This window comes from Phaenicophaeus curvirostris, chromosome Z (genome assembly GCF_032191515.1).
Source record: "Phaenicophaeus curvirostris isolate KB17595 chromosome Z, BPBGC_Pcur_1.0, whole genome shotgun sequence".
NCBI classification, from domain to species: domain Eukaryota; kingdom Metazoa; phylum Chordata; class Aves; order Cuculiformes; family Cuculidae; genus Phaenicophaeus; species Phaenicophaeus curvirostris.
The window spans coordinates 24,847,093-25,135,450 of NC_091431.1; the positions used below are offsets into that span (position 1 = coordinate 24,847,093).

Here is a 288,358-nt window from a genome sequence, read left to right on the forward strand (position 1 = left end):
TCTCAAAAGTTTAGAAGACCTATGATGTGAGTGGAGTATGGCACCTGACAGCAGAGGCCCAGGAAGAAAGAGAAACCATTAAGCAGTAATTCTGACAGGAACAGGTCCGAAAGTGCATTGTTTATATATACGACAAGTAAAAGCACCAGCGTCTGAAGAAAGGAGGTGCTCTTCAGACAGAATGAACTGCAAATGATGGTGGGAATTCAAGTTTAAATGCTTTATATTGGCACCCTCAATAGAAGATCCTGAATTTCCTGTGCAACTTGCCACCAGTAAAAAAGGTTACTGAAATCTGTAGGGTCCATTTGAACTGAGTGAAGTATCCTAAGGGGCAGGGATCCAGCCAAAGAGCTGGAGCAGCTGAGTCATTAAGTGGAAAGCAGTGCTTGGAAGGGCAGTTGGGGCTGTCTCATGGCAGATTCTCAGAAATCTACTGATTTAAATCTGCTAGTGGGCTGAGAAACACTGAGACATCATTCTTGGCTCATAAGAAATTACAGTCAAACCCAAAGAATTCAGGAAGATATTGATGATGGACAGATGGACATTTGGACCATAGCCTTAAAAAAAGGAATGCGGTTAACGGGAATACAGGTTTTGGCATATATAAACTAGAGCAAAAGGAAGCAAATTTTAACCTTCAATTTGCATTGACAATGATGAATAAGGAGAAACTACCCCTTTCATTCCCTCTCTGCTTTCTAGCTCTGTAATTTTTGGATAAAATGTTCAAGTGAAAAATAAAACTAGAGAAAGTTAAGGCAACATGAAATATGAACAAAAAAGCAACACAGGAAGAGAACATAAACAAGGATTTTAAGCATTAATAGAGTGCATTAACAAGAATTTTCATACATCTAAAAAAGATAACCTCTACAAAAACCTCAAATAAATTTCACTGAAAGTACGTAAAAACTTTTGCTGCATTATCAGTTCACCCTAAGTGATGGCACTTAAAGCCAAGGGAAAAAGTACAACACAAACAGCATTTAACTGCAGAAGACTAAGCTGTGCAGGATAGATAAGCTTCAGTTGAGGCAATAGAAACCTTTCACCAACTTAAGCTTTAAGACATAGGCTGTAAGGTGAATTCATGTTAAATGAATGTTAGTACTGTTAACAGTCAACAGACACCGCGTCATGCACTGAATTGTACATAATGTTCTTCACACAGTAAGCCTGGCTGCTTGCGGGAGGTAGCTGGACACTGTCTTATCTAGAGATTTGGAGACGGTACTAAAAATACCAAGATTAGTTTATGTTAACACTTCCCAAACCCAAATGTTCTCTGATTGTGAACTTTTATGACATCCTCTGTGAACAGAAGGGTAACTATTGACTCTTTCTTTGACCCATATGTTGCCAAGCCACAAGACAATGTTTCTTGATTGAATTTCAGAAAACTGACACCAAACGGTACGTCTGTCTTAGCTGGACATGGCAGCATGAAGAACCAATTTTATCTGAATCTTGCAAAAAGGATTAAGAACTGATGATGATGACACATCTTTAAATGTCTCCTGCTCTGTGTGGTTGTTGTGGGAAACCAGGTGGAAGTACCATAGAAACCTGCAGAAAATTATGTAAGGGAGTCCCTCACACCCTGTGACCACATCTGGGTGTTGCTGGGAGGAAAAGGCTCCAGAGGAGAAGCGGAAAATATCGCAACATCTTGGTGGTAAGAAAAGGCTGTAGGAGCCACAGAAAATAATCAGCAAGGAAGTGGTTTTATCCACAGTTGAGGGAAAGAGAGTAAGAGAGCAGGGTGGAAAATGTGTTAATCAAAAGGATCTGCATAGCTTCCTCTCTAGACTAAATCTTGAAGTTAAAGCTGAACAAGAAGGACTCCAGATGATAACACAGTGGCTTAGTGGCAGATTTGTCACCGAGTTTTCTCAAGTCAGGCCAGAGGGTAGCGAGGAATGTTGTCAGCATCAAAAGACAATTTCATAAACAGGAAGGAAGACAGACTATTTTCTGAGAGTAAAGTACTTTACTATTCTGCAAAGAAGTTAGCAAGTCTTTATAACAGTTCTGTTTTCCTCTTGCTTAGTCTTAAAAATAGTCAACATTATGTGATGTCTTCTATTGTATAGAAGCTGTCAAAGTGCCTGTAGCATACCAGTAGATAAAGGCAGCCAAAAAGGAAACATGAGCTGCTAACGAGTACTACATTTATATAGTATAATCTGTAGTACCAGTATTTTTAACTTTTCTTTTAACAAAAAAAAAAAGAATGATGCTCCTACATACATGATTTCCGGATAGGAGAAGATGAGATTTATCAAGTCATTCACAGCTTATTATTCATATGATAAGTGGAAGAATTATTACCTCTTACCGCCACAGTACTGACCACCAGGATCTCTCAGTCCTAAGTTCATCATTCAGAAATGATTGATTTCTGACCTTCTAAGTCTCTACTAGTTTGACTCCTTATCGCTGCTCATGCCATTGTGTGAAGAGGTATGCCCAGATATCATCAGTGGTTTTGGAATAGGATTACTGTGTCCTGCCTGTGCCATCAACAATAAGCACAACTGTACAAGTAAATTTTCCCCTTGGAGAAACAGGCCATAAAGTGAGACTTAACCCTACTCTGAATGAGACACTAACAGGGCCATGACAAGAATATCTGCATCATAAATTAAATGATTTCTATCTTGAGCAACAAATTATAGAGCTTGCTTTCTTTCTCCATGTCAGTGTATTGGATATGGCCTAGAAGGACAAGGAGTCAAAAATCGTGTTTGCCTCTAACTTGAAATAATATTAACTTTGTAGTCATGAGCAATGAACATTCGCAGTATGTAGTCCACGTGAATAGGGAACAATAAACAATGACAGTAACTCAGTAACTTCTGCTGCCAACTGAAGTAGGCTTGTGACATTCCAATAGCTAAGTTTTCAGATGATTTCTGATCATTCTACTCAGCACACTGGAGACTGGGGTTTGGGTAGTCTCCCTCCCCCCATTTTTCATTGATTACTGTAAAGGAGGATTCAGAATATCATCAGCTCATCGTGACCAAAAAAATCTTACTATTTGGACTGCTTTGAAACTGGGAGGAAACTGCCTGTCAGATTTTTATTATGTTTGCATTTTCCACCTGTTGAACCCTTGTAATCAGAAAGACAAGCATGTCTTCCACAATAAAATATGTGTGGGCAAACAGGCATACAGAGTTTGCTGGGTTATCCAAGGGAGAACCAATTTTTGTGAACTGAGCAAGTCCATGAATTTGACACAAATTAACTTGAACAAATACCATTTGACAAAACCAGCAAAACAGAACATTAGAGCTGATCATTTGCTCTGGGATTCCCATTGCTGACGTCTTCCTGAAAAACACACCGCCTACGTTTGCTGTCAGAATTTGCCCAGAATTTGGTAAATGGATAGGTGCATAATCAACAAGCTGCCCTGTTTGGCTGGCTGCAGAGAGACTCAGAAGAGCACTGGATAAAATAGTCTGAAATAGGGGTAGGAGCTTGCAGTGACACAGGGAATGGGCAGTCAAGCATGAGGTGGAGGGAGTTATCCTTTTCAGGTCTTTGTTCCAGTATTACCACCTTCAGGATGATATTTGTTCTCATGCCATTACTGGAAAGCTACTTGTGGAATCCTGTCAGCCAGAAAAAAGAGTGCTGCCCTGGACTTCAGCAGAGAAAGGAAATCCATAGTCCTTACAAACCATCACTTTTATTGCGCTCTCAAAAAATACTAAATTTTTTACATTTTTAAAAGGTTCTTCCCTCCACCCTATGATGTGATTGCTTGTCGATGGAAAGAAAGTAGCCCTGCTCTAACAGCAAACAAACATGACCCCGGGTTACCAGGAATTCTGTGATTAATGCCTCCAGCCATCAGATAGACACAGACTATGGACCAGAGGACTTGATTAAGTGCATTGCTGTCATTAGGTCATGGGGAAGGCCACAGTTTCAAAGTCCTGTGGGCATATGGAAAGTGACTCTGTGGTGTGAACAGGGCCCCTAAAAGAGGGATTGCACTTGTGAGGAGGTCCCATGGAGACATTTCAGGCAATATCCAATTGGGCCCAACCATTAGAGACTCCAGCTCTCATTTAATTCCTCATTTATTAGAGACCTGATAGTTAGAGTTAATTTTTCTTTTCTCCTTTTTCCCCCCTTGCCAAAATAAAGATGTGTGCTAATTTTCCTGAGCACAAGGTGGCAGGATTCAGCTTCCCTTTAAAGCCAATAAATGCTGAACAGTGCTTGAAACAGATAAGGTGAAAAATACTTCCATTATTCAGGAGTGCAAAATCAGCTATGATCAAATAACTAGATAAATCCACAAATAGATGGAACACTGGGAATCACAAAAGCCAGCTAGAACACTCAGAAAGTGCTTTGTGTTCAAAGGAAATTCAGAAAAAGCCAATTTTTATTGTTGAAGGAAAAGATGTGGGAGCTCAGCAAAGAGAGGCAAGTACCAGTCAGCATATTTATTAGCCCAGTAGATGTTGGCAATTTGGATTCATATGATTGCTCTGGGTCATGGTGGAGCTGTGTCTCTCTGATACAACGCAAGAAAACCCTCACGTGGAGTTTCATGGTAATCAGGATATTTCTCTGGAAAACTAAGTGTTTCTGACAAAAGCAGGAGTTCTTGTGAGCTGTCCAACCTCTCCTTCTTGTAACAGTCCCAAATCCTCAAAGTGTAAGCAAAATGTAAGCAGTTTATTTACACACAGCTTTGGCACTAGTGTGTACGACTGGTCATTCTGTGTGCACTCCTTTGGACAGGATAGGATATCCTACTACACATACAAATCATGTCACCCTAACTTTTTTCCAGACCCTGTAGTACAATTTCTTATTCCCTCCCTGCCTCCTCCTCCCTCAAACAACAATAGTTTAACAGGGATTTTTTGAGTTTTCATCTCCCGCCTCTTTTTCAGAAAATCACATTCACATATTTTTATATATCTACTACAATTTCTGTGCTATGATACAAAGAAATTTTATGTACAGTGTATGAGTTAAAGTTTCAGAGTGATCAAACATAATTTCAAAACACTTACATTAAGAAAATACCTTGCGTATTTCAGCATCTTCGGATTTCACTTTTAATATATTCAGATGAATATGCTCTTATAACTTTATGGCAGTAAAAAATGAGGCAAAGAAATGTGTATTGCAAGGGAACAGAATCTCTGGGAACTCATTAATTTGTTTTCACTGACCTAAGATAAATTTTACTCCACCTGCTCTGGACAGAGGCTCACCTCTCCTGTTCTGAGAAGGCTCTTTTGCTTAAGATTCCATTGTTCTCCGGGATGATCTGTTTGTTGTGTGTAATGATTCTTTCCACACAAAATTTTTTGTAATGTTGAAGTTTCCTTGCCGTAAATCAAGTACATTACTTCTTGTCCTATCCCACAGACGAGGAAAAAAATGATTACCCGTCCCTTTGCATACCCTTTTAGATATTGCAGGATTGTTACTGCACTTCCCGTCAGTCTTTCATGCACTGATGAAAACTAGTTCTTTCAATCTTGACTCAAGAGTTCCTGTTTTCTATCCCTCTGATCACACTTTATGCCTTTGTCATATTTTCAAGTCTTTGTTCTAGTTTTACCACCTTCAGGATGATGTTTGCTCTCATAGCATTACCAAAAAGGTACTTGTCTCTAGTGGTTTACTTGGAGCTTTCCTTTAAGTAGTGGTTCATGGGAAGTATTTGAGCAGTTCTTTCCCATTTCTTTTAAAAATCTGTGAGAAAAGCATGGAAGAACAGTGTTAACTTCATAAATGCAATTCCTTTAAGCAGAAATAAAATCACAGTTTATCACAGCAATTCTTTGTACAGCTACCCTGTTGTAAACCCAGAGTTAAAAGACTTAAAGCATCTATATGCTCCTATTGAAAGAGGCATTCTTTCCCCCGCTATGGTAGCAACACGATTTCTTGGTGGAGCATTCCCTAGCTTTCATATTGGCAGTTTTGGTGGCCCTAGAACACCCCACTTTCAGTTTGTTTTTTGCCCACATTTTACCCCAAATCTATCTTGATAAAATACTAATTTGGGGGGAATTATATTTTTTAACAGAATTTGCTGTTTTACCAACATGTTTTCACATCCAGCTATTTTTGGATTTGTCACACACAAATTTAAGATGGTAAGTCCCAACCCTTCCAGAAATTATTATTGTTCAACTCAGCAACACTCCTGTGAGAACTGTTTCTGAGTTGTAGAAAATACAAACTGATGTGTACAACACATGATAGATAATGCCCCTTTCCAGTGTACACCCTAGCATTATTTAATACTTACATGCAGCCTTAGGAGTTCAAGGTCTTACCTACAGAATTTTACTTTTCCAACACTACTGAATTATCTAATTAGCCAGTCTGATTCAACTTCATGTTTTCATCTGAAAATTTCCTCCAAATGCTTTAAAAAATCCCAACTTTTTGCCTCTAGAAAATTGTCCCATGAAATTTTTATCCTACTTGCTATCGTCCTACAAATATTTCTATTTAGATAAATACATTATTTTAATATTAGTGCCCTTTTTTCCAATTTTGTATTACTTGTAGACAAAATGCCTTGTACTTGAATGATATTTCTTGTGGTCCATCCATGTTTCTATGCTGATTCATGCGGCTTTGTTATTCCATGGGACTCTCTTGATCTCTGTGTTTTATTTATAAAGGACAAAGTGCTCAACTTGGTGAGGAAGAAATACATTACGGGTAGAAGAAACGTATCTCTGTAACAACTTTCCTTAAACTTCGAATAAATCTGATTTAACTATGACTGCATGATGGGCCGTAAGTTTCAATGATGTCTCTTTATCTAGTCGTCACTCGTTGCCTTATAGGGAGGCATAAATCAGTGTTTCAGGTAGGTATAGCTAAGACTTCCTCAGCAGGATGTTCTTGTAAGTGAAATCAACCCTGCCTGCAACTGTGCTTGGCCTACGAATGTATCTAGGAAGAACTGGATTCTTCTGTAGCATCAGCAAATGTGAAAAGAAGAAAGTGTGCTTTCAACTAAAAAGTACTGTGCCAAATAAATTGCGGAGTATTTTCTAACAATGTATTGACTACTTGTTCTGTACCATTGTAATAAAAAATTCTGTAACCTTTCTTTCTTTAATTCGTCTTGATTTACTCATTTCAAAATACTCAGCCCTGGTAATTAGGTAAGAAGCAAACGTCACCATCTTTGGAGAGAGTGGCACAGAGATAATTAAGCAGTCTGCCAACACGAAGCAGGACTGACTGTCATTTACAGGGACAGAATGAACACGATCTAAGAAATGGCAAGGGAAGAACAAAATTATTAGGCCCAGTTTCCCCAATCAGCTGCACTTTACACTTGCGAGTGTGTCACTTGACAGGCTGAGAGAGCTGGGGTTGTTCAGCCTGGAGAAGAGAAGGCTCCAAGAGACCTTACAGCGACCTTCCAGTACCTTAGGGGGCTACCAGAAAGCTGGGGAGCGACTGTTCATAAAGGCTTGTGGTGACAGGACGAGGGACAATGGGTATAAACTGGAGTGGGGCAGATTTAGACTAGACATACGGAGGAATTTCTTCATGCTGAGAGTGGTGACGCTCTGCCCCAGGTTGCCCAGGGAAGCTGTGGCTGCCCCATCCGTGGAGGTGCTCAAGGCCAGGTTGGATGGAGCCTTGGGCAGCCTGGTCTAGCAGGAGGTGTCCCTGGTGGTGGAACTGGGTGATCTTCAAGGTCCCTTCCAACCCCAAGTATTCTATGATTCTGTGGGATACACCTATCTAAGCCAGACCTGCCTCAGCACCGGTGCATGGCAATGGTGACTCCTTGCCCCCCCAGCGGGCACCGTTCGTGTCCACACTGCGCTCGGAGGTTAATTAAACCTCCACGCTAATTGCAGCCCCCCCCCCGCGGTGCACGGCGGCGGAGGGACGCGCGGTGGCGCCTGCGGAGCGCGCAGCACTGCGGCGCGGGGAGCCGCTGCGGAAAACCCGCACCGGGGCTGGGGGGGGGGAAGGAAAGCGCAAAGCATCCCCGAAGTGTGAAGGGAAGGACGAGGCGTTTCGGGGGGGAAAAAAGGTCAAGGCGTTCTCGGGTCGCTCGCCCGCCGCCTCCGGGGCTGCGGCAGCATCCCGCTCGTCACCCGGCGCGCGGTCCCGCCCCGGCGGGGATGCCCGCTGCCTCCGGGCAAGGTGTCCCCGGCTGCGCTCGCCCGCGGCGGCCGCGGGGCGCTCCCGTGGGCGTGTGTGTGTCTGAAGGCTCAGGCGCAGCCTGCCGATTGGTATCTCCTATCCGGCACCCTCCCTCTTCTTCTCTCCCCTCCTCCCCCCCCCCCCCCCCGGCTTGTTGCTTTTGTCTTTTTTTTTTTTTTTTTTGATTTCAGGCTCATTTTGTGGAGTTTCTGCCCCTCTCTGCGTCAGCCCCACGTCACTTTGCCGGCAGCTCCCCGGCTTGGGCTGGAGCGAGAGCCGGGGCCGCTTTATTATCGGCTAGAGGGAGGAGGAGACGGTGCGTAAAGCGGCGAGAGCGCGGCGCCCCGAGCCCCGCCGCCGCGGGCTGCGCCTCCCTCCCTCTCCCTCCGGCGGGCAGCGGCCGCCCGAGCCCCCGCAGGTCGGAGCGGAGCCCCCGCCACCTGCCCCCGCCGCCCCGCGCGCTCTGCGGCATCACCGGGAGCCGCCGCGGGGGCAGGCGGCGCCGCTCGCCCGCGGGGGGCAGGTGCTCGCCCGCCGGGCTCGCCCCCATCGTCGCCCCGGGCGGGCGGCTCCCGGCGCGCCCATGTGAGCCCGGTCCGCGGGAGGCTGCGCGCCCTCCGCGGGAGCGCCCGGGCCGGAGGGGTGAGCGGGGCCGGCATGGTGTCCTGGCGGCGGAGGCCGGGGCCCGGCCTGGCGCGGCTGTGGGGCTTGTGCTGCCTGGTGCTGGGCTGCTGGAGGGGCGCGCTCGGCTGCCCCGCGTCCTGCCGCTGCAGCTCCTGGCGGATCTGGTGCGCGGAGCCGGCGCCGGGCATCGCCTCCTTCCCCGTGCCGCAGCGGAGCGCCGAGGGCGACAATGTCACCGAGATGTGAGTACGGGAGCGGGGGCGGGAGGGGGCACCGCTCCGCGGGGACGTGCGGCTGGCAGCCCGCTGCGAGTTAATCTGGAGGATGAGTCCGAATTGCGGGCGATGCGGTTCCCGGGGCGCGGGGGTCGCGCACCGCCCCGACCTCGCCAGCCCAGCGGGAGAGGGTGTCACCCTGCCCTTCTCTGGGCGTCCCCTCCCTGGGTTATTCCCGAGAACCGAGAGCTTTGCTGGCTGGCTTTCCTTCCTCCCCAAAAACTCTCCTACACTCATTTTCTATTAAAGAAAAACCCACATACAGAAGGAAGGAATAAAATAAAAAAAAAAAAATAAAGAGGAGATGCGGCAGATTCTGGCGAGGAGACAAACTATCTTCCCAGCCGTAGTCATCGGCATACGGGTCTGCTTTGCCCTTCCCAGTAAGGTGGCTCAAAGGAGGAAATGCGGAGCCTGCAGTGGAATGAGTATCGTGCTGTCTCTGAGGAAGTGCTGGAGGATTATTAATCCGTCACTAACAGTGAGGAAGATGCAAAAAGTTGTTTGTGGGTTTTTCCCCCTCTCCTACCCGTGCATCGCTTCCGTTCTCCTTTGCCTGCAGATGACATTCGGTGAGGGAGCTGTGTTCGTGTTCAGTCCTGCATCGCTTCACAGCTCTGCCCTCTGTGGTGTCCACATACGTTGCTTGAGAAAAGCTGCAAAGACTCTTACTGAGCAAAAAATTTTGGATACAGGGCTGGTATATGATAGCTCCGGCAGAGGGAAAAAGAACACCTTCTGAAGCTATTCCGTCCATCTCTTTATTTCCTGGTCCCCATTGCTTCTCGATTGTTTCCCGTGGCATTCTTCATGTAAAAGCTACCAGAATATTTTCCCCAAATCTGTACAAATTTCTCACTGTGTGTTCTCCGCCTTTCTTCTCTCTTGTTTGTTTTTTTTTTTTTCAGTTTTCTTTAGAAACAGTGTAAAAATACAGTGAAATAGTTTAATTTTAGGTTAAATACTAGTCTTGGGGCTACCTTTCTGCAGCTTACTGAAGTCGGCTTGCTGCATTTCCCCATGTATGTTAGGGAAAAAACTGGAGACGTTAATTTCTACTACTTGCATATCGCTATCCTTTGGTAGATTTTTAGGAGGCACAGTAAAAAAATAGTCTTTCTGAATTATTACCGCAGTTATTGTTTCGTACATTTATTTAATATTCTGTGGATTGCTTCATTAAAAAAAATGCTTTGAGCTATGCGTCTCTGCTCATTTTCATAGGTGTTGATAGCCTAATTATCCCATAATTTAAATTTGGAGGTAGCAGCAAATTCCCCTAGAATTTAAACTCTGTTTAAAAGGACAGGGAAGAAAACACATACATAAATGTGTATTCCACCAATGATCAACTGAAAACATATCATATTTTGCATTGATGCTCTTCGTTTTCATTTTCATGTGATTTTTGAGCATCATTGTCTTTACAGTCCTTTTCAGTTTTTACTGTATCATACTGTGACATTGCATGTTGTTATGTTTGGTGATCTAAAAATAATTTTGAGTCATGGATTTCTCAAGAGATGCTGTTGCACGTATTTAAGATGGCTTTTTCATGCGTACTTTCAACATAAAACACAGAGGCCCTTTAATTCGTTTATAGACATAAATTAAAAATTGGACTGCAGTAGCTGTCACGTTATTTAGTTGTGGGAGCCCAGTAAACAGAAGATATGTAGGGAAGCGGCTTTAATGTTAGTAGACACAGATTATGGATGTGTAACACTGCAGATCTTGCTTTATTCTAGCTAAGAAACAGATTTAAGAGGCTGGGGCATCGCGTTTTACATGGGAAGCTTCAGACCTGTTGGTGGTTTTTTTTGGTTTGGTTTTTTTTTTTTTTTATGTGCTCTGTAGATACCAGAGCACAATTCAATTGAAGTCCAATGGAATTAGTATAAGTAGAGTGAGAAGAGCGTAAGACAATTTCCAGTAATTTATTCCCATGTATTTCTAGAGTGTCAGTTGAAGCCAGTCCTTCATTAGTTGCTTATGTCCTGCTCTTGAGACGAATGGATCCTGCAGTCCTAGGCAAAAAATCCACAGGCACCTGGGGCACCTGGGGCAAGATTGTCACTTGAGTCATGTGCACTGGGAGTGTCAGTGTAATATGCTTAACTGTGGAGAAAAGAGCAGGCTCAGCAGTCTGTTTTCACATGGGCATGTGAAACCCGTGGTGGTGCAGAGGGTTGGCTGCAGGCCAGGTAGATGACACTGACCAGGCAGGGTGTGGGTGGACAGCCAGGGTTTCCCTTGGCTCCAAGAGGTGGAGGAGAAAGCTGGGGTGGTGCTGGTAGGAACAGCAGAGCTGCAGTCCCATGCGTTGGTCAGCATCCCCCACTTGATATCCTGGTGCTTCAGCTCTGCTCTGGCCCATTGGTGAATTGTGGTTTACAGCTTAATAAATGTGCTTCTCCCAGTCCAGCTATTTCTTGATTCCAGATTGGATCCACCATCCAAATCTAGCAGGAGAAGCAGAAAGACACCCAGAGCACTCTGCATCAGCCCTGAGAGGGCCTGTGGCTGAAACTTGCTGTGGGAGGCCAAAACAGTATTTATGCCTGGTGCTTTTCTTAGTCATCTTCCTAGTTATTTTTGCATAGTTTTCTATTAAGGTGAATGGAAAGCAGATTTTGGAAATTCTTTCTCTCTAAACAAGATTTGGGATTTGCCCAGTTGTCTAGGGTGCTGATGTGGCCCGGGCTTTATCTGGAAAACTTGTGCCAATGCTAAGATTGCTTATCATAACAGAGCTTAATCATAATAATTGCTTGGTAGTTTTGATGTTCTTAGAGGTAAATCGAACTCCGGAGTGAATATCCTACATTAAAAACATGATACTAGTCATTGAAGCTCGAGTTAAGAGCCAAGAACCAAGAGTGGTGAAAGCAAAATGGCTATATAATTGTTGTTAAATTGATGCATTGTAGGCACAATAGCAAATAAGTAGTCCTTGTCAAGATCACTCAAGAAAGAATAGGATAGTAAATGAGTAATTTTTCAAGTGTTCAGGAATTCTTGTAAAAGGACTGGTCTAATATTTTCTCATTAAGTGAAATGTGTTGTTAATATATCTTATCGTATGTGACTCTCTGATTTCAAAGTGTCTTCTTAGAGTGCAAGTATATTCCTGGCCTAGTTTCATGGTTCTGGTATCGAGTCCTTAATATGTTGATTTATTATCATTCAGGTGGATGGGGTTGAAATTAATTGGTGTATTTCAGGAAGAACTGCTTGCCAATGAGTAGTAGGTGACTTTTAAACTGTTGTCTATTAAAGGAGAGGTGATTGTGTATTGCGTACATTTCAAAACCACAAAATAAATTTCTAATGCAGTTATATAAAACACTCTAGAATTGTTAATAAATAAGACAAGATAAGTAATTTATAGAGTAAATTATTTAATAAGTCATGAGAGCTTGTGCTAAAAAAAAGCAAGTTTAAATTCACGTGAAGCTCAGAGCTGTTGGTATTTTTGGGTCTCTTTCATTTTAGATTTCTCGGCTGTTGTAGATTTAATATAATATAAAACTGTCCACAAGGCTTCTCAACCCCTTGCCCCTTCCTCCTCAAAATGACTTTTGGCTGTGCAGCTTTGCATGGCTTGGCTGGGTTAAAAAGTTATTTCTGGTGACTTGGAATTGGGCAATAAAACATGAGGCACCATGCTAGGAATTATAAAAGAGATTTTAGACAGTAGTGATGTAATTCCTGCTATTAGGAATTTTTTCCTTTTCTTTTTTTTTAAAAGATCTGGGTAATTGGATAGAGCTAGTCAGCCTTTTGTAGTGCTTGTTTTAGTCCTTGTCCTTTGGGTTGATGAGGACTGGTGGGGCTTCTCAGGGTCTTCACTCGAGCTCTCTCCAACTGGGTGAGAGGAAACGGCTGATGCTGGAGGAGGGCAGTGTCCTTCAGGAGTCAGTCAGCGTCAGACTGCTAGAGTACTGCTGCTCCCTGTGTGTCTTTGGTCGCTCTAGGGTCTTAAGGGATGCTTGGGGTTTATGTAATAAAAGAAAAGCCATTTTGATGAATTCAAGGATTTGATCTTAATGCATTGTTTTCAAGAAACTTCCCAACTATTGAGAGAAGAGAGGACTCATCACTCTAGCCTGTGATATCTTTAGGAGGGAATTTTCTAGATTTCTCAGGTTCCGTTATTTTTATGCTGACACTGTAAGAGATAAGGTAGTTTAGCAGTATTCTAGAACCCAAATCATTGTAAAGCAGGAACTTTTACTTAACGAAACAATGGTCTTACGTATCCATTTTGGATTTCTTTTTAAAGAGGGTCATTCTCTCCCCTTATTTGTTTTGGATTGCGGTTCTGCCTGTCCCATGTTTGCATCTGTCACTGCAAGAATGTATAACAATATGTTAATGAAGGTAGCCATTCAGATATCCATGCCCAAACCGGATGAATGTAATGGGGAATGAAGAGAAATGAAAGATGAAAAACAGAGCAGAGAACTCTAAAATCGTCTTAATGCTTTATTTATGTTAAATGTATATTTAGCTTGTTGCATCTGAAAAACCCTCTATTTGAAAACTGCCCTTTAAAAAGTGAAGCACTGACTGGATAGATTTATTAATTTACATGCATTTGGAATGGAGAGGTAGATTCATAGGGGTTTGAAAGCCTCCACTGCCTGGGATATGACTATGCTCTGTTACTAGACACTGCTGAGATCTCTTCATCCAAATGTATGTAGGCACATAGCTGCTATTAAAGTCAAATATAATCAGGATGCACCTCAATTCCTATTCAATTATGAGCTTGTATTTTCAGAAACTGCGTAAAGCAAACCAAACTACTCCCCTTCTTGAAATATGCATATGGAGATCCTGTTTCCTAAATAGCTACTGTTAACCATAACATTGAACAAGCATAATGGACTTACCGGAAAGGTGCCATGCTGTGCCATGGAAATTCTGTTATGAACATGCTTTTTTAAAATTATTATTTCCCTGGAAGAAAATGACCTGCATTAAGTGTTGATCATCCATAACAGTCACGGGTGAAACTTAAATGTATTTAATACCAGTTCAGCTATTCTTGTTTCTGGCCTGTGTTGTCATCAGTGGGATACATTCTTGAAGATCAGATTTCCAGTAAATATTCTCTGATTCCTAGACAAGGTCTGAAGAAATGAGATATTTTTTCCAGCAGTAATAGAAGGAAGAACAATGCCCAAGGCCCAGGGCATTTATAGAGCCAGTTTAAGAGATTGTAGTCTCTGAACAGTGTGACCCTAACCAGCGTTTTTCTAAACCTGCTGATCCTGGTCTAGTGAAGGACTTAAAAGCCTTTTATTTATTTCAGGGACGAGGTGAGGCTGAGGTTCTGGTGTTGTTAAAGTCAGTGGCGAAACTGGGTGGAATAGCATTTTGCCAGGGTAGAGTAGTTTGGAGGACACCTGAAGGATAAAAAAAAACTTTGTTTCAGGCATTTCCTCCTTGTTTTAAGCTTGGAAGAGAAGGGGCCTGTGTTCCTTTATTTGATGTGTTTTTGGCTTGCAGCTTTTCTTGGATCTCACGTGTTTTCCTATGTGTGAAGACTAAATATATTGAGGCAAGAGGAAGTTAAGATGGGAGTATTTCAGAGGAGTCTTTTACAAAGTTTTAGGTAATTCTGTATTGAAATAAACCTGCACCTCCATGTGCAACAAAGTAGCTGTGGTAGTCACTACAGGAGCTTGTGCTGGATCCATGGAGGTTAGGTGGTTCACTGTATACAGCTGTCTGATGTATAAATAAAAGAAGAGTGGTTTATTTATCAAAGTTACTCCACTGCTGAAACAGAAAAGCACTGAAATGGCGACACTTGTGAGCTGCTTATGGAAGAGTCTGTCAACAGAGCTCTAGTTGGGCCTGGACAGATTACCTATTTTTCCTCTTGTTTTGGCAGTTGAACCAATAGAACTCTTGCACTTTAGATTTTAAAGTTAAATTATTTTTATCTTTTGATTTATTTCCTAACCATATGTGTGAAAATAATTAGGGCCATATTTGACATATACCCTGTGAGGCATGGATGTCCGACATTGCACAATCAGGCGCTGTATTCTGTATGAAGAGTGTATAGGACGTGACTTTTCCAATTTTTTTTGCAACAACTGTCTGATTTTCTGAATGCCAGACGGCACAGCAAGCATATGTGGATAAATAATTTGCACATACTGAGCCTGTCAGACTTACAGGGCATGGACTGTGAGACTTTTCACAGCACATGCTATGGGTGTGATGCGCTGGACTTGGTAACCACGTCTGGGACTGTCCAGGCCTCAACATTTAAAATCTGGCATCTCCCTATGAACAGTGTAGCAAAGGCACTTGACTCAGCTGGCTGCTCTCCTGACAGCAATGGGCAGTGTGCTTCTTCCAAGAAGTGATTCAGGGGGCTAAAGGAGATTCCTACTGCAAATTATGCAATGGAGGCAACCACTTTTTCTCCACTGAGCATTACAAAACCTTGAGGACTTAGTTTGCTGGGACGAGTGGAAAAAGCAAGACCTTCCTTTTAGCTCTCTGGGTTGTGATGTGGAGTAAGATGTTTATGTGGTCCCAATGAACCATTTCAGCAGTGCACGTGGCCTGCTTAAAGCAGAGCATGGGGTCTGAACCAAGGTCTTGCATTTCAGCATCTTAACTACTGTCCTATATGGTGCACAGATGTGGGCTTGCCTTGGTTCTTCCTGTCTGTGTCGCGTTACTTGGCATGGAGTATTTAAATGTGCTTTTGGGTCAGAGAGGAGGACAGTCTGTTTAGCTAAGCAGCTGTGATGCTTACTTGTGTAGTGAGACAGCTGGGTCCTGCTTTGGCTCTGCTGATTGTTCAATAATGCCAAAAGCTAGAACAGCATGATCAGATAAGGTTGAGACTGCCCTTACAGTATGGTATCTTCTGAGGGACTGGGATCACATTCCCTCAGGGAGAGGAAAGAATTTAATGTGGTACTCACGGGCCCTACTGGAGCATTATTTCCATCATTTCTTCCCATTCTGTGGTCTTCTACCTCATACAGATTTATTTTTTTTTCTTTTAAATGGGTGACTCTATTTGGTTAATGTTGGTCTAGTTTGTGAAGATGGAATTCCTTCCCCCTCCTATCCCTCCCTGCCACTAGGTGGATAAATAGACTACTTCATATTCAGCTCCTACTCCAACACCCTTCAGTCTTGCCTCTTCCTAATTTTTAGGAACCTGTTTTCAAACACATTATACCTACTGTGATCCTCACCTGGCAAACACATACACTGTGCTTTGCTGCTAGAAGCCACTGCATTGACTTCATGGGACTAATCATGTAGTTTACTTAAGCATATGCTGAATTATTTTTCTGTCTAGAATGGTAGCAATATAAGTATCTTTTGAGGACTGTGTATTGCACATATAGATACACAGAATATGAGGCATATAGATACACAGAATTTACAAACATTTTGAATTGGCACAAATCCACGTGTGGCACGAAGGCAGATAAATAGGAAAATACTAAAGCTGAATTACTGCTTCTGCAATAGACATCACTGCAGATCCGGATCGTGTTTGTGTGCAGTGACTGCCTTCTTGCTTGGATTCTTTGCCGTTTTTGTGATGTGGACCTAGGTGCCACGGTTGCAGAAATGGGTACCACTTGTCCCGGAGGGGAGCATGAGTGGAAGAACGACTCTGTTGATCTTCGCTGCCCTGAACATTTCTGCCCACCTTCCATGGCGTTCTTGTGTGTACCAGCACTTCAACTTGAAGCAGTTTTGCTCTTTGCAGTGGGTGCCTGAAATGGGAGATTTGAGAGGTGAGAGTCCTAACAGTTGGAAGTATAATCAAAAGGTCTGCTCGTTCTTGTATAACTGCATGCGGACACTTCATCTTCACTATGCATATCCTGGGGCAGGGGGAAGGCTGCAAACGTGTGTAGGTTGGAGGAATGCTAACAGGTATGTGCAGTGGTGTGCTGTGCTGTGGTCCTTAGAAGTATAAGGAGAAACAGATTAGTGAATAAGAAGGGTATTATTCTACTCGTAAGCAGTGACAGGGGCAAAAGCTGTAATGGTAAATGAAGAATTCTATGAAATTAGTGGTGGTTAATGAGAGGGCAGCTTTGCAGAAACAGTGAAGTTTGAAGATTACTGTAACAAAAGATGTCATGTTGTGAAAGAGGAACGTTCAGGGTAAGGGTTCAGTTTGAAAGGAAAAGGATCTAAGGGAAGATGATCCAAGCCTTGAAGTGATGTTAAAATGCAAAATTAGTGCTTAAAAAAGAGTATGTTTGTCTAAAGTGTAAAAATAAAGACATCCACGAGTGGATTTTTAAGTAAAGTTGATTTAACTCTAGAAGAGGCAATACGTATGCGTCAGGCAGCAGAACAAACAGAAATACAAAGAGAAATCTGAAAAACACAAGACACTTATCTGCATGTGCCATTGCAAGAGACAATTTCTCAAAAATCAAACTGGTGAAGTACAGGAACATGGAAAGTTAGAGAAACAGTTGCAGCAATGTGGCAGTCTGCAGGAGTATTTGAAATACTCTCGATACTGACAAATGTGCAGAAAAATGTAATAAACACATCATTATGTTAATATATGCAGTGCAAGTAAGAAACCACTTATATTAAGTGAAGAACAGCATTCCTCAAGTGAAGAGAAAGTGGGTTTTTTTAGGAATGCTAATGGAAAAAGCTATAAACTCAAAAGATTGGCCAATTAAAATAAGGATAAATGGTCTGTACAGGACAGAGAACAGAATGAAAATAAATGTGATAAAAGAAAGTGGAATAGAGAACTGTAGAAGAGTGAAGAGTGCCTCTGAAAGGCTTTAGCAAAGAAGCAGTTTTACTGCTGTTAAAATGATCTCTGAAAAAAAATGCATTGTTTAAATATAAATAGTAAGATTGACATACAGAAGGTAGCAACCTGTTCTGGGCCTAGAAGAATGAGGTAAATGTTAAGAGGGTCAGTACAGCAGAAAGTGAAGAAGACAACCCATGACCCTTGTGAAATGCTTCAGTAACATCGTGTGAAGATGTATTCATGTATGTCTTCCATTAAAACACAAGATACGGCTTGGAGAAGACACAGATCTGTGATCAGAGCTACACAGGATATTTCACAAGGAAAGAGGCTAGGAAATCAATTGTGAACCATGGCAGCAGATGGTATAATTTGCAGAATGGAAAAACATCTACCAGTTGGGTTCTTTATGTAATAATTGCAGAGAAAAAGGGTAGAGATTATGACCATATGTAGACTCTCAAGACTTAAATAAAAACAGAAAAGGAAAATTTTTGCTGGCTTATAGAAAGATGAATTTTGTTTGAGATGTCAGAAGTCAAATTATTCAGCAAATTTAATGCATTAGCAGGATATAGATGGGTTTTCCTGGATAGATGACCTCAGTTTTTTTAAGTTTTGCGCTGCTGTTTGGAAGCACTACCTTTTGATCTGTATTTGGCATGAGGTGTATTGCATGGAGCGACTGAGACAGTGGATATTTAGCAGGTATGGACCTATGTCCCGATGATCCAGTGAATATCAGAGCAGACTGAGCAGAGTATTTGACATTCTGAGAGCCAGTAATTTTAAACTGAATAAAGCCAAGTATTAATGTCAAACAGTGGAAATTATATGTAAGTGTCCAGGGGGAGACAGACCTCAGAGGGAATTTCTTATGTTGAATCAGAGAGCTAGGGAATACTGAACATGTCAAAATCTGGAGATAGGAAGAAGACTTAAAATATTGTGAAGCATACTAATTTATGTCAGCAAGTGCTTGTCTAACTTTGAAGGATGTGCAACTCACTTAAGATGACCCTTCCACAAAGTCACTGCCTGAGCATGGGCTCCAGGAAAGAGGAGAATTCAAAAGTTTTCACATCAGCCAGGATACTTTAATGTTATAATTCACCGAGGGACCTAAAAAGATGCATGTAAAGGATGGTTAGGAGGAATCTTACTTTGCTGTCATAGAACTGATGTTTTGCCATTCTCATTTGCATCAAGGCCAATGACAGCTACAGAGGTGGTATATGCAAGTGCTGAAGAAGAGAGAGGTTGTGTTACTAGTCTTTGAAGAGTCACTGCACTAGGCAGTTCTGTAGGAGAAAAAATGACACATATACTTGTTTATATTTATTCCTTCCTTTGAGATACCCTTTCTTCCTTGCAAACCAAATAATAATAAAAAAAGGTTTAGTCTTTGTCTGTTTTCTGTCGAGACCTAATGAAAAGCCACATTCACTACTCTCCTTTTTTATGTTATTAAATGTCTTCCTAACAGTGGATGAAACATTTTGTAGATAAGTATAAAGGCAGTGATTAAAACATATCTTTTTGAATAAAAAGGTTATTGTCTAACCAACCAATACTTTTTTTTTCTGGCTATATCAAAGAATATCAACATTTCCAAAACAACTTTCCTAAGGAAAAGCTAGATGGAGAAATGTCAAAAACTGATGTCTTGGTGAAATATCAAATATGTGAACTTTGTGGAGTGCAGGGAGGAGGACAGGTCTCTGAGTGGAGAAAACAGTTAAGTAAGCTTAGTATGCATTTTGGGGAAAGTAATTCTGATGGTGGAGCTTGGCAAGGGCATGAATCTTAAGTCTGGAAAGCTGCATGAAATGTCTTAAGAGTTTGCTTGATTTGATAGTCTACTATTTGAAAAAAGCAGGACAAACACCTTGAAGCCAAACCAGAAAAGTAAGTAAGCCCAAGGCTGCATTATGTTTTGTTTTCCCTGCCTCTAAATATAGTAACTGTTTCCTTAAACTCTGCATTGCAGCCATATTAATTTAATTTTACTTTTACCTTTAAGTTTACATAGTGTAAAGAGGGAACTGAGGCTGGCTAGCAAACTGTGAGCTTTCCATTTCCCAGGGAGTTGTGGTCATAAGTAAGAGTATGGATCCACTCCTGCAGTGTTGAAACATGATTGGGATCTCTACTGAATTCCCATTTTCTCCTGCCTTAAGCTGGTGGGTTGGCACTAATTGTTTAAAATGAGGGATTTGGAGAAGCAATTTCCAATGGCAACTGTGTACTACTAATTGGATACTACTAATTGGATAATCATAGTATATTGGCACACAGCCACACTGTCTCCTGGCAGTTCATGCAGCCACACATGGAGAACGGGGAATTCTTAAAGGTAACTGTGGTCTGTAACCTTGGCTGTGAGATGCTAAGTTTCACCTTGAACAGTGTGTTACCTGAATGTGGGATATGTGTAGTGAAAGATTTCCTCAAAAATGGGTGTGCCTGTTGCTGTAAAGAAAGATCCCAGCCTTAATTATGTCCGCTCTGGAGCTGATGTACTGGCATGTGGAGAGCTGCCTCTTGTAGTCTTCTGTGACTCATGGTTAAATACTCTAAAGGGGAGGGAAAACCCCTGAAAGAATGGCTTAAGGAGCCTGTGATAGTGGCAGTCAGTTTTTCACTGTGAAATACAGAGTGATTCAGGTTTTAAAAATAAATAATCCCACCACAGCTCTACCTCAGAATTTGTCAGGAGACACCAGGCAGCCAAGGAGCTGAGCACCTGTTTGTAAAACTGCGAATGCTTGTTAAGTACACAGTGGACTAACGCAACACACTGCCTCTTTTCCTGAGTTATGGTATGCTCTTTTAGCAGTAGAAGTTCTGTTTCTTGAGCTTGACCTCATGGATCTGGCACTAATGGTACCAGATGGAGAAAACAAAACACAATAAAATAATTGGAATAAGCCTGTAGGTTTGTGCAGAACTTCTTGCTTGTAGGTGACACACACACAAAAAAAAAGACTGTGCCTGTAACTTTTCACTTAACAAATTAAGAAAATCAACTACAGTCACCTTTAAAATAGTTGCTTTCTGAATTGACACATAGCTGTGTATGACGTTGCCAACATTCAAAGCAACTCTGCAGATGGTTTTCTGAAAGGCTGTTGTGAATCCCCATAATTTTTGCTTTTACATCTTTTACCAAAAAAATTGATTCCTTTGAGCACTGATGTGATCTTTTGGATCTCTTCACCATAAGCCTCAGTTAATAATTGAAAAATTTCTGTATTTTTTTAATTTCATAAGAAATTTGATGTTAACTTGCTGATCATTCTTGCAAACTGACATTTTCTGATCAAGATTGAGAAAACGTCTATATTTGAACACACCTCCGCTTGTACTGAGCGAAGCGATTGAGTTGATTGCTTGTTCTATAAGTGCCTCTTTGCCTCTTCCCTCCCACTCATGGTTCCCAAGCTTAAGGGTTAGTCTGAGGTTTTTTTATGTTGGACCTCGTATATCATGCTCATTGCTCATTTCCTTCCTAGGGGGAGCTTGGTCCTATGTAGACAGATTTCTTGGCTGAGTGGAGGTTATGTCATTGATCCCTACATCTGTCTGAAACCTGGCATTCCTGATATGCAGCATAGTGTAACTCTGTGCTTCATTTTCAAACTACGTGAGTTCACATCCCTCAAGCATTGTTTCAAATTTGGTTTCAGAGGGGCTGCAAATGAAACCCATTTGGATCTGCTAAGTTCCATCAAGTATTGTGTCACGCTTGCAAATTTTGCATATTTTCTATACATAACTATAAATTTGCCCAGGTGTGCTGAAAGTGTTGGTGAGTTTTAGCATCTTTTGATGAACTTGGTCTGACATTTGAGTTTGTAAGAAAATACAGAACTAGGTAGCTTTGCACTGTTTGATTGTCGATGTTACCGTGCAGCTCTCATAGTAGCATAGACAAGAGACATACGTGTTCTGTCATTAAATGGTAATTCATTTACTGACAGTTCAGTGTCTGGAGTTTGCTGCCTTTCTCCATGAAGATTTTGTGAAGAGATAACTTGGAGTGTAAAGTTTTCCCAATGTTCAGAAACATTACACCAGGGAATGTTTATTAATTTTAAAAAATTTTTTTGCCTGCTGTACGAACCAGAGCCAGACATATAACTGATTTTTTTTTTTTTTGAGTGTTAAGATATGTTTCCCATAAAGAGAGTTTTATGGTAATAGAAATACTTAATTACTGAATTACTTAAATACTGAATTACAGTGTTATTTGCACGAATCTATGTTGCTACAACTAATGTGCACTAGTTTTCTAGCATGTCCTAATAGGTCCAAATGAAATACTATACCTAAACATACGTGAATTCAGAGGAAATAGGTCAAGTAAGTTAGGTCAAGTACTCCTGCTGACCTTGTTTTTTTCAGATTAAGAAAAAGATTTGAAAATTATAGCAAAATCCTTTTTTGAGCTACTGAGGCACAAAATAATCTAGACCACTTTAAAGAACTTGCTTTCCCTTCATGCTCTTGGAGTTTAGAAGTTGCTTCACTGACATTACGCAGGCTGTATCTGTAGTTTTTCATATGTTTAATGAGCAGAACTGAAGACCACCTTCTTAAAAGAGAACTTACTTGAAGGAGTTAATTCTTTGATGATAGATTTTTAAAATATTCTCTCCAGAATGCCACAGAAGTGGTGAGGTATAAGTGTGTGACATCATTCCGTGGCTGCTGAAGTATGATGAGATGAACATGTTATTGTTTGTTGCAGTGTGCAGTCAGCAGGTGTGTGATTCTGAATGCCTTTACTTGAATTAATCAGTAGTTTACCTAGGGGAGATGAAATTAAAGGTCTGAAAACAAATATTGTTTACTCATTACTCATTGAAGAAGAGGCAGAATGCTATAGTATAATCAAATGAATAGTATTGTAGGCAGCTGAGGTCTCGGTTTGGAAGCAGCAATCGATATGTGAGAACTGATAACAGGTGATCTCACTGGGCACTATCCAGCCAGGTTTTGGTGGTGCTGTGCTTTGTTGTGGTGTGCTTCCAAGCTCCTCACATGACTTCAGCCAGCCATGAGTCAGGATGTTTTTCTTCTATGGTACGGTAAAAATGTTCAGTTAAGAACAGGGTGGATATTCTTAAGGGCAGGCAGGCAAATTGCATTTCTCAGCATCGCCCACTGCAAGTCAGAGCTTTTAGAGTATTAATGTTTCATGATAAGTAACATCAAGAAAGAGTAGTTGTGAAGAAGGTAAAAATAGACTTCAGTTAGGGAGAGATTTTATTTCAAACCTCCCTCTAAATTAAATAGAAGAACAACTTCCCCTTGTAGAGTGCAGCTACAGTCATCGTAGTCCTTTCTTTCTCATTCCTATGAAAGAGCTACAAAGGCTTAACTTAAAACAGACTTCTTAAGCGAGTAAAGAAGTGTAAGAGTACGTGACTTGCTTATGGTAAATTACGTCTGTCCATTCTTTCTTCAAGGACTTCCAACTGTGTGAAATTTGCTTCACTGCCATGTTCTGTACTGAGAGTGTTTTTAAGGAAGTGCTGTAGAGCAGTTATTGTTTTGAGTTAGTTGCACTTAGCCAGAATTTTTTCTGAGTCTCTACTCGAAGCATAGTGATGGAAAATCAGTGGATTGTTTCGATTCTTCCACTTAGAAACTGGAATCGTAAATCATTCACCATAAAGAAGCTAGTACCAGCTCAGAGTAAATTATGCCCCCCCCCTTTGCTTTTCTTTTAAGGGATGCAGTGAGAGAAGGAAAGAAAAGATCATAAATTCATGCTGCTGTTTCTTCCCAAGTAACATTTTTTTGGTTTGTTCCTTAATGGCGCAACACTGATCTTTATATATAGAATGTACGCTCCTACTCAGATCTTCATCTGATATAAATTGTGGTAGCTTCACTGACATCAGCCAAGCTGAGCTGTTTTATACTGGCTTAGGCTTACGACAGGATGTAATAGACTAATATATTCCGGTGCAACACTCGAAGTTATGTCAAGTTCTGGAGCTTCTCATAGTGGGAGGTTCTGGTTAAATGTTTTTATGATTAAAATTGCAATGTCAAATTTGGATGGGTGATAAGCACGTTGAAGTGATGGATCTGCATTCTGGCAGTGTTTGTCAGAGGTCTTTTTTGATGGCTTAATCTTCAGCTATTACAACTGGTTGCTTAGTTTCTTTTCTTTTACTCTTCCCTTCTCCCTCTGTGTTTCTCTGTTATTTTCCTTGATTTCTGGTCTTTTGTGCTTTCCCTGTCTCTGACCAGGCTTGGCAGGATTCTCATTGGTTGAACACAGAGGATAGGATGAGGAAGGTGTCTTAGATACTTCTTGCATAATTTTTTTTTGGTATGATGAGGTCTAAGTGACAGAGAAAGTGATAATTAAAGCATGAGTTCTTCAGGGCAGGTTCAGAGAAAGTATGATCACTCAACTGCAGGACTATTAGGTGGAAGAATTGGTAGTCTTTTCTGCACTATTTAATTGCTTTTTACTTGGAAAGAATATGTGAATTTCCCAACCAACAAACAACAAAATACATTAATAAACCCCAAGAGAGTAAATCAGATTGTCTTAAAAAATCCAAGGAAGGAGACACAAAATAGGAAGGTCTATTATCTCCTAATGGGTACACTGTGTTAATCTTATGCTGAGAAGTCCTGGAGAGCACTCATTGTCATATGATGCTGTACTAATGTGTTTTGTTGTCATGCGCTGTCTTTTTACAGCCCTTCTTTTTCCCAAGGGACAATGAATTCCATTAGGGGGACATTTTGCTTTTCCTGGTACTTGGCAAGGGCATAGGCCAAGTCAGATTTGCAGCTATGGAGGACAGCCTAACTCCAGTTTTTGGGATTCTCAGGATTCTCTTGGGCACACAGTGGTTTTCTCTAACCAGCTGAGATGGATTGCTTTTGGGAAAGCAATATACCTGCTTTCCAGATTACCAGAATATCCTTTAACAAAAAGTAAAATAGTTAAAATGAAGCCAATTTTATTCTAGCAAATAAAAACTTAGTTTGTAGGAAAACCTGTAGGTTTGGTTAGTTCTGGATATTTGTGAAAATACAGGTCAGTCTCTGTTTATGATTCTCTGACTGGAGTTATCTTTTGAAATGCGTGGATTCTACCAAGGCATTTCTTGCATCAGGCTTACTTCTCTGCCCAGAATGTCAGTTGAATTGCAATTTCCACCTATTTCTTCTTCCTAGATTGCATGATTTGCACTGTGAAACTTTTTTTCTTTCTGTAGAAGTGGTAACATTATATGTAATCCCATGATTTATCAGTAAAATATTATAATTTCTAGTCTGTGGGATGTTACTGGTTATTCCTAGATCTCACATGATGATAGTACAAAGGACTGGCTTGCATGCCCACATCCTTTTGGAGTTCAGGCAGATATTCATGGGATATGAATGGACTCAGTGCTTTGGTCTACTATGACAGTTTCTGTTCTCTTAATTTCTACTTGTGCGTCTAACATCATGAAGCACATCCTCCCTTTCATTTTTGCTACACCTTGTAAACAGAACTGAAACTCTTTTGTGGGTGGGAGGTCAGTTGAAGAAGTGGTTAAGTTAACAACGTGAGAGAAAAGACTAAAGCAGTCCCATCCTCCTTCAGTGTAAGTGGGGATAATCCCACTGCCACCATTGAAGATGGTCTATAAAGTTACTTTGGAATCCATGAGGAAGGGAAGCATATTCTGGAAAACAGCGACACTGTAATGCAACTTTATTTACTATCCCTTTGGGGCACCTTGCTTCCTTGATGAACAAGGCTTCGTTTCCCCGATGTAAAACTCAGCTGTTTCTCCTCCAGCCCTGTCCCACAAAATATAATTCCAATGATAGGGAGGATTTTAAGAAGCATTTTCACTCTGCAGATACTCTAAGTAGATCTTCATGTTAGTTGCAGTACGTCAGCAGTCACTGCTGAGTTACAGGTAGTTAAAGCCATGGAAGGATCCAGTTGCATACTTTTTTTCTGTCTTGCTTTTTCAACAGTTACATCGCAAACCAGCAAAAATTAGAAAGTATCAATGACAATGAAGTTGGATTCTATGTTGGACTTAAAAATCTGTGAGTATATGGGATGCATATTTTATGAACCTGTTTTTTGTTTATTTCTTTCAAAGAAGCATGTAGAGACCTTATCAGAATGTAGGCCTAACTTCATGTGTTATAGAGGACAGTTGTAGATCTTGTGGTTCAGCCTTGTTGAGATTTCTTCCACACTCTTACTTTAACCATTATTATCATTATGCTTTCCATTGTATTTTAAATTAAATATTCTAACAGTTTTATGTATTTACACAGGACCGTGGTGGATTCAGGCTTAAGATTTGTGTCCCGTCATGCGTTTGTGAAAAATGTCAACCTACAATACATGTGAGTAAGGATAATGTCTGCCTTTGCAGTCAGAACTACCCAGCTTATGTTAATTTATTTAATTGTTACTTTATTACTCTCTTTTATCATTTCCTTAATGTAGAATGTTTTAAAAAGAAAGACTTATAATGGTCTGTTTCTATTTGACTGTACAAAAGATATGCATGGTAAGGAACTGGCAGATCATAAGAACTTAACATAGGATGAGATTATCTATTATCCTATCTCTAACAATGGACTTTGGCTGCATCTGTTGTGATAGGTAGTGTAGCACAAGGAGTGCGTCTCTCAGCTGAGTGGATTGGTGCCGAGGTTATGATGTCCACATGATGCATCACACTCAGTAACGTGGGTTTGTCTAGATTTAGTGTGATTTAATGAGATGAACGTATTTTAGCAGCTGCAGTGCAGTAGGTGCATGCATGGAGCATATCTAATGTCATTTGACCAGTGTGGATTCTTTGTGACTATGAACTTAAGTAAAGTCAGTTAGTGGAGATGCTCATAAAATTCACTTTGGAAGCTCACTCAAGATTTGAGCTAATGCATCCAAAGCAGAATATAAGAATGAAATTACTTTCGCAACCAAATGCAGTTTTTGGTCCTTAAACTTCTGGAAGCGGAATTGGTGCCTGTGCAGCTTTTTGACTATGTTTTTCTAGGTTTCTTACACTTCAGAGTTAGCAAAGGCTGAAGTGATCAAAATTCTTTATGGAAGTATGGAGAAAAATGATCAACTAAAATGAAAGACTTTTCAGTATACATACATGTCCTTGGAGAACTGTCATGCCTTTTCATGGGACTGGCATGGAGTATCAGGCTTTGCTTCTTACGTGGAAGACTGTGGATAGAGTTCTACAAAACATTGAGAAGGGCTCAGTTCCCCATAGGTGCCCTGTTTTAGCCAAGTATTCAAGTGTGTGTTTAGGTCCATCCATCTTTGTCTGGTATATTTAGCACTCATCTTAACTCCTTGCTTTTGTTTAAGTCCTAATAAGATTTGGAAGAGGTGAGGCCAAGCCTTTGGTTTGTATAGGATACCTCCTTGTGATATGGAAGAAATGTTGAACTGAGCACAGGGCTCATTGCTTTGCTAATGAAATGGAATCACTTTCTGCACCTCTGTTTTCCAGAGTGGCAATTAATTCATGTAAGGAGGTAGACATGAATGTCCTTAACTGCATAAACAGTAACTGCTGTCCCTAATGTGGAGCAATCATTGGAGGAGTATGAACCAGACCTTGAGGGCCTGTGAAGCTTACGTATTGCTTCATATAGTCATGAATAAAGTTAATAGATTTTACTATAAATCATTTGGCGATATATGGGAAATATCTTCTAGAGTGAATTTGTGTGTTTAGCTGTTTAACAATTGCTTAGTGGATTATGGTTGTAAAAGATGAAATTCTGTAAAACCAAGTTTGTATGCACTGGCTGTGGGAATGCACAGAGAGAACTTACTGGCTGAGTAGCTATGCTGGGACAGAATCTCAGCGTAATGCAGCAGAACAAAACAAATTCAGCCTGAGATCAAAAGGAATGTTCTGTTGGATTTTTACATCTTTCACCTGTTAGCTTAGCTGCTGGGAAGGCTTCTATCATGATACTGTGTGCAGATGAGGACACTGAGTTTACACATCTTGAAAGATAGTACAAAGAAAAGCAACAGAGCTACAAGGAGCTTGTAAAACAAATAATTTAAGGAGACTCAGAGGCTCAGTATGTTCTGTCCAATGGAGAGAAGAGTCTCTCTGTCCAAGACTGAAAAGGAACATAAATCTTTCTTACATTTAAAAGGTGAGCAATTATGGTAAGGAGAGCAACCAGTTCTCGTCATGAGCATCACTACAGAGTAAGAAATAATGTGTTTAACTTGGAGGAAGCTAAATAGATGCTTGGAAGACCTTGCCAGCTGTATGGGCAAGTAGACACTGCAAAATGTAACTGAGACAATTGGTGGGATCCTCTTGATAGGCTTTTTTGCCTGTTTCCTTAGGGAAATGAGGTTCATGCAGTCACGCAGTGTCTCTATACCCAGTGGTTGCTTCTAACCAAAACTTAGACAAGTAAACAGGTTTTCTGTAAACTAACTATTGGACAAAACAAGGACACCCTATTAGAGTTCCCGATTAAGGGGAAAGTATCATTGTGCATATATGACCCACTAGGCACTACAGAATCCATGTGGACAAGATGCCTTTAAAATACTTCAGCCACAGGAAGAGCTTCAGCTGGAGCATACAGTCAAACATGGACTGCTTATCTGTTGGTAAGGCTTTACTAGATCTGTAGTTTATAAAGCTGCTTATTAGGAACTAATTAGGCTGACTGACATCTGTTCAGTTGATGTACATGGAATCCTGATCCAGAATATTTACATTATGAAGCAGGAGCTTACCCAGTCTCGTACTGCGTTTTCTTTTGGTAGGGATTTAGTAATGTTAGCAGACACAGGACAAGCCCAGAGAAGATGGAAAATGTTAAGTGGCACCACCTACTCTATATGCATGTGATAGAGCAGTAAGTATGGAAATATTTTTTGCCAAGGCTGATCCATCATCCATGCAGAAAATGCATTCGTTTGTTTTCTGTCACTAAAATGCTTCTGAGCCCCCCAGTGAATCACTGCTTGTTGCCATCAGCAATAAAACTCCTTTTGACTGCGCAGGGAATGAACCTGTTGTGTTTGGGACAGTGAGAACTACTAAGAGCTGAAATAAATTCACTTTCCAAGAGTAACCTCTGAATAGAGGTCTTTGAGAAATCTTGCATTTTATTTTAAAACTTCAGATTTTTAGTGTCCTGTAACAAAAACATAAGGTCGAAACACTTTTCTGAAGACTGATGGAACTGTATAAGCTTATATTTTGCCAGTGATGCTGTGGTAGTTTTGCTTTTCTTCTGTGAAGAATCTTTTGATGTAGTTAAGGAGCTTTATTATATGAACATATTTATTTATTGTATGAATCATATAAGAATATCAGATTATAAGGAACTTATTAACACACATATTCTTAAGCCCTTTTTTGTCTTTACCTTATTTTCTTGGCCAAATTTCTGTAGCTCAGCTATCTTCTAGAGTTAATGTATGCTCAAAAGTTTAGAGTAATAACATAAATAACAGTAAAACAAATGCTCTATATAGGTATTACTTAAATGTAATTAATAGCTTTGCTCATCTAATTCTAGTATTCTCATTTAGCTTACACTCAATTTAGTCAACAGTCCTCTTTAACAAGCTATTAAACAGTCCTAGTTTAGTAGTGCTGTAATTTATAAGCTTATCTGCTGCTAACAGTACTTTTAATGGACCTGTGGGATACACATGCATAGTGTACTGTCAGTACCTTCAAAAATGAAAATATATTTAACATCAAGTGTGTATTTCCAAAAATGTCTTAACATAGGTATTGTTACATACCACACTACGTAATTGCGTCACTGAGTTATAGATTTATAAGTGTAGTGTATATACACCTCTAGGTATTAAGATGCATTTGTATCTCTACACGGTTTCGGTTTAGGTAAAACAGCCAAATGAAACCATTTGAGGTATTTTTGTGAATTTCCCTTGCTTGCACTCAGGGCTGGCCCCAGCCATAGGCAGAGCAGGCACTTGCCTGTGGAGGGAGACTGAGCATAGCAAAATGGCCATTCCTTCACCTCTTTCTCCCAGTTCTCCTTGTATCTGTTCCCTCTTCTTTCTTGTCTCCTCTTCCCAGGAGTGCTAGAGGCGGTAGAGCCTGTGCCTGTGTAGCTAACTCTGTGATTATTTATGCAGCTTCGCAGGCTGCTTTTGCAGTCCTCATGTTGCCACAGGTTTGCTTTTAGCTAAATTAGGGCTAGCAAGTTAAAAATGAGCTTGATAGTCATATATAAAATATGGGCACGGTTTTGACTGAATTTGGGTCCCATTCTTAGGTATAGCTTTGGAGCCAGGCTCTGTACTCCAGAGTTTTTTGGTTTGTTTTGTGGGTTTTTTTTCCCTCAGAAATAAAGGCTTTAGAACCCCAGATGGATCTTTGGGCTGCTGACCATGATCTTTTTGTGTGTAGTTGAATTGGGGAACTAATTTATATTATTTTCCCATGGAAGTGGAAGTGTGGTTTTTAACTCTACTGTATTATAAGCCTAGTAGTGATTTTTTTCACTAAACATGAATTAAAGAGACTGCAGCAGAAGGCTAGTGCTCAGTTTATGAAAAATATACATAAAATTGAACTGTCATTTAAGGTGATAATGTTATGAAAAATTCCTGTTGAAACTTGAAAAACCTTAAGGTTTAAATTTTTTTTTTTTAAAACTTGAAAAACCTTCTACATGGAAGAACAGGCTACAGTCTTGAAAGAACTAAATATTTCAAACAATGATCAAGAATATAGGCACAAGAATTTTATATTACTTTTCTTACTGTTCTTACTTCCTTTTCCTGGTGCATATCAAGCAAAACTGGTGAAAATCTGAAAAGACAAAGTTATCAAGGTATTTCTGTTTTTTCAAAAGTAGAGTTTTTAAAAACAAAATAAAAACAAAATTATTCTTTTGATAGTTTTAATTAAATTAACAGTTCCATATGTTTACTGGCTCACATGGAGTCATTGGTACCTACACAAAATGTTCAGAAAGTAACATACATGATGGAGATTTGGGCAGCAAGTCTGGCTCATGAATCTAAGCAAGTAATGGCTATTTTTCTGCCAAAAGTTTGCAATAATCTCCCAGAAGCAATGACTGGCTTGGTGCTAAAAGACAAGAAGATATGTCTATGGCAGCATGTAATTTTTACAGTCACTTATCTGGTAGAGTTCATAGCTTTGAAGCGTAAGCTCAGCACCTTACAAAGAAATGGGATGAGTTAGATGACCACGGGTAAGCTGAGTAAGGAAACATATGAAGAACCAGGAGGAAACTTTTAGGAAAGATGAGATTTCTGTCCTGCCTATGAAGTAGGTGGGCTGTTATGTCTGTACTGGATTACTAACAGCAAACTTTCCTCGGAATTATTCTTTATGTTTCTAAGATATTCTTGAAAATTTCATTTTTGAAGTATTATTTTCTTAAAAGAAAAAAAAAAGAGAGAAACACTGTCTCAGAGGGTGGCTGGGGCTCTTATGTAACATGTCTATAGCCTGTTTGCAGATTTGTATTGTGATACTTAAGTGTTTAGAAGGGGTTGGTGGTAAAGGGTTTTGAATCCCCTTTGATTTGCTATGGTCTGGAATCAGTGCTTACTCCTGGCTCTCCCATTAGGGAGCCAGGGAATATCACACAAAATGAAATAGCTTCAGCTGGACAGTTCCCTGAGGACCAGATCACCTGATGGTTAGGGAGTTCTTCAGATATGGAAGAGCAGGGTCCTCTGCACTGTGGAAATCTGGAGTCAAACTTGGTTGTCACATGACCTGGAATATGTTGCCTCCCACTAGAATAGTGAGTGGCATGGGCACCTGTCTGCAGATAAAGTTCACCATGTATCTGGGTGTCTTTTGCGAAAGATAGGATTTACTCACTGCACAGGTAAGAGAAACAGGTGCATGCCTTGCTAGGTAAGATCACAGGAGCATCTGCATGTGCTGCTTGGCAGTGTCAGAGCTGGAGGAGTTCTCTTGCATGGTGAGTGAAGAGTTGCCTAGGAAGGGATGGGGTTTGGTGTGGTTCACATTGCCTTGGTGCTGGAGGCAAAAGCCCAGGTCTGGATGAGGATTCAACTTCTTTCTTTCAATCTCCAAACATATGGTGTGTATGTGTTAGGGAAGAAAATCATAGTGACAGTTTTAACTTAACCGTGACTTTTGTCCTACATGCAAATTCTGCTTTAATTTTGATACGTCCTATTGAATCCATTAGACATTTCCATCAACATCTGCCATAGGGTGGTCCAGTTCACATATCTACTGAAATAGTAGCTCATCTGTTTCATTTTCATGCGTTAAGGCTAGTCAGTTTGTGAACTTCAAGCTGTTGTTTGTCAGAAGGAATCAACAAGGAAATATGGTAAATAAAATCTCCTGAAGATTCTGTTGTAAATGTTTGTAGAAGATCCAACTTTTAATTGCCCTGAAAATCTGGAATTTCAGTCAAGTACTGAAAATTTGGGAAGTAAACACTGTTCCTTAGTCAAGGATTTAATCGCTGGTTTTAAATGCAATGTAACTTTTAACTATGGAGCCCCTATGGCGCCTTTATAATACTACGTAAAACTCATGCAGTATTTTGGCTCATAACACTGATTTGCGCTGTACTGCTGGCAGTTACACAGTTTACTGCTCTCACTGTCTTTAATTGGTGGACTAATAAGACTGCAGAAAAGCAGCATTATTTTGCTTTGGGGTGGAGAAGGCAATTTTGTAACCTGGGAGGGGAGGAGTATTTCTGATTTAGATGAACATTTCTTTGCTCTGCATAATGGGAGAGGACCTTTCACTTAATTACCACTGGAAACCATAAATGCTTAATTGACATAAAAAAGCCCAATATAGGCATTTTACAGTTTTCCTTTTGATCTTCTCTGTGGGCACATATTGTACTTGCAATTTGAAAAGAATAACTAAAAGGCTCTGATGTGGATGTGTGCTAGCATGTGAGGAGGGCTTATGTGAGTACAGAGTTTGGTGCAGCATCAAAGAAAGGGATACACCCATTTGACTTGTGAATAAATTGAGCATGTAATTAACACCTGGACTTTACAAAATACTTTTGAAACACAATTAAATCTGCTGCTTTTTTGCAAAGAACAGAAGTGCTAAAAGTGAAAATACTGACTCTGGCTGAATTTGAATTTAAATGTATTTGACCTTAGATGCATAATGAATTCGAACTCTTGAAAGGCGTCAAACCATAAAAAGAGTCTGAGCACCATTTCTTTATAACTGAAATCAAAGAAAAAAAAGGGTTTTTTAGAGCTGGCTTGAGGTTTTTTTTTCTAGGCGTTCCAAACTGTATTTTCAGTATAAGAAGAAGCAATTATAATTATTGCAATCTTTCTCTTTTCCCCTAGCAATTTATCCAGAAACAATCTCTCAAGTTTGTCCAAGAAGCCTTTCCGCCATCTGGGTTTGTCTGATCTGTAAGTTGTCCTTTCTTAAAATAAAGTTTATTTTTGGCTGCAATGGAAGAACAAGACTTTGAAATTTGTTCCGTTGAAGGTAGAGGTCCATCAGTGATTAGGAATGAAATTCTTATCTAAAGAAAGCAGCAATGCTGGACACTTAAATACCAAGAGATTTTCATTCCAGGGCTTCAGGAAGGTCAAGTGTATCTTTTAAAACAATGTAGAGGTCAAAATAACCTCTTCCCTTCAGCTTTAAAATATTTTATTGTGAGATTATTTCTTATAAAACTACTGGTGTTTGTATTAAATATTTGATCAAGTGAAAAACCAACGTTCTATAGATCTTCAAATGAAGCCTCTCTCACATTCTCCACAGCTCCACAGCTGCTATCTGTATGATTGACTATGGATATTTTTATCATATTCTTCCATTTGCATTGTGCTTTATACAATCTTTTGTTAATGAAGCACGGGTAATTGTTTCAATATTAAAATTTATCCTCTGTTCATCAAGCAGAATTGGTGCCTATTCCAAAATTTTGGTCATGTGCATTTTTTGCTAATATGTGGGACTGCAGAGAGTGTGCAGGAGCCTTGGGAGGGCTGGGTCTGCAGAGGAGAGAGAGTTTGCTCTCGTGGAGCTCAGAGCAGAGTCAGAAGTTGTGCAAAATGCCAGTCGAAGAATTGCAACACCAGCCTTGCAGTCCTTGATCTCTTATGGTGAATTTCAGCATATGAGAAATGAAATGAGCAAATCCAAGTGCCACAAAAAGAGGTTATGCCGCTTAGGTATGTTTTGCTGATAATTAAGTTGGTATAATCACTTTCTTTACACCCCAGGAAACATTGCTCACTGGAATTTTCTTTCATAACTTGGCGGTCGCCGAACACTGATGGAGAGACTCTAGCTAGCTGCAGAGCGCTCCTGTTGCTGTATGCCTTCCATTGGTCTGTAGGTTCTGAAGTCACTGTTTCTTAATATACTGTACCTAGTCCCTGCCAAAAAGCCATTATTAGTGTGTACTTGCTTGTAGGTTCTATACTTTGTTGTTGTCATGACCTCACAAAACATAGATACAGGACTCAGACCCAGTGCACATTGTGAAGCTTAGGTTTTTCCTCATTTTTCCAAACAGGCAGTGGAGAAATGGAATAATCTTTGCCCCTCTCCCTAGGTTGCAGAAATGTAAGAGCAGGTGTATGCTAGCTTAGGAAGCACACAAAAAAAGGAAATAACTGCAGTTTTGAGGACATAGTCTGCTGCCAGTAACAGATTTATAGGAAGCACAGATCAAGCCACTCTTGAATCTCTCCCTTTCAGGCAAACAGCTTCTTTAGGCTGTGGGTGGAGTGAGTGCTTACAAAGATTTTGAAGGAGAAAAGTGTCAATGTTGTTAATCTTTCTAAAGAAGTTGGTTTGCCTCTGGGCAAAGAGAAGTAAAAAAGGATTTGGGACAGAGAATAAGAGAATCAAATGTTTCAAATATGTGATGGGAATTATGGAACTGAAGTTTAATGAGACAGGGGTGTAGCACTTAGAGGCAAAACAACTGGCTCATGTGAATTAGGAGTGAATATGTTTGTGTTGTTAATGTTAAACTTTAACATGCCCATGCAGTTTCATGGTTGTAGAAGCACAGGGAAGGCACTGGGAGTGAGCCAGACATGGGAAAAACAGGCAGTGTGAAGGTTAAACTGAGGACTATTTGAGGTATGTGTGATCAGGACAAAGTTGAGAGAGAAAATGTGGGTATAAAATTGAGGTAGTGTGTTGTGGGCTTTGGAAAGGGTTGGAGCGTATGGACAGGAAAACTAAAGTTGTGCAAACAGAGACTGCAATGAAGTGACTTAAAGAGACGTGGGGGAAGTGAGGAAAAGAAAGTGAGGGGAAAAAAGCAGAGCCTGAACAGAGTAAAAACAGTGATAAAATCACTATCAGTTGAACAATTCTGTTGGTAAGTGGCTAATACACAGGTGGAAGATTTGAAGGAGGGGAGAAAGAAGAGTATTGGAAGGGGAATCCGAAAGGAGAATGATGCCATAATAGCTTCTGATGGGCATCCTCTGAATCTGACAAACAAGTGTCCTATTAGCACTCTTGTAAATGGAACATAAAGGGATGAAAAGTTCAGGATAGGGTGAAGTAAGATTTATTCACCGAGTGTTGTAGAGAAGGAGATGCCACTTTGAAAGGCTTCTTCTTTTACAACAAACTATAGCTGCAGCTGTAAAATTGCAGCAAACAAGATAAAGACATGTAATTTGCTTTTACTAGGTCATATTCTGTTTCATACAAGTATATGTGGAAGGCCATCATACCTCAGTCCAGCATCCTGCCTGTGATGTGAGTTTAACGTAGAATAAAACAGTAGAAAAATAGAACTTCTCAGTCACTGGTCAAGGGAAATCTCTCTTTTACAGGAAAGTTATATGATGGAACAGAAGATAGGACGTAAATCTTGCTGTTTTGAAAATGTATGTTGTAGGTTTTTACCCAAGGAATCTTAATGTACATGCATTGTCTTGCACAAGCATATATTGTCTATGCTGTGGTGGTGTTAAGAAGTCCACCAGATTACTTCTGTGGATATAAACTGCTCCTTCAGAGACTTATGAGAATGATCTCTGCAGCTGTAAACCCTTAAAGAACTGCAGACAGCTTTGGGGGAAAGAGGTTACAGCTCTGATAAGCGAAGTTTTTGATGATTTGCATACTTTGTGTTCTCAGGAGGCATTTATGATCATAGGTTCTGTGAGCATCTTGAGTTTAGTTTCTGTACATTGAAAATACCCATGAAAGTTTGTTAAGAACAGTTATTCTCCTTGTAATGAGATTCCTTAAACAGTCACTTGCATGTACTTTATTGTATCTCTTATAAGCCTGTAGGAGAAAAAAATAACACTGGGTCACTTATGATATAGTTACTGGGATGTTTGAATTCATATTTCACTTGAATATTATTGCATTACATTGTTGTATAGTTTTATTAATTTTTAAGACAAGAATTTGGTAAGTTTGCTGATCTGTGGTTTAAATTCTGTGCAGCATACCATATAGGTAGATGATACGTTTCTGTTCCAGGGACTTTTTTCCAATTAATGTTTCTTCATGACATTACCTGAGGTTTTACTGTGGGATTTTCCAGAGTATTGTAGCAGATAAATTTTGAAGGTTAGATAAAATCCTTTTTGATAAGTATTTGTTAGAGCTTGCCTATAATCCATGATTGTTTGGCTCAATAAGGAATTTACCACCTCACAGCAGTAAACCATTTCTGTCATGATCTTTCTGAGGTAGATGAGCAGAGAGTCAGGTGTAGAAGAGAGGAATTCTGATCTCTACTTGACTCTTGACAAAATAAAATGGAGCTTAATGGAAATCCCAGTTCTTCATGTGCTCCTGATTTACACCAGTGCATTGGACATAGTAGTAGAGCCCCCTGTGTGATCTCCGCGATCTATGACAGTCTGGATTTTTGCTTTAAAGAGAGCTTCGTTCTCTGCATGGAAACCGTTATCCACTTGCACTAAGGTTACTAGGGTAGCATTCCTTATTCTTCTTAACTAAAGGGTTCAACTTCTAATTTTACCCAACTGAGTGCTTGGAGTGCCTCTGCCATGCGATTTTTTTTATAGGCACAACATATTCTTCATTCTAAATAAATGTGATTTTTTTTGCTGTAGGATATTGGTGGACAATCCATTCAAGTGTTCCTGTGAAATTATGTGGATCAAGAAATTTCAAGAGGCCAAGTTTTACACAGAAACTCAGGATTTATACTGCATTGATGACAACAACAAGAGGACAGCCTTGCTGGATATGAAGGTCCCGAACTGCGGTAATACTCTTTAAACACAAAATTGCTGCTAAATTACTGTGAGACAGGAAAAACAAATATGCTTTTTTACAAGACACCTATTAGGTTGACGAGAGTGCTGCTAAAGGAAAACGTTTCAGTGGAGATGTTAGGCCCTCAGTTGTCTTTTGTTCCATGTGGAATAATTCTGAGATGTTCATGTAAAGTACTTTTTTATTGTGTGTTCCTTTAAGAGTGTACTGTTATTTAATGCTGGAAAATAGAACACCAATTATGGATAACACACAAGAGTTATATAACTCGCTTGTTTGTTTGCTAAACTAAACAGTAGTGCTTCCAAGCTCAACAGATGCAAAATTTCACCACCTTGAATTTTTTTTCAGGTATTTCGTTAATGATATCTTTCTTTTTTCTCAAAAATACAAATGCTGGTGTTAGGAATAGTTAGGACATAGGAAGGCATTTTAGAAGAACTGCCTGCTAACAGAGACAAATTTGCAATAGCTCTGTTCTTCATACAGATGAAACTCTACTGGTTTTACTTGTAAAGACTATGCAAAAGACTCATAAGAAGCTTAGGACTCTAGCATTTTGCAACACTGTCTTTTTGGTTAGCTTATAAACACCTGTAGATAGTGGAAAAATGATGTAAGAATGCTATAAAATTGGAGTTTTTTTGTATACAACTTTGCTGCCTGTATATGTTCCTGGGACAGCTGGTAGAAGATTTCGCCCAGTAGTTGAAGAGATTTCTCCTCCTATGCTTACATGATGCAGAGGCCAAATGTTTCTGACATGATGTGACACCTGCTGGTGTATGGAGTTTTCTCTGCAGAGCAGGGAGCTGAGGTGCCCAGCAGCAGTCAGGCAAGAAAGAAAGGGAGCAAGGATGTTCTCGTGGAGGGCTGATTCATCTTGGAAAAGCTGTAAGTGAAGGTGAATATTAGGAGAAACACAAAAATCATATCTTTTCTCTTTCTACCTTTGCCCATTCAGTGTGCTTTTCTCCACTGCCTGTATAGACTGTGTGGCAGGCTCTGATAGCAGCTGCCAGCAAGGAACAGACATGGAGGGGAGCTGCTGCAGACCTAATATGTGCAGCATTTAATGGCAGTAATGTGTTTTATGGGCATGTATCATTCTGTTGGTCTTGTGTCCAGCTTCCTGCTGGGGCCAGGCATGGTGATGTGTTCACATAAAAAATGATGGTAGCATCTGGTGTTATCAGAGAAAAGCAACCTGTTTAGAGGTTCTTGTGAGCTGCATAGTTGGTCTTGTGTGCTGCAGGATTTGACTTACCAGGTAGCTAGTATTTTTGTTTGAAAATTTGTTGTAAAATACACAGAATTTGCCCTATGAGAAATTATTTCTTTCTCTCAAGTTCTTGACCATCTGCAGTCACAACAGACTTGTCTCTGACCTCTTGATGCTGTGGAGGTGCATATGTACATATGCACACATCCCGTGGGCCTATCTTGACTAAAATGCTTGGCATGACAAAGGGAGGTGGTACTTCCAACTAGAGGAGGAAGAGGAGGAGGGGAAGAGGTGAATATACATGAGATTCAGACTGGAATTTGCAGTATGTGGAATATGCGTATGAGAATGGTGCGTTTTGCTGAAGATCTGTGTGGATGCCTGCAAATTATTTATGTTTGTTTACAAGGTTGTTAGAGGGTTTGTTGAAGGTTTATATATGACAAAACTTTACATAATTGTTTATTTATTTTTGTTTTAGTGAATCTTTCCCTTTAATTTGCCTTTTTCTGAAATTAATCTAATGCAGAACATAGGTTTCTAATAAACCTGACAAGACAGAATCCCAGGTGAAGAGGAATGACTGTCTTGGTGAGCATGGACTGTGTTCTGGAAGATGTCTGAATGGTCTAATGTATGGCTTTCGGTATCTCTGTGGATGTTTATTTAAAAGGACAAGACTCAAAAACTCATTGATGAACCTGGTTTATTTAATTTCCAGAACTTTCTGAGAAGCTAATATGTTGAACTGAAATAGAAGAATAATTCAGCTTTAGATGTATGTGAAGCTTTTTCCTGTGAACATTGTGACATTTTTAGCTCCTTTTGATGTCAAAAGAAATTTTTCTGTGTGGATTCCCGAAAAATTTTTTAGTGAAACATATTCTAATTTTCTCTGCTAATGAAATGCTTTCATCCTGTCTCTTTGGTTTGTTTTTATTTTTATTTTTTTTGAAACTAAGCAAACATGCTTTTATTGTGTGTGTAGATGATAATTACTTCAGAATACTATAGTAAGTGGCCTGTACATTATGCGGTAAATATCCTGGTAACATGACATCTCGCTACTGTGTGCTGTTAATAAATCTCTTGCTGGGAAGTTGGGAGAGGCCGCTGTGTTTTCTTGGTCACACAGCTTTGGTTTGCAGGTAATTGATGTGAAAATTAGCAAAGTTCTGTGATTCTTTATTTATTGTTTATATGGTGGAAGTGTTTATTAATGTGCTGCTAAAGGCTGGTTGCAATTTAGGTGCCATCACTTTTGTAGTTTCTTTTCTTGAGGTTCAAAGTCAGGTATGCTTACTATCTAGAAGATCCTTTCCAGCTGCAGTATTAAAAGTGTCAATCACTATGATGTTTACAGAATTGTTTTTTCATCTGAATTTAAAATGTATCTATATATAATGACAATTGTCAGATTTTTCTTGAGGTTTAAATTCAGAATTACTATGTCAAAGATTTTTAAGTTGTATCTACCACAGTAGTATTGGTAGAGCCTTCTGTGTAGAGGAATGGTGGTTAGTCCTGTCATTTTCAAAGCATTTGGTACTTCTTTGTACAACAGTATCACAACTTAGGCCATCCTCTTTTTTTTGTTTGTTTCCACACAATAAACAGCACTGTAAAATCAAGAAAGATAACTAAATATGTAAACACTTTATTCTTACTACTGCTTTTGTAGGCTCTGGCAGCAATTGTCACTGGTATCTTAATTCCTTTGAAGCTAGGCGTGTGCTGTGGCAGGTTACTCAAAAGTCTCTGTTCACCTGGAACTTACTGAATGCCAAGGAGGCAAGACCATATCTTTGAGACTGGTTATCAAGGTGCCAGTAGACATTCAATTATTCAGCTGCTGTCATTGAGCTCTGATACTGAAAGAAGTTGTCTTTTTTGTGGTGTTTCTGGGAGGGGCCTGTCTTGTACAGCTGTCTCTGCTGTCCTGTGTAGATTTTTGCTTGCTCTGAATCTCAGTTTGGTAATGGCATTTTGCCTTATCTGGCCAGTTTAGTTAATCAGGTTGCTTTATATATGCTCATGTGGTACTTGATCTGGCTTTCAATTTTGCTTACTGTCCCAGCTTTGTATGCTTATTTATCATGTATTGTTTCTGCAGATGTTTTCTTTTTTGTCGTCAGTCATGCATGCAAGTTAAAGTCTGCTGGACAAAGTGGCAAGTTAGCCTCATGTACTGATTTGTTTTATGTATAGCGAATGTATATTCAGTCTGGCTGTTTGTTTACATGTCTAGCCAGTAAGCAGAAATGCATGATCTGAGAGCTATGGGATTTTATGAATGCCAAGTTTTTGTCTGCCTCTTTCCTTGCATATGAAGTACTGTGGTGGTGCTCTTAGTGCTGCTTCTTGTGTGTGACTGGCAAAATTTTAAAAGTTGTGATGCACAGTTGGAACCTAAAGAAAAGAGTTGAGTTGCCCATTTCTTGCTTGGTAGGAAAAGCCATGCATTCTTACAGGCAATTGTTCAGATCACTACAAATGTACTGGAATGGATCTGGCTTAATTTCATCTTCTTTCTGGTGATAAATTTTTGTCCTAGAGGTAAATAAGTAAATGGTAGTATCAGACTGGAGGCAGTTGGTTATAAATTCTATGGAGGAAAAAGGCAAACTGAAAGATTGATGCGTATATTTCTTTGAATTTGTAGAAAAGATTTGTCGTATTAATGAGTCAAGAAAATAAGCATTAGATCTTAGGCAATCACAGTGCAGTGCAGTCTAAAACCACAAGCAAAGGCATAATCCAGTGGGTGTTGACATTTTTTTTCCATTATCAGCCAGACTTCACAGATAAGATTATCAGGAGAATGTTACAAGCAGAATGAAGTGAGATTAAAAAAGCCTTAAATATTCTCCGTGTTTACCTTGAAGAATATTCATGGACTTTCTAGCTGCTGTTATTTATTTTGGCTCAAGAATTGGATGTTATGCAGAGTGTGTGGTAGCAAACTGTTGTTAATTTCTCATTAAGACTTTTAATTCTGATCTGTGATCATGCGCTGCATGAAAAATATTTTTTATGAATGTTTCAACAATAATGGCGTTTCACTGTTGCTCCAAAGTTGAGTTAGAGTTTTCCAAACTTAATTAAAACTACTCTCATTATTCCAGCTTTTAAGTGAAAATAACCAGTAATTTATGGATGTTGAAAAAGGCAACAGGAATTGCATTTTCAAAGACGTGTGTATAACTTCCTTGTGAGCATGCACATTTTTAGCTGTTCATGAAGAAACGAGTAACTTTCATACAGATGTCTAGAGATATGGTATGTTAATCAGGACTTGTGAATGGTGATAGCTGAGCATATGTGATGTATGTGAACATCTCATTTTTTAAAAATATCAGAATTACGATTTACAATTTTGATTCAATTTCTGCTTTAACATTTAAATTAAGCAAGATTATAATACAAAGCAAGCCAGAAATAGAAGTAAGGCACTATTTAAGGGAAAGACACGTGTTCATCACTCAAGTATTGTTCTTGTACTCACTGCGTTGTGCAGATTTGCAGAGGTAGTCTCTATGCCTGATTTGACACATCTGTCTAAGTATGGAATACTGATCTCCTGAGTGAGAATGGCTGGCTGACTGTTGACTGGCGGTATTCTTGCTTTGCTCTTACAGAAAAACTAGGTAAAGACTGATGACTAGGTAACTGTATTCTAAAGTCTAAAGGAAGTTTTTTTTTCACTTTAAAAGTGGATACATTTCATGAAGGTATTGCTTCAGCCTTGGTATATGGTATAATTTGTATCAAGAGTGAAACTCATAATTTTACTCGTTTATGTAGTTCTCTGAAAATGTTACTGCTTTAGGATCATGTTTATCATGTTGCAGTATTTGACAGGTTGGCATTATTTTCAGTACTTCTTGGACACATATGAAATTCCCCAGATAAAGGTAGAGAAATTGCAACCGCATTACATGCACTTAATGAATAAGAAGCCATTTGTAAGAGGTTTGCATAAGCTAGTTTAGGCCTCATTAACTTGTCTTACAAAGGTGGTTTAGCTCTTAGTTAATCTGTTAAGCTTGTGGCTGCTATATTCAGCCCAACTGCACTAAGTGAATTTATTCTTTTGAAAATTTTTGTGGATAAACTGAAGCTTAAATACCAATTAATAACAGTTTCCCTAGATGTAATTTAATACCCTTAACCATTCAGGGAAATTAAGAGAAAACATGGCTGGCTACCTTCAGGAGACTACTAGCAAGGTAAGTGGTGATAAGGTTGATAGCCTCTTTAGAAACATATATAGAATCATAGAATCATAGAATGGTTTAGGTTGGAAGGGACCTTAAAGACCATCCAGTTCCAACCTCCCTGCTGTGGGCAGGAACATGCCCCACTAGATCAGGCTGCCCAAGGCCCCATCCATTCTGGCCTTGAACACCTCCAGGGGTGGGGCAGCCACAGCTTCCCGGGGCAACCTGTGCCAGCGCCTCACCACCCACATAGTGAAGAAATTCCTCCTTATGTCCAGTCTAAATCTGCCCCTCTCCAGTTTGTAGTCATTGCTTGTCCTATCACTACAAGCCTGTGTGAACAGTACCTCCCCAGCTTTCTTGTAAGCCCCCATTTAAAAAAATTTTTGCAGACTAACTGTATTAATGCTGGGGATGAGGTTAATTAAATGGTTCAGGTGCTGCAAGATCATTTTTTATTTAGCACCTTCCTACTAGAACTGAGGTGAGGTTTAGGGACCTTAAAAGAAAGGCCCTGTGCAGGAATTAAGGATCCAGTGTAAACCTTGGAAACATAAGCCCTTCATCTGTTTTGAAATGTCAACAGCTACTTTCAAAGCTTCTGTACAGGTTGACAGCAAAAGATGGCTTGCTGTCCAAGTAAATTTGTTCTGGTGCACAGCTGTTGGTGTTTTCTGGCTGTATGACATTCATGATGGCATTAGTAGCCTTCAATGGGTTGCCACTTCTGTGGAGGTTGCGTTTGTTGCTGCAATCATGAAGATGAGTTAGGAAGTTTTGTAGTCTTTGCTGTGGCACACACTGGCACTACTTATAGAATTTTGCTCCTAGTGATAATTCCAGTTAAGCAGGGTGTAATGAAGTGTTTAAAGGCTAGATAAGGGTGTATTGTTTCTGGGAAAGCATACTTTAACAACTCATCATCTTCCGGTAGAGGCTGTGCTTGTTTAATTATTTTCTGTAAAGGTTCCCAGTTGAATGTGACAATCAGACATGTCATGATTGGAGAGAGATTTCTCTTAGTATTTTGAAATAATTGGGTAGCTCAGTGAGCTGCCACATCACTCATTCTGCTAGCCAACACAAAGACACTTGTCCATAGACTAACAAGGTGGGTGTTGTGAGTGTCAAATCTGGCACAGTAAGTAAATGAGAGGTGGACTTATAAGAAGGAATGCTGAAGCTGAAGCAGTCCATGGCTGAAATTTGGCTCAGAGCTTGTTGGCTGCAGACAGTTGCTAAGTGGAAGACAGGAGGTGTGTCACATATCCAACAGTTCCTAGCTTTACAGCTAGCATTAGTAGAATTTTTTTTCTTCGTTTTTTAAACCCATAAAACCCCACAGGAATAAGACCTTTGGAATTTGTAAACATTCCTGTATTTTCAAACAAGGCAGAATTTTAATAGGGTGATATATGAAAACTGTGTTATTCTTGCATCTTACGTTGATACAACCTGTACAACCCCTGAAATTTGTGGATCCATATGCACAGTTCTTAACAAATTGCATTGTCAATCATCCTGTTTTCAGGCTTCAGACAGAACAAGTAGTAGGTGTTACCAAGCTGTACTTTAGTGCTGTAATTAGTTCTAGAAATCATAGAAATCACAGAATAACCAGGTTGGAAGAGACCCACTGGATCATAGAGTCTAATCATTCCTATCAAACACTAAACCATGCCCCTTAGCACCTCGTCCACCTGTGCCTTAAACACCTCCAGGGAAGGTGAATCAACCACCTCCCTGGGTAGCCTGTTCCAGTGCCCAATGACCCTTTCTGTGAAAAATTTTTTCCTAATGTCCAGCCTAAATCTCCCCTGGTGGAGCCTGAGGCCATTCCCTCTTGTCCTGTCCCCTGTCACCTGGGAGAAGAGGCCATCACCCTCCTCTCCACAACCTCCTTTCAGGTAGTTGTAGAGAGCAATGAGGTCTCCCCTCAGCCTTCTCTTTTCTCCTTTTTCAACCTCAGCTCTCTCAGCTGTTCTTCGTAAGGCCTGTTCTTCAGCCCCTTCACCAGCTTTGTTGCTCTTCTCTGGACTCGCTCCAGAGCCTCAACATCCTTCTTGTGGTGAGGGGCCCAGAACTGAACATAGTACTCAAGGAGCAGTCTCACCAGTGCTGAGTACAGAGGGAGAATAACCTCCCTGGACCTACTGGTCACGCCATTTCTGATCCAAGCCAAGATGCCATTGGCCTTCTTGGCCACCTGGGCACACTGCTGGCTCATGTTCAGTCAGTGTCAACCAACACCCCCAGGTCCTTCTCCTCCAGGAATCTTCCAGCCAGACTTCTCCCAGTCTGTAGCCCTGCACAGGATTGTTGTGCCCCAAGTGCAGGACCCGGCATTTGGCCTTGTTAAACCTCATGCCATTGGACTCTGCCCAGTGGTCCAGCCTGTTCCGATCCCTTTGCAGAGCCTCCCTATCCTCCAGCAGATCCACACTTCCACCCAGCATAGTGTCATGAGCAAACTTGCTAAGGGTGCCCTCTATGCCTTCATCCAGGTCATTGATAAAGACATTGAACAGGGCTGGACCCAGCACTGAGCCCTGGGGAACCCTGCTTGTCACTGGCCTCCAGCTGGATTTCACACCATTTCCCACCACTCTCTGGGCCCGGCCATCCGACCAGTTTTCCACCCAGGAGAGTGTGCGCCTGTCCAGGCCAGAGGCTGACAGTTTCCGAAGCAGAATGCTGTGAGAAACTGTGTCAAAGGCTTTACTGATGTCCAGGAAGATACATCCACAGCCTTTCCCTCATCCTGCGGCCGAGTCACTTTGTCGTAAAAGGCAATCTGGTTAGTTTCCTCTTTAGAGAGAAAAGCAAAACCAGGGGGAACCAAGAACCTTGGACAGTATTGAAACCTTATGTGAGGCAAGTAGATTGGATTTAGGCCACTGTATTTTACAAACTGCAGGGGATATTTAGTAATCAGTGGTTGTATAGTCTGCATTTACATGGTTCCGTTTGATAGATGGTTGCTGACTGAGTTCTCGGTCTAATGTATATATTGAAAAGATGATTAAGGATTTCAGGTAAGAATTAAAATGGTCTTATTAAAATTCAGATGCAGTTGGCTGTTCTGAGGAAAAAAAATGCCAATTTTTTCTTGGTAGCTGCTTGTTCTTATCACAGAATCAGTTGACCTGCAAAAATGTACGAACCGAAAAAGAGATATCATGGGCCTCATTGGAAAATATTTAGTGACACTGCATCATGACTAGACTTCTGGGAGTTTGTTGATGGCCCAGTGAAAATTATGGGCTTAGTGCACAAAGGATGGCATAAATGAATGCAATATTTGATTTATGGTATTCTCCCAGGTGCTCATTCCTTCATCATGTAATTTCTTAGATATTAGTGATACTAATTAGATATATTGAGAGATTTTTTTTGGAGAAGGAATTTGAGCAGCTGAATAAATCCCAGAACTGAACAGATGAAAGTTGAAGCTGAAAAAGTCAGTTTGGAAATAATTTTGTAAAAACTTCTGTAACTGTGGAGATAGTTGACTGGTGAAACAACATCCTGTGTGCAATGATGGATTTCTTTCCTACTTGCTTAAGACCTTCTTCAAAAAGTTACGGTAGTGTACTGGCTAGACCATTAGCTTGATGCTGAGGGTAGTGTTACAGACAACAAAGTTTTTATTAGTACTCAGTTATTTCTTGATTAGGTCATATCCTTCCTTTGACATATAATGACCGTCTGTGAGTTTTCTGTAGAAAGAAATAAGCAGCACAAAGACTTTGAAAGTCCTCCAGGAATTCAGGCATGTCTTTTAATATTAATATTAATTGACAGTTGTGTAGTCAAATGCCGGAGTAAGCGTTGAAAATTTCATCCAAGCGATTTGGTTTTGTGATTGCTGAAGTCCCAGCAATGCATAGTGAAGACATGAGTCATTCCCTAGTGGTGCTTGACAGTTCCACTGTCTAATGGCCTTTTTTTGCACCAATGATGATCTGTGAAGGTACATAGCATCCTTCTACTTAAATGCGTTTTTTTCCTTCTAAAACTGGAGACAATATTTGGAGACACTCAGCTGACAAAAATGAATTGCTACTGATTGTCTCTCTTGTGTCCAGTTGTGTTGGAATGAGGGAAGTGACTGTTTATTCTAATCCAGAGCTGCCTGTTCCTGGGAATTAAGTGTTATAAATTTGAATATGAGAACAGATATTATCTGTATGGTGAAATAATATAGCTGTTATACACCCATACATAGTGAAACACATGAATTTTAGCTTATGCTTTCATTCATTGAACTGCAGAACACTCTGCAGTACATTTTAAAATATTCAGCAGGTTCTGTCCTTCCATTTTTGTAGAGATTGAAAAGCTTTGGATAGATTACTCAGAAGAAAGGGGACTTGAGAAAATGGAATAAAACAGGGAGGTCTTAAGAAGATCATGCAGAAACTCTCTTTGCTCTGTCCCATGAGAACAGGAGAGCACTCAGTGGATTTGAACGTCACAGATGAATTTCAAAACTGTGAAAGGGAATGGCTTTTTTACACAGCCTAAACAAATCCACCTATGAAACTCATTGCTGCAGAATGCTGTTAAGACCAAGAATATAGCAAACCTAAGGAAGAAATCTGATATTAGCAGATTTATTATTATTATTACTGATATTCACAATTATAATAACTAATGCTATAAAAGTTAGAGAGAGATATTGTATTTCAAGCTTTGGGGCACAGGGTAATCTCTGTCTGACAGATATCAAGATGAGACTTGTGGAAAGATGATGTCATGTCTACCTTACTTGGGTTCTTACGCTACATTCTAAACCTACTGTGCTGGCAGTCTACAAAAGTATTTAAACCTTTTGTCTGATTGCTTGTAACTATTGCCGTATACAAAGTCCTTTAAAATGTACATCTGTATCAATGCAATTGATAGTAATCTAAAACACTGTATTTAACCAAATTAAGTCAGAAGTAAATGCAGCATGGCTGGATATCTTTGTAGTTGTGTAGGTGTCAAAATGCTACTGACTCATATACACGGTCTCACACTACGCTGAGCGTATATACTGAGCATATATGTCTGTTAGGGTGCATTGTGTTTTTAAATAATATTCTTTTTCAGTACAGGTGTTGCTGCTTAGTCTTAAGTGCTTTATTGGTAAATCCAGTGTATCACAATTTCTAGGTAGGATGTCACCTTAGGCTACTGTTTGCTTTTTCCAAACAGAGCTACTTGTCAGCTAATGTGTATTGTGCTGTGGAGTAGTCTAGGTGCCACTGGAAGTAAAAGCCAAAATGAGCTTGCAGTTTAAGTTCACTGACTCAAAGATATCCAACCAGAAAAATAATTAATCCAAAGGCAATCCCTGAACATGTCTGCCACCCACTTCTTCTGACTAGGAAAGGGAGTAAAAGAAAACACACAAAATAATGTGATTATTCTATTCTATTCTATACTATTCTGTTCTGTTGCTGCAGTGTTTTCTGCTGGGTCTTGCAAATGTTTTAGTGCAACTTTAAGAATCTACAGAGTAATAAGCACTATTGTTTTAGAACTTTCTCGCAGGATAAAACCATGATGTAGCTATTCCCCTCAGAGTTATAACACCAACATGACACGTGGAGACTGAAGCAAATAAACAAAACTAGATCTATTTCTGTGTGGGAACCAGAACCAGTACTAGAGGAATTAAACTTAAGTTGCTTGTCCTGTAAATAAACATGCTACAGGAAGAAGTTGTCTCAGAACTTAACAGCTATTAAAGGAGGGCTCTAAAGGACCAGAGTAGTTTGCTTACATGAGAAGTTTCATGTGAAATGATGTATTAGTAAGAACTGTGTGGGCTTGAGCAGTGAAACACTGATCTGTCAGGTAGATCTTGCCCCAAATGCTAGGGCTGGGAAGAAGTGGCAATGTTTAATCTCTTCACGTGTTCAGGTCTGGCAAGAGTAGTAGGAATGATTCTCAGAGGTGGTGTGGAAGTGTAACTTTATAAAGCAAATGATCTGATTACTTCTCTCCTTGTTCCCTAACCAACATAATTAATATCCAAATGTTCCCTGAGATTAGTTTTATTTCCTGTGCAGCTAGTTGACAGACACTGGTGAGATTTGAAATCACAGCAGGCGAGAGCAGATGGCCACCTTCGCTAACAGATTACAGTATCAAAGCATACAAACTGTCCAGTTCTGTCTCAATAAACTTCAACATATGATTTATTAAGTGAACATAATAGAAAAAATCCTTGATGCCTATAATGGGAATCATATTACAGCACTGCTTAAGGCACTGGGAGAATTGCTTAAGCAGTCATTGTGTACTTATGCTGATCTTCAAATCTTATTAGGCAAGAAAGCATTGCTTGGAAAATTATTTGTCTTCCTGCTGGTATTACTTCCTCTTATTTAATTTTTATTGAACTAATTAAACTTAGATGGAGATTTCCTATACATACAGCCTCTATTGAAGTTCTAGCAAGCGTATTGTGACATATTATGTTTTCACACTGATTTGATGGTTAATTATTCATGTGGAACTTTTTACGTAAGCAAAAATGCTTCTACTAAACTTCTATACCTGCAAGTCCATGATGAAACTAATGTACTATTAACTGAGAAAAGAAAACAACAAAAAACCAAAACCAAAACCCAAAGAGAACCATCGTTTCAGAAAAAGAAGAGTTATTGGAAGATCATGCATACCTGTTTCACACGGCAGATAGGCTTGATTATTTGTGATGATAAATTGCAAGTAAAACTTTCTTGGAACAGTTGGTGAGAAATGCCTCATTAAGGAGTCTAAGGCTTTTTACAGAGTGTAGCAGCCCCAAATGTTGGAACAATATCCTTTAAGAAAGATAAAATATTTCTAGGCTGTTGCATAATTATTTGATATGTAAATAAATATGAAATACCAGGTCCTCTGTGCCTGAACTCTGTTTTTGAAAAGGATCAGTAATAATAACAACAATAACAATAACAATAAACAATAATAATAACAATTCCTTGTGGTTTTTGTAAGCATTCAACATATATTTACTCTTTAGGAAGCTCCCATTTCTTTGAGAGCTGAGGAATAAGACACAGAATGATTTGTAGCTCTATGAGATGGTGGGAAAGTCCTGATTCTTGTTATGTGGTGAGTGGTACAATCTCGCTGCTTTTCTGCTTTCCCGAGGGCCATAGCAAAGGCCATAGCTGAGGTGCCTTGGATAGCAGCTCAGTGCACTTGCTAACCCTCTCCTCTCTCCTTTCTCTCCTCTGGTTTGATCTGTTCAGTGCTTTCTTTCCCTCACTTTGTACTTAAGATCTAGGTTTTGCTCTGCTCTCTATGAGCTGTGTCTGTATGAGAAGGAGGGCTGCAACCTCTTGTGTGGTGCTGGGACCTAATGGAATTTTCCTGTTAGTGTTGTGGAGAACAGAAGGAATACCACAATGTCAGTTTGTGATATGTAGGGGCTTCTTTGCAGCTATTACAAAGAGACAGATTAAATTTCCTGTTTTAAAGAATAATTGAAGGTGGATTTTTGTTCATTTTGAAGTTAAAAACTGAAGTTAAGATATGCCCACCTGAAATATTTCTCTATATAATGAGCTTCATTTATTTCCACAAGCAGTAATGTTTTCTTTGGATGTGAAACAGAGAAGACACAGAAAAATCTCATGTGGCACCTTAATGATTGTAGTTACATGTTTCCAAATATGCTGTTTGTACTCCCTGACTGAGTAGTAATTGACCACAGTGAATATCTGATTTATCAGTATTTATGCTTGCTTTTATACAGCTTGCTTAGGGTTGAGTGGTATCTATTTCTTTCAAATACTAATGCATGTGGGGTTTTGTTGTTGTTGTTGTTTCTATTGTAGACTTGCCCTCAGCAAACTTAAGCAATTACAATATCACCGTGGTGGAAGGCAAGAGTGTCACACTGTACTGTGATACTACTGGTGGGCCACCTCCTAATGTGTCCTGGGTGCTCAATAATCTTGTTTCAAATCACGAGGTAAGTTTCATATTCATGTATGTGGCAATTGAGAGACAGGAGATATCTGTTGAAGGATGGAATGAAAGTTCTTGTCCAGCTTTAGTTAACCTTTTATTGAATAGATTAAGTAGAAAAATAATGTTGGGATTAATAGAAAATTTATGTTAGGATTACATTTGTTTTCCAGTTACTTTCAATCCAAGGTGACTACTACAGTGATTTTGGAGAAGGGCAACTGTTTTCTTCTGGAGACGCTAATGTGCGCTCTGATTTTTGTATGTTCAGTTCTAAATGAGAGTACTGTAATTGTTTCAAAATGATGTGGTGAAGTGGGTTACTAAAACATAAGGGCTTTCTTTTTAACACTGATACCTGCGTGAAGACAATAAATCTAATCTAATCATGAACAAAACTTTTGTTTCTCTAATTTTATTATATCTTCATGCCAAAAGCTTGGCATGTTGGAATTAGTTTGTAAATATTCTGCAGATTATTTAATTTTCCTTCAGCAAACAAAGCAACAATAGAAAGCCTTGGAAATTTAAATGAAGATTTTCTTAAAAAGAGTGGCAGATTTTTAAAATTAATTAAGAAGATGTTTCCTCAATAAAATCAGCTCAGCAGGGGAAATTTTGTTTTCTGAAATCTCTGTATTCTGTGTGCACAGACAATACCTTAGACTGCCTTAGACTGTGCACACTGGAGATAGAATGCTTATGTTCTTTTTGGTGAGAGTGTGAATAAGGAGAAGCATGTAACCAGATCTTCAACATGCAGCTGATGGCCACTTACGTTGTCATTTACACAGTGGGCAAGACCCTCTGTTATTGACAGTTATGGCATTGACTTTCCTACATTCTGATGGTGCAGCCTGCCCATATACAAGGTGCAGGATGTCTATTTACAAAACCTCTGCAGTGCAGAAGAGACAGGACCTTTGGTGTCTCATAATCTTTGTGCTTTCTTTGTTAGAGTTCATTATATCAGGCCCCTATATAATTTGACTAGCATGTCTTTCAGCTGTTATGAGTTCTGCAGAGCTCTAGTTTTATTTTTAAATTTTTCTCTAATCTGTAAAACTACCCAAAGGCATCAGGAACAAGAAATTAAAACAGTTTAGGAAACCTATGCCAAGCTGGGCTCCCTCTTTGTTGGTTTTTCTTTTTCTTTTTTTTTTTTTTTTTTAGTTATGAGCCAAGACAAATGTGGGATGCTGTTCAAACAGTGAAATCCCCTCATTTTTTTAACCCTCCTATCCTTGAAATGCCGTGGTCACTTCACTTCAAGCTTTCCAGAAATATTCTGACCTGGCATAACTTCATTCTGAGATTTCAGAGGAGCTTATAATTCAAGCTAGCTACAACCTTAGCTGTGGAGCACAGTAATCTTTTCAGTGGCAGAAGAATGATTTCCTCTTAGACCTCCTTTGGCATGCACAACTATCCTTCCCTTTTCTGTGAGTGTTGGTTTTGGTTTCCTTTCTCTCATTTCCATGTGTCAGCTTTGCCTCCCTTTTCTTCACCTCCTATGCTGCTTTTGCCTGTTTTCTCTCTTTCCTATTTTACAAATGGAGACATTAACAAAAGTTAAAACAAAACTCTAGTCCTGCTAAGCTAACTGTGTGCTCTCAGTTTCTATGCTGATGTATAATCTGATGGGCGTTCATCAGATCTTTCTTGCTCTAGATTTCTGTATTGAGCCTGTTACTGAGCCCGTCTGCTTTCATTTCATTTTTGAGTGCTGTTCACCTCTGAGAGTTACGCATAAAGAAACGAGTGATGGAGTGCTTGCTTTTGCACTTACCTCCCCTAAAGTCATGCAGTAATCAAAGGGATATTTAGCGTAAGTGGAGTTAAGGTGTCATCTTGAGGTTCAGAATTCTAGTCCTGCAGGACTGTGTGCAGGACTGTTCCTGTATGTCCCCATTGACTGCCGCTGAAAGTCATCCTTAGAGTTGGAGTGTGTTATTTGTTTGTGTTCTGTGCAGCACCGGAGTATGTGTATGCTAAGAAAAGCACTGCAAAAGTAATCTTTAAAACTTATCGTAATTATTGTTTATTTTCTGAGTGTCTTTTTTTTCCTTTCCTTTTAAAGAAAGTAATCTCATATTCTATAAAAAATTTTAATTTCGAAGTAGCAATTATTTTGAGATCATATGATGAGCCTGGTTTAAGAAAACCAGAGTTTTTAACAACAGAGAAAGAAGACACATCATTGCCAAAGTACAGTAGAGCTTGGAAGGCAGCAGTGGAAGAGTTGTCAAGCATTAAGTGTAAAGGAAAGAGACAGAAGGAAGAGCAAGGATTGACCAGAATATGGGAGGAAGGAAGGTGTTCAAGTGGAGCAGAGATAGACCATAGAAATCAATCATTAAGTGGAAGAGAGATGAGCATGGGTGTGGCCTAGAGAAAAAGACATTTCTGTGGAGAGGAGGGTTTATAAAAAAAAGCCAGAAGTTGACACCCAGAAAAATGATTGAGTGCAGTTCTTGTAGCAGGACTTTTGGGACTTTGAATCCACTACCCTTGATGTTTGCCATTGGTTCTGTAGTTGTTTTATGTCTGTTTGGATAAGACACTAAAGTAAGCCTGTGATTAATTGTGGACTGATACAGGTAAAAGAAAGGGAAAATTTAAAAATGGCATTCAACAGTAGGCAATGATTCCCTCCCTTTCCCTTGTTCTCTGTGCTGCGGTTGACTTATGTCTGTTTTTTGTGATCGCTTGTAGAGTGACACAAGTAAGAACCCTGCCTCGCTAACCATAAAGAATGTTTCATCCATGGACAGCGGACTGTGGATATCCTGTGTAGCAGAGAACATTGTGGGAGAGGACCAAGCCTCTGCTGAGCTCACGGTATTCTGTACGTACGCAGGCGTCCACACAGCTCCCGAGGCCAAACTTTTTGCAGCAACTGTTTTGGGTATAGATACTTTTTGAGCATGCAGGTTGTTGAAACAAAAGCTCTTAAGGCGTGTTAACTATCTACTGCATTTAATGCTGGGAGTAGCCCAGCCAGCAGTTGTTATGTTTACCTTTTTCAGCTCTGCATTCTGAAAAAAATATTTCTAAATGTTTTATTTTCTAGTTAGAGAGATCTGTAAGTAGAGGTCTGAAACCCAAAACACTCAGTGGCACTGTCAGTATGGGAAGGTTTGTAATGGTGTGCATGTACATGCACCCTGCCATAGGAATTAAGAAATGTGAACACATAAAAAGGCTTGTAGAATTTATTAAAGGAGACTACAAATGTTTCAGTTCTTATTATCTAGAGCAACAACTGCTTTGTTTAAAAAATAACACACTTGCAACATTCATACTGCCAGATGTAGATTTAGTTGTCAGAGCTTTGAATAATGTTCTTATGTGTCAGGGCCAAGAAAGGGGGAAGGGACATGTAGTGTAGAGTCACTGACTTCTTAGATCTAAGCGCCAACCTGAAGTCATTTTATGTGAACTAGACAGCATGTTTTCACAAGTTACAGCCCTCTGCTTAAGTGAAGATGGGAATGGAACGCTTTGTAGATGGCAAAGTTTGTTCAGCATGTACTTATAACAGGGAAACTGGAAAAAATCACTGTAGATGTGGGTTTGTAGGTTGAAATTGGATCTGTAATAGCTACAGAAGGGACATAAACTAGAAATGTTTGAACGGTGTAAATGAGATTCTGAACTTGGCACTGTTACGAGTGATAAAAGCAAGTATAACTAGATGAAATTGGATGCAGTTAAGAATATGTAGCTGGTCTGTAAACTTGAGCCATTTAGCAGGTTTGAACAAAGAATAAGAAAATGCATAGTATAAAATCATCTTTCCCTGATGGAAGAATCCAGGGAATTAAGTCATCTGTTCTGGCTTTGATTCTGTGACGAAAATCATCTGAAAGCTTGGATTCCTAGCTGAATATATTTCCAGTACTACTTGCTTTTGGCCAAATTTTATATATTTTCAATACTGTTATTTTTCTTCAGCACGCCTCTGCATCATTTTTTTAGCAGAGTGAAGGTAAAAAGTCTCTCTCTCCTTTCACAGTGACCCAGTAACTGAACTTTCCACACCTTAGAGGGTTTAAGTGATTTAACAGGTGTTTGATATTTGTCTGAAACTAGTTTGTTTTGTTTCTTTCTAAAGAATGGCTTCATTTCAGTTGTGAGCATAGTACCCTATGCAGATCAGGTGGGTTCCTGTGTGAGTATCCTCCAGTTAGGTGTTGTTCCTAGTAAATAACAGACTTCTGTACTGATGAATGAAAAATACTTCCCTGATAACTTGGGTGGAGGGTCTGGGTGGGGGGAAGGGAGGAGAGACATGTTCAGAATATTCTGATGTTCTTCACTCTTTTTCCAATATAGTTGCACCAAATATCACATTTATTGAATCTCCAACCCCGGACCACCACTGGTGTATTCCATTCACTGTGAAAGGGAACCCTAAGCCCACATTGCAGTGGTTCTATGAAGGAGCTATACTAAATGAGTCTGAATACATCTGTACTAAAATACACGTTATCAATCAAAGTGAATACCATGGCTGCCTTCAGCTGGACAATCCTACCCACCTGAATAATGGTGCTTATACCTTACTGGCAAAGAATGAGTATGGGGAAGATGAAAAACGGGTTGATGCTCATTTCATGTCAGTGCCTGGAGATGGTGAGTGTCATTTTTTTTTTATTTAGTGGTAGTAATTGCAAATTGATGAGCCTGTGGAGACGTTCCTGGCCAGTTTAACTGTTTTGGAAGAAGCTTTTTATATGCGTTTTTTTTTCCTTTCTGAACAAATGCCTTCAAGATTAGCTGTAAAATAATGTTTTTCTTGAGCATTTTCTTCTTGTTTATTGCTTCTCAAGGGAGGCCATGCTGGTGTTCGGTAAATCTTCCCTTTGAGTAACTGCCTTCAGTGCCAGCTAAGACTAGTAAAAGGTTGCTGTTTCTGAAGTGTTTTCTCAAGCCTCTGTGCTGATCCTTGAAAGCACTGAGTGCCAATTCAGCCACTTGGTAAGTTTTCTGCACTGCATATGAATGCAGCTAGGCAATGTATCCGAGGACATGGTGGATGCCTCAATGTAGCATCTAGTACCCTGTTGCAAAATCAATATTGCAGTCTGGTGTGTTGGGGATAATCCCTGGTTTAGGACACCAGAGAGAGCTGAGGAGGAAACAAGTAACCCAGAGGCAGGCTGGGTCCAGGTCTTCACGGGCATTCTGATGTCCAGTTACCATTTGTTTAAGTGGAGGTTGTGTACCTAGGAATAACCACGCTTCAGACAGTTGCTGTTAAATACATGTGCCTTCAGTGGCTCTAAAGGCTCCACCTGAGCCCTTCTAAGTGCTGTGTGGGCAGGCTCAATGTGGAGTAACTCACTGAAGTGCGGGGACTGCTGTACAGGATTGATGTTCACTGTGGTTTGATCTTCTCCCTTATCTTCAAAACCACATGTTAAGTACCTGTGAGAGTAAGAAGGTGTCCGTGTAAATATATTGCTGTATATGGAAAAAAACCTCCCAGTGAACCTCGCACAGCTGGAGTGGAAGTAAAAGCATGGTTTTGTGCAAATAATTTTCACAGTCATATCTGAAAATACGAGCATGTGTGTACCTTTGGCTTTTTAGCCATGGTTTATAAATAGCTGCCTTCCTTTTTTTAAATGTCAGCATGCAGTGCTAATGTTAGCTGGCAGGAGAAAAAGTTAGTATTGAAATTTTCCCTGCTCCATTGCAGGGTATAGACAGCAAAAGTATGGTCTGCATCTGACATTTTTTTTCCAGTCAGCTCAGCCCACTGTAGGGAAATGCATGACATGTCTTTTGGTCTCTAACCTCAGAAGAAAAAGAGGGGATAACAATCAGACTTCATTTACTCCTGCTGTCCTTAACATTTCTCTCATCTTTTTTCTCTGGAGTTCTTCCTTAAATGCACTTATTACAGAAAACGTGCCAGGGTTTCAGCTGCCAGCATCCTCTAATACTGCATTGCAATAGTTCACCTCATAGGAGTTCTAGGTACAGTGGAAGTTCTCTTACACCCTGATTATTTAATATGAACAGAATTCTTATTCGTAACAGAACAACATATAATACATTTAGGTGAATTTCTGATTTTTTTTTTTGTCTTTGATGCAAATCCCTTCTACTATTCTGTTTTTCCTTTATGCTTCTCCCCTATACACTGAAAATTTCCTACTTGTGGCCTTTTAAATCAGTAAACAGAACTGTAGGCATCCTCCATATTAGAAAGACAGCATTATCATTTGTTACATCCTCTTTATACTCATAGGTATATAAGTCTCCCAAAATAATCTGCGGTGTGTTCTTTAAGCATTCCCCAAGGCCTGTGGTAGATTAAGCTTCACAAAGAGAATATAAAAGAAACTAGACTATGTATAGACAGGATATAACAGCATTAGAAATCAGTTCATGCATAGTGGATGGCATGAAACCCATCTTAAAAATTAACAACAGGGGAAACTGTGTGTCTACTTAGCCTCCTCAATTTTATTTTTATTTTGTTCTGTAAGAATTGTGGTATTGAGCTTTGGAAAACATCACAACATTGTTGTCTCCTCTACTGAAGCTGGTAAAAATGCAAACATTAAAAAACTAGAGTCTTTTGTGCATTATATTACAATTTTTGGTTTAAACCATTCCAATTTAAAGTTCTGTCAAGCTTTTTCAAACCCTTAGAAGGCTTTTTCAGTGCTGTTGTTACTGTGTAGTTTCTTCTTTTGTATCCCATATTGTACAATGAAGCATAAAGATTAAGGCCCGTGCCCTGACATTGTCTTCATTTCCATGCCTTCATGACTGAATTAAATATCATCGCTGATATTTCATGGGGTGGAGTACACTGATCTTTAAACTGATTCTGTAGTTATTACATCAGTTATGAGCAAATGCTCTGAAGGTAAAACCAAAGGAAAATTAAGAAATCCCCCTCACCTGTGATCCACATGTCTACCTAAATTAAATACAACTGAGTCTGAAGCATGATATTTCATCAACAGTATAATACTTTCATCAACAGTATTTAACTTTCAAAGTTGCACCAAACGTGATGAAGACATGTTTTATGCTAATATGCTCTCAGCTTCCAGTATGTTACTTGCAGAACTTCTTCCAATGGTCTGAGGATGCAGGCATAAAGAAGAGGAAAGCATGTAACACGGTGGAGTTTGTGTTGACTTAATAATAACACAGTTAATGTTATAAATTAAGGCCTTGTTTTAAATAGAAAGTCCTGGAAGAATGGATTTAATATTATATAAGCTAGATTTTTAACTCGCTATAAACTGCTAAAGGTTTTTGAATTTCATGAAGCTGTATTTGCTGAGGATGGTGTGCTTATTTGAGACTACATGGCAGCAAACAGTAAGCAAGAAATGCTCATGTTTTATTCTGGACACTGTTCTCATAGTTGACCCAAAGCAGTTAATGGATGTGGGAGAGGTTTTTACTAATAATAAGTATTTTAAATTAAGCTTATTTATCTGTCAGCTCCCTGCTCTAATATTCAACCAAAGGAATCGAGTTATATAGTATCTTGTCAAAGTAAAAGTGTATGTTAAATATACCTTAGAAGTAGCATCATGCTTGTGTGACATAACAACATGGAGCTGTTTTGCAGAAGTGTGGTTTTGGGTTGAGTGACTTGCTTTTGCTTTATTTTGAAAATGTTGGCTTTATAAGGACAGAAGCAAGCAAACCCAAATGTAGTTCATGTACTTTATAAAGCTGAGTGAATAGGATAAGTCTCTTAATAAATTATTTGCACATCAACCTGTTCTAACAGGGACCAAAGCTACAATGTTGTGCCTTAAAAATAATTGTTTAAATGTGCAAAATTACTCTGGTGAAGTTTAATGTTAAAATAGCTTCAACAGATGTTTTGTTGAGTAGATATGTTTTTATGTAGAGAATACTAACTACGAATTTGGGGTTCATCCAACATCTTGATTTTTGCAACTTTATTTGAAGTGAAATGTTTAGTTATGTAAACGGCATTTGAATTAAGTTGATGACTTCCTAGTTTTTATTCCTGGCAATAGTTAGAGATTAAACTAATCTGATTACTTCATCCCATTTCCAGTAAACAGTAACAGAAATGTTGCCACTTGACACAGGAATAAAGGCCTGGGATATTTTTGGTTTTTTGGGGGCTTTTTTGTTTCCCCGCCCCCCGCTTCATATTACAGAAGGTAAATTGGAAATACTATCTTTAAGCAGATGGATGTTTTATACTGGAAAAACTGAATCTGTGAGCTTTTATGGACAGAAAACCCTGGTCAGAAGTTGCTGGAGGACAGATTGAAGAACTTTTCTTTGCTTGTTATTTATTTCTGCAGATTGACTTCACAGTTCTCATGGGTTCTATTAACCTTTGTCTCTGGATACTAGAATATCTTCAAATGCTTTTAAAAATAAACCTAATTATCTACTGCCATTCTGCAAATAGATTACAACTCTGTTTAGTAGTTTCAGCACAGATTCTCATGCGGTTAACAGAAACAGAAACAATGGTGTTCTGGTCATACCTCACAATGGCTTATGCTAGTATAACGCCACTGCTATTGATTTACTGTAAGACACTGTAAACAGAATTACGCTTTTTGAAGTCTGATTAATCTTTACAAATTTTAACTTTCTCTTATTTTTATTTGCAAACCAACAAAAAGAAAGAGTAAATATATAGAAGACATGATTAGGAGTGTACTATATAAGCTGTGCTATAAATACATTATAGACCAGAATGAATGAGTATCTTGAAATACAACACAAGTATCTTTCAAAGTATGAATATTCTAATAGTATAGTAATTTCAGTGGGTGCCCTGTACAATGTACTCACATATGTGCTTAGCCTTACGTATGTGCAGTAATCAGAAAAAGCTGCAAACTAGAACTAGTAAAATTTAGAAAAGTGCTGAGTAGACAGGCATCCATTTGCTTCTGTAAAGGGTGGATTCTGACATATGTAACTCTTGGTGAGAGTTCTGTCTGTGTGTCAGCTGTGCAGCTGGCGTCTTGGAAGCACCCTTTCACAGAGCAAATGAAGTGGTGCTGCTTAGGTCGTTGCTACCTCTAGTCCATACCTTGCCAGCTCACAGCTAAACCATTTTGTTCCTACAGTGATTTAATTGCAACATTTTTTTACTAGGTAAAAGTCAGTGATTGTAAATGTTTACTAAATTTGGCTTCCACTTAAGTCCAGGGAGAATTTCACCACAGATTTTTCAACAGGAATAGTTATTGTTGCACTTATTCCAGATACACTTTAACAGCAGGATTTTGCTCAGCTGGAAAATACACCTGCTTTTGCCAGAGCTAGTGGCCTGTGAACTAGCTATTTCACATGAACAAAAATATTCATCTTTGGAATAGTTTTAAAATTGTTGCAAACATAATCTGATAAACAGATACTGAAATATATTGAGGTTCCTTTACATCTCTGTAGGTACTGATCATTGCTATTGCAAATACTACATTAACTCTTAAGAAAAGTTTTTCCTAAAGAAACTTTCATGCTTCTAATATTTGCAATCTATTTACAAAGACTTTTTTTTCTTTTTTTTTTTTCCTCCATGTACAGGTAGTGGCCCAATTGTGGATCCAGACGTTTATGGTATATATTTGATTTCCTTTTTCTTTTCTTTTATTGATAGAAATGAAGGAACTGGAACTATTAAAAGATTGAATGTCAGGGTAATTTAAATTGCAATGTCACATATTATAGCACAATTTTAATAGGTACTTTGTATTTTTGATACTTCTCCTGCCTTATATTATTTAAGGTACATGAGGGCAATGTGACAGTTTACTTACTCTGCTGGTTTTAATTCACATTAGGAGAAGCATAAATCCACTGCTGCGAATGGTTGCAGTTGATGCTGTAGGATGACAGCTGTCTGATGTAGCTCACAGGCATGAGATTTTGCGAACCTTTTGGAGGCATTTCTTGGAGGAATAAGAGTTGGTGATTTCTCCTTATGTAACAATTTATTTTTTCAGGGATGATTCCATACTTGTTTTGCCTCCAAAAATGTACCCCTAAATTCCACTTAAAAATGAAGTTGACACAAGTATGTTTTCCTGTAGGCAATTTATTTTGCTCTGTCCAGTCATTTGTACCTTCCCTTAATCTCTGTTGTGGAAGCAGACCATCAACTCAGTGATATCTGAGTGTGTGACAGAAGATTTGATGACAGGGTTCAGATTAGTTTTTTAGTTAGGCAAAATATTTTCATCATTACCTAGTGAAAGCCAGTGTGCACTAGAATAGAAGCTGCAGAATGAAAGACAACTGGCTAGCTTTACACACCACTTATGGTGTACTTCTGGTGAGTAGGGAAGTCCATCCTACCTAACATACCCAAACACCCTTTAGCTTCCTGCAGAAGCTGGATCCTCTTTGGAGTATTTTGTATTTGGACGAAATGGCCCATGACTCAAGTTTCCTTAAGCTGATTTAAACGTTATTGCCTTGATTCCATTCCACGTCATTAAACTTTAGCAAATGTGCAATTGAATCATCAATTTGGCTTTAAGTGCTTGGAAAGACTAAAGGGTAGCTTCCCCTCCCTCTCAATACAAATACTTTTTTTTGAGGGGTGGGAAGTTGGTGATGGTTTGCACAATTTCTTACATGTGTTGTGTTATATAAGCTGTATGCATGAAGATTTTGATTCTGAGTTGTACATCGAGGTCCTGTTGCCTGTGTATGGCTTTAGCCATGTGAGTGCTTGGCTTCAAGTGACTTGGGTAGGTTTATGCTGAGGTGTCCATTTCAAGTTTCACAGCCTGCAAGACCTAGTCCTGATGAAAGCAGTCTTCCTTTTTATTCCTGGCTTTTCTTTCTACTTTGTGAAACTGCTGTCTTTGATCTTTGTTTCAGTGACTCAGTGCTTGCTTTGAGAAGCACTTTGTAGTCCAGAGTGTTTCCCTAATTATTCCAAATTCACAAGTCCAGTTAGTGAGGTGAATAAATGAAGCTGGATGGAAAGTCTAAGAACTGCCGTACTTCTTTGGAGAACCATTGCCTGCATGGCTGACAGTGGGACCCCTGGGATGTGCTTCCCGCAGAGACTGAGTGGCTTTCCTGACTTTTTTTCAAACTGCTTCCTCTACGCTGACCTGTTTACCCACAACTTAGATTATGTTGGAAGGAAGATTTAAAGCGCCTACAGCCCCATGCAAGAGGCTTCCTTTTAAAATGCATTTTTCACAGCCCTGTGCTAATCACGTTGCAAATGTGCCTAGGGTAAAGGCAGTGGCAGAGGATTGATCCCGCTGGCTACTGAAACGAGCTGTTTGTCTATCAGTCTGTTGGCTACGAAGAAAGTTAGTGGGAGCTACGAGGTGCTTCCCTGCAAGTGTTGGGGTGCTGCAGGGGCAAGGACTCCCCATGGGGGCCCATCAGGGCAAGGCCAGTGGGGAGCGACACAGTGTGTGGGGCCACAGGCAGTCACAGCCCTGGGCATTGGGCACTGCCCTGGAGCCACTGGCCCACAGGCACTCTGTTCAGCGCGGCCCATAGCCGGGTAGATCTGGACTGTGGGAAGACCAAGACAGAAGCCATGGAGAGCAGGGAGCTCCTGCCTCAACTACCTGTCTCTGCGGAGTAAAGCCCTTCAGAGCTGTCTTTGGTCTATCCCTTGGAAATTGACCCTCTGTGTCCTGCGCATGAATGAAATGGTTTCCAAATGTTTTCAGTGAAGTGTTTTTGAAAACACAATGGGAAACAGAAGAATGAGGTTGCAGCAGGCTGTGTGGTGTTGTTTTGCAGAGAGGAGTCCCAGCAGAACAGTCACTAGTGCCTCTGTCTCACCTTGTGGAAGAGGAAGTGACAGGGCTTATCCAGACAGGGCCATGTCTGGGAAATAACTGAGAGAAATAAAGTGACTTACCTGTGGCTTAGCAGGAAATCAAATACAAAGCCAGCTTCTTGAGCTCCGAGTTCACATCTTTGTGATACATGGCTTCTTATAATACGATTGTGAACATGGAATAGGCAATGTGTCCCGTATCATCTAACTGGCCCTGAGGACTGTGCAGAGTGACCCCTTGGTGCTGGTGTGACTGTACTGACTGTACTCCTGTCTGTACCCCTGCCACCATGCACGGTGTTTCTCAGATGGCTACGAAATACTGCCCAGCCTCAGCTGTGATTCACCACAGTAGATGTAGACACAGGTGTGAGGCATGTGGCACCAAAGAACCTGTCCCTGAACTGGTAAGAGTCTCACATAGTGTGAGTCAAGAGTTGTGACCCTGTCTGTGTGGGGATTTCGTGGTAAACTGAACAGGATTTTGTTTAACTCAGAATTGCTTGGTGTTGGCTAGATAGCTGTTCTGTGTGTTTGCCTTGCCTGGCTCACCCATTTCAAGAGACTTTGAAGACCTGGAGCTAGTTCAAATGCAAGTGCTTCACAGTTATACAGCAGGGAATGGCAATGCGACACCAGCTTACTGATGTGGCCTACTTTAGCTCAGAGGATTTACAGATCAGACCTGAAGCACTCTGTGTAGTTCTCATTAGTCTGTCAGGGTATGATTTCCACTAGCTTAGTACAGACGTGAGCATAAACAAAACTGCAAATATCATCAGCTTATGCCTACTGCTATTTACAGATAACATTAAGAGCGAAAAATTCCCCTCTTGAAAGTTTGTATTACAGAGCCAGAGCAGTGAAGGCTCTAAATATTTGTTTTGTATGTTGGTCTTATAAATCTACTGTAAATAGAGTTGGTCAATCTATCTATGTAAGGATTTTCCCAGCCAGTTGTAAAGGAAGGGCAATCTTGTAGTCTGAGATGCTTGTTATGAAGTGGTTCTGCCTGCAAATGAGTAAAGCTGAAGTCTCCTTTGCTGTGGCAAAGTGTATAGTCATGGTGGCGGATGGTCTTGGCAGACGGCGTGGCACCTTATCGAGTATCAAGACTGCTTGTGCAAGTGAACCATTCAGACAGGTTTTGTGCAGCATGGGTAAAGAATAAGAAGTGCAGGTAGTTTGCCTCTTGCTACTGTTTTGATCTTGCTGCAAAGGAAGCTACAGACATAGAGGTGAAGTGCTGAGTTCAAGAATTCAGATGGTAAAAGAACAGGAAAGTAAGTCTTGTTTCTCATGAAAGCTCTGTGTACTTAATATGTATTTTGGCTCGAAAGAGTCCTTTCCTTTGGCATGCGTGGTGTAGAGCCAAAATAGACTATGTGGGCTGATTAGACAACATGACTGTGACACTGGTGCCAGGCAAGCGTGTATACCAAAAAATCTGCAGCTTGCCGAGTGCTTTGCAGGAAGCAAATGTGTTCATGCATGCATGAAGATCAAAAGGCCAGTGCATTTTGCTGCTAGCATTGCTAGCTGAGCTCTCCAAAACTGTCTTGGGAGCTAAAGAAGGCAAACTCTGCGGAGGGGCAGGCCCTTTCTGCCCTTGCTCAGCAGCAGCTCTGCAGTCCTGCCTCTGTAGTTAGTGAGAGCCATGACTCTGCACTCTGCTTTTTCAGATTCACAGCTAAGATTTCATCTGTAGGCTTACAGCATTGATTTTAATCTAAATATGTGAAGAAATATGCAGTTAATTGCAGATTTAAATTACAATACTGGAGGTGCATTTTGTAATAGACACAGTTATTGCTCGTTTGTTTCTTTCATCTGCACACATTACAGTCGTTGAATTGAAGTGTCTTCTAGATTTCCAGATGTAATCATAAAATATATGCATTTTTTATTTTATTTTAATGCACATTTCTCTAAGTTCATATAAATATTATTTCATTCTTTTTATCTCATTTGAATAATTTGGCAAAAAATCATGGACTGTGTTTAATTTTTAAATTATTATAAATAATTAAGCCACATTAATTCTTTTTGATGGTTCACCCCTGCAGGCCTGTCAGTGGAATTATTTTGATAAATCAGATTTCTTCATACCATCTCAGGCACTTCAATTTTCAAAGATTTACCTTTACAACAGTGTATGATGCTAGACTCTGACTGCTGTGCACACAACAGTATTTTTTATTAGTTTTTAAATGAAGAAAACCATTTCACATTTGATAGTAATAAACTATCTAAAAAAAAAATCTACCAAGTTCTTTTCAGTTAAACTAAAATTCCCAAGCTAATTTCTAACACTGTCCTATATTTGGCTTAATACAAGGCTGGAGAAGTTCAGTGTAGAAGGCAGTCTTTCATTTTTAATGGGATCTCAGAAGCACATAAAAATAGCTTTGTGGATGGAGTTCTTATTTAACTCTAGTTTCACCAGTAGAAATACACATTATGGTGTACGTTGCTTCTCTCTTCAAGTCTATCATTCACAACTTATTTGTTCACCCCCAGAATGTTCCAGCTACATGAGCAATTATGCATTGTTTCCAGAGAGCTTAGAGTCTTGAGAGTTGTTAGTGGCCTTAAAATCTTACAGAACAGAAGTTATATAAAGTCAAGTCTTTCCACTCTAAGGTTATGAAACTATAAAAGTAACCTTTTTTTCCTTTCCTAAGAGTATGAAACTACACCTAATGATCTTGGAGACACCACAAATAACAGTAATCAGATCACTTCTACGGACGTGTCCAACAAAGAGAATGAAGATAGCATCACTGTAAGTATATACATTGCTTCCTGATCTGTAATCTTGGCAGACTTTCTGGCTATACTACTCAAAAAACTGTGGAGATTGTAATAAGCCCCTGAGCTACCAAAACAGTGTTGCCATTACTTGTTGTGATCAAATCTCAGAAAAAAAAGAGAAGAAAATCAGTCCTTCACACTCTTGCCCTCCCCCATTTTTTAAGGAGTGAATAGTTTTTAAGTCCAAGTAAAATTACTAGTTAATTTGTTTCATGCATTTCTGAACAACTGACTCTAATTTTTTAGCCTAAGACTCAACTTCTGATTTTAGCCAAGGAAAGCAATCTTTGTTTACAAAATAAAGATATCCAAGGTAATCTGAAAATTATTGTTTGAATTCTAGTCCTAGAGTTGACTGCTCCTTACAGAGTGGATGTGCTGCAATGGACTTTCAAATTCTCATTGCACGATTTCATGCATGTTTTTGATTTTTTAACTTGCAGTAAATTTTAGCATAAGCAGCTGCATTGGTGGGCCTCCTCCTTTGCTGCCTTGCCTCTCATGCACCTATGAACCGATTTGTTGGAAACAGTGAGTGTGTGGCCAGCCTGGTTGATATTACAACCTCCTTGCATCAGTGACTCCATAAAGCAGCAGACAGTGGAGAGTATGTGCGTTGATGAACTAGAGAGTGGACCATGAGCTGGTACACTGTGTTAAAAACAACGAGGGATCCCAAACTGCCTTGCCTTATTTGATAACAGAATCATTGAATGGCTGAGGTTGGAAGAGACCTCTGGAAATTCTGTAGTCCAATCGCCTCTGCTTAAAGTGAAGCCAGCATGGTTGCTCACAGTTGTTTCCACTCTGGTTTTGATACCTCCAGGGATGGAGACTGCAAAGCTACTCCAGGCAATCTCCAGCAGTGTACAATCATCCTCACAGTAATTTTTTTTTCCTATGTGCTTTTCTTATGTGTTTCCTTATGACATGCCACTCTGCTGGAAGGGAAGGGGGTGATGTGTGTTCCCTCCCACCTGCCTTGAATGTGTAGGATGTTGAAAAAGTTGTTCTTAGAGGTGTCTGAATTTCTGTTCCTTGCAACACAGAAAAAAACCTCGACAAATGCCTGCTTTCTGTACTCTGTGATCTGAGCGTGAATGTTTCCTAGCTGAAATTAATATCTTTACCTAACTGGGTTAATCTGAATGTATGCTTACTGTCTTTGAAGTTCATGAGAACAAAACAATAAGATCTCTTTATGTACTCCTTTTTTAGGTGTATGTTGTAGTGGGAATTGCAGCACTGGTGTGCACTGGCTTAGTAGTAATGCTCATTATTCTGAAGTTTGGAAGACACTCTAAATTTGGGATTAAAGGTAAGCAGGGTATTTTTTTATATCTTCCAGAACTGTTTTGCATTGTATGAGCGGATACTATAGGTTTCTGCACTGAAAGCAGTCAAAATAACTAGATTAAATGCCGTCATATTTCGTGTTTTGTTTATGCATCAAGTAAGTAAGGGCAGAAGCAGATTTAGGCAGAGCATACAATTTTTGATCAAACTCTTGTACTTATCTTTGTTTGTTAAGAGAAATCCTGTTTCTCTTCTTCCTGCAAAAGAGCTCACTGGGATACTTCCTGGAGTAAAATATTACTTGAGTCAGTGTAGGTAGGAAGAAGATAGGAAACTAGATTTATTCTGATATGAGTTTTATTGCAACAATTTGATGAGAATCTATGCTGTATGTAAATGGTACTTCAAATCATACCAAAATGTCATGTTAAGGTGATAGATTCAAGGGGAAACAGTGACAAAAGCCAAAGGTAGGTTTGTGGGGGATCCTGTCATACTGGTGCTTTCTGACATGCATTTTCTTGAGCATTGGTATCTTGGGATGTAGCAGCTGGGAGAAGTGGCAAGCACTTATGTCCCTGTAGAAAGGAGAAATATCAGCACTTCCATTTATTCATTTATTTATTTTACAGCCAGATGGAGATTATGTGTAACACGGAGATACCAGCAACAACTCCATTACTGTATTATTTTACTGATAACCATTGGTCTGTCTGGTTATGTGAAATTGTATTTTAAAAAATAGAAAAATAGAAAAACACTTAAAACACTTACTGTCTAGTTGTGAAGACTAGGAGGTGCTTTGCAATATGCTAAAGGAGATGAGATTTTGTTCTTAAGATGTGTAGATGAGGGACTGTGGAGAGTGTGGTAAGTACTCTTTTGGTAGGCTTCTGTTATCCCTTCTTCTCAGCTATGCTTATGAGACAGTACCACATGGATGTGTATTTTGGTAACCCTTACTTGCTCTTGACAAGTACTCTTTTCAGAGGTATCTACTGTATGTTTTGTTTTTCTATATTATGTTTAGAGGAGAGTTCCTGCAACAAAGGAGACTAGAGCTGAACAGAAATATATTCTGTGCAAATTAGCTTGTTGGAATGGTAACCTTTTCTCTCACCTCCTTCTGATATGACAGTCTCTGCTCCTCAGCGTAGCATTAAAAGAGGACAGTAATTATGAAATATCCTGAATAGAACATAGAACCAGCAGTACAGAGCTGTGCACTTCTGGCCAAAGACTAGAAAAAACTTTCTGCAACTAAATAATAGTTCAGCGTAAATTTTATTTGTGTCTGAAGCTTTCTGAATTGCATTTAGAGAGCTGAAGTAGGAAGAAGCTAAATGAAAACAGTGATGAAAAATGTCTGATGTTAGTTCTTTCCAGCTGAATACTTGTTAGGTTTTTCAAAATTTGCATTTAGTAGTTCAATATGACATCATTGGAGGATCTATGAAGTAAACTCTGCGCTGAGAGAGAATGTGCAAAGTTGCATTTTGTGTGGTAATATATTAAGTTACCTTCCAGAAAGCTCCTTACGTGGTTGTTATTTTTTGGTATCTTCAGATACAACCTTTCTCAAAAAAATAATAGTCTTTGCTGATCAAAAGTTTGGCCTGAAGTTTGGCCTCAGTAGTTTTTTTTGCAGAACTGTCCATGTAGATCATATTCTTAAGGATGCACTTTTTGGGGAAATGACTTAATGAAATTACGAAGAGCCACCAACCTCATATATGTTGTTTATTTTATTCTTTAAATTTGGTCACTGATGGTTAGGAAGATCAGTTCACAGTTCAGGTACCCTCCTTCAAGTGCTAATCACAGGAATGGTATGTGTGGTAATGGTGAAATGTCACTGCAAGCTACAAATAATTCCTGAATGTTTCATTTGAAAGGAATGACCTGAAGTGAACCTCAAACTTCTCCAAAGTTTGCACACACACCTGAGTTTTACAGTCTAAATCTCTCCATAGTCTGGTGTCCCAGAAAAAATCTCTCCATTTATCATCATCAGTATTATTGAATTTATAGTAAGGCGATATTTAAAGACCTGAGATTAGAACACTAAATCAATATGCAATAGTCAGACTAATACTAAAATATTGCCTGCTTGGAAAAGCCTGCAGCATAAGCATATATTGAGAGTTCATAAATTAGGATAAATGACATGGGGTATCTGAGCATGGGTAAAATAAAGCAAAGGGTGAAGAGCTTTTTTTTTGCACTCTGTATTGATCAGTACAGTATTTAAAATGTCTATCTTGGAAATTCTGAATAAAAAGGTCAAGGTAGTTACCTGTGAACTCCTGGAGTCATTTGCCATTGAATTCAGTGACAACAAAATTAGTTCTGACTTAGCGTACAGACATCATATTACGGCTGGTGGTCTCATAAACAGTCTTAGTAGGGAAGTGCGAAGGAGTAAAATATCCAGACTGTCATTGAAAATACTTACCAAACAAGGTAAAAACCCCTTCTTTTCAATTACTCCCCAAAATATTAATGAAGATTTTGCATTCATAAGAAGGAACTTCCTGAGTTATAACAGGCAGAAAAGCACGAATGGTTGTGCTTCATTTTTCTATTTTCTTGTGAGAACACGGCCTGGTCACCTCAGGGATCCTGTTACTAAACATCTCCTGACCCTTCTTCACTAAGTAGTTTGGAAAATCCAAAATAATCACTCAGTAACTGGAGCAGTCCAACTGGCATTCAGTGGTATTTTTCTTGTAACTGTACATGGAAGAAGTGTTCCACTGTAAATGAGAAAATGAAATGTGTGAATAGGCAATCAACACTATGTGTTCCATTAAGAAATGTCTTTATGTAAAGGATGAAATTTTCACCCCATTTGAGTTCGCAGCAGGCATCTGCAGCTTCTTGAAGACATTGCTTTATGCCTCATATTTTTAAATGCCATTTTATCCCATGCTTTGCACAGTCATCATCTGCCCACTTCTTAGACTGTGTCCTTGTTGAGTCCTTCTGCACTTAAATAGTGCAGTCCATGGACAGTGATAACCCAGAAAGAGGTCCGAGTGGGCGATTGCATCTGAGCTGTGCTGCATCAGAGCTGACAGTACCTGGAAGCACCGCACGTGAAGAACTGTAGAGACTGTGACAAAGCTCACGTGCCCCCATTGTCTTCTTCCCATTACACTACTAAGCAGAAAAGGGTCTGGTTTTTGTAATAGGTCATCCGGGAGCCTCCAGCCTCCAGTACTTTGGCAGTACTTGTTAATGTCTAAGCTGCGTGGAAGCGTCGATCTGCTGGAGGGTAGGGAGGCTCTGCAAAGGGATCTGAACAGGCTGGACTGCTGGGCTGAGTCCAATGGCATGAGGTTTAACAAGGCCAAATGCCGGGTCCTGCACTTGGGGCACAACAACCCTGTGCAGTGCTACAGACTAGGAGAAGTCTGGCTGGAAAGATGCCCGGAGGAGAAGGACCTGGGGGTGTTGGTTGACAGTGATTGAACATGGACCAGCAGTGTGCCCAGGTGGTCAAGAAAGCCAATGGCATCTCGGCTTGGATCAGAAATGGTGTGACCAGCAGGTCCAGGGAGGTTATTCTCCCTCTGTACTCAGCACTGGTGAGACTGCACCTTGAATCCTGTGTTCAGTTCTGGGCCCTTCACCACAAGAAGGATGTTGAGGCTCTGGAGCGAGTCCAGAGAAGAGCAACAAAGCTGGTGAGGGGGCTGGAGAGCAGGTCTTATGAGGAGCGGCTGAGAGAGCTGGGGTTGTTTAGCCTGGAGAAGAGGAGGCTGAGGGGAGACCTCATTGCTCTCTATGGCTACCTGAAAGGAGGTTGTGGAGAGGAGGGTGATGGCCTCTTCTCCCAGGTGACAGGGGACAGGACAAGAGGGAATGGCCTCAGGCTCCGCCAGGGGAGGTTTAGGCTGGACATTAGGAAAAAATTTTTCACAGAAAGGGTCATTGGGCACTGGCAAAGGCTGCCCAGGGAGGTGGTTGAGTCACCTTCCCTGGAGGTGTTTAAGGCACGGGTGGACGAGGTGCTAAGGGGCATGGTTTAGTGATTGATAGGAATGGTTGGACTCGATGATCCAGTGGGTCTCTTCCAACCTGTTTGTTCTGTGATTCTGTGATTCTGTCTTATAAAGATCTGTTGCAGAGCTGTGTAAGAGTAACTTACCCTGTCTTTTGGGATCTATTCTCATTTTGTATATCTGAGGTGAGGGGACAAGTTGGGATAGTTCTTTTCATGCATTTACCTTTCCAAATTGTAGTAATAGAGTATTTTTGCAGGTAGGAGGAAAACAAAGCACTTACCACCAGTAACAAAACAAAAGCATTTTGTTTGTGATGTTTTGGGTTCTGGTTGAAGTTGGATTGCATCATACGAGGCAATTATTTTCATTCTTGCCTTGCTTCTTTTCATTCTGTCTTTTGAGCTAGGGGAAATAGCAGGTTCTGATGATTAACTTAAGGAACAGCTTTAGTACAGACTGGTCGATAATCTGTGCTAGAAAAGGCTTAAAATAGGGTTAGTAGAAAAAACAATGCTTTTTTCTGCTCTGTGGGTAAACTCTCATGTTGTGCTAGACTTTCAGACCTCCATTCATCAGAGTAACTGGTGAAACATAATTATGTTTCTCTCACTGTGTACATTTTAAACACCTTCTTCTACAGTACAGGATCTGTTCATAACAGCTTAGTGTGAAAAGCTGCTTTTCATTGCTTGAATCTGGAGGTCTGGTTTTTAGACCCTTGCAAGATGCTGCAAAATAAATGGTGGAAGCTTCAGTTAATTTCTTAAATGTTTTAATTAAGATTTGGGGGTTGCTTTTATGAAACACCTTGCCTGCTTGCTTGCTGGAGGATCCGAAAGCGCTTATGGTGGGAATTCACTGAACGATACCCAGAGAGCTCTTCCCATTTTGTGTATTTCTGAATCCATCTAACCAGTTTATGAAACTCAAAAATAATAGGTGAACTGGACTAGAGAGGGCAGGGGAAGGTTCATGGACTCCCTGAGAGGACTTGTGGAATGATAATTCTAGTCATGTTTTATTCTACCTCCTCTGTTGAAAAATAAGTGTAAATAGACAACTAGTTGTAGCATAACCAATCCGATAACACAGTTTGCAAATATTAATTTAGCAGAATGCCACTAAGCGTGAATAGAAGTATGGGGGAAAGTGATGGAAAATACATCAGTGGATAGCACTGAAATAGCATAATTCAGTTAAAAGGATGAAAACATTTTTGCTGATTCAAACTGCAGTAAATTTTAGCACAGGATTTTGCTGTTTGAGCAACAAGGCAATCTTTAGTGCTCCTTGTTTACTAGGAAAGCTGGAAGTGGATGCTTATGCTGTGGACAAGAGTATGATCACAGCTGCTTTACTGTAGATATTAATGGAGTTTTACCAAATTGAGAAAGGAGAGAGAACTCACTCCTCCCCAAAACAGCCCTTTCTGTCTTTTAAGAAATTAACAAATAGAACCTGACAGAAGCAGAGGGAAACGTATGTATACATAATCCTTTTGGAGTGAGAGGGGGTTTTCTGAATATTTATAAAAACTTTCTCTTAGTACTTTGAGCTGTATGCAGTAGTGCAAAGATAAGAGAACAAACTGAGTGTGAAATTCCCATCATACTTAGGTAGTGACAGCTATCTTCTCATGTATGTGGTCTTGGCTGTCATGCTTTGAAAGGTGCTTTCCCTTTCTTGAGTGCTCTCTCGACTACCTATCAAGTCTAAATTTTACTATGAGTGCTTAATCCCTTTTGTGGTCTTTCAGGTCTGTGCAGTTCAGGGTACAGAATTTTGTCTTTTCCCCATCAAGTAATGAGATTCTGTGTGTTGATTTAAGAAAGAAAATAGAGTCCTTTCAAGGACAAACACCTCAAAATACTACCTTTTCTTCAAGCCCTTGCTAGTTCTTTGTCATAATTTTTGAAAGCAAGTTTAAAATTTGGACTATCAGTCAGGATGCTGTGCTTTGTCACCAAAATGATTAGAAGTTATGAACACACTCATGGATTTTGCCTGCCAAAGTCATAACGGGGTATCTTCTCTTGCTTCTTGTCAGCTTTTTCTCTTAAGTGATTTCTGTAACTTTTGTGTTGGACTATGAACTTATTTGAAAACTTTAATTAAAAGCATTGGTTATTCCAACTAGAGCACACTGGTAGTCAAGGAATATTTTTCCTTCTCTGTGTGTCATTCACTATATTGTTTTTGCCTGTAAACTCTTGTTACATTTTTAGCTTTGGTCCAAAACACTTACAGGAGGGGGCGGCTACCCTTCTTCAGCTGCAACATTTTTCTCAGTTGACTTACGGTATTTTAGTTTGGGTAAGAAATACTGTGCAACTGCACGATAAAAGCCTCATTAGAGAGCAGTATTGTCATGCACAGTGCATCCATGATGACTTAATGTCTTTAACCCTCCTTTGCCCAAGTAATCATATCTACATGACTTTAAGTACAAAGCTGTCTGGGTAAGAGCGGAGTACTTTACTGTTCTGTTTGAACATGATCATTTATTGAGACTTTTGCATATTCTTTTGAATGTGAGTTTAGGGTCAGCAGGAAAAATCTTTTCTGTCTTCTTTGTCTGTAAGCATATAGCAAATGGTCATTGTATTCTGTGCTTTAATACATTTTACTTGACTCCATGGGGTAATTGCGAGGGACTTCAAAGCAAACCCTTCTTCATTCACATTGGTGAATGAAGAGTTCAGATTTGTGAGAATTTAGGTGGTTCTGTGTGGTTTGAAGTACTGATATAGGAAAAGGAAGAACTGTTCTGTTTATTATTAATGCATGTTATGTTGCTTGTAGACTAGGAGAAAAATGAAATACAGTTAGAAAATATTTAACTTCTCTTAATTCTAAACAAGTACAAAATAAAAGCTTTCTATCTAGAGCAAAGACCTGCAGTTTGACAAATATGATCTCATGTTCAAATTGGTCTGCAATAAACTTGCCATAAGGGCTTCCTGGACAATTTTGCCTTGTTTGCTAGGTACTTAAGAAGATCAGTTTGTAGCATAGGAAGATGCTTACTGCTTGACCTTCATAAAGTCACTGAAATCCTGAACTTTTTGAGTTTCCAGTTGTATTTACAGAAGTGATTTTGTGCTGTGTTGTACCTACCCAAATGCTGATTGTGTAGGCGTTGATATTTTAATGTCTCTAGAACATTTCATTATTTAGTCAATGAGCAACACATAAAAGAAGGATTAATTCATGTGAGTCAGGGTTGTAAGGTAAGATGTATAAATAAATAAATGTGCTCAAATCTGCAGTATTTTTAGTGAGTAGACATGTAAAGCCAATGATGATATTGCTCATCTGAACCACACACAAGAAGCTGTTTTTTTTGTTTGACATTGGCATTCCAGTCCTTGCAGTCATAGGAAGATTGTACAAATTGTCTGTCTCCGGTGCATCAGTTGTACAATGGGGGCAGTAATATTTACTTATCACATAAATATTTGGAAGATAGAGTTGTTAATGCTTTTACGTACTCTACTGTGAGGAAGCAAACTGCTGTAAGTGCTTCAAAGAATGAGAGTTCTGAAAGTCATTTTGTGTAAAGGGTTTTACAAAGACCTCAAAATATTTAGGCCACCTTTATCTTGTGTTCCAGTAAAGAAAAGCATTATTTTAGGGTCATGTCACCCTGTTAGAACATACTACCATTTCTAGCTTTCTGTTGTTATTAGTTGCTATAGTTCTGTGGTAGGAACAAGACAATGGATGGCATGGTCTATATATAACAAAGGATTTCGGGACACATCTCAGTTCTGAGGCGGGGGAGTTTTTATGTATGTGATGCTGTATTTGACTATCATCTCCTTTGACTGCAAAATTCAAACTCATTTGTAATGACTGAGGCAGAAGAGTAGTTATTAACTTGTTGAGAGCTTTTGATGATTCAGACAGCTATACTGATGGATTTTATTAACACAGGAAAATCATCTGAGGTTTCGTGCCCGTTGCTAGTAAAAATATATGGAAAGCAGGTGTAAACAAGTACTTGTTGTGTGGCACTTCTCCCCCCGCAACCCCCCGAAGGAGTATACAAGCAAGTAATGGGATGACGAGTGGATAGTGTGTGAAGTGAGATGAACTGGAGAACTAGGGAGATGCTTAGTAGAGTAGAGCTTAGACAAGAAATTGAAAGAGACAGGAAAGAAATGAGGCTAATAATGGATGCAGTGGAAAAGAGAAGAGCTTAAAATCATAGTTGCCAAGGCTCTGCTTTGATATGGGCTGAGGTTCACAGGAATACACAGGTCCTAGGTCAAGGTAGTGAGAGAGAAGAGAGGAGTCAGTATTAGAGATGTGAACTGCAGAAAACAAGCCTCATGTTCAGTCTACATACACATTTGCTTCACAAGTCTTTGTTTTACAGAGCCTAGAGTTTCTCTTTTAGTTTCATATAAACAAAGGATGACCATTTATCTGCTTTTATATGAACTTTTGTCTATATGCAGGTCATGCTGTTTTAGGAGGTCATTAGTTTGTGAGGGCAAAGTGTGGCTTAGTCCATGGAGAATTTTGGAGAGAAATTATATTGGATATGGGAGGAAATAGGATCAAGAAAGGAATGGGAGGTGGGAGAGAAGTGGGTTGTAATAATTGAATGTTTATCTATAATCAGAGTGGGATCAGGCAGAAAGGTTGGAAAGAGTATTAACATATGGGAAGTGAATGTGAAGAAAGAAAAGAAGCAAAGAATAGCAAAGCCAGTCTATGCTATCTATGTATTTGTTTTTGAGTGGCTCCAGTTCTCCAGTGCTTTAAGCACCCTTTATTACCAAGTATATATGTGGTTGGGAGTGAGCACCATTTGAGGAAATGTTTAGTCTAGATGATGCTGGAAAACAATGCTAAAACCCATTTTTTAAACAACGTAGCTGGGAACATGAACAGTAGATAATGTTTCCATGGTAGACTTGAGGTTCATTTATGATCTCCAACTAGGAAAAAAGCTAATATGGAGGGGGCTGCTAGCAGAGTCCCTATTAGAGGTTGCTCCTGGAGGCTGATTCCAGGCTCCTGAAAGGTTACAGTACTCTGCATGCTATTTACAGTACAGTGACATCTTTTCAGGGAAATTATTTGCTTCATGTATGTGAGTCTCAGTTCAATACCACCATGGGACATTACAGGTGCATGTTGCTTAGGACTTTGCTCCACTCCTTTTACAATACCTGTAGGATTTTATGTGCATTTCCTTCCATTTGTGTTCTTCAGCTTTCAAAGACTTATGTAGGATTCCTCCTGTGATTGAACTGAACTGATTCCTGTTAACAGTTCTGAGGTTTGAATATTTTTTTTTCCTTTAAGCTTGGGACAAAAGCTTTTCTTACCCTGAATAGTAGGTAATACAATTACTCTTCTTCATAAAGTTCTGCTTTTAAATGCCTGGCCATGTTAACAACTTATGAATTCTGTTAGCAGATGCTGAGATCTCAGTACAGTTGGAGTGCCCTTTTTTTTTTTATTTCATTCCTGTAAAAGCATTCAGTATTGACTTTTGCTCAACAGGGGAATATTCAGCCTGGGCTCAGAACCTGGCTGGCACTGTGCTGTAGCTCTCCTCACAGCTATTGCCATTCTGTTCCCTGCAGTGGAGCTGTGTTATTTGAAGTAAAGAAAAAAAAAAGTAGCATGGACAGAATCACAACAAATGAAGATTCACTTAAGTATCTTCCAGGCAAACGTGTGTATATAAAAAAGACCCACAAACAAAAACTGCTCCAGATTGTATGTAATTTTTAAAGTTTTCTGATGCGTATTTGAACTTTCCCCAGGTCAGGAAGGCTGCTTGTTCTTTCTGGTGTGATTTTGCAGAAACACACAGAAATAGCCTTTTATCAACATTTTCCTTTAATGCGTCTGAAGATGCCTTTGTTTTGTTTGTATGGTCTCATGGCATTACACTCTTTGGAGCTAAATGTTTGGAAGACACATTAAGAATAGATTTTGCCAGGTTCAGGGCTATTTTTCTTGCAGAATGAACAAGAAGTGCTGCAAAGCCATTGTTGTAGCAATACTGTTGTTTCTTAGGAATAAATGAGGAAGTACAAAAGCTCACAGGAATTAAGAAAATTTAAAACAAGAGGTAGCCAAGCTGCTTGAATGTCTAGTATAAAGAACAGTTTAGGTTTTATTTCAGTTCTGGGCAAAAGTTTAAATAAGATTGTTTTATTTGAATGAATGAATCCTTTTTATATCTCTTTTTCAGGCATGTTCAACATCTGTGTATTAGCTGTTCATGCAGTCCCACCGCTGCATCTTGTGAATTCCCCAAGCTATTTAATTTGTGGGTAGCCAAACATACCTTTTCTGAGTGACTCATAGCTGTTCTTAATTGTTCGTTTCATGGAGATATTGTACCTCCCCAGTTCTTCTTCACCGATGTGCTATTCGTGTGCCTCTCTGCCTTACAGTGACTACTATTTTAGCCTTTCACATTTACTTACTTAAACCATTAGGGCTTTATTCAGTCCTCAGTCCTGGATGATAATCCAGTGCAAGGATCAGAATAATATTTTATAAATAATGTTTTTTTTTCCCCATAAATGAGTGGTGATGTGAAATGGGAAAGGTCTTTTCTGTTTTGAAGTAGCTTTTTGTGCTGGTCTCAAAGCCCATTTTCTTCTAACATCCATTCTGTATCCTACATAAAAATCAGTATTGTTTTTTTAAACAAGAGTCTCTCATTCTCTCTCTCTCTTTTTTTTTTTTTTTTTTTTGTCCTGTGCCCTATTTTGTCCCATTTAATGAAACCAGGAAGAACTGATGGCTCTTCCAGTATGGAAGTAGAAACCAGATCTAGCTAAATGAGATCAGTCTTATTTCTTTGAGACTTTTTTTGAAAAAATAAGGCAGAGATCTTGCTGGTTTGTTCTGTTTGATTTTTTGGAACTTCTTAAAAAAGATGGTGGAGTAGAAGCAATATAACAAGGTCCTTTATAATAAAGGAAAATGGACAAACAGTTTAGTAGCTATTATTTATTCTGGGTTAGTTTTATTCTTAGCAGTAAAGGTGAACGCCACTGTTTCTTCAGCTGCCCAGTGCAGCTGAATGCCCTGGAGCACAAAGTAGAGTAATGCAAACATGGAAGAAGTATTTCTAAAAAGTCCTTCCTATGTCCCTGATAGATGACTAAGTATTTGTTGTGAAGCTTTACTCCATGAGAACTCAGACCTTTTCCTTTAGATCCATTTTGGATTTTAAATGCATTGTCCTTAAGTAGCAACAGGAGGGAAGGGCAAAATCTCGGGGCTGCCAACAGCTCCTCCACGGAGAGTGCACAGAAGCATCTGCAGCTAGAGGTGTTCTTTAGTAACCCTTGCCAGGAGTGCCTGTGTTATTGGATTTGCCTCCACATTTGACAGGGCCCCAATGTGGAGACATGTCCTGTGTGTCATTGTAAAGTAGGAGAAATTTGGTCTTGGTTAGAAAATGTGAGTAATTAAAACTTTAAGATAAGCACTCTTTAAAAATCTGTGAATTGAATTACAATAACCCTTTGTTTCAGCTGGAAGCATCTGGGGACAGGAGCTAGTGATAGGCATGGTTGGACTCGATGATCCGATGGGTCTCTTCCAACATGGTTATTCTATGATTCTATGAAACGTTTGTTACCAAAGGGCCTTCAAGAAAGGTTTGCAGTCTAATCTGCCCATGTTTATACCCTTTCAAAAAGTTTTATATCTGTGATTTCTAGGAATAGGCAGTAGCAGAAATGTACCTCACAGAAATATTCCTTTTTCCACAATAGTGTCTGAAGCAGAATTTCTTGATATCCCTTAATTCTTTTGTAAAGGGCCAATGCAGAGTTCCCTCCCACAACCTCTAGAGCTGCACTGTTATCTGTCCTTTTCCTGTGGCATGTGGGGATATGTGCTGAGAGCAGACCATGTTTTAGGGCTTCATCTGGCTTTAGTGCAGTTGCTCAATTGTTCAGTGTCTCTCACACTCTTACCTGCTTGAACGTCAAATCAAAACCAGCAGTGAAATTCTGTGTTTGTGGCTAAATATTTCTGCCCTTTGCAGTCCTCTTGAAGTTTTCCTGTGAACTCTCACAACCGTCAGCCACTTTAGAGAGCAGTAGATAGTCTCTTCTGCTAAATTTCTCATTTTCTGTGCTTCTAAGTGTTAGCTTGCCAGCAAGGCAGGTATTGTAACTACTTCTCATAGGGCCTGAAGCATGTGCATTGCAGCTGCTCTTGCAATGGTGTCTCCCTGCGTGATGTAGGCAAACATTAATGCAGGCTGTTCTGCTGCCAACAGAAGAAGTCATGCAACCTGCCAGTGGCACAGTAAAGCCCAGGTGCCCTATAGGTGCAGGTTGTGAGCCAGTTGAATGACACAGGGCTTGTTCCCTGCCGGGAGGCTCAGAGTTTGAGTAATACAGCTAGTAAGCATGAAGGCATCATGTCTGGCATGTGAAATCTTTGAGCTGCAAAGGTATTCTGGGTATGTGTGATCATGTGCTTGCTCTGTGGTTACATGATCTCATGGGCAGATACTTTTGACCTGTACCAGAGGCAGGGCAATAGGCATTTATTTCATTGGACATAAATGGCTACTCTTGTGTTCTATATCTGCTGAGCACAGGAAGACTGGTGAGACAGAGAATTTCCTTCTCTTTATCTTGTAAGCACCCCATTGCTTTATAGAAGAGTATAAAATAAGTACATGTGGCTTTATTTTAGCAAAGTAATAGTTTGGAATTTCTTGTAGTGATTTCATGTGCAATTCACTAGATAATCTAGCATAAGTGCAGAGGAGCCGGGGCAAACATCCTTCCTTTCACTCTTTCACAAAGCAGCCTGTGCCTGGGTCTTGCACATGGCATATGCTGCGGACCATTGGCATGGAAAAGAAAAGCATGACAGCAAACCAACAGAGAAACCAAGGAGTGATTATGACTTCAGGCTGTTGGACTATACTGTGCTGAGGCCATGGAGGAACTCTTATGGAGAGAGAGTTTGAACTCCTGCTTTTGTCTTTGGTGCATTTGAACCATTCCTGAGGTCAAGTCTGTGTGTTCCTGCAGGGACTAGAATCATCTGCCCTGTTGTGTGGTTCAGGCTCAAATATATCAAATTTGAGTGGTGAGGAGTTGCTCTCCTTGGGAGAAGGATGAAATTGTCTTATTCTGCCTTCCTGTACCTTCCTTCTACAGGAACAATCCAGCACAGTGCTGGTGTTGCCTGTGGCAGCTCCAGGCTGACAATCATACTCTTGTGGTGCCAAAAGGAGAGGAATTCCTACCATGTATTTGCAGTGTTTATGCAGTTGGCTGTGACCCATCTGTGTACTTTGAAAAATGCCACAATAGACATTCACGATTAATCACGATGACATCACCTAGCATTTAAGTGCTTAGGTACTGAAGTAATGGTAACTTTCACAAACTTTGACTTGCTCTCAGTAGCCAGGGCAACATTTTTGCCATGTACTAGCTATTTTTCTACAAATGGACACTTTGATTGCATGAAGTGTAAAGCTGAGTGCTAGTCTCACTGACCACTACCTGTACAAAAAGAGTGTTTGTGTGTGCTGTTGTGTACACCAGCTGGCTTTGGAACAGTGATCTTGCTGCTGAGCTCCCATTCCTTGTTCACACACAATTAATACATGTCATTTATTGCTTGCCTTTAAAGAACAGGGCACAGAGCTTCTGAGATTTTTCCAGTGCCTGTTCCAGCTGTCCCAACTCCCAAGTTTACTTAAATTTTAATTAGATACTTCAGAGTTAGCTAGCTAGATACCCTGTCTTTTTCCAGCTCATTCCATTGCAGTTACTACTGATAATCTTTCTGCATTCAGGATAGTGAGCAATATTATGGAAACACTTTAAGTAAAATGTTTTCTTTCAGTTCAACTTGGTCACCAGTTTGTTTTACTTTAGTGAGAGAGGGGAAAAAAAGAACCTCAGCTACAGTGGAGACTTCAGAATCCAAAGTTTATTACTGTTACCTTGTCAAAGAGCTTTCTTAATGTTAAAAACTGAGGTAGAGTTCTTGCTAAGTGGCAGATTTTGGAAAGGGGAGGAGCAAGTAGGCTGCACAGAATGGATCATTGGTGTCTTGAGATGTTGGTATGCTGATGGCATCTTTCACTGAAAAAAAAAGTCAGTGAGCCTGACTGTTCTATACACAATGGCCCCTTTATACCATTCTGCAAGTAAATGGGTGTAGATGGGAATTAGACTCATATATATTGATGGGGTTAGCATTTCTTTGGGGAGAGATACGCAGCAGGGAGAGGCCCTGCGGTTGCCCGTGTCAGATTCCATGTACATCTAGGAAAGTATTTTCGTAGTCGTATGGGAAACTAAATCCTTCCAGAGAATACGTGGAACCTAATCTTGGCCTATAGTTCCTCAATTAACCTTGGCACTGTAACATAGTGGGCTCTGGATGAGGGAGACATCTTAGAATGGTTCTTAAATAGCTTCTTAAATAGAGAATGAAATATTAGTGCTTTGCTGGAATACTGCAGGCCTTAGTAAAAGCTAATAGGAAAGAGCTCAGCTAATAGTCTCTCCTGAAACTTCTCTGATAATATATGGACCAGGACCAATTCTCCTAGATGAGTCTTAGTTAAAAGAAGTTTTAAGAAGAAGAAGGAGTTTAAGGAACTGAAATTTCAAAGGGTGCCCATAGCTGTGCCTCATGTACATGACCGCATTGGTGGCTGTGTGTGGAAAGCACAAAATGTACAGTAAAAACTATTTTTTGATGCCAGTAAGAAACGTGCCTGTATCTAGTGTTAAGGAATGAACACAGGTTGTAGCCTGAACTGATGAATCCTTTTTACACAGAGGGGTTCATGTACTTTCGTGTTCATACATGTTTATGCATTTGTGGTTTAGTGTATAGCCTGTCAGCTACAGACAGGTAAATATCTTCCAAAATAATTGTCTGCTTTGTTTAACAGAACTTAATGGCACTTGTGTATTTTTATTTGTCTAGTATAGTCATAGTTCAGTCACTTAAAAACCAAATATACCAATTTTTTAAATACTTCATGGCTTCACTGCTTATGATTCACCTTTTGAAATGCGATTGTAGCTCTGACACATTTCTGTTGTTTAGTATGCAAAATATGTCTAAAATTTTAAAGATGGAAAAATAAGAAAAGTGAATTTTGCATGATATTGCATGATGCCTGCAGCCAGACTGAACAGATTCAGTTTTCCTTTTCTGCAAAATAGTATTTTGTAGTTTGCTGTGTAGATTTTAATCTACCTTCAGCGATACTGCCAGTGGTAGTACAGGTTGTTGGAGATCCCTTGTACTAGCATCATCTTGACTGCTACCTTGTGAAGAAAATTACATTTTCTTTTCTTCTTTGTCAGGCTGTCTTTAAGGAATTAAAGGATCGTCTTGTAAAGAAGTGTAGTGTCTGGCAGTTTGGATTGAAGAAATAACTCTGAAGCATGAGTCATGCAGACCTCTTAGACAGAAGGTGAATGATGTGTTACATAAAGGTAATAGGAAATACAGTCATGGGTCAGGACTACACTGAGTAAGGCCTTGGATGCAGAGCAGGGAGGTCATAGCTGGAGGGCTGGTAGTAGTCCAAGATCAGGTTAACCTCTTGCAATTCATTCAGTGAGCTCAATGAGAAATACAGGTAACAGTTCAAAGCTTGCCTTCATTATGGGTGAAGTTAAGCTAAGTAAGAAGTGATAGAGAAGGTTGAAAAGGGGTGAAAAAAGAGGTGAGGGAAACTAGGAGGAGAGATCTTCCAGTCCAGGTGAGAAGACTATAACTGATGAGCAGGTAGGGAATTTCTTTAACTGTGATGGAGAAAATGGAAAAGATTGTATTCTAGTTAAGGAAAACATTATCATAGGACTAAGGGAAAGAAGTTAATTATCGCAAAAATCACACCCTTTTCCAGTTTTGTGCTGGAAGGATTGGCTGAATTCTGAGTAGAAAGAGGAGAACGGGAGTGGATTAAGAGAGGAGCATTATGATGAGGAAGGTGGCAGTAACTTCTGTAAGTTGCAAGGATAAGAGAAAGAGGGATAGTGTGATTTATTTTCCATCTGAGAGAGATCCCAGCATGGCTTTTGAAAAGATGTTCCCTGGTGTCATGGAAAGGAGAACAAAAATCAGTGGGAAAGTGAATGAAGAAAGGAATGAATGGCAACTCTATTTGATGAGAGCAATAGAAAAGGCAGTGAAGGGCGAGGATTGAGAGAGCCATGCAAAGTATCATCTCTGACAGACTGTTACGAAGTGAGACAAAGGCCAATTAACGTGTCCCAGAACAAGAGTGTAAGAGTTTGTTCTAGGATGGGACAGTATTGGGAGTGAATCCTTTACAGGTTTCTTGCAAAGGTTGCCAGACATAGTCCATTTGATATAACTAGGGCCAGGAGATGCTCTGAGTTCTCTAACAGTAGAGTGAAAGCTTGGGAAGCCAGCTTTTCTCTCCTCTCTAGCTGCTGCTGACCTGAAGTCAAGCTCTTGCAGTCAGTGGGACTGTATGGTTGTAAGGCTGCTTTGTTAGTGTGCACTTGGAAAGCAGAAGGCGTGTATGTTTCAAAGTAGTATCATGGGACTGGAGGAAGAAATCTGTACTTCTGTTGTGAGAGATGTCCTGGTGCTCAGCTAATAATGGTGTCCTTCACTCAGTTGTCTTTTCTGGTTCCTCTCAATGAGTCCGCATAGTTATGAATTCCAGTGCACCCTTTTAAGAAAACAGAGCAAAATGGAAAAAATTAAAATATTTAAATTTCAGCTTGGCATGAACCAAGGCCAAACCAGTGGCTCTGAATATCAGGCAGCCAGGGCCAAGAAATGTGCTTCTTTTGGAACACCTACAGGATCAAAAAGGCAGGGAGATGAGAAACCTTATTTTGCAAAGCTCTGTACAATGGCACTTAGCCTGGCCCTTAATTAAGACACCTCTGCTAGCAGAAGTTTACTTAATCTGACCTGTGTGATTAAGATGCGGTCACAAGATTGGATGTAAATGCATCAAAGAATACAGTAACAAGCATCAGTCAGACTTTTTCTGAATATTTCAAGTAATATATTGAATTTCAGTATGTGTGCTATGTACAATTAAAATATTTAATGCAAAAAAATGAGGCCTCTGCCACCCACCATGTGTGAATAATTGTGTACATAGAAGCAGCTGATTAGAACTGTGGATCAGTTCTGTTAAATCAGAAGCATGGCTAGTTGTGTGGTGGTGATGGGTGCTGCAGGGTTCAGCCAGCAGTGAGAGCAAACCTTTTTGTCATAGCATGGCTGCTGCGTCCTATTGCTTTTTCAGCACTGGAAACACCACTAATGGAAATAGGAGCTCCCAGTCAGTGCAGAGGAAGCACTGTGATAGATTGCACAGATACTACATTTGTAGTATGTATGAAAGAGGAGAATTTTGCCCTTGGCCTTTTATAAAAATCATTGCAAGTCTGCTCTGATGTTAAGTGGCTTGTTGTTGTTTTAGCCAAGATAGTTAACTTTACTTACAAAGCAATGTTCCACTTATATCCCTCCGTGGTTTTGTACAAAGTCTGTGAAAGAGCCATGGGACTGAACACAACTACATAAGCAAAAGTGGGAAGGTTTCTAATTCTTTAAAATGTAAAAAGATATTTAATTATGGTCTTTTCAATTGCAATATTCTTTTTCTGGTTTTGTCAGAAAAAAAATAATACATAGGTCTTATACACCTTTGGAAATAACATTTAGATATTGTTCAGGTTATGGCCCTGAAACACCTCATTGTTCATTGCTTTTATCTTATGGAACAGGCAATGATACAGTGAAAATGTAAACTGAGCAATAAAATTATGAATTATTCTTTTCTTTCTGTGAATTATTCTTCTCTTTCATGTGTGCCTTGTGATTCCTGATGTAAAGCTGTCTGTCATCAGATTCTTGCTAAACTTACTGTGTGGTCAGATTACAGTTTTGGACTAATACCGAAGACTCATTTGCTTTTTGCTTTATTGTAGTGTAGGTTTGCACGTGTTCCTTCATGAGTAGTCTGTCACTGTAATTCACAGCTCATCTATTTCTCTCTTACATAAATGATTTGTCATTGCCCAGCTCACTTGTTCCTTATGTATGATATTTTAATCTTTTTTGATATTTTTTTCACTAGCATACCAAAATGTAAATTTCCATGGTGAGAAGAACTGTTGTATTTCAGAATTTAGGGCAAATCTTGTTTTGAGTGTGGTTTTGCAGTGTGGATTTTTTTAATATGCTTTATGTAAGATAATAGTTAGCATTTTATTTCATGACATTAATTCAGTAATCATTAAGCATAGAAGCAGCACTGTTACTCTAGTGGTTTTTTGTATCCTATTACTATAGAAGGTACTGAATTTAGTTCCAGTAGTAGTAATTCTTGCCTTCATCAATATTACCATTTTGTCCTTGAAAAAGGGAGTATTTCTAAGGAAGATTTCTAGTCTCTAGACAGTGGAAATATTGCTAATTAAACAGGCAATGGAATGGAAAGCAATTGCCTGGATATTCTGAAAATAGCAAGCTTGCTACACATGTGAACTCTTTGTCTTTGACAACACTGAGCAGATAATTTGTACAGATACAACCTACGGACCTCTGCCAATGCACTGTTGCGTAGTAGTGGGGACAGAAGTTGTTGCATTTATTCCTTCCTGTAGTGAACTGTAAACAGAAAAAACTTCTTGTATTTGCATCTTGTTGGTATACCTTTCTATGCTGAGCAGCGTCTGTCGGAGAGAAAGTGTCTACAGTTAATGATCATTTGGCCGTTTGATGGTTTTCTTCAAGTTCTCTTGGTTTGATTCCATTTTTTAAAAAAACCTTAGCTTAATAATTTTCCAGTCTTTTAACATGGTTGGTTTGTTTAACAACAGCATTTTGAAATCAGAAAAAGACTTCTATAACCTAAATTATTGCTTTTTTGTAGACAAGCATTAGTAATTAGGGAATGATTTTCAGGACTACTAGATGAGCCAAGACTGAAGGAGGCTTTCTTTGTGTTGCAGTAAGTAGCACAGCAGCTATACCTACCTGCAGAATGCTATTGGAGACAAATTTGTAGGAAAGGAGACTTTAGAAGAAAAACTGAAGAATGTATTGAGAAGGGAAGACTCTTTAAAAAGGAGGATATAGTGAAATGTAAGATAAATGAATAGAAAATTATCATAAACCTTTGTATGTCTCATCTGATGGTTGACTTCCTTCTCTCCATCTATACTTCTATATTTCTTTGGTGATAATCAACACAAAACAGCAGTTATTTGGATCTCCTCTAGCATAGAAATTATAGCTTCACACATAATTTTATTTCATTAAATTCTATGAAGAGCTTCTTTTTTTTGTTAAAAAAAGAGTCTTCTCATTCTTTAGGGCCAAATGGATATTCCTGATAGAGAATATGCTCAGAGGCCTCTCAGCCCTAGAAAAGAGCTGAAGACTGAAAAATCATATTCTGTATCAGTGGGCACTTACAAGTGGGTACTGTGCCTAGGTGGTGGCACGGGTAATCAATAGCCTTTTTCAGTTGCTCATGGTAATGACTATAGTATATCTAAACCACACATATATATGTATATTTAAAGATGTATCACATGTATGTGGTCATGTATTACATAGTCTAAAGTATACAAAAATTGGCACCTTTGTTTTGTTGCCTAAAGCTACTTTGTGTTTCTTGAATGAAGTTGCAGGTTTTTTTCCATAAATACTTTGTAAATGTGCTGGTTTTGAGCAAGCCTGAAGAAAGGTCCACTTGGATATGTAAAAACTGGGAGTTAGGAGCATGCCCTTGGAGCTCATTAATGATTCAGAGTGGTCGATTTCAGTTTCCCCTCCTTCCTTTCACAAGGCAAAATCCAATCAATATTTTTCTTTCAAGGTCACAACTGCTGCTTGGTCTCTCTCCTTCTCACAGCCCTTGTCCAACCATATGAGTGTTTCGGAGGATTTAATTACTAGTTTAATTGAGGCTGTCATCAATAACTCCTAGGATAGTCAGGTTCAGAGAGTCATGTTATTGTAGGAGAGCACTCTTCCCTGATCCACGTACAAGGATGCTGTGCTCATGAATATCTTTGTGTCAATCATTAAAGGGGCTTTTCTTCTCCCTTTCTATCCTCAGTAGTGCTGTGGTTGCATTATGGACAGGAAAGCTGTGAAACAGTGGTATAGCATGTCTCTGGTATTTGATTTTGCAAGATTTATAAAATATAGTTGAGTTTGAGAAAATTAAGTTGTGAGGGAAAGGATATTTACCTTGCATAGGTGATGATACTTCTTAATATGTTTTTGCAATTTGTTTTCCAGAAGTGAAAGTGAAAGGTGTATTTGAAATAATATTAGCAGGAGGGTTGTGTACATTTTTTTTGGTACGCTTTTTCATGCATTTTTTTTCCTTTGTTTAAAAATCAGTTCAGTGTAGACTAAGTAAACTTGTTACATTCTCAATAATTAACCTCACTTACTAAAATTATATTTTAAATCCTGAGGGAGGGATACCAGATTTGGTATTTTAATTGCAGGAAAGGAAACAGTGTTCCCCTAATGGGGGTGGAAACCTTTGTCCCTGTAAAATAGCTTTCCTGTTTTGAGAAATATCATGAAGAGTCAGTCACAAATACAGAAGAATATCTTAATATCTTTTGTGTGGAGTCCTGGTAGAGTATTCTCTCAGCCAAGCATTTTCTTTCTTAATAGGTTGCTAAAATATACCTTTGATACTTTGTCAAGAGGCAAGCAAAGCTGCCTGTCCTTACTTATATGTTGCAGTTTTCACATAGATGTTGTATTGTGGAACAGAATCTGCTTTTTGAAATTTAAATTCTATAATTTAAAAGTGATGTTTAAGATCTGTTCACTTGAGTAGAATGAGCTGAATATATTTGTAGGAGCTAAAAAAAGTTGGTCTGGTGTAATTTTATGTTGCCTGAAAAATAACAAATAAAACTTAAAGCATCATCTCATCCTTACCCTGCTTTTTAGGAAAATCAGGGTGAAGTTTTGAAGTCGTGACAGAATTCAGAGTTATCATAATAATTTCAGGAGTGAGCTCCTGGAGATCGGCTTTACTGTAGCCTATTATGAGCACAGTTAATCATGTTTGTTGAACATGATGGAACGAAATTTGCTGTGGGTCATAATCCCTAATCAGTCAAAGAATGTCCACAGTTCACTTTCCTTCTTCTATTGACATCATAGTTAATATGGTTCAAATCAGCTTTACATATACTTTATTGATTTTATGCTGTTCATAAAATGCTAGTAATAGAAAATCTATTTCTATTGCCTTTTTGTGGGGGACTTGTACCTTAATGTTAATATAATTTCCAAGGAAAAAGCTGTTCAGTGACTCATATGAAATATGTTGGAGGAAATTTGTATATATAAATGTGCAGCTACACAAGTTTTTGAGCAATATAATTTAAGTAGATTATCCCTGCCATTTGGCTGGGATTTGCTTTTATGTTTTTTTCATTTTAAGTCATTTGTCCCTGCATTGAATTCATAATGTATGTCCAGGTCTGCTGCCCACAGATCTGCTATCTTTGCAAGTGAAGCTCAGTTTTTCACGTTGCAAAGAATATTTATCACTGATATTTGAAAACTCAGGACACAGAGACTTGAACTTGCAAATCTTCTGTTTACGTTCATTGTGATGCCTCATGCTGAACTACCTTGGACTAGAACAGGAGGAGATGTGGAAACCTGTTGTTCTGCTACATTGGCACCTCCTTCTGTACAGGAAGCAGTGAGGCAACACAGGCGGCTCTGGCACAACAGATAGCAACCTGCAGAACCTTTAGGTGGTGCATGTTGATTAGAGGTTCATTTCAGTACTGGGAGTAGGGAGTAGGGCCAGTTGCTGAACAAGATATTTTGATGTTAGGATTTCTGAAGATTCTTTAGTGTAGTGAATTACTGACTTGGCTGTAAATTATTCAGTTTTTTATCTGCATGTGATCCCCCAAAAAAGTGAAAGTCGCAGACAAAAATCCATAAGCACAGAGCACAAAATTGCTCCATGCAGTGTGACTAAGTATTGACCTTTGACTACAGTGGAGGCTATCTGTAGATTCACTTTGTCTTTGTAGGCCGAGGATACACACCAAGAAGAATTTGGCCGGTGACTGGTGAATATCTCCTCACTGCTTATCATGAAACATGATATGATTTTTTCATAAATATTTTTAAGCCATGGATATTTTTATAACTCTGAAACACATGTACAAGCAGTATTTGGTAAGAGTCCAGTCAAAACAAAAAAATCAGTTAATAGTGATAGCTGTCCTAATGGTACAGATTGTTAACTGTGAAAAATGTGAACTGAGAACAGTTTTAAAGTATCACAATGGATGGTTCTTCCCCTGCTGGGTAGGATGGAGAGAAAAGCAATTGGTAAAGGAATATAAATATAAAAAAGAGAGTAGAATTCACAATTGCAAACCAAACCCTTGACACTTGCAATAATGGTAATGCATTCCATTCCAGTTCATGGTGAAGTAAAAGGAGTTGGTCTGGTAGATCAAATATGGCTTTCATTGCAAGACTGCGACAATGAAGGTGAGATGATAAAGCTATTCAGACTCCTAACCTATAAAAAGCAAAGACTGTATTGTTTTTAATTGTAACTGAATTTACAGAATTATTTAGTCTTAGAACATATGTAATTATAAAATACTTAATTTGTCTTAAGTTTTATTTATGGGATGTATCTTATCCTATTATGTATATGAATATGTACATCTATACATACATTTTTCATTGAAAAACATATATCCAGTCAAAAATGTGAATAATTAATAATACATGGTAGGTTCCCTTAGGAATCTGGGAAGTTATTTGTTTGGTAAATGTCAGGGCTTTGAAGAGGACTTGAAAGGGATTTTATTCTATTGAAATATTTGATAAATTGGATTGATTAAGTAACAGTGTGAGAATGTAACTTGCTGTCTTGTTTTGCTCATTGCAAATACATTGTGTAGCAGTTGGTAAGAATACATTTGGTGGAAGCAAACCTAGCTGTACATACAGGGAAAGATACCAAATATCATGTTTAGATGAATGTCTGTAGATAAGTGGGTTTTGTCTTTTTTTGCTCTTTCTTTTAAATTTGCTAACAAGTTTTCAATCATCATCTTATTTTCCAGTCCAGACGAGTGAAATCACAAAAGGTCTCAAGTACCTGCTAATACATTTTTCAGCTAGAATGTCAGAAAACTGCTTTCTTGTCCATCAGTATTGATTCATGGCACCAAGCCTATATAATCAGAACTGGCCAAATACCAGGCTTTTGTGTTCTACATTAACAAAATTGGTGCAATTATTTTGAAAATTATTTAACCAGTTGCAGTACTACCATGCGTTTCATGTAACTGACTCATCTCTTCCGTTGTGCTTCAAGTAATCAGAAACAACTCAATTCTGTATTATCTGTTAAGTGGTCTCCCTGGAGAGTAGGCATAGTGTGTGGTTTGCATGTACTATTTAATTACACTCAGTTCTGGGGCAAACCACAGCAGTGTTTGAGGCTACCAATAAACCATCAAAGCAAATGGGGCTAGGGCATGTTCTCTGGCCAGCAGGGAAAGGCATAGATCATGCTCATATGTTTAAAACTCTCTTTTCCCTCATCCTTCAAATAGGACAGCCTCATAAATACTGTATATTGCAGATGGTTCCTAACCCATGATGTCCTTTAAACTGTGCTGGGATATTGTCTGGAAGGGTGATACTTATGTTATATAAATTAAATAATTGTTTATAAAAAAAAAGATACACCTTTGCACAAGCCTAGATTAATGGCTTTTTTTTTTATTTGCTGGCAAAAATGTACCCTGAGCCTCTTTGTCTTTGAAATCTTTAGCTTAGTAGGTGGGCCTGGAAGCAACTAGCCTTGTACCTCCCATTTACACTAAAAAGTTTTTGGCTTGTTAACTACTGTTTGGATCTTGTATGTCTGTTCCATGTCTGAATTCACATGACTATTCAAGCTCTAGTTTCCAGCAGCCTACTTCCAAATATGTCTGAGTTTATTTTCTGAAATGAAGTTGAGGAGGTGGGAATGAGCTAGGAACCCCATCTTATGAAAGGAAGGCAGGTGTAAGCCCTATTGCTGATTCCTTCTGCAGTTGTAGTAGGACAGGTGGAGAGCACCACCCTGGCTAATGCTGGCCTAAGCAATTGCTGGGTTCCAGGTACTCTTGACTTAGAATTGTTGCAGGCTGGGACCTGCTTGAAGCCCAAAAGTAGGCAATCATTCTGTTTGCCTGCTCAAAGAAGAGCAAGGCATATTGGTTTCATAGAATCATAGAATCATAGAATAAGCAAAAGACAGGTGGATTTGGCTATGAAGACTGAGGACTCTGGATTTCTTAAACAGTGTCTTAAGGGAATTGTCATCGAGTAAAGCATCAGTCTCTCTTCTTTCAGAAGAAATATATGTTGTTTCAAATGCATTTCAGGCACTTTGCTAACCTTATTACAGTTATAACACTGCTCTTTCTTTAGAAAGGAAAATTCAGAAGACGCACCTCAGCAATGCTACAGATAGCACCTTTCTTTCATGGTTCTCTACCTACAAATTTATATGGTGGTAATACGTTTAGGAGTTATTTTCTTTGGTTGGGTAACATGACAGGAGATTGTTCCACATGCACAGAGAGGGAATGAATACTTCTACGGCTGTTCACACAGCTTGGAAAGTTATGTTCCAAGTGCATCAGTGGTAGCAGACAAATAGGATTCAAATAGGATGTGTAGCATACTGTGTGCCAGATGTGAATGAAACACCCAGCAGCTCCAGATGCATGAACACAGCTTCAAATAAGAGTAAGTCTTACTCGCTTACTTCGTAATAGCCTCCCCTGGCAGTTATGGCAATAAGCAACTAAACATGGTATGCATTACAGATTCATGTCTAATTTATTTAATGATAATTAAGTTTATAATTACATCTATCAAACTTGTTTACTTTATCCTGTCAAGTCCTCAAGTAAGTCTTCAGATGGGATTTTTTGGCTCTAATTCAGGTGCAGTTAGCCTGTTATGTGTGGATTGTGTTTTATTCTGTCAAAAAGGTGCTGTAAGAGGTAGCATTCATAAATAGAGTGGGAGCTTCTCTTCTTCACAAGATCATTTTCCTTCCCGGTTCCTTGGAATACCTTGTGGACCGTGATCTTTTGAATGGAGATGAGTTTTGTGCCCATGTAAAACTGAGAACAGAAAGAAGCAAACCAAGGCCAAACTGGAGTAAGTGCCCATTGTTTCACCTTTGGGTCTAAGTAGCTGTGATTAGGAAGACTCAAACTGCTTCTTTTAGTACTGTGTTGTGCAGTATTTTTCCTTAACAATACTCTCCATCTTCTGTGTTTGGGAGGAATCACAAGGACATTCACAGCCAAGCGCTGTCTTTAGTGTGATTGCAACTTACTTCAGTATCTGGGGAGAAAGAAAAAGTTCCTGGAGCAGAAGAGGTGCAGAGCCTGAATGTATGTTTCAAACTGCCTACAAAATGTATACCAGACTTTGAGATGGCTTTTCAGGAGCATAAATCCATACCATGAATTTCATATAGAAATATTCCATGCCTCATCCTTCTCTTCCCACAAAGCCCACGTGTTGGTGTGGAGGAGGACAGATGTAGATAAGGTTCGGTGTAAGGCAGCTGTTAAGACTGTCTCTCCTGTGTGCTGTGACATCAGGATTTGTAGCAAGAAATAACTAGCAGGGCTTTTGGAGTATCTTGGTTCCCCCCTGCTCCGTGGGACTTGTGTCTTAATTTTGCTCTCAGGAGATAATTTGTGGGGTGAAGTAGTTGAGCTAAGATTGTATCAAACTGGAGGAATGATCTCTGGCCCAGAGAACTTAAAGTCTGCACCAGATGGAGAAAGAAAAGATGCACAGAAATGATATAGTAGCGTTCATGGAGTGAAGCAGTAACTGGGCTAGCTGACATTTTTGGTCTTAATTCTTTTTCTGTCAGTCCTTTATCTGATTACAGGCCATGCACAGATTGATTTTATTAAGGAAGGTCATTAATTGCCACATGGAAATGCTTTAATAGTTGTGATGGTAAAGGAAGACAGTTCAGATCAATGAAATAAAAGTAAAAAAAAGGATTGTTACACTAGAGGTGCTCAATGGTTACTATATGGATCTTGTCTTGTATTCAGACTTAAGAGACTTAAGGTAAAATGTCATAAAAAAGAAGCTGGAAAATTGCTCATAATAAATCTGAGGCCTGTAGTGATCAAAGGAGTTAATATTGTTGTAAGGCAACTGTAAGCAAAATAATCCCATTATTAATGAATATGTATGATATAGTTCCGTAGCTCTTTCTGTACTGGAATGAGCAACATTATTTCCTTAATTAATATATAAAAACCAACTTGCCAATTCTTGTCAGAAGGCCATATGTTGAAAATGTGGAGATGTGGATCCTTGGAATTATGCAAACTAACGTACTGGTAGTGTTGGCTTCAGTAAGACATAATTAGGTTGTGTCCTTCATGTGTTCCGATATTCTTTCTTGTGGGTGTAAACTGACACTTACCAAGAATGTATCTGTGTAGCAGCATTTCTGTATTTTATATGCATATCCATGAGCGTATTAAACACGAATGTTAGGGATGTCATAGGGTAGCCAGCCTTTTTTTCTTAACAGTTTTGACTTTTTATGTACTTGTAGAAAGCTCTAAGAAAGTGTTCCTTAATATATTGATTGATCTCTCAGGCATACGGTGTTGCATGCAAAGAAAGTGTGAAATAACCTGCAGACCTCTATGTTTTAAAATGTGTATGCAGGTAGCAATTGCAATGGATTTCTATTAATGTGCATTTTCTTTGGTTCTGTGGGGACCTGCTGTTACAGCAGAGTTCTCTTTATAAATCTAAGAAGTTGCACGTTCACAATCTCTCTTTTTGACTTTAACCTGTCCCCAAATTGGAAGCTGTGCAAAATACATGCACGGACCAGCTCTGAGAACTGATGCTTTGAGCTTCAGCTTTTAATGTCCGTGACACTTCCTGATCAATAGCAAGCAAAACAACTATACAGCAGCCACGGCAGCACTGGAAAAGGAAACGTCTGCTGGATATTGTGCTGGAAGAGGGAAGTGTAATGACTGTCCTTGAGAAAGACAGTGTAATTTGTCTTTAGGAGTGCTGAGCACAAATGTTTCATTTTTCACTGCCTGGGCACATCTTCCAAAGTATTATACTGGGAAATAAAATAAAAACTCCAAATCAGATTAAGGAAAACCAGATTAAGATAGTAGATGATCCAAGTTAGTGATGTAGAGGACTGTTAGCCCAGAATATTTTTGGCGTGTTAAAATTCTGAGTAGACAGGTCAGTAAAACTGTTGGTTCTAACTCACTTCACATTGAGAACAGCTTTAGAGGGCTCTGTACTTAAGTACATATAATTCTATTTGACCCCTTTGTAATTTTATGAACTTGTAGGTCAATTAAACAAACCATTAAGCAGATTGAATGCTGCTTGTGTACTTAGGTATGGAACATAAATTTAAACATTAGTGCAAAATCTAGTGATAGTGGAAAAGAAATCCTAAGATACTGCAGCATTTTGGAGAATTGTAGAGGAGAGCAAAACATCCAAGTTTTGTCTTACTATAAATAGTCCTGAGATTCATATGATGCTGTACTGTGTACTGTCTTCCTGTTGTTGTAAGCATAAGAGGGTTAAGACTTTTTATCTTATTGTACAACATCATGGGATGGAATGTGAAATTCAGATCCAGAATTTTCTAGGAATCCCTGGTCTCTAGTAAGTCAAGAATGTGTCCAAATCTGTGTGGCTTTAGGTCTTTGTTTGTAATTTATTTGTCTTCTATCCATTCTTTTATCTTTAAGTAAATAAAGCAGTATTTACATATGTCATTATAGCTCTTAATGACATGAATAAAAAATAGTTTCAGTGCCTCCTAAGGTAAAAACGATGTTTAGAAATAAAAGAAAAAGTTGTATTAAATGTTCATGTTGCTGTGCTCTGAAATACAAGGCAGTGTTGAACCTAGTGCCTGCAAAAAGTGCAAAATCCTAAGAAAAAGTATGGATTTCTTCAGACTACTTTATCTGCTGCTGCTAAGTAGGCATTGTTTTAATGATGCAAGACATTATTCTTTATACAATAGGCGTTCTCTGGAAACCTGTTCACTAGCCTCTCTTTACTTTCGAGTAAAAATGAGGCGACATTTTGTCCTCATTTTGCTACATCATTAGCCACTACTGCTCTTTGAAGCAGTGGCTCAGGTTCAAGAAGAAAATAAAACAAGGAATGAATTGTTTTACTTAATTTTCAACTTGAAATCAGAAATTGACAAATTTGATAAGAATACCTTTTTAGGTAATGCAACTACATTTTCTCTTTGCTTTACTCGCTTGCACTTAGCAATTTGAGCTTTCTCCATATAAATTACACTTCATTTGAAAAAAAAAAGAGATACATGTTGTGTTAGGCTCCATTTCCTGCAAGCTGGAAAAAGTAAAAATGTAAATTGATTTTTGTATCAAAATACTCTGGTTCAAGGCCAGAGGTAACATTCTGCTTAGCTTAACCATGTGTACGTGGTGGAGAGAGTGTAATCAAACTTCACATTATTGAAAGTTTCAGTTGCTCAGCACTTCTCTCCTTATTCTTTTCCTTGAATGCTTGGGTTTACATACAAGATTGCCAAATTTATGCAACTTATATGTAGAGACATATTTGGAGAGTGGGATGTGAGTATATGAAACTTAGTTATAAACTGAGTTAAGTCATTATGACAGAAAACTTTCAATTCCTCTGGCAGACTTTAGGTCAAGTTTGTAATGACCAGTAAAATTTGCCTGCAGACCTCCAATTTAGGTGCAGGTTATTGAAATATAGTATTTCAAGTCCTGCTGGAGTGAAAAACGATCCATACAACTAAAATTTTTCATCTTGCTTTGTGAAAAACTTTCAGAAGGCGACCACATCGTAACAATTCCTTTCTGAATGACTTAGTTGAAGGCTTGTAGGGAACACAGCCAGTGAGAAGTGGTGTCATCAAGACTGTTTGGGACAGGTAAAATCGATCCCACGGACGTGTGACTATCCCCATAACAGTGATGTTCCCAAACATGGTAATGCATTAGATGTGATGCCATTAACTACTCAGTTTTGTGTTGTGTGCTGTTTAAAGGAGGGAAAAAATGCCTTCTTTGCATATAAAAAGGATCATCTTTATACAAGGCTATTCTTTCAATAGGGTCTTTGTGCTATTATGTTTTAATTTTTATGCTGTCTTCTCTAATGAATAGAAAATCTAAAACCAAATGGTCTTAAAGGCATTTTGTCCAGCTCCCAGTGAGAATAATAAAATCTGAGGAATTTATGGATCATCCAGTATCTGCCATACAGACCTGCAAAGCTAATCAGATAGTCAACTATGGTACTTCCAGAAAGCCAGATGTAGGATTAAAAATAATCCCCACTGTTAGAATCATAGAATCATAGAATAACCAGGTTGGAAAAGACCCATTGGATCATCGAATCCAACCATTCCTATCAAACACTAAACCATGCCCCTCAGCACCTTGTCCACCCGTGCCTTAAACACCTCCAGGGAAGGTGAATCAACCACCTCCTTGGGCAGCCTGTTCCAGTGCCCAATGACCCTTTCTGTGAAGAATTTTTTCCTAATGTCCAGCCTAAATCTCCCCGGCTGGAGCTTGAGACCATTCCCTCTTGTCCTGTCCCCTGTCACTTGGGAGAAGAGGCCATCACCCTCCTCTCTACAACCTCCTTTCAGGTAGTTGTAGAGAGCAATGAGGTCTCCCCTCAGCCTCCTCTTCTCCAGGCTAAACAACCCCAGCTCTCTCAGCCGCTCCTCGTAATACCTGTTCTCCAGCCCCCTCACCAGCTTTGTTGCTCTTCTCTGGACTTGCTCCAGAGCCTCAACATCCTTCTTGTGGTGAGGGGCCCAGAACTGAACACAGTATTTGAGGAGCAGTCTCACCAGTGCCGAGTACAGAGGGAGAATAACCTCCCTGGACCTGCTGGTCACGCAGTTTCTGATCCAAGCCAAGATGCCATTGGCCTTCTTGGCCACCTGGGCACACTGCTGGTCCATGTTCAATCGGCTGTCAACCAACACCCCCAGGTCCCTCTCCTCCAGGCAGCTTTCTAGACAGACTTCTCCTAGTCTGTAGCTCTGCACAGGGTTGTTGTGCCCCAAGTGCAGGACCCGGCATTTGGCCTTCTTAAACCTCATGCCGTTGGACTCAGCCCAGCAGTCCAGCCTGTTCAGAACCCTTTGCAGAGCCTCCCTACCCTCCAGCAGATCAACACTTCCACCCAGCATAGTGTTGTCTGCAAACTTGCTAAGGGTGCCCTCAATACCTTCATCCAGGTCATTGATAAAGACATTGAAGAGGGCTGGACCCAGCACTGAGCCCTGGGGAACCCCACTGGTCACTAGCCTCCAGCTGGATTTCACACCATTTCCCACCACTCTCTGGGCCCAGCCATTCAACCAGTTTTCCACCCAGGAGAGTGTGCGCCTGTCCAGGCCAGAGGCTGACAGTTTCCGAAGCAGAATGATGTGAGAAACTGTGTCAAAGGCTTTACTGAAGTCCAGGAAGATACATCCACAGCCTTTCCCTCATCCAGCAGCCGAGTCACTTTGTCATAGAAGGTGGTCAAGTTAGTTTGGCAAGACCTGCCTTTTGTGAACCCGTGTTGACTGGGCCTGATCACCCGGTTCTCCTGCGTGTGCTTCATGATAGCACTCAAGATCACCTGCTCCATGACTTTCCCTGGCACTGAGGTCAGACTGACAGGCCTATAGTTCCCTGGATCCTCCCTGCGACCCTTCTTGTAGATGGGCACAACATCAGCCAGCCTCCAGTCCAGTGGAACTTCTCCAGTCTTCCAGGACTCCTGGAAGATGATGGAAAGGGGTTTGGCCAGCACATCTGCCAGCTCCTTCAATACCCTTGGATGAATCCCATCTGGCCCTATAGACTTGTGGGTGTCTAGTCGGGCTAGCAAGGCTCTGACCACCTCCTCTTGGATCATGGGAGCCTCATTTTGCTCCTCTAGCTCCTGGGTTTGTACACAGATGGAACAACTTTCTTTACAATTAAAGACTGAGGCAAAGAAGGCATTAAGCACCTCAGCCTTTTCCTCATCCCCTGTCACTGTTGTTCCTTCTGCGTCCAATAGGGACTGTATGGTCTCCCTAGTCCTCCTTTGATTATTTGTATATTTACAGAAGGATTTTTTATCTTTCACAGACTTTGCCAATCTGATTTCTAGTTGAGCCTTAGCCCTTCTGATTTTTTCTTTACACAATCTCACTTCCCTCCTGTAGTCCACCCAAGAGGCCTGTCCCCTCTTCCAGAGCCCATAAACATTTCTCTTCTTCTTGATATCACTCAAGATCTGTCTGTTCAACCAAGCTGGTTTTCTCCCCTGCCAGCTTTTTTTCCGGAGCATGGGGATGGCTTTCTCCTGAGCTGCTAGGATTTCCTTTTTGAAGAGCTCATCTGGATCCATATTAATTATAATAATTCAAACTACACTTTCTGTAGCACATTCTGTTTGGTGGAGAACTGTTAGACCTTAATTTGATGTGCCCAAAGTAATGTATTGCAAAATCTTTGTAATGTTTGTTTTGAGACTAATGATAACACGGTCCTCACTTCAAAACTCTGAATGAAGAGCTGATGTTGGAAATTAAGTATCATCAGGTTAAATTTTGAACTACTTATTATTTTCTTTATTGTCTTGGACACATTTGCATCTGAGAGAGAGACACAAAATGTTCCTTTAAAGGATGAATGAAGTTCCGTCTTCCCTTGTACAGGGAAGATGGATAGCTTTTTTTCTCTCTTCCGCTTTTATTTTGAGTTTTTTATTTTTATTCTTGTACTTTCCTCTGCAAGTCTGAGTGGCAGCTTATATAACAGCAATGTTCTTTTAAAACTAATATTAAACTCAGAATCCAGTGCCCTGGAAGCAGCTGAAGCCACAATCAGGCTTTGACTTAACCTGCTGAGCTTACTCCTTTTGAACTCTGAGAAGCCAGGTGAGAGTCTCACGGTTAGGAAAAGAGAAATGATCTTCTAAATACCCACTGCCCATGATATTTTGCCCCTCTTAGCTCAGTTGCTCCAAGTAGTCAGAGGGCTAGTGTACAAATTTAAGTCCAGATAGCCTGCTACTTAATGGGCTTTTCCCCTGAACTGTTATTTAGAGCACTTCTTTTCAGTTTATGTGCCTTTATATTTCAGTCCTTTATTGTTGTTTTACCTGTGTCCTGCCTTACCATCCCTCTGATCCCTCCTTCTGCTCCCGCACAGTTGTTCTGTGTTTCTGTGTCCTTTTCTGTTCTACATGCTTTACCTGGTTGTTTGCCATGTTTCAGTGAATAAAGCAAATAGACTCTTTTGTTTAGCTTTTTCTTTTCTTTCTTTCTTTCTTCTTTTTTTTTTTATTCCCTTGTAATAACTATTTAGTCTTCCTTTAAAAACTTACATATTATGATCAATTCTTGCGCCTCCCATAGGACTTGCAGGACTCTGTTCTTCTGCACTTCTTGACTTTTGTAGGCTGCTCAGGTCCTAAGTCCAAGTCTTCTTCTATGCTACTTGTTTTAGGCATCACTGTTGACTACTGGAGTTACTAATATACTTCCAGATGCAACTAAGAATATAAGCAGATCTGTTATCTACCTTTGTATTGCATAGTACTGTACACTTAATAGTACTTCATCAGTTAGCAACTTCACAAATGAGAATTCAGAGGTAACTTTAAACACAGCATTGTGAAACACTACAGTTTCAGCAGATGATTTTAGGAGCAAACTGAAAGTTCAGAAGGCTCTCACTTGCAGTTATTTGCCTTGGTGTTAAAGGTGTGGTGTAGATGCATGTTTTTATGTAAATACGTATATCTGTCCTTTGACTTAGTGTCCAAGACATATGCAATCTCACAAATTTAAGAGAAGAGCATTCCACAGAATAATGACCTAGGAAATTAGAAGGGAACATAGCAACCATACAGTAGCTTTGAACTTTAGACTACCAAAACCATGATGATACTTCTTTGTTTCCATCTAACCTATAACTTCCAAACATCCTTCAGAAAATTAATTAGGAGATAATGATTAACTACAGTGACTCAATAAAAGTCATAGAATGGCTTGGCTTACAAGGGATCTTGAAGATAATCTAGTTTCACTCCCCTGCAGAAAGTCTTGGAAGAATCTGTCACTTTTGTACCATATGCAGAAATGGATCCTCAGTCTTCCTCCAGCTCTGTTAGACGGAGTTTGCAACATGCATATATAGTCACAAGGGTCTATATGTTTTGTAGCTGTGCATGTTAATGGGCTGTGATGTTAATACACTGCACAATGAACTGAATTTTCAGTGACAGGATTTTGGTTTTGAATCCTCTCATTAAGAATTTCATGGTATGACAAAACGATATTAATTCATTTTAAGATATTTTGTGTATGTGAGATGAGGCAGTAGAAGTAGCAAGGATCCGAATGATGTAAGCTTCAGTAAGAGCACAGATTCCAAAAATAATGTAGTGTTCCTTAAAAGTTCTTAAGATACTTGTCACTACATGTGGAAATGTCTGTAAGAAATTATTCTTCTCAGGGTTAGTTTAGCCTAGAGCCTTCCTGCCTAGGTAAAACAGTCCGTGTGCAGAAGACTAGCTGTCCTGAATTTATGTTCACATCAGCTGATACTAAGTTCTTGTCTGTGAATTAGCCAGGTCCCTTTGTTTTTTCTTGATGTCTTGCACTAAACCTTATCAATTGTTCCAGAGAAAAGGAATTTTTCCATACCCTTTTGGAAATCTGTGGTGGCTCAAAGCTTGCATATTCAGCTTCTGAATGTGCCATCACCTACTTTCTGGGTAGAAATACTTGAGTGCCTCAAGGTTAGAACAAGCAAGAAAATGCAAGTAAATTAATTGTTACTTAATCACTAGCAGTCAAATTCAACTTCTCTTGAAACTGATAGCATGAATCCCCTTCGTTTAAATCAAATAAAGATTTGGCTCTAAATTGCTGTTTAAGGGCTGTGGAATATAGATAAGCTTTCAGTCTTTATAAACGCTAAGAACTTTCTAGAGTAAGGTTCCTCCCCCTGACCTCCCCCACCTCCAACCTCCCCGCCCCCAAAAATCAAACCAACACCCCAAAAAACTACTGATGAAATTTACATTTGCAAGATTATCGTACAACTCTCACATGTTCTTTTTTTTCAACTGTTATTAGAACAAGTAATGGTGACTGTCAACAATGATGTACATAATAACTCAGCTGCATCAGATAACAACAGACTGGGTAAGACAATGCTGTTCTAGGAAGTATTTATGCTACAGAGTCAGATAGTTGGATTTTGAACAGGGCCAAACATAGTTGCCTTTGAAGTCCTTAGCCGTAGACAGTCAGGTAACGTTTTGCAGGATAGGGTTTCTCCTCCTCAGAACTGAACATAAGACAGGGTTTTTACTTGTGCTTCAATGTGCCATTATAGGTAGTTGCTGATTTTTAAGTTCTTGTTGATATTTATTTTTTTAGGATAATTAACTAGTATTTCCCTCAGCTCCATTTTTTTTCTGCCATTATGAAGTCATTTAATGACCTTAAGGGCAAGAGCCTGTTTGGAGCAGGCAGAAAGGATGGTGTGTGCAGAGCTAAAGTGTGAAGCAAAGGTTACAGAGGAGTCTGGTTGACGGACCAGACCAGACCAGATCAGACCAGACCAGACCAGACCAGACCGAGAACTTGATTGTGCACCCAGGCTTGTTCACCACAGGCCTTTGTGCAAGTCACTATACCTGACTGAGGTTTTGCTGACTGTTGCGTAGTACAATCCCTGCTCGTAGTGTTCTAGATTTATTGCATTACAGCTCAATATGAATTATTTTGATACGTTGAATACAAATGAGTAATAAGCCTTATATGTTTTTAATTAACTAATAAAATCATTGCCCATAAGATAAAGCTAATGTGTAATTTTTGTAAATTCATATACAGCTTTTATTTAACATTTTCTGTATGCTTTAAATGCATTTCATGTTTATATGTTTGTTAAGTATTCATTTGTTTGGACTTTTGTATTAATTTTTCTTTGACTTTTTTTTTAAAGCATGATTTCTCATATTTTATTTTGTTTCTTTTAGGTTTTGTTTTATTTCATAAGATCCCACTGGATGGGTAAATGAAATAAGGAAAAGATGAGAAAGGGGATATTGAGCTTGTGGAAGCTGTATGCTGCACACTAGGGAGTGGACAGTGTTTTTGCCCAGTGAAGTGCCACCTCCCTTGGATTTCTCTTTTAGATATTGGTTGTGTTTGGAAAACTGTAGAAGTACATTCAAATGAGTAGCTGTTTTTGCAGAAGCGAGGCAAAGCCAAGCTCTGAGGCAGCTATTAAAGATATAAAGAAAGTCCAGAAATAAGCTATCACAGTTTTTCCTATTGCCTTGTTCTCACTGCATCTTCCAAAATGATATTGAGATGAAATCATGTTATATTGTTTCCTCTATCAATTTTTATCTGTTTGAATTTAACTGGAAAGATGTTGTTTTTATAAATAATATTTATCAAAGGTGAACTGCAAAGTTGCTTTCATTTAGTAGCTCTGCAAAACTTCCACGGATGTTTGAGTGTGTGTGTAAATTTATTGATTTCAGTGGGAATGCTCACATCCTTAAAGTTAAATTCTTGTATATTTTCAAGATTTGGCCTTAAGTCCTAATGCAGTAAATTTCAGAGCTTTCCTTGCAAATCTTATTTATCTGTGTGGCTCCACTGACTTTACCAGGAAGGTGGGGAGAGCATGAGCTGTATATAGGAAGGTGGCAATACTGTTCATTACAGCATTTGGATATTGAACTAGTGCCATCACTTACACATTCAGTTAGGTTGTGCTTATTCAATTTAGTCCATACGTTTGGGTAAGTGTACAGATCTTTAGTAGGCTGGAAGGCTGATTCTGAGCCAAGAATAAAAGCACTATATGGTTGATCCTTCAGACTGTATACTTACAGGCCTATTAAACTGTTCATATTTAACTGTGAAGTATACTTCAGGGTATGCTTCAGTATGCTTCAGAGGAGAGCCTACTTTCTCCTGAGAAGAGCTTACTATAACAAGTAAAGCTAAGCAAAGGCAGAAGCATTTTGCAAGAGCAAGGACTGCATTTAAATGTAGTACTAGACATTAATTTTCATGCTATTTACCTATCAAATCCTGAGTTTATTAATTTGATCTTTTCAGTTTAGGGAGTTGTAGGAAAGATGAAGTTTCTGGTTTTTAACCAAGAGTTAATTTCAAGGACTAGCAGCAGAAGACTGAGATAAATGCCTACATTTCTGTGCATTTTGATTATATTTCTGAGATAAAGTTCATTTTAATTCATTAAAATAAAATTTAGTAAATACAAAGAGATGGTATCGTTTAGTCTCCCTGTGTTTGCTTTTTGTTGTTTCTGTTTTTTAATTTCAGTCATTTTCACTCTTCCATAAAAACACTATTATTTTTTATTTTGCTGTGGTCTTTTACAGCATACACCACCCCTCTCTTTCTACAATACTGTCTTGACTCTTGTCTATCTCTGTATACTTGTTTGCTTTTAGCCGCTTAGGACTCTTAATCCTTTGATTTTCCTCTTGTATTCTTTTCATCCTCTCTCATCCAGAGATTTTTATTCCTGCTGTGCTCAAGTTTAGGAAATACCCTGTTAGTCATGAAGTGTGTCTGGTTTTGCATTCTTCTAGGCCTGTGTAGTGAGATATTTCCTTTCTTTTTCTGCTGGGAAAGGGAGTTGCAGTTGCTAAAGTGCTTTCTTCACTTCTTCAGAATCAATCCCAAAGATGTATTCTCCTAGGACTAAAACATGGGAAGAGCTGGAAGTCCACTGATGACCTAGGAATTGTGGTGTCTTTGTCACCCTTCACATGCTGTAGGGAGAAATTGGGAGAAATGGCAGCATATAAGGACATCCACTGTAGTTCCTGTTTGAAGTTAGATGTCAACAAGTGTTCTGCTGCTTCTCAGAAACAACATTAGGAATGTCTGCCTTTTTTCCTCTCTAAGTCTATGTGGACATGGTCTTACTTTAGATTTTCTCTTCTGCTTGCTGATTCTCCTTGAATTTCCTTTTAATTATTTTATTCTCATCCTTCTTACTTACCGTGGATTTCTCCTCCTGTTAAAATAACATCTGATGCCATTGAGCTGATTCTGAACCAATGGAGTATCATTTAGGTCAGTAATATTTGAATTGAAGTCAGTGGAGTTACATCAAATGTAAATGAGCAGATCTTGACCCAGTAGACCAGATTCCAGTCTTTAAGTTTTGCTGGGACAAAGTCAACATATTTCAGTTATGTATACACAATTTATTGCCAAATGAATGTAGTGAGAATCTGAACCCTTTTCTTTTGGCAGGAAAAAGGTAAACTTGCAGAGCTGGAATTTGGCAGTTGATTTTTGAAATATTTAATTTTAAAAGGTAGTTCTTTCTGATTCATAATATTTATATGCGTAAATGTGCACAGTTATTGGGGATTTTGCATAATTTTTTTGTAATTTATTTTGTAGCACTTTGCAGTTCATCTTTACGGTGTAGGAGTAAGTTTAACCTTCAAATATATCAGCATGTACTGACGCAGTATTTTGGATTTTGTGTATTCATGGAGGTAACTTTAATAAACCACAACTGATTTATGCACCAGTGAAATATATATATATATATATGTATAGTAGAATATCCTTCTTACACATTTTATACCGTATCTTTTATATTAGTCACTGAGTGCATTATTACTTGGTGCAGATATTCACAGAACCTTATGGATTACAGCATGTGATTTGTTACTCATAATGCCCTAACACAGATGTTTGATGCTTGATGGGAAAAGACTAAACGTTCCTAAAATGGTTTCTTTTCACTTTGTGGACAGAGCCTCTTAAAGCTAAGGGAGCTAAGCTTTTAATGTGGAAATTATAGTACCCACTAGCTCCTGTCTTTCAGCCTCATTGTAAGTGACATTGCTTGTAACTGTAGAGATTCTGATCTGCTGAAGTGGTGTTGGTTTACAAAGGCCTCAGTTAATTACAAATTCTTGACCTCCTTAAAATAAAGTGAGACAAATAGGAATCATGCAGGAACCATTAACATGGTAGAAGTTGCTGCACATCCAGAATTTGACATTAAAAAGCTTTTAGATTGTTTCACAGAGCAATAAAAAAGGCTATGAAACATCTAAAGGCAGAGTTGCTATTTTTTTTTCACTGTGCCAGACGTGAAACTAAAATAAAAGCATATTTCTAATGTTCTGCTAGAAGGAGTTTATTTATACTAGAATTTAGTTTAAATTGATATTCCATACACTCAGAGAAGGTCTGAGATAAGCTGTTGAGCAGTTTGATGTACAGTTTAGTTGGGGGACTGGAGAGCAAGCACTACTAGGGGTGTTCTGGTGTGAGGCAAGACATCATCTGCTCTGTTAAACAGACTTCTTTGGGTCGAATTTGTGGAAGTCTGACCCAGTGGTCAGGTCTATCTTTTAAAGGACCACATCGTTCCCAGGAATAGCCCAGGGTCTGTGTTCTGCTTGCTGCAGCTGCCTGCTATGCCATGCAAGGTGGGGGCCTTTGCAAAAGCTGTTCCTGTGGAAGAGTGTTTGGGCACAATGTCTTTTTTTGATGGGAGTCGTGGGAGCTGGCCACTGGGCCAGATGGAAGCTGCTGTGACACGTTTGCATAGCCATATGTATGTTTCTGAGTACCCTAACCTGTGCAAGCCAGTCCCCGGCTTTTCCACTGCCTTTACCGGCTTGATCTCTCCTGTGAAGCAGTGAAGAAAAACATTAATTTCAGTGGGAGCAAGATCCTTAGGGGCAGCAGACAGTGCCAAGAAAACCTGTAGACAGCCAGTTGGAATCAATTCTGCTTCAAATAGTTCTCGCAGGAATCTCTCTTCTTTTTTGACAGCTGACAGGAGCACTAGAAATCTGTTTCTTCCACAGGGTGCATCCAATCCCTAACTCCAATTTTTCAAAGATTTAAAAGCTTATTGAAGTTTGCCATGTAGGAATCATCAGTACACTTCCTACCGCTTCTTTAGGCAACAGCATTCATGCCAAGGTCCAGTTTCTCAGTCCCCTCCCCTGGACTTCCATAGTAAGTTGACATAATCATCAGCATGAAGATGAGCAATTTGTTTGCAGCTTGCTGTTAAAGTACTTATAAGCTTGCAAATTATTTGCAAAGTTGGAAGCTGTTATCAAACAGATAAAAATGCATCCTTTCTGGCATCTTTTTAATTCAGCCCTCTTTTTCCAGTTGCGTATTTAACATCTGAAATAATTTGAAAGGTTTTAGTGGATAGCTTTCAAAAAAAACCCCAGAAGCTTACTTGAAGGTTTTTAGTATTTTCTTCTTCATCATCATTTTATCTGACTGCTTCTCTTCTGTCCAGTTTTCAGTCTTTAGATTCTGTCTTTCCTTCTCTTTTGTTCTTGAGAGAGCTCAACATCTTCCTTCGTGACCTGTGGTAAACTGTCTTCTCCATGAAGTACCAATGTGCAAGGTCTTGGAATATCCTTTTGAGGGGCTTTGCTGGCATTATATGATGGTGTAAAGTATTCCAGATTCTAGTGTAGGCCCACATTGTGCCAGATTTTGTTGTCAGATCTCCACAACAAGAGTTCATGGGTGGTTGGAAGTATTTAAAACTATAAATACAGTGTTATAGGGAACACAGAGCACTGCTACTGTGTATTTCACATGTTTCACAGCCCATTTCATTGTCCCACTTTCATGGGAATGTGTATCCCAAAACTTTTGAAGCTGGCTTCCAGTTGTTCTGTTTTTCTTTTGTACGTACAAATTAAATCTGCCGTGAAAATAGGAAATTATGCATTAATTGGAAACAAATAGCAGCTTAGTTTCACAAGCATGTAGACTGTATGATCAAACTTGTAGATGTTAATTCCTTTCAATCAAATCTCAAGGTTAACTGATTAAATTGTTTTCATTAAAAAAAGATAGACCGAAACAGTCCACATTAGAAATTGTATTGTTTTGATGTGAACATACTATATACTCCTCATTTTAATAACATCATTCAACAATTGGCATTGTTTTTGCAGCTGCAAGGAGTGTGGTGGATAAGCACACGTGTCCCGTCCGGGAGCATAGTTGTAGGCAGTGTAGAGCCAAACTGCTCTCGTTTTGAGGAGAGCAGTTTCCCCAGAGATCCTAGAGGCAGCAACTCACAGCAGTGTTACTAAGCAGATTATGTCTTAATATAGGAGGAAGCTCATTGCATACACATTTTCACTGTAACTTTGTTCTTTGGCTGGAATGACAAGAACAACCATCTAGGCTTTCAGGGAACTATCTGATACTTAAGCAAATAGAGGGTGAAGTCATGGCCTTCTTGTGACGGCTTTGATTTTATCTTGATGTAAAGCAGGGTAAGGCTCACTTCTCAGGCATGTCCACAGAACAGAAAAAGAAATGCTGATATTTTCCTCATTTTTTTATCCCCCTCCAGTGATTTTATTAATATTACTGGCTTTACTAATGTGCAAGCAGAATTGGGCTGCCATGCCACTGCATAAACCTAACTCCAGAGTCTTTGGCAAATACATGTGAAATGTCTTCCATGGCCAGTCAGAACCCTATGCTCCTTGGTCTTTCTTAGATTTCAGGTTCAACTTTAACATGGGAAGAGAGTACTTCTGTTGCTGTCAAAGTGTAGAATAGAAACATTCTTAACTAAAATCTATTTTTCACATGTTGAAAAAAAAGTAATATTCTAAATTATAGCACAAAAATGCAATCTACCTTACCATCACATCACATCACATCACATCACATCATAAAAAATACTTTGCTGTAATCCATCAGCAAGCTGTGAGTCTTTTATCACTCTCCTGCCTCTAATTCTTCATGTTGAAAGTGTTTTATATTTCTTGTAAATAATAGACAATCATGGTTTTTATTCCCAAGTACTACCATAACAATTTGGACAATCTATACTTATAAAAAATGTACTTGACAAACTTACTTTTAACTGGCCAATAAAGTTTTATAATTCATAATCACTGTGTCTTTCATTCTCTGTTAATTTAATTACATCTAGTATTTCATTAGTAATTGTGCATTGTATTGGAAAATATGTGAGTCTTGGAGTTTGTCCCCTGTTATCTGTTGGCATAAATGTGGTTATTGTTACTTTTATTTTCTGATAAACAATGAGATTCATTCCTTAATTATATTTTTATAGCATCTTGAATGGTTACACTATTTAAAAAAACAGCCTGTCGTTGTCTCCTTCCAGCACTGCTCGCCCCCCACCTCAAAAGCCTGTTTGCAATAGTTTTATTTCTGTTGAATTTAATTTAAATATATGCATGTTTAACATGTTTAGCATGTTAAATGTATGCATGTTTAACTTGTACCTTACTTGGCGGGGGGAGGGGGGAAGCTGTGTGTCTTCAGATGACTACATATTCGGCTGTTGGACGTAAGACAGCAAGTTTTAGATATCAGGCCATGATTCCTCTACTCAGAGCCTGAAGCACAAAAAGTTCGTTGTTGGAATGCTCAAGTAAGCTGAGCTGATTTTCCAAAATATATTAAGGACATATCATTGCTGTGATTTGAAGGATTTATTTTGCTTTGGGTCTTCTGTTTGTTGCCCTGGAACATCTGGATTTCTGGATTCATCTAATGAAACAGAGTCACAAGAATGTTGAAATGGTTGTGACAGCTTAAGGCCAAGTTTTTCCCTTTTTTTGCTTTTTACCAGGGCATGTCATATTTTCCCATTAATTTGATTGATATTTGGGCAATAGCAGATATGGGTCTTGTGTTACATGTTCATTTTCTTGCTTCTGAAATGTTTGGTCATGTTTTTCTCTTATGGGAGCTCAGCATATATCTGAGCATTGTGCCAAATCTATCTTGGGAATTTCAAATTTTTCACCTCTTGGCATAATTGTGATGTCATGTAGAATCGCATGTATGTTTTTTTATCAACATCCATGAGAAATATGCTTTTGGAACTACTTTGATGTGTCCTCAATATCTAGAAGAAACAGGCTCCATATAAAGGTCTATTCTTTTTCTTAGAGAAGCTTTCAATAAGATTTGTTACAGGTAAATTGTGAAGTTGGTTAAGGTGATAGATACAATTACTTTAAAGAAGGTATTCAAACAATATGAAATATTAGATTCATGAAAATGCTTTACCAAGTAGAACATATTGAAATGTGATGTATTGGATATTTTTTTGACTGGCAGCAAGCTTGCCATTGAAATACTATAGGGTATAGTATGATAATATAGGGTTTGCAGCCTCAGCAGAGCAAGCAGTTATTACCTAGGGAGAACAAAGAAAAAATGAAGCTAAATAAAAGCAAAACAGCCGCTTACACTGCTCAGGATAAGAAGTAACAGAGTCTTAATGATCTGGATATTCCAAATCAGTATAAAAACTTCAAATAAGTGTTCATTTTTAAATGAACCTGTATTGTAACTTAGCAGTATTCTTATAAAAGAAAAGTCTTCATTTGATCCTATTATATGAGGAAAAAAAATAAACAGCATGTATTAAATAGTTTTATCTTGAGAAATTGTGTTTTCTAATTTTTCCATTAACATGCTAAAAAAGAAGTTAATTTCATTGCTTAGTTCTGTTACTATTTAAAAATAAAATTAATTTAAACCCCACCTTTCAGGTTGAGCAATTGGTGTTTCTTTCTACATTAATAATCAGACTCTAAAGCAAAAATGCAGAGTGCATAATAAGCAGATCTTCGTATATTGCAGTTTCACGAGAATGGTTGCAAAAAGTCTCAAAATTATGGTTTCTGATGTATGTAGATAATGCTATTGAAAGACATTTTTAACAATGTGTCTTACCTGTGGAAAGCAAATGTAGTATGTAGGTTTCTAAACTAAGTGTTCTCTGGTTAATTTTTTGATGGTGACAGATACTTCAGATTTAAATGATAATGTTTTGTTTAGCTCCTGACTTGTTCTCTAGAGCTCTAGGAATTTCATCATCAGAGCAGATTTAAAAATAAAGGAGCCACATGTCATTAGAATCTATAAACAGAGAGTGGAGTTTCAACTAAAATAATACTCCAAAACCATAAAACTGCAGTTCATAGTGTGTAATAAAAGACAAAAGTGGGTAAAGAGAATAGAAAAGTGCATTTGAAAGAGGTGAAAATGAATTCAGATTAGAGTTCTTGTTTGATGCACAAGTTGCGTTTAAGGTGAACAGCTTGCTCTTGTAGTTGGAAAAGAGTAATTTAAAAAGGATTTGTTTGTTTTATTTACGCAATTTGCTTTTCTACTATAGTTTCAAAATTCATAATTTGTTCCCATTATACCATTCTTACGATGCTATCATTTTTCATTGTAGTGTACTTCAGATATAGTTCCCTAATACATTCAACTGTAATCAGTAAAATCCCACATACTGTCTTGAAATAACTTAGAATGTGAACATGACAGTGTCTTTCATTCCTGCATTTGCTCTTGCCACATGGAAGTGCTGTGCTGTTTATATATCCAGAAAAAGCAGAGTATTCAACTGGCTGTTCTAGCCATGACACTTTCCCAAGAAAGCAGTTACGCAAAAGGAAAATATGTAAGCGTGTGTTGGGAACCACATATCAATGACACCACAGATCATATTTTCTCAGTAACTTTTAATAGCTAGTATTAGGTATGAGAAGTTAGAGAACAGAAAGTGGTAAAACCCTTAGCAGCCAGATGAGCAATTGGTTGTGCAGTTACTTGATGACTACTGTGATCCCACTGAGGAGTCACCACGGTTTTTTTGGAAGATTTTTAGCGTCCTGAGACCAGTTAAAGAACAAAAAGCCTGAAGTATTTTAATATTTTCTTGCATTCCCTCCCATGATTCACTTAGCAGTACCAGATCATCTGCAAAAGCTAAAGATGTTATATTTCTTGAACAGTGTTGGAACCCGTGCCCTTTCTCTTCCGGTCTACACAGCAAGGGGTCCATGGATAAGTTAAATAAAAGGGGAGGCATTGAGTCACCTTGTTTCACACCGATCTGGATCTGGATAGGATCCGACTCACCACTTTTCAATTCGATTTCAGTGTCTGCAGCACTGAAGTCGATGATGCCTCAGGAATGGGAACATGATCCAAGAAAAAAGCTGTTTCTATATGAACCTTTGTCTGGGGGCTGTGTAACATTCTTTCAGTTTGTTTTCAGTCCATGCGAAGTTCTTATAATGTCTTTACTCCAGCAAACTGAGTAGACCTTGCTGTCTAAACCAGAATTTCCCTTTCTTTTTCTGAAGATACATGCCATTTAACCAATTGTAATGCATCCTCATGAGACCTAACATGATGCTGAGGTCAGAGCTTATAAATTAGCTTAGACTTTCCTGCCTCAAATGGTCCCAGAGTGAAGATCAATAGAGCTAGCCATGTCAGAAATTCCAATTGCACTTGTACCTAGTTAATGTTCATAAGAAGTTGGTTCACTTCTGTTAAATGTCTTAAGAATCTTAGGAAAAATCCAAAGGCTGTATATACTTGTACAGATTAACTGTTGGCTTTAGAACAAAATGTGAAGTCTTGATAAACCTGTTCTTTGTAGAAGAAAACATAGGCATAAGACTCTCATTTACATTCAGATTCAGAACAGTACCTTAAAGAACGTTGCCTTAAATGTGAAGGACAAAAGTTAAAAGTATGAAAGAATATCAGTGTTGGCTTCCTCATGGTAAGCCCTGCTCACTGATTTTTCTGTTAATGTTATGTGATCAGATGAAAGACCTAGGAAGTTAATTTCTCTCTCAGTTTTATCTTTTATAAGGTAAAAGTAAGTTTTTGGCAGTCTGAAGTACTATGTCTGCATTGTAATACAGCTGTCAGCCTATCTTGGTAAAGTGTGTCTTCTGGGTACCGGTCAACCCAGTGATATATATATATCTCAGGGCCTGATGGGCCATGTGAAGGGTTCTGCCACACAAGCAGTAACTCTGTTATTACAGATTTCTTAGCTATGTAATTTTTCAATACATGTGATTTTTTTTTGTAAATATGACCCAAATAATTAACTCTGCATTTGTTTGCTTCTGAGATTATGAATCAATATCAGGTAAGTTGACTGTGAATTGTCTGAGCATTTATTTTTTCCAGTAATCATGTGACATTTGAGATATGTTTTTTGAGGTAGAACACTCAGAGACCAGCTTTCTATTTGCTATGTGGTGTAACAGGTTACCTTTTCCTGTATGTCAGCAGTGGTTTTCCCTTGGTACTGAGTATAACCTCTTTCCAGTTTAAGAGTCACACTTTATCACTCTTCATCATCATGTTAAAAAAAGCATGAAGTGACATGTGCTTCTTCAAGAAGGCAGCAAAGATTTATCGTAACTGCTTTTCCTTTCTAAAGAGACCGCCAAGTTTCTATTCCCTACTCCTATTTCACACTTCATTGGAATCCGAATGTATGAATAACGCTGGTGCTGTTGAGCTCGACTACCCTGGGACCCAAGTGAAGTTATCACCTCTAGTTAGAAGGTGATGGCATTGCCTCTAGGGGCAGTTGTTCCTGACTGTGGGGCTGCTGAATTTGCTGCTGAGTTCTGGTCTGAACTTTGCAAGTGATGAGAGTGGCTGTAACCACTTGTGATTTGTAGATTGCTCACATGATAGCATTTTGATCAGTGATTGCCAGTGCACCGATACTTGTGCTGGGAAAGGGCAACCCTTGACACATGAATCAGAGAGGCAGAAGATTGATGGCAGAGAGACTGATTTATCCTGTCATCAGTCTAATTACACAGGGTTTGATTGTCTCTAGGAGGGAGGTAGAAATTATAATAAACTTATGATTTTTTTTCCCAGGTCTTGCTAAGTGCCATAAATCAGGCTACTGTGAGATTTATTCATTCAATACAGAATATAAATGTAGTTTTAACTTGCAGCATTCACAAGAAATTCCATCTGCATGTTGCAGGATGCAAAGAAACTGTGCAGATGCTTGCCCGGTTACACCAGAGCCTTGGCTCTGACCCCAGATAGAGCACAGCACTGTATTCTATAAAATAAATCAGGGGTGTTTATTAATCTGAGATTTTTGTTATCACCACAGTTATGGACAGGAGAAATCTTGCACACATGTGTGGTCTTGCCTGGAGTCTCATCCTTCTCTTACTCATGTAATTTTATCTGCTGTGGGATTCTAGGGAGGGCTGTTTGTTTAGTACATTAAATTGTCCCTGAGTAATGCGTAACTGCTTTCTTTAGCATTCCGAAACATTTTGTCATTGCTACCTACACATCACAAGTCTAAGTGCACAGCTTGTGCAGCCTGATTTTCCCATGTCTGTCCTTGCATTGTCTTTATGTTTATGCTATGCGGCTGTAAAATGCTAACCAATCAGTCTGTCTGGAGGTGAATGTACCTGTATGGTATGCAAAATTACGAGGAACTCAAAACAGTAGAGACTGAGGAATATATAAGTCAGATCCTTTAATGATTTCACATTGGCTGAGAGACCAGTTTATTTGCCATTCGTAAGTACTACTACTCCCTACTATTTGGGAATGGTGAATTTTAGAGCTTGAAAATCACTGTCTGTTAACATTTATAGGAGTAAACATTTTGGGTCTTGCCAGACATTTAACATAAAAAGGAAATGCTGGCAAAATGAAGCAATGCAATCTTAATTCCAAAACTGTAAGGCTTCTGTAGCATTTAATCCATAATAGCCAGATTCCATTTAAGATCTGTACTTATCTGTAGTTTCATTCTTTCTACAAAATTATCTTTTAGGAGATTATGTAGGTGTAAAATAGTGCTATATATTACAGTTCTAGTCATGTGTTACTAGCAGAGTGAATAAAGTAATCTCATTTTTTACTACTAGGAGTGAATAAGTTTATGTATGATACATACTTTGAAACTTGCTTTAGAATCCACATCTGTGGTTGATTCAACAGGGCTAGCTCAGGACCCCAGTGTTTTTATGCTGGTGTTTGAATCATCATTATTTTGTTGGTATTTATTTTGCAAGTGATGGTCATCCTTAAACATATGGGTTTTTTTCATTAAGCATTATAAGAAATATTCCTGGGTGTGAATATTAGTTAATGTTTTTGCAATAATTACTTTGCTATTTGAAATTAAATTAGTGCCAGGTGGCATTGCTAGTGACAAGAAACATCAGAAATGTGTTGTAATCATACCTTTGAAAATTAAGTTTCATTTTAAAAATTATGTCTTACATTATTCTTGGTTTCTCATAAGAATGTAATTAGATGAGTAGCTCAGGACTTAATTATTTCTTAATTTTGAAGGCTGGTTAGATAACCTAGCTGTTTGAAGTTGTTATATCTTCTTTCCTTGGGTTTTGCTACTGCATCATGAAAACATGGAGAAATTGGCTGATATGGGAAGAAAAGTTGCTGCTATATCAACGAACCTGGTTCTAATGCCTCTGGAAACTGTCCTGGAGAACAAAACCGTCCCAAAAACTTAGTCGATGAACTATGTACTTTTTATAGATGAGTTTCTGTATCCATCTAAGGCAACAAAACCAAGTAGAGGGAAACCAGCAAAATCTGAGGACCTGAGGCAGTGGTGTGGAGCCAGGTACCTCTCTAGGGATCGCAGGCTCCTCTAGTTACCTGTATGGTCTGGCTGCCCCTGGCAGAAGCCCAGTGAAGCTGTTAACATGTTGATTGCTTCCTGCCTTCCCTCTTCTGAGGTGTGTTATTTCTGTAGCACAGAGCCCAGCTTAAATCCTCCCAAAGGGGCGTGCGCCCAGGCATGCTCCCAGTGGTGGAACTGCACAGATATGGTGGATGGCTTCAGTGGGTTTATGTGATGATTCTGTGCTGTAGTGCCTTCAACTAGTGGTATTTGCTGTGCAACCAGGATTGCTTTGCTTCTTTCCTCCTTCTTGTTGGTTATTAAGGAGGAGGAGGGAAGGGAGATGCTGCAGGAGAGATTCACTTTTGCTGGCTCTCAGCCTAATGTTAAGCAGTCTTGAGCAAGCTGGCTTGTCTGCCTCACATCCAACCCCTCCTCTGCAAATCCATGTAACTATGTGACTGAAAGGTGAAAGACCAAAATCTTGCTAATTTTAATATCCCAACAGCACTGTAATGAAAACCTAATTCCATAGCTTTTGCATTTCTGATAGCATGGAGCAAATCGTGCCGTCTTTAATCCTCACCCTGGCAAGACTCCCACTGATTTCAATGGGAGTTTTGTCTGAGCATGACTAGAGTTGGAATTTAGGTTTTGATCCCACAATAATTCCTCAGCAACAAAGAGAAATGGATTTTATAGATTTTCAGTTAAATATTAGGAAGACATGAAACTGTCACTCTCTATAATGTAGTGGTACAAATATGGGCAATTACTTTTTTGACATTGCCTCTTGGGAATAATACAGATCTATTACTTTAACCCATTCCTAACATAATTCATGTGGAGCCATGTATTATAGATGCTGTTTTTCAGTCACACAAATAAGTGCCACAGCACAACAAGACTTCATTTGCCAAAGAGGTTATCATTACTCCTAGTACAAAGACTGCAGTCCTGATTCCACTGTCATTCATAGGGATTTTGCACCATTGTCTATTTAATAAATTACTCTTTGTTGATGAAGGGAATTAGACTCTTGGTATTGCCATTTCACTGTTCACAGGATTTCAAGTTTCATGTTGGGTTTCACTCTTACACCCTATCCCCAAATTTATTTTCTCTACATTTTTGATGAGCTAGCTAGTTGGAGCTTAGCACATTATTTTGAGTAAAAATGCCAAACAACAATTTTTGAGTCAAATGGATTCTTTCTAGACCATGAAAATGAAAACCTTTCTGTTCACTGAAATGATCGTATAAATGTGAAGACTCCAGAGTCTGAACAAAATGCTGAGTGATCATGTTCCTACACTGAAGTCTGATGCTTGGCTATTCAGTATCGGTGTGCTTGAAGTGAGAGTGTGCATTTTTCATGCACATGGGAACTGCATGTTTCTGCCTTTTGAAGTCTGTTCCTTTCAGATCAGCTTGTATGCGACCATTGCAGACTCCAGTTTTGAATCTAGTCCAGTGCAAGAGAAGGTAGTGTCTGAGCATTATTTGTTTTATTTTGCAGTTTCTAAAGGCAAGATTATTTTTGTAGATAACTCACAGATACACTAATTAGGGGAGTTAAATGGTTTTCTGCTTCAGTTGGTGCTAATGCTGTACATGTGTTCGTTTGAGTCACATAGAATTACAAACCCATGTTATTTCTGCATTGTAGAATTTACTTCTGATGGTAGTCAGGAATAAGGCTATGCTATCAGCTGCCTATAGCAGTTCCTTTTTGAAAGTATTTGATTTCCATGCAAATCAGTTCTGATAAATCTGTTGCTAAGAAACAGCCATGACTGAATTTTTGGTAGAAAAGGAAGTTGCATTGAGACTAAATGAGTGCCAACATTGAGACTAAATGAGTGCCACCCTGACATACTTAACAAGTACCAATGCTATTTAATGCTAACGTATAAATTAAAACATCACAAGAGGCCATATGGACAGTTGGAAATTGACTATTATGGCGTTATAGGAAGCTGCAGAGCTAAGAAATCATAGGGAGATATTAGAAAAAAGAAAGGGCAAGTGAACCAGGTTGTCAAAAAAGAATCAGTTAAGAAGAGCGAGGCAAAACACTTCATAAACGAAGGAGTGACTAAATAAGCAGCGGAGGCACATCAGAGAAAAAGCTGAGGGAGAATGCTTGCTGAAATATTCAGAAATAGTAGAAGAAGCATAATTAATTTTTGAAAATATTATGTGCAGCATCCTCAACAAAGAGAAATGCTGCTTTCTTTAGGGCCCTGCAGAACAGAAACTGATACTTACAATATTTTAGCAAAAACATCATTGTGGTTTCATGACCAGTTTTGTGACCAGTTTCACTACTAATGCATCCATTTTCAAATCTGCTGTAGCAGAATAGTCACAGCTTCATTTGTCATATGAGACAGCAGAGCTAGCTGGTATTGTGCAAAGAGTGTAGGGCATTTTCCTACTTTCCATAGAGGCAATTTCAAGGAAGGATGGCAGGAGAGAGGTGACGGGAGGAATCTCTTGCAGATGAGGCATCATGTGGTAGGGAGGAGGAGATGTCTGTAAATTGCAATAGGTGATCTAGAGGCAAGTCAGTCAGTTTGTGCTGCTACTCCCATGTCTTGTGAGTGATACTGCTGGAAGAGAAATTTGACGTATTGCCTTTCTGTCCATAGTGTCATTTGCCCCTCTGCAGTAATTTTTAAATCGGCATTTGAAGAGGTTTTTCAGCATGTAAGTCCTCACTACCTTAGGCATCATGCCTGGGGAAAGAAGGATGTTCTTCAGAGGTGATTCTGCATCTTTAATCTGAAGCTGTGTTGGCAGCAATATTCTTCCAAAGAATCTGTTCGACTCCGTCCCATCCCTGAAGGTGAATTGTTTTTTTAAGCAATGTCCCGAAACATCTAATTGGGCATAATCCAGAATTCTGTAACTATGGAAATGGAAAGTGATTAATGGAAAGCGATTGCCTTTCTTTCCTGTATGACTTCTTAGCAGTGCACAAACCCACCAGGTTCTAGAGTGAGTCTATTGCTCACTAGAAGACTATTGCACATTGGAAGACATGGCAGGTGCTTCACCTGGGTATTGAAAGAGTTTCTCACGACTGCTGAGCACCAAAAGTCTTCCCAGAAGTAGGTTCTGGCTAGTTTCTTGCTGTCCAGCAAGTTTTTCTGAGCAGGGGTTGTGATCTCTGAATGCTAGGGAAGTGTTTAGTTACTTACTGCTCTAGGTACAGGGACTGTTGGAGTAAGCCACTGAAATGACTGCTATGGCAGAGACATAAAAGTAATCAATTTCACCATTGCTAAGTTATCTAATAAAAATTGGAATAAAATGTCAGACTGATGCTGAGGAAGGAAAGTGAGTTATATCATTTTATGCTCACTGTGGTGCAGTTTTGGACAGCCTGTCATCTGTGATGAAGCCACTTGTCCTGCTAGGAATCCTCTTTGAAAAGGCCAGATACTGCCTCCTGAACACATGCAGAATTCGGGCCATCAGGACCCAGATCCTGTTCACCCAAGGAGAGAGTGAACTATTTGAAAAGAGACAGTGAGATGTTAGTTCCCTATCTTCCCATACCTTCCTCTTCAGGTATAGGTGGACCTTTGAATTTTGTTTTCAGAACCTGTTTTCAAGGATGGGGAATATTTGGAGATAAAGAGCAGTCATTCTGAGTCAGTGCAAGTCTAAGAAAGCTTTAGCTGAGCTGCAAGACAATCTGAGTGAGAGCTGAGTTAACAGCAATACCAGATTTCTGAAGATGTTGTTTATAATTTGAGCATGATGTTTGGGTTGATTGTGTGTAATCATTTAGTTTTGCTTCTTTACAGATTGCAACATTTAAGGCTAGCTAGTGTGGCTGTAAATAAAAAATGAATCGGAAGCTATTATGCCAGAATGCTGGTTGGGAACAAATAGAGAGTTGTATTTCAACGCAGGATGGTGTTGACTTAATAATTTATGCAGTTTTGGGGACCTGTACGAATATTCCACTCATAAAAAGTGAAAAAAGATACAGGACTGTTTTATATTGTCATGTAGGTAACACTTCCACTAACGAAAACTTCAGAAACAGTTAAGAGGGAAAAATCCACTAAAATAAATTGCATGTAAAGTATGCAATTAAATAATTTGTGTTCCACTAGAATAATCTATTGTAGATGGTGGGTTTGTGCACCACTGTTGTGTTTCTCACCTGACTAACCTTAAGGCTTTTGTAGCCTGGAAAAGTAACCTTTTAATGCAGGGAAATGTATGTACATTTTTGATATGTGCTACCTACAGGCATCATTCAGTTCTGATAGACATAAGTCGATATTTGAAGAACCTAAAGTGTGTTCTGTAAGACCACTCAAGGCCTACTTTTTTGTTGTTATGGAAGATTAGGTCTGAATGGGGAAATGGGGGGGATTCTTCCCTGTCTTAAGAATGTATCAACTATGCTTGTATCTTTCCCAACAAATATTTTCCTGAGGTGGCTTCCAGATCTGCAGAAGTGGAGATTTGTGAGTCTTGTATGAGTAATTCCAGTGCATGACATTTTACTTCAGACTTTCTTGATGTACTTCTGTCGTGTAACTTTTCATTCTTATCCATTGTAGACATGAAATAAAGATTGTTCCATTCCATTGGAAGTCTGTCCTCTTGTACCTCCTCAAACCTCTGTTTAAGGATAAAAGAAATCTCAATTCTGCAGTTTTTCTTCAGGTGTCTAGGTATTTCTAGATTTTTTTCATATCCTATTTCCAGCTAATTTACTTGGATGGGAGCAGTCTGTAGATAGTATCTCTGTACTCCCAAGAAATAAACAGGGAGATTAAAGAAGGGAAGTATTTTCATTGGTAATGCTTTTTTTTTAAAAGCACACAAACAGCAAAACCAAGTTCAATATCAGGGAGCATTTATCCACAATGTAGTGTATCTGCCATATTGTATAACCATGTCTAACTAAATAGAATTTGGAAAATTTTTCAAGTTGCCTGCTCCAAATAGCTTTGCTGTTTTCTCAGGTAAAGACTGACTGCCAAAGCAGCATGGGGAAACTTGTGTTGCTTCTGTTGCTTCTGTACACATTGTATTTGTCTTCTAGCCAACAGAAGACCTCATTCCCAGCCCTGGGAATGTGAATGCTAACATTAAATAGTTTATGAGAAGTGTAGAGGGAAGCGATTATTAATTAAACAGTTTTAAAATGAAAAACAACAAGGATTTAATTTTGGGTGAATTATATGTTTTTTGCTTGATACCAACAAGTGCATTCCAGCTGATCTCTTTTCTTAATTGTGGTGATTTTTCATTGCAGTCTTTTTGGAGGTTTGTAATTTTACCCACATTTTGAGATAGCCAAAGCTGCAGGTAGCTATAATTACTGGTCCTGGTGATCTGTATTAAAAAAGATAAATCATTTTTTCTTCCTTTCTTTCACATTTTCTGCTGCCTTTTATCCTTATTTCCCTGGCTCCCATACTTGTATTGATTAATACACTACATCCTTGCTAGATTTTTCTCTCAGGTCTGTATTTCATTTAACTACCAATAATAAGAGGCCATAAATTCCTCACTCTTTGTGATAGGGCACATCATCTGAGCTGCAGATACTGCAAACATGTCCACAGAACAGTGGACAGCTGAACAGCCACCATTTATCCTACAGCTGAAGGTGGGCTACAAATCCCAAGGGGCTTTGTGGCTCAGCAGCTGGGGCCGGCAGTCTCTGTGGGTTCCTGATCATGACCTGCAGTGCTGGGCAAATCGTCGGCCCATGCAGAGCTCCTCCTCTTGCCTCCAAATTGGGAATAATAGTAGCATGTAACTCATCAAGGATGAACTATGAGGATTTATTGGTTATGGTGCTTAAGAGTTTGAAGATGTGTACCAGAGTGTGGTTGTGAGATCCGTTATACAAATGCTTCTCATTCTTACTGAAAGGAGAAAGAAATCAGCAGTCTTTGTGCTGCAGGCTCAGGCTTTGCTGTTGGTATCCCTGGGGAGAGCTGGCCCTGGATTGAGGCTGACGCAGAAGCAGAGGTCTTTTGTCTTGCACAGGCAGTATTAGCAAATCCAGTATATATTAGAGATCTCATCCTTTTCTTTCTACAGGGTTTTGCAGAGCTGCAAAGGAGGTTTCTTGGGTGAAATACTTCGCCAGTCTGTCCAAGATCTTGATACCTGTGTCTTTGTCCCTGCGTCCTGTAGATTGCATGGCTTCTGGGGAGTGAGTGGCATTACAAAGGGGTCTCCTAGACTATCCTAACAAGTTCTCCTTGTTTGGAAACATCCCTTGCAGAAACTATGACCTCTGAAATGTTCTAGTCCTGTGTGTAAAGGGACGTGCAAATGCATGCAAACGGGAATATAGATGAGGTTATGAGAAAAAAAGGAACTGACTGGGATTCTTTCACAGTCATGCTCCAGAATAAAACCAAAGCAAACAAATATGCAGCTGTGTGTCTTAGATTCAAAGCCACAACAAAAAGGCCTGATTAAATACTTCAGTGGCTAAAATCTGTGTGTAGTCATTTAAATGGAAATTACCCACATTGTGTGGTTTTTTGCTTCCTAAAGGAGTTAGGCGTTTGAAATAAGTTTTCCAGCAAGAGGAACATGCATTTTAGGGGAAAGGTCAGTGTGACTGACCTTTTGACACATAGCAACACTAAAAAATTGGTAGTGTAAAGCTGAATAACATATCTATTATTTCACTGGACTGGAATTACTCTCTGTAGGAAAGAAAATAATCTGACACTGTAACTTATCTGCACTGCATAAAAATGATACAATGATAAAAACACAGTTTAGTCTTACTGTGAAGCTGCATCAAATGAGGAAAAGCAGAACATTGATTTTTCACATGAAGGCAAAAGCAAACCACCTTGGATTTTTTATCATCCAAATGAAATGTTATGTCAAAGTGGTGTGCCTTCATCATGATTTTCAAACAGATGTTTCCACTTTGTTTTGCAGTGGTTGTAAAAACAAACCTTTATTTTCAGCTACTTACTCCTGCAAGAGACTTTCCAGAAGCCCACTTCCTTTTCTTATTCAAGGATTGTTAGAAGTGCATGCTGACAGGGAACAGTAGCATTTATCTGCTGGGTTTGGGGAAGTCCTTCAGCAACCTGTTCAGGCTGCCCTGACTTCCTGGGAGCATGCTCTGGGATAGGGACTGAACTTCTTGGGCAGTGTGAGGAAGTTTTTCTCATCTTGTACATGAAGGATCAACTGAATACAAGCTTAGACAAGCACTGATGGGTACAAATGAGTTAAACAGATGTGAAATTATTTATCATCTAAACACCCAAGCCTGGCAAGTCTCAGTCTTCTGACCCACGAACTTATTGTCTACAATGTGTTTCTTTGCTCAGTATGCTGCACCAAGGTTGAAGGTCATGCACTGTTTGAGCTGTGAAAAGTAGTGTTCTTTGGAAGGATGAACTTGGGTATAATGTTGCTTGGGGGTGATTTTATTCTTGTAAGAAACTGATCTGGTAAGGAAGTTGGATCCTAGCTTGATAACAGGAATAATTAAATGTCTGCCCTTGCTGAAGCATAAAACTTACGTTTTAATCATGCAGAAAAGAGCTTAGAATCTACAGCAAATATGGGAGTCTTGTGCGAAAAGAAATTCTTCGTAATTGCTTTTTCAGAACAAGGTATTTAACTTGTGAAAAAAATGCATCCCTCCCAAAAATAAAAAGAGAGAATATTCATTATGGCTTTGAAATTCAGCAGAAGTGATGCTGACTGATGCACCATGTATGTGCTTACTGTCCTGCTTTTGACTTGATGGTGTACTATTACTTTGTCCCAGCACAAACTTGTCCTTGTTTCCAGAGGGAGGAAGAAGAGGCAATGCTAGCACAAGGTCAGTTGAGAAATTTTCCTAGCAGTCAACGTCATTTTTCATGGAAGGAGCTGTCATTATTAAGGCATCACAGCACAAAGTCATCACTATAAACGAACATCTTTACCTGAGCTGCCTCATAACGCTTGATTAAGCAGTTGCATCCTTGTAACTACATGGCTCTAACCATGAAGCTAAAATTGGCTGTTTCGATAATTACTATTCCTGTTGTTCTCCATTGTCCCTAAGCCGTTAGTAGTGACTTCAGGGGTGATGTGTGACCTCAGAAGCACGTTGCACAGAGGCTTCAGGATTTTGTAGCCTTCAAGAGATCTTGTTAAGAGTTTGGAGAACAAACATGCAGAGTAGACTGCTTGTATCTTTGAACAGTAGGTGGGGGGAGAAGCAGGTGGACACAGAGCTCGTTTGTGACCATCTGAACTAAAGTCTGAGTATATTTGCTTGCAAGACCATGCCAGGTGCAAACAAAATCCACATGTTTTTTCTCATTAGTCATTGATGAACCTCTGTTTTCTAATTTTTTTTTTTTTACCTTAGCCTGCTTAGCTACGTTGTATTACTATTTACTTTGGGACTCTTTTTGCACTTTGACACACAGGAAAGTCATGTGAATTATTTCAGTGGCAACCAGTAGTCAGATGTGTTGCCATAGCCAACTGTCTAAGTATTAGCAGAAGTCTGAAATAATGGAAAGCAAAACATAACTTCAACAAATAGCAGTGTAGGTCTTGGTAGCATCCATGTTAAAAGTACATTAACTCTGATGGCAACAGGAGCAGCAGGAAAGGCTTTATATATTTATATATTTTTATATATATATTTATATATATTTATTTATATATTTATATATTTTTTTTATAATCATGAAACTTCTGTCCAGAAGTAGCAGCACAACTTGAAAATAGTTTTATTAAATTTTACTTCTAAACCTAAGGAAACTCACATTTATTTGCACTGCTGAGGTCAAGGACAATGCTACAGTTCAAGAGGTGGCACAGAAATTGTTTGTATTTCAGGGAGTGATGCCGGCAAACTGTAACCCTACCCCGCCAGTGTTTGATTGTCTCCAGATTTCTGTGGGATGCACAGCAAGAGACATTTGCTGTTTCTGTCTGTCCCCATACAAGATGCCAAAGATCATTCACAACCTAGGGACATGGGAGGTATTTTGGCTTTATTATAGCTTGTCAGTTTCAAATATAATTGATTTGCTTACATGTTACCACTTTTTCAGAGATACTAGTTTTTATATGCTAAAAGACTTTTTTGGGGGACTAAGTAATGCAGAATGGGCAGGGGATTAGCTCAACATGGAAGAGAGGAAAAATTAAGCCCCGCAGTGTCTAGCTGTCGTGTTTCTTCTCCAAGGCAGACTACCATTTCTCATCTAGCTTTGGCTTCTATCTTCTTAAGATAAAAAGTATGGTCTAAAAATGAAATCGAGTGAACATGTTGGGCAGTGCATTTGAAGGTGGAGAAGGCCACTGGAGTTTTCTTAAAAGCTCAACCTGACTGTGAGTCAGCTATTGGCAGTAGCAAACAGATATCGACAACTCACGATTTTTGCTCTTACTAATGATGTTTTGTCTAAAATGTTCAGATCCCAGGTGTGAAACCAATAGCAGATTTTATAAAAAACAGAATCAGTTATAGTTGACTTAGAGCAATTGTCATACTCATTCTGCCTTTGACAAGTAGGTAATTCAGTGACTCTGTTTCATCTAGATGAAGCCACACTCAGAGCTTTAAGAAATTACACTGCTCTAAAGGGCAGCCCTAGCTTCTTGTCAGCACAGGTGATGGCCTCTTCTTGCATTCTGGAAAATGGTTTTGCATTACTAGAATGCAGTGCTGGCCAGTAATTGTAATGTGGCTTTGTGCATTGGAAAAATCAAATGTAATTTTATGGTAAGTGGATAGTCTGGCAAATAAGCAAGAGTAGAAAAATTTTATATACCAGTTTACTCACATTGAAGAAAAAGTTACAGTAAAGAGGAAGTTTGAAACTGCCTCTAATACACAAAAATTTCCATCTGTTGAATTCTCATTGTCTTAATTAGAGAAGAAATATACAGGAAATAGAATTTTTTAACCCAAAGAACAACTCCTAATGACCACTGCATGAACTTATTACCTGCTAATCAGTGAGAAGGTTCACTGAGTGACACAGCACAAAGGTCCCATACTTGATTTGTTCTTAAACTGCCTGGAATTGCTTCAGAAATCACCTCTTTTTCCAGGTTTTCCTCACCTACATCAGGGAGCTGCGTATACTCGGAGCCTGCTTCAAACAGGTGGAGGAGTGGTCAGAGCCTTGCTTGCCTGACTAGAGACACACAAGTCTATGGGGCCGGATGGGATCCACCCAAGAGTATTGAAGGAGCCGGTGGATGTGCTGGCCAAACCCCTTTCCATCATCTTCCAACAGTCCTGGAAGACTGGGGAAGTCCCACTGGACTGGAGGCTGGCTGATGTTGTGCCCATCTACAGGAAGGGTCGCAGGGAGGATCCAGGGAACTACAGGCCTGTCAGTCTGACCTCAGTGCCAGGGAAAGTCATGGAGCAGGTGATCTTGAGTGCTATCATGAAGCATATGCAGGAGAACCAGGTGATCAGGCCCAGTCAACACGGGTTCACGAAAGGCAGGTCTTGCCAAACTAACCTGATCGCCTTCTATGACAAAGTGACTCGGCTGCTGGATGAGGGAAAGGCTGTGGATGTATCTTCCTGGACATCAGTAAAGCCTTTGACACAGTTTCTCACAGCATTCTGCTTCAGAAACTGTCAGCCTCTGGCCTGGACAGGCGCACACTCTCCTGTGGAAAACTGGTTGGATGGCCAGGCCCAGAGAGTGGTGGGAAATGGTGTGAAATCCAGCTGGAGGCCAGTGACAAGTGGGGTTCCCCAGGGCTCAGTGCTGGGTCAAGTCCTCTTCAATGTCTTTATCAATGACCTGGATGAAGGTATTGAGGGCACCCTTAGCAAGTTTGCAGACAACACTATGCTGGGTGGAAGTGTGGATCTGCTGGAGGGTCGGGAGGCTCTGCAAAGGGATCTGAACAGGCTGGACTGCTGGGCTGAGTCCAATGGCATGAGGTTTAACAAGGCCAAATGCCGGGTCCTGCACTTGGGGCACAACAACCCTGTGCAGTGCTACAGACTGGGAGAAGTCTGTCTAGAAAGCTGCCTGGAGGAGAGGGACCTGGGGGTGTTGGTTGACAGCGACTGAACATGAGGCAGCAGTGTGCCCAGGTGGCCAAGAAGGCCAATGGCATCTTGGCTTGTATCAGAAACGGCGTGACCAGCAGGTCCAGGGAGGTTATTCTCCCTCTGTACTCGGCACTGATGAGACCGCTTCTCGAGTACTGTGTTCAGTTCTGGGCCCCTCACCACAAGAAGGATGTTGAGGCTCTGGAGCGAGTCCAGAGAAGAGCAACGAAACTGGTGAAGGGGCTGGAGAACAGGCCTTATGAGGAGCGGCTGAGAGAGCTGGGGTTATTTAGCCTTGAGAAGAGGAGGCTGAGGGGAGACCTCATTGCTCTCTACAACTACCTGAAAGGAGGTTGGGACAGGACAAGTGACGGGGGACGGGACAAGAGGGAATGGCCTCAAGCTCCGCCAGGGGAGATTTAGGCTGGACATTAGGAAAAAATTTTTCACAGAAAGGGTCATTGGGCACTGGCAGAGGCTACCCCAGGCGGTGGTTGATTCACCTTCCCAGAAGGTGTTTAAGGCACGGGTGGATGAGGTGCTGAGGGGCATGGTTTAGTGTTTGATAGGAATGGTTGGACTCAATGATCTGGTGGGTCTCTTCTAACCTGGTTATTCTATGATTCTATGAAGCCACAAGGAAGACTACTTTTTACTAGTTAGCTTAATTGACTAAATAGATTTATTGAACGTTGTGTACTTTTCACCTGCAGCACTTTATACAGACTGAGAAATAGTTCATTTTACAAAACTGGATGTTGGAGTAGCACAGAAATGATTTGATGAACAGAATGAGTTTCTATTCATTATACCACTTCATCATCTAGAAATGCATAATGGTCACTTTTCCTTGCCATCACTGCTTATGTGATGGAAGCAAGTAATGACAAAAGAGCTTCTTCCTGTGCAGCGGAGAACAGCAGGGCTGAAGAAGACTTAGAGACATGTCTCTATTAAATTATACAGCCAAGAGAATTTGCCCATTTGCTGTAAGAGGAGGGATTTGACCCTCGTACTATAGCTATATTAGTATAAAAGGACTTTATTTTCCCAAGAAAATGTGTATTTGTTGGCCTGGTTTTTGAAGCCATTAACTTGACGTTCCAAACATTTAGAGATGTAGGGTTGATTCCTAGAAAAAACTGAATACAGTTTTAAAGAAATTTGCAGTGTAATGCCACTGCACACTACTTTCTTGCACCAGAAAAAATGTTTTGTGACTTCATGTGTGCCATCTGACAGACCCATTGCCACAATTTTTTCGGCTCTGCACTTCATTAGAGAAATCTTCACCAAAAACTCTTAATCCTGGCAGCTTTTCTAATAGAATAAATCTTTTGAGTTTCTGTGTGATAAGTAATGACAAAACCAGCCTTGGTATTGGTATTTCACTTGATAAATTGCAGAGATCTGGGCTTCACTTACATTTGTCAACAGTGACTTTCCAGTGAAGTGCAAGGTGTTTGAAAAATTATCTCTAATGTTTCAGGCTAGGAGGGAAGTACTTTTTCAAACTGTGAGAATGTTTCCCACGTGCACCATTAAACTAAATGGTGAGAAGGGAAAGCAGGACAGGAGTGGGAGTACACAAGAGTCTCTAAAGGCAGGTCGAATAGCCACATGGCAAATTCCTATGAGCCATGCTATGTAATGATAAAGTGGTTTTGTTAACCATACAGTGAGACACAAAAAAATACAAATTTCTTTTCTTTAAAGCTGCCCTTTCTTGGCTGCTGTGTCTGGGACTGTCCTAGGTCTCATCTTGTTCCCTAATTCTATGTGTGCTATCCTGCCCATTGTCTCTTGTGTCCTTGATGTATCTGCAGAACCTGCTGTTGCTCCATTCTGTCTTTATTTCTCTCTCTTCATCCCCCTGTTACTCCTACAGACACAGATACCATCTATGTGATATGTTACTCAGCTCTGTCTTGGCTCTACACTATTCCTTCTGTCCAACCTGAAACACATTATGAGGTTCCAACATTTTGCAGTGGGGTGCTTGGTGCCTTGGAGTAAACACAGCTTTTCATTGTCCTCAAGGTCCTCTCTGCTGTTTTCTTTGGGGGGCATTAACCTCACTGTAACTACTGCCTGTGGGCTAAATAAAGATGTTGTCTGAGGATGCTGTTCAATCACAGGCCCTTCCAGAGGGTGATTTTTTTTTATGTTTCTACCATAATTTTTTGATTGTTACAATTAGAAGATGTGAATGCCACCACAAACCCCCTGTTTAACATGAACTGAGAATGAAGTGAAATGTGGCATGTGTTATCTCTTCTGGGCAGAGTAAGCAAAATGTTGTCACTGCTAAATGGTGATTCTGGTCTTTTTTGAGTACTGGATATAAACTGGAAAATGTAATGTGGAAATTAAATGGCAGAGTTAGATGGCAAGAGCTCAAATGTTACCTGTGCTGATCTTACTATTAGGTCAAAGGGCCTTGCAGCTCACAGAAGTGACAATCCTAAGCAGGATTATTTTTTACCCATTGAAAAGATTTCATCTCTGTGGTACTTTAATTAAAAGTATAAAGCATAGAGTGAAAATGAAACAGAAACTGTTGTTGAATTACTGATCAAAGTAAACCTCTTTCTGGAAGGTGGCTTAACAGAAGTGTCAGTGGTGGAGCCAGTGGAATATTCCCCTGGGCTGGAGGAGCCCTTCTGCAGTGGCCCCAGATTTTGTCGTGGAGTGGAATGTGTTTTACCCTCTACTATTCTCAGTATCCACTCCACATTTTCTGTAACTGTCTAAATTGTCCCTTGGATTTTGGCTCTGAACTGTGCTGTCTTTCAGAATTGTTAGTTTTCCACATGAGGATGAGCCCATCTCTATCAGTTTTATCTTATTTTAATGTGGTCTCAAAAGAAGAACAAGCATCTTCTGGATTTGTGGCAATTATTGCTGCGTGATCCAAGTAAAGCATACAGTAAAAAAGTTAATGCATGTATTTCCTAGCTGATTTCTGATAAAGACAGAAGGAGTTCAACAAATTTGGAGATCATTTCCAGTGAAAGACTATGCTGGACCATGACACATTCAGTCTAGCTGACCTACTGGTACAAAAATTTGCTTCACATTCCAGCTCCTATTGGAAGAAAGCCACTGTATATCATCTCTATCAGCTGTACCCAGATATATAAAATTCATGAGGTAAGGTCAACAAGGCACATAAAGAGAGCTGTTGACTATGGGGATAGAGCACAAACTGGTCCAAAAAAAAAAAGTTGTCTGAGGGTAGGGAACCATGTGCTGAGTTACAGGAAAATCTTTGTTTCTAACTCTAGGTCCTTCTTCAGTTATCAGCAATGACGATGATTCAGCCAGTCCCCTCCACCACATCTCAAATGGCAGTAACACTCCGTCTTCATCTGAGGGGGGCCCTGATGCAGTGATCATTGGGATGACAAAGATTCCCGTCATTGAAAATCCCCAGTACTTTGGAATTACCAACAGCCAGCTCAAACCAGACACCTGTAAGTACAAACAACTGTGTATGTTTCAGTCACTTATTTCACCTGTGCAAGTGCTGGGACTCCTTAACAGAGCCAGAAGAACAAGATGCTCTAAATTTCTGGGAGTGGAAGTGTGGGGTTAAAATGTATGCAATTTGTTAAAGGTACATGGGATGAACCGCTTTACGTCTGTCAAAGCCAAATTCAGCCCTTGGAATGAGTCCATGAAGTCAGCCCGATCTGTATTCCGTCAAAGTCACTGGTAGCCTTTCCATTGATTTCAGTGGTCTTTGGCCGGTCCTGTGCACTGAATGTATTCTTGAGGAAAAACAAACCCTACGTCAGAAACAGAAGTCAGTTTTGTTACATACATGCTGCTTTTAAATTGATCATGTTGCCAATGAACATAAGCTAACTTTGAGATCTGAGTATTTGTGAAGTTATAAGAATGATGAGCTTTAAAACTTAAGTTCATTTCTTTGTATAACTCAACCTCTACAGCTAGAAAAGATTTTGATTATTTAAAAGTAGAGCAGAAGATTGCATGATGGACAATGAATGTCACATACAAATTTTTTCATGTTCAGTTAGAAACAGGTAAAATGCGGAAAAATAAGAAGAGTTAAACATAATTAACTATGAATCGTTAAAAAAAAAGGATCCCTAATTTCAGCTGCTACTCTTCAAATCTAGTGACTATTTTAGAATCGGACATGTGAAATGTTGATTTTGAACGAGTGATTAGCATTGCAGTATATAACTGAAAAAGGTCTTTGTCATTAATAGCAACTACACTGCTTACTATTTTTCATCAGTACATTAAGTTCTTTAAGTGTTTCAGAGAAGGTTGTTCCTGCCTCTTTTTTTTCCTCTGTTTTTGTTTTTTTTTTTTTTTGTGTGTGTGTGTGTATGTGTACATATATTTCTGAAGTGTCACTGGAAGCCTGAACTGTTTCTCTGCCAAGTCACTTCAGAGATTCTCAGTATAGATGGTGAGCACTGGGCTTGCACCTAAAGGACATGACATCCTGTCTCTATCCTTGTCTTCATAGCACGAATTGTAGTCTGTGGGCTTATTACCAAGGTCAGAAACCTTTGCCTCCAACTTTGCAAAGCATAAATTCTGTACGAGGAATCTTTCTTGACCTGTGCATGAGGGCATGAATGCATATGCATATACATGACTTCTAAGGTTGCAAAGACTGATGCTGGAGTACTTAAGTATCTTGTGTATGTTAATGCTTACCTACATCTAGATTGTTGCACTAGGCACAATCCACAGAAGGATGTTCCTGCAATGCAACAGAAGGTCTTTTTCTCCCTTTTTATCATACATCCTTGATGTTTGTTCTTACCATATCTTTTTTATGTGGCACTGTTTTGTTATTAGAAATGCCCTGTTATCTCTTCTACCAGAGAATGTTTGAATAATCTGGCCTGGCGTATGCAGTGGGATGTGTAAGGTAATCACTGAATTACTGATACTTGATCGGCACAAGGAAAATCTTTTACAGATGCATTCTGATTAGAACAGTAAATCCTGTGAAGAACAGAAGCTGCTACGGAATCAGAAATGCAACATGCACACTGGAGGTCTCTAATGTGATATAAAAGGCCATGCTTTTAAGTATGAGGCTACTGTACCTCTGTTCCCAGTTGCGTTAGACAGCATTATAATTGTTTAAATAAATACCAGTGACTACAGAGCATTAGATTTCAGCATTAATGTTGAAACAACATACATGCTGTTCTGAGGAAAAACTCAAACTGTACCAAAACACAGAATTCTCTCACATTTAGTAAGCTGCGCATTAAGTACAGATGCATTAAATCACAGCTGACTAGTGCTAAGTAGGTCCTGATACTAAAAATATGTAAGTTTGTGTTTGGTTTTGTGTGCTGAAACCCACATGGTGTCAGGGAGATTAATCACAGTACATGAAGTTCAGTTTGTGCATAAATCCTTGCAGAATGTAGCTCAAGACTTTGCTATGGTGTGCTGGGGAGGTTTCTGGGACTGATACTCTGCATTCTGTTACACTCAGTGGTGGTCTCAGTCTTTGTAATTTTATTATTTTAGGAAAGAGAATCAGGTAGACTGTGTCAGTGTATAAGCCAAGGCAAATTTCTCCTACCATGCTGACTATCTGTCCAACAAACAGCGTAATTAAAATTGTCCCAGACAAAAATGGTTTTCCCATAAATAATGACATGCACACTCTTTTTCTGTCTCTCTCTTTCTTGCTTATTATTACAGAGCTGCACTTGCCCTTTCTTAACCTGCCAGCCTTCTTCTGATGTGCGTATCTGGTGTTTAATAAAACTCTAAGCTAAGTAGCTGTCATACCCTTTTCCTGTTTACAATAATGCCATCTCCAGATGTCATCTAGTTTCTTGTCTCCAGCAAGATAATTAGCATTTATGTTCATTTCCTATTTGGTCTAAGTTCCATTGTCTGCTAGCATTAAACAGCAATCACTGACAGTCATGCTGAAAACGTTTATTATATATTTAGCATATGCTGGTCTGTGGAAGGAGGTGAGACTTTGAGCTAGGTGAAACTGCATGCAGATCATATTGCAGTCTTCACCGACGTTGAAGAAGTACATCTGTGGTGAGTAGCAAGCTGAGTTTCTTCTGCCATCAGTGATATAGACAGTGAGATCAAGTGCACCCTCAGCAAGTTTGTAAGTGACATCAAGCTGAGAGGTGTAGTTGTCACACCAGGAGGATGGGATGTTGTCCAGAGGAATCTAGACAAGCTGGAGACATAGGCCTGTGTGAAGCTCATGAGATTTAACAAGGCCAAGTGCAAGGTCCTACACCTGGGTTGGGGCAATCCATGTTTCAATACAGGATGGGGGACAACATGATTGAGAACAGCCCTGCGGAGAAGGACTTGGGGCTCTTAGTTGATGAGAAGCTGGACATAAGTTGGTGATGTATGCTTACAGCCCAGAAGACACCATATCCTGGCATGCATTAAAAGAAGCAAGAAGCGTGGCCAGCAGGTTAAGGGAGGTGATTCTGCCCCTCTACTCTGCTCCAATGAGACCCCACCTGGAGTACTGTGTCCACAACATCAGAAGAATATGGAACTGTTGGAATGGGTCCAGAGGAGGGCCACAAAGATGATCAGAGGGCTAGAGCACCTCTGATATGAGAACAGGGTGAGAACATTTGTTTTATTCAGATTAGAGAAGAGAAGGCTCTGGGGAGACCTTACACCAGCCTTCCAGTACTTGAAGGGGACCTACGAGAAAGCTAGGGAAGGACTTATTCAAAGGGAAAGTAGTGATAGGACAGGGGGCAATGGCTTTAAATTGGAAGGGGGAAGATTTAGATTAGATATTAGGAAAAAATTCTATACAATGAAGGTGGTGAGACACTGGAACCAGTTGCCCAGGCAGGCTATGGATGTTTCCTTCCTGGAAGTGTTCAGGGCTGGGTCAGATGGGGCCTTGAGCAGTCTGGTCTAGTGGTGGTGATCTTTAAGGTCTTTCCGACCCAAGCCATTCTATGAGTCTGATTCTTTTTTGTTATCTTCATAAGCCATATTCTGAATGGTCTGTAGATAACCCTTTCTGAATACACTGTGACAAGCTCCATGGCAAAGTATTAGAAATTTATGTGTTTAAAAGAAAATTGCAATCAATTTTGTTTGATATTCCATCGCTTTAACAGTAAAATGGTACTTTTACTACTGAATAACTAAATCGCCGGGACTGATGCCTTCTAAAGAGTCAGTCTCAGGCTAAAAGTTACACCACTTTCTTCCTCTTGAGAGATAACTTTCAAGGTGGGAAAAGCACACTGATGAAGTCCAAAGACTTGTTGACTTGAGGGGTCAGGTTCCTGTTGTCACTCACAAAGACTGAATTACTGTCCCAGGGTTTGGCACAAATTCTCATCTGTACCTTTAGTTGACATAACAGTAGAAAATTAGTCTTTATCTTCCAGCTGGCTGATATTTCCCTCTCCCAACTGTTCATAATCTGAACTACCCATTTTCCTTGCCAGAAAACCCAGTGATGCTACTTCAGCACCTGTCTGTCTGACACCCTATTCCAACAGTCCTGGCTTTTCCTTTGCCTGCTGTGTATCCTTGTTTGCTGTTGGCTGGTGGGCTCATCTGCCACTCCAATATCTTGAATATTTCCACCTTGAAAGTTTACAGATTGTGGTGCACAGACATGTTTCAGATGCATACCAGACTTTTTGGTTCCTTTTTGTGTGAAATCAAAAGTTGTTTCCTCTTTGACAGTATATGTCCAACAGTGACAACTCTGATTTCAGATGCATGAGAGTCCACAATCTGGATATGGTGAAATGCTCTTTGTTCTTAAGTCATTGTAAACCAAGTTGTACTGTGTTAGCATGAACCCACAAACCTCTTGCCTGGGAATTACCAGTAGTGTTAAATTATTGCTACTGAAAAATTGTAGTGGGGTAGCATCACTAGGATGGATGGGCAAACCTTGCAAAGATTTTTGTTACCTGAAATCAACTGGGTGATGTAATATCTTGGGGACATAGTTGCTAACCATTGCTAGATAGTTAGCCTTATTAGTTTTCTGAGCTGGCACAACCCCTAAGCTATTTATATTTTCATTAATGTCATGGTATTTGAACAATTAGTCTTCTACATCTCTTCATAGAAACTGTAGTTGTTAAATTTGCCAACTGAGCCTACTAGACCTGTTGAAATTGGATGGAAAGAATATAGCCATTTTCCCCTTGAAGAGCTTCCTTCATTCATCACTTAGATTGCAGCCCAGGGCTTGAATATATCAGCCCATTACTTTTACATTTTGGTGATTAATGGTGAAAATGCCATCAGTAGATAACATTGCAGTGTTGTTAGTAACATGAAAAAAACCTGAGGAGAGGGCATGCATAAAACATCAATGGAAGTGCCCAGGTTGAGACTCCCAGTGTAGAACTTGAATAAGAAGCTGCCTGCAGGTGGTTTGCAGATTCTGGGAATCAGATTGTTCTCTGCATTTCACCCCAGTAACCCCCACCCCTAAACCACAAAGTCACCGTGGATGTTTGGGTGCAACTGAAAGGAAGGCTGGAGCTTTGTGCCTTCATGGAGAGGCTTGTAAGCTCCAGGTTTCAGGCCCAGTAGGTGGAGAAATAGCAGCTGCACTGACATCAGTTTGTACTTCCCATCTAATCTGTCCTTGCAACTCACTCAATTTCGTCCTAAAGATATTATCAACGATGGAAAATGGCACATTGGGTAGGCCTGCTGATTAGTCAGGGGGTGGTTTGGTGGCAAGATATTTTCAGTGGTTGGCCACACATAGAGCCATTGAGTTTCAGATTATGTGGTGTGGATTGTGGCTTTCACATGGGAAATCTGGGTGTATCCATGAGATAATAGTTCATCTATATTTCTGCAGTTTGGGATTATTTTCCTTCAAGTATCGGGGTGTGACTGTGCAGTTTGGATAATAATTGTTGTACTTCCAGTTGGCTTCTGTTAGAGAGAGTCTGCAGCTGATTACAAGTTGGTAGAAATAATTTTTATAGATTAAGTTTGTTGTTTTGGTGATCTGAAAAAACTACAGTCCATAGCTCCAGTTCCACAGTAAAATTGTTAATTGTGTGTGCAATGCTCATTTGGAAGGCAGAAGTTTTGAGAGTATCCTTCTTCTATTTCATTTTGAACACTGAACTTTTCAGTGTTCAGTTGTTACACTATTTAGTTAAAGGTGATCTCAGCCTTTTTCTGACTTTCCTTGTTCTTTATTTAGAGTTTTCTTTTTAACATGTACTTAGGCAGGTTTTCGTTGTCCCCATTAGGTAGGAACATTGCTGAAATGCTCTGTGTCAGTCCTCTGCCTTCTTGAATGACATTTCAGGGATAAAATAAATAGGAATGTTATTCTTACCATTTTATCATGACTACTTCAATAGTGGAGTTTTCTTTTAAAAGCCATAGGTCTTGTAGACCAGTGATAATGTCAGATTTAATTTCAGAATGAAAAAAAAACATGAAGAAAAGCTTGAGAATATGAGCCAGACCCCAGAAGGCTGGGGAAACAGAAAAAAAAAATCTAAATGTGTTTTTTCTTCTGTTTATTACATTGTGATTGTTTTAAAACTCAATTTTATTATTTGGGAGAATTTAAGCATGGTGCAGCATGTGATGGTGCAGAGCTGTCCCTGCTGTGCTAGCCTGGAAGACAGCCCTGGCATGGCTGCCACAGAGAGCAAAAGGGACCATTCAGATACTAGGATTTCCTCTCCCCGGGTGTTTGTGGAAGGGTGCAACTACTTGTAGGTCAATACCTAGTTGCTTCTGTAGCTCTGACCACTCACATCATGTGAGACAGGCTGCTTTGTCTTGGTTTTAGAGTAGGCAGACAGCCTTCTCCCCTAACCTGTGGTTTACTAGCAATGGGCCACTTGATTTGAAAAAAGTAGTCATCTGTATTTCCAGGATTGGTACAACAGAAGGAGGGGTTGTGGTCACTTGGTGTGTGTTTCTTAGGCATCCTTGCTCCAGGAGTCCTGCTGCAGAGCCTGGCCCCAGTGCTTGTGTTTCCTTGCTGGATACATGGTATCTCACTGCAGATCTGGGATGTGAGAATCTGGTGATATGAAAGTTGCAGGCAAAAAGGAATATTCACCAAGATAGCCTCAGTGCTGCAGGGATCTGCCAGGCTTCTGACTCAGTGCAGCACATGTGTTCATTTCCATGTGCTGCTCATCCTGTACATGCTGTGTCCTGTAGGAAGCAGCAATTTGCAATAAGTAGACAATCTCCATTTGAATTTATTTCCCACTTAACAGATCATGGCGTGCTCCAGGTTCTATCGGTCATCCTACACTCTCCTACAGTTTTGAGGAGTAAGGGTAGTTTTTGACACACATTACAGGGTAAAAAATAGACTGAGTTGTTCCCTGTGCACAGAAGGGGCTCCCAAGAGAAACGCTGCCAGCATTTGCATCTCTTTTGAAAGGCTTTTATATCTGAGTGACCACAAAAGAAAGGCTGCTGTAGTGGTTTCTTAGCCAGCTAAGCCCTAGGCCTGGGGATTTTCAGATGAACTCCTGAAGTTCATAGAGCTGAAGATTTATAAGCAGCTCATTTTACTATAAAAGACATCGTGACCTTGAAAGCCAGAATGCAGAGGAGCAAAACTGATCAATCTTAGTGAAATACAGACTGGAAGGAGAAACCTTACTGTTCCAGCTGAACTTGCCAGTGTTGACACTCATTGGTAGTTGGGATTTAGACTGGGCAGCTTAACAAGGCTCTTGTTTAGAGATCTTCATATGCTGAAAACCAAAAAAATTTAGATGCTGAAAGCCAAACATGAACAAGTTTGACATTACAGGTAGGGATATAAATATTTACCACTTCCCCTGATCCTATTGTGTGCTTTACCCTGGAGATATTTTATTGCCTAGGTAAATGTATAAGAGAGAAGTTGACTGAATATGGAGATGATTGATGACAACCAACATGGCATCACTAAGGGTAAATTGTGGCTGACAAATTTGATGGCTTTCTACAATGGGACTATAGCATTTATAGATGGGAAGAGTAACTAATATAGTCTACCTGGTCTTGCGCTAAGCACAAGTGAAATTAAACACATGTGCAAGCATTCTCTGCAATTAGGATACTAGTCCAAATCAAGGAAGTCAACATGGTGCTTTTTTAGTAGGTGTAATCTTGGTGGCATTGGCTACACTCAGTTTGTCATTTGACCATATATTTGTATCAGAAATACATATGCTATTTTGGCACCAAAATATGTAGCTAGATCAGTAGTATTTAAATGACAAGTAGCACCATTAATATTGTAATGATTGAATTATGCCTTTCAGCATCTGCTGCATACTTAGTTCTATAGATGTTGATTTTATATAGGGAAACCTGTGTATGTATGTAAAAGTGTAATGTGAATTATGTGATGGAGGTTAAATGAGTAGTACTAATATTTAAGCAGAATGGGAAAAAAGTAGTCCATTGTGAAATCTTCTTGTCATGAGCCTAAACATGTGAGCAGGATTGGGCCTTGGATAAAAATAAGAAATTTTAAGTCTAATAAATACTAAAGTACAAGAAAATCATAAGTAAATCAATTAACTTTGTAGCTGAAATTATTTTATGAACCCTTCTTCTAATTTTCTTGAGTTCATTACCAAGCAAGTATTTCATTATTAAGAAACATGAGCCTGTAAAATGCAGTTAGCCCTCAGCACAAGTTCATCCAAAGATCAAATTTAGGAGAAAATTATTTGCAATACCATTGTTCAGAATAAGCATCAGTTAAGATGGGGTAGTATTTGTTATAGTTTCAGGATGACCAGGGTTGCTTTTCAGCTATGTATAGCATCCTCACAGTTCTCACCTGCAGTTGTCTCTGAGAAATTTCCTCTATCGGTGCTTTGAGACTGAATTCTGCAAGTGGTTTAGGAGTTTGTGTCCTGGAGGAGACCATGTGGTTGGCTTTGCAAGTTTGCAGATCTGCCCTGTGCAGAGAGGCCCCTAAGAGCAATGGGTTATGTTATGCCTGGAGCCATAATTGCAGAAGAGTCTATGGCCCACTGTAAACATATGCATGCCCCATCTCTTGATGTGTTTCTGTGTATGAATTAAGGTGTATTGGCTTGCATGGCAGCCCATGCAGTTTACCTGCTCTGCCCTTCTCTTTCTTGCCTCATTTGTACTGGCTATCAGATTTTGTGAGGGAGTTGCTTCCCACAGTGCATATCACCAATGATGTATCCACATGGCTGGGATGCAGAAAGCTTGTGCTCTTACCCCTGCCTTGTCCTCCTCCACAAGGAGGAGTGCTTATCAGCTTTTCTGAGGTAGCTAAACTCCTAGGTGTTTTCTGTTCTGTGGTGTCTGCAGCTTGATCGTCATTCTGTCTTGAGGAATGTTTCTCAGCAAAAATACCAGCAAGGTTCATAAGGTCCAAGTACCTTTGATTCGATTTCGACATGGTTTTGTTGGGAGCTACTCATTGTCTCAGGCTTAGCTGCATGAGAGTTATGGGCATAGAGCAGGCAAGCAGAAATTAGGACCTAAGAGCCATATTAAATTTTGTCAGAGATAGAAGTGGCAGTGTTGGTAATAAACTGAAATACTCTGTAATATTTTTCAAATAATTTGTTAAGTGTTAACTTGTTAATTAACTCTCAACAGGCTTCTCATATTCTACAACAGCACTTGGGGAACAGTGATAAGACTTTTTTTTCTAACTGGAGGCGTTTAATTAGCAGAGATGTTTTAGTTTATATTCTGTATAATAAAATACCTGAGACCAACATTTTTGACGCTTTTGAAAAATATGATTGTGCAGAGAGAAAATTGCAGGAACATGCTTCTGTCTTTAATTAACACAAATAAAAACCCACCCATTGAAACATATCTTTATGATTATTTCTTAAAGCCCTCCCTTTCTCGCTTTCCCTTAAGCTAGTTTTATTTTGGTTTGTTGTTTTTTTGCAAGAGCATCTTTCTTCACCAGCTGCTGTCTCTGCCAAGCATGTGAAAGGGACTTCTGCTTAGTAGGACTAGGAGGGAGAGACAGGCAACCCTTGAGCTTAGTAGTTCCCAGGCTGTGAGAATTGGTATGAATTTCTTAGCCTGTGGTTGAGTAGGACATTCCACAGAGAGCCGGTTATCACTCTTCAAAGGCCATAATGTGGATTAAGTCATGAGGCATGCAGATCTGGTATGAAGTGAACACTTGCTTGGTTTTATCTCTAGTCCATCGATGTCCATTGTAATTGAAGACTATTATTTGCAGATTGCAAGGGAGTCACTGTGACTGAAGTATAAAAACGCCTGCAGGGGAAAAAAGTTTCAAATAACCTAAGTCAAGACCCTGCAATGAGGTCTGAAACTGTTAAAGTTCTGTTGATGAAAAGTTGTGCAGTACCTCTGACTAGCGACTTGCTCATTAGCTTTTGGAGGCAATTAAACATTTAAATGGAAAACATATTGCATGGGGGTATTGTTTGCATTTAGCAAAAATATGTGGTGTATGCATACCAATTATCACCTGTTTCTCTAAATTGCAGTGTATCTCTCTATAACTAATAATCTCTCCAGAGATTTTTCTTTTTAGTATCTGCATTTGGGGAATCAAAATTCCATTTTCAGATGTCAGCTAGGCACATGAAAGGAGCATCTCAAAGGCATTCAGGTGCTACATCAAGAACTAACTGGTTTTCTAAAAAGCCCCTGAACAGCTTGGAAGGGTAAAGCCAATAGAAATCAGAGAGTTAGTCAGCTTAGTACTTTGAACAATTCCAGTAAATACTGGCTGCTGGAAACTCTGTTGGAAGTCAGTAATTGTACTGGTCACAGGGTGCAGGAAAAGTCTTTCAATCTCCAAAAGGTTCCCTTAAGCAGCACTGAGTTGTACTGGAGGGTTGGAGTCAGAGTTAAGGAGGTAGGAAGTGAAGCTGTCTTTACAACTGCACTTCCTTCCCCTCTTCCCTCCTCTCATTGTGGTTTGTTTCCCATAGCACTGGAAAGAAAGAACGGAAAATGAAGTGGGTTTCTCTTTGATATGGTTATTTATTCCTAAAACTGGATAGTGAGAAGCCAAATCTAACTTCAAACAATCTCCAAGTTGCATCATTTTGAGGGAAATACATATTTGACAGAATTTTCAACTGCTGTTATGATTAATTCTTTGAGCTACAGTTTCAATTAGGAACTTTCTGAACTGAAACCATTCCCACACAGCTTCTTTCATTTCTGAATGTTGCTTAGGATTTGTTTAGATTTGATTTCTTAGGCTGTCTTTCAAAGATGTCCTCTCATTTTTGGTGCCCATAGTTTGGAAGGCTGGTGGCTGCCTTAACAAGTGAAAAGGCTGAAAACAATACCTTTCAAGGGCAACATGTCCTACAAAAAGTAGGGAGGAACAGAAAAGGGGAAAAACGAATGGAAAAGAAACAAAAGAACCTCAGCCTCAGCCTTTGACAAAGAAAGGTCCATAGATGACTGACTTGCTCTGAGTGCTTGTGCAAGAAGACATGATTTATCTTGTCCCTGTTCTATTCACATCAGAAGAAAAACAACTGTTTTGTGGTATTTGCAGTCTCCACTCAAGAGGCTGTTATGACTGGAATAGCAATGGAGTTGCCTCTAGACAGAAATGCATTGACCAGCACTGTGTGGGAAAACTTGAAAAGCTCCTTCTTGGCAAGGCAAAAGCTTATGGGCTCATTCTTCATCCTCTGCTTTAGAAGTGGAAGCACCCTGTTACATAGAGTTGCTCTTTCTAGGACTATCTGTGTTGTCCAGTGCTTGCGATGCTTTCATCTGTGAAGTTCATTTCACATAGAATCAGAGAGTCACTAGGTTGGAAAAGACCCACAGGATCATTGAGTCCAACCCTTCTTATCAATCACTAAACCATGCCCCTCAGCACCTCATCTACCTGTCCTTTAAACACCTCCAGGGAAGGTGATTCAACCACCTCCCTGGGCAGCCTGTTCCAGTGTCCAGTGACCCTTTCCATAAAATTTTTTTCCTGATGTCAAGCCTGAACGTCCTCTGGTGGAGATTGAGGCCATTCCCTCTTGTCCTGTCCCCCGTCACCTGGGAGATGAGGGCAGCTCCCTCCTCTCTACAACTTCCTTTCAGGTAGTTGTAGAGAGCAATAAGGTCTCCCCCTCAGCCTCCTCTTCTCCAGGCTAAACAACCCCAGCTCTCTCAGCCATTCCTCATAAGGCCTGTTCTCCAGCTCCCTTCACCAGCTTTGTCACTCTTCTCTGGATTCACTCCAGAGCCTCAACATCCTTCTTGTGGTGAGGGGCCCAGAACTGAACCCAGGATTCAAGGAGCAGTCTCACCAGTGCCGAGTACAGAGGGAGAATAACCTTCCTTGCCCTGCTGGTCACACCATTTCTGATCCAAGCCAAGATGCCATTGGCCTTCTTGGCCACCTGGGCACACTGCTGGCTCATGTTCAGTCACTGTCAACCAGCACCCCCAGGTCCCTCTCCTCCAGGCAGCTTTCCAGCCAGACTTCTCCTAGTCTGTAGCACTGCGCAGGGTTGTTGTGCCCCAAGTGCAGGACCTGGCATTTGGCCTTGTTAAACATCATGCCATTGGACTCAGCCCAGCAGTCCAGCCTGTTCAGATCCCTTTGCAGAGTCTCCCTACCTTCCACCAGATCAACACTCCCACCTAGCTTAGTGTCGTGAGCAAACTTGCTAAGGGCACCCTCAATGCCTTCATCCAGGTCATTGATAAAGACATTGAAGAGGGCTGGACCCAGCACTGAGCCCTGGGGAACCCCACTTGTCACTGGCCTCCAGCTGGATTCAACTCCGTTTACCACCACTCTGTGGGCCTGGCCATCCAACCAGTTTTCCACCCAGGAGAGCGTTCACCTGTCCAGGCCAGAGACTGACAGTTTCCAAAGCAGAATGCTGTGAGAAACTGTGTCAAAGGCTTTACTGATGTCCAGGAAGATACATCCACAGCCTTTCCCGTTATCCAGTAGGCAGGTCACTTTGTCATAGAAGGCGATCAGGTTAGTTTGGCAAGACCTGCCTTTTGTGAACCCATGTTGACTGGGCCTCATCACCCTGTTCTCTTGCATGTGCTTCATGATAGCACTCAAGATCACCTGCTCCATGACTTTCCCTGGCACTGAGGTCAGACTGACAGGCCTGTAGTTCCATGGATCCTCCCTGCGACCCTTCCTGTAGATGGGCACAACATCAGCCAGCCTCCAGTCCAGTGGAACTTCCCCAGTCTTCCAGGACTGCTGGAAGATGATGGAAAGGGGTTTGGCCAGCACATCCACTGGCTCCTTCAATACTCTTGGGTGGATCCAAGAGTATTGATCCATCCGGCCCTATAGACTTGTGGGTGTCTAGCTGGGCAAGCAAGTCTCTAACCACCTTCTCATGGATAATGGCACTCCTGGGTGTGTACACAGAGGGAACAACTTTCCTATTAAAGACTGAGGCAAAGAAGGCATTATGTACCTCAGCCTTGTCCTCATCCCCTGTCACTGTTGTTCCTTCTGCATCCAATAGGGACTAAATATTCTCCCTAGTCCTCCTTTAATTGTTAATGTATTTATAGAAAGATTTTTTGTTATCTTTCACTGACTTGGCCAATCTGATTTCTAGTTGGGCCTTAGTCCTCCTGATATTTTCTCTGCAGGATCTCACTTCCTCCCTGTAGTCCACCCAGGACACCCGTCCCTTCTTCCAAAGCTCATATACATTCTTCTTCTTTTTCATGTGCCTCAAGTTCTCCCTACTCGACCAAGATGGTTTATTTCCTCGCCGGCTCCTTTTCCAGAACATGGGTATGGCTTTCTCCTGAGCTGCTAGGATTTCCTTTTTGAAAAGTTCCCAGCCTTCATGGGCTCTCTTGCCCTTAAGGACTGTCTCCCATGGGACTTTCCCAAATGGCTTTCTTAACAGTCCACAGTCTGCTCTCTGGAAGTTTAATGTAACTGTTCAGCTAATCCCCGTCCTCACCTCACGTAGAACTCACCTCACCTATCATCTCATGATCGCTTTGACCCTGACATCCTCCAACCATTACATCCCCAGCAAGGCCTTCTCTGTTGACAAACAGCAGGTCCAGGAAGGCACCTTCCCTTGTCGGTTCACTCACCAGTTGTGTGAGGAAGTTGTCTTACACACACTCCAGTAACCTCTTTGACTGCTTCCTTTCTGCTGTATTGTACTTCCATCTGGAAGATTGAAATCTCCCACAAGGATAAGAGGCTTCTCCCAGTTGTTTATAGAAGAGCTCATCCTCACTTCAATGTGATGTGCACAAAGGTGCTGTATCATTAGGTGACAGGAAACTGTGTCTCATTGTTCATTGTGTTCTCATTGTACAGCAATGCCATTCCTGTCTATGTGGATGGTAATTTCTCACCTCATTTTGCATACCATATCTGCTCGGTTTGGGAATGGACATACTGCTGAAGTGGATCTCAGTAGTAGCTTTTCTGGTACCTGATAGTGACTGATACTGTACCTATTAAAAAAGTTTCTTCAAGCAAGTATCTATAATAAACCTTAAGGAGTGTATTTCTTTCAAGTATTCAAAACATAGAAATTGACTTATGGTCTATGACATTAAGATTCATAGCTTTTTTTAAATACTAGCCCTGTCTAATGAATCAGCAGATATTCCCTGTATGGTGTATTGCAGCTTCCCTGACTAATATTAACATGTTTATATCATCCTGTAGCCAAAACCCTCAGGACCAGGAGAGCAGAGAAAACAGATCAGAAGCAGCTAAAAGAGCAGAGGCTCACTGCTTGCCAGCAGCCACAGTCATTGCTGCAGAATGCTAACACTTATCTGTCCCAGCAGGCAATGATGGGAAACAGTGTTAGCATTATCAGAGGTGTATTAGTGTCCTGCACCCAATATAATGACTGGGGTGAGCCTTTGGTACTGCCCTGAGGGCTCTGAACCCCCACTGCATTCACAGTGTCCATGAAGAAGGGACTGCTGCCCACCCCTCTGCAGCAAGGAAAATGCAGTGAGAAGTTTACCATCCTTCAGCTCCTGCAGCCCATGACTGACTGCAGGTGTAAACTGCTTTTGACTTCAAGTTGTGTCAATTCTCTGGCAGCCACCAAGGAGGCTGGATTTGAGGGCTAGCCCACTTCAGCTGCCACAGACAGCCCCAGCAGGCACCAGATGTGAAACCCCAAACCTCTGCACTCCATGCAGCTTTGCAGGAAGGGTCTTTTCAGTCTTATGCCTAACCCTAAGAGAAGACATCAGATGCTTATTTTCAGTGAGGTATAGTTTCAAACACAGTAAATCACAGTTCTCATCCTGAAGATGTAGTGTAGGAAAAGACTTATGCTTCAAATTCACATAGTCCTTCTTGGAGAACATATTTCCCTTTTGTCTTACCTTTTGCTTCTGTAGAGGAAGGAACAAGCCTTTTGCTTTCCTTGCAGATGCAGTAAACCCTTCTGAAAGTTTATCTGAATTCAGCTGTTTGCAGCAATCCTTATTTTATTAGAAGGTGACTGTTTCCCAACTCATTGAAGTCTTTTGCGTTATTCATTCTGATGCAGCATGTTTCCTTATGGGAGTTAGTTCCACACATTTATCACAATGCTATGTTGCACTTTAAGATTACAATTTTTTATCTCTTTTAATGGCAATAGTTTAAAGAAATTGTACCACGCTAAGGAGTCAACACAGTTCCTAATAAAGTGTGTCTTTCAGAAATGAGGAAGAAGAGAGAAATTTCAACTTTTCTTTGCAGAGATAGCTTTCCTCTAGAGGCCCAATCCAGAATTGACTTCCCATTTAAGCAATGTAAGTTCTTCCATCCTATTGATCTCTGTGTGTTTTGGGCTTGGTATCTACATCAGAAACAGGACTGTGGTAAATGGTGACATTAAACAAGCTGTTAAGAGATTTATCTTGGACTGGAAATTTTTCTTGACTGCAAGATAGGGTAATTTAAAGATAGAACAAAGCATGCAGGCATTCATTGCTTCCACAGAAGACAGCTTTGCCATCTCAAGTTTGCAACTTATGTTTATTGACAGAATATGTACACAGAAATATTTGGAGCACTTTCTATGGGAAAAGCACCGAAAAGCATTGGGCATTTTTCTTAATAATGGAGAGAAAGTGTACAGATAAATCTTTGAACTTTATATGTTTTACTCTAGTCTTGGGACGGACTCTCTGCCTGAGTATGCATTATTTATTTTCCATCATATATAAAAGGCTATACCTGCCCACACTGAATTCTTGACGTCGTCAGACCAGTCATGCCATCCAAATGTCCATAAATGCTTTTAAGAAACATTTTGTTAGCTTTCTCTGGCCTTTCATTATGGGCATACTATATACAAACATACATGTTATAATCCGTGGTATTCGTTAGTTAAACCATCTCAAGAGCTGTCTCCCTGAAACTTTGATTCTCTGATGGCTGTGGACAAAGACTTTGCTGAGAGATATTTGAATGACTGAGAGACTAGTGTCTGCCCTATGATAAAAAATATGGCAAAAGATGGCAGAAAAGCTGTCAGAATAGTCCTCTGAATTTCTGTCCACTTTCAGAGGGACTTTTTAGGTATCTCCCTCAAAAATAGAAGACAAATTCAGAAAAGTGCTAAGAACAAAGCTGCTGCAGAAACATATCATGATGTCAGGATATTTAATGTTTAAGAAAGAAGGGCAATTATTTAAATGAAAATGGAGTCTAAGGAAAGATAGAAATCCTGGATTTAAATCTTACCTAAATCTCCACAGTCTTACAATAAGAAAAGAAAATATCAGTTTACAAGGTTGTGTATAAATCCTCTGTGGCCACAAGCTTCCCATCATTCCCTGTGCTGCTTTCTGCTAGCAGATCCTTAGAAGCTGTGTCAGAGCTGGGCTGGACTTGGAGTTTTGCATAGCATGTTAATTCTCTGGCTAATCAGGCTAAGGAGGCCATAGATCAAAGCCTACTTGAACACATTCAAGTTAAAACCAGCAACGGCTGTTTTCTTTGTAGCTCAGATTCTGTGATGGAACAAGCTTTATCTAACCTTATCTGTGACAAACCTCATGGTCTCTCACAAGAGTATATTTAGAATTAGCTTTTGGGTTGTTGCTTTTAAGTAAACTAACGAGCCTTTTAATACTGTGCAAGCTAAGCATTTCTGCCTCCTGATACACTTGACTTATTGAGGTTCTCGGTCTGTAGATGTCTGCAAGCTGTAGATGACTAAATAAAATTCCACTTTTGAGCAGCTAGTACTACATCTGAGGGTTTGATTCACAAGAGACAAAAGCTTCTTCTCCCCTCCTCTTCAGCCCAATGAAATGTGGTGAAGCAAAGCATCGGGGAAAAAAATAGTGTAAAGGCTTATCAATTGCACACTGTATCCCTGAATGCAAAAAATATGGAGTATACTAATATATGCAGTCTCTTAATGTGGTGCTTTCTTATAGCAAGGTTACTGAACAAAGGAGAGGCAATGCATATTCTTTCACATTTTGCTTACCCTTAATAGGCAGCTGCTCTGTATGAACAGATTTTACTATATGTTCTCAGGCTTTGCTGCAGAGAATACACTCATGTTGCAGGCATAGAGAAAATATCTTACATCTAGGTGTTGTTTAAACCAGCAAGCATGTTGTTAGGGGTGTCACTGTTCTTACACGGCATCATAAATACAAACTATGAGACACAATTACTAATAAAACCCATTAGATGGGACTAAGACAACAGCTCAAAATGGAAGCAGATAAATCGTGCTCAGACAATAGGGAAACTGCAGGGTAAATACAAAAGCCCACAATTTGCATGTATCTAAGCAGTAACCATAGAGGGCTCCAGTAAGAAGTGAAACCCTATGAGACAGTGATGTGTAAAATCTCCCTCTCCCAGGTGAAGAGGAGGAAGGGGAAGATGAAGGACAAAACAGGGAAATAAAAGATAAGAAAGATAAAAGAGCAGGCCTTTTGGTCATTTTCTCCAATTAAGCCAATATTTTGCAGTTTTACTGTTTGAAAGTTCAAGCAATTAAATTCACTATCTGGATTTTGCTCTCCCTGACAGCATGACTTCAGAATTTGGATTCAGGGAGCAAAAGGATTTAGGCAAGCAGGCTTTGCTTTGTATACATTACCTGACTTGTTAAAAGCATCCGTGTTTGATTAAGGATCTTTTTAATTACCTTTCACTAGGCTGTGTTCATCGAGCTTTCTCTCTTTTCTCCATTTCATCCTGACAGCCAACTAATTGAGTATCTGGGTCAAATTGGGAAGTGAATTTTATGCATATTCTTCTAGAGACTCAGTAAAGAGAGCTGGAGGTCCTCATGGCAGAGTCTTGTATCTGCAGCTTTAACCATTTGTTGATTTGGTTTTCTAGCTTTTAAACAAATATTTATTGCCTTTCTAGATGTTCAGTAGGCAAGTCCTCTTGAATCCCTGATGGCATTTCATAATGATCATAATTATAAAATGTCTTATATCTTTGGGGAGTGTGAAAGGATCAAGAGTACAAGACAGCTGAGGAACTAAAAGCACTTCTGGGTCACTGTTTATTTCTGTACCCTACCCTTCTGTGCTCCCCACCTCTAGACTGTGGCTGCTACTTGTGCTGCTGGAGATATGAGGAGAAAGATTATTAAGGTGCTGTGGTAAAAGAAACATAAGAGCAGTGCTTGTGGTTATCAGAGGGACTGGATATTTAAGAGACATCATGATTTGCATTGGTTACTGAAAAGCAGAGGAGCCATTCTATGGATTTAATTTGTATGAGGAATGTTAATATAATAGCATCAGCCTTACTGAAGATGAGGTGGCCCATCATAATCGAAATGATGGGATCTAGCACAAAAATATTGCCTTATGCAAAACATGCTCTTCCAAAGGATTTGTCCATTGACGGGTATTTGCTGTGGCACAGGAATCAAGATTATAATTTCGTTCAGTGAGGGAGATGTTTTCTAAGAAATTACTTTTAACTCGCAGCATTCAGGTCAGCATGTAAAGTTTGTAAAGCCGGTTGTATTCAGATCTTGGGGTTTGGTTGAAACTTCTATAACTTCTATAACTTCATTAGATCTTCCTTACAACTTTGCCATGCTTAAACATGAGTTTTAAATTCCATTCTCTGCATCCTTTTCACTTGCATCTTATTCTTACTGGATAAGTTTCTCAGGAGTCAGATTTGGTAGCCTCTGTAAGAAAAGGATGATTGTCAGTGGAGCAAAGGGCTGATGTGCAGGCATCCTATATAGGCTTCTGTATAACACTGGCATCTAATTCTTCGTCTGATGGTAGGCTTGAAAGAGTGGTTCCTCTACCATAATACAAAGTAAGAGAGGAAGTTGGTAGTTCCTTTACCATGTTGTACAAGAATAATGTAGCCTTTACTGAATTATTCCATCTTCAATACAACTATTCCCCCTCTGAAGTTCCAGAATAGCTGAGATTTTGAATACACAGAAGTAAAGCTGTTCAAAAGTAGAATTTTCCTCCCATGGGAGATTTCAGTATTTTAAAATTACTTTCTGCTTTAAAATCAGCATGTAATTTAAAGCAGAGGGCACTTGATTCAATATTGTCTCAATTTTCAAATTGAAATGTTGAAATGGAAAAATGTGCATCTTTGATAAAATTTAAATAATTTGGTATTTTAAAGTGGAAAGTTTATTTGGTGAAATATTTCAAAATTATGGGTAAGGTTTTTTTTTTTCTTGGTGTTTGGAGAGAGGGTGGGTAAAGTTGTTTTCCATTCTGGAATGTTGAATTTGATTCATTGTTTTTGAAAGCCAAACAGATAACTGAAAATCAACATTTTCCTGCTGCTGAATCTTGAAAACTTTATTCCACACCATTAACATTTTTCAGTCAATTTTTTTGGCTAGCTTTATGCTGAAGTCACTGCTTTGTAAATCAAAATTTTGACTGTCCTGACTTGTGTTCAATTCATATTTTGCATGTGTTTTCTTTCATTCTTACACCATAAATTTTTTTGTTGAACTGGTCTGGGAAGGGGAGGGACTTTAAAAGAAAAAAAGTGTTTGTAACTGTAAGTGGTGTCCAACAACTCCAAAACTTCTGGATTAAAGGGTGAAGCTCCACTGAAGTCAATGGAGTTCTAAATATTGGCACCAGCAGAAAATTTGTCCCGTGGAGTGCAGTTGCATTGTCACATTTAAAATGCTCTTCATTCTCATGATAGGCATTACTAAGGGCATCCCTTTTTAAGAACTTATGCATTTATTATTTTCAAAACCCATTTCATGAGAGAGGTCAAAAGCTCTTCTCACCACCATAGGGAGCCCATGGGAATTTCAGCATTCTGAAGTACAGCAGATATCCAACTGGATTAAAACGTTAATGCCTTTTTTTTGTTTTGTTTTGATTTGTTTTTAAACCATGCTTTGGTTTTGTCATGAATAAAAAGTGGCAAAATCTAATTATTTTTTGATTGGAAGGAAAAACATTCCAGCAGGAAAAATGTCACATTAAAATCAGATTGCTTCCAACTAATCTGTAGAAGAAATTCCCCTAGTGAAAAGGCTCTATCCCTGATTGATTTGTATCACTAGTGTGATGCTGTAATACCATTTTTATACTGTGTTTCTGGCAATTTTGGTAATATCTATGCAGAACGCAGATCTTCTCTAAAAGAAAATGTTTTCTCTTGCTTGGCTGTACAGCAAAGCTGGAGTTTTCCCTCCTTGCCTATGTTGATATCTTGCCTTAAGAGCAAAGAACAATGCAATCATTTATTGTTATTTGCGTGCATTACTTTAAAGCCCCAAGGTCCAAACAAGACCTCACTGTGCAAAGCACTGTGGGACTCTGCAGCTGCAAATAACTCCAGCCTTAAGAGCTTTTGGGCTATGGCTCCGCTCCTGTAACCTGGAGCTAGTTAGTTGACCTGTGGGCAGGTTACAGACCTGGGGCTTCACACGCAAGATGAAGAATGAGGGAAAAATGCTTTGTTGTCCTGCCTGCACAAGCAGGGAGTCCCAGGGATTAAAACCCTTGCCCCAGGGTCACGCAGGAAATCTGTGACTGGCCCTGAGGTAGAAGCCAGGTCTCCTGCATGGCACCCTCGGCCCCTGCCCCATTCATCGCTCTTCGTCAGTGTCATGTTGGCCTCCAGCGCAGAAACTTCTACCCGAGGAATTTTCCATTGAGTTCTGCTGCTGATGAGTTTCTTTCTCACCAATAGGTGGAAACTGACAGCCCGGTTTCTCAGGTGACACAAGGAACGGTTCTGCCATCCCAAATGAGGCAGGAAAAACATCACGCAGAACAAGGAATTTTCCATAAGAAACTGTACCATAGCAACTGAAAAAGACGTTGAAGCACATTACACTTTCTCAGCTTGTTGCAACCTGTGCTTTGATGCAACAGGACATCAGAAAATTGAAGACTTGGGTTTTTTTGTTTTTCTTTTCCTCTCTTATTTCTTTGGCCAGGAGAGTGATTGCTTTATCTGGTTCTGCTTGATCACAATGAATTTATTGCGAAATTGTGTAACCTTTCCACATCTGCCTTCATAGTCTGTGCCAGAGCCTGTGTTCTGGCATGTGTTGCCATGCTATAGCTGGGGAGGGTGAGGGAATTTCATCTACAAACTTCTATAGGAAATCACAAACTTTAGAAATTGTAAGGTAACTAACCAAACTGGGATGCAGAAATATTTCCAGGAGGCCGGCAGCTGTGTAATATGTGGCATCAAAATAAAGCTGAGTCACTAAGAAGTAGTGATAAATAAAGTAGCAAAAGTTTCCATCTTTTTTTGTCAGCATACCCCGATGTGGTTATCTAGAGTAACAGAAAAGAACATCACTGTGCATAAATAGGTGGCTGTGACATCAGTTTGGATATGGATGAATTATGGCTCTACTAGGGATAGCATTTAAATAAAATACTGTATAAAATCTTTAAGAGAAGTCTTTGCAAGGCAGATATTTATTTTGTTCCTGAGCAGCTGTAACAGGCTGTTCAGGATGAAGAAATATAAATTGACAAGACCTGACTGAGAAAAGAGGAGAAAATCTGATTAGCATTACTAATCAATTGAGATCTGGAGGTTCCCTTTCTTTTGAACTAGAACGTTTCAGTCATCTTCCTTTTTTTTTTTTTTTAGAGTAGAGTTCATGCTGCATCCTGCCTATATTTAATGTCTCCCTTGTGTCTCTTCTCAAGCCTGTCAGCAGTTCAGTCTTGTACTTCTCACTGGAGACAATAAACTCCATGGTATGGAAGATCCTTCTCTTCTGTGCATCTATGGATTTGAATTACTGAGTGGAAGGCTGCAGAATATAGCACATTTGCTATGTATATGCTGTCTTTTCATTCAGACTCACAATCTGTCCAGTTTCTGAGGTATTTCTGAGGCAAGATGTACCTCCTTTCTGTGAGACTGCTTGTTTCAGTGACAAGCATTTCACTGATTTTAGGAAGCTGTATCAGACTCCTGCAGAGTTGAGCTCAAACTAAAAACACTGTACTGGAGCAGACATTGTCACAGCTGTCCTTAACTAGGGCTTTCGGCAAGGTCCATATGTGAAAGTGCATAATTTTGTGTGCAGTAGCAGGGATAATGCAGGTTCTTGAATGACTTGCTCCTACCTACTGTAGCTAGCTTTCAACTTCCTTAATTATGGGAAAAAATACCTTTTAAAATAGTTTCAAGAAGAGACTTTCCCCAATGATGTTCTTTGAATGCTTAGCTAGAGTAGTCCTCATTAGGAGGCAATTTACTATTTTCTCCATTTTCCACATCAGCTGGCATTTCTGATGCCTGGTTGACACAATGTGAAGGAAAATAATTTCAGTAGCTCCTGTTCAGAAATATTTATTTGTTTACATTTTTGAATTTGTGGAAAGAGAGCTAGAGTAAGTAGTTTTGAAGTGCTGATTGTGGTACGTTAATACCCCGAGGGCCTCTTTATTTTTGTGCCGATGGCACATAGAAGACTGTAAACTAACAACATATAGACTGGAGTAAACAAAGAATTAGGACAGTTAGCTAAGGAACAGCCTCACATTTTCTTTTGTTCATTCCAAGTTTTTTTTTTTTCTTTGTCTTCAATTAAAGGGTGCTATGGGCTTCTTAATTGCTTTCTTCAGCAGCTTCTCTTTGTGACTATTTATCTAGAAAGACTCCACTTCAGTTTCCCAGTTTACATTCTGTGAGTTAGAGCAGGATTAACAGACGAGGTAACACTGAAGGCAATGCAAGAGAAACAGTGTTGTTGTAAAGTCTTTCTTCAGAATGTATTTTTTCCTTTCCACTTGTTTTTATTTTTCACTGTGTTATAATGCACTTAAAGGCCAGAATCTGAAAAAATAAAAGAAAGTATTGATTGCAGCTAAGTCCACATCTGGAGCGTTTCCATTGAGATTTTGAAATTAAGAAATTGGTAGGGAGGAGTTTGGACCATTGTTTTCAAAATGTACCAAATAAGAACTATGATAAATACAAAACTTACCCTTCATCGCTCTGTGACTCTGCCCAACTAGAAATTAATTAATATTTTAACCCATCCCCCCATTATGAAACAACTAGGTAAGCGTTTCTGGCCATATTTTCTGTTTGGGGCAAACAGTCATAAAGGGATTCATTCAGCAGGATCCTCGTAAAAGTTGTTTGCCAAAGCACTGGTGACAAATAACTTTTTAACTCCTTGTTTGCGTGTGTGTAGATTTCAGAAGCAAATGATGTTGCCTCACTGTAATTTCTCTGTAAGGAAAGATGCAAATTGGTAATGGTTGTTTTTGCGGTTAGAGCCTGTTATATTCTTGGAACATGTGGCTGAGTTACCATTCTCATATTGAAGAAAATGTTACAACAAGGGGAGAATAAATGTGGCAGAAGCAACAGTGAAAGCAGCACACCAGCCCATACGCTAGTTGAGAGGTGTACTTGGAAAAACATTGGAAAAACTAACCAATAAATCTTGAAATTAGTTTATAAATACTTATGTTAGCTTCTGATCCTTCCTTTCCTTAAAATGCTGACCAGAAGGGCAGGCTAGAAACACAGAGTCCTGAAAATTACTTGAAGACCATTTTGTGGATGTTGGGACTACCAAAAGGCAAAGTAACCCTCCAGCTCTGCAACAGACTTCAGACAAGTCCCTCCTAAAAGCAGGTCTGTATTTGCCCTCCTGCTGGTGGTGGTCTTGCAGGAGGCAGCAGTTAATTAAGGCTGCTTGTAAAGTGGTCTGTTAACCTGCCCTGGAGATACCTTGTCTATAGGGCTAACGTTAGTGCTTTCTGTACCTCAGTGTTTTAGTTAAGTGCAGATGGTGTGCATATCAACAGACAACACGCATTTCCTTAACTGCATGTGCCAGTTCTGAACAACTTGAGACAAAAATTGAGACAGCTGTTTCACTGGTAAAAATACAAATTATGATGACTTTTAATATTTCCTTCACCAATAAGTATGTGGGGGATTCTGCCGTTACAATTCAACAAATGTAGCAGCTGTTTGTGTTGCTTACTGCTGCTCAAAATGCTTTCCAAGTATATGAGTATGTAGGCAGCTGATGTTTATTGCACTGAGAGAGATCTTTAACTTCAGAAATAAGGGGATAAAAAAACCTATGTTTTGCCTGTCTTTGTTCTGTGCAGACTACAGTTCCTGTAAATATCATGATGTACAGTACCTGGAATTAAACTTCTTTGCTTTTTAAAAGCAACAGTCATATAGATGTTAGGTGAGAAGAGAACTTTTCTTGTCCATGCATTCTTGGTTTCTTGCAAAGACTGTCAGGGTTACATCTGCATTCCCTTCAGTCTACAACAGATATTACAGCAGATTCAACTGTAAGTACTTTCCAAATGTGAAGAGTGCAGAGGAGAAAGGTGGCTATGATTTATGGTGACATCTATTAAGCTTTTACAGAATATCATACGTGTATACTAGCTATCACCATAAAATTAACTGTTACTAATTGGTCAGAGCTGCCAACCCAGTCTGCTTATGAGTGTAATACTCTTATTTAGGTCATGTTCATTATACTGACGTCGTATGTCAGATCCTGAATAAAGTTCATTCTGCCATTTCTGCTGTTCTTCTTCTTGTTTGCCCTGCTATGTGTATGTGCTGCCATCAGCAAGAGTTCACATCTTGGCAAAGACTGGATTTGTGTGCTTTGGGAAATACACATCTCAGGTAGCTGCCCAGTGGCCACTTCTCCAGCAGCAGAGGGGCTGTGGGAAGGCATCTTTCAATTGAATCATGCCTGGTGTTTTCCTCTTTCTTGGAAACTGACTGGAACAAAATGTTCAAAGCTCTTTCCTCCTCCCTTGCTGTCTTTCTGTCTTTTACTTCCATGCCTAAAAAGGCTGTGACTGGCTCCATTATTATGTGATAAATCAACCAGTAAGCTTCTATGCATTTTGCTGCATTTGGGCAGCTCCTGTTCCTTAGTGACAGCTGCTTGGCTCAGCACACTGTAATTATCAACTCAAAACCAAGATGCTTTTAGGTGCTGAAAGCATATTGGCAGAGACTGAACTTGTCCTCAGCCATGTCATGGGCCACAGCTTTATGTGATCGCGTTTAGTGGGTGGTTGGTTGTGTTGTTGCTGTTGGTGCTGGGGCTCGCACTGTTTGTTATCACAATGGACCCTGTGGGAAGCTGTCGTTGCCATAAAGGAGTACAGGTTTTTGTTTTTCATTAGCTGCTGACATATCATATAGTTAACTTTTGATTAATGTATCTGTATTCATTCTCTTTTTCTAAAATAAAGCTTTATTGATACATGGGAGGGGATTTATACATGTTAGTGAATGTTTAGGAAGCCCTTATTTAAACAGATGTCTGAAGATAAGCTTGCTGAGAAACGGACTGGTTAGTCTGTAGTGGAACTGAGGCACTTTTTGCTCCTACTTTAAGCCTACCTCTATTTGGCATGGTGACTGAGCAGCTGGTGCCTAGCTGCCTGCAGCTGGAGAATCATGAAGAGCAAGGCATTGCCTACCTTTCCACAACCACGGAGCTGTATGGAGTATGGCATTGCATCTGATCCACTAAAGGGCAAGTGGCTCTGGGCTGTATGTTGTGCAGACCATTACAATGGACTATGCATAGCTGAAATTATTGTTTCTTCACCAAACTTGTCTTAGCAAAGAAGGACTCCTCCTCCTTACTTATCTGAAATATAGAGAAACATAAATTCAACAGACAGATAACACAGTCCAGATCTCAAGTGAGTGAAAGGAGATTTCTCATATTCTGTGCTGTTAACTCTATGTGTTAGTTTTCCTGTTACATAAAAATAACATGCAGATCCAAGAGAGGAGAAGAGAAAATGCGTAACATTTTTTTGCAAGACAGATAATCTGGGAATGTCCTGCTGTTCCCATTGTCAAGCCACACCTCTTTTCTCACTGTATCCATGAGGAAAGGTGTGTTTTCTGTCAGGACAATTAGAATAGGCCCCTATCGTGCTGCTGTTAAAAAAAGGCTTTGAAGTCTTGTGAAAAGTGGGCTACATTTTAGTGTAATTTACAGAGTAGTTCCAAGTTGGAGCACCACTGTTTGCTTAAGCAAAGCTCAATGCAGAAGGCGTGACACAGTCTCATTTGAATCCTTATATCCCCTTCCCTGTAACCTGGGGAGTCTGTCAGACCCTGGAGAATGATGAGAAGTCACCCAGGCTGTAGAAACCTCATTACCATTACCCATGGAACAGTTTGTGTTGTTATTGTACAACAAACATATCCCTTACTGTCTTAGTCCTGCAGAGGATGCAGGGCTGAAGAAGTAGGTCAGCAGAGAAGGTGACATGGTCTACAATAAGCAGCTTTTAAGCTTGAAAAATGAAGCATATGTTGGTTCATCTGGAAAAAGAGGAAGATTTTTTTTCCAGTGTATATGCAATAAGACAAAATAAAAGTAATCTTTTCTTTGAAGTTGTTGAGAATCTGATCCTGAAAAACTCTCAACATGTTTAGTCTTGCAAACCCTTCATGACTTAATTGGGTGGCCTGTAAATGAGAATTCATAGGACTTTTGTTCAAAGCTAGTGCAATGTAGTAATCTTTTGACTGCTTTGTGGCTTCAATAGAAGTATCTGGCACAGCCCAGCAGTAAAGACAAACGTTCTGGGTGTAGTTGCATTCATATCCTGAGAGTTACAACTGTGTTTCTTACCCATAAGAACTGGGATTCTGAAACTATAACGGGGGCAAGGGGAAAATGCCCTATGGGAACAGAAGCCTCTGTAGATGGCATGCCCTAGCAAAGCGTTGTGCCAGCCTGTCAGTGAAATGAAAGCAGAGCAACAAACGCCTCACCATGGACGGATGCAGAAATGCTGAAGAACAGCATGGCTGTAAAAGAGAGTAACCTCTTTGTCAGGTCTGTTCACCTTTTATGATTGTTTTGCTCATCTGTTCTGTTGCATGGGGCTTTGGGGCAGTATAATGGTTAGTGCTAACCCCTTCTGCATCCCTGGAGGACAGAGGGCAAACTGAGGTTCTTTGCTTTTTCAGTCCATAGGAAGACTCAAGACTTGTTTTCTCTGCTTCCTGGTGGTTTTGTTGCTCAGTCAATAGTACAGGGATCTGATCAAAGAACAAAGAAATTTTTTCTTTTGTTTGTTTGCACTGCCTGCTGTCTTTTGTCTTTCTGTGCATCCTCCTAAGAGATAACCAAACCTGTAGCTTTTCTCTGTTTTTAAAGGCTGCTTAGAGCAAAACCCAGGAAAGGGAGCAGTACACAAAGAATCACAAAGCCTGTATAGCAGCAAACCCCTAAGTGTGTGCAGTTAAAGAAGCAGAGGCTGAACCTCTCTCTAGGGGAGGAGTTTACTTCAGTTGGCCCAAAGCAAGTAAAATATGGGCATGTGTAAGAGTCAGCTTTCCTCATGGGAAGCCACCAAGTGTGCTGCTGCCTGATAGAACTGTAAAAAGCACTCTGAAGCAGGACAAAAATTCTTAGGAAAACCATAAACTATATGCTTAAAAATAATATATGAAAGTCTGGATTCTGTTATGCTCCTTCGATGTTTTCACTGTTGTTCCCTATTCTTTCTATGCACAATTAACTGCAACAGGACAGACCTACCCCTTTTACATGGCAGATCAGATACTGTGCTCTTTTTTTAGTAAAATAGTTCAGCAAAAGGTAAAAATCAAGTCTGTGCTTTTTTTTTATAATGGGATAGAACTTGGGACTGTAAGCTAAGCATATGGTTTATTCCTTCACAGGCTTGAAAGCCTCATTTACTCTTCGTATTTCCTTTTGAAAGGCTGCCAGCAAAACCCTTCTGTCCTCCCTTATACTGACGTACAAAGTTATTTCCTTTTAAAATGAGAAGAGAAAATACAAAACAAGAAACCTACATTATAAACAGGGCGCTCTCCTTTGGATTTCACCTTTATACGTACTTAGGCCAAGCTTGAGTATGGCTCAGTCTCTGAATGCATGGTGTTTTTCTTTCAGGTCCTTCTCAAACTGACATCCTAGGATACTTTTGAGACTATGCCTGTTTCTGAAAACAGAGATAGAAAAGAGTTAATACTTTGAAGACAGTATGTTTATTAGCCTCTCATGCCTGCAAGTGGCTATTATATGTGATATGCTACATGATACTTCTTCATCCGTTGCTGAGTGCTTCTCTTTCTGCACCACAGAAGATCCCTAAAGATCACTGTCATGCTGAGGGCAAAGGCTTCCTGGTCTGAGCTGAGAGAAGGGTGGTGGTGAGACCATTGTCTCCAGTTAACTTAAATGTGGAAGATGGACCAGATTTGCTACGATTAAATAGTAATAGCAGAGGTTTTATGCAGGAACGCACACACAATAGCCTTTAAGTTTTACCATCATTAGTTTTTTGGGAGATTTTGGCATTTATGAATTAGGTGTATACACATTTGCAAAGGCAATGTTTGGTCAAAATTCCAGTACAGTTTTCTGCTTAGGGTTGATTTACCATACTGTGCTGAAAAACTGTTAGTAGGCTAATAGCAGCAGAGAAAGAGAAGCACAGAGCCACTAGTATCTTCTATTTATTGTGAGCATAGAGCGCCAAATTTAGCTTTCAGTTATTCTCATATATCCCAATTGTTTTAGCATGTTACAGATCAAATCCATATTTAATCCATATTTATAACTGAAATATTGTCCAGTTCTGGGTTGCTAAGGCTTGAGAGTCTTGTATACCTTAGCAAATGCAAAAGTGAATTCATGCTTGGAGAAAACATTGACTTCATCATTCTTGTTTTCCTGAAAAGTGAATTGAGCTCATAAAGCTTATGCATTTATAACAATTATATCATTGTTACTGTATTTTATTATTAAGTAGTTCTTTTTTTATTATAAGGATCTAATCAGGTGTGTCAATTTGCCTGTCTGTAGACAATCTGAGAGTATCTTGGCCAACTAAAACAAATACATTATTTTAACAAGGGTAAGATAAAATGCTTCGCCAGAAATTAAAGGAAAAAAAAAAGGGAGCAAACACTTGTGTTTCAGCCAGAGAAAAGTCATGCCATCTACAGCAAAATGAGTTTACAGTGGGCAAGAGCTGTGGTCCCCCTGCTGCTGTGGGCAGGTGAGGGAGGACTGGGCACGCTTTCAGGCATTGCAGCACTGTGTTGTAAAGGGAAGCCTAATTCTCAGCCAGGATAATAGGAACTCTGGGGTTTAAGGTGTAGATTCTATGACAGCATAAGTTGTAAGTGAAGCAACTGAAACATTAAGCTGCAGCAATCACATACTTACTGGATTTATTCTCAGCTTTAGCTCTGGACAACTAGGAAATCTCTGGAAATTTATGCCGTTCCTGTGTCTGCTCACAGGTTTGCCTTTCTTGTCACCAGGTCTTCCAGGAAGGTCACTGCCTATTCAGTTTGCCCATTAAATGTCTCCTCAAGGTCACTTGGAGCCTGATGCCTGTGAAAATCTGTCACGTCAGTGATTACCACTCAGGGGTAACTGTTACACAACTGTTGAATTAAAACTATTCTTTTTCAAAAAAAACAAAATTGAAAGTGATTCAGAAGCTAAAATTGTGCAGGGAATGTGGTGAGGTCCAGAGAAGAGTGATGAAGCTGGTGAGGGGGCTGGAGAACAGGCCTTATGAGGAATGGCTGAGAGGGAATGGCCTCAAGCTCCATCAGGGAAGGTTTAGGCTGGACATAAGGAAAAAATTTTTCACAGAAAGGGTCATTGGGCACTGGAATAGGCTGCCCAGGGAGGTGGTTGAGTCACCTTCCCTGGAGGTGTTTAAGGGATGGGTGGACAAGGGGTTGAGGGGCATGGTTTAGTGTTTGAAAGGAATGGTTGGACTCAGTCATCCCGTGGGTCTTCTCCAACCTGGAGATTCTATGATTCTATGATAAGGTCCAAGTGGCTTTCTGCCCTAGTTCTTCTGTGGATCCATCATGTTCCATTTTATATAGCCTGTTCCAACACATTTCATTTAGAGAAAAGTACCTGAGGAACAGGTTTGCTGCCGGCTTGTTTTCCTTCTGTTAAAAAGATGTGAGTTGAGTCACAGCTGTGGACTGTATATATGACAACATGCTGCTTCTTTGCTTGCACCTGCAACAGCTAGGCACCAGCATTACTTGAGAATTTGTTTCCACTGTATGGTAAAAATTAAACAGCAACAGCACTACACAAAAATATATGACGAATAATAAGCAATGAATGTTGTATGGGATAAACATATCAAATAATGAAAAATACACTGTCAGAACTAAGCTGGCTTACTTTTGCATCCAGGCAATGTTGACAGGTTAAAACATTAAAAGAAAGGAAAAAAAGTGTTTGTTGTTGTTGGCTTTTACTGCATGTTAAAGAGCTGATATTTTAATGTCCCAAGATTTCAACTCTGGCAGTAGCATACAGAACTGTAGAGATGCTGCTCCTTCAGAACCTGATGGCCATTGTGCTAGACTTGCTGTCTGCTGTTTATAGTGATTTTGTATCCCGCTGCTAAAGGATTCTCTCTGAAGTTCCTTTTACGTTTATGACAAGCACTGTACAATTTGTACACTATGTGAACAATCACTCATCCATTTGCACCTGCTTTTTCCTAGCAGGATCTTAGAAATAGTCGAGTCTTCCCAATTACAAGAGAATTGGTAGGAGAAGAAATGAAGAAACTTGCAGAATGTCCTTCTGTGGTATCTTGTGCCACATCACAAGCCGAGTCAGCTGTTGCTGATTTTTCTTATGCAACTGTAAATACGTTTATAGTATTACTTTGCCTGATTACTTGGTATCTTGAAGATCCTCATTATCTTTTCAGAGATCTGGTACAAGATATTTCATCAGGAGTGTTCCACATGTGTACCACTAGCAAGATTTTGGACTTTAACCTAGAAGGCAGACTCAGCAGATGAATTAAGGGGGCGTGCAACACAGCAGGATCTTCTACTGTTGGTAGTTAAGTGAACACTCTTATGATGGAGCATGTCTGCTGTGATGCTTACTGTCCATCAAGCAGTCAGTTGGTGTTGCAGCCTCTCCAGAAGGATGGATCTCTCCACTCCTCTGCTGTTCTCATGAGGCACATGGGAACACATCTGAAACTAACAGCATAAAAATTGCATGGTTATGTGGTATGCTTGAATGTGTCTCATCTTGAACACCTCACTCAATTCAGTATCGCAAGTACTCTTTAGGAGACCCGACTTTAAAAGGAGTAGTGTGATCTTTGGATGTGCAGAGATATAGAGAGCTGATTTTATCACAACCTCATGGAAGGTACTATAAGACTCTGGCTTCCAGTTGGGAAAAAAAAGTGTAAACAACTTTTTTTAAAAGGTTGTTGAGATTTTTTTTCAGAGAAGAGCCATGAAAATGACTGGCGAACTAGAGAAGATGTTTTCCTGGGAAGGGTTCAATTGCTTTGCCTTACCAAGGAGAGCAAGAAGAGTGTTGATTATGTATATTTAACACCACACCTTAAAAGGCTGCTCAAGCTAGCAGGGAAAGTCCTAAAACCTAAGGGAGGGAGGTGCAAGCTAGACTAGCTAAAAATTAAGAAACTAAGAAAAAGGCATTCATTCTTATTTGCAATGAGAATAATTACACATTAGGGCAAGTAAATAGCTCGGACTTTCAAGCATTTTAGTAATTTATACTGCTGGCTGTCCTGCTGGCTGTGGCTGAAATCAGTCAGTTCCAACTCAGTGAATTCAATATGGTGAGGTGATACTCAATTGCCCCTGTTTGCTGAGACCCACTCCAGAATACGATGATCTTTATTCAGCCTTACCATCAAAGAGCACAGTCCCATGCCTGCAGACAATGTTTGCAGGATAAGGCTTCGATGTGTCATTTCTAGTGTGATGTACTGTTTATTAGTAAGTGAAATACCTGGGATTCCAGCTCTGTTGGTGGGACGTCTCTGAAAACTTGAGATGAAAAGAGAGCTCTTTTCTGCAGTTGTGCTCCCTGTTGCCAGCCAATTCCATGCAGTCTTTCGTGGGAACCCCCTGCTCCTATGGGCACAGTTGTGTGGTTGTTTAACACCACATTTTTTTCAGCTTTTACCCTTGTTTACTTTGCTTGGTCTCACTTCATCTTTTGTTTCATTTTTCTCTTAAGTGTTTATGCTCAACTTAGCTTTTAGCTTAATGTGCATATTTTTTACAGTAATCTGATGAGATCTTTTAAATCATGGATGATGTGCTTTTAAAAGTACAAATGGCAGTTCAAAGACAATCACCATTTAGAGGACAGTACATATACGCCCTTTGAATGTTTGTATGTCTTTGCCTGTGAGACAATGTTATGAGACCAATTCTTAGGTAATTCAGTTATGCCACATCTTTGGCCAAATTCTTTTTTGTTTCTTCAATGTAAATCCAATATAATCTCTTGTATTTCAACAGAGATAATTGGCTTTATCCTGATACTAACTGAAAGCAAGTTTTGACCTGAATTTTTCAGTGTATCTCCTGCTGAAATCTCCTCCCACTGAAGACAGTGTCATTATGGCTGAGGCCCTAGGTTTGGTAAACAGATTTTTTCCTTAGCTCGTATTTCTGTCAGATCATGTGTTTGATTTTCTTACATTGTTCTTATACTTAATCTCTGCCCATTTAGTTGCATTCCTTGTTGGGTTTTATTTATTTAGTGACTTGGTGAAGCTCAGATAGGGATAGATAGAGCATGACAAGTTGCAAATTTATTCTGCACATATCTCTTCTGTGTCTTGCTGTGTTTCGGTTTTTACAGTTTGGTTTATAGGATGTGTTGTTTATTCAAATGGTTACTTTTTAGAAGAGCATTTAACAGCAGCTGTAAGTGTACTACAGAGAAGTTGTTGCTATGTTTCTTATTTATTTTTACTCTGTTGTTTGTGAAGTCCTCCAGGAACTGCGTACTGCTAGGGTCAATATTGAGGACGTGCTAGGTTCAAAATGGAGAGAACCCACGCAAATTCAGAAAGTCGGCTGTGTTCATCACAAGGTCTTTGGCAGCTATAAAGAGAACCAAATGAAAAACTGCCTTTGCTGGAGTTTGGCTGCTGATGCTAGTAGGACAGAATCTCAGCCCTGCTCCCTGTCTGTGGTCTTTGTGAACATTCAGAGATGGTGACACTGGTAACATGGAACTGTACTTTTCTCTTTAGGAAAGGAAGAGAGGCACCCTCCTAGTGATACTGATCAAGCAGAGGGAAGCAAAAGAATTCCCCAGGAGACTGGGTTGAATGGCAGGTTTGGCAAGGGGTAGGGGGAGTGCTCATTTATTAGTAAGCATTTTTTAAAGCACAGGTCACAAGGTGTGCCAGGCTCCTGTGCTCAGGTGACATACTGGGGCAGCAGTCCTTCCCACGTGTGTGCTTTGTGACCAGTGTTAACAAAGGCGAGGTATGCCAGTTAATTTGCATCCATAGGGATGGGATGTGTTTTGGTTCAAATATACCTTGTGCCGACTCCAATTTGTGCCTTCCTTGAAAGCCAAAGCTGAGGAGGAGATGAGAATAAAAAGCAAATTCCTACTGACTGCGCGGGAGCTGCTTGTATAGCTGGCCAAACAAAGTGTCCTCATATAGATGTATTGCAATGATAAAATTTGATCTTACGCTAGAGGAGAGTTTAACAAGAGAGACAAATGTGGTACCTTGCAGTCTCATTTCGTGTGTATTAATGAGATGCGTAGCCTCTGCCATCAGGCCTGGCTTCAAAGGAGGCGGCAGGCATTGCCCTCCCTGCAGCCGCCAGCTGTGGGGACAGGAGCAAGCCCTTGTGGGTCTGGTGTATTATGGGGAGAAGCTGACTTTCTTCACTGCACTGCCAGGGCACAACTGGCCTGCTTGTGTGCTGGCCTAGGTGTTTCTGGCAGGTTCCAGCTGGGTCTTGTGGAGGTCCACATCTTCAGGTGTACTGCCTGCCTAGCAGACTCATAATGGAGGTGCCCTGGGGACATCTCTCAATCTTCTGGCTTGCTTCAGCACCAGGATCCCCCTTTATGCATGCGCATGGATATGAAGAGCATTTTTATGCAGCGCATTCTGGTTACATCACCACAGGCTCAGAATCTGGGGAACATTTTTCTCTTGTAGGTCCTTTCTCCAAATGCTGGTGACAGCAGCAGGGGCAGGCTGTGCGTTGTCTCTGCAGTGCTGTTACCAGCAGCACTCCATTTTCCATCTTTTAGTAAAGGAGACAAGCTGATTTCTGCATAAGTGGTGACCCAGTTTGGAACAGACATACAGCCAAACATGAAGGCAGGGCTTCGTCTGCATCAGAATATATCCTAAATTATCAGCAGCGTTCAGTCCTGGCCCCTGCAGTTAAGCAGCTGTGGTGAGAGTCATGACGTTGCAGAAGTAGGCCTGATGCTAGTCCACTGCTCTTTACTTCACCATGTTGAAGATTTAAGTTGCAAATAGGCTTTGTCGAGGCAAGGTTAAATTTCAGTGTTTGCTAAAGCAACTAAATGGACTGAGGTTAAATTCACCAGGAGATGCTGACTGTTTTGTACAATTTCAGCAACACAAGCTGTCAACCCTGTGAGCTGGGCAGTTGAACTATCCTTACAAATGCTTTATTTAGCTTCAACATTGCAAATCTACAACGTATTTACAAAATTTTGGTACAATCTTTTAAACTTTTAGTGAAAGCTTGTGCTGCAATGAAGATGTGAAATTAGCTGAACAAAAATGCTCAGGGACTTTAATATCCTGCTCAGCAGTTCAACTACGGCTCTGTCCACTATGCTGTCTAAAATCCTTGTCCATCTTTTATTTATTTTGCTTCAGAGCAATACTGTAAGTCATGTTTTCAAGACTGAAATTTCTATCTTGTAGCTCTAGTATAGCACAGAAAGGGAAAACAGTTGTACTAGTGGTAAGAAAAGAAGAGAGTAAATTGCATTGAGATGAGAGAGGACATGTTTTATTTTCTTGGATTATGTTAATTTAAAACTTTTTGACTTGGATGAGAGAGTTCACCTATTGTTAGAGGTACAAAAAGAAAGAAGTTGTGTGAGAAAACTTTGGTTTGTTTTCTGATTCTTTGTCTTCATGTTTTAAAACAGCAACATTAGCTGTTACATACACTTCACAGTAGTCATCCTAACACAATAATAAATGGACTTTTTGTAGGTAATTCTTATTTCCATGTATTATTATCCAGCATGTATGCCACTCTCCAAATATAAATATATTAACTTGGTCTTTTTGGACAAAGCATTAATGAATAACACGTGATTCCTTCTACAACATGCATTCTGCTTTACAGGGAAACATATATTCATGTGGCTATAAACTTGGACACCTTCCCATCCTGGCCTTGCATCTCACTTCTGACCTCAATTTTGTCTTCTTTCCACAGTTGTGCAGCACATCAAACGCCACAATATTGTTCTCAAAAGAGAATTGGGAGAAGGAGCCTTTGGGAAAGTCTTTCTGGCGGAATGCTATAACCTCTGTCCCGAGCAGGACAAGATCTTGGTGGCAGTGAAGGTAAAAGAGTCTAGGGTTTCCATTATTAATTCATGGTTGCAACTAATGCTATTTTATTTGTAAATGACTGTGTTTACCTATTCTGTAGCCCAGTGCAGCTGTTCTGATATATATGGAAGAGTTCACAAGGCTAATGGAGTGTTAAGAGAATGCGATACTTGATCTTGCTGTGGATTATAAAATGAGAGCTTAATTTCATAAGGAAAAGGGGAGAAACAGACAGTGTCACAAAGGGGCAAAATCTTTTATGTTCTATCTAAAATATAATTAGTGAAAAATAATGTCTAGGTCATTAAAAATACATATAACATATATTTGAGTCTAAAAAATAATCTGATACTGGCTAAGTGAATAGGCTGTGTGTATAATTGCTAGTCAGAGAAGGCCTTTCATTTTCAAGATTGTGCCATACTTTTAGTCAGCTACTGAAATTTTCTGTGGGTAAACTTCATTAATATAGCTGCCAGGAATATTATAACAAAATTGTGGATAGTATTATCATGTGCTGTTAAAAACTGATATATGGAAATCCAGAAGTCCTGCTTATGTAAGACCTAGAGGAGTGATTCTTGATTATACAGCTATAGTCAACTCTCCAAATATGCAGTCCGGAAGAGGAGGATGCTGCATGAAAACAGCCATAACCTTGGAGTTTCAAGTATGCAGAATAGTTCTCACATTTCTAGGGGGAAAAAAAAATGTCATTTTTGTGGTTCTTCTTTCGTTCGTCATTTCTTTGGTCATTTGTTTAGTAGGGCACAGACTACTTAGTACATTGGGAGTCTTCCAAGGAGTAAGAAGGTTTCCAGCTTGATCTCAGAGCTTGGACACCAAACCTGCTTCACAGTACCAAGCCTTTTTGTCCCCCCAAATGGAAGGGCTGAGTTTGGTTGTCAGCCTCAGTATGGATGTATTCTAGAAAACAATATTAGTGAAACTACACCCATAAGAGTTTGCAGAGTCTCCCTGGCAACAATCTCTTTATCTCCATCTGTGTTCTTTCAAAAGCGGAACAAGGTGTTCAGCATTTGGAGTATCTCATTAAATGCAGGGAGAATACACATTTAGAATTTGGAATGTGCCTAGGGATCAGAAAATAATGTTATATGACCAGTCACAATTAGGCAAGTGTGTATATTTTGGATCAACCCATATAGTAAAAATAATCAAGTAGATCATCTTTTTTTATTTGGAAGCAAGAAACAGAGTTTTGGATGTGGTAGCAAGAGAACATGAAAGGAGTATGGTCTTGCAGAGTGCTTTCTTGTTCCATCAAAAATAACAGGTTTCGGGGGTTTGCCAAGATTACAAGCTTTTTTGATACTTGAGAGTTGTTAAGTCAGTCAGCTCTGACCAAAAAAATTAAGCCATGAAGAGGTATATCATAGACAGGAGAAAGCAAGAAGTAGGAGATGACAAAACTAGATCTGAATGAATTTTCTATTGTATTTTGGTGAAGCGAGAGTGGAAATTGCCTTTCCTCTATCACTTCAGGGAATTGCTTGATAGCAGAATAAAAGTCTTTCCATTCCTTTACTTCCTTTGAAAGCTCTGACCAAATGGAGCCTGGCACTTTGGCTGTTAAATGCTGTACCATACTCACACTCTGCTGCTCTTTCTCAGTGTAATTCACAAGGAAGAGCATGCAGCCTTTAAAGGCAGAGATGTTTCCTTGAGTTTAGGTGACAGATCTATGACTTTTCTGGACCAGTCGTCATACTATTTTGTTTATTTTTTTTCCAAATCCACTCTGTAGTGTCCTTAATAAGGGTCTTGCAGGCAGTTGTGGGAAGAAGTACATCTGAAGACAGGCTATGCCCATTTTATGTTTCTTACATTGTCTTTTGAAGATGTGACTCTGGCTCAAAGATCAATTTTTTTTTTGTGAATTGTGCCATTGGATTGATCCCTTTATAACTGAGAGGTTAGTTGCCTGACACTTTGCTATTTTACTTTGGCACAAACAATAGCGCACGGGTGTCCTTCAGCAGTCACTGAGGAGGTCAAGGGATGGAACCTCACTGGTGCGCAGAGACCTATCTAGCCAGAGGACTGCATCCGCACCCAACCCTGGGGTCATGGTTTGGCAGTGAAAATGTGTGATACTTTTTTTTTTTTAAGCATTAGAGTAGACCAAGATGCCAGCAGCAGAGGGCAGCTCCGCCTGGCACACAGCAAGGGTTTTGCAGAGCTTCATGCCACTATGCAAAACCACAACACACCTGTCTCCATGAAATAGATTTAGTGACCCCAGTGGGAATATGTATTTGGTGAGCAGTAAAGTGGTGCCAGGGTGATTTAGGCAGCAAGAAAGCACAGTCTCACCGGCACTGTTACTGGACAACTGTGTGGTTCGTGCCTGATCCTCAGCACTACTGTCTGACTCTACATGCATCTTCCTTCTTTTTCACCAGCTGGTATCTGAAATGCTGACTTTCCTGCAGCAGATTATTTAGGAGCCAAGAGACCCAGAAAAATCTGGGAATATATAAAATAAGGCTTAGCATAAATAACATAAAGTGCTTGAGCTTTTGTTCCTTGGAAGAGGAGAAAGGCAATCTGTTTAAGTTTGTTTCAGCCATCAGGCTTTTTGAAGGGAGCCACAGTGGTTCAAAAATTAATTCTGTGGGTCAAACCCCATAAGCAAAATGCTTAACTGCAGGTTAAGCTAGCTGCATGGGCGTTATACTACCCACCTTCCCGGGTAAGTTTATACATGACATCTATACACTATTTGCTGTGAGCACTTTTAAAGAACAGAGGGTGGAGGAAGCAGAAGTGACTGTTCCCTTGCAGGCTGTTTTGCCCTGTCACAGTGATTGTTGAGACCTGATCTGTAATATCTTCTGATGGGGTTGGATCCCTAGGCATAGTCTTGCAGTAGTTTAAGCTGGCTGGAGCTGGAGGTGAGGATAACTGTCAGGATACAGGTCAGCAGCTGCCTTTGGCTCCCCTGGGAGGCTGGAGGGGTATTCACTCTCTGCTGCTCCAGGATTGAGCTCACCTCACAAACTGCTGTGTGCATGACATGAAGAACATTTGAAGAAAATCAAAGGTTCCTAGCACTTCAGGCCTTCAGTTCAGATAAGGGTCAAAACTACTCCTTCATTTAGGGGTGTTGCCCTCTATGTCAGTGACCAATTGGAGTGTGGGGAGCTGGGGATGAATGAAAAGCTGACTGAGAGACTACGGGTCAGGATGAAAGGGAGGCAGATACAGGTCACGTTCTAGTGGGGGTCTGCTACAGGCCACCAAACAAGGAAGAACAAGTGGATGAGGCCCTCTATAGACAGATGCACGTGGCCTTGCTTTTACAAGCTCTGATTCTCATAGGAAACTTCAACCACCCTGATATCTATTGGAGGGACAACACAGCAGGCACATGCAGTCCAGGAGGTTCCTGGATTGCATTGATAACTTCCTTCTCCAAGTGACTGAAGAGCCAACAATGGGCGGTGTTATGCTGGACCTTGTTTTCACCAACAAGGTCACTGATGTGCTTATGGGGAATGTGAAGCTCAAGAGAAGCCTTGGTTGCAGTGACCATGAAACGTTGGAGTTCAAGCTTACCACACTGGACTTCAGGAGAACAGACTTTGGCCTCCTCAGGGATCTGCTTGGTAGGGTACCATGGGATAAAAAGCCTTGAGGGGAGAGGGGTCTAAGAAAGCTGATTAGTATTCAAGGATCACCTTCTCCAAGCTCAGGAGTGATGTATCCCAACAAAGAGGAGGTCAGGCAAAACCACCAGGAGAATGGACATGGATGAATGAGGAACTCCTGGACAAACTAAACACTGAAAGGAAGCCTACAGAGGGTGGAAGCAAGGACGGGTAGCCTGGGAGGAATACAGAGAAATTGCCTGAGCACCCAAGGATCAGGTTGGGAAACCTAAAGCCCTTATAGAATTAAATCTGGCCAAGGACATACATCAAGAGCAACAAGAAAAGCTTCTATAGGTCTGTCAGTGGTAAAAGGAAGACTAGGGAGAATGTACAAGGAATTCCTCTGGAAGAAAACAGGAGACCTGGTTACCCAGGATATGGAGAAGGCTGAGGTACTCAACCACTTTTTTGCCTCAGTCTTCACTGGCAAGGGCTCAGACCACGGTGTCCAAGTCACGGAGGGCAAAAGCAGGAACTAGGAGATCAAAGAACCACCCACCGTAGGAGGAGATCAGGTGCAAGACAGTCTAAGGAACCTGAAGATGCACAAGTCCATGGGATCTGATGAGATGCATCCACAGGTCATGAAGGAACTGGTAGATGAAGTTGCTAAGCCACTATTTATTAGGTCTGAGAAGTCATGGCAGGCTGGGGAAGTTCCTACTGATTGGAAAAGGGGAAACATAACTCACTTTTTTTTTTTTTTTAAAAAAAAACGAAGAGGAAGACCAGGGGAACTGCGGGCCAGGTCTTATGTTATTGAAAATAAGGGGGTGATTGGTGACAACCAGAGTGGCTTCACTAAGGGTGAGTTATGGCTGACTAATTTGGTGGCCTTCTACAATGGAGCTTCAGAATTGGTGGATAAAGGAAAAGTAATGAATGTCATCTACCTGGACTTGTGCAAAGCATTTGACACTGTCCCACACAACGTCCCTGTCTCTAAATCGGAGAGACATGGATTTGATGTAGGGACCACTTGGTGGGTGTGGAACTAACTGGTCACATGCAACGAGTTGCAGTCAGTGGCTCAGTGTCGAAGTGGAGAGCAGTGATGAGTGGTATTCCACAGGGGTCAATACTGGCACTGATGTCTTTGAACATGGTCAGTGGGGTTGAAGACAGATTTAGATGTTAGGGAGAAGTGTTTTATGGTGAGGATGGTGAGGCACTGGAACAGATTGCCAGAAAGGTTGTAGCTACCCCATCTCTGGAGGTGTTCAAGGCCAGGTTGGATGAGGCTTTGAGCAGCCTAATCTAGTGGGAGGTGTCCCTGCCCATGGCAGGGGGGTAGAACTGGATGATCTTTAAGGTCCCTTCCAACCCAAACCATTCTATGATTCCATGATTTCTTGAAGAAATATACCACTCAGCTCCTGTGTGGTGATGGGGAGCGGTAGGAATGATTTCATAGGAGAAGGCTAAAACAGTATCAAGGGCAGCTGCTGCAAGAGTTTCTTTACTGTGTCACACTGATGTTGGTGAGAGGCTTGCTCTTGCTCTGAGTTGGCCGTGAATGCAGCTCTGTGGTGTTGGAGTGGACTAAGGAGCTGGTGGTTTGCACTTGCTACAGAGTACAGCTCTGCAGAGACCAGATGATATGTGAATACAGGATTCAGTGGAGGAGAATAAGCATGAACTGGCAGTCTAACTATCACAAGGATGAACTCAGCAGATAGAGAACTCTTAACAGTCCAGGGATCGCTCGGTCTCCCAAGGGAGTGTGTCCCACCTCCTTAGCTGGTGGCCCAAGTGGTTAGAAAGTATGTGTGCTCCCTGCTTAGAAAATACTGGTGAGAGTGCTTTGAATGCAGGGTTTTGGCATACTTGTCAGCAATTATAATATTAATGAGTATGTCTTCTTCTTTCTTTGTACTTTTATGGGTTTATTTTGGTTTCATTTTTTTTCTCTTGCACAGGGAACAAGATAAATGCATTTGTCAATGTAATTGCTATGCAAATGCTATGTACTTATTAATTACTTCAGTTTCCAGTCTCCTCCTTGCCTTACTGTGTCAGCTGTTTCTCATGCATTTTGTCTGTACTGTGCATTGCATGAAATAATGAAAAGTGGGTTTTGCAGTGGTGGCTGACAGCAATTGAAATCATCCCTTGGTAGTAGAAACCTTACCTAAGTTTGACGTGGGTTTTAGACCTTTCTGCATTTTGCTGTTTGACAGAAAATGTGTAATTGCCATGGCAACTGCTCTGTCATATGATAATTTTGCTGTTTCTATGAGATAAAAAGCATCTCCTGAAATATACAATATGCCATCCTTGTAGGACAGAGCTGTCAGCATCCTTACTGTCTATCCAGGGAAAAAGCCAGCTTTTTTTCCCCTAGGTTGCTATTACTTAAAAATGGGTTTTATATGAATTGTTTTTCTAATTCTGTTGTTGGGAAGAATTACAGTCGAATTGCTTTATACATGAAACCACCAGAGGAAACTCAAGTTACAACAGAATTGTTCCCAATGATTTCATTATATAGCATAGATTGGACTTTGGGTTGGTGCCTGTGTCATGTTAAAGCATTATCCCCGAGTCAAAAAGCATTGCAAGACATTTCAATTTCAGTTCTCACTTGGTTCAGATGGGGTTGTGGGGAGACCATAATGAGGAACTAATTTGATATCCACCTTAGATGATATAGCTGTGTATACTAATATATCACAGCTTGTGAAACTTCGATGATGCAATATTCTTGTTGCATGATTATAGGTAAAACTTGTCAAAGAAGGGTTCTGGGCCTGGAGACACATGAAATTCATAAGTGGGTCCCCCAGGAAAGGAATATCTGGGGCATGAGATTTTTTTATTCCTTCAAGAATCCACAGTCTAAAATACACAGGGAAATTCCCTGAACTTGGTAGATGGCCATCCAGTATGCCCTGCTACCTGTCCCCCCATCTGGACCTTATGATGGTAGATGTTCATTTTTCAAGACCTGTGGTTGCAGTTCCACCAGTAAAGCAAGCGTTCTCTCTTACAGTCATCTTTTAGTCCATTCTTCACACATGCATATATATAATACGGGAAAAGTGGATAGAAGTGTCTCTGTCAAAAGAAAAACCTTGAATAAATCATGACTACTGCAGCTAAAAGCCAGGTGTATTGGCAGAATGATTGCACAGTATCATCATTTTCTGTGCCTGTTCTGGTGAGTGTGGTTGGTGCTATACTCTGTAAATGAACTCAGGGTAGAAAATAAAGTGACTAGATGGCTAGGAGAAGGACTGCTTAGTTAAAACTATGCTGCTACTTTTGTATTTCATCCTCTCTTGTATTAAGTCTAGGTGTAGTTAAAATCCAGAGGTATGGAGTCCAGACATGAGTTTTTGTGAATAATAATAAGCACAAGGACTGTACTTTTTTGTACTTGTCATGGTTTATTGTCAATTATAAATATTCCTCTTTTAATAGGTGTCAGAAATTGCCTTTTTTCCGTGAATGGAAGTGTTTCCTTGCTCAGAAAGTGTAGTTCTTAAGAAGAGATCCCAAACTGTCTATGTGTGGCAGCTAAATTAGCATTATTTCAATATACAACAATTAAGCATCCTATTTGATCCAGTGTTGATATATTCAAAACAATAATATGCAAGAGATTAGAGCTGTGTAAATAAAGTGAGTGAGAAAAATTGGCACCACATCATTCTGATCTGCATCTACTTCCTCTCTATCAGTTTAGGACTGCTTCTCCAGTTACTTATACATCTGCTCAGTCTTAGGCATGTGAGTAGATTTCAAAGGAGTTTCTGGCTCAAGTCTCAGGTTTAAAGTTGTAGTCCAGAGACATCCACTTGCATAAATCTCCAAATGTATAGCACATCACAGGAGCCAACATCAGCAATAGTGACATTCGTAATACATAAAGAATACATCTATATTCCCACTAAGTATTTGAACTAAGCGGAATTTTATTTTGAAGAATTTAGAGGAAAGGTAAATACCAACAGGATACTAGGGTATGCTGGAGTTAAATGCTAAAGGGTATGAACCAGCTGTGTACTAGTACATTTCCGGATAGGATCAGTTTATTTCTATGTTTGGAAAACACTTGGCGCAGTAAGATCATGAGTATTCCTACATCTACTTCTGAGAAAAATTGTTGTTTGTGATGATGTGTGGTAGGAGAATGAAAATTGTGCTGTCATTATTTAGTTGCACTTAAACATCACATCTGCATTTCTAGAAAAGTTATTAATAAAGTATTTCCTCCATCCTTTATGCAGTAGAGTGTCCTTATCTTACCCTTACAGAGCCATTCCACATGTTTGCTATCTCCTGCAAACATTTCACCGTCCTTACATTTTTTGTTTCCTCCACCAGACGCTGAAGGATGCCAGTGATAATGCTCGCAAGGACTTCCACCGTGAGGCAGAGCTGCTGACCAATCTGCAGCATGAGCACATTGTCAAGTTCTATGGTGTCTGTGTTGAGGGTGACCCACTCATCATGGTCTTTGAGTATATGAAGCACGGAGATCTTAACAAATTTCTAAGGTAAATCCACAAACACATATTGTGCTGGAAAGCCAGAAGTGGGCAGAGAAGGTAGGTGTTACTGGCACTTAATATCAAATTAGCTACTACCACTGGAAAATGCCAGCACCTAGGGCTGCAAATCTGTGCAACCCCTGTGTTCTGTACTGGGATGTGGGGCTCTTTGTTTCTTTACCTATTTGGAAATGTCATTAAGTTAAGCCTTATGCTTTGCACTAAAGAAATGGAAACCAAAGAAATATTGTTTTCAATATATTTCAGTGTATTCTGAAATGTTTGGTTATAAATCTTATGGCAGGAATCATTTTCTTGCAGGCTTTCTGGCAGCACTTGGTAAATTCCCACTCAACATCTATAGCTCTCTGTAGGAGTCTAAGAGCTCTTGGAATCTAACCCCTTTTCTCTTCCCTCCTGTTAGTATTTTGGAAAGACTGCCATTAATTTGATGCAAGAAAACTGTGAGCCATAGAATCTTCAGTGCAATGGAAAATGCTACATTTTGAGGTCTGGATTAGGGCCTTATTTCTCAAGAATATGCATGAGAAATTGAAATTAGGCAGTATAGCAGTCATAAATATAGAGATGATGCTTAAGGTTCACAATAATAGGTAATTAATGAACCACAAAGTTATGAAGAGTGTCCTTGTTTATGTGGCACTTCACTAGCCTGCACTCGTTGACATAAAAATAAGCAGTTAAGAGACAGCTTTTGCTCTTATGTAAAAGAACTCATTTGCATAAGGGACTGTTCTTTCAAAGTCCTCTGTGGGCTTTTCATCAAGGGATATCACAAAATCATTTCAATGTATTGAGATCTCTCCTGCCAACGATAACTTAGGCGTACTACCATTTTAGAAAGGTGTCTGTGACAAAGCTGTAAAATAGTCAGAACTGATGTGCCTTTAAATGGATTCAGATTTTCTGTCTGACTGAAATGGCTGATGACTGCTACTGTCACCAGTTATGCATTTTTGATAGCCTGTGTGAAATGAGTTTGCAGCCTTTCTAATCTCCACTGAACAAGTAGCCACATCACAAAAGCAAATGACATCAGCTAGCATCCTTTCATACTGGCAGGGCCGACAGGTTGTTCAGGAGACCAGGGCCTGAACTGGAGATTCTGTTCTCCAAAGACGACTGCTTTTCAGAGAACAAAGGCTACTACATTTCAGGGACCAGTCATCTTTCTGGTAGAGGATTTAAGTGTATTGTCAGAACCATGGCGGGACATTTACATTTACCTGCTTGGACCTATGCCACTCATCAGGAGAGAACTACAGTTTCCTAAGATGCCATCCTAATACTTTTTCAGAACATTAGATGTAGAATCATAGAATCATAAAATGGTTTGAGTTGGGAGGGACCTTAAAGATCATCTTCTTCCACCTAAATGCCATGGGCAGGGACACCTCCCACCAGACCAGGCTGCTCAAGGCTGCTCAATGCCCCATCCATCCTATCCTTGAACATTTTCAGGCAGGGGGAATCTACAGCTTCCCTGGGCAACCTGTTCCAGTGCCTCATCACCTTCATTGTGAAGAATTTCTTCCTAATGTCTAATCTAAATCTTCCCCCTTCCAATGTAAAGCCATTGTGCCTAGTCTTATCACTATGTGCCCTTGTAGAAAGTCTCTCCCCAGCTTTCTTGTAGCCCCCTTCAGGTACTGGAAGGTCACTATATGATCTCCCCAGAGCTTGCTCTTCTCCATGCTTAACAACCCCAACTGTCTCAGTCCGTTCTCATATCAGAGGTGCTCCAGCCCTCTGATCATCTTCATGGCACTCCTCTGGACCCATTCCAACAGTTCCTTATTCTTCTTATGTTGGGGATTCCACAAGTTGACACAGTACTACAGGTGGGGTTTCATTAGAGCAGAGTAGAGGGGCAGAATCCCCTCCCTTGACCTGCTAGCCATGTTTCTTTTGATGTAGCCTAGGATATGGTTGGCCTTCTGGGCTGTGAACGCACATTACCGACTCATGTCAAGCTTCTCAGTGCCTCCAAGTCTTTCTGTGCAGGGCTGTTCTCAGTCATGTTGTCCACCATCCTGTACTGAAATGCAGATTGCCCCAACCCAGGTGTAGGACCTTGCACTTGGCCTTGTTGAACCTCATGAGGTTCACACAGGACCACTTCTCCAGTTTGTCCAGGTTCCTCTAGATAATATCACATCCTTCTGATGTGACAACTGCACCACTCAGCTTAGCGTCCTCTACAGAGTTGCTGAGGGTGCACTCAAGCTCGCTGTCTATATCATCAATGAAAATATTAAGAAGCACTGGTCCCAGTACAGACCCCTGAGGGACACCACCTGTTACACATCTCCATCTGGACATTGAGCTGTTGATTTTTGTTAGAAGAAGGCAGATTCACAGCTGATAAGAAATAGTTTCTTATCTTATAAGAAATACTTACTCTTTCCTAATTTTCATTGTCCTTTTCCTAACTCTGATTTTGAATTATGTACAGAAAGGTATTTTGCAAACAGTATACTTCCTACTTTAGGTCTTCTGGTTTTTTTCTTCATTATTAATCAGCACGTGTCTTTAGAACATAAAATGATTATGCTGGTACAAGCTGTTAAGCCTAAGCTTCAATTTATCATTCCTTTCGCATTTGCTGCAGTTTGTGCTGCCGTATCGGAGGTTAGTTCTAAGAGGGCTATAAGAGCCTGTATTTCTTACCCTGCAGCGCCACCAAAGGCTGTCAGGGGAAAACGAATGAGAAATTTAACCCAAAAGAGCCTTGCATGCAGCCAAAGGTTGTTTCAGATCTAGGACGAAAGCCTCGAAGTCATGCCTGCCCTGTGCTTGTTCTGGCCAGTGGAGGCTGATGTGGAAATCTCTTACTGTTCCTGGCTGTTGCAGACAATGAGGAGTACCTAATTTACAGCCAGGACCAAGAGGACAACAGAGGTGGACAGAGTGCTAAGTATGCTCCAAAAGTTTCTTTGAATACAGACCATGTCCTCAAGGAAGCTAGCAAAAGATACAAAGTTTTTTAATGTAGTGACTCAGAGCTTCATGTCTGTGAACAGTCAGAAAAAATCCATACAGTGAAATGGTACAGTGCTTTTCACTTCAAATTTGCCTGTGAGTTTTGGTTGAAGATTTCATATCCTCCCATTTATTCTCCCCAACCCAGAGTAGTTGAATGTCTTATCCTGTATCAGAGAGCTTCTTTGCCTGGTACCAGATGCAGTCCTAGCAGTGCTACACATGCTCCTTTGTTTCTCTCTCACATCTGTCACTTTACTCATGAAGTTCTTCCCTTGGGTCAATTTTAATATCATATTTCTAATAGATAGTGTCAGATTTGATCTCACAGATTTTGATTAATTTGCAACTCTTTTCCAAACTCTTGTGCCCTTTCCCTGGGGATGAATTAAGACCTCACCCCTATTGATTAGAAAGTTGATTCTCTGAAACGCCTCTTTCTAGGAAGGAAGAACTTTGAGAGAAGATAAAAATCAGTTTAAAGTATTTTTTATAAAGAGAAGTTGAGGGAAGAGGAGAAGTGTTCTCTTAGAAAGAACAGTCAGTAGGAATTGGAATAAAAAAGGCTTCTGAAAATGCAGAATAATGGACTGGATGAAAAGTGATATTCAGAATGTTATAAGTTGTATCAGCTGAGGAATGATTGCAAGATAACCTCAGAAATTGGATAAGGATTAGCTAGTAATGCTCACTGTAAAATGTTGTGTGTAGGAATATTTATATCTGTATCTTCAAGATACTAGGATGTTACACGTGTGCCAGAGCTAGCACAGTAAAGCTGGCTGAAGTGCATGTGTTCTGGTACTTTGCTGGGCTTTCCAAATGCAAGATAGCTTTCCTTCTGCTGGAGTGTATGCAGGTTTCTCATTAACCCATTGTTTATTGCATCTTAGGGACTTGCTAGGTCTTCAGAAACCCATATTTCTGAAGCCGTTTAATTGTTCAAAATAGTGCATGTTTTGTGTCCTTTTGCTATATTCAAGAACTGCCATCTGAGGCAGGACGCACTCTTTGTGATGAAATAAGCAAAAATGGTTTCCTGCTTTGCATTTGGATAGGAAATTAGAAGTGTAAATATAAAATTTCTGCCTTTGTTTCTCAGATGGCATCTCTAAAGCTCTTCTTTAAGAAAAGATGGGAGAGTCCATGGCCCGTCTCCTGTAGAAATCAAGGAATGCCAGAAATAGCAAAAGTGATGCTATGCATGCCACTTCATTGCCTTTCACTCTTACAGAGTAACAAGATTTTCCTCCGTTACCAAGCAGGTGCACTGGAGAGTCTCCAGAAGAGATTACTAGAATGGAACAGGACAAAGGTGGTGCTTTTGGGCAGAGGAGTATGAATACATGTGCCTTATTTCAACAAGTAATATATAGCTTGTTGTGTAATGCTTTTCACACCACCTGTCTTTCACACGATGAAGGAAAACATTACATGTAAAAAACCAAGATAGAAATTTCCTCCTAGTTTACCAATGAATTTGTAACCCTTTTTGTTATATTTGATAGAATCAGTTGTATGGTTTTAAGCTCAGTAATGCCTTTCACCTCTCCAGTTTACAAGTGACTTGTCACTTAATCTGCTTGTATTTTGGTGCAGGGCACATGGACCAGATGCAGTACTGATGGCAGAAGGCAACCGTCCTGCTGAGCTGACCCAATCCCAGATGCTTCACATTGCCCAGCAGATTGCAGCGGGTATGGTTTACTTGGCATCCCAGCACTTTGTGCATCGGGATCTTGCTACCCGGAATTGCCTGGTTGGTGAGAACCTGCTGGTGAAGATTGGGGATTTTGGGATGTCTAGAGATGTGTACAGCACAGACTACTATAGGGTAAGTGATCTGCTGTAATTGGTAGCAAACTATGTCTTGCTCAGTTGTCTTACCACATTGATGTGACAGATTCTGCTTTTACTCTGCACCATCTGTCCATCAGGTAATTTAGAGACTGGCTTATGGAGAACCTAGTTTTGGGTTATGAAGTTTTGGTAAACTGGGAGAGAGTTAACCAGAGTAAGATTGGCGTGTCCGGTGTTTATATATGTTGGCTTTTTACTCTAATAGTAAATCACAGAATGGTCTTTTTCTCTGGGCAGAAATTTTGCATATTTGCTTGGCTTTAGTAAAGAAGAAGCAGCAGCAGATAAAAAGTAACAGTGGGTAATCAGTCAAAATTGGCCCAACACTTTGAAGTTATGAAAATATGTTCTTATGTATTGCCAAATTAAATGGAAATTGGAGCTTTTGAGTCTTGTATAATGTTTCAGTTTACTAGAGGAGGTGTAAATATTGTACAGCAATACTGGACCAGGTATTTTTCTCAGGAAGAGAGTAGATGAGAAATTGTCAGATACACAGCACCTGAAATGCTGGCTCTAAGTTTTTCCTGCTTAAAGCCAGGTCTTTAGCCCTAGCGTTTGTGATTGAAGAGTTGTTTAGTGATGGGTAAGAGTAGCCCAAATCTGCTTTCCCTGAGCTTCATTGCCATAAAATGATCTCTGAAGTTTGTAGAGGGTTTCTAGGATCACTAGGATAAACAGGGCTATGTAAATTGATTACTGCTACTGTTGTCTTTGTACTATGTGGCAAGTTATGTAGTTAACAGCATTTGCTGCTTGCTACCACATTAATAATTTCGTGATTGGAACTGAAGCTATGAGCTGCCTGTGACTTGGGGAATGCAATCTGTGGCCAGGCTGTTAGTTTATGAACCCTAGAGTTTAGCCTGTAAGCTAACTACAGGACTACAGCAGGGAAGTGAGATTGTGCAGAGAAAAAATCAGAAGGGCTAAGGCTCAACTAGAAATCAGATTGGCAAAGTCTGTGAAAGATAACAAAAAATATATAAATATATAAATAATAAAAGGAGGACTAGGGAGACCATACAGTCCCTATTGGACGCAGAAGGAACAACAGTGACAGGGGATGAGGAAAAGGCTGAGGTACTTAATGCCTTCTTTGCCTCAGTCTTTAATTGTAAAGAAAGTCATTCTGTCTGTGTACAAACCCAGGAGCTAGAGGAGCAAAATGAGGCTCCTGTGATCCAAGAGGAGGTGGTCAGAGCCTTGCTAGCCCGACTAGACACCCACAAGTCTATGGGGCCGGATGGGATTCATCCAAGGGTATTGAAGGAGCTGGCGGATGTGCTGGCCAAACCCCTTTCCATCATCTTCCAACAGTCCTGGAAGACTGGAGAAGTTCCACTGGACTGGAGGCTGGCTGACATTGTGCCCATCTACAAGAAGGGTCGCAGGGAGGATCCAAGGAACTACAGGCCTGTCAGTCTGACCTCAGTGCCAGGGAAAGTCATGGAGCAGGTGATCTTGAGTGCTATCATGAAGCACATGCAAGAGAACTGGGTGATCAGGCACAGTCAACACGGGTTCACAAAAGGCAGGTCTTGCCAAACTAACCTGATCGCTTCCTATGACAAAGTGACTCGGCTGCTGTATGAGGGAAAGGCTGTGGATGTGGTCTTCCTGGACTTCAGTAAAGCCTGTGACACAGTTTCTTACATCATTCTGCTTCGGAAACTGTCAGCCTCTGGCCTGGACAGGCGCACACTCTCCTGGGTGGAAAACTGGTTGGACGGCCGGGCCCAGAGAGTGGTGGGAAATGGTGTGAAATCCAGCTGGAGGCCAGTGACCAGTGGGGTTCCCCAGGGCTCAGTGCTGGGTCCAGCCCTGTTCAGTGTCTTTATCAATGACCTGGATGAAGGCATTGAGTGCACCCTTAGCAAGTTTGCGGATGATACCAAGCTGGGTGGAAGTGTGGATCTGCTGGAGGGTCGGGAGGCTCTGCAAAGGGATCTGAACAGGCTGGACCGCTGGGCTGAGACCAATGGCATGAGGTTTAACAAGGCCAAATGCCGGGTCCTGCACTTGGGGCACAACAACCCTCTGCATTGCTACAGACTAGGAGAAGTCTGGCTAGAAAGCTGCCTGGAGGAGAGGGACCTGGGGGTGTTGGTTGACAGCGACTGAACATGAGGCAGCAGAGTGCCCAGGTGGCCAAAAGAAGGCCAATGGCATCTTGGCTTGGATCAGAAACGGCATGACCAGCAAGTCCAGGGAGGTTATTCTCTCTCTGTACTCGGCGCTGGTGAGACTGCTCCTTGAGTACTATGGGCCCCTCACCACAAGAAGGCTGTTGAGGCTCTGGAGTGAATCCAGAGAAGAGCAACGAAGCTGGTGAAAGGACTGGAGAACAGGCCTTATGAGGAGCGGCTGAGGGAGCTGGGGTTGTTTAGCCTGGAGAAGAGGAGGCTGAGGGGAGACCTCATTGCTCTCTACAACTACCTGAAAGGAGGTTGTGGAGACGAGGGTGATGGCCTCTTCTCCCAGGACAAGAGGAAATGGCCTCAAGCTCCAGCAGGGGAAATTTAGGCTGGACATTAGGAAAAAATTTTTCACAGAAAGGGTCACTGGGCACTGGCAGAGGCTGCCCAGGGAGGTGGTTGAGTCACCTTCCCTGGAGGTGTTTAAGGCATGGGTGGATGAGGTGCTAAGGGGCATGGTTTAGTGGCTGATATTAATGGCTGGACTCATGATCTGGTGGGTCTCTTCCAACCTGGTTATTCTATGATTCTGTGATTCTAAGTCACTCACCATATTTGAGCATATTTTCTGTATCTGCCTCTCACATGACTTATTGCCAGTGAATTCCTTAGAGATAAAATGAAGACCTCTTCTTTAGCCATCCAGTTTGGGCTGCTGTGTCCATAAAGGAGAGCATCACCTTAGCATCAGCGTTTGTGGGGTGGCTGGGATGAGATTGCCTCTACATTGGCTGAGGCTGCATGGGGCAGAGGGAGCTACACACACAAGTTAGTAGTAGGCAGGTACAGTTGGACCTGATGATATTAAAGGTCTTTTCCAACCTAAGGATTCTGTGATTCTAAGGTGTAACAAAGGAGAAAAAAGAGGGAGTCATGTGAAGATGGTGCAATCATGGGTGTGAGAGGGGGAATGAATAAGGCAAGCAAGGTAAGCTGGGTAGCTAGGTAGACAGATATTAAAGTGTGAATGGGGGGAGAAAGAGGTAGGCAAGTATCAAAAGGGATTAATATAGATGTAAAGTACCATGGCTGCATCCAAACAGGTGATGTAAGCTTGCAAGATGATGAAACTTAAAGTTGGGTAGTTGCTTGTTCTACACAGTGAGAAAAACAAGAAAGATCATTTCTCTGGCCCTTCACGTTCCAGGGGAATGTATTTCATAGTGGTAATAGCTGGAAGTTACAGTGAAACACATGAGGTTTTGGCCTGCCCTGCTTGGGCTGTATGTGGGCTGGTCAGAAGCTGGTCATGAAACAGCCAAGGCTATGACGGCTTTCCAGGCAGTTACCTTGAGAATTATATCCATGGCAGGCCTAAGTAATGAAACTGTCAGCAATGGCACTGGGATGGCACTGACCTACCTTTCCTAATTGTTTATAGCAGGCTAAGTCTTTTTAGCTGTTCAGGCTTAATCACAAACCTAGAAGCAATTCTTCCCCAACCTTGACAGCTTTATCTTATGCTTGTTGGAAGGATTTCCAAAAATCTCTGCAGTTCAGAATTTGTGTTTATTAATACACTACAATCAGTTTTTCAGGATCCTACCACCCTTGTCAGGATGTTTGATTTGCCCAAGATGAGTATTTATAGCTTACTTATGTGACATAAGGAAGATCCCCAGTCCTTGTTCACTGTTAGATTGTTAATGACATTCTACATTGAATCAGTTCAGTTGTTAGAAGCTGCTTCAGGGAAGATGAGGAGAGAAATAACCCCTGGGCTGGGAATATGCGATGTGTGGCCCTGATCACACAAGCTTTTCTTTTTCACCCCATTTCTTTGTTCCTTTCCTTTTCATGAGGCAGGAATCTTGTGGGTGGGGGAGCTCTGGTGTATATGCTAGCATTTAGTGTAACAGCAATAGTTTTTGATAGTTAGACCAGACGAGCCTGGGGACATGAAGAAACTGCAGTGGCTTTTCTTACCCAGCACTGCAGTCGACCCCAGGCAAAACTAAAACAACTGAAAAGTAATTAGTGTTTGCCTAACAGCTACAGCGATGCTCTGCTGCACTGCAGTCCTTGTAGCACTGGATAGTTTCACAAGTTATTTGCCTGCAGAGCTCAGGTCTCAGGTTCATTAGGGAGTTTTGTTTCTTTTGTTGATGTCTGTTTTTTGTTGTTCGGACTCCCACCCTCCCCCAACAGGTCAGGGTTTCCCATCTTTCCCTCTGATAGCCAAGTAGTATGACTCAGCAGAAGCTTTCAGTGGCTTAAAGTATTGACACTGAAGCATGGGAACAACTACTATGCTAATATTTATTCAGGGATAGTATATCAGGCCCTTTTCTAGGCTTCCAGTACAGGTTTGCAAGTGGTTGCTCAGTACTTGGTCTTAAAATAATTCTCTGCATTTCTTTATCATAAGCAAAAAGCTAAGGAAAAAAAAATAAAAAAGGAAGGTTGCCTTTTCTGAGTACTTGGAAAAACTTAACAGGGGTATGCTTTAAATATCCAGACGAGTCAGCCAGATACAGGCTGGAGCCAAGATTTTGTATGAAACTGTGATCTCACTGGAATTAGCAAAAGCTTTGCCACTAACTTCATTAGGACCAGAATTTCACCCCTCCTCATTTTTATGTTTGTCCAGTGAAGGACAGAGACTCTGTTTCTGATTTAGATTTGTGGATCTCAGTTGTGTAATCTCTGTTTAGCTGTTGTAGAACTTACTTGCCTTTATGCAACAATACAAGGAACAATGAAGAAAATAAGGACTTCTTTCTTCAGCTTTACAAACTGCACAAGGGCCTGTCAAAAGATTGGGACTACTAGTGAGGCTTCCATCTTCCTTTAGGCCCAGCTTGCCTGAAAGGGATAGAGAGGTTTGTAAGTCGCAAATTGGTTTTCTCCACTTCTGGAACAGATAAGGCAAGAGAATGCAAGAGAATGTGTTTCAGTATAAAGTCAAGTGATTCTCTTTAAAATCTTCTCTATATTTTATACCATGTTTGATTACTTAAAAAGCGCACAGAAGAAGCAACATAGGTTACCAATTCAATCCTTCCACCCTTGCAGGCGGCCATGCAGTAGATGTTAAGGGTGGGAGCATTTACCAGGACCTCAGACCTCTCCAAGCCACATGGAAAACCCGAAGACTCATTAACACTTTGGTCCCTTGACTCATTAAGACTTTAGTACCTTCTATATAAGGCACCAAACTCCATAAAAATTCCAGTCTGTCAGAGGAAAAGTGGAGATACCAAGAGCATCAAAAGTATCCCAAGACCCTGAATAGAAATTACATTTCGCAAACATTCCTGAAAGTTCTTAGGAAGTCAGTCACACCCAACACACAACAGAGGGTGACAATAATCTCCACCAGTCTATCTCAGTGAGAATTACCTTCTGAGATGGCAAGCAGTTTAACACTATGAGTGCACAAGCCAGCTGCACTAGCTGTGGCATTAATGGGCTTTGATGATGCCCCTTAGAGCGCGTATTACCCTGATGCCTGTCCTTAGTGCCTCAGAGCAGTGTGGGAATCAAAGCCGAACCAGAGCCAGGTCATAGAGCAAGTAGGGAAACACAAATGCGGGCAACCAATAGAAGCCTTGAAGAACGACTTCACATAAATAAATACAGAGCAGCATGCAGAACACTGACAGGCTTCTTCTCAGGTATACCACAAAATTGGATAGCATCAGCCTTGTGTCTCTGAAGCGTAAATTTCTAACTCTTGGATTACTCATGTCCTGTCACACAGCCCCCTCTATCAAAGCAGGTGCTGCAAATAAGTAGAATCCTGCTGCTAAGACTTGCCCCAAATGGCTGCTCCACAACCTTGCTGTCCTAACGCCTGCAAGTTTTCTTTTTTATCGGCAACCTAAATCAACTCAATGACCAATGTACACCCACTTGATCACATCATTCTCCTCCCTTCCTAGACTTTATATCTTAAATGTATTTAGAAAAAGTACTCCTATCCCCTCTCAGAATATTTTTGAGGGTTAAAGAGGGCACAATGTCAGGAGAAATGGGTCTTTTTTTCTTATCTTTATAGTAGCCTTCTCCCATAATTTCAGTGTATGAAACAGCAGTTTTGGTGTTTTCTTTCTGTGTCAGTAGGACTAGTATCACAATCAGTAGGATTGTGAGCAGTATCTTCCAAATGAGATTTTTCCTGTTCTTGGATGAGAGGTACTTGCCAGCCTCTAATGAAAACATGCTGCATAGCTACATCCTCGACTTGCATAGCCTATGTCATTGGCACAGTCACTGCATTGTCAAACAGTGCACTATGCCACTCTCACCATCCATTCCTTCCCAATAAAGAACATCTCCTTTTATGAAGTTTTTGGGTTCAATGCCTTTGCGGTTTATACTGGCACATTTTGTACCTCTAGTGGTTGAGAACGTTTGGTGGTTTTTTGTTTAGGCCTTGCCTAATTTGGTGGTGAATAAAGAATTGAAGAAACAGAATTATGGTACTAAAAAGTAAACAGCTGAGGGAGTCAGAAGGGTTTGTAAAGAAGCTTCCTGGATTTTTTTGGCCTTGTTTCTTATTCGTTTGTTTCTTGATCACTTTTATTTAATATTAAGTAAGTATTTTGGGAAAGGACATCTTTTTAAAACACAGAGTTCCTATGCACTTTTAGTTAAGATTTGAGAAGTTATTACAGTTCTTAGCCTCCAAGGAAGACTTCCAGAAAAACTGAGGATTACATAATTCACTATTCCAGGCCAATTTTAAAAATACCCAGCTTTTAGACCTTCTCTCTACGTAAAAAGGTCAAAAAACCTTTTGAGAAAACTTTTTTGACTCAGGAGTGTTATAGTTCTCAGCAAATAGTCCTGGTTCTGGTCTCTGCTGTTGCTTAGCAAAGCCAGAATAGGATTTTGAAGACAGTGAAGTAACATTAATGTTAGAAAACTGAAATGGCAAAGAGCATCTTGCCCGCTAAGGCACAGTCCTTCCTTCATATGTAAGCCGAATATTGTAGAGTGCTGTATTTCTGGCAACTGCATAATACACTGTTCTGGTGACTCTCTATATGAAACATTGGGTAAAAGATAGTGCTAGTAAAATAATAACCAGAGAGTGATCTCACTTAAGCTATTTTCAGTACCAAATGCCTATTTGCAAAGAGAATTAATGCACGACAGCAAGGTGCTAAAAAAAGCAAAGGCTGGTTTATCATTATTTGGGCTGTAACTAGCCAGGCAAACACCACGATACAAATGTTTACAGTAAAGAGCAAGTGTCTGTCTATTCTGAAAGGGCAATAGCAGCAAACACCTGCAGGTCTCAGCTGTCACTACAGAGATGAGTACCTGTGTGGAGGAGTTTGGAGGAGGCTGCACTAAAGAAAACAAGAAAGAGTTACTGAGAAGTCAAGCAGCTTGTCAAGGCATCCTCGTAGGTGTGTGTATTGAATTGTCACAGTTTGAAGGCACAGTTTGAAGGCTTTTTATTAGCTGCTATTTTTGTATCCATTGCTCAAAAGGAAGTTATCTGCTTCCCTACATGGACTTCTCGGCTCTCCTCCTCCGTCAGAGGCTCATTGCATCATGTGTAGTGCTGGGGAGGATAGAGGGTTCCAGCAACCCTGGAGGACGTGCACAGATGATTTCATATAACTGGAAACTATACAGGAAATAATGGGCCAACTAAAGAGATGTAAATCTGAACTAGCTGTCTTGAAGTCAGTGTGGTAACTTTGAACTTAAGGTAACATAATTGCAAGCAGAATTAGGCCTAATGATTTTAGAGGGCTTTTAGGAGCTTCCTAAAGGTCACCACAATGTCAGCATTTAAAAACTTTTATGCACCAGGACATGACATTATCATGATGCTAAAGGATTAGCGGCATGGCTTAATGCCTGCCACTACTTGCCCATGTCAGAGTATATTCTGTTGCGTGCAGGAAGTATGCTCTTTCCCCATCTCTTACTTACACATGCCTGACTGCTGGTGCTTTGTCTGGAATTGCAGTTTTCTAAGCTGCTTAGTAATACACAGAGAAGCCAAATCCATGTTTGTCTCCAGCAACTACAATTTCATGGATTTTAGTATGGCTGTTGATGTAGTCACTTCTCAAGAGAAGTTTTCTCATCATCTTCACACAGGGATTGTTGGTCTCACTTATAGTTTTGTTTCCATCTGTTTTCACTGACATAGATCCTAAGAGGAAAGTTCACAAAAGCTTTCCATATTAGTGCTAGGAAAAGGAACATAAGATGTCCAGCATGTGCAGTGTGCTGCATTTAACTGCAAGTTATTGCTAAACTCCATCTTGCAATGTTAATGACAAGACACTATTACAGAAAAAGAGATTTTTAATAGGGGTGTTGTGGCATACTTTGTTTTGCCAGATTTAAACCCCTTCTCACATGAAATGTGCAAGTGGGAAGTCAGCTCCACAGCTCCTGAGGCACATTCTCCTCTGGTCTCTGAGATCTGATTATGTAGAGAGGGTAGAAACAGAAAAACTTAATGACTACATTGAAAAATGAAGCTGATTAAAAGATAAACTAGAGCAGAGTGACCTTGCTTCTGTGACCAGTTGATTACCTATTGAATCTGGGTGTCTAATTATTCCTTTGTTAAATCCACGCTCACTAGATTTGCATCTGCATGGTTCTTATGCAGGATGTCAAGAAATAGTTTTATCTTGAGAAAGTAAGATCAGCCAGGAAGCAGCACCAAAACATACAGGAGGAAATACAGAAATCCCATTGCTGCAGAAATCCCACTGCACCACACTACAGCTAAAAGGTCTGAATGTGTGTCAATCAAAAACTTAATTAAAGTGCTTGGAAATTTTCAAATGGAAATTTTCCCTTTGTTTGGTTCTGTTACACGTTTTAGAATTTACTTTTAGGTCCTATTTTGGTTATGAAACAGATATTACAGTTTTCAAGTGGATGGAAATTTTGGGTTTCCTACTCCATTTTTTTAAAGTATTTTGATGGTGTGGTTTTCTTCAGTTACTGCTCCTGTATGCAGTCAGTAAGAACGTTAGGATCCTTATGAACCCCTACAGAATATCAGGAAGTTTACACAGTCAGCATCACTGTGGCTGACACAAGCTTTTCTGTTGAGGGGCTCTTAGCACAGATGTTCATTAACTTAAAAAGTCCTTTTAAAATTATATGTACAAAACTGAATAATTCGCAAAAATAACCACACATATGGATACAAATTGCAGGAAAGCAATGATTCACACATTGAAATTAGCTTTACTGCTGCAATTTGGAGAGCTTTGCAGAACTCTGATCAAAATCAGCTAATTCCATTAAGTAGCAGCACAGTCCTGCAATGCCATTTTTGCAGATGCTGAAATGATTTGACTGCTTGTTAGGTGTTTAGCACATAAGAAGGCCATGTCCTCAATTCCAACTATGTGTAAATTCCAGCTAGTGGAGGCTTTTTCTGTTGACTTTACTAGAGTTGATGTTTTGTCTGGGCCCTTAGAAAGTGAAAAGTTGGCAGGCAGTGCTTTCTAGAGACCTGGCATAGAACAGCAAGAGAAATGATGAAGTGATATGTGTAGTTTTTCTTCCTGGGCTAGGTGTTTGTGCAGACCATTAATGCCACTTAGTAGTTGTGAGGAGGAACTATGTGTAAATATCTGGAGAGAGAGATACTGTACTGTAGTGCTACAGATTGTCACTTTTGGCAGGAAATTTGCAAAGCAAATGACAGAACTCCAAAGGTTAGCAGATGAAGCTGTTGACTTTGTGATGTGTGATGCACACAGTGTGAGGAAAAGATGATGTGGGAGCAAAATGAGAAAAAGATCGCTGGAAGCACTGTGAACACAGTCAGAAACTGGAGCAGCTCCTGGCTGCTGCAGAGCACTGATGTACCTTGTGCAACCACACTGTTGCTCCCACTGATTGTGGGGACAGCACTGAAAGGCCACCCAGAGGGAGCTGTGCTAAACAAGAGTTCTCCTTTGAGGACTGGTCACAGGAAGGGTTCCCAGAAGAGTCTTTGCAGGCTTCCAGATGGAAGGTTTTCTTATGCAAATGGCCTCTTGCCTTACAATAAGGAAAGCAGTTGCTAGGCAGTTTTCCAAAATATGCATTTTTTTCCTGGGTCCTAAGAACAATGAGCACTTTTTTGGTTCATGGAACTCTAGAAGCACAGAAAGCACAAACTAGACAGCATCAGGTAGTAATGGAACAGACCCTACAAATCTGGCTCTGTAGATTGTTGCATGCATAGCAAGGAGCTACTGATGATGATTGGAAATGGTGAACAAGGGAAGCAGTGTGTGACACCACAGGTCATTTAGATCTTCATTGCTCTCTGGGTCCTTCAGCTGTGGGATGGAGCACCTGGCCAGCCAGGCAGTTTGCACTCTAACATGGAGGGGAAGGAAAGTCATTAGCAAAGACTTCGATCAATTCAAACCTCTTGGCATCAGTGGCAGGGAACATGGACATACTTTAGGTACCTGTGTAGTTCTAACACATATGCTGTTGTGAAGTCTTTTCGATATCAGACATCATTAACGGTACTGAATTTTTTGACAAGTTTTCAGGAACTCCAAGCTTCCCAAAAGGTGAGGACCCCAGAACTGAACTGATTTTGCATCTTGGAGGTTCAGAAACATCATAATTAAACTTAAGAGATAACTAGGGTTTGCCTTAATCAAGTCTTATTTAAAATGGAGCTGAAACACTTACAGAATGCTATTAAGTTTCTAGCTGTTGTCTGACTTTAGGAAGAGATGAAGGTCTGATTTAAGGTGAATGAGGAAATACGCATCTGATATCAGGGACAGATTAAAAAAATAGAAAAGATCATGGTGACTCAAATGCTTCTGTCTCCATCAGGCATGTAAACGAATCTGCAGAAGAATAGCTGCACAAGTGGGAAGTAACTTAATTCTTCCCAGTGTACTGAAGTGCTTTAAAGAAGCATACCTAGCTTAATATCCTTGAATTTACTTTCAGAAATTATTATTTATTTGTCCCTTAACAGTTTCCTGCAAAGCTGCTGTCCAGCCCTTGAGGATTTGAAGGGCTTGCATTAAATTTTTGTTCTCTTTTTTTTTTGTGATAGAATTTTAGGAAAATAAAGAACTATTAGTTAAATATACTACCAGATACTCTGTGATAACATATCAGTGTTGCAATTGTTCCACTGCCAGTGTAAATATAAAGAGGGGAAAAGAAAGAAGCAACTAGAATGACAGACATGATGATTACAAATCATTTGTCCTAATGTTTCTGTCACCTGTTTTCCTCATACTGTCATAGCCCAATCCCACAAAATAAAAATGTGATGTTATCTAGAGAATATAGATTCTTTCCAGATTGATTTACCAGATGCCTGTCACCACCAAGTCACTTTGAAAGGCTAACTGATAGGCTGGGCTCTTTGTAAGTTACTGCTCTGCATGCAGTCCTTTTGCAACTGATTATGCTGCCAATGTTATTTTCTGATGGTGAGATTTAGTGCAGCATAGCTGGCTGGCAGTATCCTTGTAGGAGGTTTTTCTTGCTTGTGAGCTAAGCGAAGGGCAGGGTCCTACATTCTTGGCAGTCTGTCATATGCATGAGCTGTTTGTTTTTTGGATTCAGCAAGCAGAGTTTTAAATCATCTTTAGCAAAACAAGACACAGAAAAAAAAGATCTAAATAGAGCTGAATATTTCATGTCATAATTTTGGCAGCACATCTCGTCTTGTCTTCTACATTGAAAGCACCAATGAAAAAGATAATTTTGCAGTTTTCAGTCAAATGACTTTTGCATGCTCCTTGAGTATCCTCACATATTCTAGAACTGGTTTTTTTATGCCATATCAGCCATTTTTTAAGAGGAAATAATCTAGTGTTTAGTACTCGCGTGGGAAGAGCATAACTGCATTAAAATAAAGCTCAGTGCCAATACACAATGAGTGGAATGTGCCCCTCAGCAGAACGCTGATAGATTCTGTTTGAACCTACAAAATAAAGCTTAAATGTTTAAAATATACAGGCCAAATGTTGCTATTTTCTGCAGAGGGGAGTTCTGCTGAAAGTGACCAAAAGATCCATCTTAACACAACTTCTACCTATTTGCGTAGACACACAGCTGTGATTTTTTACATCAGTCATGCTGGGGGGAACATACAGTTTTGACCAACAAATGTTTCCATGGCAGTTTGAAGAAGGACTAAATGGTAGGTTTGAATTTGAGTAAGCTTGTATATGGCTACATGTTGTGCAATATTAACCTTCTTGTTTTTTCTGCCCCTATCAGTTTTAATTAGTAAAATAAAACACTAAAAGAAAAGAAAACTGAAGTATATACTCTACTGTATGCTGTGCAAAGCCCTTCAATTACAGCTTTAAGCACAGCTAAAATGGCATAAACTGGAAAATACAAAGCAGTTCCACAGAGAGCTTTATACAGCTCCACTGTACAACGTGAAGTTAAAGGTATATCTAGTCTGCCAGCACTGCTGGCTCTAAAACTGACACAATTTTGATGAAGACTGCAAAACTTTTCAGTAGCAGAGTGAATGCTTCTTTTCTGAGGCATACATTTATTTGCCTGTGCTACTCACCAAGTCCAGTCTAGCTGCTTTAAAGCTATCTTGTGTTTTTATGTTCTCAGTCATGTCATTAGAGATATGGAAAACACAATTATGTTAATTACCAGAATCAGAAAAATAAATATGTAAGTAAAGATTTTTTCCTACTTGTTTCTTTTAGTCTGGCAGTATTTTACAGCATCTTAACAGATTTCTTCAGTATATAAGGCAGCAAAAGTAGACAACACAAAAAGAATAGATCTAGATCTGTTTAGACTTCTGATTACATGAAGTAGGTAATTATTCTGCACCTGTAGTTGAATAATTTCCTATTGAATAATTTTCCTGTTATAAGTAGTGTTCACAGGGATAGTGAATGATTTTAAAACTGCCCGCTATTCTAAGAACTCCTGGCCTTGGAATATTTGTGACCTCAAAATTTTGGGAGTAACTGGTCACATACTGTCCTACTGATGTTTTCGAGGGTGAACTCTGAGAAATGGAGGGAACTAGTTGTTAGGATCAGCTTAAGTATCAGTGAAATACAGATTTTCTTCAAATAAAGGTGCAGAAAGTAGTTGTAAATTGTGTCCCTAAATCAGTGGAAAAGATGGAGAGCAATAGGTTCCAGAACTGTCTGTTATTTCACCTCATAAAGGGAGTAAGCAAATACATGCAAGAGGGAAAGGCTAATGGGCAAAGAGGGATACAGTGAAAAGTGCCAAAAACCATTTGAGATTGACTTTGAAAATAACTTTAAGATAAACAAGAGAAGGTCTCTTGACTGTTTAAATGTAAAGAGAATGAGAAGGAAAGTGTCGCCACTACAAACATGATGACCTGGGAAGGAGAGTTAATTTGGCCTGGAAAGAAAATTAATTTTTAACATCATGTCTTGAAAGGACAGTGATGTGTATGAAGATACAGGCACAGTGCCTAATGGGACTGAGAATTTGAGGGCTAAACCTGGAATAGGCACAGAGAAGATAGCCTTGAACAATGTGGGCAGTCTGTTTCAAGATGGGAGTCAGAGTTCAGCTAATTCTTTAAGCAGCATAAAACAACCCTGCTACCCAAAGAGAAGGTCTGGCTCCCCTGCTAGTCTCAACAGCTAATTCCTGCATCATCTCATTTTCTGCACCAGCACAGGTGTTTTTGTAGTCACTGGACAAACTGTATTGATGAAATGATCTGGCTGAAAATAAGCGTTTTCTTTCCTGGTTTGGGGGAAGACAAAATACTTCTGTAAACCAAAGTACAGTACCAGGGCATTGCTGTTTAAATCTTTGCTGAAGGAGAGAAAAAAAATGTGCTGTATGAATGGATCAGAAGAGTAAATAAACATCAGGAAGGAAAAATAGTATTTAAACTAAAGGATGATGTTTGCATAAGAACAAATGAGTACAAGCTGGCTATGCAAGAATTCAAGCAAGACGCTAGAAAATGTTTTCTAACCATCAGAAGAATAAGGTTCTTGGACAGTCTGTGAAATGGGAAGAAAACTCTCTCATTTTAAGGTGGTACTGTACAATTTATGATGGAAATGCTGTGATGTAGGTGAACTAAGTGATAGGGTTCAAGAAGACCAGAAGACACAGCATGCCCCTCCCAATTTTTAGCTGGTACCCTGACACACATGAAGAACCAAAACTGCTGATTGTGTTGGAAGCATTTGGTTTGGCAGAGTGTCAACATGAGTAGCGCACTGAAGCATAGATATTTCATTTTGTCTGGATCAGTTCACCCAATCTTTAGTTTGCACAGAATATTCAAAGAGTTACTATCTTTTGTGAAAGACAGCTTAAAGTGGATGAATTTTCGTGACAAGGAAAAAGTTTTGAAGGTAAACTATTTCATATTTATAAAAACAATTGCCAGTAGCTCTGCAGCTATTGCTTGTAACTTCTTAGCTTCTCTCACTGCTTACAAAACCACAAAACCAGCAGAAAATCAGGCCTGACTTTGTACCCTCTCCACAATTTGGGGAAAATCTGTTATTTATTTCTGCATGCAGTCTCCCCTCCCTTCCATTAGGTCTAATTAGACTTCATACCTTGACATTCCAGGTAGTTTGGGTTCTACTCTCACAGATACTTCTGTTTGATTGTAGTCAGAGCAAGTATTGCTTTGACCATATTGTTTTCCAGTGTTTCTCTATTTTTTATTAGTAAGGAGGAGATATTTGAAGGATGACAACATGTAAATAGTTGTTCTTCTGCTCCACCTGTATATCCTTTCTATTTTCTTCACATTTTCATTTTTTCAAGAAGGGTGACAATTCAAACTTATCTTTTCAGTTTTCAGCCTATACCCATCTTAGAACAACAAGTGTCTTCTATTTGTGACAAAATTTATTACTACCCTTGCTAGTTCAGTGAGGTGGAAGTTACTCCTTAAGTTCAAAGCTACAGAATTGTGTGCAGAGTGGTAAGAGCATAGGGGCTTCCATGCTGAATTCTGTCAGGTTCCCAACAGAGTTTCAGTGTATAGCAGATTCAACACACTCAGTATTTCACATTATGTGCCCTGCTTCAAATTTCTTTCACAGAGTTAGCCACTGTTTAGAGCATTCAAGTTTTGGGGGTCTGTTCAACTGCTGGAGATCCCCAGTATGATGATGAAGAGAACAGCAATTCAACACTGATGTGACAAACAGGACACCCTGAGTCTTGCATGATGGAGATGGGGAAATGGACAAGCACTTATTTTCCTGTCAGATATAATAGCAGAAGATGTAATAAATCAAACCTATACCTGCTATTCTGAAAAAGTGAACAATGTTTTTGTCTCACTCCACCTTTCTCCCCAACACCTATTAAAAAAAAAAAGAGTATTCTGTTAGAAAGGGAACAATGAAAGTTGCCTTAAAGTTCACATAATGGTCCATCCTTTCTTCTGATGCAGAGGCTGGGACAAGGTTGAGTAACATGAAGATCAGTTGTGTGATTTCCGGCAGGTATCTGTGCGCGTTGTTCTGGTCTTGCTCTTCATTACAAGCATTGGGAGTCGTGAGTAGGAGGAAACACAAGTCCTGGGGTGGCAGTGGAGCTTTTGCTCCATATTGAAATCCCAGAGAGTATCTCTCTGCAGCTGTAATTTTAATTATATAGGATGATCCTCTGCCTCTTACAGAACAACTACTCAGAATTTAAAAGGAGTCTAGAGACCTCTGGGGACAGGCAGGTTAAATTATAGTTATTACCAGGCAGCTATTTCAAGATTACTACCCTCTGAATAGCAAATCCCCCACCTCCATGAAACACAAACAAAACAAAAAGTTTACTTATACTTCCAGAATTCTTCTGGCATTCAACTCATGCAGTTTCCAACCCTTCACCTCAACACTTTCCTTTGCTTTGTAGAAAAAAACTAATCATTATGGTTACCAGTATGTCAGGATAAGGTCCTGAAATTAAAAGACACAGACACTAATTTGGTTTCAATGGGCTTTTATGTGTAAATGCTAAAAGCGGCTCTTTCATCTGCATGAAAGAGCAAAGGGGTGTGCATACCTAAATCTGTACATTACTGTTGTTTTCATAGGGATGGGCTGCTAAACACTTCCCAACATAGAAGGTCCTCATAGCCTTCTCCTCTCCATTGCTTAAAGTTGGGTTTGCATGACTGCCCGAGACAGTATAATAAGCTGCTGAGAAGGGTTTAGCTTCCATATTTCTATCTGGAGAAACATGGACTATGTTCCCTTCTGCCACAACTCTCCCATTTTATTCCTACTAAGGCAGTGTATCCTCCTTCTGGGCATCCGACAAGTGGGATGAGCATCACTTCTTCTGAAAGTGAGCGAAGAGGCAATAGGTTTGTTGTGACCACTATGCTGATATTTGGTTCCCATACTGGCCCATTCTAGATTCTGATAGTATAATAGTTCATAGACAGCATAGTTAGTCCAGTAGATAAGAAAGCAGAGGGCTCTGCTGCAATTTGAACCTTCCATGGTCAAATCCCATTCCCAACACATTGTGGGGAACTCATATATTTGCGTAAAGTTAGATGTGGAAGGACTTAGGTAGGTGACCACACGCTGAGTGATGAGATTAAGAAGAAATGCTTAATAGTTCCCTCATTTGCTGAGCACAGTCCAGCAAATATATACAGTTAAACAGAGATTCAGTGGAAAAACATTATTAGATCCTGTTCTTAAAAATGTTTCCTGTAATGCATATTTACGCTGCTAGTGGCACTGGAATCTTTTACTCCAGAACACTCCTCCCCCGCCCCCCCCCCGGCCCCCTCCCCTGTACATGATATATATGCAATATAAAAAACTACTTGTACCATAATGGCACAGATGTAAACATATGATCAATTGTACTGATTAAGTACATTCACAAATGCTTCTGCTTTTATCCACTACCCATAATCATGCTTGCCTGCTCAGAAACTCAGCTCCTCAGGACTTGTAAAATGTCAGAGATCTCCTAACATTTCATTATATTTTAATTCAACGTTCAAGGGAGACTTTTCATTTCCCTAATGAATGGTTTAGCTTAGTCCTCTTGATGTGAAATGCACATGGTACGTGACAATAAGCAATAAAATGAGGTGCAAACTGGGCCCGTGTTCAAAATTAGACATCTCATAGATACATGGAGCTCTCCATTCTGGCCTAATTCTCTCTGACAAGGCAGATACTGTCCTGACTATCCTGGCCTGCCCCATCAAGCTCAATATGCATGTCACTCTCCAGCCTTTCTAAGAAATGACTGAGCCTGTTCTTAAGTATGAATCATGTTTTCTTGTTAACTATCTGCCCCTTTTCTGGCCATTTTCTTGTGAGCGTTCTCTTATGCTGTTCCAGAATCTGTAATCTGTGGATGAGGTATGTTAGGGTGCGTTCCTGTCAGTTCCTGTTGCTATCTGTTCATGAGCCAGTTGTTCATGAATTTGTCTAATACTTGTTTGCACCTACTGCTACTGTCAACCTTTGTAACTGTGACAGCAAATTCCAGAATTTTAATACCCATTACATAAAAAAGTACTTATTTTTATCTGTTCAGAACTTATCTGCTGGTAATTTCATTGAGTGCCCTCTTGTTACCGTATTTCAGACTTTGCTAACAACAGTTCTGTAGTTGTTGCTGATTGACCTCACTTTATCGATCACTTTAATGATTTCATAAGCCTCAACTTAAGCATTTTAGTTCTTCATTTCTGTTGCTCTCCAGTTACATTATATCCTTTTTGAGCTGTATGGACCAGAACTGCAGATAAAGACATGGTGAAGGCCCATGGCTGTATAAGGTGACAGAATTATGCTCTGTGCTGTATAGTTAGTACCTGTGCTGTTGTCCTGAGTTTTTCTGGCAGCCGCTGCTCACTGACCTGCTGGTGTCAGAGGTGGCTCCAAAATCTCCTTCCTGAGTTGTAACTGCTAGTAGTGGGTATAAACATAGGTTACTAGATTATTACACATATTTGTCATGCATGTAGTTAACACCATGCATGTAGTTAACACCATTAAAGTTCTTCTGCTACTTGCTCTCTCTAGTTTGTGAGATGCTTCTCACAAGCCTCTCCAAGAACCCCCATGCTTAGGTTGATCACCCCACAAAGCTCTCTTGTCTCCAATCCATTGGTGAAGATGTTGAATGTGGTCCTGATACAGACCTCTGTGGGCTCCACTACTGCCTCTTCTCTATCCTGTGAAATGACCTACTTGTGAAAGTCCTACTTGCTACTTCTTATTCTTTAACTAGTCTTCATTCCAGAAAAAGGCCTTTCCTAATCCTTGCAGTATCTTAGCTTTTTAAGTAACCTTTGATGTAGAGCCTTATCAAAGGTGTTTTGAAAATCCACATATGCTTTGTCTGTCACTTTTGTTGACATTCATCCTCATTCCCCTGTGTGCCACCACTAGGCTGGTAGATTGGGCTCCCTTTCTACAGAAGCTTTTGGTTTCCACGCTGCCTAGAAAGTTACAGACTGTTTTTATCCATGCATCAGCTTCTCTGTCACACTTGCCCTTTTTAGTGATGATCATACACCTGCATTTTCCCACCTGCTTGCATTCAGACTCAGGTGGATGCCATTTGGTCCTGGTGACATTAACAACCAACTTAAAAAAATTTCCCCTCCTGTAATCCTCTAACATTTTCTAATATTATCTCTTATTTAATAAAATCACTCTCAGTTGTGTGAGAGAAGGGGCTTACACAAATGCTGCAAACCCTCTAAAACACTTTTCTTTCTTAGGTTAGGCATTCTTGTAAGTGACTTGCAAACCCTCCTGCACTACTTCATCTTTTATGCACTAATTTGTGCTGTAGTAGCAACTCATGTGTGACAGACATAGTGTACTGAACTATGTCATGGGCCAGTCCTCATCCTTCACAAGTCAGTGGTTATTCTGTCTCCTTAATGGTAAGAACAGTGTGAGACAACATAAAGTCCCTAAAAGAAAAAATTCAAGCAGAAGTCTTGTTTTGCTTATCTTAGCTGAGGACGAAGTATCCCTGTGGGAAGCAGGTTTGGCTGTTCTTAGTTGTCATGCCTAAGACCTGTCTCACTCTGCTCCCCAGCCTGCACTGTGGTAGAATACCAAGCAGGGCCTTTGTTGCGTCTCTTGGTTAGTTCAGCTCAAATCTCTGCACTTCCTTGCAGCACAGCACATTCTGACTTGGATCTGATGTAAGTTCCCAGCATTAAGCTGGTTGTTCAAGTGATTGGGACAGAAAAAGAGAGTTGAAATATATTTTCACATCCCTTGCATGAGTAGAGCTGCCTGGGACATTTAATGAGTAGGGCTGCCAGCTCCATCTAGTCTTCAGAAAAGTGCTGACCCAGTCTAAAATTTTCTGAATGTTCCACTAAAAGAACAGTGGGCTTCTTTTCTTCCTTGTTTTGTTTGTTTGTTTGTGTATTTTTGGAAGCATGCCAGTTTTGTTGACCTGAGGACTCCCTGCATGAATAAATACCATGGGTAACTTTGCTTAGAAAAAGAAACCAAAGGGGATTCACTGTTGCTGACCTGAAAGCTTACCCAGGAGACTAAGGGCAACTGAAGGTGTCCTTCAAAGGCTGAAATTTGAGTGCTAAATCAGACTTAAGTATACACTTGTGTTACCTCCATTATACACCCAGAAATCCTCAGGAGGCAGAACTGAGGACAGAAGAGCATTTCCCATTGCCGCCTGGCCTGAAGTGGGGTCCAGAATGTGCTGGAGTTGAATTTGGTGCCTGCCCAGAAAAGGCATCAAGGCACACAGACAGTGCCACAAAGGCTAAGTTTCCATGCGACTGCAGTCCTGAGGCTAGCCTGGGAAAGGGAGGCAGGACAGAAAGACTGGGCACGGGATCACAGCCTTATTGCCGAGGCAGGGGTTTGTCCTCTGCCAGCTTGTGCTGTGAAGCGCCTGAGGCCCCCTTGGACCTTTCTCTCACTATAATCAGCACTTTTTCTGGCTGCAAACAGTCCTTCAGATGTGTGAGTCAAATTCGGGATTGTCAAAATCCCTTTGATGACATAGCTGTGCATGCGTCAGGGGTGTTTGATCCAGACTGTAAGTGGATGGGGAGGGAGGAGGAGGTGGAGAAGCATTTGAAACATTTTGAAGAACAGTATAGGTAATAGAGTGTTAATCTGTTTTTTTTCCCCCTGAATGTCTGCATGCTTATGCCCAGTATGCACTCAGCTTGTGCAGTGCCTTGGCAGAACAGCCCAGACCTGCACCTGCCACAGCCAGCTTTACCCTTTCTCACTCCTTTACCTTTAAGCCCCCTCCAGCATCCCCCTTTTTTGAGCTTCACCACCGGAATCTTTTCCAAAGGTTGATATGGCAGGTTCAAGGCAGTTGGAGGCTCAGTTTCCATGGCAGCCGGGCTCCTCTGCTCCCAGACGGCAGCTCTGAAGGAGACAGGAGGGAGAGCAAGAGAAAGTCATTAAATGTGCCAATTAGTATGCAGGGCCAGGGCTGCCATGGCAGGCAGTGCTTGCAAAGGCGGGCATTTGTAGGGGACCCAGGCTGCACAGTGGCCCAGGGAAATAAGGAGTTGTAGGCATTTGGCCACAGCAGGCAGGAGCTGAAGGGCAGCTGCTGCTGCCCTTGGGGCAGTAAGGAGGGTACTATACAGAACACATACCCGCTGTCTTACAGATGAGCTCAGTGGTGTCACTCAAACCCTGCAAGCTAAATGCCCCAGATATAGGGAAGCCACTTACTTCTTCTTGGGTGGAACAAGGGAAAAAAAAATGCATTCTGAAATTTCTGTGTTTGATAACTGGTCAGATATGGTGACATTCAGCTGGAGAACTGCAAAGAAGGGAAGGGGAACTTAGACAAAGATACGGCATTTCCTTTGTTGTCACTTAGCTTCTAACACATGGCAGGACGTGACTTTTAGAAAAGATGCGGCCTGGAGACCAGGGTGCATTTCCACAGGGACAGACAACAGGGCTGTTCTAGATACCATTTGTGATGCTGAGCAACATGCTGTTCCCTCCTGCAGAGCATCCAGTTTCTGTTGGACAAAGTCTTTTTATTCATGTCTTGGCCTAGTCTGTTTCGGGGGCATTTAAGGTTTTTCTGTTCCTTTAAACCGTTGCAAAATTTTGTGCTGGATTGACAATATTTCAGTCAGAGTTGCATCTATTTTATGTAGCTGTGCTGAAGCCATAAATGTTTTATGGTGTTTCTGAATAAACAATGCAATGTAACAGTCAGAGATTGTTAAGGGGATTAATTCTGTTAGGCATGCTAAAATATTTCGTCTGTGAAAGGAAAACATTCTAGGTATCTTAACAGATATCTTAATACCAGTGCTATTTCATATTTTTATTTTGGTTTTAACAGCTGTTGATCACTTCCTCCCCTCATTTCACTTTCTGTGGAAGGAATCTGTCTTGAGAGATTTCAGAAGGATTTGCCTATTAAGTAATGACTTTGTTGGTGCTCGATTTGTTTAGCTTGCAAGATAATCCACTCCCTTCCCACTATATATGTGTCGCCTACAGTATGTTTTAGTGTTTTATCTAGGATCCAGTGGTTTTAAGACACAGCTTATTGATCTTGTATGAAGCTTTGTTTGTTTGTTTTCCTGTGAATTACTGTAATGCCTTCCCTTAGCCCAGATCTTGAGTATCTGAGTTGTACATGGAGCAGTTTTGAGCAAGGGAATAATTCCTCCTGAAACTGATAATGGAAATAACTTAGATGTGGGTGGTATTGCATTGAGTTACTCCTCGTGCCCTGGCCAGCCTCTCACCATGCCAGTGACGAGTGGGGTTCCCCAGGGCTCAGTGCTGGGTCCAGCCCTGTTCAATGTCTTTATTAATGACCTGGATGAAGGCATCGAGTGCACCCTTAGCAAGTTTGCAGACAACACTAAGCTGGGTGGAAGTGTTTATCTGCTGGAGGGTAGGGAGGCTCTGCAAAGGGATCTGAACAGGCTGGACCACTGGGCTGAGTCCAATGGCATGAGGTTTAACAAGGCCAAATGCCGGGTCCTGCACTTGGGGCACAACAACCCTGTGCAGTGCTACAGACTAGGAGGAGTCTGTCTAGAAAGCTGCCTGGAGGAGAAGGACCTGGAGGTGTTGATTGACAGTGACTGAACATGAGGCAGCAGTGTGCCTAGGTGGCCAAGAAGGCCAATGGCATCTTGGCTTGGATCAGAAACGGTGTGACCAGCAGGTCCAGGGAGGTTATTCTCCCTCTGTACTCGGCACTGGTGAGACCGCTCCTCGAATCCTGTGTTCAGTTCTGGGCCCCTCACCATAAGAAGGACGTTGAGGCTCTGGAGCGAGTCCAGAGAAGAGCAACAGAGCTGGTGAGGGGGCTGGAGAACAAGTCTTACGAGGAGTGGCTGAGAGAGCTGAGAAGAGGAGCCTTGAGAAGAGGAGGCTGAGGGGAGACCTCATTGCTCTCTACAACTACCTGAAAGGAGGTTGTAGAGAGGAGGGTGCTGGCCTCTTCTCCCAAGTGACAGGGGACAGGACAAGAGGGAATGGCCTCAAGCTCTGCTAGGTCAGGTTTAGGCTGGACATTAGGAGAAGGTTCTTCACAGAAAGGGTCATTGGGCACTGGCAGAGGCTGCCCGGGGAGGTGGTTGAGTCATCTTCCCTGGAGGTGTCTAAGGCACGGGTGGACGAGGTGCTAAGGGGCATGGTTTAGTGTTTGATAGGAATGGTTGGACTTGATGATCTGGTGGGTCTCTTCCAACCTGGTTATTCTATGATTCTATGATTCTATAAGGCCTGCAACACACTGGGAATCCCCTGGATGTTGGGCTGCCACTGTCCACAGGAAACTGGTCTATGTTCCCTTCCACCTCCTGGCCCTCCAGCAGCAGATACTACTGTGATTTTCTTTAACAGGCTTCTGTAGATGTTTGCTTCACTTCTGAACGAATTTAGAGGATGCACAATATCAAATAACATGCTCTAGAATGTGTGACCTAAATTGAGTATCAGTTACACTTTATTTTTGATGATCTGAGTACATTTGCTTTTAAGTTTCCATTCAAACTGAAAACTTTAGGGTGCATCTGGTTATTTTGTTTTGCTGGAGAACACCAACATTTTTCATTTCAAAATTTCCCATTCAGAACTGTTCCAAATATTTCATTTTGTGAAAATGTTCAATACATTTGCCTGATACAGGATCAAATCAATTTCAAAACATAAATAATTCTCACAAAGCATTGAACTTCTCTTTTTGACCTCTGTGGTTTTGTTGAATAGACTGATAAGGTAACTTTAAGTAGCCTAGGGAGAAGTTCGTATAAATCAGTTTGGATTTTTTGGGAAAGAGAGGTTTAAGGGAATATGTTCTCAGTCCAGAAGATGAAAAACGTAGACTTTTCTGCTGTTTTATTGAGTCTAATTCTGTATCCCATCCCCACACTCTCCTGCTTCTGATACTTCTGAATCACATTGTATTAACATGAGAGTCAAAAGTTAATGTGATTCTTCTATCAATCAGTCCTTAGATTAAATACAACTATCTTTTCCTTTACAGAGTATTCTTCTTTGTATTGAAAATACAGAGCCAAAAGGACCAGGGCTCAGTTCTACAGACTGCTTCTGGGTATAGTTACACAGTATAATTACATTATCAGTTTCTTCAGGATGGTAGAATAAGGTTGGATTCTAGAACCTGCATCCCAGCTCATGCTTACAGATGCAGCTCTGTCTTTCATCTTGGTGCATATTTCTCTTTCTTTGCCTGCATAACACCTATTATTCTCATAATTAATATTAACAGTGGTAGTTTTTTATACTGTTAACATCAAATATTAAATACTAAATATCTTTAAATATTAACAGTCTTGACAAAATTAATGATAATATTTTTTCCATTATAGTATCATGTTAAAATTTACTATTCTGGAGATGAATTTGTGGCAAATACATTGTAGTGATTGGCATCCATCCCAGTGCTAATGATCAGGAGAAGTTGTATGGTACTTCTTCTCCTGCCCTCTGGCTGAGAACATCATGAGCAACTTGCATGGCATGGCCTTGACATGACCCCATAGAGGTGAATTTCATCCTTAGTGCTAAAGCAGGATCACAGAATGTAAGCGTGGGACAGAAATAGTAAATATATTTACAGGTGCTGAACTTGCCAGTTGTGTATTTCAACTTAAGCTTCTCTGTGAACCAGTACGTGGATAAGAATGATAAAGGATTATTGCCTTGATGTTAGACATTACAGAAGAAGTTCTTGGTACAAATACAGAATAACCAAAAGCTGTCCTTCTGCTGCTAGACAGAATGCAAATGTATTAACTGGTTTGGAGGGAATAACTCGTTGTGGTGGCAGACATAATCCCAAGAGCCCTAGAATTATGAGGTTACTCTACATGCTTCCTCCAAACCTCTGCCTGAGTTTCACTTAGGGAGAGCCCAGAGACATGCTTTGAGAGAATTTGCTCCCTGACATAGGGGAAAGCTGTATTTCTGGTGGTGACAGCTGAAAACTACAATTTCATCAGGGCTTCCTGACAGCCACTCACAACCCGTGAAATCTCCCAGGAGTCAGTGGAAGTTGCCTTGTCTCCTGCCAGTAAGGGCCTGTGGGGTCTTGCAAGGCAATAGAAGGCTGTCTGTTCTCTTAGAGAAGGTACCAGTTCTGCCTTACTCTCTTATTCCCTACCCCTCTCTTATGACAGAAAAACAAATGAGCCAGGCAGGACACTGCAGTTTTTGCGCCTATATGCTGGAGGGATGAAATTATATTTATTATTCTTATTCTGAATATTGCATTCTTTTCAGCAGTGTTCATTCTGAATATTACATTCCTTTTGCTAAAGAAGAAAAGGATTGAGCCTTCTCATAACTTGGCAGTATTTTGACCAAAGGTCACCTTATGTAGGAGGCTCTTAATATGACTGTGTATTTACTGAAATAACAAAAAGGCTCATGAAAAATTAGGTCTGGTCTACCCAGTCTTCAATCCATCCACAGGGGAATTTAAGTGCCCAAAGAGTGTTCTGTAATACGTAGTGCTCGCTCGTGTGCTTGTGTGCTTGCTTATTGGGATGCTTTGCAATAGATAAAAAGGCTGACTGGCCATCTATTCCTTCATGCCCTTGTCTATGGTTGTGACCATTTAGCTTTTTTTCCCAGCTCTTGTTCACCCTCTGTGCTCCTTCCACCCTGCACTCTTTTCTCTTCTCTTGTTATTCATCTTGATTCCTTTCCTCATTCCCCAGGGCTAATCTGTTGTTTCTTGGTTTAGTAGCTGCTTCTTCATTAAAATGCTCCTGCTGAGCATAAAGAGGCCCTGATTTGAGTAAGTGCCTATCATGGGGAGTAACTTCTCTGCATCCTCTAGAGCTAAGACAGTCTTGGAGTTAATAACTTCCTCGTGCTGTTACTGTGTCAGGCCTGTCAAAGGAGGTCATTGATACTGGGATGCTGTCTGACCTTAAAAAGTAAGCAGTCAAATTGAGTTTTGTTCAGGAATTTTCATACTTTATTCCTGTCTGATAGAAACTTGGCCTATATTGGCTTACGTCTGATACTTGCTGTTATCTCTTCAAAACAGGTGAAGAGCGTACGTGTAGTATTATTTTTGTGTTTCAAATGTCTAACTCCCACTTGACTATTTCCCTAGCTCAATGATTCTCACAGAAAACTGGAGCCACCTCTCACTTTCCAGCAAAGGTGTCATGTTGGGCATTCGTCACAATGAGATCCTAGTAAAATTTAAGTACAATTACCAAATACACAGCAGTGCATTTACTATCATGCTGTAAATAGTATCCTTTGTACCAGATGTACGTAATGTGTGAAAATTAAGTGCTGTATGTTTTATGGTGGAGACTTTGTGATTCTGCATTCATCCCGTTCCATCACTACCTAGTTTGTCTTTCTCAGCTACAAAGCACTCGATCACTCATACAGGGACAACTATGCAAAGCATTCAAAAGAATTGAAAAGCAAATTAAAACAGGTCAAATACACAGCTTAGCAACTTGGAGGATATTAATTGAAAATGTCAGCATTCATCTGGAATTGCCATGCTAGCAAGGCCACCTCCTTTGTTAGTGTTAGCTAGTCAGTGATAAGGCAACTGATAAAATGAGCATGATATTTGTATAACTCTCATTTCAGATGTCTTGAAAAGCTGGACCATTCATACAGAATGGGTTTTACACAATACAGAGGGTTTCCAAACTCAAAATTATTATGGTAGGAGGGAGATCCTTTCTTGAGAACTTAGTAGTGCATCTGTTTTTTGTTAACAGAAGCCTTTTAGCCACCTCAATGACTGAACTGTCTTGAAGGGGAACTCCTGTCTCGCAGAGAGGAAAGGAAAACAAAAAGGGACTGCAGCCTGAGTACGGGTCAACACTAATGGGAACCCCAGAATCAGCTCCTTCCTGTAGGCCACAGTGAACCGTGAGATAAAAATATCCTAATGGATGCAATGTCCAGGGGCATTTTCAATGGAAATAACCAAAGGGGCCAGATTGCGGGGTTAGGTAAACCTGACAGCCTGATACACAGAGAGAATAATAGATTTGCCTGGCAAGAAAACAAAGAAAACTATACACTAAGGCGTGAAGCACATAATTTTAATAAGAACATAACTGAGTGTATTTGGTAGTGCTGTGTGGATCATCCTAAACATGTCCAGAGAGTATTATAAAGTAGCATGACTTTAAAAGGAAATGCAGGCCTGATGGAATAATATTTCAAAAGTTTTCATCTGAAGCAGATGAAAGAGTACAGGGGCTTTAGTTACTCACTATCATACAAAAAAGTCAAAGTGCAGCTAGTATGGTGAACTCATTTATAATTTTTTACAAGTAGCTAGAAAGACTATGCATGACATGTACTGCAAGGGTGTGTAGGACCCTCATGTAGATCAAGATTTCATTGGCCTAGGCATTATACAAACATAGGTCCAAAAACCAGTGCCAGCCTAATTTAAATATGACTTGTTCTAGTACCAGATTTTTCACAGGGATTGATTTGGAAGTCCTTGCCCAAAGTATTCCTGAACTGTCCAAATCATTGGAGCTGTAGACAATCTCAGAAAAAGAAAAAGAAATAAAAAAAAAAAAGAAATATGTTGTCTTAACAATTTGAGACATAAATTTCCCACTTGGCTTTTTTTGAACATTTCCAGGACCCCCTTGAATCTCTGGTGTTTGGGAAGGCTGCATGTAAGATTTATATCAAAGATCCTATGGTTGGCCTGCACTTCTAACAGCAGAGAGCTCAAAAAATAAAATTTCTCTTGTAACCAATATAAAATTACAGCCTGTTTTTTTTTAAAAAATAGGGTGTCTAACCTTTGAGATCTCAGTTGTACTGCAGATACTACTTTCACTTGAGCATTGAAACTGAAATTACATTTATGCATTGATTTTGTATTAATTATAGTATTACAGAAGTGCAGCAAGCAGAGGCACTCAACGTCTAATAGGATTCTTATTCGTCCAGAGAGGAAAGTGGGTGTGCATGAGGAAGGAACCACCTCAGTGCTGTATGGTTACAGTCAGGAGTAGCTTCATCTAAGGAGGAGGTAGAAGATTTTCCAGTATGTTCCCCCAGGGCATTGCAAAACATGCAAGGGAAAAGCAGAGAGTCTAGGTGTAGTTATGAGTCTCTTTCCCATCCATCTTTTCTTCCTTGTTCACATCCACTAGCATTTGGTGAATGATGTATGGAATACATTGCACAATGTGTGTTATGGTATGGAAGTCCATATGTGTTAAATCTTCAGAAAGCCCATATAAAATGCAGCAATTCTGTTGCAGAGTCCTAAATACTTCCAAAGATCTCTGCAACCTCCCTGTGTTCTCCAGGATCTCCTGGTAGTAAGCTAGTTCAACAGGCTTTATGTCAGAAAGCCAAACCTCTACCCTGCTGGGATGCCATCAGGGAATGGAACCACCCAGGGAAATTTTAGTGGATGTGTCTTACTAGACTGACACCTTCTGCAAATGCTTTCATGTCAGGAGATTATGTGACCTCACTTTAAAGGCAGAAGGAAAGATGCTTCATCATCTTAAACAAATGCAGTCATGTGAATACCAAGACCTGTTGTATACGCAATGCTTTATAATGTTTTCCAAATAGAAAATGACGGTGTTGGGGGTAGAGACAGATACTGAAAAGAGTTAAGAAAAAAAACCAAAACCAAAACCAAATACGAAACCTAAACCAAATTTCTGGTTCCAGGCCCTCTGCTGGTGTAAAATCTCCCTTTACACTCATGTAGAAATTCAGCCAAAAGCTATAAAATTATTTCATCACTGCTTCGGCTATGCTTTGGGTCTTGAGTCCAAGAACAATATTTTAAGCATGGCTTGAGGAGTTATTCAACACGTGAATTTGATAAGGACAATTTAGAATTTTGGAAGCTCTATAGGAATGATTATTTTTTGTTTCAGTAATAGGAGTTACTGGTATTTTTAATTTATATTGCGTGTTGTTAATGGTTGCCTCATTTCAGAGCAAATGCCTGTTTCAACTCATAGCGTGATGTGACACAAGTGAGGAGTCAAAACCTAGAATTTGTAGAAAGAAAACAGAGAATGTTTTCTGTTCTATTTTAGTGAAACTTTTCTCTTGTGTTTGCCAGTTTACGTAAACAAATCATGAGCCAAAGAAAACGAGAATCAGAAAACACCATCAAGACTGGAGAAGAGCAGGAAAATGAGCACAAGAACCTTGCCATTGCCTTGTTTATTAGAATTTAGCTGAGGACCGGTATAAGTTAGCCTCTCTCAGGTCCCTGCTGATGTGGCTGTCTATCTGTATACACTTAGAATAGCCTGTTGACACTATCATTGTAGGCATCCCTAATGCAGGCACTGAAAACAGATCAAGATTGTCACTGTGATCATACTTCTCCCTTGCTCTTTAGGCAAGCACAGAGAAGCCTTCATAGAAAAAAGCAATTGTTAATTCTCCAAGCTAGTAAGATTACTGGTCTTCCTTTGAATTCATGAAACTTCGCTCTGTCTTCTTGGTAGTTCTGGCTGGACAGAGTACATCTCTGAATGCTCTTCAGGCAGGCAGTAGTTGACAGATTTGATCTGACATGACTTACCCAGCATCATGCAGGTAGTCTGTGAGCAAGCCAAAAGAGCTGACATAAAATGGTTGACTTATTTCCCTTTTGCACCAATGGTTCAAAACAACCTCTTTTACTTGTGAGAAAGATGTGGGAACTCCGTAGGCTTGCCCATATGCTTAGAATTTGTGAAACTGAAGACTCTACTCTTTTTGTTTTCTCAAATATGTGTGGCAGTTTGTTACTCTTGGTATTTGTAAGCCATGCGATAAATTAACCACCTAGGGAAAGGGAGAGAGGCTACCTTACAGAATGAAAAGAATGGAAAATCTGAGACATTTCAACAAAAAACTGTGATGGTCCCATGCATTGTACATTATAGAAACACTTCAGTGACTCACAAGGGAGAAGTAAAGCTACAAACCAAGCTCTGTTGCTCCTGTCTTCTCCTATGATGAAATTTGACATGACCAATAGACCCGCACATGCTACATTAGCCCACAATAAATTTGCAAAAATATGAGTTTCAGTAAAATAGAGATGGGAAAGGGTTGTGATCTCTAGTACTTGAGAAAAAGTTTGCAATTCTACAACAAGTAGATATTGCCTAGTGAATACAAACTGGCTTCTGCAACATAACACTTGGCTTTCAGAGTCTGCCCTCAAATAACTGCTACTTGACTGATGTTGACTGTGCAGTTCAGCTAGAGTTTCATCACATTGTTCCTCAAATCCTCTATTTAAAAAGGCAAATATAAGGTAGTATTTCAGCTATGGTTCAGACTTGTGGAGGGCAGTTTTCCAATGCATATTAAAGGTTATTTTTAAAACGTCCTTGGTCCTGATAGCCTCAACTACTTAGGGTTGATAGAAAAGTGAAATTTGATATTTTATAAACTGTTTGGTTTGAAAATCAGAATGGCAGTATCTGTAGTTCATTAATATTGCATTGCAAAATCTTTTTTACTGTTGATTTGGATGCATTAGATGATCATCCCAGAGCCTGTGGGCATTTTAACATTAGTTCTTCCAGCTGTTTGTCTGCTTATTCCTGATACCTCTCTTCATCCACTAATATGATCAGTAGATAATTAGGTATGGTGACAGTGGTAGAGTACAGGTAGTGATGACATTTTTTAAAGCAAAACACAGGACTTCACATGAGCTCAATATTCTGAGTTGCATGACATGCCGCTGAAGTGATCAGCAATTGCATGCTGTGGTGTAACTTGATATATCAGATTAGAATACAAGGTGTTGTTGAAACAAAAGGCCATCTGGCTCAACATGCCAAGTCTTTTCTGGCTTAAAGTCTCCCTGATTTTTTATGAAGGTCCTTCAGAAATTAATCTGGATGTCCACTGAAGTAATTGAAAAACACTGTTCAAGTTGTCTTTCCTTTAAGTGTACCACAGTATACCTTCCTTTCTATTCACTTAGGTTATTATTTATTGTTTAACACCAGATTTTTTTCTCATTTTAAGGTAAAAGAAATGATATTTTAATAATAGACTTCTTTTATCGTTCATACACATTTCATCTTGTGACACCAAAGAGCTGTAATCTGTTACTTGTGCAGTGCTGGAGATTCCCACTCAGTTGACTTCTGTTATGTTCCTCTAATAGGGGATATTTCTTTTAATCAGAGATGTGAATCACGTTACAGTCTTTGTAGCACTTATCTGATCTTACCTCCAGGGCACTTCCTCTTCCTTTCTTGTAAAAGTAAGTGCTTTGTAATGCAGTAACTACTGCAGTTTATTAATTATCCTGCATATTTAGGTGACCCAATATGATATTTTATTGTGTAAAACACAATAGATAAAATTTCTCTATCCTTTCAACTTAGCATTTGAGAAGGTCTTTTGGAAGATGCTGAACTGTAAGATATATCAGGTCATTCACTGTTTGTTATAAACCTCCCATCTACAAATTTCATTTATTCATTTACGTGAAATTCTGAGTAATCGGTCTTTTTTTCCATCTTCTCCATGCCCCTCATGGTTTCATAGAAACTAATAAGAATATTTTTTGACCCAGCAACACGAAGTTGACACATGATATTGAACTGATATTGTACAACTTAAGAAAGAATTTACAGTGTAATAAATGTTGTTCTGGACACTGTTTCAGTTTTCTGATGAGACCACTGGTAGAATTAATCAGCTATTGGCTAATAATCTGCCATATTTCATAATTCAGTAACCTTATGTGCTGAAGGGGTATTGCTTGTTTAGACTATGAAACAATATATTGCTTTTCTGCAAGTGGACATGGCAGAACTGATGATATTTTAAGGGGAGACATTGACTTTGTCTGCAAGGCCAAGGCATGGAAGAAATGAAAATAACAATTATTGATTTTTTCTTGTGCTGAGAGAAACATTTGCTAGCATGTTATGAGAGGGAAAGAGCAGATGTTCACCACGAGAGGAGGGGTTTTCAGTTTTAGCAATAAGACATAATAATTTTTGTAGAGAATATTTCTTTGCAGTTACATCATCCTAAGATAGGGAAACAAGTCAGAAGACCAAAACATTAATAGCAAAATTGCTCTGAAATGTTGTAATCCTGCAAGTATACAGGATGCTTTCTTAAGACAGGGTGAAAAAATTAATGTATAATAATAATATAATTAATATAACTTGGTTCCAGTTTGACAAACTATGATCCTATTGTGTTAAAGAGACTGAGAATAATACTGTCACGAGAAAGTTAATTTAATCAAATGCTGAACTGTGTTGCTTCTTTCAAGACTACCACTCTGAATTGCAAAAGGTCTGAGAGATCAGCAGGGCTTTGGAGGTTCCAGCCAAGCAGGGCACTGGAGAGGGTCAGCACTGAAACCCTTGGGTTAGTCATTCAGGTTCATTGGGCTCGCAAAGTAAACAATTACTTCTATCCTGTTGGCAGAAAAAAGCATCACTAGTCTTTACAGAATGTACAAAGTGCTGTGACACATTACTGCAATGTCACTCTGTGGGAATCGTGGGAACCTACAAACAGTGAACGTAAATGAGGAAGTCTGTTTTCCAAGGCTATGCAATTGGTGGCTGCACTTTTTTATTGCATGAATTCAGAATAATCAACTACTTAAAGCCAGAAATTGGGAAGAAAAAAAAATTGGGAAAGAGTTATATAATAGATTGCCTACAAAAGCTAGGGGCTGGATTTGACATCCTTTCCATGGGTGCTGGAGCCTCTCCAAATACAGCTGCCAGCATTTAGCAGGAGGAGACACTACTCCCTGTTCCATCTAGTCCCTGATCTGTCCTTTGGTCAGCCTCTGCAGCACCTTAGGGCATAGTCCTGCAGCCCCAAAGCCCTCGCTAGTAACCTCAACACCATAGACCCCAGTGCTGCTATTGCAAGACCAGGTTGCAGCTGGCATGCATTGCAAAACTGCCTCTTCAGCCTCTTCATGGTACAAATGAGTAAGGCATAAACCTAGTGGTCATCTTATCAATATTACTTCTTGTGCCTTTCCAAGCCCCTGGCTTGCATCTTATCTGCACAGTACCACATACAACCTGTTTTTTCCATATCCCTCTAGGTTGGCTTCCCCTAGCTTCACCCACAGACTCTTGTTCTGAGCAGGAGCACAAGGCTTCATTTGATTTTGTCGTTCTTTGTAGGATCATATTCATTTGCTTGCAGACATCGGGCAGAAGGGCTTTGGACTCCCATAGCAGTTGGGCAATAGAACTTGAAACAGTAACCAGAGTAGGGTATTGACAGACTCATTTTAGTTTGATGACAATTAGCTGAGGGCTATTCACTGTAGCAGTAATGGATGGATGGATGGATGGATGGATGGATGGATGGATGGATGGATGGATGGATGGTTGGATGGATGGATGGATGGATGTGTGCAGACCCTTGGGCAGTAAAAATCAGCTTTAACAGAATTCCATATTACAGGCCTGGTTTCCTTCTAGAAAATGAAATTTCTTCATTAGACAAGCTTCACCATTTCGTAATGCCAGTGAAGGAGGATATGGAACATATGAAGCCAGAAAGTGAACAGACTAGAGCAGACTCTGGAATTAGATGCCCTGCTTCAAGGCTAAGACATAGAGGTTCCACAGTAATCCATGAAGCTTGACATTTGCAAATAGATGAGAACAGTGTTCAAGGTCAGCTTATCTGGGGCCTTTCAAAGTGCTAAATTCGTTTGAAAGATGAGTGCTGAAAGAGGTGACAAGTGGAATGACAATGTATTGTTGAAAGTGTGACATTTCATACGCGGAACAGTGTGGCCGTGTCCCCCTGGAAGTGCTTCTTTGGAGAACATACTTAAGTGTTCTAGGATAGCAATCTCCTCCTTGTGGATAGTTTGCAAATTGCAGAAGACAATTCACTGGGCTTTCTGGTTTAAATTTTAATCCAATATAGCTAATAAAAGCAAATAGTGAGTGTAATAGAAGGATCAGCTAGGGAGTACTTGCTTATCCTACAATCATGGAATCACCAGGGTGGAAAGACCTCCAGGATCATTGAGTCCAACCATTCCTATCTGCCACTCAGCCAGGTCCTTGAGTACCTCATCTATCCATCTTTTAACTACCTCCAGGGGTGGTGATTGAACCACCTCCCTGGGCAGTCTCTGCCAGTGCCCAATGACCCTTTCTGTGAATTTTTTTTTCCTGATATCCAGTCTGAACCTACCCTGGTGCAGCTTGAGGCCGTTGCCACTTGTCCTATCACCTGTCACCTGGGAGATGAGGGCAGCTCCCTCCTCTCCACAACTTCCTTTCAGGTAGTTGTAGAGAGCAATAAGGTCTCCCCCTCAGCCTCCTCTTCTCCAGGCTAAAGAACCCCAGTTCCCTCAGCTGCTCCTTGTAAGACTTGTTTGCCAGCCCCTTCACCAGCATTGTTGCTCTTCTCTGTCTTGTTCCAGAGCCTCAACATCCTTCTTGTGGTGAGGGGCCCAGAACTGAACACAGTATTCGAGGAGCGGTCTCACCAGTGTCGAGTACAGAGGGAGAATAACCTCCCTGGACTTGCTGGTCACACCATTTCTGATCCAAGCCAAGATGCCATTGGCCTTCTTTTGGCCACCTAGGCACTCTGCTGCCTCATGTTCAGTCGGCTGTCAACCAACACCCCCAGGTCCCTCTCCTCCAGGCAGCTTTCTAGACAGACTTCTCCTAGTCTGTAGCCCTGCACAGGGTTGTTGTGCCCCAACTGCAGGACCCGGCACTTGGCCTTGTTAAACCTCGTGCCATTGGTCTCAGACCAGCGGTCCAGCCTGCTCAGACCACTTTGCAGAGTCTCCCTACCCTCCAGCAGATCCACACTTCCACCCAGCTTGGTATCATCTGCAAACTTGCTAAGGGTGCCCTCAATGCCTTCATCCAGGTCATTGATAAAGACATTGAACAGGACTAGACCCAGCACTGAGCCCTGGGGAACCCCACTTGTCACTGGCCTCCAGCTGGATTTCACACTATTTCCCACCACTCTCTGGGCCCGGCCGTCCAACCAGTTTTCCACCCAGGAGAGTGTGCGCCTGTCCAGGCTGGAGGCTGACAGTTTCTCAAGCAGAACGCTGTGAGAAACTGTGTCAAAGGCTTTGCTGAAGTCCAGGAAGACCACATCCACAGCCTTTCCCTCATCCAGCAGCCGAGTCACTTTGTCATAGAAGGTGATCAGGTTAGTTTGGCAAGACCTGCCTTTTGTGAACCCGTGTTGACTGTGCCTGATCACCCAGTTCTCTTGCATGTGCTTTATGATAGCACTCAAGATCACCTGCTCCATGACTTCCCCTGGCACTGAGGTCAGACTGACAGGCCTATAGTTTCCTGGATCCTCCCTGCGACCTTTCTTGTAGATGGGCACAATGTCAGCCAGCCTTCAGTCCAGTGGAACTTCCCCAGTCATCCAGGACTGCTGGAAGATGATGGAAAGGGATTTGGCAGGTACATGCACCAGCTCCCTCAGTACTCTTGGGTGGATCCCATCTGGCCCCATAGACCTGTGAGTGTCTAATTGGCCAAGCAATTCTCTAACTCTCTAACCACCTCCTCATGGATCATGGGAGCTTTGTTCTGCTACTCTAGCTGCTAGGGATGTACACACAGAGAACAACTTTCCTTATTACTAAGTCTGAAGCAAAGAAGGCATTAAGTACCTCAGCCTTATCCTCATCCTTTGTCACAGATGTTCCCTTTGCATCCAATAAAGACTGAATATTCTCCCTGGTCCTCCTTTTATTGTTGATGTATTTATAGAAAGATTTTTTGTTATCTTTCACAAGATTGGCCAGTCTGAGTTCTAGTTAGGTTTTAGCCCTCCTGTTTTTTCCTCTGCATTATCTCCCTTCTTCCCGGTAGTCTACCCAATATGCCTGCCCCTTCTTCCGAAGATCATAGACATTCCTCTTCTTTTTGATGTCCACCCAGATCTCTTTGCTTAACCAAGCTGTTTTTTTTTTTCCCCTGCCGGCTCTTTTTTCAGCATGTGGGGACAGCTTGCTCCTGTGCTTCCAGGATCTCCTTCTTAAGAAGCAGTCAGCCCTCTTGGATTCCCTTGCCCTTACAGACTGTTTCCCATGGGACTTTATCAACCAGCCTTCTGAACAGTCCAAAGTCTGCCTTCTGGAAGTATAAGGTGGCCATTCTGCTAACCCCTCTTCTCACCTCACCTAGAACCGAGAATTCTACCATCTCGTGATCACTTTGTCCCAGGCGTCTTCCAACCGTCACATCTCCCACAAGGCCTTCTTGGTTCATGAACAGCAGGTCCAGGAGGGCACCTTCCCTTGTCGGCTCTTTCACCAGCTGTGTGAGGAAGTTGTCTTCCAAACACTCCCGAAACCTCCTAGATTGCTTCCTCTCTGCTGTATTGTACTTCCAGCAGACATCTGGTAGGTTAAAGTCGCCCACAAGGACAAGAGCTAGCGATCTTGAGACTACTCCCAGTTGTTTGTAGAAGAGCTCATCAGCCTCATCTTTCTGGCCAGGTGGTCTATAACAGACTCCCATCACAATATCTGCCTTCTTGTGGGCTCCTCTTATTTTTACCCACAGACACTCAGTCTTATTATCACCATTATCAAGCTCGAGGGTATCAAAGCACTCTCTAACATAGAGGGCTACCCCACCTTCTCTCCTACTTTTCCTATCCCACCTGAAGAGTTTATATCCCACCATAGCTGCACTCCAGTTATATGAATCATCCCGCCATGTTTCCTTGAGGGCAACTATGTCATAGTCTCCTTGCCCTACAATAGCTTCTAACTCCTCATGTTTATTGCTCATGCTGCGTGCATTGATGTAGATGCACTTCAGCTGGGCTGTTAATCCCACAGCTCTCATAAAGGGAATAGTCTTCATTCCCGAATGACTGGCCCTTAGATTGTCTAACCCATCAGAGCCGTCTAAATCTTTTCTATCACAAGATGTTATCATCCCCACTCACTCTGAGGTGTCATACTCGAGGTCCTCACCAGCACACCATCTCTCAGGCACTGGAGTGCCATTTCCAGGTTCACTCGTGTCAAGCCTGGCTTCATTCCCCTCCCCCTTCACATCTAGTTTAAAGCTCTATTAATGAGCCCTGCTAGATTTTTTGACAGAATTTTTGTACCCCTAGGGGACAAGCATGCCCCATCCTTGGAAAGGAAGCCTGGAGGTGTGTAGGCGAACCCATGATCAAAGAACTCAAAGTTTTGCTCCTCACACTAGTTTTGGAGCCAGGTATTAATTGTCCAATTTTTCTCACTCTCTCCCTCTTCATTCCTTGTTATTGGAATGATGCCCCAGAGCCCTTCACAATGGTTCGTAGTGCCCTGAAGTTCCTCTTAATTAGCCTCAGAGACTGACATTTCTAGACTGACATTTGGAAGCAAGAACTTAAGTCTCAGGAAGGATCTGTAGAAGTGCAGTCCTAAATAAAAATGAACCATTCTAATGCAGCTGCTTTCAGATAAACATCAAGAAAATATACCCTAATTTGTATCCATAAAATGGTCATTTTTTGCAGCATTTTTACAGTTACAGTATGTATTTTAAAGTGATAGTACATTAAGTTAAAACTGTAATGCTTTTAAACCTGTCATAACCTTATCTAGACTGAATATAAAGGTGTTATAATATTTATCTGCAACTGTAGCCTTCTTAGCATGCAACCAATTTAAAATCATGTTTATCAAGCAGCACTGCAATTACAGCAGACGTAGCAGGGACCTCATCCTGCAGAATGCTCATGATATTGGAAAGCTGTTTAATACTTGTGTTTCTGATTAAAGCATATGTAGAAGTCACCCAAAGCACTCAGCACTTTTGAAGTTTGTTCAGTGTAGTCATGTTTTCCTTTACTGGTCCTTAGCATTTCTGAGAGTTTGGCAGCAACAGCAAAAAGGCACTCCACCTCTCTTCACTGTTACTATGAACTGTAGGTACTTGGACTCAACAGTTCAATAAAGATCCAAAGAACCTCACAACTGACTAGCAATTTGTTTCAGCCATCCTGCGAACAGTGGTGTCAAGTTCCAGGCTTCAATTCAAGAAAACTCTCATTTTAAACGTATACCTAACATAGCCCTTAATGCTTTTCTGAGCTGAGTGGGTGTTGACTCAGTAACCACTGATCATTAATAGAGAAGGAAATGTGCATTTAGCAAGAGTGCCTTTGGCCAGGCCCTGACCTGTGCTTCTCATGTGGCTGAATTGAAATTGGAGTTGAAACTGAAATGGCTCTTGGACTGTGGGTAAATGCCCAGCCTGCCATAGGTGGTGATGTGTTTTACAGAAATTCTGTCTTCATTGCAATGCCATTTGTGAAGAAGAACAACCTTTGTAAGCCACTTATGGATACTTTGCAAGGCATTAAATATTATGTTCACAAACGTGCTGAGGTGTTGGAAGTAACTTTGGCTAGAATGATTGATATTGGCAATGGCAGGGATGGAGATACTGCAGGACTTCTCAGTCCTGGTCAAATACTCTGCCCAGTGAAGCCTTCTGCCCTCAGGGACAGAAATGGACTCAGCTCCAGGCAAGATGATGTGAGAAGAATAAAGATCCCTGTGGCTTGTGCTTATCTGTAAATTGAATTCTTCATGTCAATACTGATGAGTCAGTCTTGCTATGACTGCGAAGACAGCCAGCCAGCTCGGTGGTGTTACAGATCAGTTCATCACAGAGCCATCCTTTGGTGGCTGTTTATCACCAACAGTCTAGAGGTGTGTCATTCATTTTACTGAATGACATTGGAAATTCAACATAGAGTCCTACCACAAATACATTTTGTTTCTGTAGCAGGGAACCATGGGAAAAGAAGCTTTGGAGAGTGATTTTTTATTTTTTAATTGCTTTTTCCTAATCTCTGATGTAAGATGTGACAAATAAGAAAAAATAGAAGCACATATTTTATTGTTTATAGCTTTCATTAATTTTTAAGGAACAAGTCAAAGATATTGCTGAAAAAAACCAGTAGCAGAGGCTATATGGTGAGCCGATCTAAGAGACATTTTAATATTTGATGAGACCAAAAGCTTCTTATCACTAAACATCTTTTAATGGTGCTTGCCCTTTGTCTGGGTGTATGTGGCTGCATGTTTCTAAGGGACTAACTTTTCTGACTTTCTAATGAAATATATCTTAAGACAGGGGTAAAAGTAGGGATTTGGAACTATTTCATTGATGTGTTAGTTTAGGTAATGATAAAGTGAGAAATTGAAACTTTGTTTGCATCTGAGCATGTTGGAGCGTTACTTCAAACTGTCCACATCAAGTGGCTTCTCAGTCAAAGATTATTAAACATACTGATGCACAGAGCCTTACAACCAGTCCGCCTGCCAAAGGGGTAAACAGTAAAACAGAGACAAATGGGCAAAATTGAGCAAAGTGGTTAAAAATCCATTGTCTGTCAATGGAGTGCTCACATATACGTTTTTAAGCTAGGCAGAAAGCTGTAGGAATTGGGACCCCTTTTGAATGGCTCTGAAATCTATGCACAGCAACCTGCATTGAGTCAGAAGCAAACCCACAGTGTAGCCAGGAACTGAACTCAGGAGCACTGCCTTTCATTTGGCATTCTGATCTCTCACATGGTGTGTCCTGCAGGGGGAGAGGAAAAACTGCCTAGTAATAGAGCAAGTCTATGAAAACTACATCACGACATTCTGGTTTCATGGAGTCATTTTGTGGAGTAGCTCTGTTTTTCATGTGCTGCACTGATGCTGAAATACTGACAATTAGCTGGAAATAGGTGTTCTGAGTGATTTAGAAATAAACCCTGACTGAACTTCTACTGGGTTTTCCTTCCATTTGCTCTTTCAATATGAGAACAACGAGAGCATTTTTTAAAACAACAAATGTTAAGTACCACTGGGAGAAATGATATTTTGAATTGACAGAATCTTGCAAGTGCAAATGTGGTTTCATAACTAAATTTTCAAACAGAAAAAAAATGAGAGTTAATCAAAAATTAGATATTCTTGAAAAAGCTTTTATTTTTTATTGTTTTTAAACTTGCTTGGAAATACAACTGTCTTGATGCAGAACTAATGAGAATATCAATATATCTCGGTCACTGTATCTCAGTAGTTACACTATTTTAAAAGTAATTGGGTGGATTTCTTTGTTAATGTGATCATGTCAGAATGGGGTGTATCAGGAACAATAAATCGTTTAGAAACTAGAAATAGATTGTTTTTAGAAACCTAATCTTAGGCAAGCATAGCATTTTGGGGAGAATAAAAAGTGTTCTAAGAGACTTTCATAGAATCATAGAATCATAGAATAACCAGGTTGGAAGAGACCCACCAGATCATCGAGTCCAGCCATTCCTAACAAACACTAAACCATGCCCCTTAGCACCTCATCCACCCGTGCCTTAAACACCTCCAGGGAAGGTGAATCAACCACCTCCCTGGGTAGCCGGTTCCAGTGCCCAATGACCCTTTCTGTGAAGAACCTTCTCCTAATGTCCAGCCTAAATTTCCTCTGCTGGAGCTTGAGGCCATTCCCTCTTGTCCTGTCCCCCATCACATGGGAGAAGAGACCAGCTCCCTCCTCTCTACAACCTCCTTTCAGGTAGTTGTAGAGAGCAATGAGGTCTCCCCTCAGCCTCCTCTTCTCCAGGCTAAACAACCCCAGCTCTCTCAGCCACTCCTCGTAAGACTTGTTCTCCAGCCCCCTCACCAGCTCTGTTGCTCTTCTCTGGACTTGCTCCAGAGCCTCAACGTCCTTCTTGTGCTGAGGGGCCCAGAACTGAACACAGTATTCGAGGAGCGGTCTCACCAGTGCCGAGTACAGAGGGAGAATAACCTCCCTGGACTTGATGGTCAAACCATTTCTGATCCAAGCCAAGATGCCATTGGCCTTCTTGGCCACCTGGGCACACTGCTGGCTCATATTCAGTCGGCTGTCAATCAACACCCCCAGGTCCCTCTCCTCCAGGCAGCTTTCTAGACAGACTTCTCCTAGTCTGTAGCCCTGCACAGGGTTGTTGTGCCCCACGTGCAGGACCCGGCACTTGGCCTTGTTAAACCTCATGCCATTTGACTCTTCCCAGCGGTCCAGCCTGTTCAGATCCCTTTGCAGAGTCTCCCTACCCTCCAGCAGATAAACACTTCCACCCAGCATAGTGTCATCTGCAAACTTGCTAAGGGTGCCCTCAATGCCTTCATCCAGGTCATTGATAAAGACATTGAAGAGGGCTGGACCCAGCACTGAGCCCTGGGGAACCCTGCTTGTCACTGGCCCCCAGCTGGATTTCACACCATTTCCCACCACTCTCTGGGCCCGGCCGTCCAACCAGTTTTCCACCCAGGAGAGCATGCGCCTGTCCAGGCTGGAGGCTGACAGTTTCCGAAGCAGAATGCTGTGAGAAACTGTGTCACAGGCTTTACTGAAGTCCAGGAAGATACATCCACAGCCTTTCCCTCATGCAGCAGCCGAGTCACTTTGTCATAGAAGGTGATCAGGTTAGTTTGGCAAGACCTGCCTTTTGTGAACCCGTGTTGACTGGTCCTGATCACCCGGTTCTCTTGCGTGTGCTTCATGATAGCACTCAAGATCACCTGCTCCATGACTTTCCCTGACACTGAGGTCAGACTGACAGGCCTGTAGTTTCCTGGGTCCTCCCTGCGACCTTTCTTGTAGACGGGCACAACATCAGCCAGCCTCCAGTCCAGTGGAACTTCCCCAGTCTTCCAGGACTGCTGGAAGATGATGGAAAGGGGTTTGGCCAGCACATCCGCCAGCTCCTTCAATACCCTTGGATGAATCCCATCCGGCCCCATAGACTTGTGGGTGTCTAGTCGGGCTAGCAAGGCTCTGACCACCTCCTCTTGGATCATGGGAGCCTCATTTTGCTCCTCCAGCTCCTAGGTTCATACACAGAGGGAACAACTTTCTTTACAATTAAAGACTGAGGCAAAGAAGGCATTAAGCACCTCAGCCTTTTCTTCATCCCCTGTCACTGTTGTTCCTTCTGCATCCAATAAGGACTGTATGGTCTCCCTAGTCCTCCTTTTATTATTTATATATTTATAGAAGGATTTTCTGTTATCTTTCTCAGACTTTGCCAATCTGATTTCTAGTTGAGCCTTAGCCCTTCTGATTTTTTCTCTACACAATCTCACTTCTCTCCTGTAGTCCACCCAAGAGGCCTGGCCCATCTTCCAGAGCCCATAAACATTTCTTCTTCTTCTTGATATCACTGAAGATCTGTCTGTTCAACCAAGCTGGTTTTCTCTCCTGCCGGCTTTTTTTCCGGAACATGGGGATGGCTTTCTCTTGAGCTGCTAGGATTTCCTTTTTGAAATACCTTTCAGGACACTATTCATTCAGTGAAAGATCCCATTTAACATCAGTTGATTTGAGATAGGTCTCCATGTTTTACACGTTCTCTATTATTACAAGACTATACTCAAAGGACCAAATTTGTTTTTAAAGCTGTGTAGGACTGGGTAGTTAATGTAGAACAAAATAATTTGATGCGTTAACTTTGGAAATGATCAGCAGAAAACAGCATTGCTTTAATTGGCTTAAAATTAGGATGTTAAATCACACAGATCCTGATCCTAGGGTGTCATTCCGTCAGACCATGATGTTTTCATGGATTTCAGTTGATAACATTGAGTTTCTAGGAGAATCATTAGTGTGGATTTCATTTCATAAATCTTTTGTAGTTTCCTGACTGTTAAAATGGAGAATAAAACTGGCCTGATTTGAACTGGGTTGGTAGGCTAAATTAATTAATAATTTTAAGAAGCTTCCTGTTCTTTGGGTAGAGTGAGCCAAGTAAGTGTTAAAGATTAATTTGCACTTCAGAAACAATATCTTTGGAGATTCTGTTGAGAAAGTGATTGTGGTAATGGTTGCTGCTGGGGGCAGAGGAGTTTGGACCATGCATCCCTAGCTCTTAAAAGCTCCTCGCGTGAATGGTATCAGATGGGAAAAAACGAAACCATGGATTCTCCATATTAACATCTTGGTACTCTACATTGTGTGCATCTGGAGGAATTATTTCTGAGTCTTTCATTTGTTTTTCTCAGGTTGGGGGTCACACCATGCTGCCCATTCGTTGGATGCCTCCAGAGAGTATCATGTACAGGAAGTTCACCACAGAAAGTGATGTCTGGAGCCTGGGGGTTGTGCTGTGGGAAATCTTCACCTATGGCAAGCAGCCATGGTATCAGCTCTCGAACAATGAGGTGTGTGTAATACATTCTCAAACTGTACTGGGAAAGCTGGCACATTAACTGTCGGTATAACTTCTCTGGAGAACAGGTAGCAACAAATTTATTTAGTAAAGGCAATCCTCCAGATAACAGATATTTATGGTGTTATCACAGACTTAGTGGTTGAATTTCTTCCTTTCCACCCTTTTCTTCCCAGGGTGGATGGAAGTTATCCAAGCAGATCTATAATAGTTTGAATGTAGCTTTTTAATCTGAATAGGATAAAGTCTGCTCTGGGGTTGAGAAAGACCGTGAGGCAATAAAAAGTAGCTTAGGTATCTTCTGAACAACAATTCCATATCATATATGTCATTGTTGCAGAGTAATTATCCAAAATCGCTCTTGAATAGATTGACGGAATCTGGAAATCTCTTAATCTCCAGGCAGTAGCAAGTAACCCCCTTCAGAGAACAGCCACAGTGATATTCATAAATTTAAGAAGGGAAGGAGGGAGAGGCACTGATGCCCTGTGTGAGCAGAGTGAAAACTTAGCCACCTTCTGAGATGAGGTGAGATTGATAGATGAATAGAGAGAGGAGGTATGGGATCACTTCCTGGCCGTCATTCCCTCATGAATGGAAGTGGCAGTGTGGGTGAACTGCACATTGCTTAAGTTATTATTTCTTGACAACTTATATTACAGTGATTTTTACAGATTTCTATCTAGAAACACAACCCTTGACAGAGTTGCCTGGGTGACTGCCACCAGTGAGGCAATTAGCAGTTAACTCTTTGTGGATGATCCCCCACATAGTTGACACAGTTATGCTGATCCTTTCGTTTTGATTTCTTGTAGGTGATTGAGTGCATCACTCAGGGCCGAGTCCTGCAGCGACCTCGCACATGCCCCAAGGAAGTGTATGACTTGATGCTGGGCTGTTGGCAGCGGGAGCCACACATGAGGCTCAACATAAAAGAAATCCATTCCCTCCTCCAAAACTTGGCAAAGGCATCTCCAGTCTACTTGGATATTTTAGGCTAAAGTCTCCTAGCATTTCTTCTTATGAGCCGTGGGAATGAATGTGTTCAACTGCCGCTGAACTCCATTAAAATGTGTTCTTAACTCTGAAAGCATTAACGACAAAGTTACGGAGAAGCTTTCAAAGGGCAAGCAATGTGCACTTCTCCATCTGTAGACACAGTATTGACTTTTTAGACATTACTGAGACATATCTCCTCTCTCTCTCTCTTTCAGTTTCTACCATTTTTTTCTTCTCTCCTCTCTTTCTAATCAATTTGGCTTCTGCATTATTGTAACTCTGCATAGACAAAGGCCTTAAAAACCTGATCTGTTATATCAGCGGACTCTTCAGTTTGCCCACCACAACTAACAATGCCTTGTTGTATTCATGCCTTTGATGTGGATGAAAAAAGGGAAAAATACATTTGACTCGAACTTCATGATTTCTGCTGTACAGCTACTGAGAGTTTCTATGGATTCACCTCAATTTTTGCGCTTCAGCATGTGGTTGGAAAAAGAAGACTGGTGTTCTCTACATGAAGCATATTCTCTGTGGAGATAAAGCAAGGTGGAAAGAAGACAGTCTTGGTGATACACTGTCTGGAGGAACTAGGGCATCAGATGGCATCCAACCCCACAAAAAACACTGAAATGATTCGATGAAAAGCAAGAGGCTGTTTAGCACTTTCCCTGAAGAGTCTTTCTGAGGACTAAAGAGACTGTTCAAGGAGGTGCTGTGCCAGCACCTTTCATTGCCAGATACACATAAAGGGGAAAAGATGCTGCCTGCACTGCACACAGTTACGTTACAAGACGATAAACTAAACACATGCCCTTATTTTGTCTTCTGGTAGGATGTTGTCATACCACTGGTATAAATATGTTCTCCAGATAGTCTTTTTTAATACAGGCTGAAGCTAGGCTTATTAATGTACAGTATTAATTTCAGGATCACATGTTGAAACTAAGGCTTTTGATAAGATAGGACAAGCTATAGATGCTGGGGCAGGCATATCTTATACTGTGCTTGTCGAGCAGCGTATTCCTTCCTTCCTCAGTCCTTTTTCTTTTTTCTAAACCGTGCAAGCAAAACTGTGCATGGTGTTTGTTGATTAATGCCCTTTGTGAAGAAACTATCACTCATGTTGTAGTACACCCTAGTAGGCATAGCGAACTCATAACAGTATAACTTATATTTCATTAGAAGGGGCTAATGGAGGACATTAGCCATGTTAAAATGCCTTTACAATGTTACAGAAACAATAGGCTGATATAACATGAATAAACTAATGTACAGAGATCACTGATTATGTTTGAGCCATGGCAGGGGATAAAGATCTCTAGAGAAAACAAATTACTCTGAGGTTATGGCTTACTATTCAGAGTGCAAAGACCTTGAGCTCAGCACCATGTTTGTATTGGTACTAGTGCTGTCATTACCAACATCCAGTCTTTCTTAAATAATTTATATTTGGTTGGATTGGCATTGTATGTGTACAACATTTGCATGGCCACTGTGTTGATGACAGCTGCATGGGGATACTTGTTATTTTTCAAACCAGAAGTTGGCAGTTTCAAATTTAGAGTTAGGATTATTTTTAATATGAATTCTTACAACTGAAAACCTACCTTACCTGTTCCTCAAGACTTTTGCCTCCCTCTGTGAGGGGGCGTTAACTGCAAAAAAGTGATCTTTCTGTTTTCTCTTTTTGTTATTTCTTATTGATATGAGCCAGATCAAGATAGTCCTTCATCTTCGTATTGGGGATATTTTATTTAATAAATTAAGCGTTTTATTTTTGTAAGTGTTCCCATAGCACATTTAATATATAATTTGCGCGCATATATTATTTATTGAGGCACTTTAGGTTTTTCCTTCAGAAGCTTTTAGAGCTAGCTCATAAAGATTCTGAACATTTTTAGAAGAAAGCAGTTCACTGGACAGTGATGAAGTTTTACCCTTCTCAATGTCATTGAAAAGGCAGCATTACAAATAAACATGACAGTGTAACTATAAAGCCATACTTAGTATTTCTTTAATAAACCAGATGTTATTTCTTAACCACTATTGAACTGGAAACACATGAAAAGCCAGAGGAAGATTCCTGCAAAATGGGCCTTAAGATTTTATCTAGACTGTGTTGGAAGTTCACATAGAAAGCTAGGTAAAGACTGAGCATCCAGTGAAACCCATTCTCTTGAGAATCTGAATGTTGTGTTTTAAAGGAATTTGAATTTTTTTTTCAAAATAACCATGGTGGAAAAGAAAGTTGTCAGAGTCTGCTCTTACGGTGCAATGGGAGGAGACTGCAGGTGGTGGATGGGGGTGCTAGGTTTCTACCTGCTGTATTGTCTTAGTTTCTTATAAGCTGAAGAAAAAGGCATCTGAGATGCTTCTTCTATTGGAAAACAGGCTCCAGCCTGAAAGTGAACAGGTGGGTTTTGCAAGAACTGAAAGAATGTATACCAAAAATAACCACAAACCCCTGAAATTATACTTAGTGGCATCTCATTTTTCATTTACTAGTGAGACTAGTAGGGTCATTTCAAAGAATAAATAGTGTTACAATGCATTGTGCAATAACATAGCAGTATGTTAAACTTCTAAAGGACCAAATGTTCTACAGAGCCACCATTATGGATAACCTTGACCTATATCATTAATGTTCTTGATAGTGCATAAAATGTGTAATCACAGTAGACTAGCTATAAACTGTAGCTATACATAGTTTGCGTTTGTTCTTAAAAAGGTGGGTAAGTGTAGCAGTATGAGCAGAGAAGAAAAAACGTGTTCAAATCACAATGAAGGGTAAGTATATGTGCATATTCATCATGCTTGCACTGTCACCTAAGTCGTGTACACTGAGTAAATATGACAATCAGGCTCATTTAAAAAGTCTTCTGGACTGTGCTATGAACTGATCATAAATATAATATATATTATATATGTGTGTTTGTATATGGCATATATATATATACACACATAGCATATACATGTATGCCTATGTCTGTTTTATTCAATTTATATATGTGCAGACATGCATGCACATTATGTATGGGCTGTGTGTATATGTATACATTTACATACACCTTTGTAATTACAAATGATGATTAGAGTGCTATTAATAAATTGATAAAGTCTGCTGAGTAACCAAAATATTTTTTTCTTTTGATATTTCTTTTTCTATATTTGTAAGATTCAGTTTTTTAACTGGTGTGCAGCAGAGGCAGTGCTGGAGTGTCAGACATATAAGAACAAGTACTTTTTTTCCCCTAGATGATTGCATAAAAACATTTCTTCCATTCCCATCTCACTGGTTGATTTCTAAGAAGTGGACAGACAAGCTTCCAAGCTCAGAAAGCAGAATTTGTTTTACGGTCATTTCTGACTTTGTGCTATTGTTGTTTTATTGTCCTAGAATAACAATGCTGCTCCATTAGCATTTTATACTCATCCACTGTACCAAAATAATTCCAAGAATGAGCTGAACTATTCGGACTGCAGCACAAGTTGTAGAACAACAAGAATGCCAAAATTCAGCAGTAATAATAGCAGCATTTTCCACAGTCTGTCCTTCACACTCAGTAGATCTTCAGAACTCGGAACTGGCCATGGAGGACAGATACTTGTAAAGCAACAGCACCCCATGATGCATGACGGAGTGTACTATTTTTAAGACTTCATTTTGATTTGTAAAAGAATATACCTACATATTGTCTACACTTTAATAAGTCACTGCTTACTTTTTCTTTTTCATCCTTTCTTGCTACTTAGTTATCACTTTCGTTCTTTCACTTTTCCTTTCTTTTGTTTTCCTCTTCTTTCTTCTTTTCTTTTCTCTCTTTCTCTCTTCCCTTCTCTTTCTCTCTCACTTTGTACCCCTCCCAACTTTTCTGAGAGATTGTTTTTGTTCTGGTTGATGTAGACTTTTACAAAACACTTTAAGAAGAAATCAAATAACCCAAATAAAATGATCAGGTCACTGGATGACTAAGGTACAATGCATGTGTTAGATCGAGTCTGTGCCTGCGTTGTCGCAGCCTGTAACTGAATTCCAAATACTATTATAAAATGTGAGGGAGGGGAGTGGGATGGGGCTGGGAAGCAGATCAGGGTTTCTAATCAAAGATGAAGGTTTTGATAGCACAGGATGTTGTATTTTCTTGTTGTGAGGGCTGGGATGCTCCACTGCTGCTTTGAAAAAAGAGGTCCTTTAGAGCCTTAGTTAAAACACGTTTATTTGGGTGGGGAGGGAGGGTGTGCTACATTCATCACAAATATGACGCAAAAAAAAAAAAAGTCTACGTGTTGCGGGGAAAACACTGTGAATTTCACAATAGCAACCAAGTGACTATTTTGCCGTCTCTCAAACATGTCTCAGGAGAAGAAATGGGAAAAGATGGGTGTGTTATTTTGCTGTCTATGCATTCTAGACCAGGTCTGTGGGGGGGTTTTGTTTGCTTGTAGAAGGTTCTGAGTGATGACTGGCTGGTATTTCATAAACACTGAATACTTTGGGCAAAGATAATAGAAGCTGCTAGTAGTGAGGCCTTTTAATTGGAATATGTGAGAAAACAAAGGACAAATTAAATCTTTCAAGAGGCCTATATCTTGCAGCTTATATGTGTCTTTCTAGAATTTAAAGAAAAGCAGCTAAGAATGTTTTATATACAAGTGATTTAATTCAACACTGATGTTTAACTGAATCACTAATAGAGAGAGAATCAATTATGAAATATTTGTCCCAGCCCTGCTCTCCTACACCTATATGTTATGTATATATATTTCTAGATATCACTCTCTTTGTCAGTTATGATAAAGAGGAAGATATCTACATATAAATATAAATCTCTATATTGTCACCAAACTGTGACCTGGTGTGTAGAGCTATCTTTCTGCTTTCTTTTTTCCTTTCTTTTCTTTTTTCTTTTTTCTTTTTTCTTTTTTCTTTTTTCTTTTTTTTGATGTGATGTCTCTGTGGAAATATTTAGTGGTTCTTGTTTTGCAGTTTGTTATAACAAATCATAGCTTTAAAACTTTCATTGCATCTTGGCTGATTTCAAAGTGATGCCTAGGTATCAGTGTTAAAAGTTTTGTTTGTGAATCATGTGACCAGCTTCTCTCGACCTGACATGGAAAGTCCTGTATTACAGTGTATTTAATAAAAATGATGTCTTAACAATAAACAATGTCATCCAAAAGAAAGATAAAATGATTACTTTAAAAAACATAAACATTCCATGAAGAGTTTTGTGCTATTTTTTTTTTGTTTGAATGCCTTTGTTTACTTTCATTCTTATTGAAAAAAATGAAATTAAGGAACAGTTTGTTATGCTTACAACCTTGGCACATTTGCCCTGAGTAAAAGTCAGGTTGCTGAACTTGTAGTTGATTATAGAGGACAGCAATAGTGACAAAGAAAAGGAATATTAAATCTGAATGTGCTGACAGATGCTTTTCAAAATTTTTTTGTTTCCAAATGAAGATCTTATTTGTGTGCTTGTTCACTTAGGTAGCTGGTTTAGCAAATACCTGTTTATCATTTAGTACAAACAGGCCTTCAGAGATTTTCTGACTTTTTGCTGAGTGTCTCTCAAACCATAGCCCTGTTAAAAATTTAGTTAGTTCTTTTTCACTCATGTCAGTCTTGAATGAATATATTGTGAACAAATACAGCATTAAATCCATGTCCTTGAAGAACATAATTAAGATTCAGAATGCAGAGTGCTTTGACATCCAAAGGAAGGTTCAGCTGCTTGATTAAAGGTCCCTCCATAAGCTATTGATCTAAAACAAGCCCTTCAAGTTTAGAGTAAAATAATATTGGAGCCACTTTGTGACTTCATCTGCTCCCCCTCTGCCAAGAGACCTCTTTGAGATTAGATGAGCTGGCTACAAGCATTCAAAAGGTCAAACAAAAATAATCTACTGAGGAGAAGCCTCAGGATAAAGTTGGTCTAAAGCTGTGAAAATATCCTTGAACCGCACTAAAAAGATGTGTTGGCAGTTCATGTTCATCCAGTAACTTAGAACTGCTTTTATGGCAAAGTCTGGATGCCTTCCAGACTTGATGGATTGTGTTACCATCCTGAAATGAAACCCCTCGCTGCAGACAATTCATTGAAATGAAGTGTTGTTCGGCAGCAGTGAAAGCTGCAGAAATTCCTAGTGTCGAGCTTGTATAAGCATCACCCTGTAGTCCCAGCAGCAACAAAAGGACACCCCACACACCCTCCCCACCATTCCCTTTCACCAAGGATTTTTAAGGCTGTGGTACATAGCAGTGGCAGGACTGGACGTTGCCAATTGTCATGGCTGCTATGCATCACGAAACAGGAAGACAGATGAGCCAGCAGGGTACATGGAGATCCTCAGGACTAAACTCTTTTTTTGCAGCATTTCAACGGCCCAGGTGGTTCTTCCTCTCCTGTGCAGCCCAGCCCTTTTAAGACCGCAGTTAGAACTTCCTCTTTCCAGCAGCCCTCCAGCTTATCCACCGTGTCCCATAGCTCCCTCCCAGCTCACCTCAGCATTCTTAGATGGACCACTGGGATAGGGCAGGCAGTAGATGTTGATACATTGACACCCTTGCTCATCTCTGGTAGGGGGAGGAAGGGGCTTTTGGTGGGTTTTTTTTCTTTCCTAGCTGGGCATACGCGGCCCCACAACGTACATGTCACAGAGCAGAGGCTCAACCTAAAAGTCATAATTGGTGCCATTTTTATTGCCTGTTGTTCACTGCAGCTGTGAAGGTAAAAGTGTGAGTTTAGGATGTACATAGATCTTGCAGAAAACACTCTAGTGAAGTTAATGAGCTTCCTGATGCTCCAAAACATGCCAGACTCAGTAGCTTGTTTAAGGCTACTAGTTTGTGTTGCAAGATGCACAACCAGTTGAGCATCCCCCCATTTGCTGCTCAGTAACAGCCTTACATAGCCTCACAGAAGCTGAAGACCTGTCAGCTCCTCCTGCACCTGCCTTCTACATAAAATCCACATGGAACTGTGAAATACCTAACAGACCAACAGGGAATATGTAACACAAGTACTGCACCGACTTCTACTGAGCCTCTACAAACTTCTGCAGTTCATTTAATGATGAAATGTTTATGCTAACTACTTCATATAACTGGAAAATCAATCATCTTTATTACTTTTATTTTAAAAGTTGTTCGCCGTACTATTGATTACTCCCATTAGTATTTTTTAAAGGATGTAATGACTTCTTTTTAAATCAGTGAGAAAGTTTTTGCTACACAAAAGTATGATGAATGTAGACAGGGCAAAAAATAATCTTGAATGTCATTACAGCAGGGTCAGGCAGACCTTACTAAACCAGCTTACAGGTTCGCTTACCAAAGCAGTGTGTTACTACCTATCATAAACCATAGGTTCTGATATGCAAGTCTTCATGCAAGAAAGAAAAATATTTGAATAACCACCTGAAGAATCACCCAACTCAATTTTAACCTAAGAGCCCTGTACTTTGACATCTTGAGGATGGTTTGATCTGCACAATACACAGGATTCCTTCAGCAAATCCTACCTTTTGAGCGTTGAAGATTTTTGTCAGCCACACAATGAAGAATGCTAATAAAAAAGACCATAAGCAGAACAAGTGAGGTGTGGAAAAATTATTGCTTTACTTTCTTGGGCTGATAGTCACATCATGCAAAAAAAGTACTGTTAAAAATTATCACAGCTTGAGCTAAAACTCAGTCTAGACCAGGTATTGATAAGGATGCTCAGAACAGAAGAGCTTATGCTCTTTCTGTCTGGATTCTGTATTAAATGGCATGCAAGATAAGAAGAGATGGGTGGGAGAAGATCAGACAGTAAGTGAGCAAACTCTTTTTTAAAATGTGATGTAAATATTGGACATGCATTTTTGCTGTCCCAGTGTCTGAGCTTAAAGACAGATGAAACAGACATTTGACAAATTACACATATTTTGAGGACTTCCAGTACAGAAGATGATGTTTCTAGGCATAGCAGTGGTTTTTTATGATAAAATGATGCTTGTCTCATGGGAAGTCCAGATTTGCCACTCTATTATCCCAATTTTTGCATTTTTTTCCCCTGAAAATATTTAAATACATAAAAACTGATACTGCTGTTCATTGTGTCACAGCATGGGCAGAACCGTCTCCAGTATCAATTAATATGAGTTTGCCAGCTAGCCTAATTAGAAACTATTGGAAATGAATAAGTAATTTACTGGTGATTATGATTACTGAGAATGGGAATATTGATACAGGGAACTTCTACGGCAGGCCTCTGCTTGGTGTAACTCAACTCCTCTTCTGGAAAGCTTGGACTGCAACAAGAGTTCAAGAGATATTCAGCACCTCCTTGTTCACAGTCTGAAACCAATTTAAAATTTGTTTGTGATAGCTGATCGAAGGTAAAATCATCTCATTTCTAGAGCACTTTTCTGCATACCCTTCTAGCCGGTGCTACCAGCCCTGGTCCTGGATAACATTTAAATTGAAAATTTTTTCTTCCCCAGCATACACTACCAGGGCAGAGACTTCAAATTTGGCAGAGGTGGTCAGCTTTGCCCTTGAAGCAGATGATTCTTTGCCATTTGGTTTTCATACCTGTAAGTGTCCTTTAATTTCTGTGCTCTGATACTGCCCAGATGATGGTGCATTTCCTTGCTAGCAAAATCTCTGGTTTGGGTGGGCCCAATGGCCAGGGTACTTGGCTTGTCCTTGGAGCTTGGTCTTGGATGATTTTTGTGTGCCCTGTGCAGCTGCTTGTCTTGCCTTCAACCAGGAGTCTGGTGGCAGAGATCTGGTTGGGTCCCAGCTCTGTACCGGGAAGGGACAAGCTTCCTTGGCCCCAGCCACTCACCTTCTCTCCACAAGGCACTGTCTAGCTTCTTTTAGGCATGGCAGATAATAATTTATTACACCCAGTGGTGTAGTTTTTTAGTTTCAATGATCTTGAGATTAAAACACCCAAATACCTTTCCTGGTTTTATTGCAGGTATTAAATCTGCTGACAAAGGGAGAACTGATATATCTTCTCCCAGAGACTATTTAAGCAGTCCTTAGAGGCACATGCAGTCACATCACCTTTCACTCATCTGTCTCATATAGGTGACCCCCATGGACAGCATCAGCAGTGCTTGCAGCCATGTGCCTTGACACTGCCAGCTCTGGGCACACCCTGCTCAATCCCACACGTTCCCAGCACTCTTACTGAGGTCAGATTTTGGAGCCAGCACACAGGCATGTGAACAATCCACTGCCAGGTGCCCTGGCCAGGACAGTGCAGGGCAGGCAGAGGTGCAGTCGGAATTCCTCACATGAGCCACTAGTGTTGCATTGATTTTGCTGAATCTGATCACTATTTCTAAAACTGGCTTTTTATTCATTGGGTGATTCTTTTTCAGCTCTTAAGTTAGCCTATTAAGAGCACTGCAGACATCTCCAGCTCCTATAATTAATGTTTCAAGAAAAATGACAGTGAGGAATGGCAAGTCTTCAGAAGGCAAAATAAGACGAACACATTGATCTCATATTTCCTGCTCCCCTCTCCCTCCTTGCCCCCAAACATGAACTTTTCAGCTAAGAGACTTTTTGTCTTCTGGTTCTTCTTAGCTGTTACACAAGAAAAAAGTCTCTGCAAACATTCCATGGTAAACTCAGGTCATCTCTTTCCTCTTATGTTGGTTCTTTTTTTGCACTACTTTTTTATTTGGACAATTACTTTGACAAATGCCATTAGCACTAGTCATTTTTAGTAACCCAGACTTTAAAGAGGCTTGGATGAGGAAAAGCAGATGGAGAGTAAACATGATGCCTCTGATAACAGAGAGGCCACTAAATAAATAGGCACTTTGCTTGGTTAAAATATCACCTATTGGCAATAAACATTAGGTTTTTTTAACCAGTGGGGAACTAATCACTCTGGCAAGATCTAGGCATTCTGCAAGCTGTTTCCAAGCTTTTTTTGGCTCACTGACATCCATGCTAGGCAACCAAGTAGGTATTGGTGAAGTTAGCAATATCAACTGCAGGTCACGCTGTTTTCTTAAGTTGTGCAAAATCCTATTGTTCTGTCACATATATTACTTAGTGGTTCTTTTCAGATTAGATTTGCTGTAAAGCAACTGCTTGTGAATGTGACTGAGGACAGGATTCAAAGATGACTTTATCAGCCAGAATGTTACACGAGACAAATTCAGCTGCCAGCTGTTTTTGTCAACTTTTATTTAGAAAGTTAGAAACACAACCAACAGTCACAAAAGTTCTTGATTTCAAGTCTGTGGCATCAACATGCCCAACCTGGGTCTCATTGTGATTAGCAGCATATCACTGCATAGAGGGGCTGTGAAACCTAAACCAACAGAGAGCACGGGCTGTGCCATGAGCAACAGGGATGTCTCCTGGGACCCTATCCAAGGATCAGACCATGCTGTTTTGTCTTTCTGAGGTCAAAACCAGGGGTGCTCAGTGGAGAGGATGTGAAGAGAAAGGACTTTGGAGGGGATTCATGCCTGGCTAAGAAAGGAAGATAAAGACAGCCCCCAAAATCCCCGAACTGTCAGTTGGTAGCAGTACATTGAAATGATATCAAAGCTCTTACACAGAAATTGAGAACAATAGTAGTACTGAAAATCAGCAAAGTGCACCAGGTGTTACATTCATCTTTCCAGCTGTTTGGTTATCAGCCGTGTTACTGATGCCACTGCATAACACTGTCAGAGTAAGGTAACCCTTCCATGCTGTTATTTTCTCTTTAAAAACACGCCAGTGATTAAATCTATATGGGCAGCTGGCATCTTGGAAACCAACACAGCACAGTTTTGTTGTGTTTTACCTTAAAAAGATACTGCTGACTGCCACCTTGCCTCCGTTCTCACCCTGCAGTTGGCAGTTCCCCAGTGAGTGGGACTCTCAGCGTGAGATGGACACACCAACTTGTTTTCTAGTGATGCTTTGGTGAGACTAATGCTAGCAGTTCTCATCTGACTAGCTACCTGAAGTTCAGTTTCTGCATTTTCCACTTCTGCCCTGACATAAAGCCTTTGTCAAGAGAGACAAGTTGCCATGGCAGTGTCTCTAAAATAGAACGAACCAAACACACATCAATACCTGTAGAATAAATAGAATAAAGTACTTCTAACAATGCATTATTCTGCATTCACTGGGTAGTAATTTGTGCAAAGGACTGCAACTAACTCTTTTTCATTTAATTATGGGAAAGCAATTCTTCAAATAGGAAATGCTCTGTACTTGGGAAGGAAAGAGCAGAACTTCATAGTGATTAAAAAGATAGAGTTCCAGCTGCTAAATTAGAGCCACTAACAAGGTTGCTCTTCACGGTGGCTGATCTATCTCCCCCTCACCATACTGGGTGCTGGATCAGGCCCATACTCTCATACAAATGTAGACTCATATGAGGTTTTGATAAAGCAGTGTTTTATTTTGCAGGAGGTCATGGTTGATACACTCAGTCAATGCAGGCTGAGGCAAAGATCTCGGCAGGCGAGAACACACAGTTGTAATCCAGGCAGGTGGAGCTCAGCCAGCTTCTCCTTCCCAGGATGGGAGGCATTCAAAGGCAACTAGAACACTACCTATATTTATGCAGGTGTGAAACCTTGGCTGTGACATGTTTCCCACCACAGCCTTCCTGATTTGGGCTGCACATGCCATAGACATGCCAGGCTGACAGGAAAAACTCACAGAAAATGAACATCTTTTGGATATCTCCTGGAGCGAGGGAATAACTGTTTTACACAGCTACCTCAAGCTGGAGTACACGACCCAGTGTATCTTCCAGCCTTGATACACTGTGGTGGGGAGCCCCTGTATCCTGCTCAATTGTCTCTGATGCCCTGCGGCCTTTCCATTAAAAGCACTCTTCTCAAAGCAGTCCAGACCAAACTATTATGTTTCTTTGCTTAGTTGAGCATTATAATTTTTAAATTATTATTTATTTATTTTTTTAAATAAGACTATCTATCATGCCTTGACACTTTTAGAAGGCCTAATAAACTGGTTTTCTGGTTCAGTGGTTTGCTGTTCTAGCAGGCTGTGGATGATGGAAGATTTGTAATGAATAATTACAGGAAACTTTTCACTCCCTCTAGAAATAAGTGGTAAAACTTCTTTTGATGCAATGGGTGAGACTTGAAAGATGCAAACTTATGTTCAGGAACTCCAGCGCCAGTCTGAATTATTTGGTTGAATGAGTGTAGGGGCATTGTTCAACAAATGAACAGTGTGACAGATCTGCTGCAGGGCAGGGAGGCTCTTCAAAAGGATCTGAACAGTCTGGACCACTGGGCTGAGACCAATGGCATGACGTTTAACAAGGCCAAACTTGGGACACAACAACCCTATGCAGTGCTACAGACTAGAAGAGTGGCTAAAGAGCTGCTCAGAGTAGAAGGACCCTGGAGGTGTTGGTTGACAGTGACTGAACATGAGCCAGCAGTGTGCCCAGGTGGCCAAAAAGGCCAATGGCATCTCAGCTTAGATCAGAAATGGTGTGGCCAGCAGGTCCAGGGAGGTTATTCTCCCTCTGTACTCAGCACTGGTGAGAACGCTCCTCGAATCCTGTGTTCAGTTCTGCACCCCTCCCCACAAGAAGGATGTTGAGGCTCTGAAGTGAGTCCAGAGAAGAGCAACAAAGCTGGTGAGGGGGCTGGAGAACAGGCCTTATGAGGAACGGCCGAGAGAGCTGGGGTTGTTTAGCCTGGAGAAGAGAAGGCCTAGGGGAGACCTCATTGCTCTCTACAACTACCTGAAAGGAGGTTGTAGAGAAGAGGGAGCTGGTCTCTTCTCTGAAGTGACAGGGCAAAGGACAAGAAGGAATGGCCTCAAGCTCCACCAGGGAGGCTCAGAAAAAAAAATTTTATAGAAAGGGTCATTGGGCACTTGAACAGGTTTCCCAGGGAGGTGGTTCAATCACCGTCCCTGGAGGTGTTTAAAAAACGGGTGGATGAGGCGCTGAGGGGCGTAGTTTAGAGGTTGATGGGAATGGTTGGACTCAATGATCCTGGAGGTCCTGTCCAACCTAATGATTCTGTGACTTGACTCTGTGAAATTTTCTATTAATTTCCTCATTTCTCATTTAAGTAACCATTACACTGATGCTAAAATGCACCCATATAAATTTGTCATCCTGAAGACAGGGCTATTTCCTTGACAGTATTTTTGAAACCAGGTCTTTCTCTTACATTCACAGTGAACAGTATTTACAGTTGAATATGGTGCCACTGGACGAGGTCTGTGAGCCAATACCATGAGAACCTCTGCCTTTTGTATCTTCACTGACACCTACCAGTGCATTATTTTAGGGAAAAGATTGTCTTCTCATTCACTTATTCCTTCGATTATTACAACAGCTTATGAAGCTAGGACTGGAGTTTGGTAATTACATTGCTGAACTGCTGAAAATAGTCATGATATTCAATACAAAAAACCCCCAACAAACAATAAACAAGATTTTAAATAAAATAATATGTGAAAAAAAGTATTAATGATGCTGCTACATTGAGCCTCAACATCAAGACAATATTTCTTTTAACTTGCTGATGTTAATAAGTGCATTAATTCAGGGAAAAATTGAGTTGCTTCCATTCAATGCATAAAAAAATATAGTAGCTATATGAGATAAAACAAAACACAGGCATACCCTAGGAAAAACCAGAACAATGTTCAACAAGCCACAAATGGATTCTTTAAACTGCATGCACACACAGATGGAGACCGAAGAATTTATTTTACCTTTATAACATTTCATAACATGATTTGAACTTACTAGTGACAGACTCTTTTTTTGTTCTTTGTTTCAGACTGTCCAATTCTTAAAGGCAATTTAATGTTTTTAATTACATTCCTGGTAAAAGTCCTCATACAAAAAAAAAGCAGTCCAGAAAAAAAAATGGCTAGTTATTCAGTCACATTTCTCTGTTGAGATATAGATTTTCTTCAGAACTAATATTCCTAAAAACATACATATATTTCTACAAGAAATCTCTTTTTAAAATGTAATTGTTACTTTATCTCTCTTTCTTTATAAACAGATATATAGGCATGCATAACTGTTGGTTGCTTTTCTTTTTTCCCCAATCACTGCTTTTTCAAACTTCTGTTCTGTACTTTCTGCAGTCTTTCTGAAATCTGGAAAAGCTCTGATAGTGGAGATAGGGAGGGCATGGGAGAAAGCTCCAAGCAGCAAACACTTCTGGGGACTTGGGATGAGCGAGCACTGTGAGGAGTACCTATACATCTCAATGGGTGTCACTCAGTAGTTCTCTGGAAAAGAAAACAAGCAAGGCCAGGGAAGTGTGGGAGAGAGAAGGGAGATGGAAAGATAAAATACACAGGACCATACACTGTGTGAAGTTTTCACACTTTCAGATTTTTTTAAAAAAAATATTTTAAGGTATATTGGTCATAAAGAAGAACAACAATGTGGACGTGATTGGCTTTCCCCCACTTCTCCTGTAAGTGACTTGGTAAAAACAGTATAGGATGAGAGAGAATCTGGTATTCAAGAAGTAAAACTGCCTGCAGGGCTATTTGGTTGTAGAATAACTTTTTTTTTACTCTATCAGTGGAAGTTTATAGAGTATGCTTAGTCTTCAAGAAAAGTGAAATATCCTCCGGTGTTTATTGTGGTTAAATGGTGGTCAGGCAGTGCTCTAGGGCTTGGTAGAGCTTTCGTTTAAGTCGGTGGAATGCTTCCTGTTAATTTCAGGGAGCTCTTGCCCCTAGTACTGTGAATATACCCTATGGTGTCAACAAGCTCCCAATAAGGCTTCTGCTAAACAGAAACACTGCAACATCCTGGACATAAAAGTATGTCTTTCTAAATCTCAGATAATAATCATTTTGTTGCTCAGTTAATCAGCCATGTTAGCACCAACATAGGGAGGAATTAATATGAAAAGAATGGAGAATGAAGAGAAAATATCTTTCCGTCCCTGAGTAAATCTTTACTTCTTAAATGCTGCCTATATCTCAAACAGCACTGTAGAAAATTCAAAAGGCCACAAAGAAAATCAAGGTTATGGCAGCAGCTCTCGTGCAAGAAATGCCTCTGCAACATCCTAAATAGGACAATCCTAAGTCTTCAGACTTTGAGGAGGTTGACTGCTGAATAAGAGCCAACAGCATGTCCAGGTGATTAAGAAGGCCAGCAGCATCCTGCCTTGTATCAGAAATTATGTGGCCAGCAGAAATAGGGAACAGGTTGGCCCCCTATATTGGGCACTGTTGAGGCTACACCTTAAAATACTGTGTTCAGTTTTGGGCCCTTCAAAACATGAAGGGCATTGAAGTGCTGGAGAGTGTACAAAGAAGGGCAACGACGCTAGTGAAGGGTCTGAGGCACAAGGGTTATGAAGAGTGGCTGAGGGAACTGGGGTTGTTTAGCCTGGAGAAAAGGAGGCTGAGCACAGACCATATCACTCTCTACAACTACCTGAAAGGAAGCTGTAGCAAGGTGGATGTTGGTCTCTTCTCCCAAGTAGCAAGTGATAAAAGGAGAGGAAATAGCCTCAGGTTGTACCAGGGGAGGTTTAGAATGGATATTAGGAAGTATTACTTCACTGAAAGGGTTGTCAAGAACTGGAACAGGCTGCCCAGGGCAGTGGTTGAGTCTCCATCCCTGGAGGTATTTAAAAGACACATAGGTGTGTTGATTAAGGACATGGTTTAGTGGCGGACTTTGCAGCATTAGGTTTATGACAGGACTTCATGATCTTAAAATGTCTTCCCCAACCTAAATAGTTCTATCACTCTATGAAGTAACACTAAAATACTGTCAAATCCTGAGTGGCACAGCAAAGGTGAATACAGCATGATTATTCATCCTTTTTTTTCTTTTTTTTTTTCAGATACAAGTACTGAGAGCCATGAAAAAGAAATAGGAAGATATTTTTGTTGCAAGAGGAGATATCCAGACACCCTTCCACATCTACAGTTTAGCTACATATCATGGCTAAAGGTTCTTGTGAGTACCAGGAATAAAAGCATGATCAAAGGTTGCTGGACAAATTAATTCAATGAAAAATCCACTGAATAAACTTTAAAAAGTATCACATCAAAAACGATGTCATTACAACACACATTAGGCTGGGAAAAGATTCAGGATATTTGTGTGTTTCTCCTGTCCTTGCATCCTTCTCCAGGTACCTGCTACAAGTGGCTCCTGGGAGGGGGTTCCTTTGATCTGTCAAGGTACAACCACGCTCACCTCATTATTTCTAAGAAAGAGGGGTTGGGATGAATACAGCCATGGCTTTTAGCAGTACAGTTTCTGACCATAGGAGTTTCACATGAATTATGAAGTATTAGTTGCAATACTAACAATATTATTTAATATAATTGGTATCAGATTATATTGTTTCTGAAGTGGAATTATATTTTTATTAAAAATGTGTATTTTTGATAATGAACCAAAGAAAACTGACAATGAAATTTCAGGTTGAATAATTAGAAAACAATGCCTCTATATTCAAGCAAACTCAATTGAGAATGAAATGTTCTCAGAAACTGGAAATATGCAGCCTCATTGAAACAGAGTCCATGTTTTTACTTTTCTCTCACTCATGAACTTTCTTTAAATTTAAAAAAAAACATCATAGAACTGTTTTCTTATTTTCTACCTGTTTTTCTAATAAGAAAGGTTCTTAGAAGTCACTGGAATCTCTAGTGAAAACAACTGTAGCAATATGCAAATTGCCAACAATTGTACACAAATGGAACAAAGTAATGGAAGAGAAAAATTGTTCTCATACACTTTTGAGTTATCTTCTAGTCATTTTGCCTGAGATTACAAAGATGCTCAACTCTCATCCCCCAAGTGGCTTAAAAAAATTCAGTGAAGTATTTGTTGCAACAGGTTGAAGTCCTCAGATGTTAGTGACATTAAGTGGATAGTTACCCTATTAAAACTCAGGGGAAAATAAAGCTGGACATTGTATGATCTCCATTCAGATCCCAGTGCTGCTTGGCTGTGGTTCCCTGAACCTCCCAGGCTTCAGAGAGCAGGAAATGGTCTCTGATCCAGGTGGTACTGTCAGTATCACCCCAGACTTATTATATAGCAAGCTCAACATGTCCCAGAGCTTTTCTAGCTGTAAACTATGTGTGGGCTGGTTGCCAATAGACTGTATATTTAATACCTGTCTACATAGTATGGAAAATGGGAAAACAGTGACATTTCTCCAAAGCAATGAGCAGTACAGTTCATTATTGTCTCTACATTTGACATTTTAACTAAAACTAAAGCCTCTTTTAAATGCTTACATATTTATTCAAGTGTATTGTATGCCACTGTATGTCTATCTCTAAATCAGAATAAACAAAACATGGTCTTTTCCTGAAAGCTGATCAGTTTGGGATAGAAAGAAATATTTAAGATATTAATTCCAAAGTAAATTTATCTTTAAAATTATTAAATAATTAATGATCTAGATTATTAAGAAAGAAAAGGAGCAAAACTTAAAAAAAAAGCACAAAATCTGCTGCTGTTTTGTGGCTGGGTGTTTCTGCCATGTAGTACAAACCATAGCAAGTACACAGAATAGTCATAATTATATTTAAAAATTAAAATGAATTGTAATGAATAACAGCTACTTTACAGTTTTTTCTGAAGAAGTTCTTTGAATGAGAGATTTCTGCAGAGGTTTACATTGAGAATGGCTCCTACTTTGCTGGGTATGATGCATTAGAAAGAAACAATTTATAAATGAGCAAAGATTTTAGTCTGCAGTGGATCCTTGAATTCTTATTGGGGATATGTAATTCATAAATAGCAGAAGTGGGTGAGAGCAAGTGGGTCTTAAGCCACTGAAGAACATTTTAAAATCACCTCTTTACAAGAAATCATCTAAAGGATTTTTTTGACACAAATGCATTGTAAATGCCTTTAGGACGTTCTGCAAAATGTGTAGCTTCTTTCTAAGGAAGGTGGAATCTGAGGTTTACTGTAGCCTGATGTTTGTTTCTTTCCAGAAACAAGACTGAGTGAAAGCACTTCTTATTCTTGATGCTTTTAGGGTCTTCTGTTCTTCTAATCTGCCCTTTTGCTTCTCTGCTTATGTTAAGATCTGAGGTCGGGGAGGTATATCTCAGCAGGATGTACAGAGCGAATCAGGCAGAAAAGGTGAGAAACCTTAGCAGCCTGAGAAAAAAACTGCTTCTAATGTCAGGAATCAGGTTTCTGTGAAAAGGCACTACATTGTCTTAAGTGACCAGGAAGCTGCAGTACATTTAAAACTGTGCAGGTCACTTGTGTTCAAGGTGACAAGGGATCAAATGTATTTGTAGATAGCACTAAGAGTAGCAGCCTGACACAGGTGTAAAATAACCATCTTATATATTCCCTATTTAAAAAAGCCCACAAAAACCACAAACAAAAAACTAAAACACTTCACCCTGTTAAGCTATTTATGCAGTGATAACACTCTGAATAGGAAGATAATTGTGCTATGAGTCTCCTTATGCTGTGCACTGAAGATACATTGCATGCCCCCTGCATCATATGTGGCAGACAATGAATTCGTTCTTGCTTGAGCTTGGGAAGCTATACTTTATCAGAAGCATGTGAGCATTGACTCCTTTTCAAATAAGCAGAGCTCCATGCAGAAATGCTGCAGGATGTGATACTGGCTGTAGCAATCATTAACAAGTTACCAGCCCGTAATTTTTGGAGTAAAATTATTTAATAACTGAAATTAACAGCCTTTTTAAATGCCTGTATCCACAGTACCTAAAACAGAAAAATGGAGACATGCCTCTGAAGCTATGAGCAGGACAGCTCATCATTACTTTCACATTTCACATACTAGTTTAAACTAATGCTTTCTTTAAACTCTTCTATACTTATTCCTGTGGTTAGGATGCTATCATCTGTTCTGCCATATGTGTGGATTGATCTTTCCTAATTATCATGAGAAAAGAAGGACAGATTGATATAGAGGCAGAATAACATCCATAGGAGCAGGGAAACAAGGATATCACACACAGCTGCACACCTATGCTTAGAAAGCAGTACAATGCAAACATCTGGAACCAGTTAGTATACTGACTCTCAAAGCGTACTGCATCTTTTTGAGCATCCGTTTTCAAAGTAATTACAAAATTGTCTACAGCCTTTCCTGCCAATTTTATCTTTTGCCCAGCTCAGAAGTGGCCTAGGGTTTCAAATGCTGCTTTGCACAAGTAAATGAGGACAAGGGAGGTGAAAAGTAAGGGGGGAAAAAAAGAGCACATTTTAAAATGTCGTCATGATAATTAATTTTTCTTAGATGTCATTCAGAAGTCATCAAAATGATAGGTTAGAACATTATTGGAAATAGTGTAGAAGAAAACGAAATGAAAACTGAACTGAGGAGAAAACACTAGTTGCAGCTGCAGCAACTGAAAATTTCCTACAGAAAAAATTGGAACACTGAGAAAACTGCATTTTCAGAGTGGTAACTGTATTTTAATCTTCATCTGTTAGCTCCCTCTAATTAACACCAAGGCTGCAATAGTCTGAGAAATCACCTTCAAGAGGACAGTAGATCTCATTAAAATCTCAATGCTTTGTTTACAAAAGCTGAAAAAAACCTCACCAGAAAGACAAGGGTGAATACTAGATTAGATGAAGCAGCAAGGTTCAATTGGTAATCTTCAGAGGTCTTCACTAGACACATTACATAAATTCTTGCCAAGAGCTTAATTTTGTTTTGAGACGATTTTAAATCTTTTTTTTTTCTCTATTTCAGCCTTTTGTTTTTTGTTTGCTCCTAGGGATATAGAAGAGCCAGCTGAGTTCATCTGCTTTATGTCAGTCAGAAATGTCTCTGTATAGAGCAGACGGAAAGAAACATTGTTAATGGAAAGTAGATTTAGGAAAAACAGCAAAGTTATTCTGAGCATACAATTATTCCTTTGCAATAATTGCAGATTTTCTGGGGAGACCTTGTAGCGTCCTTCCAGTACTTAAAGGGTGTCTACAGGAAAGATGGGGAGGGGCTCTTTATCAGGGAATGCAGTGACCGGAAGTGGGGTAATGGTTTGAAGCTGAAAGAGGGGAAATTTAGGCTAGATATTAGGAAAAAATTTTTTGCTGTGAGGGCAGTGAGGCACTGCAATAAGTTGCCCAGAGAAGTCATGGATGCCCTATCCCCGGAGGTGTTAAAAATCAGGCTGGATGAGGCTATTAGCAATCTGATCCAGTGGAATATATCCCCGCCCATAGCAGGGGAGTTGGAACTGGGTGATATTTATAGAAACATAGAATCATAGAATCATAGAATCATAGAATCATAGAATCGTAGAATCGTAGAATCATAGCATCATAGAATCATAGAATGGTTTGGGTTGGAAGGGACCTTAAAGATCATCTAGTTTCAACCCCCCTGCCATGGGCAGGGACACCTCCCACTAGATCAGGCTGCCCAAGGCCACATCCAACCTTGAACACTTCCAGGGATTGGGCATCTACAGCCTCCCTGGGCAGCCTGTTCCAGTGCCTCACCACTTTCATGATGAAGAAATTCTTCCTTAGGTCTAGTCTAAATGTGGCTCTCTCCAGTTTCTGCCAATTGTCCCTAGTCCTATCACTACAAGATTTATGAATAGTCCCTCTCCAACTTCTTTGTAGGTCCCCTTTAGGTACTAGAAGGTTATTATAAGATCTCTTCAAAGACTTCTCTTGCTAGGTTGAACAACTCCAACTCTCTCAGCCTATCCTCATAGGGAAGGTGCTTCATTCCTCGTTAGGGTCCTTTCCAAGTCAAACCATTGCACGACCCTATGAAATTCCTAGAAGCACTGAAAAGAAAATACATATGAAAGTAATTAAATCCACAAAAGAGACCAGGTAAAATTTCCAGTTGATTTGGTGTCATTTACTTGAAAATAACCTATTAACAGATTTTGTAGAGATGCTTACTATTTCCAGAAGCATAATTCACAACCAAACAAGTTTCTTCCTTGCCTAATTTTTTTGCAAAATAGTTCAACTTGATTGAAAGAAGAACTAGTAATGGTAATCCAGTTAATTTCACCCTCTTTTGCTCAGGAACAAAAGTCCATACCTCTGAATCCATGTGCAGGACTATGATTTTTAAAAGGATTTGAATATTAATTCAAAGTATCGACAGCTTCTGAAATGTGGTGCAAGGCTCTGATTAGATTTTTTTTTCAAATTATATTAGTTGTTGGCAAAGGATGCTTTTAAGGAAGGTTTTCTTTCTTCTGTTGAAAAGCTTGTCAACATTTTATGGTGCAACTCAATTGCCATGGCACACCATTCAAAGTTTCCAAAAACACTTGGAGACAACTAACACAGTTTTACTTTCTTTCATACATGTTTTCATACTGTAGGGAGGTAAAAACAGCACAAAAATAGATTTAAGTCTTGTTTCACTCTAGTATGGTGCAGAGTGTATGCCAAAACTGATCCACCTTTCTTGCTTGCATTAAATTGTGTTGATTAGTCCAAAGCTCAAGGAAGTCCACAGGAGTATTTGCAACTAGCTGAATAGCCTGAAGTCAAGCCTCAAATCAAATGAGACATTAGTAATGAAAACAGTATTTAAAGATGGTATTGTGGTTACATTTTATACATAAAAGCATTTTGGAACTTGTGATATGTCACATAAAGTCAGAACTATGTATTTTTTAGCATGTATTTAATGTAATGGCACGTGAAGGGTAAAGTACCTAGTCAATCTTTTTTTAAGTGAAAGATAAATGATCAGCTATATTATATGAGAAAATATGTCTGCATATATGAATTTCTACAGTTATAGGTACTACAGGCTAGCAGTGACTTTCATAGTCTGCAAGCTGTATCAGACTGATTTTGAAGTCACCTACTTACTCACATGGAGAGCAGGAAAGGATAATAGTGTTAAATAATTAAAAGGATGAAAGCGTAACAAAGATATCTGAACAATAGGGCAGAATTTCAAGGTCTCATCTGGAAATAAAATCAACTAGTGCTTTTGCTGGTTACATTGAGATATAATTTCCAATACATTAGACAATTTAGTATGCCCTTCAAGAGCTGGGAAAGCATCAATTCAAGGCACTTGGGTTAGAAATTATTTTAAATATTATGAAGGAGACAATTTTCTTCCTGTCTGATGATGTCCTTTTGGCTCCAATATCAAAATCATTATGTGTTTTTGTAGCCATAAAGCCATATCAGAAAGCCTCATCCTTCACAAATGCAAGTTAAACTTCACTTGTGATTAAATTTGAATGAAAGGAGATAGCTAATTTCTAACAAACTTGATGGATGTCTGTCTTTGTTGTGATGCCTGCAGAAACTGAACCTTTTAACAAGTCAATCAACTCTACATGGAAATACTAATATATAGGAGAGCTGGTCAGGATGAAGAAGAAAGGCATTTTCGCCATTGCAAAAAGACTCTGAAGCAAGGATTTGTCACCTAATGAACCAAACTAGAAGATTGTTTTGCAAATGAAAGAAAATGCCTTCGGGCTGAGCATTCTTCTACACAAAATATTCATTTTTAGTGCATAGTTCTATACGGTTTCAACAGAGTCTTGTGGCCATTCAGCATGGAGCAGAAGCAATGCCACACTCAGGGTACATGTGGCCTGACAGATGTGGGTATTAGCTCAGCAGGTTTGCTAACAGTGACTGTAGAAAATAAGATCCTTTGATAGATGCACTTTTTAGGGGATATGCAAGCAAGGACACTGAAATCTCCAGAAACAAACAAACCAAAAGCCAAAAAGCCAAAATCCTGTGCATTGCTGCATTGTGCAGCTCCTGACACACGTGGGATGCCAGGTATGAATCTTTTTTTTTCACAGCCACCTGCATTTCACCCGGCCCTGAAATTCTCCTGGATGCTGCCATTGCAGTAAAATTGGAGTGGAAAACACAGAAGCAACTCCAGTCCAAAGAGGGAGCTAGCTCACTAGGGCAGCTTGTGAGAAAAGATTTATGAAATTTAGGGCCAGAAGGGACCACTAGATCATCTAGTTTGACATTCTGCACATCACAGACCATTACATTTCATCTAGTTATACCTGTGTTGTGCTCCATTAACTTTGTTTTATTTTTAAGTGCTTTTCTGTAAGGCAGCTAAACTTAAGTTGATGCAGGGAGAGGTGGATACTTATGATATCTGTTGGAAGTGCCTCTGATGGATGGTCCCTCTTGGATGAAGTAAGGAAAGGTATGTGCTCAGTTTTCGTCTGAATAGGTTGTACCTTTTTCATCATTCTGGCTTCACTGTGCTTTCTGCACTGAATTAAAGAGCCTGTGAGCACTGCCTGTTTTCCTTCCTTCATCAGATTCTTTCTTGTTTATTTGCTTCAGTTGGTTTCTGATAAGATAAGCTGTATTTATTATGTTTCTGTCTGGAAAATACTCTACTTGTTTCAGCTCTAGTATTGATTTTGTGTTTCTTAGGGGTTTTTTTAAGTGTTATTTTACAATTGTGCAAGATTCTCCTATTAGTCAGCTTCATACTGTATAGGGAGGTAAAATTACCTTAATCTCCTCTCCTATTCAGTGTTTCCTTGTTCATGCACTCAATGCTCTTATTAACTTTGGACCACTGAGCCCAAATATATGTTTCCACATCCTCTCAAGACTGCCTGCCTTCTTTGTTCCTAAGCACATAACCTAGCACTTACCATACATTGTATATAATACCCCCAGTGCCTTGCTGTATGTTTTTTTTCCTTATCCTTGTCATTTCACTCCATTCTATGGTAAGCAAACTATCAAACTCTATAAGACCCTGCCCTAAATGGCGTCTTTCAGCCTCATGCCAACTGATGATAACATTGAAAGTAAAAGCACTAACATACCACAAAGTAACTCTGAGTTCCCTGAACTCAAGGATAATTTGTGTGCTTGGCCTTGGTGACCTAATGTATTTGCATTTTGAGCCGAAAAACTTAAAACTGGACATAAAAATTAAGATCTTGTGTGTTGTTACCATTCCTAATTTTTAATCCTTCACATCTATGCGATCATATTTTTGGTGCTATTTCCATTAAGTCTAAAAACATCTAAAGAAGGAAAAGAAGACAATTGCTTATTAAAACTAGAATGTAAGATCTTAAACATGAAACTACTATCCGCTTGAATTTGAGACCTTGATGGACTTGCGGAAGCCAGAAGAACTGCAGAAACTAACTGGAATGCCTTCTCTTAAAAGCCACTGTCTTCTTAAGTATATTTAGCAAGGCCAACATGGTAAACAAACAGTTAACTGGAGATAGACACAGTGGAATTTCTTTGTTCATGTCAGTTTGTTTATCCTGAACATGAGGTCAATGCCATGATCCTTCTTTTCTATGACTGCAGCACTCTTCTGTGAAAACCAGTGATGTTTGCTTTGCATTGATATTGGTCACAAAGTGGAATTAACAAACCCAGTCAACATCACATTACATTGTTAGAAAACTGACTTTATTTAAATGCATTTTTATATCCCCTTTTGTTCCATGGATGTGCACTTCAGCTTTTGAATGCATTGTTGAAAAACAAGAGACAATGGCAATCAAGTTGTAAAAATCCCATGCTTCATAAATCAAGGGGACAATCTGGCCTCCCTTATGGAAAATTTAGGGTGAAAACTTGGCTCCATTGGAGTCAGTTGAAAACCTCCCATTGACATCACATGGGTCATGGTTTTGCTTTGCTTTCTTATGTGAGTGTTAGAGCAATTGGTCTGCGCTGCACATATTTTCTCAGCTTGTAGGCTCACCAACCTTCAGACTGCAAAGCAATAAATTAATTGAGACACATCCAAGTAATTGTCATCTTCTTACAATCTTCAGTGTCTTTCTTAGGGCTAGCAATAAGCTGCACTCCAATACTCGGTAATAAATCCTGATGTTAAGCTAACAGACCGCAGGGCAACATTTCCTGAACTCTTTAGATGCTCCTTCTCAAGAGAAATCCCTTTTCCCCACTCCCATCAGATTTCTCTTTCTGTTCTTTTGGTGGAGGGTCTGGGATGGAGGTGGTGGGTACAGCGCCAGCTTACTTTCTGGTGCGGCATGGCATGCAAGGTCTTGGCAAAGCAGCAGTGGTGGAACAGCTTTACTCTGTGATGAATGGATGCTTTCCTCAGTGTATTTCTCCCAGGACACATTACAAAATAAACTGGTGATGCCAGATGAAGGGTTGGAGTAAGAGTGATTGATGCATGTGCTGTAAAATAAATAGATACTTTGGGTTTATAAATACTACTATCAATGCTCATGACTCTGAATACCCTGTGGTCATGCACACCTACTGCAGACAGGCTGTTCTTTCAAGGTTTCGTCATCCAAAAAAAGCTGCAAAAATATTTATGTGTGCAAGAGGAAAACCCCTGCAACCCCTGCACAGCTACCCATAATGAAGATATGTTTGGTGAAAAACTTAAGTGCTGTTACATGGAACCATGTCTGATATCCTCTGAATTCCTGCCACAGAGAAGTTCTGGGATAGTGAGTGAGCAGGATGCAAGGGGGTAATTCTTCCCTTGGACCTGCTTCTGGTTCCCTGCAGCCTTTCACCATGTTTATTCCTTGCCAGCTTGTTCTTACACCTCTTGGTGCCTCCCTGTACCTGCTTGTTTAAGTGAAATGAAACCTGAATAATTGTCCTTTCAGGTTGTCCTGCTCGTTCTCTTTGATTTATCAAAAAACTCCAAATGCAAAACATTAAAGGAAAGGCAAATCCTATCAACTGACACAGAATGACATTTCTTTTGTGATTTCAGCTGCCATTTATGAAGATGGTGAGGAGAATGCACCAGTGGTTTCCTCCTGCTGAGCCAGGGATTAAATAGCATTCTTGGGCGTGGGAGACCTGGCCTGAAGTCCTATCCAAACAACATTCAGAGCTTGGATTAGAGATGACTGCGAAGCCTATAAAATTCTCACTATATGCAGACTCTGCATGTTCTTCTGATTTTTAAATCCAAACCCGAAACAAAGCAATTTTGTGTTTACATAAATATTTATTTATTTTCTTATTCTTCAGCCAGCACTCCTCAACAAAATACACCTAACTTCACAAGTAATTTTGCCTGCTCCTGAAGTTAATCTGTGCATACTACATGAAGAAGATCAGGGACCAACTCACCAGTTGATATCAGTCACTGACCTTGCATTTAAGTCAATAGCCAATGGGAATAGATATCGTCTTTATGGTCTGATTCTTGCTATTTACCTTGTCCTATTTGCTCATGCCATGTGGGTACCACAAGGCAAAGCAAACACGGACTCAGACTCACTCTTCTGTGGGTGGTAGCTCTGTGCAGGAAAATGTAAAGGAGGGCCAAAGCAGACTTTCACTCCTCTTACCCAGAAATAGGGTGCGAGCTCTTTTTCCTGGTTATATTTGAATATGAAGGAGGATGAAGACTAATCCTAAACTGATACAAGCCCCACATATCTTATTGCAGCTGTCACTGTCTCCTGGGATTCTTCAGCAATTCTGTCTACACAAGTCTGGGGCCACCACTGTCTACAGGACTGTTTGACTTACACTTACAAAGAGTTGCTCAAAGTTCAGCCTTTTATAAGTATTTGGATAATGGATACATATAAAGATGCTGCTTATAATGACTGGCAGTAGCCAGCTGTGCGTGTTACAAATGCCGACTGCCCATGGGGACCCCTCCTCTGATACCATCAGTGTGGTCAAACCTGGCTTTGTTTAAGGTTGAAGAGCATTAAAGGCTAGGAGACAAACAGGCTGGCAGAAAGATCTGGAGTAGCCATGACTTGTGCACATGTATATTTGAAGGCAGAAGGACACAGGGAACTCAAGGCAGAGGACCACCATCCCGGCTTGCCCACTCCCCTCTCTGGTGTCTCTGGATTGCACAAGTGGGTATTATAAAATCTGGCCCTAAGTCTTTTCAGATCTTTGGTTATAATCAGAAGCCCATTAGCAGTAAACCTATTAATCTTCTCACAGGCGTTTAGAGAATTAACCACAAACCGCACAATAACAGCCAGTAGGGAGGGATGAAGCATTAAAATGTAGTCTGGCTATAAGGCCCCACTGAGAAACCACAGCTGCAGGGTTCAACAGAAGAGCAATAAGCTGTGATCCCTGCACCCCCTGGCTCCTCAGCAGGCCTAAGGTTAGAGAATGAAATGTAACCTGCAGGGAAGACCTGATTTTAAAAATACCCCCATCCCATTTCATTGCAGAGGAACTCAAGCTGCCAGCTTGACCACGCTTGGGCAAGGGACCTTCAGAAAGATCGGTGGTGAGTACAGGGTTGGGTCTGCCTTGATTAGGCTGTTCAGGCTTTGCCTCTGATGTAAATTGATTAGTTTTTGTCTTTGATATGAAATTCATGGAATTTTTGTGGGCCTCTGAAGCACACCAAGACTTGTTCAGCAAATGTGCTACTACTTGCTACCCTCATCTACCACCTATACCTGATTTTTCTCTATTGTTTGTTTTAACTATTATTCACAGCTGCTCTTGAAGCATCAGATGGTCTTGGCAGCTACCTGGGAAAGCATGAGTTAGCATGTAACACCACTAAGATCCTGGTGCCCTCATTCCAACTGAGCAGTTTCTGACACTGAGTGTTTTGACTTTCCCTTCCCATTATACCATCTCCAGCAAAGCAAAACCAACTGCCTCTAGACCCAACCATAAGGCAGTCAAAGAGGAATTATGAGTAATGTAAAGGATGCAAAATCTCATAATCCAACTAGTTGAAAACATTGATGGCTTCCTCTAGTTTCAGAAAAACTGGTAAAATCAGAGCTTTTTTTTGTCTTTCTTCATACTGCAGGATGTCTTCTCAAAGCTTTGCCTTTGACAGTGGGAAAGGTCACAGAGATTGACTCCCTGCCAGTAATACTAAGGAGAATGGATGGTTTTGTAAGGTCAAAAGGAAATCAGAAGTCAGTTATTTTTGCCTACTTCCCTGTCTCTGAATGTTTGCCCGCTGGTGGAGTTTATATTTCATCTCCATATAAAGCAAGATGGCCTCTTGCTTGTTGAATTTATGTATTTTTTTATAGCAATTGTTGGGTCTTCAGGAACATGGTTCATGAGATATACACACCGTAATCAAGATGTAGCTGCACCTTGAAATTCACAAGAATGGAGTTGTGTGGGACAGGTAAGGTAGGGGTGCACTGATTAACAGGAACAATAATACCAAGGCAAACACTCAGATCATGGCCTGTACTCATGTCCAACTTACTTCTGCCACAAAATTTTGGACAATCCAAGCAAAGGAAATTATGTTTCTGTAGAAATGCTAAGGTTTTAGGTGTAAGAAAGTAAGTACTGTTCAAAAGAGGTAAAAACTCACTGTAAAAGAACACTGAGAGCATTACTGATTTGAAGATAACAGTCATATGTTTGCTTAAACTGTAATGTGTACACAAATGTGAACATGAAAAGACTGCACACACACAGAGGGTAGCAAACTAATTACCCAGACCATTGGTATCCAAGATACAGTCTATGAAGATTAATGTTTGCATTTTCCCTTAGAGTGAGAGATAGTGACCTTAAATAAATGGCACTGAATTGCAGTAATGGACAATGAGAATAAATCAGTTTCCTATTTCATTTCCAGTCTTGTTATATAATCTGTAGTTATATGAGGTGATTTCCAGAGCTGACAGAATACAATGGTTACTCATGGCCATGTATTGAAGTTCGTAATCTCCAATAGACCAGTAAAGACTACTGCAACACTGGAAGCTCCTGCTCTCTGAAACCCTGCCCTCCCTTTTCCCAGCAAACTCAGCAGCAGTCACCCTGGAAGATGAAGCAGCAGTACTTGAAAATGTTCATCTGTCTTCCCCATGTCCATTTTCGACGTCCAGAGACAGAATGTTTGCTCTGACTGTGGGTGACAGGAGCTGCAAGATGGGCAGTGGTAGAGAAGGAAGATTCCCCTGAGAACCTGGCCCATGTGCATGCTGCTCCATCCCAACTAATTCCCAGGTCAGATTCACAAGGGCTGACATCAATGGGAGGTGGCAAATCCACTGTGTCCTTGACGATGAATCAGCCAGAACAAAATTCCTCAGTTTGCCCCTCAGTGATGGTTATTGTTCAGCAGCAGTCTTTCCAATTTATGAAGTTGCAATGCAGACAAATGCTAAAGAAGACAATAAGGCCTAAACCAGGCAAAGTAGTAAGTCAAAACACGAAAAAGAAAAAAAAATAAAAAAAAAAGGTGGAAAAAATGAAGACTGGACTTGGTGTGACAAATAGTCACAAGAATAATGAGGAACTGTATTTTCAAAATGTCTCTATCAGCAAAGACCCCCACACTCAAACATTTCAGGGTTTTGGGTTTTGGTTTTGCACACACAAATAAGTTACCCAAAGTGCTCTAATGTCAAGAATTTCAAGGTTGCTGAAAATCTGCTAGATATTGCTGTCAAGATACAGGCTCCTTGGCAGCTGGACAGAATGGCAAGCTTTAGCTTAGAAGCACAGATCTTCCCCATCATCCCTAGCTGGAGAAGATCTGGGAAGAACATGAATTACACACATGAGCAACTTGATCTTGGGACAGGGAATGCAAGAGGTGAACAACTCAGCTGGAGGCTAGGTCAAACACATCAGGATGCACCATTGTAACATTGAAATCAGGTGCTGAAGTGTACATAAGGCATTGTCTGCATATAATTGCATATACAGATCGCAGCCTGAAATTACAAGGCTTTGAAACTCATGCCCTTTTTAGAAAAGTGCTCCAATAATCTGCTTTCAAATTGAAATTGCATCTCATTATTTATTGTTGTTGGCCATCTTAGTATTGCCTCAAAGGTTCACTGGATGAGTAGGACTGGTTAAACTAGGGTCATGCTGTGGCTATCTTTTAGTTCAATTAAAAAAAAAGTAAAAAGAATTAAAATAACAAAAGTTCAAGGCAGGGTTGATTTTAGGTTCTTTACAGAAAGAACTTTTGTCCATAATGTCAAGATAATTAAGAGATTAATTAGCCATTCTGCTGGCTACTAAAAGCTTTTTTGACGAATCCACAGCATGCCAGGGATGCACACTTAGTTACATTTTCCAAATCTATCCATGTGTCTACCCTTGTATTTGTCAGTCTGACCTCAGTGCCAGGGAAAGTCATGGAGCAGGTGATCTTGAGTGCTATCATGAAGCACATGCAGGAGAACCAGGTGATCAGGCCCAGTCAACATGGGTTCACAAAAGGCAGGTCTTGCCAAACTAACCTGATCGCCTTCTATGACAAATTGACCTGCCTACTGGGTGAGGGAAAGGCTGTGGATGTATCTTTGTGGACTTCAGTTAAGCCTTTGACACAGTTTCTCATAACATTCTGCTTTGGAAACTGTCAGCCCCTGGCCTGGACAGGCGCACACTCTCCTGGGTGGAAAACTGGTTGGCTGGCTGGGCCCAGAGAGTGGTGGGAAATGGTGTGAAATCCAGCTGGAGGCCAGGGACAAGGGGGGTTCCCCAGGGCTCAGTGCTGGGTCCAGCCCTCTTCAATGTCTTTATCAATGACCTGGATGAAGGCACTGAGTGCACCCTTAGCAAGTTTGCGGATGACACTAAGCTGGGTGGAGGTGTTTATCTGCTGGAGGGTAGGGAGGCTCTGCAAAGAGATCTGAACAGGCTGGACCGCTGGTCTAAGACCAATGGGATGAGATTTAACGAGGTCAAATGCCGGGTCCTGCACTTGGAGCACAACAACCCTGTGCAGTGCTACAGACTAGGTGAAGTCTGGCTGGAAAGCTGCCTGGAGGAGAAGGACCTGGGGGTGTCGGTTGGCAGCAATTGAACATGAGGCAGCAGTGTGCCCAGGTGGCCAAGAAGGCCAATGGCATCTCGGCTTGGATCAGAAACGGTGTGACCAGCAGGGCAAGGGAGGTTATTCTCCCTCTGTACTCGGCACTGGTGAGACTGCACCTCAAATCCTGTGTTCAGTTCTGGGCCCCTCACCACAAGAAGGATGTTGAGGCTCTGGAGCGAGTCCAGAGAAGAGTGACAAAGCTGGTGAAGGGGCTGGTGAACAAGTCTTATGAGGAGCAGCTGAGGGAACTAGGATAGTTTAGCCTTGAGAAGAGGAGGCTGAGGGGAGACCGCATTTCTCTCTACAGCTACCTGAAAGGAGGTTGTGGAGAGGAGGGTGCTGGCCTCTTCTCCCAAGTGACAGTGGAAAGGACAAGGGGCAATGGCCTCAAGCTCCAACAGGAGGTTCAGGCTGGATATCAGAAAAAAAATTTTCACAGAAAGGGTCATTGGGCACTGGAACAGGCTGCCCAGGGAGGTGATTGAGGTATTTAAGAGAGGGGTGGATGAGTTACTCGGGGACATGGTTTAGTGGTTGATAGGAATGGTTGGACTCGATGATCCTGGGGATCTTTTCTGACCTACTGATTCTGTGATTCTGTGATTCCGGGTACAGTATCTACCCCTAAAGACAAAAAAGTTAATTTTTAACATGAAATTTAATTTAACATGAAAATAATTAAAATGAAATTATTCAAATACCAGATTGCACAACCATTATTGAACTCTTTGTTAGCTGCTTCATCCCACAGAAGTGTTTTTATTTCACTTGAAAACTCTCTAATATTTATAGTTTAGGCAGAAGTATATGAGATTTAGCTAGATTGCATTTCTCTAAGAATACATCAACTAATCTTGAAGGCAGCAGTATCCTTACAGATTTCTAATTTAGGTAGCAGCAGGTACGCTTTAAGTTTGTATTGTTCTTTCCTTATTTTTTCTTCCTTATTACTGTCTTGAAATAAAAGTGAGAATTATATTCAGGATAAAGAAAGTAAAATCATTGCTGCTTGTTCTTCTTTCACTCCTACCAAATGTCTAGGTTTTTAACTACTAATTTGCAAGTTCCTCGTGAAAAACTTGTGTATGCCTCAAACCAACCTCTGTCCTAGAAAGCTGGTCTATAAATGTCTCACGGATTCATAGGACAAAAGAATTTCTTTTAAGGCACTGTCTAGTCTAGCTGAGCAAACAAAGTCAGACTGAACATGCTCAGTGGCCCGTGATCAACCTCTTAGAAGTGTTACTATGTCTGGGAAAATCCAATAGTATGCTGTTTCACTGGTAACCACCGCTGGTATGAAAAACATTACTTTTGGTTGTGTTTTAAGTACCATTACTGCATTTCAATATGCTTCTTTCTTATCAGTAGAGTCCTGAGGATTGTCTTACATTGGTGTGTAAAATACAGTGGTATGCTTAAGAAAGTGTAAAGAACCAGTACTGGCATGTTTCTTGTACAGGTTGATATGTCTCATAGCCTATCTTCAATATGAGGTAAACACATAGCTTTATACAATTCATTCATTCTTGTCTTCTCCTCAGTTTCCAAAAATAGGTGTTCTCTGCTCAGTTGTAATGGTAGCTCCTCTTATTAAAAGCAAGAGGCTTGCTTTGATCTTCCACTGCTTAAGCATAATTGAGTCTAGACAACCTTCCAACTAGCTTGTCCAATTTATAAATGGACAAAGAAGGTACATACTAAATGTTTTTAAGGATAAGTAGACCAATATTTAAAAAGCACTAAGAGCCTTTTCACTCAATATGTTCCCAGAACACTGTACTATTTCCAATTATCCTGCTTTTCTTCAAAACTAAAAACAACAAATGAATAACAGATGTCAACTTCTATTGAAGGCTACTTACTGAATGCTAGCTCCTCTTGCTTATTGGAAACCCTTTTAGAATGATTTCGCTCTCTTTCTGTTACCATGACAATATTTGGCCTAATCCTATGGCTTTTTTTCATGTCTAAGAACACTGTGTAGGCAAGTGGAATTACCATTAAAATGAATCCTATTCACAACTTATAATGAATGCCTTAACTGTGCCCTTGTTTGTAAGTGTTACATTCTTAATGTGATCTCTCCAGGAAATATAGTACAGAAAATACAAATCCTTAACTTCCTTTGATTATAAATGGTTGATTGTTTCCTGGCTGTAGTAGGCTATGTATTGCCTTGCTATGAAAATACACTGTTATTGTGTTGAGAATGTTCTGCTGCTCTACAATGAGGTAAAGTTATCCCGCCACACTTTCCTTCTTCATAAATTTGTAAAGATCAGCTTCTGAATTTATCTAGATATCAAAAAATCTATCCAACCTACTTTGTGCTCAAAAAAAAGAAGATTGAATTCTAGATTTGATTTCTTTTTAAAACATCTGTAATACTGAAAGTTCATTAATTTGTACATATAAATGTTAGGGCATAGACTTCTAGCTATTCTACACATAAGCCCCCTTTACTCAACATCTCCAAATCACTTTGAACTTAACTGTAGTCTATTAAAAAATATGCTTCTAAAATCTTAGGAAATAGAGCAACTAATGCAAGGAAGATGTGCGTGCACAGAGTAGAATGATATCTGCAGGAAATGGATTTTTCTCAGTTTTCCTTTCGTATGCTAGGAAAATAATCAGTTACATTACTCAGGGTCATTTATTTATGTGGAAATCATTGGTGTGGGTATCCAGAATAAGGGCTTGTGATGCAGTCAACATAAGCTTATTAAGAAAATACATGTAAAGTTAGATTGGGATCTTTTCTGTTGTGGTTAGAAGTTTGAATGCTAAAGAAAATACTGCTAATGTAATGTATTTATACTTCTGTACAACATTTGTTCCGATATCACATGACATTTTGATTAAGAAATGGGAACAATGCAAATTCAACCTGGTCCACATTGAATGGATTAGAAGCTGGCTATATAATTAATGACTTGGAAGAAAAAGGAAAACCTTTACTGACAAAGACAGCAGATAACACAGATAGTGGGGATAGCTGAATTGTGTAGAAGACAAATAACTGAGGGAGGAAGTAGCCTCAGTCACTTGTTAAACCCATTCCTCCAAACAAATACATTTTAACAGAGCCAAATTCACAGCCAGAGAGCCAAAACTCAACCAGCATTTACAGATGGGAGGAGATCAGGGTAAGAGTGTCAATTTGGAAAGGTTTTGGCAGCTACAGAAGGCAAATGGTTCAATTTTTGTGTTTGATGCCCATAAAGTCACTCCTGGAATCCTGTATCCAGCCCTGAAAAGGATCACAGATAAGCTAATGATGGGACCAAAGACAGGAGAAAAATACTTTGCAAAAATATGTTGATGTCTATCATCAATTTACTAGAATGACAAGAAGGTTAAGGACTGATATGCTACGAAACCTCTGACTGGCTGCACAAGGAATGTACAGTTGATGTGTTTGGTCTCTTGGAGAGAAAAGCATGTCTCAGTATCTGAAGGACAGAGCTGATCAAGCCAATGTTAAAAATAGAAAGGAAAATTAGAACACTGAAGGTTATTGACAGCATTGGAGGAATCTGTGAAAGGCTGCAATAGACTCTTGACTGCTAGTAAGCTAAAGTGGTGTTGAGATGAATTTCTAGAAGTTATATGGTAGTCCAAGAGAAATTTGATTTAGTGGAAGTCCTCTGATCTACATAACACAGGAAATAATAATAAGAAATCAGAGTTTTTGTAATTTATAACATAAAATCACATCTATGAAATCTGGCCTCATTACCAGTGATAGCACAAACAAAAAATTTCTCTTAATTTTAATTTGGGTCATGAAATACAGTGGTGCCTATACACATAGGGCAAAATCCAAATAAAGAATTTAGATCTAGGAGAGTGACAGACTCCAGCTCTCCCTTGTGCCTGCTAGCAACAAGACAATATTCCCAAAGGTCTGACCCTATTCAGTGCCTATTCTTAGGTACTTGAATGGATCCCCATATGTCTAAATCTTTTAAAGCCTGAGCTTCAGGCCATCCTCCCAAGCATAAAGGAGAGGAGCAGAGGAAACAGAGTAGTTAGTTTGTTGTTAGATATTGCATCTACTGTCTCTTCTTTTTGCACTTGGCACCTGGTGAGTTGTTGAGTGAATATTTGCTAAATTCCTTTCATTTTTTTTGTAGAAAAGTAGTAAACACAATACATTCAGATCACTTGGGTTTGCTAAATACAAAAATTACCACTTCTATTAATAAATTAGAGGTGTTGTACTACTTTGATAATTTGTTGGTTTCAAAGAATCTTTCAACTGGCACATTAATACTTAGCTAATTGTTTTAGCTTACAGAGTATTTCAGGTAACCCTCAGATTCACATCTCTATGTTATAGAGATGGTATTTTGTGACATAGGGTGTACTCCTCATTTTAAGTGCTTTTGCATGCTATTGGTTTGTCTGAGACATAAGTTGTAACTTAATAACAAAGAAAGGAGCATTTCCAGGTCATTTTGGTGAGTGACGTGCTGGCACTGTAATATCTAGCTTTATGCTATTTCACAGTCTGTGGCTAGTTCATGACCTTTTTCTATATGCCTAATACAAAAATTATGAGTTATAAAGGGGCAATTTGTCTTAACATATGCATGGATGTGTATGCAAACATATCCAAAAATGTTAAAATATGTTCCAGAAACATGATGGTCTTTGGAGTAACAGGGAGAGGCCAGCATCTTTGGAAGGTGAAAGCCCCACTGATAAGAACTTCTAAGACATTATCCTTGCTAGTGAATGAGCAAAAACCCTAGGTCCTCAACCACTGTGGTCCAGACAGCCTCCTGTGATCCCTTCCAGCAGCTTCTTTCCATTGATGGATAAGTTTAGAAAATCCTTTGGGGAGAGATCATCTCATGATAATTTCATGCAGGGTGACTGCTTGAAATCTGTTTAACTTGGAGCACTTGGTAACTCTTCATGTCTCAACTAGCTTCTTTTTGTCAAGAGAAAACTAGCTCATCTTCAGACTGTGATGCCACATATTTTAAGTCCCTATTTGCTGTGTTTCTGTGGAATCTTGAAATTAAACCTTGTTAGCTTGTGTATGTTTATAACGTCGTAGTTGAGATGAAATTCTGAAAAGCCTGGTAGCTCTCCTTGGAACTAAAGAGTGAGCTGGGATGCATAGGTAGCCAACAAAACCTAAGTGTCTGCTGAGAGGAAGAACCTACAGTATAGCATCTCCTATACACCACATGTCAGTAGATATTTCATTTTTTTTTATATACATATATATCTCTGTATCTACATATATATGATAACAGAGTGAAAGATATAGTTGCCCAAATTATCTTTTTTTTTTTTTCCGGTTTCCAGTTGGAAGGAGGGGGACAGCCAGAAATACGCATATAATGCATACTAACTCCTAATTAGTGGCTTGCGCCATCAAGAGGGTTTTGGCTTTTATGAAAATGGGACATTCTTCAATGATTGTAGCTTGTTAGGGAGGAATATGATACAGTAGTCTGTAAATGGCAAGGCAATCTTTGGCAGTTGGCTGTCCAGTTTGGTGAGGCAGGCTTTAAACTGAAAGACTTGAGGAGCGGGATGGAGGTCCAAAATGGCAGTGCTCATGTCATCACATTTAACTAGGAAAAGATAGACCAACCAGCAAAAAATGTCGCTGACACACCTCCGAAGGACCAGAATGCAAAACATCTCAAGGGCATATATGGCTATGGTGGATCCTCCTCCACCGCTCCAGGGAAACCTGCATGCTGAAGTACTTCTCTGAAATGTTTGTACACCAATGCACGCAGATCCATGTGTGGTCACAGGGCTATGATCTCATTGCGATCACAGAAACATGGTGGGATAGTTTGCATGACTGGAACACTGCCATGGGCACCTATGTGTTTTTTAGAACAGACAGACCAGCAAGGTGACACCATTCTTTATGTGAGGAAGCAACTGGAATGTACCAAGCTCAGCCTAGGTGTGGATGAATAACAAGTTGAGAGCTTGCAGGTAAGAATGAAAACGCAGGCTAATGTGGAGGACACTGTTGTGGATGTCTACTACACACCACCTCATCCTGAACAGGAGGTCAGTAAGGGCTTCTACAGGCAGTTGGAAGTAGCATCGCAATCAAAGGCCCTGGTTCTCATGCAGGACCTCAGTCACATGGATATTTGCTGGGAAGACAAAACCGCTAAATAGACAGAGACCAGAAAATTCCTACAGAGCATTGATGAAAACTTCTTGACACAAGTGATGAGTAATCTGACAAGAAGAGGAGTGCTGCAGTGACCTTGTGCTAATAAAAAAAGATGGTCTGATCTGGGATGTGAAAACTGGGGGTAACCTTGGCTGCAGTGACCACAAGATGATGGGGTTCAGGATCCTGCACAGAAGAAGTAAGACAAGAAGCAGGATTACAATCCTGGACTTCGGAAGAGCTAAATTTAGCCTCTTCAAAGACTTCTAGGGGGCGTCCAAGACAGGTGGGCAATATTCAAGAGCTTCTTCCTACAAGCTCGAGATCTATGCATCCCTAGGAGTGAGAAATTGAGCAGAGGAGACAGGAGACCTGCATGGATGAGCTTTCTATGAGCTTATGAAAAAAAATCAAATAAAAGAAAGAAGTTTATGAAAAGTGGAAAAAGGGACTGGCCACTTGGGAGAAATATAGGAATGTTGTGAGAGTATGTTGGGATGCAATGAGGAAGGCTCACTTGGAATTAAATATGGCAAAGGACATCAAGAACAACAAGAAGGGCTTCTTCAAGTACACCAACAGGAAAAGGAAGACTAGGAAAAATGTTGGCCCACTGCTGAATGAGGTGTGTGCCCTTATGAAGGAGGATGCGCAGGAGGCAGAGTTGCTGAATGCCTTTTTTGCTTCAGTTTTTACTGTTAAAGCTGGCCCTCAGGAATCCCAGACTCTAAAGAAAAGAGGGAAAATCTGTATAAAGGAGGAGTTCCCTTGGTCAAAAAGGATCAGATTCTTGTTCATTTAGGCAAACAGAACACCCATAAATCCATGGTCCCTGATGGAATAGACCCATGAATGCTGAGGGAGCTGGCAGGTATTGCTAAATCACTCTCCGTCATATTTGAAAGATGAGGGAGAACAGGAGAGGTGCCTGAGAACTGGAGAAAAGCTGATGTCACTCCGACCTTTACAAAGGGCAAGAAGGAGAACCCAGGAAACTACAGGCCTCTGTCACCGGAAAGGTGATGGAACAGCTCATCCTGGGTGTTGTTTCCAAGCATGTGGAAGAAAAGAAGTTTGTCAGGAGTGGTCAACATGGATTCAACAAGGGGAAATCATATTTGATGAATCAGATAGCCTTTCATAATGTCATGACTGGCAGGGTAGATGAGGGGAGAGCAGTGGATGTTGTCTGCCTTGGCTTCAGCAAGTCTTTGGACACTGTCTTCTACAACATCCTTATAGATAAGCTTAGGAAGTGTGGGTTAGATGAGTGGCTAGTGAGATGTATTGAGAACTGGATGGCAGAGCTCAGAGGGTTGTGATCAGCAGCGCAGAGTCTAGCTGGAGCCCTGTGGCCAGTGGTGTTCCTCAGGGGTCAGTACTTGTCCCAGTCTTGTTCAGCGTTTTCATCAATGACCTGGATGAGGAGGCAGAGCATACTCCCAGCAAGTTTTCTGATTACACAAAACTGAGAGGAGTGGCTGATGCATTGGAAGGCTGTACTGCTGTGCAGCCAGACCTGGACAGGCTGGAAAGCTGGGCAGAGAGGAAATGAATTTCAACAAAGGCAAATATAGTCCTGTACCTCAAGAGTAGTAACCCCATACCCCAGTACAAGTTAGAGTTTGACCAGCTGCAAGGCAGCTCTGCAGAGAAGGACCTGGGATTCCTGATAAACAGCAAGCTGACAATGAGCCAGCAATGTCTCCTTGTGGCCAAGGCAACCAATGGTATCCCAGGGTGTATCAAGAAGAGTGTAGCAAGCAGGCTGAAGGACATTATCCTTCCCAGTGGAGGACCACAAAGATATTCAGAAGACTGGAGAATCTCTCCCACAGGAAGGAGCTGAGTGAGCTGGGTCTGTTTAGCCTGGACAGAAGGAGATATCAAGAGTATGAGGCCAGATTATTCTCAACAGTGTCCAGCAACAAAACAAGGGTCAACAGATACAAATAGAAACATGGGAAGTTCCACCTCAACATGAGAAAAAGTTCTTTACTGTGAGGTGACGGGTCACTGAAATGGGATAATTAGTAAACCCTGATGTACTAAGGGTACCTTGATATTGCTATTACAGAGCTCATCACCCTGTCAAAGAGCATAGCAATCTAACATCTGTCTCTATTACTGTACCAATAAAGGAATGTTATATAAGATAAGAAACCCACCTCTCTAAAAATGTGAACAAATACTCAGTAAATAAAGTCCCTAAATAAAACAAGGACATTGTGACAAAAGGCCTTTCTTCCCACTTCTTTACTTTGGTCAAAAAGCACTCCATGTAATTGCAAGAAGGAGTGCATTTTGTCTTCAAAAATGTGTCTTTCAACTACACTCGCATATATACCTGGGATACAGCAAGTAAATGGACCAAAAGGGAAGGAGAGAATTCTACTGTATTTCGGTCTTCATGTCATCTGCTCTAGTCATCTTTATTTCTAGGTCTAGAGACACAATACTTTGAAGTAGGAAGGAAATCCACCTGTGCTTTTTTTCTGGAATATAGTTATGACCTAGAATTTGAACATAATTTTTGAAAAAATTATCTGAGTATTACAAGGCTCTACTGAAACTGCTAGCTTTTCTGCCCTGCCCTGATGTCTAGTTTTCAGAAGTGATTAGCATAAACTCTCTTAGAGTAATATGTTGCTGTACCCAGTTGTTCCTGCAGCAGCCCAAGGCATTACACAGTTACGTGTCCACCTGTGGTATGCAAGCAGTTCTCCTGATTTCAGTGAGGCTACTGATCATTAAAGTCTGAACATTGGATAACTGCATTTGCTATATCAGGACTGACTGTGGCTTCTAAAAGTTGTTTGCTTATGGTCTAGGGTCCAGATTTCAATGTTCTATGGTAATAGAAGGAGGAAGGTGTGTCAGCATCAGAGAAAATACATATCACAAAGAACAGTTTGTGTGACTGCTTTTCAGTAGCTCTTGAGCTACAGAAGAACTAGCTAATGTCTTAAAATTCATCCATGTACCAAGAAACAGCAAAATTCTTATAAGTTATTTCATTTTTACTTCACTATGCATGTAATACACATAGAATATCCAGAGCTCTCCTGCATACCAGAATTATTATTATTCTTTGTACATAGTGGAAATAAAAAAACCCCACAACTGCAAAAGAAGAGACAGGAGTGGGTGCAGGGGGAGAGGAAAAGACAGAGAGAGATTGCAAAATGCATTTTTCACAATTATGTGGATTAGTGTAGATGGGGCTATGTGGCTTCTGTTCAAATCAAAGCCACAACTTCCACATCAACATTGGTCCTGACAAGGATTCCCATGATGACAAATACTGACGTATCACTACAATAAAAGCAGCAAGCTGATGAAGCAGATCATCTAACCCACCCAATATCAAACCTCATTGCTTATAAACAAAGCAGCTGGCTTCATGGAGTTTAATTAATATTTTTGCTATCCCCAGTTGTAGGCTAGACAGCTACTGCCTCCAGAAAAATTCTAACTGTGTCTAACTGTGTTTGGCATCCTAAGAAGCAGCAGTGGTTTTAGCCAAGTGCTGCGAAGGCATGTCAAAGTCTTAATTCTTTTGAGAAGACGCAACAATATACTTCAGAAGATGACGAGTACCACTGCAATGGCCTGAAACTTCTTCTCAGAAATTATCTTTTAAGGCTGCAATCACAGAAATAAAGTGACGCAGATGTTTCAACAGTGCTGTTGAAAATGTTTGCAACATGTAGAAGCACAAACATTTGTGTGTGTGTAACATGAACTTAATTATGTGTATATAACCGCATTGACTATTTGTCTGTAATTAAATACCTTCAATGGTTTGCACAAGGGACTTGGAATAAAAGCTGATGTCCTTTCCAGAGAATTATCTGTAACAAACTAGTTGAAACTAAGCCCCTTTGCATGAATTTCAGAAGTCCCAGCTTCACTAGCACCAGCTCTACACTTTCCTTGTGTCCTGAAAGGAAAATAGTGATTTTTCTCACCTCAGAAATAATGACTAAAAAATTATGTCAAATTTCTGTTCCTAAATACCTACAGAAGGAACTTTTTCACTCTCTGTGAAACATGAAGACTAACTGCAACCTGTGCTTCCTGACTGCAATGCATGTATCTGGAATAGCATCAGTGAATATATTTTTCGTTTCCTATTTGATATTATTCATTAAATGCATTGTAACCTTACACTTAAATCATGTCAGCTATGGCTAAGCAACAAGTAAGGCATGAAGGTATTTCCTAAGTAACAGAAAATTAAAAAAACAAACAACCTTGAATACTGGTGGCTCCAAATATAATACTGGCAAGAAATAACTTTAATAGCTTCTGTGGCACTAGGGGACCTGAAAAGTAGAATCAGTGCAATATTTTACATTTAATAAATCAATTCTTAATATCTGAAGGAAGCAAAGCACATGTGCAAGAGTCACTGCAATCCTCATCCTTGCTCACATTTGTCTGCACATACCAGTGGGGTTGTAGTGATTTCCACATCTGCCAGACTTGCACAAGGCATAGGTGTAGGTGTAGCTGCTGAAGCAGTTTGCAGCTGGTAGGTCATGCAAATCTGACAGATCTGCATAGCCATCCATATTGTGTTTTTGTGTAAATATCTCTACTTTAGTGTTGGAGCATTTTATAAACTTTTATCTACCCACTCTGAAAAAAAAACCCTGTAAACTGAAACCTATTATTGCTGTTAGTTTATTCAAAGACATAGTTACCAGAAAAAAAGGCTAACACTGTCAGGGTCTGGGCTGTAATAAATTCTCCCTGGCTAAAGAGAAAGTCCACAAAGGGTGAGAAAGCTGAAACTGAGTTTCTTTGAATCTCAGAGAACTGCGCTACTGGACTGTATTTTATATACTTCATGCCTTCATCCTCCAAAGACTTGCCTGAGTTTACTTCTATGTCCCTCAGTTTCAATGGGCTTGATGAAATGCAAAATCAAGCGCATGTATAAGCCTTCACCTCTGACAGTTTAGAAGAATATTTGCTAAAGAAATAAATGACTTACAGAAGGCAAGATTTTAACATCAGTCTTCTGCAAGCCTAAAACACAGGACTAACAGGAACTCATGCTTGAAAATAGCAAAACTTCAGCATTTCATGGGTGATTTTAGCAAATTAATTATTGAAATTGTTATTAAAAATACTCCTCAGGGTCCTTCTTATGGCTTCCAAAAGTTAATTACTGGTGAATTGGCGTTTTCTCCTGAAAGTAGTTGCACAGATGCATTAGACTTTGTGAGAGCCATACTGTGTCTTCTGACTTCCATGCACACACCTGAGGTGATTAGTTCATGCTGCTGGAGGCATCCTGAGTAAACTGCCAGTGCTATGAACAACTGTGAAAAGTTTGTGCTGCCCACATCAATGTTTGATCTTCCAGTTAGGTGCTGCATCCAAAGACACCATCAGGGAATTGGCTGTTCGATAGTGGTTTGTGGGGGATTTTCTTCCCCTTCAAAGCAATACAGATGTACTTGTTGAGGGAAATCAAAATACTCAGGCTGAGAACTTTTACTTCCAGCAGTTTTCATTGAGCCATATATAGAACAAAAAGTTCTTTCCTTATAGTGCTGACAGTAGCTATTTAATCTAATTGTTGAAGACATGAAGCAATTTTCAGCCTAAGTACATTGACATTCAAATTACATTCCCTTACATTCTTTCACTTGTCCGATGAGAAAAAGAAATATTAAAAGATAATTCAAATATGTCTGCTGGCATCAGAAAAACTGGCCCCAAAATTTGAGGGGAACTCAGAGGAGCTCACAGCGTGTAAGCTCAAATGTTGCTGTGCTTATTCTGCTGTCTCTGGTTATATGAAATATTAGGGTTGGAATTAGGTCTGCCAAAAAAAAAGGAGGCTTGGAATGTCCAAAAGAATTCTTGAATTTGTGTCTAGTTTGTCAAGTATCTCAAGCTGAGGGAAAAGAGACATGCGTTTTGACATTTTCAAAGTGAGATGTTTCCAATTTTCACTCTAGAACCTCTTTTTGTTTCAAAACTTATGTAGCAATGATACTTGAAAAGTATTCAAATACCCAGAATTGAGCTAAATATTTTGATTTGGGTCAAGGAAATCTCCTTGTTCCACTCACAACCTTTTTTCTCAAAATACGAGTTATTTCCATGATACTACTTCTGCAAGCAAGAGGTGGCTAGCTGGCCACCAGACAATCAGTTATGCAGCTCAGGAAGTTCTCATTGTGTTAAGGAAATGCTGGAGGGAAGCCTGGGCAGTTATTGTGACAGTAACATAGAAAGAGGGGTGAAAGAGGAGAGAGAACTACACGAAGTTTTATACCAAATCCATGATATTACAGTTTTACATCAGGATGATCCAATGCCTCTCCATAAATACAGCAATGAGGCTTTTAAATGTGCTGGGAAGGCCTTCTTTTGCAAACCTGGCCTAGTAAACAGGAATGCTTGTAGGCATCATTTTTCATCCTGGTTTCTTCTGTGAGTACCTCTGTTCCTACAAGGAAAGAATAATCCAACTTTTCCTTGTTAGTTGCCATTTATTGCTAGTATTATAACACAACAGATTGAATGATGTAATCAGAATCATATGTAAATGAGCTACAGTAAAACAAATCAAAAATTAGCAAATGAAGCTTGAATTCTTCGGACTGCAGAGTTAGGATGAAATGAAAGCTTCAGATCAGCTGTCTGTTCCTGCTCTGATTTTACTTAAAACAGACTGGTTTCTGAAGTTTAAATTCTTATATTTCACATTGTTTTTCTCAGATGTCTAACCACAAATTCACAAGTGCTAATGGTCAACAGTGGCAGAGAACTGCGTAGCATTTTCAATTTAAAAGAGAAAGAACATGGAAATAAAATATGTTACTTCTGTTAACAGAACTAAAGTATAATTTTCTTCCTCTTTCCAGACCTTCTTACCTTTAAGTATCCTTCTCAAAAGGTTGCGTGGACATGCTGTATACTTTCTGGTTTTGTACTATTCGTTGGATGTACAGAAGTACTATGAAATCCAGGGGCTACAGACATCTACCACAGCTGAAGATGTCTTAAATCTTCCATTTGTCCCTCTATCCTGCCATTTCCTTCCCATTCAGTTGAGTTTCAGGTAGTGTCATACTCCAATTGATAATATTGGTGCTGAACAACATTAAGGAAATCAGAGCATTAGAGAGTTCCCAGAGGAGGGTGACCAAGATGTTGAAAGGTTTCAAGGGTGAACTTATAAGGAAGCCACTTGGCTTCTTCACCTTGGAGAAGAGAAGGCTGAGGGGTGCCCTCATCACAGTCAACACCTTTCTCAAGGCTCACAACAGGCAGAGAGATGCTGATCTTCTTTGGTGACCAGCAACAGGACACAAGTGAATGGAATGAGGCTGTGTCGCGGCAGTGCAGACTGGACATTAGGAAAAGGTTCTTCACCAAGAGGCTGGCTGGTCACCAGAACAAGCTCCAAAGGAGCCTGTCATAGCGCCAAGCCTGTCAGGCTCCAAAGGAGCCTGTCATAGCCCCAAGCCTGTCAGAGTTCAAGGAGCATCTGGACAATGGTCTTTGTCATACGATTTAATTTTCTGTAGTTCTGTGAGGAGCAGGGAGTTGGATTAGATGATTCCGTGCGTCCTTTACAACTTCTATGATTCCGTGCTGGGTAGCAAAGCACAAAAGCACATTATAAGACAAAAGGAGTGCAAAATTACTCCTGTTTTATAAGACCAAGGCCTCAGAAAAACAAATTATGTGACATATCGAATGCCTTACTTTCAAGGGAAATCTGGGGCATATTATTTAAACCAAAAAGTTATTAATCTATGGCTCAAAGGCCTAGTTACTCTGTAATTGTAGTATGTAGTTTCTGGCAAATTCTCCCTTGTGATAATTTGTATTCTTTGTAGAAAGAACATGTTTTAAAGAGTGGTTAGTTTGTATTAATAAATGTCACTCCTTTGCTATTTGGACACACTGGAAGTAAATGTACTCAACACTGTTGATCTGAATAGTTGTTTACTGTTGTATGGCTTTCTCTTTCCTCTTAAAAAACATTATTGGTTCAAAATTTACATTCAGTTTTGCTGCTTGTATGGGTTAGGAGTGACAAAGCTAGCTAGAACGAGACCTGATGCTGGACAATTTTTACTGCCCAAGTTTTCTGAATCTTTCAGGTTTTCACAGAATCATAGAATAGTTTGAGTTGGAAGGAACCTTAAAGGTCATCTAGTTACAACTGCCCTGCCATGGGCAGGGACACGTCCTACCAGACCAGGCTGCCCAAGGCTCCATCCAACCTGGCCTTAAACACCTCCAGGAATGGGGCATCTACAAATTCCCTTGACAACCTCTTCCAGTGTCTCACCACTCTCATGGTGAAGAAATTCTTCCAAATGTCTATTCTAAATCTGCCCTTCTCCAGTTTAGAACTGCCCTTCTCCAGTTTTGTCAGTAGTTCTTGCCTTTGGCTTTCATGATTAGAGACTACAGGTCATTCCAAGAGATGTTTTTTGGATGTGACTGCTCCTTTAACTAAACTAGCCTCCCAGACTTGTGTCACTTATAAACCCTAACTCTCTTGATCACGATTGTCCTCAACGGATTTAATCTGCTTACTGCCATGCATGTCATCATCTTCTAGGAGGTAGCACTAACTATACTGGCACTTGGACCACATTGTGTACAGGAAATAGAAGTATTGCAAATGTATGTGAACAAATTGAATCTCTCGAGTACTGGAGATTCAGTCAGCCAAATGATCTTTCAAAGCAAGTAACAGAAGAACCCCAGCGGCTTACTTGACTTCAGTTTCTTGCCAATCCTCGTTTTATCTCCACATGAGGTACAGCAGGACCCTGAACTCAAGAGGTGTAGAGCAAATTCAGGGTATTCTTCAGTGTGGAAAGGGCCTCTGCTTTCACCAGCTATCAGACAGGAAAAAAAAAAAAAAAGGTACAGTAAAATTACAAATGAATAATAGAGCTTTCATTGTAGACTAATTAGCCCAATGCTAAATTCTTATCAGACTCTCCCTCCACACTCCCTTCATATTTGTAGCCATTCTGAAGAACAGAACCTTGCTGTTTCAAGAAATTTGCTAAGCTGTGGGGAATAAAAGCTGTTACAGGAGGAGGGAAGGTTGCAGTCCACTGCATGCAGACTGTGTCTGCTTTCAGGTATGTGTGCAAAATTTTTGGTATTGCAAAATGCCAGCCATCTTATTGCCAAGTAGGTGGATGTCTCCACTGATGTACATGGAGGACAAGGAGGGTAGTGAAGAAGGTGACCTCAGGAACTCCTTCAGTGATGAAGCAGTGCTGGATGGGGGCACAGGAACAGAGAGGGCTTGGGGACTGTCAGGTGACACAAAAAGGAAGTCTGCTCTGGGATGGGAATGTATTTGGGCAGGGACAATGCCTCACAGGTGGAAAAGACAGAGTAATGCAGGGCTTTGGAGAGGAGAAGGAGGAAACTTGCTGTGAAGGATGCCCAGCTTGGTTTAATTTCTAAATGCGTTATCAGTAATGGGTTTCCTCTGCCTCAATGGCACTTCAAATGCCTCAAGATAAATTGAAGACCTCCTGTCCTGATAGTAAGATTAGTATTTGAAGTACTTGTTGCTGTCTCAGATAATTCAAAAAGCATCCAAAGGCTCAAAATGCTTAATATTTTTCCCCCTAAGGCAGAAATCTAATATGGGATAATCCATACTTTATATATGAGCAGCTCTGCAAAAGATTGAAGCAGTTCACCAGGAAGGTGGAAGGAAGAGCTGTGTAAGAATGGAGCCAGAGGTTTTAAGCTTTTTTTCCGATGATGTAATAAACATTGTTGTATATTAAAATTTTTTAAAAAGCTTGTAAGTCACACATCTCATATAGATACTAAGGGTATATGCACTCATTTCAGTGGTATTGAAATCTTACTCTGTAATAAAGCAGAAATGTCCAGCTGCTTCAGATAACTTCAGTGCTTGCTACGTACAAAAAGATATATAAATGAAGCCCTGAGCTAGATATGTAAGGGAAAAGCCATATTTCCAGGCAAAGTTTTGACATAATGTGAGTGTAGTCATACCCCTTATCACTAGCCCCAGGAGGTAATCATCTGGTTTGATGGAAATGCCTCGCTGTCCCTAAAGAGGCTGACGGTTATAAGTCTGAGACAAAGCAGTCCTATTGAGTGTTTGAAAGCATTTCACTGGTAATCCATAGCATCTCCTCCTCTGTGTAGCTGGCATGTAACGGCTGTTAATGGTGCATTATAGCACATAATGCACTTAACCATGACATTTCATTGGTTTAGGTGTTGTTCCATCATCCAAGATATCTTATTAAAGCTTATTATTACATGCTTGACATTATTTTAATAGCTTTGGCAACATCATAAATAAATAAATCAGAGACATGCAGCAAGGTCTGAGCTGCTTTTCATGTCACTTCCTGACTTAATTCAAGACCAACTTTCCTCAAAGTTATCAAAATATTTACACAAAATTTAAGAACCCGCCCCTCTTCCTGTTTATTTTCACTATCAGTGTACGCAGATGGAAATCTCTCTTTCAAACTGGAGTCTGAATTACACAGCTAGTCCAAGATCCCGAATCAGCAGAAACTGAAGACCTTATATTTTCATAAAGGACTGTGTTATCAAAACAGGATGAATTTGGCTGAAAGAACAGCCTGTTTTATAATCCTTAGTCTCCCAGGTTCCATTCAACTGATAACATGTTCCAGGAACTATATCTTTCTGGGTGGGTATGAAAATACACTGGGAAGATTTTATAACATACTACCAGGTGGCTTCAGACCAAGAATTTGATTTTGTTTTAGAAAGACCTGAGTATCAGGAAAACTGCTATGAATAGGAATTCTCCATATCTCCCTTTCTCCTTTCAAGGGACGATAAACTGTTGGCTCTATAGAACAGGATACCATTGTGTTCGTTTATGTGAGCTACAGTATTCTAAGAAAATGATACTCTCACTGAATCAGGGGAAAAATAACCCCATGTATGATGTCTATTCATTAATTACAACAAATACTAATAAGCTGGATGACGGTGGTGAAGCTCACTTTCATCCAGGTGAAACAATGGGGCAGATTAACTAGAACACAGCAGGCAGGAGCCTTCCCTGGTTCATATATGAACAATAATTTAGTTTTTTCAGCAACATTATGTAGACTCCATTCCTGCAGAAGAGCTTATCATTCAGTGATAAGAAAACATGTGAATGGTACTCTTGGAAACTGTGCTTATCTACTTACCATAAATGACAGACTGTAAGTACATTCTCTTCCCACTTACTTGAACTTTTTGAAAAGTAAATTATTACTTGTTATTCTAACCTCAATTCTTGGAAAAATGATGGAGAGTATTATTTAAAGAGTAATGCAGTCATCAAGCAAATTCGTAGGTTCACAAAGGGGTAAGTCCTGATTGCCTAATTTGATACCCTTCTATTACAAGGTCACCTACCTAGTGGAGGAAGAGGACGTGGTGGATGTAGCTTTTCTGGATTTTAGTAAAGTTTTTGTTGCTATCCCTCATAGCATCTTTCTGGACAAGTTGTCCAGCTGTGGGATGAGTGGGTTCACAGTACACTGAGTAAAGAACTGGCTGAAAGGCAGATCTCGAAGTATTGCCAAGAATGGGTTTACATCTGGCTGGCAACCAATCACAAGCAGTGTTCCTCAGGGTTCAGTTCTGCAGCCAGCTGTTCAGTATTGTTATCAGCAATCTGGATGCAAAGTTGAACACACTTTTAGCAAGTCTGCTGATAATACCAAACTGGGAGGTGCTGATGAGTCTTTTGAGGGACAAGAAGCAGAGGAATCTACACAGAGCAGAATGATGACTATTGGGATGAAATTTAACAAGTTCAAACATTGGATTCTGCACATACAACAGAGTAATGCCAGGAACAAGTATAAACTAGGAGAAGAGTTGCAGGACAGGAGCCTTGAAGAAAGAGATCTGGGGGTGCTGGTTGACAGCAGGCTCAGTTTGAGTCAGCAGTGTGCCCATAGCAGCCGAGAGGACAAACTGCATCCTGGAGTGAAACAAACAGCATTGCAAACTGGTCAAAAGGGGTGATTATCCCACTGTGTTTAGCACTGGTGCAGCCGCATCTTGAATACTGTTTACAGTTCTGGGCCCCATGATTTAAGAAGGATGTGAAGGTACTTGAATGTGTCCAGAAAAGGGCAGCAAAGCTGGTGAAATGGCTGGAAAGAATGTCCTGTGAGGAGAGGCTTAGGATTCTGGGTTTGTCTAGTTTGCAGAAAAGGAAGCCGAGGTGCGACCTCACTGCTCTTCACAGCTTCCTGAGGAGAGAAAGTGAAGAGGGAGGTGCTGATCTCTTCTCCCTGCTATGCAGTGATAAGAAGCAGGGGAATGGTTCAAAGCTGTGTCAGTGGAGGTCTAGGCTGAACATAAGGAAGCACTTCTTTACCAAGAGGGTGGTCAAACACTGGAACAGGCTTCTAGAAAAGTGGCGGATATCCCATGCCTGTCAGTATTTAAAAGGCATTTGGATGATGTCCTTAATAACAAGTTTTAACTATTTGTCCTGAGCTGGTCAAGCAGCTGGGCCAGATACCCATTGCAGGTGCCTTCCAATTCAAATCTCTTCTCTTCTCTTCTCTTCTCTTCTTCTCTTCTCTTCTCTTCTCTTCTCTTCTCTTCTCTTCTCTTCTCTTCTCTTTCTTCTCTTCTCTTCTCTTCTCTTCTCTTCTCTTCTCTTCTCTTCTCTTCTCTTCTCTTCTCTTCTCTTCTCTTCTCTTCTCTTCTCTTCTCTTCTCTTCTCTCTCTTCTCTTCTCTTCCTCTTCTCTTCTCTTCTCTTCTCTTCTCTTCTCTTCTCTTCTGTTACGTTACATTACGTTACGTTAGGTTACGTTACGTTACGTTACGTTCTATTCAATACTAAAAAGGAGGAGCTGAAATTCCAAGAAACATATGTCTAACACACTAATCTCATCTTCATTTGATCCCATACTTTGTCAGCTCATGAACTAAGTGGGTTTTTTTTTATCGCATGAAAAAGAAAATTCATTTAAAATTGGAATTGAAAATAACAGTTTCTAAATATTCTACATTAAATGGTGCTTGCTTTATTCATGTTGTGGTTTTTAAAATATATGTTGATTTCTAGTACAAAAGCAAGAATCATAGAATCATAGAATGTTCTGAGTTGGAAAAGACCTTAAATGCCATGTAGTTCCAAACCCCCTGCCATGGGTGGGGACACCGCCCGCTAGACCAGGCCGCCCAAGGCTCCATTCATCCTGGGTTCAAACACTTCCAGGGATGGGGCATCAGCTTCCCTGGACAACCTGTTCTTGTGCCTCACCACCCACACTTTGAAGAATTTATTCTTAATATCTAATCTAAATCTTCCGCCTTCCAATTTAAAGCCATTTCCCCTCAACCTATCACTACATACCCTTGTAAAAAGTCCCTCTCCAGCTTTCTTGTAGCCCCTTTCAAGTAATGAAAGAGACTGCTTTAAGGTCTCCTCAGAGTCTTCTCTTCTGCAAGATGAATAATCTTAACTCTCTCAGGCTGTCTTCATATGGAAGGCACTCCAGCCCTCTGATCATCTTTGTGGCCCTCCTCTGGACCTATTAAAAAAGTTCCATATCCTTTCTATGTTGGAGATTCCAGAACTGGACACAGTACTCCAGGTGGGGTCTCGCAAGAGCAGAGTACAGGGACAGAATCCCCTCCCTTGACCTGCTAGCCAGGTTTCTTTTGATGCAGCCCAGGATGTGGTTGGCCTTCTGGACTGTGATTGCACATTGCCAACTCACGTCAAGTTTCTCATTAATCAGCACCACTGAGTCCTTCTCTGCAGAGGAGCTCTCAGTCATGTCATTGCCCATCCTATTTTGAAACTGATTGCCCCTACCCAGGTATAGGACCTTGTACTTGGCCTTGTTGAACCTTCAATGGCTTCATGGAATTTTCCCATGAATAAAACATACAAACCAAATACTTAATAATCACCAAAACTTCTCCAAACTGAGAATCAGGTTAAAAAAATTGAACCATATTTAGAAAAAATTTTAAGTGGTTCAGCAGCTTCTAATTATTCTGATGCAGATCAACATAAGCTGTATTGACTTAAACATTAATTTCTAACAGGTAGATAAGTATAATATACAGAACAATCTAAAATAAATCAAGGGCTCCTACTATATTTCTCTAAAACTAATAGCCCTCAACAACGATTGAGGGAAAGACCATAGTCTCAAGTAGCTGCATTGTCTCAAGCTGTGTCACATATCCATGCTGGAAGAATCAAACAGTTATAAACAGTACTTTTCTACCCTGTTCTCAGACACTTATTTTATTGCATTGATGTCACCAGGCAATGTGCATGCTAATATTAATAAAATTATTTGATAGAGAGAATCAGGCTGATTCTTGTTTTAACACAGACTGTGCAGGTACAAGTAATTTCTTACCTCTCTACCTTCCCCCAAAGCATTGCATTGAGAGTACCATCAAATTTCTGTCTCATTCAAAATCCATAGTTGAGATCATAAATTCCTTTTTCACACAAAAAAGAAGTGGGGGATTCCTGTGTGTATATGCCAATATTCACCTTGCCCAAAAGGTATTCTTCATCCTGATAATGGGCAACTTTCCCAAGAAACTGAGTTGTGCCTGTGGGTTACTTTCTCTTGTTCTCACTCCTTCTCTTCTAAACCACAAAAATTTTTCTCACTCCTCCTATTTGTCTCTTATCTCATCTCCTCCTGAGGCTTGTTCGCTGATGAGGAATCTGGTAACCAGTGAGGATAACCAGGGAAATGTTGGAAGAGCACCAGCATGCATGGTGTTAAATAAAAGGTGTATTTAAACTCTTAATGTAACAAATTCTTGTGTGCAAAAGCAAACTATGGGGATAGCTGAACTATAACCTCCTGCCTTTAGAATTCTGAATTTGCAAATATCTTCAAATTCCATGGCAAAATACTTGCAAACTTTATCTTCTGCTACAGCTTCAGGGCCTTTCTTTCTCACTGTGACCACTATTGCAAGCCCATGAGGTGTGGAAGCTAAGGACTCGATGTTGGAGAGGTTGTTACAAGAGATACTCATAGTAAAAGATCTCAAGCTGTAAAAGCGCAATCTGTTTCTCTTCCAACTGATATCAGCAAGGAGAGCAGAAAAGACCTTTTCTGTGACTATGAAATATGCATGAAGTGACAAACAGCTAAGAATGACAGCATTTTGCCTTATATTGTCTCAGAGTGTATCCATATGAGATGTGGTAAATCAAGCCAAGACAATTTAAGATGGTGCACTCTGCATGGTGGCAGCTACCCTCACTGTGGCTATGCAGGCAAAGGCAGTACTAACCACAGGCTCCTCAGCACCAAAGTCCACACCTGACATTAATTTCAGGTGCCCTGTGTTTTGTTTTCCGTATGTGATGACAGACACATACACTAGGACAGAGGCCCATCCACCTGCTTTCAGAAGGTTCACAAAACCTGCTGAAAAGCAGATAGGAAACAGAGGGCCCATCTCATCTTAGTCCAATTAGTTACTGAATGGTTTGCATCTCTGATATACTTAAGATTTTCTGACATTGTTTTCCCCTTTTTGTCTTACTATTCTATAACTTATAATACATATATATCTAATTTTTGGGTTTTCAACTGCAATTTTTGACTACATTCTTGGCCAGCAGGGAAATCAGTGGTAATGTCTACCACAGTCTGATTATGATTTGTATGGGATAACATTTCCTTTTATTAAGTCTGAATTTGCCACCTTTTAATTTCTTTGAATTCTCACATTTTATGAGACAGGGAGAAAACAGGATCCTGCTCTGCTTTCTCTGTAGCATTCACTATTTTATATGTTCTTATCGTGTCTCCTCTTACTCACAGGCTTCCACAAATAAACAATCCAAGCCTTTTTAATCTATCTTATTAAATATTTTTCTCATGTGTTTAATAATACTCAGCGCGCCTGCTCTGATTCCGCAGCATCATTTAGCAGAAGTAGAGGGACGTGCTGGGTGCAGTAGTTGAGTACCAGATGAATCCCTGCCATCTATGTGTATTCCAAACTGCAACACAAAGAGCAAAGGCAGTTTAAGTTGTTATGTTGTGGAAATTTCCTAAAAAGACTAGCTTTTCATAATAGCCTAGACAGGAGTAACATTGGATTTGTGTTCTACATATGGAAGAAATCTCTGGTATGACTTAATTTTGTGTGGCATTCCTGATTCCAGCTGGATCTGTATCTTCTGTAAGTATTTCAATTTATGGAACAGCTATCACAATAAGAGGTAATAACAGCAGTGACGAAGAGCAGCAGAGGATAGACTTGGGAGAGCATTTAGACCCCAGAAATCCATATAGTGCAAGAGAAAACTTTGGTTGTTGTAGGTTGCTAAAGGAGTATATAGTCTACTAATGTTTCCACTGGGATGTAAGCTTTGAAGTGAGCTTCCTGTTTGTCCCTGTTTACTGCAGTTTGGTTGTCCTGGCAGGGCACTCTTACCAAGCAAACAGAGCAAGAAGAAGGTGAGTCTCAACCACTAATAGCTACCCAGACCACAGCCCCAGACGACAGCTAATACAAAATAAAGATCCTCTAATGTATGTAATGTGGAACCTAGGACCTCTGCATCCCATGGATTGCTTTGGAGACACAGTCCCGTTTTGCTGTACACCTTGCCACTGCCACTTGGCCAATGCATTCAAGTAGTTGAGCCAAAGGACCAAAACATCCCATACCCTACCATTACGATCAACTTTACTCACATGAGTAAGTCTCCCAACACTGTCTCTGCTAACAGGTAAGGAAATGTGTTGTCTTTGACTTAATCCATACATGAGAAAATTTCAGTGTTTAGTCCCCATGTGCTGAAGGAGACAAGATTCCTGGGATGTGGAAATAAAGGTTTAATCTGTGTGTGTTTAGGAATAAAATTTGGATTTAGAGAGCTGGAGGCTCAGTGCTGGGTCCAGCCCTGTTCAATGTCTTTATCAATGACCTGGATGAAGGCATTGAGGGCACCCTTAGCAAGTTTGCGGATGACACTAAGCTGGGTGGAAGTGTCGATCTGCTGGAGGGTAGGGAGGCTCTGCAAAGGGATCTGAACAGGCTGGATCGCTGGACAGAGTCCAATGGGATGAGGTTTAACAAGGCCAAAGTCCGGGTCCTGCACTCGGAGCACAACAACCCTATGCAGTGCTACAGACTAGGAGAAGTCTGTCTAGAAAGCTGCCTGGAGGAGAGGGACCTGGGACTGTTGGTTGACAGCCGACTGAATATGAGCCAGCAGTGTGCCCAGGTGGCCAAGAAGGCCAATGGCATCTTGGCTTGTACCAGAAATGGTGTGACCAGCAGGTCCAGGGAGGTTATTCTCCCTCTGTACTCGGCACTGGTGAGACCGCTCCTCGAGTACTGTGTTCAGTTCTGGGCCCCTCATCACAAGAAGGATGTTGAGGCTCTGGAGCGAGTCCAGAGAAGAGTGACAAAGCTAGTGAAGGGGCTGGTGAACAAGTCTTATGAGGAATGGCTGAGAGAGCTGGGGTTGTTCAGTCTTGAGAAGAGGAGGCTGAGGGGAGACCTCATTGCTCTCTACAACTACCTGAAAGGAGGTTGTAGAGAGGAGGGTGCTGGCCTCTTCTCCCAAGTGACAGGGGACAGGACGAGTGGGAATGGCCTCAAGCTCTGCCAGGGGAGGCTCAGGCTGGATATCAGGAAAAAAATTTTCACAGAAAGGGTCATTGGGCACTTGAACAGGCTGCCCAGGGAGGTGGTTGAGTCACCTTCCCTGGAGGTGTTTAAGGCACAGGTGGACAAGGTGCTGAGGGGCATGGTTTAGTGATTGATAGGAATGGTTGGACTTGATGATCCGGTGGGTCTCTTCCAACCTGGTGATTCTATGATTCTAGGATTTCTGCTGACAAGGCATCAGTGTAGGGAAGGGGTTTGGGAGCACAAGAGAGGGCAGGGAGCATTTTTGGATACTGGAACCACTAAACCAGCAAACACTCCCTGCAATGAGTGCATAGTCTTACCTCAAATGCAGGGACATCCCAAAGAAGTCATGCTTATAGTCATCTCCAAGAAAGCGTGGCAGGCCCTCTCACACTCTCCAAGCTACAGATCTCCCTATGTGGAGATTGGGAAGGAGTTAGTCCTGTATGGCAACTGTGGCTTATCCTCAAGGTCCTGCCCAGAGTTTTCCTGCAGTATCATGCATTGATAGGAGGCAGTGCTAAAGAGGTGGGGGTCATACATTTTGTGCACCTTTGCAAGTTCTTGTTACTTCATCCAGACTATAAGCTGAAAGGAAAAAGCAGAGAGGGAATAAGGAGTAAAGGAGGGAAGAGGAAATGAAAAACAAATACCAAGGGAAAATACCTAGGAATAATAGTAATGGGAACAAGATAGGAAAGGAATCATCCTGGTTTCCTACAAACTCCATTGATTAGCAACACAGAAAAACTCCTTAATGCTGCATCTATTTCCCCAGACACAGTGGGCAATGGAAATACAATCTTCTGCTTGCAAAGCAAGAGCATCAGAGGATAAAGGTAGGGCACATATGGGAACATGTGCTCTTCTGTCTTTCCTGAAAGATAAGCATGCAGTAGGATGTGAGTTGTGAATCACAGGCATCAGTTTACCAGTCACGCAGGAGAGAGGAACTAGAATTAAAGGCAGCAAAACGAAGGGAAAGATGAGGGTGCATCTTGTTCTAGTAATCCAGTAGAAAGAGCCGTACTTCTTTCTCACTTCTTGTAACCAGCAATTCTGCTGATTCCAGTAATCCTTACTACCAGTGGTCAAAACAGTGAGCAATACTAAGTGTTTATGAAGTGAGCAGATCTAACTGGATGAGAAGAAAAATCCTGTACATAAATATAAACACATTTAGGAAAACCATAAAATAGAAATAAACATATAGAATAAATTCATATTGGATAAATAGTAATACTTATAGTATATAAATGTATAATTAAGGTGTTTCATAGATATGAATGATAAAGCTACAGGGATACTGATTATTCTAGTGCTAACCATAGAGACTCTTGTGCTTCCACTCAGAGAAGGACGGTGTCCTGGTTAGGAAGGTGTGCTGTCCAGTCTGGTAAGGGATAAAATGTCTGTTTAAAAGGTTTGGGATTTTTCTGCAAATCTCTGACTGCATCTCTTGGAGGGTATACTTCAAGCCATGTTTTGTGGAGAAAAAGTATTGAATATGAAAAGAAAAACTGGAAAACAAAGCAAGATAGTAAAAATATGCAAACTGCTAACATATCAAAGTATAAACATAGTTAGCATAGGGGTGGTGGATAATTAAACCACAGGAAAATCCCTAATTTCAGTGATAGGAAAGAACTTGTTTATGTTCAAGTTTTCTGTCTTTGAAAATGGTGGTGTATTCCAAATTGAAGCAAGTTGTTTAAGACAATTATTAAGACTGTCAAAGACTGCAAGTTCTTGAGGCATTCTTCCTCTCTTTTGAGTATTCTTGATATGTCATTACTATATACATAAACCTCATGCAAAATAGCCACTGCTTTATTAAATTAGAAAAAATATTTTGATCCTCTGAATAAAAAGGCATAGGTTTGTGCAAAGCAATATTATTTGTAGCAGAGGCCTTTTGGTTTAAATTTATGTTATTTTGGTAAAAATTGTGCAACAACGTTCACTTTCTAAATTTGATAGCACTGGACAGACACCTTCCAGTTTAGATCTGATGGATTCGTGCAAAAGTAAGCGTAAAGGAACACATTCACACAAACACAAATTCTACAAACAGATGCAGCAATTTGTGGGAGTGGAGCCAAAAATTGGAGTATACTGTTACATGCTAATGTAAAGAGCAGCTGGAGGAAGCTTTTGCTGTGCACAGCTGCTATATATATTGGTCTTATAAAACTCCAAAACGATGCCAACTTTCATCAAGAGCTATCTATCAGTACCTTCCTTATTTGCATATATATAGGTATAGTACGTGCTTGTAATTGCTCATTTGCAGGACTGAGAGATAAAGGACATTGATAAAGGTCTGTCAAAATGTTTTTGCTAATTCTTGTTACGTATTATTACCATTTTGAGAGGATTGTGCACCAAATGACAATTGAGGCTTCAAATTAACTAAGTTTGGTTATGTTAAAGTGACATTCACATCCTTATTTAATGAGCTATAATACTTCTGCAATTTTAAATTTTCCTTTTGATCAGGAAAATAGTCTCAAAATTGCTCCCTTAATGATAGTGTAACTGTGCAAAATCTATACTGATGACATTACAGCACAGTTATCAGCCTCTTGTTCACACTGTTCCAAAAAGTAATAGGACCTTTTGCAGTGATTTATCCTCAAATATTCTCTCATGGTCAGAAACGCCAGTCTCTGTGTAGAATATAATGAGAGGACTTACTCATAGGCAATTATCACTTAAGGACTTCAGACAACCAAGTGAGGTGAAATTAAACTTACGTAATTGCATTGTCTAGGCTAGAGAGATCTCTCAATCATGGACTTTCTTAAGATTAATCACTTCCTTGGGTTCTGCTTGCCAACAAGATGCAGTTTGACTCCTTACAATGATTTGTCCCTCTACAGAGCTTGTCAAAGACAGTTTGTGGGAACCAGTATTTTTTTTTCCTAAAACCCATGTGTCTGAAAATAAAAAGGTTTTAAAACCTAAATATTTGCTTGCTCACAAGCAAATGTGAGCTCAGGCAGAATATATTATCTGCTGTCTGGACCTGATGGACTAACTTGAGAAATCAGTCCAGAAGATGAGAAATATCAGCTTTTATGTTGCCGAGTTCCAGGACTTTTTGTATACTTTAGTTTTGATTTAAATTTGAAGGAACCGAAAAGGGTATAAAGAGTTCAGCATTTAAACTGCCATTGTCACTCCCTCATTGCTTTTGTAACAATTGACAAACAGCATCTGAAATTGCTCAAAATCAGACTATCATTATTTTTGTATAGTTTGTAGCTTTTCCTTACTATTATTACACTATACAGATATTAATATGGTTAAACCAGAGGTATTGGAGTTGAACTTTCAAAAACATAAGCTGTTTTGCCTTATGGATCACAAAAAGCAAAACCCTGTAGTAAGCCATGTGACAGTATTAAAGGTAGATGAAGTTCTCCCTGTGTCACTAAAAGCTTTAAAAAGCATTGGAGCACTTATCTCTACTCCTTCCAGCTACCAGGAAAGCATTTAACACTATCATTTACAGAGAAAACAGCTCATTTTCTCTCTCTGTCTCTTGTTCCTTGCTCCACAAATTTCATTGCAACTGCAGTGCTACAAAAGCCTGAAAAATATTAAATTTAATTATTGTACCTGGACAAGCACAATAATGAGTAGTATGAGAGTCTAACTGAGGATAGACTAAAGAACAGGATATCTGTAATCCTCTGAAGGATTAACCAGGGCTATACAAGACTTGTGATACTGCAGCAAAGGGCATAAGCTAAGTTGTCAGCAATAACAGGATCTTGATGCTAATAATAGCTGACATTTTAATGTGAACTTATAATAGGGATAAAGTAAATGAAAAGTAATGAAAATACCTAATGTGATATTATAAGTAGAGGGAGAAGGTGCAATACCATGTCTGAAGAGCTAGTTAACTTCTTTTTAAGGGAGAGTGCAGTTTGGACTCTCAGTCTTCAGGCTTTTGGGAGAGCCACTGCCACTGGTATATGCCTGAAACTATGTCGGCATCCTGAATAAAGAAACCTGTGTGATGAACTTGTGCTGCAACTGTTATCCAATATTCAAGCTTAGAAGCATACTCTGTAGCTGTCAGCTGTGACCAAGAAGGCAGAATTTGTCCCCAGGGGCACAGCAGTCCCAGTAATCAGGGGTTTGGAATTTTGGGATAAGAGTGTTGGTGAGGACAGACTCATGGAAAATCAGGCAAGAGAGGCATTTTGGTTTTTAATAGAGAATGAGGAAATCCAGGTAAGGGGAAATGATGTGGCAATTATCCCCGTATGCCTTTTACTCCTTACAAGAAGATTATGAAAATTTTGGGATACTGAGACACAAAACAGCTAAACTGTGCTGAATTGTGTTAGGACCCACCAGGTTAAATCTTCAGTAACCTTGGAAGCATTCACTAATGGCTGCCTTTTGAGAGACAGTGATCTGCCAAAGCTAATTCATGAACAAGATGATTCAAAGGACTGTTTTCAACTTATTAATAAATGTGTAACTCTTGATAAGTGTGATGTAGCTTCTAGAGAGATACTCTGAAATGATAAGCTTCAAATCTAAGTCATATTCTTTCCTATGTATACTGAGAATACAACCCAGAGACCTTGGTTTGATTGCAGAGTTTTCTAAGATTCTTCTTCAGGGCTTACTACCTTTCCAAGGCACATGGATGTACTTCAGTCTGTGGTCTGCATTTGAGGCATGATTAGCTTTTCTTCACAAATGAAATGAAGAATATGAAATATTGAATAGGAAGAATATGAAAATATGAAATATTTACTTCTGAAGCACACAAAATACCTATATATATTTGATGATGTTTTGAGCATTAATACTTTACTATAGTGAGGGAGAAGTTTTTTGATGGATGTACTTGAGATGAAAGGGAGTGGGGAGGCGTCCCCCAGACTTCTAGGAAGAACAAATTTGTGACAAGGATAGCAAAAGCTACCGTGATTCCTTAGGCTTATGTTTGCTTCTCTATAACTGCATCCCTTTTTCACCTTGGTAGAGCATACAGAAAGTAAGCAATAAGTCCTACGTTTTCCAATATGGATCCAATTCTTAATTTCAAATGTTCAAGGATAAGACTAAAGAAAACATATCTTTGGTCTCCTATTAGCCTGGGCTATCTGGGTAGATAGTAGACTTCAAGTCAAGCTTTGTGAGGTGTCCCCACCTGTGCAGACATCTTATGAGGCTGCCTGGAAGGTACAGTGTGACTTCCATAGTCAGGCATGATGCGTGAAGTAGGTAGCATGACTGGATGGAGGGGCAGTAAGTGACATTTTTTTGACAGATGCCATTTGGTGTCTGAACAGTCATAGAAGGATTTTCTTGCTTGTTGTTATCTTTACTGCTTGACAAAGGCTCTGACTTTGCTAAAGCTTAATTGCCCTGATTATCCCACCATTACTTCTGTCCCTTCTGGCTCAGTTGGAAGGGGTGTAATCCACTTTTAGAAGTCACAACACAACAGAGAGAAAGAGAAGAGTCTACATTGACTCCAAGGTATTCCTCTAGGTTGTGTCATAATAGCTTAATGAGCAAAATCTATGTGCTTTACCTAAAAGTTAAAACCAGATTTCCTCTTCACTGGAATATCCTGCAGTCTAAGCCACATACTGGCTTCAAAACTGTCCAGTGGATAAGCTGCAGCCCCCACAGAGCTGCCCAAGGACCCCAACCTCCCAGGCATAACAAAACAAGGCAGGTAACTCAGATGAGCCAACAGCAAGTTGAAAGATGATGGTAGGATTTCTTGCACGCTCTTACCTTTGTACAGATCCATATCATGCTAGTCTAAAATCCAGTCTTACCTCTGAAGTGTCAAAGGAATACAGGGCACACATAGGTGCTGTACAACAGGTTGAGCCTGTGCTACTCAGTGTGTCATAACATCTGTATTTTCATAAAATTTGGAGGGGAAGCAATGAGGATTTGGTTAATGTTCTACACAGGATGAATTTCACTTCACTTGCATAAATCCTAAATAACAGGCTTTTAGGTTATGGAGTGTAGGTGTCAAAACATGAGTCTGTAGTGTTCTCCTTTCTAGTGCAGATGCTTCCAGCATGGTGCTTGACAGATGAGAGCAAGTGACAGGAGTCTGTGTTCACAAACACCCAGGTCTTTTCCCAGGACTGCTGCTGAAGGCTTCCCCAATGCTTCAGGAAGAATGTGTGTCTCAGGTCCTATCTGGCCTGGAAGGTGCACTGAAGAGCCTTTGTTTACCTTTGTTGTAAGTGCTAACAGATTGAGGGCAGAAGTGTTTGCTTTTTCTTTCTGTGCAGAAGTAGCTGATATCAAGATTCAGCTGCTTATATCTTTGCTTAAGGACTGATGACAGCCTACAGGCACTTGTGCTGTACAATATATTATCTCATGAGGGTTGCTGGCTGGTGTACTGGCCTTTTCTACCCAGTAGAGCACATCTAGCCCACATATATTTTCTGCACTGGAAAAAGACTAAATTTAAACCTGAGCTTTTTGGGATACAGCTGTCTGTATCACTGCTGCTTTTGAACACTCTCATGTTTCTGGGGTGAAGCTCTGAGCAAAATCAAACATAAATCTGAGTTCTGATGTAGTTATAAGAAAGGCAGAGCATAGCGCATGTTTCCTCATCTATGCGCTTGGCTCCTGAAAGCAGCAGTGGTTATTGTCACATGATTTTTGTTTATTAACACAAGCTTCACACTTTCTCTCACCCCTTCCATCTTTCCCTGTTGCTTTCCATGCACATGTATATACACATAGGGATGAAAGAGTGAGTTTCCATTGTGCATTCATTGAAGTTCTGTGATTTAGCTGTAATTGCATTTAGTGGGGGCACACAGAAAAATTAATGCTGGGAGACAACATCTCCAGGACTAAGTAATGAAAAGTCTTTGGGAGGTAAGACAGTCAGAATCTGCCCAAAGCAGTCCTGAGAGGACCCTTTGAATGGCAGAATTCATTTCTATAGTTACCAAACACTGACAATTAAGAAAATGAATGGAAATCAAGGCATCACCTTTGTGTGTACTATCCATTATAGATGTGGACTTCTGTTAGCAGTTATGTTACTTGTCTATACCGGCAGTGGTAGATGGATGGTATGAGGGCTCACAGGAAATACGATCTCTTTCTAAAACACTGACGAAAGTGAGAGTGAAAAACATGTTTCCAGAGGTGACTGAGGGATGGTTGATGAATCTGGGACAGGAAATCTGGAAAAAAAGGCCCTCAATGGTCAGTTCATTCCTTATGTAAGTAAAGGCAGAGCTGTTATTGATTTGGAAGGGAGCTCTGCTCCATACCACTGTGGAGAGCAAGCTGATGATTGGCTTTCTGAATATCGCACTCTCCACTTTAAGTCATGACATATATTCACCTTGTGATTCAAGAGTACCTTTGCAACACTGAACTACAAGCATAGGTTTGAGCAATTGCTCATTTACACTGGTTTTGTCTTTGGACATGACACTGTGGGCTGAGAAGTTCTACCAGGGATCCTAGAGCTACATTTTGAGATTGCTTTAATGATCAAGACACGTCCCCATGTGCTCTAACCTCATGGTTGAATTTGGTTCATGCCTTTAAAGGAAAAGCAGGAAAAAAAAGCAGCTCTCATCTGCATGAGAGCTGTTGCATTTGGTCTGAAGAGTTGTATAGCTAAAGCACAGTCCGTGGATATTGATAACTCCCCTGTTCTCATCTGTGGGAGATGGGATGTGTGGTTTGGGATGCAACTTGGTCATCTTCTGTGGAATGAGGACCTCACCAAATCCTGAAAGAGCCAGGCAGCAAGCAAATCTAAATCAATGGAGTACTTGAGATTCTTTCTGATATTTTTGATGCAGTGACTCCAGTAAATAATGCATGATTTTGCATGCAGTGGAAACATTGGTTCAGAAACTATTGACAAGAAAATGAGCTATGAATCTCAGTGAACACTGAAATAAACTCATAGTAGTGGAAGCATTGATATATCCTAATTTCTATAAACATTTCCAATCTAGTGTTAGCAAGAACAGTAGCAATAGTGACAAAATCGATGGGGACCTAGTACTCATCCTTCATCGGAATGCTATGATACTACATGGAAAGATATTTTTTACTAGTCAGAAAACTTTTATGTGCTTGTGGTTTTCCCTGGCAGACTATACTGTCTAAAGCTCTTCTCACAGAAATGAAGGCAATGTTGTCTGTAAAGTCTTGCTAAGGATACTGCACACATCCTGCCTTTTACAATGAATCACATAAAACAAACATCTTTTACATGAAACTACCTTGGCCTCACTGAGCACAGCTGAGTATAACTTCAGAAAAAAATAAGTAATTTTAATTAAATTATACAGTTTTAACAAAAAATACAGTAAAAACAGAGCACTGCTTAAGTAACCTAAGGTGATCTGGGCTGATCCCTCCAGAAATCCAAGCCTTCAAAAGCCACAAGGAATAGTTGGGGTGTTACGCAAATGAAAGCTTACCTTATCACATTTTTGTCCATCACAGCTATTATTCAGGAAGTATGCTACTCTGACATTAGCCCTGGCTTCATCCATAGCTTATTCACTTTCAGTACATTTGTTTCAGTCAGAAAACGACCCTGAAAAGGTACCAGTATTTCCAAGGGAAAAGAAGGGAGGAGGATGTATACTGCAGGGATAATGGAGCTGTTCTATGTGACTGCAATTTGGGTGCCATCCTTTCCCTTTTGTTGGCCTTGCTACCTTAGAGAGAGTAGAGGAACACTACGGAGTTGTTCCATCCTTGTTCTATGATTACTTTGTGACATCCTGGTCTAGACAATTCTCTGACCTAAGAGAACAAACCATAAATATGGCAGGCTCTGGAAAGAAAAAGCAGTGGAGTACGCCTTCACTCTTCCTCCTTACTACGTTTATTAGCTAGGTTTGGTCTAAAGGGGATAGTAGAGTGACAGTGGGATAGATGTGAAAAGAGCTTACTGAGAGGAAGGAAAAAAGATAGCAGATGAGGGAGAGAAGTAACCAAAGTGTTGTGGTACAAGTCTACTACAAACTCTTAAAACAGGGAACGACATCTCAGTGAATCATGGGACAGAAGGTTATATTCAAGGCATACATCCTTGCTGCTCTTCTTAGCTTACCTTGGTAAATCTGTATCTCTGTTAATGCTTTTCTGTTATGTCAGTTTACACAGAAATAGCATAAAGCACTATATTACAAAACACTCCTCCTGCTACATCCTTTACTGTCCTAAGAGTAAAGTTCTTTCTCTTGCCTATTAGTCCTTTATTTTCTAGAATCAAATATTTTTAGTCTAGCAATTCTAAAAAGAATACTTAGCAGAAACTTAATCTGCATTCCTGCTATAATGCCCTGAATTCATATGCTGGTAACTTTCAAACATTCTGTTTCACAGAGGAGTGAAGGTTTGCTATGAACTACACTGTATATTTTGCCCATATTCTAATTTGAAATTTTTAGTGAAGGTAAAATTTTTTTTCTTGCCTAAAGGTAATTCAAATCACCAAAACAAAGAGGCTTGGATGGAAAGGAATCCAAAAGAACTATACATCCAGCTCCAAGTGTGAAGAAGATAAGCACATAACTCCTCTCCATTTCCATGAGATCACAGCTACACACTCCAAACTGTCTGTGAAAGTTAGAAAATAAACTTGAAGAAACTCTCAGTAGGTCAGCTTGTCCATGCACTTGACTGAAAGCAGAATTGGCACTCTTCTCTCATTCTTGAGAGGTATTTAGCCCCTCTATTCTTAAAACCTACTGCTGGGCAGAGACAACACAACCTTTTCAAACTGTTGATTCCACTGTGTTACTGCCCTCAGACAGAAAAAACCCAGTTTGTTTCTGCTTTGCAGGAACATTACTTATCTTTTAAGACCTGTCATGGCCCTGAACTCACTGTATCTCTTCTGAAGCTAAAAATCTCAATTTCTTCCAAGTTCTTGCATATCACTCTTTTTTTTCTTTCTTTCTTTTTTTTTAAAATCTGAACATTTTGGTTGCCCTCTTCTTGCCTCACTCTAATTAGCCTACAGCTTTCTGCAAATGCCATATGCAAGTGAGACACAGTACTTCAATTAAAGCTGTGCAGATAGGAAGGATTATTCCACATTTTGCCATAAGTCTACTAAAAATGCTTTCTAAGGTGTCTGCCTCAGTCACAAAAGCACAACACTACTGACTCTCATTTGTCTTCCCACCCATCGGAACTCCTGTACGACTTCTTCTATACTACCTAGATGTTCTACCTCCCTCCTGTCACAGAGAGACTGTATTGTGCTTCTTCATACTACATCCTCTCCTTTGGCAGAAATGATTTCTTCAGTTTCTCCAGCTTGTTTTTTATTCTTGTCCTGTATCCCCATTGGTGGCAGTGCCTCCCAGTCTCCTTTCCTCCCACTTGTGTGTTTGCAGACATGCTTTTTGTTCCAGCATGTTGCTTATTAATTGCAAATCCATCATGTAGGGCAAATCCTCTGTTGTACCTCATTCAATACAACCTTACAGTCTGATGATAAATCACTGGGAACAGCTGTCTGTCTCTTAACACACAGATTGAACCTTTTCTAGAGAAATTTTAATATTTGATTATGTGAATGGTATTCTGCTAAGTTTGAGATTCAAAAATAGAAGAAATGGGGAAATAATTTATGACAACCATTTAGACATTAGCTAAGATTTAAATAAAATACAATACGAGACTATTCTCTGACTTGTTACTTGCAATAACTTTACCATGGCTTCAGGTCCATTCTCTAGTAATCTCCTCCAAGTAGACAAGTTTACTAAAACTGTATGTAGCATATCTACATCTAAAATCTTTTAGATAGTAACAGTGAAAATTCAGACTCAACTAGAAATTCTGCACCTTTTGAAGGGGTTACTTATTCTGTAACGCAGAAGAGGATGTTAAGGTTTAGCGTCAACTGTTGGCAAATACCACTTTAAAACAGCTGTCTGGGAACAAATGCCCTCTGATCTGCCTCAATATTTTTACTAGACTTAGCAACAAGTGTATACAAGCAGTATTCAGTGTATAACAAGGCTCGGGCTTGCAGGATTGTGCGGGAATGCTGAAAGTCAGAATGCCTGGTTTTATTGGGCAGAAAACCAGCTTTGCACCCACACAGGGAGCACAGAAGGGGAACACAGAGCCCTGTCTTGTTCTCCTTCCACAGATCTGGGGTCTGCAGTGACCAGGCGTTGTTCCTAGATGGACTTCTCTGTCATAAATCCTTCAGTTTTCTTCTTATTGCTTAGTGAACTTCACTAAAGCCTTTGTAAAGCCTTTGACACAGTTTCTCACAGCATTCTGCTTAGCTCAGCCTCTGGCCTGGACAGGCGCGCACTCTCCTGGGTGGAAAACTGGTTGGATGGCCGGGCCCAGAGAGTGGTGGGAAATGGAGTGAAATCCAGCTGGAGGCCAGTGACAAGTGGGGTTCCCCAGGGCTCAGTGCTGGGTCCAGCCCTCTTCAATGTCTTTATCAATGACCTGGATGAAGGCATTGAGGGCACCCTTAGCAAGTTTGCGGATGACACTAAGCTGGGTGGAAGTGTTGATCTGCTGGAGGGTAGGGAGGCTCTGCAAAGGGATCTGAACAGGCTGGATCGCTGGACAGAGTCCAATGGGATGAGGTTTAACAAGGCCAAAGTCCGGGTCCTGCACTCGGAGCACAACAACCCTGTGCAGTGCTACAGACTAGGAGAAGTCTGTCTAGAAAGCTGCCTGGAGGAGAAGGACCTGGGGGTGTTGGTTGACAGTGATTGAACATGAGCCAGCAGTGTGCCCAGGTGGCCAAGAAGGCCAATGGCATCTTGGCTTGGATCAGAAACGGCGTGACCAGCAGGTCCAGGGAGGTTATTCTCCCTCTGTACTCGGCACTGGTGAGACCGCTCCTCGAATCCTGTGTTCAGTTCTGGGCCCCGCATCACAAGAAGGATGTTGAGGGTCTGGAGCGAGTCCAGAGAAGAGCAACAAAGCTGGTGAAGGGGCTGGAGAATAAGTCTTGCGAGGAGCGGCTGAGAGAGCTGGGGTTGTTTAGACTAGAGAAGAGGAGGCTGAGGGGAGACCTCATTGCTCTCTACAACTACTTGAGAGGAGGTTGTGGAGAGGAGGGTGCTGGCTCTTCTGCTAAATGACAGGGGACAGGACAAGGGGAAATGACCTCAAATTGCACCAGGAGAGGCTCAGGCTGGACATCAGAAAAAAATTTTCACAGAAAGGGTCATTGGGCACTGGAACAGGCTGCCCGGGGAGGTGGTTGAGTCATCGTCCCTGGAGGTGTCTAAAAGACGGGTGGATGAGGTGCTGAGGGGCATGGTTTAGTGATTGATAGGAATGGTTGGACTTGATGATCCTGGGGGTCTTTTCCAACCTAGTGATACTGTGATTCTGTGATACTGGCATTTTTCAGGTATATTTTTTCAATGAAGATCTAAGTGGTAGTTTCGACCTCATGAAGGTTGCTGTCTAAACTCAAAATATGTAATTTAAGATGAGGATAGAAGCAACTGCATATTATTGTTCTGATTCAATCAGGATGAAGTATGATGAATCAGAGTTCATTATTTTTACTTTCTTTGTATTTACGCCTTTTGCAAGAACGTTAGTACATAAGAGCATGGAGTAAATACACACAGCTGGCATAATAACACAGATGCAGGCTTATGATACACTCATCTTTTCTGTCAATTCTTCATAGATGCTGAACATTCAAATTACAGTATCAATGATT

At 40.2% G+C, this 288,358-nt stretch overlaps 1 protein-coding gene across 9 annotated transcripts; it reads left to right on the forward strand.

Annotated features, from left to right (window-relative positions):
- The first annotated feature begins 8,823 nt into the window (after positions 1–8,823).
- On the forward strand, positions 8,824–224,312 carry NTRK2 (neurotrophic receptor tyrosine kinase 2). 9 transcript variants are annotated; one of them, XM_069880272.1, is made up of 19 exons: positions 8,824–9,050; positions 25,885–25,959; positions 26,197–26,268; positions 33,266–33,334; positions 37,004–37,158; positions 50,456–50,592; positions 53,304–53,436; positions 54,927–55,226; positions 60,159–60,191; positions 65,076–65,176; positions 66,424–66,523; positions 88,598–88,636; positions 88,995–89,066; positions 128,540–128,728; positions 164,008–164,138; positions 172,133–172,305; positions 176,902–177,136; positions 219,834–219,992; positions 220,816–224,312. In XM_069880272.1, exons 1-19 carry the CDS (start codon positions 8,842–8,844, stop codon positions 220,999–221,001), a joined length of 2,568 nt encoding a protein of 855 aa, XP_069736373.1. In that variant the 5' UTR covers positions 8,824–8,841; the 3' UTR covers positions 221,002–224,312. The 9 variants fall into 9 exon arrangements, with proteins under 9 accessions (XP_069736373.1, XP_069736374.1, XP_069736375.1 ...); XM_069880273.1 differs by lacking the exon at positions 88,598–88,636; XM_069880274.1 differs by lacking the exons at positions 88,598–88,636; positions 88,995–89,066.
- The last annotated feature ends 64,046 nt before the right edge of the window (positions 224,313–288,358 follow it).

What these genes read in the sequence shown, in the direction of transcription:
- NTRK2 (XM_069880272.1), top strand. Translation starts at nt 8,842, where the DNA reads ATGGTGTCCTGGCGGCGGAGGCCGGGGCCCGGCCTGGCGCGGCTGTGG. An exon ending in AATGTCAACCTACAATACAT is followed by an intron (nt 26,269 to 33,265) that starts GTGAGTAAGGAT and finishes CTTTTCCCCTAG; the next exon opens with CAATTTATCCAGAAACAATC. An exon ending in CCAGCTCAAACCAGACACCT is followed by an intron (nt 128,729 to 164,007) that starts GTAAGTACAAAC and finishes TTCTTTCCACAG; the next exon opens with TTGTGCAGCACATCAAACGC.